General features: G+C 44.9%; 8 protein-coding genes and 2 long non-coding RNA genes across 25 annotated transcripts; 3 read left to right on the plus strand and 7 right to left on the minus strand.

Annotated features, from left to right (window-relative positions):
* Positions 1–18498: 18498 nt before the first annotated feature.
* On the minus strand, positions 18499–82317 carry LOC118212568 (pre-B-cell leukemia transcription factor 3-like). Of its 7 annotated transcripts, none has more exons than XM_035390564.1 (11): positions 82236–82317; positions 72808–73007; positions 71928–72001; positions 34397–34638; positions 31530–31720; positions 30782–30917; positions 30035–30064; positions 24264–24429; positions 23894–23971; positions 23473–23564; positions 18499–20523 (listed from the first exon to the last, which is right to left on the minus strand). In XM_035390564.1, exons 2-10 carry the CDS (start codon positions 73002–73004, stop codon positions 23518–23520), a joined length of 1161 nt encoding a protein of 386 aa, XP_035246455.1. In that variant the 5' UTR covers positions 73005–73007; positions 82236–82317; the 3' UTR covers positions 18499–20523; positions 23473–23517. The 7 variants fall into 7 exon arrangements, with proteins under 7 accessions (XP_035246455.1, XP_035246450.1, XP_035246451.1 ...); XM_035390559.1 differs by lacking the exon at positions 82236–82317 and adding an exon at positions 74313–74417; XM_035390560.1 differs by lacking the exon at positions 82236–82317 and adding an exon at positions 74322–74414.
* Positions 82318–82407: 90 nt separating this feature from the next.
* Positions 82408–111141, plus strand: mapkap1 (MAPK associated protein 1). 2 transcript variants are annotated; one of them, XM_035390557.1, is made up of 12 exons: positions 82408–82837; positions 85549–85584; positions 88210–88299; positions 88922–89070; positions 93341–93513; positions 93665–93841; positions 96014–96123; positions 99735–99842; positions 100210–100350; positions 101505–101642; positions 107521–107618; positions 109518–111141. In XM_035390557.1, the coding sequence occupies exons 1-12, from the start codon at positions 82558–82560 to the stop codon at positions 109638–109640; spliced, it is 1623 nt and encodes a 540-aa protein (XP_035246448.1). In that variant the 5' UTR covers positions 82408–82557; the 3' UTR covers positions 109641–111141. The 2 variants fall into 2 exon arrangements, with proteins under 2 accessions (XP_035246448.1, XP_035246449.1); XM_035390558.1 differs by lacking the exon at positions 85549–85584.
* Positions 111142–112141: 1000 nt separating this feature from the next.
* LOC118212570 lies at positions 112142–119372 on the minus strand. Its single transcript, XR_004762270.1, has 3 exons — positions 119171–119372; positions 118169–118373; positions 112142–112263 (listed from the first exon to the last, which is right to left on the minus strand). It is a non-coding gene; the product is annotated as an uncharacterized LOC118212570 (long non-coding RNA).
* A 1516-nt stretch (positions 119373–120888) lies between these two features.
* On the minus strand, positions 120889–185201 carry LOC118212222 (GTPase-activating protein and VPS9 domain-containing protein 1-like). 5 transcript variants are annotated; one of them, XM_035389909.1, is made up of 29 exons: positions 184914–185201; positions 153502–153736; positions 151932–152199; positions 150505–151068; positions 149828–149914; positions 149283–149417; positions 148616–148811; positions 147607–147687; positions 146002–146156; positions 145687–145816; positions 145304–145426; positions 144228–144401; positions 139519–139659; positions 135104–135238; positions 134284–134403; positions 133878–133952; positions 133312–133649; positions 132779–132866; positions 131958–131990; positions 129621–129686; positions 128878–129003; positions 128462–128594; positions 128135–128247; positions 127399–127558; positions 127084–127271; positions 126431–126644; positions 126013–126085; positions 125447–125644; positions 120889–125174 (listed from the first exon to the last, which is right to left on the minus strand). In XM_035389909.1, the coding sequence occupies exons 1-29, from the start codon at positions 184942–184944 to the stop codon at positions 125028–125030; spliced, it is 4527 nt and encodes a 1508-aa protein (XP_035245800.1). In that variant the 5' UTR covers positions 184945–185201; the 3' UTR covers positions 120889–125027. The 5 variants fall into 5 exon arrangements, with proteins under 5 accessions (XP_035245800.1, XP_035245802.1, XP_035245803.1 ...); XM_035389911.1 differs by lacking the exon at positions 184914–185201 and adding an exon at positions 159274–159437; XM_035389912.1 differs by lacking the exon at positions 147607–147687.
* LOC118212224 (apical junction component 1 homolog) lies at positions 164728–173721 on the minus strand. Its single transcript, XM_035389914.1, has 2 exons — positions 173288–173721; positions 164728–172040 (listed from the first exon to the last, which is right to left on the minus strand). Exon 2 carries the CDS (start codon positions 171983–171985, stop codon positions 168482–168484), a length of 3504 nt encoding a protein of 1167 aa, XP_035245805.1. The 5' UTR covers positions 171986–172040; positions 173288–173721; the 3' UTR covers positions 164728–168481.
* An 8470-nt stretch (positions 185202–193671) lies between the features above and the next one.
* LOC118212226 lies at positions 193672–237428 on the minus strand. The gene is made up of 3 exons (XR_004762187.1): positions 237357–237428; positions 195836–195905; positions 193672–193708 (listed from the first exon to the last, which is right to left on the minus strand). It is a non-coding gene; the product is annotated as an uncharacterized LOC118212226 (long non-coding RNA).
* On the plus strand, positions 197778–232508 carry LOC118212225 (MORC family CW-type zinc finger protein 3-like). 5 transcript variants are annotated; one of them, XM_035389919.1, is made up of 24 exons: positions 197781–197991; positions 200283–200355; positions 201190–201322; positions 203962–204188; positions 204511–204652; positions 206657–206795; positions 207843–207971; positions 208928–209047; positions 209183–209280; positions 212553–212657; positions 215181–215312; positions 215507–215575; positions 215954–215996; positions 216528–216654; positions 216821–216884; positions 217735–217784; positions 217951–218011; positions 218918–218967; positions 219134–219194; positions 220045–220091; positions 220258–220318; positions 227933–228431; positions 229020–229127; positions 232404–232508. In XM_035389919.1, the coding sequence occupies exons 1-23, from the start codon at positions 197953–197955 to the stop codon at positions 229095–229097; spliced, it is 2547 nt and encodes an 848-aa protein (XP_035245810.1). In that variant the 5' UTR covers positions 197781–197952; the 3' UTR covers positions 229098–229127; positions 232404–232508. The 5 variants fall into 5 exon arrangements, with proteins under 5 accessions (XP_035245806.1, XP_035245807.1, XP_035245810.1 ...); XM_035389915.1 differs by having other exon boundaries at positions 197778–197991; positions 227933–229127; XM_035389916.1 differs by lacking the exons at positions 216821–216884; positions 217735–217784 and having other exon boundaries at positions 197780–197991; positions 227933–229127.
* Positions 237429–238128: 700 nt separating the features above from the next.
* dcaf12 (DDB1 and CUL4 associated factor 12) lies at positions 238129–253447 on the minus strand. Its single transcript, XM_035390809.1, has 9 exons — positions 253090–253447; positions 244351–244647; positions 243747–244076; positions 243252–243312; positions 242637–242830; positions 242231–242296; positions 241217–241379; positions 240563–240741; positions 238129–240257 (listed from the first exon to the last, which is right to left on the minus strand). The coding sequence occupies exons 1-9, from the start codon at positions 253147–253149 to the stop codon at positions 240099–240101; spliced, it is 1509 nt and encodes a 502-aa protein (XP_035246700.1). The 5' UTR covers positions 253150–253447; the 3' UTR covers positions 238129–240098.
* Positions 253448–255325: 1878 nt separating this feature from the next.
* On the minus strand, positions 255326–269043 carry ubap1 (ubiquitin associated protein 1). The gene is made up of 7 exons (XM_035390810.1): positions 268863–269043; positions 264493–264539; positions 263878–264002; positions 261276–262043; positions 260766–260945; positions 258873–258974; positions 255326–258516 (listed from the first exon to the last, which is right to left on the minus strand). The coding sequence occupies exons 2-7, from the start codon at positions 264530–264532 to the stop codon at positions 258376–258378; spliced, it is 1356 nt and encodes a 451-aa protein (XP_035246701.1). The 5' UTR covers positions 264533–264539; positions 268863–269043; the 3' UTR covers positions 255326–258375.
* Positions 269044–273030: 3987 nt separating this feature from the next.
* On the plus strand, positions 273031–286332 carry ube2r2 (ubiquitin-conjugating enzyme E2R 2). The gene is made up of 6 exons (XM_035391427.1): positions 273031–273125; positions 274615–274809; positions 283494–283580; positions 284305–284402; positions 284833–284967; positions 285874–286332. The coding sequence occupies exons 2-6, from the start codon at positions 274633–274635 to the stop codon at positions 286127–286129; spliced, it is 753 nt and encodes a 250-aa protein (XP_035247318.1). The 5' UTR covers positions 273031–273125; positions 274615–274632; the 3' UTR covers positions 286130–286332.
* Positions 286333–288358: the final 2026 nt, after the last annotated feature.

A 288358-nucleotide genomic window follows, 5' to 3' on the forward strand; every position in this document is an offset into this window, starting at 1 on the left:
ACCACCAGTCTGAGGATCTCCAGTTTCACAGTCAATAAGGTATTCCATGAGAAGTGACAGTGGTATCCCAGGCAAAGGTGTTGCAGGGGACAAGCTGACAATGGCCTGTTCTCTTAACGTTGTTTCTAGGGTCCCTTCTCTTTGGGCAATTGGTGTGTGTAACCCCATTCTGACTGCTACACAAATAAAATATCTCTTCCTCTATCTCCTTTGGCACTTTCTCTTCCAGGCGATCTCAGTCACAGATCAATCTTCTAAATGTACAGCTGCCCGAGAAAGGTATCCATATAAATGGGTAGTTGTGCCGAAACACAATGGTACAGGAATTCACAGAGAAATTGTTTCTGACTTCATTTAGAATCATGAACATAACTACAACCTGTTTGCTGCGCAGATTCATTAAATACATGATATTGTCCCTTAATCTCACAATTAGTCACAGCGCTTTGCCAAATTGGTTTTCCAAATGTACCTAAAATCCACGAACACACGCAATTTAGGGCGAGTATTCCTCGTGACTGTTTATCAGTGCAGCGCATAAACCTGCAAAATGCAAGTCATCGCCGGCACAGGTAACAGCTCGAATTCGGTAGACCCGTTGCCTGGCGTAGTCCTACATTAGCATTCTCAGGGCTCCGGTCTGAGCGCTTTCGGTGTTATAAATAACAAATCAAGGATTATTTTTTTTTTAAAAGCGGCGAGTCTCATATCAGCTCCCCGCAGCTAATGAGATGCAGAAAGCGCTAATGAAATGTGATTTTCGAATGACCCTGAGCTCATCAGCGCGCTCCTCTTTTAAATGAAATCGCGTCTGCGCGAACACGCGGCGGGAGAGGGAGAGGAGAGGAATGTGAGCCGGGGCGATTTCCGGCGCTCTCGCTCTTTAATTGCCCGGCCTGTCGAGCGAACGTCGGATGAAGCTTGATTGGAAATAAATTGAAAATCGCTCCCCAACGCATCTTCCAGCGTTGCGATATTAAAGGAGACTGGCAGGAGAGCCCAGGGAGAGCAGGGGGTCTGACAGGAGGGGAAATGTTATTCATTGGACATCAGTGGGATTTTTTTGTTTGTTTCGTAGCCATATTGATTTTTTAAAAAATGTATTTGATATTGTCACAGGTAAGCAGGTTAATAAATAAACTTCAGATGTAGCATTTCAATCTTATGCGAGAAATTAAGTGATTTCCTAGCAGACACATTGATGTGCAGTGTGTGTGTGTGTGTGTACATATGCAAATGCACTCTGATACTACATAATTTCAGCGAAATTTTAAAAAGAAGAATAACATTGAGGAGTATCTGCCCAAATCTGCAACAAAAAGCTTCTCTGTCATCAAAAGAGGCTTCGGGATTGCTTAGAATACTGCTAATTTCTCAGTTAAATATGGAGGTTCCTTTCCAGTCCAAGTGATGACATATTGGAGTCTGGTAGTAAAGAGGAAAGTATTGAGTGAAGGAGAAAAAGGGGAACTGAAACTAACAGGCTGAGGAATTTTATCCCTGATTGGTCTTTCCATGCTGGTGCGATGCTGCTGGGTTTGTCGGTGTTGGTTGACTCACAGTTTAATATGTAAATAGCTTGCTATTCCACCATACCCTTGCGTAGAGAGTCAACATAGACTTTGGTAAATAGAGGGATTTCAAAGGTCAGTCTCTGTTTCTCTCTGTCTCTCATACATACACACACACACACACAAACACACACGAACAGACACACACACACACACACACACACCATCTCATTGTCTATTTCACACTTCTGCCTTCTCGATCTCTCTCTCTTTCTTTTTCACCCCCCCCTCTCCCAGCCTGTCTCTGCCACTTCATCACTGTAAATCTGAAATTGATCTGGGGACAATCAAACAACCAGCTGTCTGATTTGAACTTCTCAACCCCAGTCGACTCCATCACTATGAAATTCTGTTCTGACTTACATTATTGTACAAGCTCACTCTCTCTATAGTGTGTGAGACTGCACAATTCACACCCAAACACCCATATTTGAATGGGTACTGAGTAAATAATCATGTAAACAAACATAGCTCTGGATAAGGGTGCCTGCTCTGCTAAAAAATAGTGAGATGATAAGATGTACAGAGGTATTTTGTCCCATCTGAAAAAGGGATGCATTTTTTTGGAAACAGGGATAAGGGTCCAATCCCCTCATGTTGAGAGACATTCAAACAGACACACACGCACACACAGATACACACACACACACACGCACAAATACACACACACACAGATACACAGACACAAACACACACACGCACACAGATACACACACACGCACACACACAGATACACACACACACAGATACACAGACACAAACACACACACGCATACAGATACACACACACGCACACACAGATACACACACAAGCACACGCACAGATACACACAAACACACACAAACACACTATCCCCTTGGGCCTCTCCTCCTGCCCTCTCTCTGACCAGGCTGAGATTCAGACAATAGATGTGAGTCACGGCTGGGGGAGGGGGTGGGGTGTCTGCTATCTGGACCGTGAGCGATGGGGACAGGACACCACATCTATCCCCACACATAAGTCACAGATCAGCCCCACTGCGCAGTGACTGATCGGGCTTTCACATCGACCCCGACTGGTCACCCATCTCCAGCAGAGTACAAAGAGACAGCGGCCCAACACAAAATGGAGAGGGGGTGGGGACAAATAAAGGAAAAGAGCAACGTCTGTTTAATGGCAAACGTTTAGCATGCACACGTAATTTCGGTTGTTTTCTGTGCAAAATCTAAAGGAGGCTAGCAACGCCGGTTTAGCACCACGGTGACACACAGTTGCATGCTGGGTAGGCTGTGCCTGCGCTGTGCTCACGGGACTGAAGTGCTGGAGTGAGTAGCTGCGGCTTCTTCATTACTCTTTACTGCTTATTTTATGCTACAGAGCATCCCTGCTGTATTGAAATGTTTGGATTCTGTCACCCTCGTATTTGCCCGTACGTTTCGAACGCTTTACATAAATTTTATATGAGGGCTGCTCCTTTAGAGCATCCTTTCAAGTCTGATCCTGTTTTTGTGTTATCTTTCCCAGTCGAAGCGATGCGCGCGCCGCACGTCGTAAATGGCGTTTGCCGACTCAATTCGTCTGGGCGGCTCTTCAGAGTCTGTTTCTCCGAGCACAAGAAAACTCCCCCTCGGAAATGCGGGGAAAGTGTTTATTTGAGATTCACACCGAATGTTGAGGGGGAGAAAAAGAAACGAAAGCACTCGCCGCCTCATCATCGAGGCTGACGAAATTAAGCGAAATTCTTTCGCTCGAGAAAAATAAATCAGATAGCATTTGGCCTTATGAATAAAATGGTCTCTACGTAGTTTAAATTACGATGGCGGTACTGCACATCTTGGAAGGTCAGAGGATGCAGCGATGTTCATTTTGTCTTACCAGGCCACAGCTGGAATTTACATGGCTTCAGTGTGCTTAGAAAGTACTCTAAACAGACAACGTGCTCAGCAGAACGCTCACACACTCCTGAAAGCCTTGAAGGAGACGGGTTTTGGACACTAGATCTGTCTGACCCCCTACTGTAACCGTACGGTTACACTCGCGGCATCAGGTGGTCAGACCACAGAGCCAATTCATCAGCCAGGAGCACCTATCCACAGAGTGAGCGCTAACCACAAGACCAATCCAGTAGATTTTGGATGATTAAAATCCAATTTAACTGATGAATCTGCACTAATACAGACAACTCACAGGAGAGGAGCAATCAGGACAGTACATGGGATGGGAACATTTTGTGATTGCAAAGATCTTACATTGCGCCTTGTTCATTCATTCAAGAGAAACAGCAGGCAGAGGGAGAGAGAGAGAGAGAGAGAGAGAGAGCGAAATAAATAATTTCATTGCAGACCTAGCCTAGTCTAGCCTAGCCCAGCACAGCCAGAGACACAACTGGCCCCCTCTTTATACCAACAAGACCTACTGTCAGACACCAAAATGAACTTTTAGCATGTATTTAATCTGTGTGACTGTGCAACAAACATTTATATTCATTATTTATGATGCTACGACCCTTAAGTGTATAGTTTTAATGTAACTTTTAATATTTGTGTGGGAATGATATGTTTTTGGAGCTGAGACAGGCTGGTACTGCACGTAAAGGAGTGTGATATTTGGAGTGTGCCCCTCCCTGTCTGGAGTCTCACACCACCCTGGTGTAGTTTGGCTGGGAAGGAGCCTTTTCCAGTCCTGAATATTTCTTAGTTAACACTCCAGCAGGGAATAATATCGCCAAATGTATTATTTAGGAACTGAACTATTTTGTCTCTTTGTTGTGTTTGGCAAGCTTGCAGATGATTTTTTTTTTTATTGCTTCATTGTTCCCGCTAATCGTGTCAAATGTAAATCATTTTAATTATAACAAAAATGGTGTTTCTTCTCATTAAAGTCTCTTCACAAAGCAGAGAGCACAAAGGTAACACATTAATAGATGCAATAAAGGGGTGTGTGTGTGGGGGGGGGGGGGGGTTGTATGGAGGAGTTAAGCCGGTGAAGAGAAAACCTAACATTAATTGGTACAGCTCGTTAATCGCCTAGAACTGTGACAAACAAGCTCAGGAAAATGATAAATAAATGCACGGTCTCTGCTCGGCTTTTTCTAATTGTAGCTTGTCAGCCCAGTCTGGTAAAGCCAACAGCTTTTCTGCCACTGTTACCCATGAAATTACACCTCAGGTGCTGTCACAAACACAGGGCAAAATGCGCAGAGGCAGGAGGTTTCAGATACCCCTGCTCTTCATTAGGGAACAGCACTCTAACCTAATCGCTTCGTACATTATGTTCTTTTACTGGTGCCAGCCATATAATTTAATGAGACATCATGTGAGAAGTTAAATGAACTTAATACATAAGGCAATGTTTATTTTATTTATTGTTTAAACTAATATTCTGAATGCTATCTATGATTGTGTGAATAGATGAAGTAGGAAAGAGGTAGAAGTGCTACTACATAAAGAACTAGAGAGGGCACTGCGACTAAACTGGGTGGTTAAAGGTGGTTTTAATCTCCTCTATTGTTTTATTATTAAAGACTACAGGTACACACACACACACAGACAAACACTCACGCAAACCCACAAACAACATACAAATATATATACACACGTACACACAGAGAATGGGTACAAAAACCGCTGAAGAAAATCGCATCACAAATATCAGCGCCTCTCGGCCATCTCTCTGCCACAGAACTGGTGATTAACATGACCAGCCTGCAGTAATTACTCACCATCCTCACTGACCCAGCCTGCTCGGGGGTCAAATCTCCCTGCCCAGTGTAATAATGGGTCTTAAATATTAAAGAGTAGCTCTGGTCTCTGTGCCGCTGCATGATCTCTGATGTGGGTAAAAACACGAGTCCCAACCCCCCACCCCCCACCCCCCCACACCCCCACACCCAGGGACCTTTGCAAAGAAGCTGCACGTGAGGAAGAGGAGAGAGGTGGAGATGGAAGAGTAAGTCTGCCTATGGCCTGCTCATATCTCTTTTTGTGTTCCTGCTTGATGCAGTCGATGCTTTTCATAATAGTAAAATAAGCAAAGGAATATATAATGCTGTGCAATGACAACAACAGCAACAACAACAATAATAATATCAATAATAAAATAATAATAATAATAATAATCAATAGTCTCAGTTTTTCAGATTAAAAACAATCACATCATCAGAACAATGTCACCATCATCACAAACATAATGACTTTCTCCTTAAAATGCTTTAGCATTGGATCTTTTACGCATGTGAAAGATGAATACAGGACGGTGAGATTGGGCCAGGTGGTGCATGGGCAGGGTGTACATTGAGTGATGAAGGACTGTTCCTTTCATACAAAACAACATCCAGTAAAATATAAGGTGGTTCAGGGCGATCCGTCCAATCACCTGCATGTCAGAAACGACAGGCTAATCTGTCCAATCATAGAGGTACCACAATCTAGTCTGTCCATTTGAAGGAATACTGGAAGGTAGATCCAATGACTACAGTAGGCACTACTTTCAATTGGTCCAATCAGACGTGAGGAGCTATGGACTAGGCTGTCCAATCATACCTGAAGCAACACAAGCCGATCCATCCCATCGCCAGTGCAATATACTGGCTGGTCATAGATTTCATGAAGGGCTCCTGCACCAGGGCAAAATGTCCAGTGTTAAATCAGCTCTAATAGAATGTATATGTCTCCTGTGGGGACAGAATGCTCTCTCTATCTCTGGGTAAAATGTACTCCGCACTTGATTTAACACTGGACATTTTGCTGTGTACATTATTGCCTGGATCGACCATTAGGAAACAACGACACTTCTGGCCTTCTGTATGTTTCCTACACAAGGTAGTGCAGTTTTTTTGCTGCATTAGAAAGCAGTCAAAATTACAAATGGTCCAGAATGATTAGAATCCTGAGGCTTAATATTATATAAATTCAATAAATGGAATTCATAAGAAAAATAATTGCGAGCTTCACACGTAAATGGCGGCAATTAGGAGAGTCTCAGATTCACTAATTAAGTCGTAGGATAATTTGAATGCGTGTCATTTCATTAGAAATTATGCACGCATGTTCAAAGATGCATCTCGTATTGTTTGTCTTGGAGATATTTATATTTGCATTATAAAATTATCCAAAAAAGCACACCCAGTAAGCCTGTGGAAGTGCCTGTTCTGGCAAGCCGCAGTCGTACATGAATGTCTCCCTGCATATCCACGCTTCTTGTGATATGTTGTGTTAACCAGACCTGGGTCAAATACGCATTTGTTTTGGATACAAATACTTTTCTACGCTTTCCTGATCTTGTCTGGTGTACTGGAACGAATGAAAATACTCTCAAAAAGTGCAAACCCCGCCTTCTGGTCATATTTCCAGGCTCAATTACACCAGGCAAGATCAACAGAGCACAGAAAAGTATTTGAATCCAAAACAAATATGTATTTGACCCAGGTCTGGTGTTAACTTTAGCAATAAACATCTTAAAACATTGATGGAAAGTTTAACTCCCAGGGACTCAAAGTACATTACGACCGAAGGAGGATGACTTACTTCAGTCAACACGTGTAGCCCCCACCAGGGTGAAGCACGGCGGCCATTTTACACCAGACAAGATATCACACACCAGCTGAGGTAGAGAGAGAGATATGTTACAGCAATTAAAAAGGTATTATTGTACAGTGGAAGGGGTTCCTAATTAAGCCACTTTTTAGTTGTCTTTTTTTAGTGCCAGCTAACTATCAAGCACTGAAACCACATTCAAAAATTGCCAACAGCAACCCGAGCCGGCATAGCTTCAAGAAATTTAGGTCTTTGTTTTCCTTCTGCATGCACCAAAACACACGTGTACACACAAACATACATAAACACACCAACACCAACATATATATGCACACCCACAGTTGGGTGGACGCAGAAATGCATACATGTATGCATGCATACACATACACACACACACACCCCCACACACACACACACTCCGGAAAATTCTGGGCTTGTTGCATTTGCCAGGCTTGAAATGACCCATACTGCAGTTGCTCAAAAGCTCCAGCAGGTGTCACTGTTTTTCTAAGTGTGTGGCCCTAGTTGGAGCAGGAGAGATGAAGGAATCACAATGTGGTGTTCTGTATAGGGCAGAGCTGGATCTGACATCATCCTTTTAAGCACTGAAAAAGCAGGAGCAGGGCAGGAAGAGGTAGAGAGAGATGCTTGTCAGAGGAAAAATACAGCCAGCTTGATGCCTTTCAGTATCATCCAAATTGAGCAGATGACAAACGTGCGTGTCAGAGCTGTGCTCACGCAGTGTGGGGACCCTGGCAATGGGACACAGGGGCAGGTCACTCCAGCACTATAAATCCAGCGGCCGGCCTCCGTCCGACTGCTGCTGACTCTGCACAACACAGCACACCATAAACTACAGCCCTGCTCCCTGTACACAGTCCCAAAGGGAGAGCCTAAATCATACACACACACACACACACACATACACGCACGCACACACACACACACGTCTACATACACACACACATGCACACACATACACACACACACGTCTACATACACGCACGCACACACGCATGCACACACACACATGCACACACATACACACACACACGTCTACATACACGCACGCACACACGCATGCACACACACACAAACACACACAGATAAAAGCACACACTCTGTGTGTGTATGTAAGGTCAGCAGGCGCACACGGGGACCTGAAAGGCACTGTCATATCCCCATCTGCGCTGTGACATTAAAAACAGGTCACAGGCACACTGCAGAGACCATCGATCATCACCGACCCCTGCTCCACGGCGCTCATCACTCCATATATGGTCAATAAGCCATTAACATGCATCAGGGAGTGTTAATAAGGCGACGGTGCGAGCCGAGGGGGGGGCGGGGACTCGGGGGGGTAATTTATGAGATCAACACTAGTTACGGAGAAGGACGCATATTTCACACCAGCACCCCCAAACCTCAAAGCTGTCCCCAAAACCCCACGCTGCATTGGCCTTCAAATCACCTCCCACACCCCAAATCCCCCGCCTCGAATCGCTTATGAGGATGATGATGCTCATGATGATAGTGAGGAGAACAGCTTATTATTGCTTTTATTATTATTATTATTATTATTATTATTACTGAGTCGTATTACTATTACATCCAATAATCATCCTCATGATTATTGTCAGAGGCAGGTCTTGCCACCTATAAATCTGGAGGTCATTGGGTCACACCCCGCCAGTGCAGAATCAGCGCAGTGTCAGTGCCGTTAGGGGCCTTCCTGTATTTTCCTCTGGCCAGTGAAAGGCATCGCGTCGCGCCTCCTCCTAAAACCCCTCATCTCCGTCTCTCCCCCCACCTTGGCCGGTGTGTGGGGGGTGCGACAATGGCTAGCGTGCGTCTCCCTGGAGACGAGCCAGGCTTTGGCTGTGACTGAAGTAATATTCAAGCTATGATGATGATGATGATGATGATGATGATTATTATCATTGGCTTAGGTTTGATTTCAGCTTTGGGGGAGACACACTGCTGGGCCACCTTGCACAGTCCAATGTTAAAACTCACAAGCCAGCTATTCTTTCATATGAAATATCAGTCTCCCTCCAACCTGTGTGCATGATGACTATTATATATTTTTCAATGCATTATTACTAGCTGTGAAATGTAGTGATAGTACTGGCAGTAGCAGTAGTACTGGTAGCAGTGCTATTAGCATTATGGGCCAGGTTCCAAAACCTTATTGAATGCACTCCATTTCCCAGAAGCTTCAGCAGTTTAATAGCTTATCATTTTCATACGGCCCAGGGCTATACTGTATCTCTCGCTCCCTCTTCCACACTGAGCAACACTGGAAAGCTTGTGGAAACCTTCACTTCTATCCCCCCGTTACCTATTACTGTATATAATAGCCTGTAATAATGATTCTTCCCCATACCCTTAACTCTTCCCATTAAAGAGATGCTGGCAGCTGCACATGCCTTTCAAACACAGCATTTCAAAAATGAATATGTATGTAATCAGTGTCGTGATGAAATTATGTCTCGGGTCTTGTCAACTCGTTCTCATTCATCTCTGTGCACTGTCAAGGTTTCATAACTCAACAAGCAGCTGATAAAGCTGATAAAGTTGGCTGAAATCTCTACAGTACTAAACTCGAATGGCATGCTGGTGGATTGAAAAATATCAGTTTTCTTGCTGTTCTTGAGAAGCCAATTTCCCCCCACCCCCTAGGCACAGGCACAGACACAGTCACAGGCACAGGCACAGTCACAGGCACAGACACAGGCATAGACACAGACAGACATGCACAGGTACAGACACAGACACAGGCATAGACACAGACACACATGCACAGACACAGACACAGGCATAGACACAGACACACAGGCACAGACACAGATGCAGTTAATGTATACCATTACTCTCAGGTCATTTTTACTGTAACATCTGTAGAAAACAAGAGCTGTCAGGGCAGAGAACCAGAGAGCATTACAGAGCACATATTTTCTTTTAGTCTATAATGGACACAGCTACAATGAGATTAATTAAGCAATCTACCTAGGACCTACCTACACTTTCAGCCGTGGTGTGCTGTGCAACACAAAGCACATTATCCTCACTTTCCTTATTGTTTTCCTCCCTCTCCCCCTGGCTTCTTACACACTTATATGACCACCCCCCCCCCCCCCCTCTTTCTTGCCGTTTGTGAAAATTGCAGCTGATATTGATGAGCGGGGCCTGGAATCGATTTCCCATCATTCCTAGTGTGGATGTTCTCCGCTCCATCATAAACACAATGATGGTGTCACCGCCCCCCCCCCCCCCCCCCCCTCCTCCTGCGCCCCCACCCCTACCCAACCTTTCCACCCCCACGGCAGTCATAAAGTAGAAATATGAACAAACTGACCTTGGCAATAAGGAGATAATTAAATATCCTTAATGATCCTTCCTGAAAGATTCTACAGGCTCCGTGATGGACGGCCAGCCTGGGCACAATCACACTTAGTGCCGAGAGACTTCGGAGGGGTGAATTCGGAGGCAGCCGTTGGCTGAGCACCAGGAGCAGCAGCCTTCCACCCTGTGAGACAGGCCTGCAGATTAACCAGGCTGTAAATCATACATTAAACCCAATCACTTAACAGGCCTCTTACCTGACACTTAGGAATGCAGTGCATATACAGTAGATATAAATCCCTAATACATTATTCATCATTTATAATACGATGTTGATGGTCAGTCAACGGTAATACGCGTTTGTTGTGAAAAAGAGGGAGCAGCCAGATTGAGAAAACTGCATTAGGTTATGATATTGATATACACTGTATAAGTGGGAGTACATGCAACGTGACAATAATACTGGCTTTAGCCTTGTGTGTAATTTGTCAATCTGTAAACCCTCACCTCAAACAACAAATTATGCTCATTAACTTCAGTTGAAAATACAACAATTTGTTTTCTATGGAGGTATAACAGTTTTTATCACCTCCATAACCTGCACTATAAACCATTGTGTGCAATATACTTTATTAAACGTACTCCTCTCTGTTTTTTCTCTCTCTCTCACACACACACACACACACACACAATCACACACATTCATACATGCACACATCTGCAAATTAAAAGGGTAAGTTTAAAAAGATAAGTTTAAAAGTAAGATCTCCAATGGCACCACTTTGAAGGTATTGCAAGAATATTACAAATAATTACAAAATCACAGCAATGTGAGAGTATTACTCACATATAACACAGTAATAACCATAAAATTTCAGCAAAATGAGGATATTACTCGCATATAACACAGTAATAACCATAAAATCGCAGCAATATGAAGGTTTGATGCCTCTGGCCATCTGTCTCCCCTACAGTGTCTCTTTGTTTCTCTCTCCTTGTCTGTTTGTCTCCCCCAGTCCAAATTCACCTCCCAATGGCTCCATCGCTTATTCTGAGTCACGCTTGACGATGTGTCACTAATGTGAGGACCACTCACAAGCGAGGGTGGGGGCAGGCATCCAGGCTATAGAGCCACAGAGAGCGTAAAAAGCAGCTTGCGTGTGGGACACACTCCTGGTCTGCTTCGGCCTCCCTGATCAGAATTTAGAAATAATGAGTCATCATCAATAATAAATCATCACCACTTTAAAGAATATCACTTAACCATTGGGCGCATAATTATGACCGCAGTTTAGATTGGTATTATCAGAACACTTTAATCAGCAGAGTTTGCTTTAGTTGAGACAGAATACAGAACTGCGATGACCATGATAACTGTCTGTTGAAAAGGTATGACATGGCAGTTAACTTCCGTTTGAGTGTGGTTAGCTCTGCCATGCTTTAACGACTCTGCTAAGGGCATTAAGCAACGCAATGCATGCTGGGTCAGCACTGGCTTTTAAACCAGCGCCTTAATTTCCTCGTGATTGGGGGAGCCTCGGCGGGCCGAACAGCCACTCCCCCTCGCTGAAATTAGGCTCACTCAGGTCTGGGACAGCCCTTTTACGAGAGAGCGGCGCTCAGGAACGTGCAGAATGAGCGTTAATGAGTGGGCGGAGTAATTAGGAGGTGTAATTTGTGATCGCTTATTTTATCCACCCTCGCCTCCTCCGTCCTCGCCTGACCTTGACCTCCTGGATGATGCAGTTCTAGCAGACGATATTACACGCGTCACACAGTAGTGACTTAAACCAAGAGAGCCGCTCAGACGCGTCATCAGGAACCCACGCTGACAGGACAGATCGCCTTACTGATGCCCTCCAACATCCCGCAAAAAACTCCCTCTTTCCTCCTCCCCTTCTCTTTTTCCATCTCTTTCTTTCCGTCTCATCCCTCATCTGATCTTTCCTTCATTCTCGCGATCGGGGTGAACAGTTTAATTGCGAGTGACCCCGCGGTTCCTCTTGAGTTGGAGATAACGGGAACGGAGGTGAGCGCTGATGACATGCTACTGCTCTGGGGTGCCAGGGGGGGCGGGAGGGGCTGTGGGAGGAGCATCACAATCAATCAGCCCCTCACTTAACCTGCCGTCTGGGGTCTGATGGCGGTTGAAAGGTGATCGATACGCCCGTGCGGATGGTCCTCAGGGAGTCCGTCACCGAAAGGCAGAGGGAGAATTGATGGTGGTGTGGGGTCGGTGGGGGGAGGAGGGGGGGGGGGGCGTCTTAATCGACGCGTCCATGTCAACCCGCAGGACAATCCTGATCCTCAATTTGTGTCCTCATGAAGCCACATTTCCAGCACAATACAGATAGAGACCATTAACAAGTAATACATGCCCACAATTTTCATTATCGCTGAGATCACAGGTTTTCCCTGCCAATTTCCTAACCTTCTTTGATCAACTGAAAGACAAAATCTCAGAGAAGATGTGCTGATATAGGAGCAGCTTTGCCCAGGCCCTATCCTAACTCTATCCATTATAAACTAAAATACAAGACTGATCAGAGATCAGTGCTCCGGGTTTGAAATGCATGATGAGAGTTTTGAATACAAAATGATTCCTTAATGTTCAGAAGTTCCATGTTTCCCTAATGCCAGCTCTGTCATCTGCATTCCATCTCGCGGTTATGAATCACCTGTGTGTCCACCTGTTCTCACACAGAGGAGTCACGAGTGAGTGGTGAGTCGATTCGGACTGGTCTCTAACTTCACACACCAGCGCGAGCGCAGACAGGCTGACGCCTCCTTTCACACACTCGCGCAAATACACACAGACAGACGCCTTCGCAAAGCAGCGCACGGATAGACAGACATCTCCCTTCACAAAAAATAAAATGAAAAAAATCAACACTTTGGCAAACTGAGGTTGTTTGAGAGATTGCCCCCTTCTTTGCCGACATTTCTTGATGCATCACAGATTAATCACATAGCAGTCTCAGGGATCCACAAAAAAACCATCAGTTAGCCAGACAGTTTGATGTCAGATTAAAAAAAAAAAAAAATCCTGAGCAATCTTTTTGATATATGTAAGTGTGTCCAGGTTCGTCGGGATTGACGTGAGATTTACCGCACCCTGGTGTGAATTATTGATGATTTTTGATCAGTAAATCAGATGACAGCGTGTATGCTAGTGCTGGCCAGAACAACTAGCAGTGTCCTGACCATCCTTTTCATTACTAGCATTCAGCGCACGCTCTTACCCAGAGCGACTAACAAGGCTAACACATTATTTAAAAGTAAAAGCATAGTCCCAACAGACACAACAGTAGACTGGTAAGACCTGTCAGGCACCCTATTGAACATTAAACCGAGCTATACAACAAAAGCAAAATCACCCGAATCAGCATTAAACTACATTAAATGAACAACAGCAAAGACCCACGATTTATGAAACCGAATTAGGAGTTAGGGCCAGGCCCACCGTGTGTCTCGCTCGTGCCCGGGACAAGATGATCTCAAAGTGCCCCCCACCCCCCACCCCACCCCTCCCGCGTTCAGCTGTCCCTGAGTTCTATAAATACTTTTTAAAAACCTTGTAAATACATTTTAAAAAAGTAATAAAATGTAAAACAAAAAACAAACGTTTTATACTGTCAGTGAGCCAGCCAAGTAACACAATAAAATATATTTCCTTTTCATTAATTGTTTTTCACACATTAGCCTACTCTCATGGGTGTGTTCAGCGACAGTCACGGTTCTTAATTAATCTGCGCTGGCCTAGTCGAGGTAATTAGCAGAGACGGATGTGCGGCAGCAATTTCTGCGAAAACAGAAAAAGCATCAAATTAGCCTCGACTTCCTCATTAAAGCAGGCTAATCTCCTTTGTTGCCTGTGTTTATTCATTTGTATTTATATCCATCTGATTTACCCAGTTAAGCGCTTTCGTTTTGTCAGTGTCGAGGCACCCAGCGAAACAAATTAATGAAGCGGCTAAATCTTTGCTTATCATTTTTCTTCCCATTATGTTCACCTTAGAAAATGTGGCAAAGGAGTGAACGGATATTTGTTATTTGTTGGGATAAAGACTAACGGTTGAACAGTTAGCTGAATGTCTGGTTGACCAGTAAATTATTCTAATATACAAATGCAATACAAAAAATTATTGAGATTCTCAAAATTGCGTTATGGTCACAACATTTCTATGCCTGTTTTAAAATGCTTTCCCCCATTTTCAACCCCCTGATGTACAGTTTGTATTAATTTCTGTTTTTACACAAAACTTTCTCTTCTGTAATGCTAATAGAGCCTGAATATAGACATAAATTTAAGCAGGGGGAAAAAATTCCTGACTGTCCAACCATTTATTCCCAAGACTAGCATGAACTAGTGCTGAACTGCCAAAACACTGTCCTGATCACCCCTCTCTTTGTCCTCTCTCTTCCAGCCTCCCACCGGTCTGCCTTTGGAAGCTATTAACCTTCCAGAACATTCTCCAGACCAGGTTAATAAGGGCCCTGAGAGCAGGTCTGGGTCAGGGTCCAAGTGCCATTCCTCATGTCCACCCTGCTGCCTTTGCCCCTCCAGCTTCCGTAAAAGATGCTCAGAGGTGCATGTCCGCGAGGGGTCTCTGACCCGTATCTGTATCGCCCATAAAGACCATGCTCTGTGAAGGCAAAGGGGGGAAATTCAGTTTAGATTTATCTCAGGCGTTTTTAATGGATGGACTCTGGGACCAGTGGAACTGCTTTGTAGAAGAAAAAAAACCCAGGCTGGGAATCAGTCAACACTTGCCCTTCATTTTGACAATCAGCTAAAAGCAAGAATAGCTTTTTTCATCACGAACATGGTTTGGCAAGTGAACTTCACTGATTCTTAACCGTAACTTGCCAAAGTGACTTTGTGAAGACAAAGTGTAAGGATTACATTTACACGTTAGCCAAAGTTATGGACAAATGTTGATTAATCTACTGCACATGCACCAGTTTACACGTTTGAAAGGTGTGAAGTTAGAGAGAGAGACAGAAGAATTAAATGAGGAATGTGCTGACGCTTTGTCCAGTAGGTACACACCTGGAGGAGGTACACACCTGGATTCGCGTCTGATGCCACCTGCAACACACACCAGAACTCCCAACAGGCCAGAAGTATCAAGACTGAAGTGCACAGCTCAGCAATTCACACATTCCACTGGACCCTAGACGGGTGTGTTATTGCATGAAGGAGCTTTGTGTGTGTGTTTTATAACCGATGTCAAATCAGCTTCTCACCCCCTTGTTCTAACAGCGGGGAATCGCTCTGTAAAAGCGCAGTGAAAATGAGATTGTCAAATATCAAATAAAGACTGATTGATTTCTAATAATATTAACCCATTGGTCAATACTGTCACCGTATTAAGAGTGCTCTTGAAACACACACACCACGCAGACACGCGCGCGCACACACACTCTGACGCAGTACAGCACAGAAAAACCCGTCTGGCGGCTGAAAATCAGCACGCAGCAGTTTTTTGTCCGAGCACACGGGGTGTATTTGCTCCAGCCTCCATTTCCTGTCTGTGTCGCGGCGGCCTCCAGCTGTCCTGATTAATGGCCACCCCGCGAGAACACGGAGTGCGGTCTGTGACACTGGGTCATGTGACCTCGCTGGCGGCGGCTGGGCCTAATGTGACAGGAAGCACAAAGTCGTTAAACTGGAAATACGGCAAAGAGCGAGTATCAGGTGAGCTGGAGCAAGGAGAACACTTTCTATACACTGTAAAAAAAAAAAAAGGTTCATTTTTACAGTAAAATATTAGCAGCTGGGTTGCCATAACTTATTAATAATATCATATTAATAACAGTAACAATATGTAAAGCAAATGGCATCAGGTTGCATATCTAACAAATGTTAAATGTATTACTGTGGTTCACCATAAATAATACAATTACTTACATTCCAGTCGTTTATTATCTGGATCTTCACTATTTTTGACTTTCACTGTAAAATTCACAGACATTTTTACAGCGTATCAATACACTTAATGTAACTTAAGTCAGTTCAAAGTTGTAGAAAATTAGCTGAACTCTTAATTTCCTTGAGGGACAACTGCACACACACACCAAAAGTTTTTAAACAATTTTTCCCCCTTTCACATCCAGAATTTGCAAAGAGAGAGAATTGGAGCTTTGTGACGCAATGTAACATGAAAAATGAAACACAAAAATGGCCACGCTAACAGCAAAACATTTTTGTCTTTCTCCTTTTGCCACCATCAATTTTGTTTATTGTTAAATTGGCTTTAAGTCAAAGCTATTCAATTTGGAAGGGAAACAGAAAAGCAATGACAAAATGTTGAAAATGTTAATGCTCAAACTATTCCTCTATTGCAATCCAACATGGCCCTTTGAACATAGAAACGGGAAATACATCAAGCCTGGCAGAAGATTACATTTGATATTTCTCAGCATATGACCTCTGTCCTCATGAACGGTATCTTCCATTTATTTAATTGGTGCCAGGTCTGATCCGGCAGATAGCTAACATAATTAGGAATTTCCATAATTAATGGGATGCGTTATCATGCAAGAATGTCTTTAATTAACCCTTGAGTTATTGTACTCCTCTTCCTAAAGGACCAATAACGTATCTGTATTGTAAAGGTCTTCTTGAAATTCTTTTGCTGACTGAAACAGAAAGGAATAGTTGCATATCCCAAGGTGCATATGACTGCATTGGGAATCCTGGGCTAATTAAATAAAGCTGCATTTGTTCTTTTGCAGGCTTCAGAATTGCTACAGTTAACCTGGAATGGCTCTGCAGTGTTACGTTGCGCAGAAACCATTCGTTTTTTACCCAGTGTTCTATATTGCTATATCAACACATCAGCTTTAAAGCTGTGTAGAACGCAGGTGTCTATGGTTTAGAACGCGGATCAGCTGCTTATGACAAAAGCAGCACAATAATGGCAAATGGTGCATATTTGGCACGATAGAGCCATACCACCTACTGTAAATGAAATAAAGGACTTGGGGCTTGCAAACAGTTAGCCTTTTTTCTGCAATTAACGAACCCGGCCAAAATTTTAATCCTGGTGCAGCAACCGCAGTGTTTTGATGTGCATTAGTGTGTGTGTGTGAATGGGTACTTATGTAAATGTATGTCTGTCGTCCTTTATTTTACAGCATAATCACGCTTCCCCATTAGAGGAAAGGAGAAATGAATACAAGCCTTCCTGTTTGCATTTAGCTTTTGTCCCTGTTGATATTTGTACACTGAAGTGAAGGACCATTATGCTCATATGTTATTAGATTTGAAGTAGAACACGTGTTTCTCAATGCACGGTGCATCCTGTGTGGCTCACTTAAACGAATAGTATCTATCCTCAGCTGAACTCGCAGAGCATGGCTCACTCTAATTGGCTGGCTAAATGAAATTTCCATATTTAATGGATAACCAGTGACCAGTACGAAAAGGCAGCTCACCAGAGTGAGAACGTGGAATCACAGGCGTCTGATAGGTCAGCCATATGTCATCAGCACTCTATTCCTGGCAGAGGGTGTACAGACACCCTCCCACTGAGTCCTGATCTTACATGAATATCATCTTCATGAAAGTAAATTATAATAGCCAATGCCAACTTACCCGTTCACTCTTCCCACAGGCCATCCCCCTTTAACAGCTATTTTTGTTAGCTGCACACGGGCTTTTCAGACTGGTAATTCACAGACTTTATTCGCTGACCTGAATAAAGTTTGATAATGCTCGCGAATGTCAGCCAGTGCTGCTTGGTTGGATGCCAGTCAGGCTGGGTATGGGTAAAATGTACAGAGAGGGCTGATCCTTCACTCTAAACCCCTGTCAAAAGCCTGAGGTTATTTTCAGGACCACGGACAGCGACAGCCTCACCCACAAGCATCTACAGTGGCAGAAAACTGGCAGTTGGGCCTGAAGTGGCGCACAGCCTTCATCAGGGTTCATGCCAAAGTACAGCACAGTGTACATTTACAGCAAAACTCCTGAACACAGCACATGTTGAGTAATCTTACAGGCTAACACAGATTTGAGTGCACAGCTGAAGCCTTTCGAAAGGAATATGCACCTATCATGAAAAAAAAAACATTATTTATTCATGTTGGAAACTGCACATAGCTACTGTACCACAAGGAAGACTTCTCAGTCCAGGGTGTAGTCCGCTTAGAAACAAACTTAAAAACAGTTTTTAATACATTAGAATCACTTTCACAAACCATCTTCTTAGGACTTAATAAATTTGAGAATTGCATACAATACAAAAAAGAAGCAAGAGATCTCTCTCCCTGTCAGACAGGGCCTGAAATATACAGTTCCAAACGCTGAAACTGACGATGCATCTCTCTCCATTAACAGATTTCTATGGATTAGTTACAAGTTGGGCAAACATTCATTGATATTTACAACAGTTTTTACTGTTTGGTGTTTTATGACCAATATCTTCCTCTCTTTCCTCTGTACCTACGGCAAATACAGCCCTCCCTTTTCACCGCGGTCTTGTTTTTCATTTAAAAATCGCAATAATTCTTATGAAAAAGGATTCAAATATACATTAGATTATATGAAAGTATACACAAAACAGCTTATAAGATGCCAAAAAATAAAGCTAAAGAAAAAAAAAAAATTTAACTGATACAAAAAAAATAAGGGTAGTGATATTGTTTAGAGGTAGCTAGAAAAAGTGAGCACTCCAGGATATAGGTCATGTTGAAATTCTATTGGTTTATAATATTACTGCATGAGGTAATAAAGGGGTGTTTTGATTGGGGGGATATTTACTCTTAAGCTGCATTTCATACAAGAGCCAAGTGAGATCTGTGTCTTCAGTCAACAAGAGGACAAAGTAAAATCATTACTTCTTTTTACTAATATTTATTACTATTTTTATCTTTTGACAGTAATATAACTGAAACTGAAACATAACATGAAAAAGATTATTTCATGTAATGTGCGGAGTCAAGTCAAGCTGAATTCAGAAGGATTTCTCAAGGACCTAAGTGAGTCTGATATACTGCAAACCAGTGACTACAAGGCATATATAAAAAAAGTCATTTGATACATGTTTATCAAAGCTGCCAGTAATAGTAATATTGTAGTGCTCTAAATGCACAAACTATCACAGAGTATCAGGAAGCTGTCCTTGTGCACTGATATTTTCCGAAAAGCAGGTGCTAGCTAAAATAACAACTCTTAAAACCACTTCGGTAAATAAACTAGCCATTCCCAGTACATATGTAGCAATCAAACCAGGTGTGAAATAACAGTAACGGTATGTAACATATCGTTTAAAGAATGGATCCCAAGTCAATGTGCCAGAGAGCCACATGATCTGCTGGATTTTGTTGTCACTTTAAAATCAGAAACCAATTAAAGCCCAAGAAAGGAAATGAGCTGGGTCAAAATTATGTAATCAGCTGCTTTAATTAATCAGTTAAATAAAAACTTAATAAAACATAAACCAGCAGACCTCTCAGCTCTTCAGGACCAGTGTTGCGGGCCCCTGACCCATAGAACAAGGTGAGTAGGACCATACAGTTATTTTATAACCAGAGAATGTGAAGATTTTTTGTCAAAAAAGGTCGACACGACAGAGCGTTAACCCAATGGAAGGACAAGTGTTTCGGGGCCAGGGCCTTTGCTATGGATATTTCTCTTTGTCACAGATTTTCATCGAATAATCTACACGAATGACACCTTCAAAATGAAAACCAGAGCCAGTCCCGACAGTTTCATATACCAATATAAAGATGCACACCTTTATATCCATTTAGGTACATGTATAAAAAAAGTGCCTTTCTGAAAAAATATGCAGGGTTCAGGAGAAAGCGGCAACGGAGGCAGAATGAGGTCCCTCCACGGAAAGTTCCAGAAACAGCAGGGTCCACAGGGGTGGATAAGCTCTATAGGACAGGGTCAAGGTTCCAGAGTCAGAAGGGGATACTATGCTAAAGATGTGGCCTCCCTGATTGGTCAGTAAATGCTAGTCAGTGCCCTACTGCTTGGGGAGAGAATGCCACAGGGAAGAAGAAGTTCTGAGGTATTGGTGCTCCCGCCTCCTTCTGCAGCGTCTGATTGGTTGTGCCATGCCACACCCCTGCTAGCCTAAGGAGACAAAGGACAGAAAAAACAGTGAATTGAAGCTACAGCATACACATCTCACGCAGAGATCATCATCGTTTATTCTTCACAACAAAAGAGCAATTTAGATATTTCTACAGCTATAGAGTAATATGAGAACATGATCAGCCGACCTGGGTTAAACTCTGTAAAAAAAAAAAATTTACGTAATAAGTGACACCATATTGGTGGAACCCTAATCACGTGGTGCTTTCCTGTCTTGTATGTTTTCATTTTCCCACTTATTTGTTTATCAGTTTATTGTTTGCTGAATCCATAAAATACACAATTTAATCAATGAGATTACTTGGAGCCAATCCTTGTTTGCTCACAGACAACCCAACACATCTGTAGCCTTTGGATTTCTGTGATATCAACACTGTCACAGAGTTTTCTGAGGGCCATTTCATGGCTGACGTCCATGGTAAATTCTCAGAGCCAGTGAACCCTTTAACAATGACTTTCTAGTAGTCCAAACCTGGGCTTGTATTCATCAAGCATCTGAGGAGGAGCACAGGTCTGTGATCAGCTTTGCCCGTTTGCTCATAACGAATTAGGTTAGGACATGAAATTGGGAAGCCTGATCCCACGTCAGTGGTCCTAAATCTCAGCCCTGGTCAGCAGAGAAGGGGCTGATGGGAGAATGAGTATTATTAAACTGCAAACGGGGTGCAGCTCACTTGATCTGAACCGATAAAAGCCTCTTTCCGCAGAATGCCAAGTCACGATTTGGTCAGACAAGTGAAATTACAGGAGCTCCAGCCTATTGTAGGGTTTGTGATGCTCTACGCTCCCATCTTCATTTTATGGGTAAACCCCACATAAACCTCTCCATTTACAGCACCACATCAGAGAACTGAGAAAGGTGTTTAAAGGAAGGATCTATCTCTAACCATCACCTCCTACAGGGGAGAAAAACACATTTTATCAATATATTTCTCACTTAAAACACAATATTTTTGACATATAGATATCAAGATGTATTGCATATAACAGGCCATTTATTTGCGTGTTTTCCTTAAGTGCGGTTCCAGTATACAGCATCACGTAAAAATTTATGAATAATTAATTCAACATTACACTTCTAATTATGCATAGTGACAATACATGAATTGGCAGTACATAACATATTCTCATCGGGCGTTGTGTTTTAATATATCTTAAACTCATTTCATTATTTCAACATTTCAGTATCACATCATTTTTTAAATTTTAATATCACAAAATGATTCATGTATTCATGATCAAAGCAATCACCATCTATGGTGAAATATAGCTGATGTATCTACACTGTCATCTGTGCGCACTGCCTTCATTCACTCTTTAGCATACATAAGTTAAACATCACCAATTTAAAATCTGACATTGTTAATGTTACTAATAATATTTACATTTCTTTGAAATTAGCAAACTATTGAAAAAGCAGACCATGTCTGGATATAAAACATGGAATGAGAATATTTTTGGGGGGAAAATGGATGAAGGGAATGAGACGTTCTAAAATGAAAAAATAAAAGGGTTGTAAAGTATCCCTCCACTAAGACGGGAGAATGTTTTTGTGAGAAAGGTAAACTACACGAGGCATTATGGGTATCTGAGCCATGTGAGACAGCCAAGGCACATATACATCCAATTTTCTGATTTTATCGGAAGGAAGGATTCAGATTCTCTTTCTGTCACGTTCTCCTTCCTTCTGTCCTGCTCTTTTTTTATTGCTTATCTCTCCTTATATTTTCCTGTTTTTTTTGTCTGCTTGAATTCAGTCAAACACAAAAAAGACTTCAGAAAGAAGTAAACTCTGCCAGAGCACAGAAATTCGCTACAGATCAACAAACCGCAGCAACATAAAATGCGTAACATTTAGATGTGTTCATGATGCACACACGTGCAAAAACCGATTTCATACCCATTAGTGAGGAGCATCGCAAATGCCAACAGATCATAACATGGAAATGTTATAAGCCATGCCTTTTATCTCTATTTGAATATTTTTGTTTTGCTCAGTTTCTCTCTTCCCCATATCTCTTTATATTTCTCGGTACATAGACATTTCTCGCTATATGTATTTATGTATTTCTCTCTAATACATTTAATCTTTCCCCCGGCAGGTTCAGATTGCGCTCTGCCGTATATGAAAGAGTCTTATCGGACACCTGCGTGTCTGTTAGAGACCACAGGCAGCCTCCGTTTCATATTTCATCACCGCAGACGAGGGTACAGCCGATCCTCCGAAGCTCCCCAAAGCCGTTAATCGAAAACGCGGATACGCGACTAAAGGCCCCCTTTCTCAAAGTCAGCCTCGTTCACGGTCTGCAATAATGAAAACGCCCGTAAAATGAAAATCTGCCGGGGTGTTTTCATTTACATCTCTCTCTCGCTCTCTTTCTCTCTCTCGCTCTCGCCTAGTGTGAGTTCGTACGAGCTGATATTTCTATCCTTTGATGTTAGGGAAGGCAGGCGTTGCCAGGTCTGTGCTTTATCCCTCCTGTCACGCGCTTGCTCCGGCTAGAAGTAGCTCAATCACGCAGGCGCCCCCGCTGAATGGGTTTCAGGAGGCGCTGTGAGCCCAGGAGATCAGCCCAGCTATTAATCCCGGTGATGAGGGGGATATTGGCAGGGTGTTGAATAGGCTGCTCATTTTTCCAACAGCTCCGAAAATTACATTTTAGCCTCTCAATTATCTGTAGTATAACTTTTTTTTTTTTTTACAATTAAGACAAACACAAAGACATAAAATCAGATAAAGGTATAACAAGAGAAAACAAGCAACTGAGCAATAACAACAGCAGTTGCATGGTAAAACAACTTCACTGATGCTCATATACAACACTAATGCAAATGTCAGCTCTTCTTTTTTTGTTTAACTGGAATTAAGAAACAATATAAACTATATTCACATGGATGAATATCAATAATGATCATAGTCAAACTCACATTTGAGTTGTGTGGACCACACAGAATAGCGCCCCCTGCAGGCTGTCACTGTATCCTGCCATCCGGCTGAAAGCATGCTGTGGGGTACGCACCTGGAAGGGAAGACAGCGGGAGAGGGTGGCCACACCCATCAGACCAGCCAGCCAATGGGAGAACAGGCCTCAAAGCTTTCATTCCCCCAACACGGATAATAACAGTTGTGAGATCACTTCATTGGTATGAAATGGAGATTGCTACTTTCTGGAGACCTACAAGGGTGACCCGACTTATAGCCAGAATTAATCCAGAATTAATTTATCACTGTTGATGTTGTTCAGGTTGAGGTTGTTGGTTGCCTCCTAAATTAAGAAAGGGTGTAACAAATAAACAGAGATTTAAAAGACGGATAAGCTGTGGCAAAGGTTAGAGGGAGACTGCTTACCTGTGAACATGCTGGATAAGAGGTTGCTTTTGCTGTCTGTGGAGTCCAACTGAAAGTCCTCATCCTTCATCTGGAACCCTGCAAGCGAGATGACAGCACAGGAAATGGCTCATCATATGGGAAGCAGAGGAAATGGCAGATCACTAGGACAGCACAGGAAATGGATGATCACACAGACAATGGCCGATCACAGGGATAAACACGAAATGGCTGATCACATGACAACACAGAAAATAAAAAAGTGTGTGATTTAATGATGTTTTAGTGGTATGTGTGCGCACATAACATATATTTCTTCCAGGGAGGTATGCATTTCTTCCATGGTGTGTGAGTCTGTGCATGCACGTAAGAGCGGTGTGGGCAGGCCTACCGGAATTGGGTGTGGCAGGGGAGTTGGTCTGGCTGTTCTGTACTGCTGCAGCCACTGCATGAGCAGCAGTCACTGCTGTTTTGGCGGCGTAGAGGTTGGCTTCCTCCTGGAACTTTCCGATGTTCTTCTTGTACCGGATCCTCTTGTTACCAAACCAGTTAGACACCTGGCACAGGGTTTGGGGGGGGGGGGGGGGGGGGGGGGCAAAGGGAGGAGCAAAGAAAGAAGTGAAGGAATCAGACATGAAAGGAGATGATGTTGCATGTAGTGTCACTGTTTCGATATTCACATCTTTTGCAGGGGGCTGCTCCATCTTTGGCAGTGACATCCCCAAAGAACCGTGACTAATAAAACAGTATTTGTGATTGGCCAACATGCTGCTTCAGCCATTTGACAAGAGAAGGGCGGTATGACTGCTTAGCTTCAGCAGTTTTACATGAGAATGGTACAGGGCAGTATGGCTGCTTAGCTTCAGCAGTTTTACATGAGAATGGTACAGGGCAATATGGCTGCTTAGCTTCAGCAGTTTTACATGAGAAGGGTACAGGGTGGTATGGCTGCTTAGCTTCAGCAGTTTTACATGAGAAGGGTACAGGGCAGTATGGCTGCTTAGCTTCAGCAGTTTTACATGAGAATGGTACAGGGCAATATGTCTGCTTAGCTTCAGCAGTTTTACATGAGAATGGTACAGGGCAGTATGGCTGCTTAGCTTCAGCAGTTTTACATGAGAATGGTACAGGGCAGTATGGCTGCTTAGCTTCAGCAGTTTTACATGAGAATGGTACAGGGCAATATGTCTGCTTAGCTTCAGCAGTTTTACATGAGAATGGTACAGGGCAGTATGGCTGCTTAGCTTCAGCAGTTTTACATGAGAATGGTACAGGGTGAAATGGTCGTTGGCAATCCTCAGAACGTGTGTTTTCAAAATACAGAAAACACACACACACCGCCATTACCAACCAGATTTTCAGTTTATAATATAATTCCTTTCAATGTATTTATGATATCCTGATATTGTTCATTATGGGTTATACCAGTAATCATAGTACAGTATAAATATAACAATTGAAACTGAATGTACACAGAATATATCTTTATGTATCCTGTAAATATAATCGTATATCCTGTAGAAAAATAAATAAATACAGAGCCATTCTATCCAGATGATTAGACAAGTCAAGAGACATTTTCTGTTACTATAAAAAAAACCATATACTGAGTATATACACTTCCTTTTTAATTTTGACATGCTGTAGATATCAGTATGGATGCCTTACGCCTTCACATTCTAGGAAATATTCAGATACACGCAAGAAAACACCTCGCAGCACAGCAGCGTGTTAGCCGTCTAAATATACATCAAACGAACCGAAAAGAGCATTTTCTTCCGTTGTGGTTTTTCCCTGTCAGACACGGGCGCGGATGTGAAGGCTACGTGTCGCAGCGCCCCCTGCGTCCTCCGCACGCGGCTGTCAGTCAGCGCGGGACCTCGCAGGTACAGCCCGTCACACCAGCGCTCCTGCGGAACGGGGCGTGGGACAGAGCCCGAATCCCTGACAGGAGCGCTTAAAGTTACTGACAGGATGCACGGGGACGGCGGCAGGGGCGTTCGGCTCTCAGCTGTGATCCTACCGTTTGGATCACGTGACCTCTGAGAATACATGAATAACGTGCGGTTTCTTTGGCATCGAAATAGAGGATGTCTTTTCTCAAACACGCTGTGAGATGGTAATCTTAAACCTCCGGGTAGATAATAATAGAATCGGCGGATTTCAGTAAATTAGGTCGGAATAAAAATAAATGCAAGTGTCGATGCCCAGCTATTGGTGAGACAAGCTGGCAGCTCCAGACTGCTGAAGCTAATTGTGGAGGTTTTACTGACAGATTTGTAACAGAAGCTGGACATATGATGGTAATATGTAACCACCGCACACGCGTGCATGCCAATGCGACATATGTGTGATATGAGTACAGCTGGGAATGGGGGACTCAACACAAACACTGCTGTTTACGTAAAAGGGTGAAACATATATGCACCTCTTAAGTCACTCAGACTGTCCATGCCAGTATAGGCAGTATAGCAGGGGTCTGCAGTCTTATCCGAAAAGGGTCGGTGTGGGTGCACGTTTTTGTTTTAGCCCAGCACTACGACACCTGATTCAACTAATTAACTAATCATGGTCTTCAATCAAAACCTTAATAAGTAGAATCAGGTGTCTTATTGCTGGGCTAATACAAAAACCTGCACCAACACAAGCCATTTTCAGATAAGAGTGAAGACCCCTGCAGTATAATGATAAGATTGTATTAAAGGTAGTGCAGTGGTCAGTTGCCAAGAGCTGCCGCGAAAACACAGATTTTCCTTAAATTGCTAGTCCTGGGCTAGGCGCAGAAATTGACCTCTTTGGTTTGGAACTTGGCTCCTGAAACAAGACCTGAACCATGCTGATCACAATTCTGAACCAGACTGTAATGCAATCAGAATTGTTTCTAGTCTTTGAACAACCACTGAGAAAAGGGGCAGAGGACCTCATTGGACCAGTCACATGGTGCAACATGAATATTCCTCTCCACTGTAATTACAGCACTTCACCACTGTATGGTGTTGCAAGCTCAGCTCAGCTCAGCCCACAGACTGGTAGGTTCACAGCAGTACTATAAATGCACTCACTGCAACACATCCCAGGTTCACTTCAACCAGCCTCTTCCTCAAACACATACACACTATAGCCAAACAATCAAGCAACACTAGACTGCTGGTAAGAAAATCATAACCAGAAATACACTAGTTACCATAAGATCATGGGTTAAAATCCCTGAGGGACTCTGTGCCACATCCTCTAAAAGGCATACAGTAAAGTGTTTCATAACTTCCAATGTTAGAGAATACAGTGCTCATTAGCTGGTTTGTCTAACAAATCTGTGCCAAAAGTGGACTCACAACTGGGCTGTCTGGCCTTTGTGACCTCATAAATAGGCTGCATAACGGCAAGGTCTTCTTGATTCACAAGAACTCATTCAGCAAGTCACAGAAGCCAGACCATCCAGTCCCGTCTAGAGAATCTGTGGTGACAGCCAAACTCATGACGGGAGACTCCGGCCTCTGTGATGTCATAAAGGGTCATAATCAGTGTTGTGTTCATGACCGATAAAAACTAGACAGTGAGGACATTCTCTGTGACTCACTGCAAAGAGCACCATGCAGATGAGTTCAGCACCACAAAATCTGTTAATGGCAGCTATGGAGACCCGTAAACCAGGGGTTCCCAAACTTTCTGAGCCTGTAACAAACTTGACAAGTAAATATATTTTCCATGGCACACCCCTTATTATAATGCAGCATATGCACATACACATATGCAATTAAAATGTTAACATATACTATGTCAAAACAGGTATACATACACTGTAACCTCAGACTTTTTATAGGCTTCCTTGCTCTAACTATTGCGGTGCAATTTTAAATTACACGTCTCACGTACTATATACTATAACTATAGTGAACGTAAAATGAAATGCATTTATATACATAAACCCAATTTCACAATTTTCAAACCAATTCCACAGCCCAACGGGCATTCCGTCCCATTGATTGGGAACCACAGCCTACTTCAGGCTCCATTTTAAACGAAGCACCAGAGTTCATCTCAGTGGTGCCAGGTGCACTGCAATACCACACCTTTACCTCCAGTTACTGTTCTGCTAAATGCACAACAGCCTTGATAAAAGAAAGTTACATTCATTCAAACTGTGAACAAGCGGGGCTCGGAGACTGTCTCTCCCCTGCAATGAGAAACAATGGCAGGAATGCCCCCTGCGAAGGAATTATCAACTTCACAGCATTTTAACGAGGTAAAATCTGAATTGACAGGTGAGAGTTCACACCAACACAGTGCAAACAAACAAATACGGGTGCCAGTAGCTACATCAGCACACTGGAGTTCTACAGTTACAGACAAATAATTAGCAGCAACCCACAAATTGTGGGTGCACAGCTCAAGCCAATTAGCAGGCGATATAATAGGCCTAAAAAAAGGGCTACAAACAACAACGGGGCTGAACAATCTGCCTCAGCTGTGCTGCCCGGAGCTGAGGCTGTCCCTGTCCCTCAAAGGCTTTTGGAGAAGCTTGTCTGAACCTCTGACCTCTGACATTAAAGCATCCGAGCAGCCATCTCTGCTCTCCTCCCCCTCCTAGCATCGCACGCCTGCATTATTCAATATGAGGGATGCTCAAGACATGCTCAAGTATGTAATTCATTGTTTTTGTATACCCAATAAACAAACACACCAAAAACAGTGCTCTTTGTTTGTGAGCAAAACAAAGTAATAGATATTTAACTGATAGTTTATTCTCAAGAATGGACAGAAAGGACAGCACATATTCATGTGACAGAACAACAAAAATAATGTTCATGAAGTATTTGATTTAATGAAGGAAAACGTGGAACAAATGTTTTGAACAAAAATGATTTTTTACATACAAATTCACAAGAGATATTCACTTGTAAGCCAGTTCTTGAAAGAAACATGGATTGTTATTTTTGGATGTAGTTCAGAATATCATAAACCCTAATATATTAATAGGTATTAATAGGCTGATCTATTTCAACATTTTCAGCCAGTTTTATTCCATTCTATAAATGTTCAAAATATTTCTGAGGCTGAGGTCTCAAAAAGGTCCCTTGATTTCTGCTGGAAAAACAGGCTGCTCATCCACCTTCCATGAACAATATGATCTTCTACTGACGGCAAAGCTGGCAGCTGTGCATGCATGTGCATGCATGTGTACGCAATCACGCTCCACTCAGAGCCAAGTCACACAGCCTTGTTCTCATCCTTCTTGAACAGTCAGCAGCATTTGACAAAAGTCAACCACCGGATTCTTCCCACATCTCATGTGGTGATATCTTAGGCTTCACCCTCACATGGTTTCATTCATATCTTGCTGACCAATCCTACCAGGTGGGCTGGAGGGGATCTGTTCTCACCCCACCGCACTTCTTCACTGGTGTCCCACAGGGCTCAGTGCTCGGTCCTCTCCTCTTCTCACTTTTCACTAAATCATTTACCTCAAGGCACGTCATACTGCTATGATGACGACGCTCTTTTCCTCATTTTCTCCCTCGAACATCAGGGTTCAGAACAAGTTCAGGCCTCTGCATGCCTGGCTGACACTGTAGCTTGAGTGCCCCGCATTTAATTTCAAACCACTCACTCTGGCATACCAACCTGTGAATAATATTGCATCTTCTTATCTTCAGAGAGTGATTACACCATACTGTCCATCTGAGCCTCTCCATTCAGCATCCTTCAGCAACCAGTTGGCTGTCCCATGTCTTTGAGCACCTGGCAGCTGCTCCTCCCAACCCAGCTCCTCTCTGTACTGTTTTGCTGATGGTGGAATGTCCTTCCCCAAACAGCCACAAAGGCCAAATCTTAGCTTGTTTCCGCCTAAAAACCCACCCTTTCATACCACAAAGTTTTTAATAAATGAAAATCTAACCCTTCTCTGCCTTTATCTTGTAGGTCTTGAGCCATGGTATCACCTTGATGGTGGCAATTATTTGATAGTAATTATTTAATTGTATGTGTGAGTGCGTGTGTGCGTGCATGTGTCTGAGTATGTGTGTTTGTATGTGTACGTGTGTGTGTGTGCGTTTGTGTGTGAGTGCGTGTGTGTGTGTGAGGTTGCAAGTATGTGTGTGCTTGCGTGCATGTGTGTGTGCACATGCATGTGTGTGGGTGTGTGAGAGAGAAATTGTGACATACCTGTGACACAGTGAAGGTGGTTCTCGCCCCCTAAGGGCAAAAAAGAACATCTTTTACAGAGACTGAGTCACCATGACCACGCCCAGAAAAAATTATCTTCCGACATCTGCCACCTTCCACAATACAGTAGCTAAGATGTAACGGAACACCCCACCCCCCAAAAAATCCATGGTGCTTTGTTAGGATAGCGGTCCACGGTGGGACAGCTGTTTTGGCAACCATGGAGACATATGGATGATGGGAATGAGGGGAGGGGGGACGACTGGTGTGTGTGGTGGGAGCCAAACAGCTGCATGGATTAGGACCAAACACCAGACTACCTAAAAGTGCTACAGTCCTACTTAGCCTTGTCTCTCACCCTCACTTAACCAGGAACACAACCTCCAAATTCAACAAAATACTCCTTCCCATCTCAAGCAGGAACCACCCCACCGATGCCCCATAAGGCATGTGGCACCACCTATGGGCTGGCAGCAGTGAGGAAAGAGAAATGGAGGGGTAGAGGCATGCAGAAGGATAACAGGGTTACAGGGGCAGAGGGATGGGTCAGAAGGGATGTGGGGGTTATGGGGACAGAAGGAGGGGGTAGAGGGGGTAATAAGGGATGTGGGGGTTATAGGTGCAGAGGGGGGGGTAGAGGGGGTAATAAGGGATGCGGGGGTTATAGGGGCAGAGGGGGTAATAAGGGATGTGGGGGTTATAGGGGCAGAGGGGGTCATAAATGGAGGGCAGTTGTAAAACACTCACCTGGGACATGGTGATGCTGCACTTCTTGGCCAGCTCCTCTTTGGCTTCCTCACTGGGGTAGGGGTTAGACAGGTGGGAGTAGAAATACTCATTCAAAACTTCTGTTGCCTGCTTGCTGAAGTTTCGCCTTTTTCGCCTGGAAAACAAACAACACAAAAAAGACTGGATTGACCAAATAACTTTTATTTTTTTACAAACAGATTTTCCTCAAAACTGAAATGTTGTTTCATTTGTGCAGGCAGGTGCACAGGTGCAGGTGCTAAATGAAGCAGACCAGGTGCTTGTAAGCAGTGAAACGGGTTGCACAGGCATGGGCAGGGTTACACACCAGCAGTGGCAGACACTTATGGTCCTTCAGGGTTGCAGATATTCAGAAACAGTCCTTTAGCATGATGGACTAAATAGGCCTCTAAATGTACTTTTTTAAAATAAGAACTTTATCACCTTGCCATTAAAGAAATCTTCAGAGTCAGTTTGATTTAAATTCACCCAATTGAAGAAATTATATTTTACCGCCCCTACAGGCAAACACGGCAGTAAATGTTTGCACACACACACACAGACACACAGACAGACACTCACACACACACACACACAGACAGACACACACACAGACAGACACACATGCATGCATACACACACACACACACACACACACACACACACAGACAGACACACATGCATGCACACACACACACACACACACACACACACAGAAAGACACACACACACACACACACACACACACCTGGCGTCGAGGAAGCGTGAGCGCAGGATCATGACGGCCTCGCAGGTGCTCTGCTTGAGCTGCATCTGGATGGAGCTGAACTTGCGGTGGATGATGCCCACCATGCGCTCGATCTCCTTGGGCGAGATGGGCCGGGTTCGAGACTGCTCCCTCAGCAGGTTCATCACGTGCGTGGTGAACTCGTTACAGGCCTAGAGAGAGCAGGGAAACATGGGACAGGCACATCAGAGCCTGGAGGACTCTGAAGCACCAACGAGGAGCAGAAACCATCCTCTTCATCCCAGAGTTAATGGACCATTCACTATGACGATGATGATGATGATGATGTTAGCTATAATGCCAGTGATGATGATGATGATCTTTTTGTTGTCGTTTTTGTTCTACTTCTTCATGTTACTATAAATAAATAGTTCCCAGTCCGACAGGCTCAGTTTTGAAGGTTTAAATAGCACCCTGTCAGACAGGAGATGGGAATGACATGCTCTATCCTTGCTTAGTCAGGTACTGTAATGCTTTGATATGTGTAGTGCAGTGCAGCAGTTTAGGAGCTGGTTGCACAAGTTTTATACAGCTCTTGAGAAATCTTGATCTGAATTGTTTCATTTAACAAACAACCAGCTGCACAACTGGATGGTATGTCTAAAATAAGAAATAAAAGGAAGCCACGTGAGTTCCCTTGAAAAATGGCATCTCTTAAACGAATAATGTACCCTAAAGAAACGCAGTTAGTGGAGTTACTGACTACAGAAGCTCTCGGGTCCAACACATATTGCCATGATCATAACTGAGAGGTGAGGCAGGGCTCCTTGAAACAGGGGGAGCTTCTGTTCTCTGCAGCTCTATCAGATGATCAGCAGTTCTGCAGACCAGGTGTGACCTGGATGAATTCACTGGCGTGGAGATAAATTCGGAGAGTGCGCTGACTGCATTCTTTTCCTCCCTCTCCATCTTTTCCGCTCACCCCTGTTTCTCTCCGGCTTTTTGTCTTCCTGCCGCGGAAACGCAAAGCCCGGTATTGGCTCGACAGACGGACATTTCAGCGACTCGATAAGCGGTCCGCCTCGAACACAAATGGCAGCTCGGGGCTTTTGGCTGCCGCCCAACGCCGGGTGACAGCTTTCCGTTAAATCGGTAGTTCGCTAATGATTAATTAGCACATCAGTTACGAGGAGTACATTTTGCTCATTACTCTGAAGCGAAATTCGTTGAGTATTCACATTTAGATGATTAGAATCAGGTCAACCCCGCCTTCGCCCGAAGACAGACGTCAGGAGTCAATGCAAAGCCGAGGCAAACTGTTAGCGTATCCCCTCCTGCGTTCATTTCTGTTATTTAGCACTTCAGCTCTCCTTTTATAAATCTTCACAACAATGAATCGTTCTGACCACTCTCTCCTCTTAACGTTCGGTCCAGTAAGTGGTCTTCGACAGCAATGCACGCCAAAACAAAAAAAAAGTTCAGTTTGCTCAAAATGGTTTGAGGAAGTCAACTGTTTCTTTTTAACTGGGTTATGACAACTTATTTTTAAATGGACTGCTCAGTCGATTTAATAGTATTGCATTTCTGTTATATGGCACAGTAGGCCAACTGATCCCTTTGAACAGAATGATCGTAAAGAAAATGGAAGGTATTGGGCGATAAACAGTTTCAATCTCACGCAACCTGCCACCATGATCTGCCTGTTCATATGTGACCAAGTCAAATCTAAACGTAGTTATATAGGGCATTTTACATATGCAATCATGACTTTATACCCAAAAACAAACACAAGTGTGACAGTGGCAGTGGAAAAAGCTTGTTGGGAGGACAGACCCTGTCCTCCTCTGGTTCAGTGTTTTTTTTTTGCATACTATTATATCATAAGAGGCTTATTTTATGCCCTAGTTTAGGGGAACTTAGGGCTCTATAAATGGGATTTTTACATTTCAGCAGCTGGAGCCTGAATCTACTGACGGGGGCAGAGAGAGAGAGAGAGGGGGGGGACTAAATCTTAAAGCAAATGAAGGATTAAAGAGGCCCCAAGTGGGTAAAGAAGCCATATATCTGCGGTCCGTTTGTAAATCTTACTTAATGACATCTTGCGGTGCTTTTCTGGTTATCAATCGGGGAGAGTGCTTTGCAGAGAACCTTTGATAATGCTATGAATTTAAGATAGACTTTCACCACTGTTATTTACAGTTGCAATAATGCGGACTTATATCGCCTTATTCAATAAGCGCAATGCAAGGGGAGTCATATCCACACAGCAAACTCCTCCATGGAGCTAACTGACACTCAGCTGAACAATTATCTACATGAAGGCTATTCCTAAAAACAATGTACTACTGTGACACTTAGAATGTTAATAAGTGTAGGCCTAATTCAACATTTATTTAGTAATTTCCTTCTCACTCTTGCTGTGCCGCACAGAACTCTGGGAAAGTGGGCAGTGCTAACTCTGGAATAATGGCCTGTGGTAAAATATTGTAAATATTACAGGGTATTATGGATCAAATTTACTTATTAATTTGAAGACAGATAACGTTGTTCGTTTTTTGTACGTTAAATAAAGGGTGACAAATTTAAAAGTAAAAGCAGGGAAGCACTATATTGTCTTGTAGAAAGAACAAAAAACATGGTCTTGGTTAGATTTTTTCTTCCACTGTATAATGTGTATATGTGATTATTACACTATGAAAAGTACTCTATAAATAAAATGTGTTATTATTTAGTCTATAACCTCTTCTGCCTTTCTCAGTATAATAAGACAGGTTTGTAGGGTTTGTTTTAGGACACCTATTACCTTACCTGCAATGTCCCCACTTGGCTGTTTGTAATTCCCCAGGTTAGTGCTGTAGGTGTGAGAAAGGGACACGCCCGGCCCTCACCTGCTCGTACTTCTCCAGCTCGGTGTGGTAGATCTGGCGGATCTGGGCGAGCTTGGCGCGGTAGTCCGAGTGCTCGATGGAGTTCTCCGCGGCGACCCCGGCGGCGGCGGCTGCAGTGGCGGCCGCAGAGGCCCCGCCCCCTTTCTCAGGGCCAGACACGCCCTCCGCCAGCAGCATGTTGTCCAGCCGCATCAGCTGGGGGTCCGGCAGGTCCTCCTCCTGGGCGCCACGGATACTGAGGCCTGGAGGGGGCGACAGAGAGCCACGCTCACGGTCAGAGATCCCAGACCAGCCGCAGGCCAGAGCCGATCAGAACCGCAGAACAGACCCGAGAGACAGAGGGCCTGCATCTACCACCCCAGCTACAGCCAATGGCAGCAGGCAACCGTCATTTCCTTAACATCAGCGACACAAAGCATGCTGGGAGATTGAACACAGGGATGCCACGCCGGTTCATCTCAATGTTCTTTATCATTCAATCTCTCGTTTGCCTGCTGCAAACAACTTCGTTGTTACACTTGTGTTGGTATCGGTAGCATGGCTAGCATAATCAGAAGGGATGTTGGTGCATTCACGCCGTTTTTATAATGAACCCCAGAGCTTTTGAGCTGTTAATGTTCCATTCAGAGGGCACAGTTACTGCGGACACATTTCTGCTGTCTTTCTCTATCCCCCTCTCTTCCCATGCATTGTATTTCCTTTCTCTCTCCTTGCCCTCTTCCCTCTCCCTCACTTTGCACTCTTCCTTTCTTTCCTTCCCCCTCTCTCCCTCTCCGTCCTTATCCACACCATTCTCTCACTCTGAAGAATACTGTAGGATAATGAATCCCTCTCCATATTGCACATGATGTTAATCAACCCTCTTAATCATGCCGCACATTTCATTAAGGCTGGTGTGCAGAAACCTGAGAACAGAGGCAGCATTTCCACTGTGTGGGGAGAGAGGGGCTCTTGCTGCAGTGCTGTGGACCAATAATCTCTCTCCTTTTCCTACAGGCCGAGTGTCTCAACGGATCCTAATTCTCCTACCCTCAGTGCAGGCACACAGGGCCAGAGTCCATTGGTGCACCATGCCCACACTATGCCCACAGCACACCCGCACCATGTCCACACTATGCCCACAGCACACCCACACCATGCCCACACTATGCCCACAGCACACCAGAACCATGCCCACACCATTCCCACAGCACACCCACACCATTCCCACACCATTCCCACAGCACACCCACACCATGCCCACAGCACACCCACACCATGCCCACATCATTCCCGCAGCACATCCACACCATGCCCACACTATACCCACACCATTCCCACAGCACACCCACACTATACCCACAGCACACCCACACTATACCCACAGCACACCCACACTATACCCACAGCACACCTACACTATGCCCACAGCATTGAATATGAGACACACCTACACACATGCATGCGCACACACACCTGTGTGACTTAACCAGACCTTTTAATACAATGGACATAAATCAGAGTTTCTTTTCAACAGAGATCGTGGGCAATAAAAAGCTACTTGACTCCAGCTATATAATATCGGGGGCTTCCTGTTAGCAATAATGCGGGCATTCACAGCTCTGAAAAAGCTGAGGGAGACATTTCAGAGTGACATATAATCCCGTTAGAAGCCCCGACCGGTCGACTTTACTGGCCATTTTTATCAAACACGTCCGTTTCTATTAAGAGAATCAGCAGAACAATGATGGGAACGAACTCTCCCAAAGCTCCATCTCTACCACAGATGTGCTGAGAGACGCAAACATCCACCATTCAGGCATGGGTCAAACACATCCGTTAAATGCTCCAAACTCTTCAGAAGCCATTGGATTTTGAAAACTGTCCAGCAGATCCATGAAAACTTTTAATTGAAACATGTTCCATGTTTTAGTTGCAAAACATAGTTATAGTTACAAAAACCAGCATGTGCAGTGGTTACCTAGGATGTGTGAGAGCCACTGGGTCTACAGTCAACAATATTAAAAGTACAACATTGACATTTATTTCATATTCGATACTTTTAAATTCCTATAATGTATTTCAATAAATTAGTAAAAACCTGACCTGAATGCTCATCTTACAGTACAGGCAACATTTTAGCAGGCCAACTGCAACTCGAGAGAATCTGACATTTTCACGGCTTTAGAAGGAATTCAACATGATTCATTTCTAACTCTCATCAGAGTAGAAAGAGCTACTGAACTGTCATGCTTCCGACAAGAGTTCTTAAGTTTTTTCTCATCTGAATTTCATTGAGTTTATCAGTACATTCACAAAGGACTGCAAAATATTGGCCTTTTAAAAGTAGCTAATCACATTTTAGATTAAAAGGCAAATAAAAATTTCACAACTTTAAAGGCGTTCACAAGAAGAAAAAAAGGATTTTGTCTGATTATATTCGCGCTTAATATGACAGCGCTATGTAGCCAGTTCAAAGCACTGAGCCGCAGTGAAATACTGTTTTCCTTGCGCCTCTTAACCAACAGGAAATCTGTCTGACGTGCGAAATCCTGCATTTAAGAGCTGGGAAAAGCTAATACAAAACTCCGACTAGGGCACATGTCAAGCGGATTAATATAATAGGCTAATAAAAAAACGTATGAAAAATCCCACCGGCATTTCTGAGCCGCGGTGGCTCGTAGAGAATGAACTGTTTACACGGCAGACCAAAGGACCAGTCTGCAGAGGTGCGGAGATAGCGCGAGCCGCAGACAGCTCCTGGACAGCGGAGGAGGGAAACGGTTGCCGTTTATCACACAGGCCCGTCATCACAGCCAGAGCGACTACGTTATATACCCTATCTTCCACACAGGAAGATTAAACGCGCAGTAGCGACTTGCCTCCGTTGGTTTTCTGGTGTGTGTAGAGTGTATGCGTATGCGTTTTTGTGTACGTTGAACATGTGCAAGCAGAGAAAGAGATATTTTGTATGTGTGGTTTGTACCATGGCAATTTGAACTCTACGGACTGCTGAAGACCCTTTCATTTGTTAATAAATCAGATTTGACAGCACAAAGGCAAACAGAAGATTCATTCATTGTGTTTTGCTTCCTCATTTAGAAACAAAACAGAAAAATTAATGAAACAGCACCCAACACATTATATAATTTAACAGCCCCCTTCCAGTTTAATTAAAGCCCCCAGGCTATACACATACACAATTGCAACCAGTGGTTAGGTTATTTATATGGCCTAATTCATATTTCAAGTTGAATATGTGTGTCCAAAATGAACCGGACAGAACTGATTTAGAAAGGATGAGGTAGCACACACCTACATTCTGAAGACATTTTACTCACTGAAAATGAAATTCAGCACAGCTCTGTAGTTCCTGGTCAAATTTGTAGTAGTACGGATCAGAAGACAAAAAATGAAAGTTGTTTAAAGAAAAAAGAGTGGTGCTGTCCTGCATACAGTACATCCATACAGAATGGCAGAGTGAGTTTGTTTCTGTACATAGAGTGACATACAGTCAAGGTCTCCCACAAGTTACAGAAGCCCCCTGGATTCAAGAATAATTTCCTGCATTCCTGCTAACAATGTAAAATATCCTAGAAATATGTTTTCCATCACGTTAGAATAACCAGCTTAAGGCAAATGCTTTTCAGTGAATGTGTGAGGTACGATGATGTGTCAATCATGTTGCTTCATATTACATGCTTCTTAGCACTCTTTCTTTATTGCATCCTTATTGCAAGGGTTATGGCTTTTATTGAGCTTATAAAGGTTCTACGAAGAGCCATTTCCTGTAAAGTGTGGCCATTCACTTAATGCTGTCACAGCAACTGCAAACGGCACAGAATGGGGGGGGGGGGGGGGGGGGGGGGGGGGGCATCCTGGGTGGGTGTGACCTGCTCCTTCAGGGACCTGCTCATAACAAACTACTCATTTACTCACTCATACATAACCAGCCTTTTGTTACTTTTATTAGTGTACTGTTGCTCCATAAGTTATTATTAGCAGTAGCATTATTGCACTATTACCGTTCACTGTGTATGTGACATTTGCTTTCAGCAGTGTTCCATAACAGTGTATTTTCTTAATTACTCTTTTCAGAATGTGTTTATGCACATTTGTTTTTTCTGTACTGATTATTTGGAAAAAAAAGCTCATACTGACACAGGCTGTTATATTAATGTGCACATTAATTACATTTCATATTTCTGGGGAGTACATAATTATTTCTCCCCCAAGTTATATCAGACATCTGTTCTGCAGGATGTCCATGTGTAATTGGTTATGTATTTCAAAACAAACCACAAAGGCCGCATCTCAAAATGATCTAAGTTAAACCATGTTTAACCAGGATAAATGTATCTTTCATATATATATAACCCTAAAGTTATTTAATGCAGGTGTTCCCGCTGGCTTCTGATGTTTCTTTTTGGGGATATTACTTTTGGGGAAAACAATTTGAGAAATCCCATCATCACAACTCAAAGAAAGTTTATGTGAAAATGAAAACGAAACCAAATGTTCTTACCAATCCCAAAGACTGGTTCTGCAGTTCGGAAAACACGCAACATGCTATGTATTTGCCATTTTTATAGCAACCAGGCAGAAACTGGTAGCGAACAGATCTGGGGAGGGGGGGGGGGGTATTTCCTCATTTGCAGTAATTGACAGCGGCAGGTTTAATTGTGAAGAAAATATGAAGTTGTCGGGGGTGTAAAAGCTGGCAGTTGAGCGCAGAGAACGTGCCACTTTGTGTGGGGGGTGCTCAGCTGCGGAGCGCAGCCTGCTGGTGAGCGCTGAGGGACGCTAACAGCACACATAGCGGGTTCAGACGGAGACCGCCACGGTTCAGCTCCCGAAACAGGAGTTCAGGCGCCCTGTTAATAGGTTACTGTCTAGAGACTCTGCAGCCTTTTGTTTATGCACCTGAATATTTGTGTTATGCTTGGAGTAGACCTATTCAGCCATGTCATAACATCACAATTCATGTACACAAGTGTGCTTCCCCAAAATTAAGGAAATAAGCCAATTCAAGTTTTTTTTCCCTATTTGCAAGGTAGAAAATTACATAAATTTAAAAATAGCTACACAACATTTGCTCCTTTATTTTGGTCTGAGGTGCCCGGTTGATAATGGCGACAGTTGCTTAATGCTAGAGCCAAAGAGGATCCAGGCTTGTGTAAATGGCTGTGAACACGTGGTAAAGACTGCACATCCTCCCAAATGCAAAACCAGATTCTGAGTTTAACGGCAAACAGCATAATTTGAGACACCAGCGCCACAGTTGAGAAGTTGCCTCTGCTCCAGTATTCCAAAATAAATTATTGAAACCAGGATATTGCAGGCACTGAGCAGGAAGCAATATGCAGCAGATACGCAGATCGTGATTTGGTCCCCCCATGAGGTCTTCCTGGGGTTTTATGAAGTGTCTTCCACGACGAGTAAAAATCTGGCAAACAGCCACAGATGTGTTGCTGCATTCGAGTTTGCCACTGTCTGGTCTCCACGGACACATGCATGATGGAGCAGCAGATACGCCAGGAAGCAGTAAAAGGGCACAGGCCGGGATACGGGAGTTACAGCCGCTTGCTTTATATGTTCACTGGGGCCCGCACTGTGTAAACTTAGTGTCACAGATGGCACGCGCTGTTCCCTGCATTGCAAGCGATAGCCCGAAGACAGGTCAACAAACTGGGCTGCCTCTATAGTCAGTCAGGCAAATACAAAATACTGTCCTAACACATTGCGAAGTCCCAACAGCCATCTGTCAAAGCCCTGAACACCTTCTGTCCAGCTAGATGGACTGTGAGGACACCAGCAGTTCAGCCAGCGTATGGCCTTCACGAGGCTGTGCTGCTCCGTCTTCGGGAAAACAACATTTATAAATAACTAGTTATTCTCTTGCCCTATACGGCCTGCAAGAATAGGAAAGATGCACCAGAAAGGGCATATAAATCCAGGAAAAAGACTTTATATTGTATAAAAAATGCATGGGGAGGACCCCAGATCCCCCCCCATTTAGTTGGTCCACCCCACCTTGAAAATGCTTCTTATGACCTTGGCAGCTAAAACTACCATCAATCCAAAGATGCCCTAATAAGGGACACCTTAACTTCTCATCCGGAGGAGGTTAAAGCTGCAAGGATGGAACGACTAATTTCATGAAAGGACGCTAAGAACATTCAGGCAGCATCCAGTGTTTTCGGAGAACGACAAGCCAGATGCAGAAAAAAGAACAAACCCGCAGATAGGCAGAGGAAATACAGGGTGTGAGAGGAAATGTAGGAAGGAGAGAAACAAAGCAGTTGCAGATGGACAGAAGAGGGGAAGAAAGGAGAGGAACAAAGCAGTGTCAGACAGACAGAGGGGTGAAAAACACAGGCAGACAGGCTGAGAAAAGCGTGTGGATTATGAGAAAGAGGAGGAGTGTCCTCTTCCCAGAAACCTACCTCAGTGTCAAAGCACGAGTTAGCAGAAAACGACCATGATGAGGATCTGATGTCTGACATTAAGAAGGCTTTCCAGGGACGGGGACCAAAAACACATTGTGGGAAGATTTCTTCCCATTGGGGAGTTTTTTCTCCCCACTGGGAGCCTTTTTTTTACCTTATGTACCTGCTATTTGGGGGTTCAAGCCTGGTGTTCACTCCGTTTGCTCTGTCTTTTGTCTTGCTACTCTATAAAGCGTCTGTAGCAGTTCTCTGTAAAAAAAAAGCGCTATGCAAAGAAAACTGAATTAAAATTAAATCGGTGAATAAAATGCTAAGAGCAAAGATCAAACTACAACGAGGATGATACATTTTTAGGTTAACATGATCTTACTTTTTTTGTTTAAAGTACATTCTATCTATAAATAAAAATGTATTGACCAAGTGCATTTTATAAAAAAAGAAAAGTTGGCAAAACCTTGATTACGTTTACAACATTAGATGTGCTATTACATTGTTTTTTCTTTTAACTGTGCAAACAACTTCAGTTGAAACTATTTTGTTCAGTAAAAAGCATAATATGTAAGGTTTCAAAGCTGTTCAATTGGATGCAAGAAAAATTCAGAGTGTAGCTGTTGTTTGTTATCTCTTGGAAAGAACCACAGTACCATAACAAAGGATAAACTTGTTATCTCATGTCCTGGAGAAAGTCCAGAACAAATCCAAATAAAGTTTGCACTTTTGTTAAAAAAAATCTCCAAACTGCTGTCAAAAGTGGTGTGTTTTTTCCTGAGTTCTGCAGGGGCTAATAGGGGAATGCATCGTGAATTCAAGAGGCTTTTATTGTCTCCCTGCAGAGCCCAAACGCTGTCGCGCACTGCAAGCAGCTTAGAATTCCTCTCATGCAATATAAATGAGCTCTGATGTCACTCTTTTTTAAATAAGCTTTTCATCACATTTTAAATATTCATTCGCTTAACGGGACTTGCCTGTTATTGTAAACTCACGCTCCAGTGTTATTTTTACCTCCGCGTAGCTCAGCACTTGGTGCCAGGGCTTACAGTAGCAGATCCGAACCCGCAACCTCAGGCACTGATGCAGGCCAGTCTTGCACCCAATGACCATCATATTATAACACATTCTGAGACAATATGTGTAGTGCAGTGTGTGTGTGTGTGTGTGTATGTGTGAGAGTGTGTTTGTGTATGTGTGCATGTGAATGTGAGTGTGTTTGGTTTGTTTGCATTGGTTTAGCAATGTCTTAAAATAAATGCAAAAAGCTGCACAGAAAAAGTAACCAATGAGGGAGGTGGGGGTGGAGAGCACAAAACAAAAACAGGCTGCCTGGAGTGTGCCCCCCCCCCCCCCCCGTGTTAAACAGTGAGGGAGGGCACAACTCCACAGTGACTGTCAATCACACTCCCGCTCGCCATTACTTTCCTCCGTTTGAATAAGGAGCATGCAGTGCAGTATGGGATACACAACCACCCGAGCCCCCTGGTATATTCAACACTGGGGAAATGTGTATGAATACATAAATAAATAGCACACTGATGGAAGCGAAACACACAAGCCTCCATTATTACTGGCGCAAAATAAATACACCCCCCTCCCCCCCACCTTTAAATCACTTCAGCTCCATTTCCAAGTATAATTTAATCTCCTTCCGCCACACTTGATGCTTACTTCATCACGGCACAATGACAGATTAAAAAGTCGCTGAATTAAATATTAAAGAGGACTGCGGGCAGACCTCTCCTATTTTTTGAGGAATAAGACATTTGGAATTCAGACTAGAGATGAGGAACCTAAATGCATATATTATACTGTACAGGATGAAATGCGTGAACACAGACTCGCACAGGCATGCACGTGCACACACGCACACTCTCACCTCCGTGCACGCTCTTTTACAGACGTCAGTGTTTCCCCCTCACCCACCAAAACCCCCACACGAGCACTCCACCCGTGGCCATCATCAGGTGGCTGATTGGTCAGACGAGGCAAGTACAAATACAAAAACGAGTTTCGGATGGCCTCGTTTTTTTAATAACAGTCAATATTATGGCCGTGTTTATATTATGCAGAACGGGATTGGTCTCAGTTATATTGGTTTGGCGGAACAATCATGATGCCCGCAAAGCATTAAACAAGGTGTTAGCATAGCTGAGGTCCTTATGCAGAGTAATCTACAACACTGCCATTGTACACATAAGTTGCATCCATTTATACATTTACTACAGCACTATGATATTACCGATAAAGCCTTTTCTCAGTCAGGACTTGAAAAATACTTCAACCCGAGACAAACTACCCATGCTGCTTATCCTGATCGGCCCTGCACAGCGCCACCTGTGGGCTGCAGCCGTGACCGGGTCTGGTTCATCAGAACCGCTCATTCCCCCTTTAGCACCACGCTACGTTCTGGAGCTGTTCTGCGTGAGGCTCAAACACGCGACTCCACTTCCGGGCCAGTGAGCGGGTCCGTGTCAAGGCTGTACGGAACATCTTCCATCCGTCTCTGAGCCACTGGCTACTAAATCCACTAGTTTCCCCCAGACGGTCCTGTCCCTCCGTCACCAGCTGCTCCAGTTGCTGCTGTTTCCAGAAAGCGAACTTCAACGGCTCTCGCCCAGGTTATTAAATACAGCATTCTCTCCCTTTCCCCTCTCATTCAAACTGAATTCCTCCATCTCTCCATTCCTCCATCAGTCCCTTTCTCCCTCTCTCTGTTCAGGCCTCGTCCAGTGGCACAGATCCTGAAACCATCTGAAGAGTTTGCCTCCCTTTGAATATCTGCAAATCTGAGAGAAGGCAGCAGCTGTCCTCTGGGGCCAGGAGCAGACTGCGCTCATTATAACACCATTACTGCCTTTACGCCTGCTCCCATTAATTGATCCAATATATCAAAGGGCACTGGCAGGTTTAATGACTGCAAACAAGACTGCTGATTTTGTCTCAGAATTGACGTTAATTGTATATGCAAAGTGTAATTACAGACGTGTTGCAGACAGGCAAGAACACAGATTTTGAGATTTTTTGTGACGAAGCATCATAAACACACATTGATTTAGCAACTCCTGCCAAAAGTCAGTAAAAGCAAACTCTGCAGATCGTCAGGGTGCACACCTGTCGCTTCACGTTGTTAATTTGCTGTGCCTGCTTAATCTTAACAACCCTTTCTAATCTGTGCTCTGAGCTCCAGGAGCCATGGTTCAGACTAAAGCAACTCTCAAACCACAGGGAGCCTGTGACAGTTCAGATATAGTGGACAAAACTTCCAGAATGGCATTAATCAGGCTGTCTTCGTTGACAGGTCACTTAGCAGCTAGTGGATTATTTGAAGGCTGTTATTCAATGAGGGGTCTGATACTCTATATATAGAAAGAAAGAATCATACAGTACTCAGAGAATGTAGTGCACACCACTGTAAATGATTTTCTATTGTGTATGACTGCAACAGAGCTTTACACTGCCCTGGCAATAAAGCGTAACTGATTTGAACTGTGAGATGAAATCAAAGAAAAAAGACGAAGAGTTATGAGAATACACTGGTTGTCGAGGGAACGCTGCCCCACACTGTTGCAGAAATTCAAGAGAACACACAAAAAGCACTGCGAATAAACCAGTAATGCAGGAATGTACACAGTTTACACGAGTATGAGTCAAGGAGGGATCAAACAGTCTCTATCAGGGTAATATTCTCTCTCTCATATTTGATTTAACAATGAACTACGGCAGTGAACCCAGAACTGCTGATTGAACACATTTCACACAAACATTAAAAAAAAATTATTTGTTTGACCTTTCACCTTCCTCAACACCCCACGGGGCAGTTAGCGGTACTTTTTATTTTAGTGGGAGGCGATCTGGGGCCGCTAAGCCGATGCCTTTACAGTCCCGCTGGGATCTTCCTCAAGCTGTTAGCGGCGGTCGCGGGTGCCCGTGGCGCTCAGCCCCGGCCGCTGCACAGGGCTGGGAGCTGCTTTCACGCTCCTTTCACCTTAAAGGGGGCTGCTGGGTGGCTCATCCTGTTAAGGCACTTCTTTGTGGTGAGAGGAGACTTGGCCAGTGAATTAGCACACACCATGTGTTGTTTTTAGTTAGCATGTAGCAATGGTAAATGTTACTACAATGTAGTACAAATGTTACTACAAAATGTGACGCATTGGTATTTTACGCAGTGACATGGGAACAACTGGAACTGTTGCCTTTGGGGACAAAGAAGACTTAAGAGTACTTTCATAGTAAATTTTGTGCTCCAGTCCAGTACCACACTGCTCCAGCCAATCCCAGCGCAGCAAACTCTATGGCCCCGCCTCTGCAGTCACAGCCTGCCAACTTCATCCCAAGCCCCACTCTCCCTCATTCTCCAGATGCAGCCTAATTTCCTGTGACTTGCCTAATTGGCCTAATTAAGGATTAATTGTCATTAATTATTCACACATAAGCTCGTCACAAATCACGGGGGGAAAACCTAACGCCTCCTGAAAATGCCCAGGATGCTCTGGGCTCCTGAATCCATCGTCTGCTGGCGAACCTCCCGCCCTGCCCTCCAGTACCCTCACATGCAAAGCCCAACTTCGCCCTCCGGGGGGCACACTTCACCTTATGATTTAAGCAACCTGGGGTGCAGTAACACCCCCTGTGGCTCACCACTGAGTCCTGAGTGACTACACCAGGACTGCCACCTCGTACCTCGCACTCCTCTGGGTGATGGGGGTGCCCGCGCGGGGTCTGCCTGCACCGGCAGCACATGAAGCGCTCTCTCCAGACGCACGGACTGCGCAGCCCAGCCGGTGGACCGTGGATGGAACATTAGCAGCGGCTGGTAGAGCTGAGGACATGCAAGGCAGTCTGAGCGGGGTCCGGATGTACGTGTGCGTGTTTTTGCATTTGTATGTGCATGCAAGCAAGTGCTAATGTGCAGATGCGGGTGTGTATGCATGATTGTGTATAAGAGAGAGACAGTATAATACTGTTGAACTGGCTTTCTCTCTGTGCTATAGCTCCAGTGTGTCACAGTACTGGCTGATGCAAACAGCCTCCCACTGCTGACAGTCAATAGTTACCAATCAATACTACAGCCCAGGTACCTTTTTGTTTCTGTTCCAACAAGCGCCTCACACCTGCTTGTTATCATTAGAGACACAAAGGCAATATGTAACCTTTCAAAGGCAGTAGGGCTGGAGAGAAAGAGAGGAGAGAGAGACTGAAAGAGAGGGAGTGAGAGAGGTACTGAGATACAGATAGAGAGTAGCAAGGTTAATGAAAGAGGGAGACATCTCCCCTCAGTCTGCAAAGAGAATCCACACACACGTGTGCACTTGCAAATAAATAAATAAATATAAATCAATGGCTTAGATACGCAAGGGAGTGTCAGAATTATCCCTCAGACGAGAGACAGAGAGAGAAAAAGATGGGTTCTGGGGAATCTAAATCTTCATCTATAGACACTTACAAGCAGGTTATGATAAACCCCACTCTCAGGCAACAGGGGCACAGAACAACCAGACTTCACCCCCACTGCCCCAATGAGCACTAGCAGACTCTGACACTGACACCTGGTTGATTTAGAGGATTTAATGGTGACATCAAACCCAAAGACCTCATAGTAACGACTGCAGACCAGAATGTGTGCCTAACCAATCAGCAGGCCAACAATTGTGCTGTAGAGACCTGTGTGTCCTCAGTGCAGGCAGACCGGCAGACACCTCAGTCACTTCCAGGATCACAGAGTGCTTGCAGATACATAATTAGGGCCACCAGTCTATCTCCACCACGTGACCTGCTAAGATTGAAACTTCTGTTTCAATGGTTAAATAGTTTCTAATTGTCAAGTTTATTTAAAAAAATGAGTTGATCAAATATGAGGAGATGGATGGACGTTTAAATGCTACGAAAATCATGTCTTTGAGAGAACGAGTGAAGCAGTATCCACCCGGTACACTGCATGCAGACGGATTGAATTCATTTTGCACAACTTCCAGTTTATCAGTACATCCCAAAAAGCTAACAATAGACTGACATTTAAAAATGAAGAAGCATGAACTGAGGTCTGAGATCAACACTGAGGGGGAATCATCTGTCAGCAGTGGATAAGACAGCCTTGAGCGGCAACATAATGTCATTCAGGATTTAACAGATGCATTCTCAAGTGCAAAAGTTGACCATCTCAAACTGGTGCCATTTTAAAACAAGTATGCAATTAATGGTGGGGGGGGGGGGGGGGGGGGGGGGGCAATTCGGTCAGCTCGACAGCTTTGACGGAAGTACGTGCTGCAGACCGCACCTTTGCATAAAATAAAAATTCAAGAACTGATTGAAACAACTGATAGCATATCTGTGGTGATGGACGAACAACAGGCATAGACAATTGTGTTTTACATACTTTACGTGTTCTTCAAGGGAAATCCCTCACACCCAATCTGTAAGGTCTCCTTGCTGACGGTGTACCTAACTGCCACGAATTACTCCTCAGTTGAGGAAAGCATCAAGAACTGCTTATTGGATTACAATATTGATTTTGAAAATGTGACTGCATTTGTGTCTGACAGCGCAGGTTATATGAGAAAAGCATATAAAGACATCCTTAAAAGCTTGTTGCCAAATTCAGTGCGTGTAACTTGCATTGCCCACATTGTGGCACTAGCGAGTAGTGTTTGGTCAACCCTAAAGATGACAAACTTTGGCCACGGTCAAGAAAGCTTTTGCGCATTGGCCAAACTGTAAAATGTGGGGGATGGATCAGTCGCACTATCTCCATTCAGGAGCAGGCTGCTCTCAGCCATAATCATGTGGGGAAGGGGGGGGGGGGTGGTTGTTTGATCTGGCTTGTAAACACCAACAGTCAGGCATGAATGGTAAATTACTATAAAATATCCCTGAGCTATGAGGGAACTGTACAAAAAAGACACAACAAACTACATTAGGGAATAACTAATTCAGCTTTTTTCATCCACGGTAAAAGCCTTAAGGAAAATTTGTTCTGTTGTTCTTTTTTTCTTCCCCCCCCCCCCCCCCCCCCCCCCCCCCCCCCCCCCCCCCCCCCCCCCCCCCCGCCGCCGCCATGCACTACATGCACAAACCCTCACATCTGTTCCAGCTGAATTTTCTCAATTAGGGAAACACAAATACAGACTAAGGAGAAGTATTTTTTTGTTGTCCCATTTCATTTCCTCTCTTACATTGGCATAGATATAGATCTATGCAGGAAATAAAATGACATCTGCTTTAAGTCCTCAGGAAAACGGATTTGTTTCATGTGGTCCTGACCTCCTGCCTGGCATTCATTCACTTTCTTCAGACAGGGGGAAAGGAGACAGAGTTACAGACAGAGATGGGATTAAAGATTGAACTCTAAGTGCTAAAGGCTAAGAACTGTTTCCATCGTGCATCTAGAAAGATCAAAAATCAAAGATGCTACATTTACAGAATAGGTATTCAAATCTACATTCCTCACATTGACCATACTTTCAAAACAAGGATGTAGGTAACGGGAGATGCCTGTGCCTTTAAACTAAAAACTAGCTTTGTTCAGTCATTCAGCCCCATTAATGAGGAATAGCGAGACAGCACATCAGAACACCTGCAGCTTCAACAAAGGTAGAGACAGCAGACTTAAAGAGTTCACCCCCTACTTTCCTCCCATCTGCACCATCCGATCACGCTCCTGTCCCTACAGTGTCCTGCCACCCGGCACCTCCTTCCTGTCTGCGGAGGAGCGCCCCTCACGCGCATCTGCACTGCAGGTGTCCGATTGGTCAGGACTCGCTCATGCAGCCACGCATGGAAACCCTCCCTTCCTGGGTGACAACGGTGCCAATTATGTGGCGGGAGGCGGCCAACCCCGGTCAGCGCTGGCACGGTCGGGACCGAATATCAGGCCACAGGGCGAGCCTTCACATCACACCAGAGCAGGAGCCAAATGCGTGCTGCGGTAAAAAATAAAAGCTCTCTGACACTACCCACAGGCACCAGACATTTCCCTGGTAATGCAGTGCCAACAGCCCGGGTTTAACCAGTTACAAGCACATTAAGCTATTTAGCTTAATGGGCCTTGAATGTTATTAAAAAAAAAGGAAAATGGAGGCAAGTAATCTTGTAATTGGTAGCCTGTGAACAAACGCGCACGCACAGCCAAGCCAGAGAGGACCACGGACGAAGCACTGCAGAAAGGGGACCCGTTGAAGAGCAAAAGAAAAAAACACAAAGGCTGACCCAGCACAGGCAGTATTTTAAATTCCAGAAGCTCGTTTCCACCGCTTTAAATTACGTCTCGGTTCCGGCCAAAGGGAAGGGCCGCTGTAAATTATTCCCTCTCCTGGCTGTTCCTCTAAAGCCGGGACTATTGATCAGCCTGATTTCCCAAGATACCAAAGGAGAGTGAGTAACTAGACGGTGGAGGGAGAGAGAGGAGGTAACTTAAAGGAGAATAAAAAAGTTTTGGACTAAAATTCTACCGCCAAGCCTCTTTCACCCAGGATACATATTTTTGCAACGAGAATGCTTACATAAGCAATTAATGTGGCAGAGGTGTAGGGTGCTTTGCAGTTGACAGAGGCACAAACAGGAGAGGCCAGCAACACCACATTATAAATAAAATACGCTCATGCAACAGCATGCATGCATTGGAAATAATGCACAGCATTTCGTCAGTGAGTCCAGCCAAGCAATCACTGACAAACTGGAACAGTATTTTTCACAGCCATTACAGAATGTGTAAAATTAGTTATTTAAAGCTATATTTTAATTGTTTATTTATTGTCTCTGTTGCTATTTACTTTGCGTCAGCAAGGGCAGTTTACACTTAAAATTTGGCTCACAGTTCTCCTCTGACAGAGAAACGGAAGCCATCTGACGCAGGCTTCAGATGTAGTTCATTCTTGTTTTCACTCCCATCCGTTTTTGCCTACGTTTCCCAGGCTCTTTTTCTTTTTGTCCCTGCTTTTAAATGGTTCCAAGCTTTGAGATCAAAGTTCAGCTGCCATAGCTGGGCCAGGACCACAATGCACTCTGTCTCCTGGGCTGCAGTCGGTCCTGGCAGGACAGAGGGGCTCACGCTGTCAGACGAAAGGGCTCACCTGGACCCCGGGCGGGACAGCGGCCAAAGCCACGCCCGAGAGCCAGGCCCGGCTCGGCTCCACCGCCATTCTCACTCCGTTCACTCAGAGACGGCCATACTGGCTGTGAGGAAGGCCTGTCGCGATGGTAAATCAGACAGCGGCGTAGCGTCCGCTGTGCTGGTCGCTAAGCTAAAGTACTGCTGATCTCATGTCACGTTATGATGTGTACATTTCTACATGGTGTGATGTTCCCGATTTTTCAAAGACATTAAGAATGGTTTTAGGTTACCTGTATATGATATTTACATTTTCACTGGTTATATGTACTTCTGACCACCTGAAACACTATGACCACCTGAAATGGCATTCCCATTAAAATATTAATCTAAGTTGTTGTTCCTTGTTTACCTCTTGATAATTTAAAATGCATTAACAGGAATTATTAAAATCAAATTGCTCTTTAATTCCATAACTACGCCTTTCATCGGAACAACTGAAAGCAATGTTCTCTGATGGATGACCTGGTGTAAGTACAATAAATAGGCTTGAATCATATCAATAATAATTAATGACATCTGATTTTACATAGTTACTTCAGTTTAGCTCCTTAAGTTTTATAAGTGTGCACACACAACAGAATTTTGCCATCTGAAGAGGCACAGAATAAAAAAAAAATCGCATCATTATAATCACGGAAGGATTTGATGCACAGCAAGAGAAGCGTCTCCCACTGCGCACAGGGCTTGGAAAAAGCAACAGCACAGCGACGCCAAAAATCAGGCAGCAAACATTCGACAGTCCAACAGGATGTAAATGATCAATCTCCACAGAAGCCAGCATCACAGAAACAGCCTCAGAAAAAAATCTCAGCCAAGAGCGTTCAGATTTAGAGCCACTGGCATCGGAGGGACTCTCCTGGAAAAGCCGGTGCCTGTTTCAAAGGGCCCCGAGCACGGTTTCGGGAGCCAAGGCTCATAAACAGCTTTAACTGCCAGTGATGACGGCGCGATCCCAGCCAAAACAAGAGGGGAACATACGGCGCCCGCCGTCCGCGAGCGAACCCCGGAAAAGCTGGGGAGCTTTCGTCACGGCGTCCGCCGTCGAGCTGCGGGACGGCCGGGGCGGAAGGCTGTGACGTGTCATAAAACGGCATTCCTGTAAACACGCCACATTCCAACAAGGCCACGCGACTGTAGACTTGCTAACGGTCCTGTACTCGCCAGGACATCCTGCAGGTCATACAAAACTGTTTATTCCCTTTCCCTGCCCAATAAATAGTCCTTTTGTGAAACATCTATCAAACTCTGTTTGCTATGCAGTAACCACCTGTCTCAAGTGAACTTAACTTGATAAATAAAAATAGCATTAAATAGACAAAAGAATGCATTAAGCCCCACCTCCTTGTTCAACTATGACTGCATTGCATCCCATATTCAGGAAAAAAAATAATTAGCAAACAACAGTCACAACTGCCTGCTCATGGAGTAAACATGAAAATGAAAACATTTTTTAACATTTTTTCCGTAACTCAAACCAAGCCTCCTAAAAATCTCAAACACATTCCCCAGTCCCAGACAGATTAAATGAACATGCAGTTTTAAAGCCACGCCTCTGGTGTGGAGTGTGAGAGAGATCTGCGCATGAACGCTGCGGTTTGGACGCGTGTGAAAAGGAAGTGGGGAAACAAACAGACTTCCAGGAAAGCCGGAGTAGCACTCTCTCAACGAGCCACATGAAAGTTAGCCTGCCCTGGAGCCCTGGAGCCCTGGAGCCCTGGGGCTCTGTAGCCCTGGAGCCCTGTAGCCCTGGAAGTCCTGGAGCCCTGCAGCCCTGGAGCCCTGGAGCAGGAAGACTGAGTGTGGCTCAAGCCCAGGCCTGTTAATGATCCAACCCATTTCAAAGGAATTACACCAAACGGCTAAACACACAGAGGTCTGACAATGTCTGTGTAGCCGTGCGTTTACAATAAAAGCCTGCATAACAACACCACTGTTTAAAAGTAACCAGGTAGTGCAGGACTTACTGTTATAACACAGTGTCAACAGGCTTCACAAAAGCAAGCCTGCTGGAGCCCTGACAAACCCTCTCAGCCACAGCGTTACATCTGAGTTCAGACGGGTGTGGAAAATGCCACATGGTGTCATTTATTCCTTTTCCATCCAAGGCCATCTCCCCAGCATTACTAATCACGACTCGCTCTCTCTGTGGTTGACTGTGTCTGTCTCGCCCTGAAGCAGGAGTCCCCAACCCTCTCTTGTGTTTTCACCTTAAACACAGAAAACGAAATTCAGACCCAAGAAAGCAGGTGAAGAGAGTCGACTGTGTATTCGATGGGACTGGGGTTCAATTCTGTTTTAATTCAGAAAATTCTTAAAATTGAAATTGAAATTGAAATTCAGTACATTAATTGAAAAAACGCCTATAGAACATAACGGTCAATTTTCAGGTCAACTGAATTTGAATTAATTTGCTGAACTGAATTGAAAAGGAAATTACCCAAAACCTATTAATCAACTACTTCAATTGATCAATTAAGTGCTGAAAAATGACCAGCGACACACATGACCAGCGACACACCCAGTGGCTCTCCAGGACCAGGGTTTAGGACCCCAACACACCCAGTGGCTCTCCAGGACCAGGGTTTAGGACCCCAACACACCCAGTGGCTCTCCAGGACCAGGGTTTAGGATCCCAACGCACCCAGTGGCTCTCCAGGACCAGGGTTTAGGATCCCAACGCACCCTGTAGCTCTCCAGGACCAGGGTTTAGGACCCCAACACACCCAGTGGCTCTCCAGGACCAGGGTTTAGGACCCCAATGCACCCAGTGGCTCTCCAGGGGCAGGGTTTAGGATCATCAATCTGATAAGAACCAGGCTTTGCTGCGATATCATCATCCCTGTGGAGCACTTCCATTAGGACGTTCCTTCATTAAGCCAATCACATCGTCCTTTCGGTCACATACCAGTCCAGGCTCTTTCGAGAGCACTGTGCACTACCAACAGCGGCTTTAAACTCCTCATTGATTTTTCCACCATTTCCACCCCTTGTTTATCAGTCATTTATTGTATGTGACACTTTCCTGTCACCTCTTTAACGCCCTTCAACAGAATCAATTTCTCCCTTTTTCCTTTCTTTTTTATTTTGTCTGTGCCTCGCTACAGAGAGAGTTGAAAGGGAAGACAGACTGACTGAATTAGGAAGTCGATTTTCTTCAGTCGCTTCAGTCACCATTTTCAGAGAGCTCGTGAAGCTGGAAGAATGTATTCATTTAAGTAATAGGGAAGAACAATCTGCCATAATTCACTGAACTTGACCGCCAACAACCTTCATAACAACTTCTGAACAGATGCCTCAAGAAATAATACTAAAAAAAATGGTCAGGTCCATTTGTGACTAATACAGTATCATCTTTTCCCAATTTCAAAATCTACAAGCTATGTTCTGTCAGCTCACATAATCCTTTATTCTATCAAATATAAAAGACACAGCCTGTTTTGATGCGGAAACATTGGTGAATTATTCTGGGCCTAAAAGCTTTGTCAAAATATTGCTAAATGAAATTGACTGCTTTGTGGGTTTTACTATACAGTGTATAACAAATTGAACACAAAAATAATCCCAGTTTTAAACCTTTTACATTATTTATACTGTGATGAACTGACAAGGCAGTCATTTTCCTCCCCAAAAATGCTTTTCCCCCATTCAGACTGGTGAACGGTCCTGCTGTTGTTGGGGCACAGTCGGGCTAATTAGCTAAATGCCGCTGAGCCTATAGCTGCGCTGACAGAGTACTGCTAGTTGGTAGCTAGTAGGCACTGTACGTTGACTAGTTGTGATATATAATATACTACATTATACAATTATATGATACACTGAAAACAGATCTCAAGGAAAGTACTGTCAGGTTTTTTTTTTTTTTCAAATATGCTGAAAGCTTGCGCACAATGAAAGAACATGTCATTTTATCTTATTAGTTATTCATGAGGTAAGAGTCCCGTACTGTGTGGGAATGCACAGTTCAGGTGCTGCGGCTGGCCGCTTGAAAGCAGAGAAAACGTGAGAGAGAGCCCGAGAGAGCAGTCGCCATCGAGAGGCGGGAAGCTGAAAGGATTTACTGCCTCCCAGCTGTTCAATTTCGCGTTTTGGTCCCCATCATAAACCCCCCCCCGTGCCCCCCCCCCACCCCCCCCATCCCCGTCTGCCCGCCCGCCACAATCGTTCTGCCACTGACCCTTGTAGGGCAGGCGGGGAGTATCGATAAAACAATTATCTGCTCTCCATTCCTTTGATTTTCCATTTCAATTACGGACAGCGGAGCCCGAAGAAAAAAAGACTGCGCCATCGATTTTTCTTTTTCGTTTTACCCCCTCGATCTCCTTTAGGAGGGGAGAGAGAGCTGGGGCTCACACGGCTCTCTTTCAACACGGAATGAGGCCGTTAGCTGGGCAGCCGCGCCGCGGCTACGCTGTTTAGATGCCCTGGTTCACCACTGACCTCTTGAACTGAACACAAAGAGCCAAAAGCCTTTAGAGAGGTTTAAATGCTACAAGATGGGGATCAGAAAGAAGAGACTGAGACACAGGGAGAGACTTAGAGACAACGCAGACAGAGAGAGACAAAGAGAGAGAAACACATAGACAGAGAGACACATAGATAGAGAGAGACACAGACAGACACAGACAGAGAGAGACACAGACAGACAGAGAAACACTGAGAGAGACACAGACAGAGAGAGACAAAGAGAGGGAAACACATAGACAGAGAGAGACACAGACAGGGAGACACACAGACAGAGAGAGACAGACTGACTTGAGATGTTTTTTATTCTCCAGTAACCAGAGACCTACAATAGGTATTTACAGATGAGAGAGACAGAGAGAGAGCAGGATCAAAAAAACTCCTTGAATCCTCTTAATATTGCACCCAAAGCTTCCATGGAAAACATAATGTATTTAAAAACAAAGACAGCACCAATTGCTGAAAGGGCCACTTGACCGGCAAGATGGCCAGCACAGCGATGCTGTAAAGTATAATGGTTATGAACCGGGCCAGTCACAAGTCAATCAATAAATCTTTTCATATGGAACATTTTGCAAACACGCCCGCAATGCAATAAAAGAAGCATAATCAAAAGTCATTAAAAATGAATGAAATAACATGACCTAGTAAATATCAACAAAATCACCCTAGGTGAAGGCTAGGCTAAAAAGGTATGTTCTGAGTTTGTTTAAAAGCAACCAGTTCTGGTAGGGTGTTCCAGACCATGTTAACTGAAAGCTGTATATCCACAGGATTCATTCCTTGCTTTCAATATCACTAGAGCAGTGTCAGACGGGTCTGCTGGTTTACATTTAGCAGACACTTTCATTGCATCGATTTATACAGCTGGATATATACTGAAGCAATGCAGGTTAAGTACAACAGCAGTGTCCTGCCTGGGAATTGAACCTGTGACCTTTAGGTTACAAGACCAGCTCCTTACCCATTATACTACACTGCCGCCCACACCGGCTTAGTCCCCAGGTGGGGGCAATGCCGTTGAACCCTTACACGGGGTGACTTAACCTGAATTGCTTCAGTATATATCCAGCAGTACGACTGAATGACTGGATCAGTAAGCTGTACAGGTTTCTCTGGATAAGAGCTCATGCTAAGTGGCTTAAGAGTAAATGATGCGGTCACTCTTACAGCACACAGTGACCAGGTTCAGCACACAGGGGATGGTTCCCCTTGTACCCAAGTTCCCTGTATCTTTCCTACCACAGATGATTGGGGGAGGGGGGGGCTCATGCCCGGGCTCTCTGAATAAGCTTATGAGGGCCCCAGAGAGCTCTCGCTAGGCAAGGCTACGCCCGCCAATTAGGCTAATGAACCAGCTAATGGCGACACCAGAGATGCCTTCTGTCCTTCCTTATCGGGGTGCCTCTCTTTCTTCCAGTGCAATTATATCACAACATTAACCAAATACACAAATGCTATGCATTTCTTTCACTGAATAAATGGGTGTCAATAATGGGGTTTGAATATTTTATCATACTGGAAACTGTGTGTTTTGTGCATTTGTGTGTGCTTGTGTGTCTGCTTGCATACATCTGTGCTTGCCTGCTCCCTACAAACACGCATTGCCTAAACTGTATCGGTGATTCATTCAGGTGAACCCAGGCTTTTTGTGCAAATAAAACAAATTTTAAATATTTTGTGTGAGAAACGGCAGTGTGAGTACACGTGCGGTGTGTGTGTGTGTGTGTGCGAGTACCTCTATGCTCTCAGCCTAACCCCCAAGACATTGCAGGACACGCCTGTTCACTGCCGTTTCATGTCAGCACATTTGCCGGCCCCCAAATTTCACTTCTCACCTCATCTCTCCATACTACATTAACCCCTGCCAATTGCCTTCCAAATGACCCCATTATGCTGTAATTGCCTTTGGCAGACTTGCTCCCCCTTGTACTTCTGTGCCTCTCTGCTCCCACCACACATTTCCCCGGTATCAGTCTGCGGTCTGGTTCTCCTCAACAAGCTCAGACACTGACCCCCGATGCACAGTACTGTCAGACTAGGGCCCCCGCCAAAAAAACTGCATGAAACACTGGGGATGAACCGATTCTTGCAGTCTCTCCGCTTTCCCCTGTTCCCAGCCTCAAATTATCCATCTTCACTGTTTGACAGATACATTGGAGCCAGCCTGGTTACATTAACTACGTGCAGTTCGCAGCTCGTATTCAGCTTCACATTCGCTGTATGAGTCTGGAATATTTTTTCAAGCAAGCTGACAATTTTAGTCAAACCTTGAGCAAGTTCACATCGAATGTTAAGGACAGATGCTTAAGGAGTCAGTAACAAGAATGGGGAACAGGTAAACCTGAACATACTATTAATTTAAGGCTAAGCACACAAATTCATGTCATAGATATACATTACATTTTAGGCCAATCAAACTTAAGGGATAGATTAAACATTGCAGTTAATGTGAAATTATAACATGGTAAAGTACAGGAAACAAAAGTTGGAACTGGTGTATTTCCAGTGGCACATAACACTTCATTAATTTACCAGCCATTCTTATCCAGAGCTCCTTACAAAGCAAAGTACTTACTGTAAGTACATTCAATAGGTTTACAAGAACAAGGGTGACTGTAGGAAAGGATCCTCAGCAGTCAGAGCCAGAGGCACAAGTACCAGAATCAACTACACTATACTGTTGGCATCTTTGACCTTGAATTAATTGGCGATTCAACTTGTCAATCATGATGAGCCATCCTATCAAAATATCCAGTGTTAAATCAGCACTAAGATTTGGGGAAAGCGTTGAGAGAGCCTTGGAGTCTCGAGAGGTGGTTCCGGGTCAGAAGGCACTGAGTGCAGGCCAAAGGTCACCTGACCCAAATACGCCCGCTGGGTTCATGACCGATCCTCGCCACACCCAGTAGGAATGATCCTGTTATTCAGAGACCCCATCTGCCTTCTGAAATAACTCCTGCAAATGAGGTGAGACTAATCTGCAACCTATTCTAGGCAGCTAAAAACACCCTGCCTGGGCCCTCTTAAAATTGTCTTCACAAGTAATTCATCCTGTATTTTTAACAAAGCATCTCTTTTTCTCTCCCTCTCCCTCTCCCTCTCCCTCTCCCTCTCCCTCTCGGTACAAATGCTGGAATACCCCATTAACAGCAATTAATGACAACTGACATTTGATCCAAAAACTGTTTCTGAAAAGACCACTGCTTACTGTCATCAATAAACGTTTAAAAACTGATCATTTATTCTATCGTTATTAACTGTACAGTGGATAACATTTATTTTTCCTATTATGATATAGTAAAATAACAAAGGCATTTAACCTTTATTTATGGGAGGTTGAGTACCTTTGAGTTTTTCTGCATTTTCTTCTATAACCTCATGTAACTTGGCAATGATTCTCTGTCCTGCTCGTGCCCCAAAACCCCAAAATCATGTCTGTGCGTCTTGCTAAGCGCTATCCGAATTTCTTTCAGTTACTTTGTTCAAAAGAAACCAGTTATGGATGTGCTGCCCCAGTCAAGCACCGCCACCACACAAATTGAGCCATTTTACAGAAGCCTAGTCCCTGTTCCTATTTTAAGAATGTCTCTTCCGTTTAAATCAGGCTGCATTGATTTCTTCCTTCTGCGTTTCAGTTATGAAGCTTCAACTGATCCCGGGGGACTTCCAGCATTCATAGCGCCTCTAAACCCGAAAAGGGCCGGTGTAGGTGCAAGTTTTTCTTAACCCAGCGCTATAACACTTGATTCAACCAATTAATCGTGGTCAATCAAAAGCTTTACAATTAGAACCAGATGTCTTAGTACTGGGCTAAAACAAGAAACCTGTACCCACACTGACTGTATTCAGAGAAGATTGAACACCTCTGCTTTAAGCTCTGAGCTCCAATAAAACGTGAACATACCCTCTCTGCCACTGTGCCTTCTCCAAACTCCCAAACAGCAGGAGATCTGTTGATTGCAGCTTTCTCCAAATACTAGCATATAATAACATAAGCCAGCCACCTCTATACCACCAGTTATTGTGTTTAGCAACTCAGATGCTTTTTTATTCCATAATTACATTAAAAGGAGAGAAAGCATGCCATCAGCATGAGTAGATTTGTTTTGCTACACAAATTAGGAGCCAACTGCCTGATGTTTTGGAGGGTGGATCACACATTGTTCCATTCAGTTTATCACTCTTGCTAAAATACAGACACCTATCTCAAGAGACATCTCCTTCTGTAAGGTTTCTAAGGGGCCATTTGCATTGGCACTGTGACATCAGACAGATATGCACCTCTGGCCATAGTTTCAAATGAGAGCAACACTTGGCAGAAGATGGAGGCCAGTGCATGTTAGTGCGTAAAAGCAAAGCTAGTTAACTTTGCATACTTACGTTAGCTGACAATCTGCCTAGCCAACCAACCAGCCAATACGTTCTCAGTCAAAAGGAAGGTAAAGGAGAGAAATGCATTCGGTAGTTACTGTACACACTCTATTCTCACTTATTCCATAGCTAAATCACAAAACAAAATCATAAAGAGTTTGTTCTTCAGTGTAAACAGTATAAAATTAGCGTTAGCTAGCCAATGAACTGCAATGAACTTATTTTTCCAAACTTTTCCCAAAAATGAAATTTTGATTAACTGCTCTGTCTGCTGCTAATGTGGTCAAATAAATAAGTTGTGGCTTATCACTTGCAGCATGAGTCTTTCAGACTACTTAAAAGGCACTTTATGCAGGACACTTTCCTTATTCATGAATATTGATTTTTAAAGTACACCATCATTCTACAGTTAGTCTTAAAGGGACTATTAATTTTGGAATCAGAGTGCATCGGAATCTTATTGTGTGTGATTCTTCTGTACTATTTATCCTTTAACACATCAATCAACGACAAGTCAATCGAGCAATCGGCCAAACTTTAAAAACAGAGCATGATTTGTAGAGACCAAGAAAAGATGTCAGAGAAACAGTGCTAAAGATTCCACGCGGCAGAAGAGAAACTAAGCTTTTAAAAGAAATGCATTCTTCAGCGCAAATATACAGACATGTAGACCTGTACTGCATGATTTCATTAACATCTTTACAACTGGGGAAAGGCACCATTGTGATCAAGGGGAATGATCTTCACCCTCAATATCAACACTAGGAAAACTAAAAGAAAGTTATGGACAGAAGACAGGATTCATGAACTCTACAAGGGGAATGTGCTGTCAATCATTGACACTGAACAGTTTTCCACTGACGTTGGTTCACTGATAACGCACAGTGGCTGCACAAATTTTGTGTTTTGTGAAGCTTGCTTCGCAGCCACCTCCCTTGTTTGTGACTCGTCTATCAGGTGATTGGGCATTTCTGGCTTCTTGTCTTCTGCCTGAGCGTGATTGCAGGTTTGTCCTCACATCTCTGCCTTGCTTAAATCAGCCTGCGCTGTCTCTGAGCCGCTGATTGGTGGGTTCTTTTTTTTCTGCAGGTGGGGAAATAAGTGGTGCTACATCGTCCGCCCCCCCTACCCACCTCAGCCCAAGAGGGACAGGGGAGAACACAGCTCTAATTCTACTTCAATCTGAACTTTCCAAATGAACACAATCACACAGGCTTGTGTACTGAAAAACACACAAAAATGTTAATAAAAAAAAAACCACTCTCACTGAAAAGGTCCATATACACACACCCTAAAAATGTACAGGCACGGACTCAGACATGTGTGCACACTCAAAAACACGCTCACACACAGAAAGGTAAGCGCGTGAGTGTTTTTACGCAGCGTATGGAATTTATAGCCTGGACAGGCGCACGCCACTTCCCTTTGGCCTGAGAGCGGGAGATAAATATTTCCTGTGCTTGACAGCTTGCCTTCGTGAGGACGCGCGTTCGCACGCTACGGCTCGCCCTCGTTAGCACGCCCAGCAGAGCTAACGGGCTAAACCCGCCGCTGAAGGCTCAGACGCCGCGGCTCAGAGATCCGGCCTCAGTGACCCTGCAGCTCCACCGAGCGCGGCCCACACACTGCACAGGACACACACTGCACAGGACACAGAGCATCAGCCTCCAACCGCACGTTAGCGTGCAGTAATGGGACTGATACACACTGCACAGGATACACACTGCACAGGCTACACGCTGCACAGGCTACACGCTGCACAGGATACACACTGCACGGCCCACACACTGCACAGGACACACACTGCACAGGCTACACGCTGCACAGGCTACACGCTGCACAGGATACACACTGCACGGCCCACACACTGCACAGGACACACACTGCACAGGATACACACTGCACAGGACACACACTGCACAGCCCACACTGCACAGGACACACACTGCACAGGACACACACTGCACAGGACACACACTGCACAGCCCACACACTGCACAGGACACACACTGCACAGGATACACACTGCACAGCCCACACACTGCACAGCCCACACACTGCACAGCCCACACACTGCACAGCCCACACACTGCACAGGATACACACTGCACAGGATACACACTGCACAGGCCCACACACTGCACAGCCCACACACTGCACAGGACACACACTGCACAGGACACACACTGCACAGGATACACACTGCACAGGACACACACTGCACAGGATACACACTGCACAGGCCCACACACTGCACAGCCCACACACTGCACAGGACACACACTGCACAGGACACACACTGCACAGGACACACACTGCACAGGACACACACTGCACAGGATACACACTGCACAGGACACACACTGCACAGCCCACACTGCACAGGACACACACTGCACAGGACACACACTGCACAGGACACACACTGCACAGCCCACACACTGCACAGGACACACACTGCACAGGATACACACTGCACAGGATACACACTGCACAGCCCACACTGCACAGGACACACACTGCACAGGATACACACTGCACAGGATACACACTGCACAGGATACACACTGCACGGCCCACACACTGCACAGGACACACACTGCACAGGATACACACTGCACAGGATACACACTGCACGGCCCACACACTGCACAGGACACACACTGCACAGGCTACACGCTGCACAGGCTACACGCTGCACAGGATACACACTGCACAGGATACAGGGCATCAGCCTCCAACGGCACGTTAACGTGCGGTAATGGGACTGACACACACTGCACAGGATACAGGGCATCAGCCTCCAACGGCACGTTAACGTGCGGTAATGGGACTGACACACACTGTTTCGACTCTCTCTCTCTCTCTCTCTCACACACACACACATACGTATATGGACATCGCAGAGGCAGGAATGATTGGTTGTCATGAAAGCACAAACAAATGACCAGTTGCACGACTGCTATAAGTAATCCCAGATTTCTGGAGCCACACAAGCTGTCAAACCATCTGCTGAGAATCCTGCAATTGTGCTGCAGATGAGTTTATTCTTTAGACACACACACACACACACACACACACACACACACACACACACACACACACACACACACACACACACACACACACACACACACACACACACACACACACACACACACACACACACACACACACACACACACACACACACACACACACACACACACACACACACACACACAACACGACCAAGCAGCACGGTGTTAAACACGACGGACACGCACTCAAGCGGGATCCGCAGCGGATGCTTCGGCGAGGTGAAGATGAGGACACAGCGTTCCTGCCGCTCCTCAGACGCCCCCACCAAGACAAACAGCGCTAACGGCCCCAGCGCCGGACCCCGGCCCGGGAGGGCCTGCATCAAATATTTACCACCTCTCCAGCCCCGTACAGGAACCGCGCGTCTCCTGACACAACAGGAGCCAGTTTGTTTGAAAGAGGACCGCCGGCAGGCCCGCCGAGCCCAGCGGCGGCATTAAATATGCCCGCGCCGCCTCCGCACTTCACGAGTAATAGGCACTTAAAATTTCACAGGGTGGAATCACTCCGGGCTAAACATTTCAGCAGACAAACCCAGAGCCCCCAGGACTTATGTAAATCTAGCCCGAGTGCACGCAGCTCGTAACCGTAAAAATAAGGATCAGGGGGAAAAAAAAAAGGTTTGTCGAATGAAGGCGGAGACTCCTTTTGTTCGCAGTTGTAATTAATTGAACACTTTTTTAAAAAGGTTTGCGGTAAAACTTTACGCTGTAGTCCGGCGGTTGTAAAGGACACATGTAAACAGGAAGCAGGCGCTACGGCAGAGAAATGGAGCAGGAGAGCAGGGGAGAGTGAAAGAGTGACAGACAGAGAGAGAGGGAAGAGATATAGAAACAGGAAAAGAGGGATGAGGGGGGGACTGAAGGTGACAGAGAGAGAGACACAGAGACAGAGAGAGAGACAGTGTATGCGTAGCGTTAGGTGTGTAAGGGCATGTCCGCCCCAGCGCGCTTTGCCCTGCCCATCCTGGCCGATCGTGGTGGGACGGTGGGATGGTGAAAGGAGTGAGGGATAAGGTGGAGGAATAAACACAGCCTTTTTATCTGAGCGCCTATAACAGGACCACGCTCCACGCAAACGTTCCATAAATCACCGCCAAAGAGGAGCGGATTACCACCGAGCAGCGCGGTACTGGGCAGCCTCCTCCTCAATTCTCAATGATTGGCTGAAGGGGAAAAAGCTCAGGCTACATCCTATAATTACATCATTCAAAATGCCAGCAGGTAATCAAATGTGGGACCTACATTTGTTTATGCAACGCTCAACAGGGTCGCCAAAATAAATCTCACAGAACGAGAGATGCACCTTTCTTTAACTTGTCTCTGCAGTCTGTAAGCATTTCTATATCAGGTTCATCTCACACTTTATATAAGACCAAAACTTATATATATATATATATATATATATATATGACTTCACTGTTATACAGTGATGAGAATCTGGCCTGCATTCAAAATGAATGCTCAACTCACTGCACCGTTTTTGCGAAGAAGAAAGCAATGCTATTAAATTGCTTGTTAATGTTAAGGACAATTGATTAAAGCCTAGTCTGTGTCCTCATGAACATTCAAGAGGCATCAACTCTCCACAGCTCCAGTCACCTTAGCAAAATCCTTTCTGATTGGTCAAAACCGATGAGTCACCAAACGCATGGAGGCTCCATCCATTCCTTGGTTTCAGGAAGCTTCACTCTGCCATCAGTACATACACTGTACATACAATCTGACTGTAGTTCAGTGTACAAGCGCTACGCTGCAGCTAGCTCGGTCAGCAGCACAGCTTCAGCACTCAGAGGTTTAGAGTCGATCTGACGTCAGCTGTGGTGTGGATATGAGATTAAGGGGTTTGACTGAGGAGTAAGGAGACTTACGAGTTGAGGAAGGCTTCAGGGTTGGGATTAGGGTAGAAGGTGAAAGGTTATCCAAACAGCCCGAGTAAACTTCTACGCCATATTATTCAATCAGCCGCACGCAAGCTCCACACAATGCGATTACAGCTACGTAGAAGCTACAGAGCAATCACACAGTAATTAAACAGCCACTTAACACAGTTACAGAAGTTTATGTTCTTGAAGTAACTTAATTAACAACTGAACTCCTATTGGCTGCAGTATCATACTTCCTGCCCAGATCTGGAGGGTGGAGGGGTGGAGGGGTGGGGGGGTGGGATGGTGGTGTGGAGCAGCAGCGGGGGGCTGGTGCCACAGAGTGGTGTAGCAGAACTGAATCCAATGCAAACACAATGCTTTGCCACCCTACTGCAGGTACCAACTGCCAACGGCATGCTGTTATTTACCAGACCTGGGCCAAATACTTCAGCTTGAAATGCTTTAACCCTTCAGATGCCTGACAAAATTGTAGTTAATCCTGCAGATTAACAACAATTTAAACAAGAAACGTATCGCTAGCAAGCTTTACAGTATATAGAGAAACGAGTTTGACTGCATTTGATCTTTCAGAAGAGTGAAATTACTCTCATCTGGCATAATAATTTCTTCTGAGGGATCTTGACTGTAAATCGGAAGGGTGGGTCCAATCCAAACTGGGAGACTGGAGGGCAACCCTAGTGTGAGGTCATAAATCTGGCCTGCGTTGGCTGACATCACAGTCCTGCAATAGGATAACATGTGAAGTGCAAAATTTCAGCATGGATGGGAATTCCAAATTGGGGAGGAAAGGGGGAGGGGGAGGGGGGTACAAACTACTCTGGCACAGAATACAACCTGCTACTCCATTAATCCTATCGCAAGGGGGATCGGTTTCTGGGGAGGGAGAGCGGGCAGAAGGTGAAAATGCGTTTTGCACCTTGCATCTTAGGTGACAATGACACCCCAGTGATATTTTAAAGCAATCCAGCGGCAACTTTTAATTAGTTATGCGTTTTCTCAATATAGCACACATTCCTTTTCAGAGGCTGGGAGTGTGAGACCTCTCTGTAGAAACACTGCCTGATACAAAAAAATGTATACACGTAAAAAAAATTGAAAAAATTTTAATGAAAGACTATAGAATATGCATTAATAGGATTTGCCATCCTTATCTCAAAATCACATTTGCAAGATGCACTGTAAATGACACTTAAGATTTTAAATGGTTTTTCACAATAAGATCAGTATTCAGGTGTTTTAAATCAATAAGCACTAAGCAAGGAAAGCCCTTATGGCTTATGGAAAGGGAAGGGCCATACCCTGGCACTGCACTCACCCACCTAAAATAAACATCCCTGCAGTCTACTCTGGGTTACTTCCAATTAATCATCATCAATTAATCATCATCCTCCTCATCATCAATTAATAATAATAATAATAATAATAATAATAATAATAAAAGCCAATTTCAGTCCCCCATTCTCACAGAGAAAGAAAAGTTCAGCAGAGCTCTCCTCTCTCACTGCTGTTAACCCAAGCTCGCTCGCCCCTGCAGTCATCCCAAACACCACGGGATGATGGTCGGGGCGTGGCTCCTCCTCAACCCGCACGGGTGAAACGCACTGCGATGTCAGCACCGCCCGCCCTCCCTCCCCCGCACGTCAGCCGTTTCACAGAGGGCTAAAGAAGCTACGGTAAAGCGAACAGGACCTGCGTTGCAATAACGCGAGACAGCGGCCTGGCTCTGGCCTCCTGCCATCTTTCCCTCGCGTCAACCCGCAAAAACTAAGTTCTGTGGGAGGGAGGGGTTGCCCGGTTGAGAGGGGGAAGAATGATTTCTGGAGGTGAAGAAAAGGAAGATACGCAATTTAGAATGTCCTTAGTGACCTCTGACCCTCTGTAGGACACGGACACCTGTGTTCAACCAGCATTCCGCTCCCACCTTTTTTTCATTTGACTTTTTAAAAAAAAATATAAACAAAGCGCTCCTAAAACAGGTAACTTCATTGCGTTTGTTAAAAGCTCAAAAGCTGTGTTCTCCAGCCCCAACATATAAAAATGAGTATACTGACAATATATTGAAATAAAATATAACAAAAATTACGCAACTTCAAAATATAAGGGCTTTAGCACAACACTGTTAATCGCAGGTGATCAAATGCAGGTCATGAGGTGACAAACATTTAACATTCAAATACCATGTGCTTCATTAAAATTAAAATAATAATAATAATATTAATATTATTATTATTATTATTATTATTATTATTTTTATTAGTACAGATAAGACTATAGCATCTACAAAAGTTCAGCTTGCAGAGCGTGAGAGAGACCAAAAGATGGTCATACTCATTCTCTGTGACGGCGTAAGAGGTAATAGCATCTGAATAATTCCATTATCCATCATAACGGGAGGGAAACAGGCTCCGCTAGCACCAGGCTCAGCTGCGTTTCGCTAATGCGGCCTTTCACTCACACACGAAACGCGCGCTGGCAGCGGGTAAACGCGGGGGGGGGCCTTTCACTCACACACGAAACGCGCGCTGGCAGCGGGTAAATGCGGGGCGGGGGGGGGGGGAGAGAGAAGCCGTAAGGCCTCGCCCCGGCGACACGACTGATGGACACGCCGAGCAAACTGCAACGGCGCTCGTTTCATACGCACGCGTCAGCCGGTTAAGGAAAACAGATACATGAAACAGGAAACATTAAACCGGTGACTGCGCATGGGGACGTTTACTCTTCCTTTAAATGAAAGAGTAATAAAGTAACGCCGAGCACAATTTGGCTAATCTTCGGGAAGAATAGCCGACAAGCCAAAGGTAGGGAGATTCATCAAATGGCCCCCTTCCTCTATTCATCCCTCTCCCTCCCCCCATTCTCACTCTCTCTTCCTCTCTCTCTCTCTCTCAAGCCTAGAGTATGCAACTCTTGAGATGACAGCAACTCTGCAGACAACTGCAACTCTGTTCAGTGACCTTTGAACCCATGTCCTTGTCTGATTCAGATCAGGAGGGGGGCCAACAGAAATCATATCAATGCTGGCATAAGTTATTGGAATCCAGCAAACTCAACACTAGTGAAACTTCAGACTGGGTTTAAAAGTCTCAATGAAAAATGAAGTCAACATGATAAATATATATTGGGGGGGGGGGCTATCAATCAAGGTTTTACAAGTATAAGTATACAAGTACAAGTAACAAAACCAGGTTACTTATCCTTACACTGCAAAGGGAAACACAGTGTGCTAAGCAGGAAGACAAAATGGCCATGCTTAGCAGAGACACAGCAGGAAGTGTGGCAGGGTAGGAACCCGTTTCTGGGTCAAAAGGAGAACCGGGTAGGCAGGAAGTGAGCACACACAGACCACCTGACGGGACTTAATCTAGATGAGGTACAGTCATTAAAAAACTTGAGAGTATACATCTCACAGTTGCAGTTAATTTCATTTCAATTTAGCCACTTGAGGAAATCAACTGCAATTCTATTCATTAACTGAAAAATCCACAGGAGCATTACAGTCGTTTTTCAATTAATTAATTGAATTTCAATTCATTTGCTGAATTGACTAACCCAAACCCTGATATTAATGCATGTGAGCTTCCGTGTGCCTGTGTGTAATTCATGGTTGAAGAAACAACAAACTGATAAATGAACAAATGGATAGGGTAGGAGGCATGTTTGAGGTGTGTGTGTGTGCGCGTACGCGAGAGGGGCGGGGGGGGGGGGGGGCAGGGGGGTTGAGTTGGGGAATGGCTGGTAGAGACAGAAAATACTGATGTGTGATTTATATAAATATCTTTACTTTTCACTTACGTATTGGTTTTCACAAAAAAGGAGCTGGTCCTTCCTATGTGTTTGTGCATATGTAAGATAGTGGAGCCAATAACAGCCAATAGGAGGATTCTGGGATACCCTCGGACAGCTGAGTCATCTTCATGGACACAGCTGGTACTGCCAACACTGCAAACCAGATCATCTGCGTCAGAGGCCCAGTTCCTTTCAGGACTCACACTGCCCCTGCACACTTAGCATTTAGCAGGGTAATTCAGCAGCTGCTGATTGTTTTTCGTTTACAGGGCAACTCAAATTCTAATCAAACTTTATAGCACCGAAGCAAGCTATGGAAAGTCTGGGGGCAGAAATAAATCAGCAATATCTGCCTGGCCGTATTGGCCGACAGATACCTTCCCGTTTTTCATTATGAGACAAATGCAAACTGCACCCACGTTTCCACATCCATGGAAGCTGATGAGCACAGATGTCAACTTATGAAGGGAAAAAAACATAAATTTTAATTGTATAACAAAATGTTTCAACTGGCTAAATTTATTAAACAAAGAGCACGAGTCTAGAGAGCGACTGAGTTTCTATATAGGATTTCATGGGAGTTTGGCTGATAAAAATGATAGATTAACAGAGCTTTGGAAGTCAGTGACCAGGCTACCATCCGAGAAGCATTTTCACTGAACTTACAGCATCAGCATCACATAAAATGGTGCGTGCACGTTGCCTAATATCAGCCATAATCTTGCAGCCGATAATATTGTACATTCCTACTTTATGGCGAAAATGATCTGTAACATGTAAAGAAAGGCAATTACCACATACCAGTTTCATAGATCAGCCTCCCATATGGGAAAATATGCCGAGTGACACGTTTTGCATCGCTGGGGCAGCCACACCCACTCAATAATATCAGTCAAAGAGATTCGTTTCAGATACGGAACGTGGCAAGTAAGAGAAGTAGGCAACAACGGACCACAATATGTTCAAAGCTAAAAATAAAATTCAATGAGTTTTATTCAAATGAGTTTTAGATTCAAAGATTTTAAACCTTCCAACAGTGGCAGGATCACTTGAATACATTGGCCGTCAGATGGCGTGATGTTTCCCTGTAATAATGTCAAACATCTGTAGCATTGCCTTTGTGAGTTTCAAAGTACACTATCAGAGATGGTGGTAAGGTTAAATTTGCCTTCTCGGGAGGTGGGGGGGGGGGGGGGGGGGGGTGGGGTGGTTAACCAAAGACTTGCTTAATACTTTGTTTCTCCCAGAAAATACACAGAGAAGTTAAGTACCCCACAGCAAGAGCGTTAGCTGTCATAGTGCATGCAGGGATAATCTTTGAGATATTGTAACAGTAATCTGTTCAGTGATGCTGAGAATTCAGCACTGAGGGACTCTAGGAAGTCTGCAATGTCTTATGGTGCATGTAGTTCACAAAGACACTTATATTGCACATTTTTTTAAAAGTCAAACAGTTCACATTCCATGAAGCTGGGAATTGTGGGTTAGGGTAGGCACAGTAGGTGTGGCCACCCTGGGGAAATCCAGAAAATATGCAGTTATCAAATTGCACTGGACTGTTCACCCTTTATTTCCTCAACACTTTCTGCAGTGTAACATTTTTTTGGTCGTACACATAAATGCCAGTCATGCGCAGTGAGGTGTGTGGTTTGGAAGGCACTGGGGAGAACATAACACTAAAGGCTGAGAAGTTCTGGGCCTTTCCATCTGGGCTTTTCCCCATGAGATTTTCTTCTCCCAGTATTTATGTGTTAATATTTTCTGTGCACTAAAATGAAAATAAAGTCAGGTGATAGTGAAGGTAGCGATGCCCCTGTGCCTACCTCACCCACCCCTAACGCCTACCTTCCTGACCCTTAAAGCATGGACCTGCCCCAAGCTGGAACACCAATAAAACCTCTTTTATGACAAGTGCAGGTCCTGCATTCTGCTGCCGGTCTAGAACCGCTGGCCTGAGTTTTAGGGGCAGGTTTTGGGTCAGTTCTGTTCCGGTTCAATCGATTGGGGAAATTAATTAAAATTCATTTAATTGAAAAAAAAACATGGCCGCATTATTCAATGAGGTTTTCAATTGATGAATTGACTGAATTAAAATGGAATTTCACCCCACTCTCTGCTGGATTTGTATGCAAGGCAACTGAAAGGACGATAGTACAGCAGAAATCACTGAGCCTGAAAAACGGAGATTGGACATTGAAACAAGCTGCGTACTCCGTCCAAAAAGAGAAAGTCAAGCAGTGACTGACACCATTAGCCACAACGGAACAAGATTATGTTTTCGTATTACCACTGTGACAAACTCGTGTGGGTGTAGAAGGCACTGTAAGTCTACACTAGAGTTTCCAGTTTCTGAAAAGGCAGGTGAAAACAGGAGAAAATCTAAAATAAAAAGTGCACATCTAGAAACAGCTCTGCCTCAGTCAGTTCTCGTGAATGCACCGCAGAGAGGCTGAGGGTGGGACTGGAGGGGTTCCGTACAGCTTTAAGACAACAATTAACCGACAAGCAAATGACTTCACGCTGCTTCCTAATCTCATTCTTTGCATAATATCCTCTGATTAGCATATCAAAGCAAATTAACACTTGTACATAAACGGCGGAAGAGCAGCTGTGGGCTCAGAAGTGCATTTCGGAAACTGCCAGGGTATGTTCCAGAACACCAGGAACTGGAAATTTGTTTTCTACACCACAAGAAAAGAAAATAAAGGAATCAATCTCTTCAAAAACAGAAGGGCACTTCATCCTGTCATTCCCTCTTTCACCTGCTAATAATGTCTGGTTTCTAGTACATGCTCAGTGTTGAATTCTGATTGTAATTTATGAGGCTGAAAAATGCTCAACATGTGGGACAGATAGCCTGAAGATAATAAGCTATGACACCAGGTATATTTTACTAAATAGGAGACATACGCAAAATCATCACAAGACTGATAAGATCCACTACAAGTCAGCACATTAAGCATAGTTTGGTTCACTCAAAGGCGGGTTTCACAGCAAGTACACATAACAAGACTCAGTCGCCTCATGTCCAAAGTTGTTACTCTGCCCATCGGGTGGATTACGTTATTACCTCACCAAACTAACATTTAATATGCTTATACAACAACATTCCACAATTACAGTTAGGATAATTTAAAAACACGTATTCCTCCGGGTTACAGTACCGTCCTTTGGGACCATATGCGTGCAGGGCCGCCCCTCGTAACAGGAGAGAATCCGGGGAGCAGTAGATTGCCAGCGGTGCTGGGATGCGGGCAGCAATGTGAAGTCCAAAAGATCACGCCAAACGACAGAAGAACTTCCAACTAGAAGTGACATCACCCGTAGCAGCACTATAGACGATAACTATGTCCACCCATATTATTTAAAAGCCAGCCTTTAGCGATCCATCTTTGTCTCCAGATTTGGTCTGTTACGACCCGGCACGTATCAGCTCACATGATGATTATTACCAAATGGCCAACTTTGCACCCAACCTGGATATGGCCATCTTCTCCCCTATCCTTGCTCTTCTCCTGTTTGAAAGTTCGTCCCTAGACACTCAAGAAAACAGGTGTTTGCCATTGAGTGTTTTAATTGTGTTTTTGCTTGTCAATGCGGATGTTGTGGAAAATCCAGTTTTGTGCAGTAGCCTAACACCTTTGACACTAGCCAAGGCTTTGGTGAAGATTTCTAAGGACAGTTATCTACTTTGGGACAACAGATGAAAGAGAACTTGATAACCAATTCTGGAACAAGCAAGCGGCTGTCACCGACTCCCCAAATCTGAAATATGCTAGCCTATATTGCACACTGAAGTAGCCTTATTGTCGATGTTAAATGACAATGTGTTGAATAGGCGACTTGCCATTCTTTTGGGATTCAAGATGAAGTATCTTATATCCTCCCTTTGAACAAATCTTAAATTCCACACTGTGACTTGTTTTGTTTTAGTGTTTAGTTGATTTAGCCTACGTGAAAAAGAAAACGCGTATGAACGTTTTCGGATCATTTGAGAATGGTCCATCAATCAAGAGCACTCGCTCGCGGGTCGGTCTCCGTGCGATCTCTTCAAGTCGTAGGTACAAACATGATCTGCGGGCAAAAGAAACGGGACGTGGCTAACAACCTGCCACCCTCCAAACAAGACAGCCACACGATCGCAGACCTTTCTTGACCCATTTTATTGCATGTGCATAACCCTCAATCTTCTTGAAATATATAGCTATTTATTTTAGGAAGAGAAACAGCCTACAGAGATTTAAAGTGTCTACGCTATAATAATACTGAGGGACCTGGGACGATAACGAGCAAAGATGGCGGTACAAAGCGTACAGAGACAACATAACGATGCCTTTTCTTTATGATCTCACTCACCACCTCCTTTCTTTGGGCATTTTAGCTACCCATATCAACGTAAAACTACATTCTTACCCGTTTTCTCCTTGATCTCACAGAGAACACTGAAAAGGGCAGGTTTCATGCGATGGCAGTTCAGTCCATGTTTCCTGTTTGGGTATAATGCAAGAGAGAAAAAATGTTATCCGAATATCCTTTTTCGCTAAAAGACGATGATTACGCTATATTTGTTTAATCGTTTTACATTTTAAAGGATACATTTTTACTGTTCTTACATAATTGTAACCATACTTGTGGCTAAGCGTCGGCAACGGAAATCGTGCACTAAAGTGCTATGTTCTTTACGTTTTTTTTAAATTCTACTGCTACTACTACTACGAATAATAATAATAATAATAATAATAACAGGCAGGATTTTAATGTAATATTGAATGACACTGAACAGATAAAGACTAAGTACATATTGTCAGAAAGTTTGTAACTTTTTGGTAAAATATTAACTTAGATATTCAGTTGTTGACTTCCTAATTCATTATAGTAGAACCGGCTACTGCAAGATAGCTATAAAAATTACAGCTACAATTCGAATTTTGACAAACATTTTCCAGTGGGTACAAATAGCCTACAGATTTGAAAAGCATACAGGAAGAGACGGCCTTAAAGTAGACTACTCAAGAATGTCGTAATGTGGTTCAAACAGTTAAATAGGCTACCGTCAGTTGAATTATTTCCAGAACTTTGAATTGTAGCCTACATAAGGATAAAACCTATGAATTATCTTAACTACTACTACTAGTTAACAAGAATTACAAGAAAACACCGGCTTTTGCCTCAAAGTGTGTTGCCTCTAATTTTCTGCCTTTAAAAAATATAAATATGGTTATAGTAGGCGAGTAAGACACCTGTGAAACCATCGTAAATATGCAACTGCATTATTTTTTAAAAAAGAACTAACTTTGCTTGTGCTTCATCCAGACTTTGGTCAGTAATAGTCATTATCTGATGTAGAATATCCCCGATATCTTGTTTTCTCCCGTCCGCGTCGGTCCCGTCGTGCATGTGCGCAGGCTGCAGACCCATGCCTCCATGCACCGAAAGGCCGGCCAGGTTCACGCCGGAGAGCGACTGCATCATCCTGGCTTGCTCGTCCATAGTCTGCCGCAACAGAATCAATGCGCTTCTTACGACCCAGACGAGAAGAGATTTCTTATGAAATCACATACAAACGCAATTCTTAGGTAGGTACGCTGATGAGGCTAATTATAAATCTCAACCAAATAAAAAAATAAAAACGATATATTTCTTGGACTACTCGTGGTTAACGAGAATGAATGATGACAAATCCAAGGATCACTTTTTCTTCTTGGAATATATATTTTTAATTCTCTCCACGATCCGAAGTAGGGCATCTAAATGTTTGGTCAATATTTATGTTCGCAGTTGTATAGGCAAAGTAGCCTAAATATAATCCTTTGAGTATTGAAAGCGTAAAGATGACAGTTTATGTCCTTTTGATCCTATTGGAATCTTCAAGTCAGTTGGTCTTTTTGTTTGATTCCCCGTCTTCGAAATGACTGCAATAGCCTATCTCCAGACGGATTTCTGGAATACGTTCTAAAATCTTCTTGCAAGTCTGTCTCCTCGTTAAAGTCGTCTTGCAAACTTGCCCAAATCCCCATTTATTTCAGAACACAAATTCCCCAACCAAAACTAGGAATAGCAAAACACAATGGAAATAAATAATACAAGCAATATAACGAGTCAGAACACACACATCACGATAGACATTATACTGTATTCCAAAGGAGCATGTTCACAAATGTTTTAATAAATTGAAAACGCTAAAGGAAACTGCCATAAAAACCAAATCAATTATAATGCTTAAGACGATGCTTATGATGTTAATGTAAACATCAACAATATAAACGCAGCCTAATTGAAAACTTTTACTGCACTGACAGGAAAAAAAACCCAAGGGGAAAAACAATAGCAAACAATGAATTGCAGTCTGTGGACCAATACACCAAAATGTATCCACGCTGGAATCTATGAGCCCAAATGTTTAAACTGCGTGCTTATAATTGTCGGCGGATGGCAGCGATAGTCAGCGACTGACAACGTGCCAATAATACTTGTTCAGTGCTGATATGCCAAAAACAATAGCATGGATAGAAAAACAATGCAAAATAATAAAGATGCCCGCTCCCAAGAGGTGGTGTCGGTATCATTCTCGCGGAATTCCCGAAATAAAAAAAACCGGCACAAGAAATGACATTAATAAAGAAAAAAGTATGCAGCAACTCGTTTACGAATCGATGAAAGCACGCGTGTTCAACTGTCCATAGCTTCACATGAGAACAGAGAAAAATTCGATCACGATAAACTCCCAGTAAAAAAAACGGCACATTAAACAAATTAGGCTATAAAAAAACAAGTGCGCTCACTGCAAACCCCACTTACGCACTGAAAGAACTGAAAGTGAATCTTCATTTGGACTCTCCGCCGTTGAAGCACAAGGCAATATTCTCCTACCTAGTCTTGCCCACAAGGTGGACCAGTAGAGACCATGTTTATATTATTGCAAATTGAGCTCAATCTCACCAATCCACATATACCTCTCTGGGATTGACAAATAGTACATCCAATCGGTATAAAGCATTTGACTGTAAAGCCCGTCCAATTAGCGTACAGAAACCTCAGAAGGTTTGTGCAAGCAGACACCAACTTCTGATTGGTCGTTACGACGGGTGACATCAACCGTATAAGCATATTGTGCTGTTCACTCCACCTTCTTTAGTTGCTATGGTAGCATGAGAAGTTTGGTTTGATATGGAGCGCCAATGTTTTATCTAACATCGCATCATTTTGAAACTGACGAATAACTTTTTCATTCGTAATGCGTGGAGCATTTGGTTGTATTGTTCAACAAGCATCTACAGAAGCTGGTTTGTTAGCTATAGGGAGATTATTGCAAACATAGACTTTTTTATGATGTCATATTAAATTCGAATGTTTGCCTTGTTACTATTGCCCAGGCTAGAATAATGCATTTACATTTCCCCGGTGGACCTCACACTTCATGGACAACATGTTATTGTACCATGAACATACATTAGATTCATATTTGATTAATCTCACCTCTGTAAGTGTAGTTTCTGCATTGGTAGGTGCCATAGGAAATAGTTCCAACCAAAAATAAGCCCAATTCTTTGAAGTATTAACTGGTTATATTCACACCTACAATAAAATTTAATTAAACATAAATATGAGATTAAAAACTGGTTGAAAGAATGAGGCTGACAACTATATATCTGTCAGAATATTTACAACACTACAAAAAGATAATTACTGCCATCAAGAAAAGTAATTTCATACCCTCGTATAGTATTATTTACATCTCAAATATGAATGTTTATTGTCAAACTAAAGGCAAATTAAATATCTTTCAATTCCTCGTACTTCACTGTGTATTGTATAGGAATATATTTTCTGATATATAAAATATTTTCTGCATGTGCATTTTACACTCAAGCATTGCCATGCTTTCCTGCTGAGGAGTTTCCCTGGTTAAGCAGGATCCTCTTCAGACATCAGGAGAGGCACATTTTTCTGCATATCTCTCTCTCTCTCTCTCTCTCTCGCAGTTTTTTACATTCTGGGATGCATTTGACATTCGTCAAAATTCCTCAGAAAACGTTGCATCACATTCATACTATTAATACATTACATTACAGGCATTTAGCAGATTTGAGCGAAACCAACATTTAAGTTTTCCTTCAGAAGATTTAAATTACCTTGTTTTTTTTTTTATATTGACAAACTACTGCTACATCAAATTCCTCATGAGAGCACAGCATTACCAGTAAACTGTGGGGTTTACAAATGTCAATGATTGCGGAAAGTTTCATTATAAACCGGTTCCTGATGTGCCGTTTTTTGTGCAGTAGATAAAGCTCTGCGATTGGTTATCTTCACAATCAATCCTAACATTCATGAAATATTATTGGTTTATTATATGTCAGTCAAACTCTTCGATGCTGTCCATTTGGCCGCGTCGATGATTCATTCGCACTTCCTGTTTGAAGGTAAACCAGTCAAAGCTGCTGTTGGATCTAAGAGGAAATATATTTCAGTGGAGTTTATTGTTTATTTTCTAACGGTATACCTGTTTTATAAACATAACTGAAATGAGACACTGTAAGTGGGAATACGAACAGCGGATACTGCGTCTTCTCGATATATATTTTCTTCGGGTCAGACATGCATAACGGTACGTTTCAGCTTCCTTGCTAAGGTGCAACCCCAAGAGGACATTTGCAGTTGGGATAAGGCCTAACGCTAGCTCGATAGCTATCTTGCTAGGTAAACCAAATTGTACGCTAAGTATACACAGTTTAGTGGCTTCTTTGACGCAAAAATGTTGCGGTCTATCTCAGATTATTTGTAACACTTGTAAGATTATCATTATCTGAATGCATATCCTGTGTTTTGCAATGCAGTGTCATCACAGACCCATAAAGTCAGAAACAGAAGTAGCTTGCTAATGTAGCTAGCTTACTACTAGCTAGCTATTTTGCCTGTTCTAGTTTGACTAGCTCTCTAACATTACATTAGCTAGGTAGCACCTTACAGTTAAACCAAAGTACGATAATATGTTGTAACAGCTCTCCAGAGTAAGGTATTATGTTGCCAGGCTAACTAGCTAGTTGCCTTCGAGTTAATTGCTGCCTATGCTTTGGCTCAACAACATCCGTGTGCAGTGTTTTTCCTTTGTGTTTAAGTTGTAAATAGTATTGTGTTCCAAATGTGAATAGGAATACGCGCGAACTGGTTTGCATGAGATGGGCTCGTTTATAAGTATCATTTGGCTAGCTTATCTATCTCTCCAACTATTCAGCAAACGTAATGTAATGGGACCTGGCTAACCTTATCTCAGTTAAATGCTTAGCTAATCGTGTGTATGGTAGTGATGGAGTGGTTGCTAGCCAGTTGCTTTCTTGCAATGGCTAATTGCAGGTGGCTGCGTTAGGTTGCCGATAATCATTGAGTCTCAAAACATTTGAGCATGTGTTGTCGCATCTCATATCGTCAGACATAAACAGCTGAAGTTAGCTAACTATCCGGCGATAGAAAATTCAGCACACTGTACAACTAGCTAGCTGATTCGCTAATTGAAACAGTCACACATATCACATGCTATTATGATTCTTATTTTTTAAATGCACTCAAATTTGTAAAAATAACATTCGGACTATCCACATAATAGGAGAAACCATGTTAATCTAGAATACCGCTGGAGTCGCCTTGAGTCCTTCCTCTGTATTTTTGTGACGGTTCACTTAATTTCATTCTCCCTTTTTATCTTGTGTTCTGAGCGGTCATTCACGGAATCGTATGATCCTTCATACAACAGAAGCTCATTTTTGGGTGCAGTACTAGGCAGAGTGGCAAAGAACCACTGTAGCAGTGCAAAACAGGACTGTCAATTCATAGCTGACATACACTACGTTTCCAAAAGCATGTGGACATCCCTTCTAATTAGTGGCTTCGGCTATTTCAGCCACACCCATTGCTAACACGTGCATAAAGTTAAGCATACAACCACGCAATCTCCATTGACAAACATTGGCAGTAGAATGGGTTGTACTGAAGAGCTCAGTGACTCAACATGGCACTGTCATATGATGCCACCTTTCCAACAAGTCAGTTAAACAAATTGCTGCACTGCTGCAGCTGCGCCAGTCAACTGTAAGTGCTGTTATTGTGAAGTGGAAGGAACAACAACAGCTCAGCTGCAAAATTGTAGGCCTCACAAGCTCATAGAACGGGACTGCAGAGTGCTGAAGCATGTAGCATGTAAATATCATCTGTCCTAGGTTGCAACACTCAATACAGAGTCACAAACTACCTTTGGAAACAATGTCAGCGCAAGAACTGTTCGTCAAGAGCTTCATGAAATTGTTTTCCATGCAGGACGGTAGATCTCCAGGAACAGGATTTTAGCAGCCCAGCTATAGGTGATTCGGGGATTGTGACAACGTGTAAAACTGTCATTATTTATTGTGCTCTACGAAAATGTATATAAATTCATATGGTTTCTTTATTATTAAACATTTTTAAAGTTATGGGGATTTAGGACCACATTTTCATTTAACAGTAATGCTCAACTTTAGCCTTTATGAATGTATATTCCAGCTATATCTTCTGGTTAGACGGCATGTTGCTCCCCAGTTTCTGTTTTTAACGCTTGTGTGGCAGTTGTAAAATCCTCTGGGGGGAAAAGCTGCAGTTATTAAATGACATGGAGCCTACAATGGCTATTTATAGAATGTTTATTCAGAAACGTTGGGGTGGGGGGTGGGGGGTGTTTAGATGTGGTGGAACACTTCACACAGATGGGATTTCTAAGCCTGCCGTTTACTTGCAAACTGGAGAGCATCCAGTGCCTTAAGATTTTAGAGTCTCTGCCTCTACTGTTCCACATAAACAAATTCTGCGTAAAGAAATGCTTCTCATATACATTCAGTATTTATGTTCTGCTAATTACCACCTAAGTCCTTTTGCTGTAGTGACAGAATTCAGCCTGAAAAACCTTTTGTATTTTGTTAATATTGTTGATGAATTCAAAACCCTCAATCAACCCCCACCCCCATGTTTATTTTTGATAAGGCTTAAACAACATTCACCTGTTGCACACTGCTAGGTGGAGCCGCCATGTGAAGTTGGGTTTGGGAGTAGAGTCAAAAGGCCCTTAAAACATTTGGGACAGGGCTCTCCAGGCCTGGCCCTGGGTAGCTCCAGGGTCATTTCACCTTAAAATTAGCAACTAATTCAGATATGTTTTATTAGTATAATCAACTGCTTTAATTAGACAATTATGCACTCTGTACCTGCTACTGTGCAATCAGTAAGTATGTGGACAGTGACACAATTTTTGTTGTTTTTGCTCTGCACACATTGGATTTGAAATTAATCTGTGAATGTGAGGTTAAAGACTGTAGTGAGGTTAGAGAATATGTAGCTAGTTCCCACATTTTGCATTGGTTCAACACAAGTCATTTTGTGGAGCACACTCCATTGTATTTGCACAGTGTGAATACCAGCGACATCAGCTGTCTTTGCTGACCCTTAACGGCATCGCTGTTTCTCCCGGTTGTCTGGCTCCCAGTTCACTCTCATTCATTTGACCTTGCTGAAATGAATAGTTTAAAAGTCAAACTTGCTATGAAGGATATAAGAGAGAGTACTAATGTCAACAAAAATTGTGTCACTGTCCAAATACTTATGGACTGCACTGTAAATTCAGTACAGGCTTTCAGGCCCTTCAGGACAGGGGTTGTGGGTCCCTATATTACAGGGTGTTAAAACAAAATGGCATCCGCCAGATTGACAAAGCAATGTTCCAAAGTAGCATAACACTGCCCTTCTACCCTGTATGTGGTATAGCTCGTCAATGAGACAGGCTGTCATTTATTTGGAGTGCATGCTTCATTTATTTTCTTATATTTTGCTGTGAGACACGCAGTAGTTGGGATGTCTAAGCGAAGCAAGTTCAATTTTGCAGGATTTTTCCATCACTCTTGTGGCTTTGTTCAAAACTAATGTAGAAACAAAACATTTCTGTAACCATTACTCTCTTGAACTGGCAAATTGGCAGAGCAACTTTTCTGCAGTGCCAACTCTGACTATCATTGAGAACCCTACATTGGTAAAGTCCCATAACATTTCCCTAACAACTGAAAACACACCTGTGTATCTTGCATTGGGGCTCATGTAACACTGAATTGGTATAGCCTATCTAACGCTGTCTTCAATTTCCTTTGCAACTTTAAAGCTATACATCCTCAATCTTCCTTTGGCACCCACCACAGCATAACTCTGTGTTGTAGGCTTATGTATTAATCCCCTCTGTTGCTGATAACTTTATATATTCACTTTAGTCACTGTTGAAAAGAGCTGGAACACCTGGGCCGGACATTTGTGTTTGTATGTGGGTTACGTTTCCCTGTCCATGGTGCTGAAGGGTGGGTACCTCAAACAGAGCCCCAAAATGGGGCAGCCCTCTGTGCTTCACCCTCACATCTCTCAAGGGTGATGGACTATCTGTGATTTATCTTGCCTGCCACTCATTTTGTGTTGAGTCTGTGGTAACTGTATGCAACTGGGTTTTGGAGTGAAGCAGTCTAATATAAGGCCCCCTGTCGGTGAAACCTTTTTGTGTTTGCATCATGAAAATCTTGCATCACCACCTCTGCCTCTTGTGCTGCACCAGTTCTGAGGCAAGTGCCTTGGTGCACTCTAACATGCACGTCTTTGAGTGTGGGAGGAAACCGGAGTACCCAGAGTAAACCCACACGAACACGGGGAGAACATGCAAACTCTGCACAGAAAGGCCCTAAGCTGAGATTCAAACCCACAACCTTCTTGCTGTGAGACAGTGCTAACCACTATGCCACCGTGTCCGCCCGCATAGTGGTTACATACACACATAGTATGGAGGACTGTGTGTGTATGTATGTACACCTGTACAGCTGGGACTTGCAGTTACAAGGCGAAGCAGTGAATAAGATGTCATGTCTCACTCAGGCATGTCTCTGTAGAGCCATAATTGCCAGTCACCAAATTGGCTTGTTAATTAGGAGATTAGTGTTTTTCTCCTGGCACTAGATTTGTGGTTTAAGTGAGGACAATATCGGGCACATTTTTCTCAGTGTTGTCTGCCTCTCTTATGGTTTTTAAATTTTATTATTTTTATTTATTTATTCATTATTATTATTATTGTTATTATTATTATTATTATAATTATTATTATTAATAAAAAAAAAACCACATTTCAAGACTGTCTTGCATTTTATTTTGGCGCAGATTTATGGCTTGTTATGCATGTGTCACCTCAGTATGAATATAGGCTAACTCTTCTTTATTGATTACATGTAGGCCTATTGCCCAGGGACTACGGGTGGAAATGAGCAAATTGCTATAACCCGGTGCATTACATCTTTCCTTGTTTTATATAAGGTTAATGTTCTTTGTACACTGTCCCTGTTTAAATAAACTAAATAAATAAATTTGTATTTTCTGAAATGGTATGAGATTAATTGGCTCCTGACACTTATAAATAAATGATGATGTATTTTAAAATAAAATTCCACAGGGCCACGATGTTACGGGCATTTTCAGTCTGGTCCCATTTCAAGATCTGTTCTGAAACAGAGCAGTTTTCAAAAAAAAAAAAAAAAAACCCTGTACCATTTGACAGCTGTCATGTTTTGTTTGATATTGATGTTCCTGCCAAATGAAGTCTGGCCCATTTTGATGTACGATGCAGAATACTCCTGGAGTTCTTGACGGAAAACAAAGACACAAGGTTGAAGTGCAAGATGGTTGCCGTAGATACCATGATGCACCCGGTTGCATTTCTTTGATCCATTTGGTGTTCTCTGCCAAATTTATTTGACCGTGAGAATTGAGGCACCACAACTATCCTCTAGCGCTGGTCATTTTGACAGTAAATGTTACTGTCTCACTATGTGTTGAGCAGCCTACACCCAAAAAACAAACGCATTACTGTTGTGTTCTGTCCTAGTCTCAGAGCGATTGCTTTCATACTGGTTTGGGTTGCGTTTCAGTGGCAGTTGAGCCAAGACCTCCAGTTTCATGAAAAATAAAATAAATGAATAAAATTAGTAGCCCAAATAAAAATCTACTTCTCTCCCGCTATCAGGAAATTTGAAGTGGGATCCTGGAGGCAAAATGACCCGATAACCTTCTTGTTTGTCATTCCTAACCTATGCTTAAAATTTTATTCAGACATGAATCTGCCATTCTTAACAGCCCTGCCCCACCTTCACCACCCCCCCTTACCCCCCACCACCCCTCACGTCTATGCGCCTAAACCAAACCTACTCCTGAATCCTCAGCCAAGGTAGATAAATGTTAAGAAGGAACTATAAAAGATACTAGTGCCGGTTATTAGGCCTGGCTGGCTGTTAACTCCCCAGGTAGCCTTTAGCCCATTCACAGCGTGGGAGGTAAGCCAGCAAACCGCTAACAAGGTTATAAACGGCCAATTAGCAGGTGGACTTTTATGTGATACATTGATGGGATGGCAGTAATTTTTGACTGGGAGTTTATGGACCCTCTCTCGACATGTTAACGACCTGTAGTCGCCTTGGCAAACATACATGTGGAGAATGGACGTGTGTGTCTTCAAAACCATGCTGTAGATAAAGCATATGGTTGGGAGTGGGGCGGGGGGAGGTCCTGGCATTTAAGTTGCTTGAAGTAGCCTAAATAAATGAGTGTGATGCTGGAGACCTGTGTAAGCTCTTGAACATTAAGCCTGCGAACCCCCAAGGATGGTGGCACACGCTGACATCTTACCTTTCCTCTCCTACAGGAGGGCACCCATGGTCCAACATGGAGACAAGAAAATAATCCCCCACAGAAGAAAGAGGCGACGGCATCTCCCTGATTCCTGCAGAGAGTGAGAGAGTGAGGGAGAGAGAGGAAGTGAGTGAGAGACAGAAAGACAGAGGGAGCAAGAGGGAAAGGGGGCAAGAGAGAAAGCGGGAGTACAAGGGAACGAGAGAAAGGAAGAGAATAGAAAGAGAGAGAAAAACGGCTGAGAGAGAAAGATTGGGGGAAATAAAAAGAGAGAGAGAAAGAGGGAGAGGGGAAAGAGGGAGACGGAGAGGGAGAGAGAATGGCATTCCTGGACAACCCCGCCATCATCTTGGCGCATATCCGGCAGTCCCACGTGACCAGCGATGACACGGGCATGTGCGAGGTCGTCCTGATCGACCACGACGTGGACCTGGAGCGGTGCCAGCAGTCCTCCGCCCCGGGGGACGGGGGGCGGGGCATGTCCGGGCCCAGCTCCCTGGGGGACGGCGGTGCCGGTGAGACCCAGGGCTGCGACCTGTCCCAGTCCGTTGACATAACCTCCAGCTGGGACTTCGGCATCCGCCGGAGGTCCAACACAGGTAGCTCCTCCTCCTGCGACCTACCCCTCCCCGTCTCACAAGGGGTGACAACATGGGCATAAGTCAGTTGATATCACCTTATATATTATTGTAGACTAACCAGGTGGTTGACTCCATATTCTTAACATTGAAAGTTTAGTCTCCGTTCCATTGAAGCTTTCCAAATTCATGCATCTTCTAATAATTTGTGAGCAAACCAGAGACTCCTGTTTCTAACTACAACCTCCTGTAGTTAAGAAAAAAGGGAGGACCAGAAGGGACATAGGAGATGACCATTGGTAGTCTAATAACATCTGTGATGTGGTCTTGCAGAACACCTAGAAGAGCTCCACCAATCATGGAGTATGTTTGTCACAAGCAAAATAATCATGTAACCATGATTGGTGGATACTTTCTGGCTAATTCTGGAGATTCCCACAAGAGTCATGGAAGTGCTGCCAGAAAGTGTCCACTAATCAGGATCAGTGCTGACCCACGGGTTGTTACCAGCACAGTTCATGACTGGTAGAGCCCCTCTTTGTTTTTTGCCAGAAAGGTGACATCACGGCTGTTTTACCCTATTTGTATTATCCTTGCATGAACCAGGAAGACAGCCCAGGTGTCCAGTCAAACCTCAGGGTGTTTTGTCCTTAAATTTGAGTTCACATATTAAGCACGTCTTCCTTGTTTTATTTATTTATTTATTTATTTGCATTTAATGTTTGTAGATAATTGTGAGTTCTGTATGTAGCCTATTTGTTATTTTGTTTTACATGAACCGTTGCATCTTTTATGACATCATCTTAATATCACTGTGACTTTGCAATGAACTATGGGAGGCACAGCTTAAAGTTTAAAACATAGCAACAGAATTTCTCAGCTGACTAAGGCACAGGTAACCCCACACTATAGATGACAGATTTTGAAATGATAAAGTTAATTACAAGCAGCCGAGAGAATGGCTGCTGATGTACCTGGAGTTGGGAGCTTGGTTCCTCGTGCCTATTTCATTATGTGCGATTTGTCATCGTAATAGCAGCACTGTTGTCGAGCAGGGTACTGCTTGTATTGTGCTCTGTGTGTGTTATTTTCTGCAGACAGGGCTACAATATTCCTTTAAGTTCAACTGGACAAATTTAAGGACAAAACACATTGTATGGTGATTGAATGGAGACCTTAGGTATCCTTCTTATTTCTTAATTCTTCTGCTTCTTTTTTTAAATCAGCTATGCTTTCCTGTAGATAATTTTACATAGCTTACTGTTCTCTGTTGTCTGCTTTGTGCCTGTTTGAATATAGCTGATTTTATTTCTGAAATGTAATGAACACTTGTAAACCTGTTGGTATACAGGAGAGTGCTTTTGGATGTATGTAGGGCAGTGTTTCAGCGGGGGTCATGTGTGGGAGATTGGCGCAGCTGTTTCAGTTGGATGCCATTGCAATCAAGAGGCTGCTTTGGGCTTGATTTACATGCAAATGGAAATGATGCCTTGATTTGCACGTTTGCTGCAAAGCGGTTGATTAGTTCTGTTTTTTTTTTTTTTTTTTTTGATGGTAATTTGTGCCAATTTTTCTTTCTTTTTTAGTTAACCCTTTCACTCATAGAAATGACCCTGGGGATTAAATGGTAAAAAAAGGGTTAACAATTAAAACATTTCAGAATAAATGTTTTAATTACTACAGAGGAAAATTGCATCAGTGGTGTTTAGAAAAGCAAATAAATTGCTGAAACAAAAAGTGTCAAGTTCAGTTAAAAGGAACATGTGTTTGGTGAAAGGCTGCCTTGTTTGAAATTCATTAGTAATGGAACACATTAGGCTAGTCTTTGCAGATGATTTTAGATTCTGTGTTTCTGAATGCTCAGTGGACATTCACTCTAACAGTGATGTGTTTTACTTTGAATTAGCTACTGCCAGTTTTGGCAGTTGCCAATGTTTTGTAAGGGAGAAAGGTAGCTTTTGATTAAATTTGTTGGGTATGCCCAATGAATAACCAATGGACAAACACATTGCAGTTAGACTGTGCAGAGGACGCTGAGAGGAAGATAAAAGCAAATTAAATTTACCACTCTGGTTTTAGTGAATAGTGTAAGAAATCTATCAGAAAGTGCAAAATAAATGCACCAAATTTTATTGATTGTTGTTGAACGTCTTTGGAAAAGAAAACCAAAGGGTTCATGCTGAAGACTTTCAGAATATGAGGAAAAACTGCATGAAAAGCTGTTCAGCCCACCATTTTGGCTCCTCATTTCACCTGCACCTATACGACAACAACCATCCTCTTACACAAAATGGCAGCGAAACTCATTAAATAAGGCACCTTTAGCTGGTAACTAGTTGTGTTTATGAGTGGAAGGGGGTGAGGCATTTGCCAGTCTTTCCTTGCAGGGGGGTGTGGTCACCTTTCAGGTGTCTTAAGGTCTTCCAGGTTCCTGGGCATCAGACTGCTGTATTTTCTGGTGCAGCCATGGGCATGGAACCCTGAATGGCCTGGCACTCCTCTGTAGGGTTGGTGCTGGGCGGTGCTGTTAGTTTTTCCTGGGAAACGTGAAGGAGGTGGGGGTAAGGTGATGAGGGTGGGGGAGTCCAAAGGCTGCCCCAGGGCCTGGAACTTTGGGCTCCCCCCCTCCCCAGTTCTGTTTTTGGGTGCCATGTTGTTGGTGGGGCTTGTGCCAGTTTTCTTGCCCAGAGAAAACAAAATAAAAAGATGCTCCAATGAGGCTGTCTCTCCAGGGAACCCAGGCAGACGTGAGAGGCCCGGGGCAGCCGGTAAGCATTGTGGTGAGACAGGGAGAGCCGCACGGCCACAGCCATGTTCACTGCCCTCGCCCGTTACCCACTCTACCCAACAGAGCCAACCTGCTGCCTGTCCATTCCCAAGCTACCACCCACTCTACCCAATAGGGCCAACCTGCTGCCTGTCCATTCCCAAGCTACCACCCACTCTACCCAATAGGGCCAACCTGCTGCCTGTCTATTCCCAAGCTACCACCCACTCTACCCAATAGGGCCAACCTGCTGCCAGTCCATTCCCAAGCTACCACCCACTCTACCCAATAGGGCCTACCTGCTGCCTGTCCATTCCCAAGCTACCACCCACTCTACCCAATAGGGCCAACCTGCTGCCTGTCCATTCCAAAGCTACCACCCACTCTACCCAATAGGGCCAACCTGCTGCCAGTCCATTCCCAAGCTACCAATCCCATTGCCAACTTACTGCCAACCTGTGACTTGATGTCTGTGTATAGTGCGCATTGTCCTAGCCAATTGCCCAATTTGATTAATTGTAGCAACATTATGCCAGCCTTATGCCAACATACTGCCAACCTGTTGCTTAATGTCAATGCATGTATTTGCTTCAGAGTGTGAAACATAGCAGCATTGTGCAATGTCCTCACTTTTCATCCATTCTGCTCAATAGTGGCAATCACACACCCGACCTACTGTCAACATGCTACCAACCTGTGACTGAATATCAGCTTATTTATCTGAGAACAACACATAGCAGCAGTGTGCCACGCACTCCCGTTTTCTCCAATAGAGGCAACCTTATTGCCAATTACTGCCAATGCATTGCCAACCTACCATCACCCTGAGATACTGGGCTCTATTTTTCGAAATCAGTGTCGTGGCAGATGTCCTCCCACTCTGGTGCACAATGAGTTATGAAATTATCAAACGCCCATAATGTCAGCATTTTTATCTTAAACTACAAAACATAGCAGCGATGTTTCCTTGGTGTTTTTAGTCAACCAAAACAAAAAATGCCTTCCATTTACAGTGAAACGACGTGAAGTAGCTAAGGTTTGAGATTTTTTATGGGAAAATATGCCAGTAAATATCCGAGATATACGCAGCAGTACGGAAATAATTGTATATCCTCTAGAAGACTGCTTATTCATTTTAGAATATTTCTGGTTTTGTGCTGCATGATGCGTGTCCTACACAAAAGCAGCAGTTAAATGCTAGCGTGTGAATGATGCCCAGAGTTGTTTTACTCTCTGTTCCTGTTTACACTATGGCAGGTGGTATCTCAGCACATTATGACAGCTCTTTATTAGCAGTATCATCAGAAAACAATTCCATTTTGTCACTGACCGGTTGTACCACTGTTTGTCAGGTTTTGATAAGGGGCTTGCGTATTGTTTAAAAAGAGACATTTCTTAATGGAGATGTACACTGACAGTTTTTTTTTTAATTGTTTGTTCTGCGAAGGGAGACTATTGCCTAAAATGAGTGAATAATAATCACTAACTGTATTTGGTTAGGTTTTTTCTCATGTGGGATACATGTATTGTATCTTTTGCTTCCATTTTGATCACCAGTACATTAAATGTCAGGGCTTTTACAGTCCTCTCACCATCAGCGTGTCCTTTTGATTGTGTACTTGTGTTTATGAAAATATGCCTGCAGGGGGCAGTAGAAAAATGAAGGACCTTCAAAATGGCAACAGACAGTCGTAAATATGGGACAGAGCAGCCCATAAAGGAGAAATAAGAACATTTATTGAGCTTCTAAATGAGTCTGTCTCTCTGGGGCACCCAGGACAGAGTGATGGTGAATGAATGCTAGATACACTGCAGCTAGTGTGCAGTAGTGTAGTGTATTTTGAAATATGGCAAATTCTAAGGAAACTTTTTTTGTGGGGGGTGAGGGGGGGGGGAATGAGGGAAAGTCAAATGCAGAAAAAAAACTGCATTTCAGCAATTTTGAAAGCATGCTGAGGTAGAGTTAGAAATGTCTGGACTGAGAGATTTCAGTGAGCAGTGAGCAGAGAAGTTTATCTATAAAAGTTTATCTATAAAAGCATTTTCATTGTTAAAAATTAGACTCCCTTGTATGATTTTTTTCAACATCACTAACAATGATTTCTACATACAAAATCATACACTTAACCTTGAAGTTCACTTTTAATATTCCGTCCTGTGCCGTATTACTCTGATGATGTCCTGAAAGCTTTACCACTTTAATATCAGTTATGAATAAGCATTCAGCAGCCTGACGGATGTTTTTCCCCCAGACGTTAACTGCTGACTTTTACTGTTTGAAAATAAAAGGGAAGAAATGAAGTGAAGAAGTTCCTGTGCTTTGGCCTGAGGGGTTATTTTTTGCGGTAGCAACTTGAAAGTGTTTCAGGTCGTCTCCGCGGAGCGGAGAATCACTGCGCATGTGAGGAAGAGGAGGAGGAGGAGGAGGAGCACTGCATCCACTCTTTCAAGCGGAAATCACATTTTCATTAGACTTTCATGAGTTACATTATAAAAAGAAGAACTGAGCCTCTATTTTTATTCAGATCTGGTTTAGAAAAACGGTTAAATTGATGTGTTAAGAATTGTAATGATTGACTTTGAAGACATTTTGTGTTTTACTTTTTTTTTTCTCTTCCTCTTAAAGCTCAAAAGCTGGAAAGACTGAGGAAGGAACGTCAGAATCAGATAAAATGCAAAAACGTGCAGTGGAAGGAGAGGAGCTCTTCACAGTCAGGTAGGCCTGTTTCATCTGCCCTCCCAGGAAGGGGAGTCTCACTTTTCTACAGCCGGAAAATACACTCAGTCGAATGCGGTCAGCACATTTCCACCATTTACACCGCTTGTAGTTTGTTTTTCTGCCTCACATTTTACACAGATTGTCACAAGACCCTTAATAGGAAAATATATGCTTTATGCTTGAAATTGTTAAATATTTGTTAGGCTGAAATGGCTCATCAGCCGAAGCCTGACTTGGCAGTTTTAAACTAGATACTTGTGATGGGAGAGTGAGTCTTCATAGACCCTGTAATGGGCGTGGCTACAATGTGATGTCAGACTGACTCAAAACCAATGGAAATTGCTGTCCAGGGCAAAAGACTGAGCTGATCTAATCTGTGAGTTCTTGATACAGGCTTTATATAATGACTTCATTTTGTATTTCATAATTGCTGCCACTGGAATTTCAGATATGATTCAAGGAGAGTGCATTTCGGTTAATGTTTGTGTTCTTAACATAAGCAACTGTAACTCATACTTACTTGTGCACATGTAAAATTGGAGCCTTGGTGTGGTTGCTCCAGTCCAGCATGGTCCTGTTCGGGCTGTTTTTAACCCAATCCCCCCCTTCCCCGTGGCAGCGGAAGACATGGGCTCCCTGTTTGAGAAGAAGGATTTCCGGGACCGTCCTCGGACCGCGGGGCGGCAGTCTACCCTCTCCCTGAGGCTGGAGCAGTGCCCCCAGCAGCTCAACAACCCTTTCAATGAGTACTCCAAATTCGACGGCAAGGTGGGTGCTCCCAGGACCCTGCACGACCCTGGGCCGATACCTACTGCCCCTCCCTGGACACCCCGTCCTTCCCGCACGGGGCCTTGGATTCATTTATATTCATTTTCAGTGGCAAGATTCAGCCAGTTAGCATCCCGCCAAAACGGGTGTGCTCGAACTGACGGAAATGGGAATGCAGAGCTCTGGGCCACGTGATCACAATGAGTGCTGACCTAGGATCAGTTTTGTCTTTGAGCTCATAATGGATAGGATTAGGGTACGAACAGGGTGAAACTGATCCTAGAACAGCACTCCTACGTTGAGACGCATTGTGTGTACCGGCCCAAGTCTGAGAGAGAGTCGCTGGAATGGCAGATTTCAGGGTAAGTGCAAGCGTGATTTCTAGTGCAAATTAGGAGGCAATGAGCATAACTGAAGTTTATGGTGTAGTCTCAGTGGAAACCCAATCAGAGCTGACCTGCTTTGATGTTACAATGGGAATGCCCACTCGCTGGATGACTTGGGAACCAGGCTAACCGCTGCATGGTCGCGAAATGTCTCCTCTTTCACCAACACGAGAGAGCGAGAGAGAGAGAGATGGAAGGAAGACAGGAGAGAGAGAGAGAGAGATGAGAGAGAGGAGAGAGAGAGCACACTGCAGTAACGGCACGCTGAGTAAATGTCACCATGCGTTACTCCGCCTTTTAAAGGGAATTTTCCGGATAGCGTAAAGGTCAAGCCGCCGCCGTTGCGCTCGCACCGCTCTCTTTGTCCTCGCGATCCGCCACATCGGATTTAGCGGCTATCGTGCGATTTGCAGCGAATTGCGTTTCTGTCAATGAACTCTTGAGTACAAGCTCTTTAGGGACTGATTCCATGTCAAGTAAAAAAAAAAAAGAAAAAAAAAGGAAGAGACATTGTTTTTTCCCCTCTGCTTGCACATCATATTCTTTGCTTCCATTTTTTAGATGCATTTATGAGTGATACAGCCTTCGCAGTGCTCACTCCTTACATATCATCTGTTTTCTTGCGGAAAAACCTTCCATCTACAAAAAAAAAATGTAGTCGGGAGCAGCGGAAAAAAACCTGCTTCTCGTTCCCTTTTGCCTGTATAGCATTATGTTTTAGGCACGTGGGGCTCTGTACCAGCTTTATTAGCTGCAGAGTTATGAAAGACTGGCCGTACCTAGAGAACGTGCAGTGTGTGGTTAAAGCAGAAGCGGTGTGAAACGGACAGGCGAGGAGGGACACAGTCAGTGGTTACCGTCTGCCGTGTGAGAGGGGCTAACCAGTGGCTGCTCGGGTGAAGGTCGGGGTTGCTCGCCTGGCGGCTGTTCATTCGGTGATTCGGCTGCAGGCGGTTGGGCCGGGTGTGCCGTGAGTGGCGGGCGAAGGGGCGGTAATCAGGTCCTTCCCCCGAAACCTCAGTAGAGGCCTCCAGGTACAGTGGTGCCTACCCTCAAACTATTCCCTTTGCACGATCAACTATTGTCAGACAAGAACCTTTGTTTGACCACTACACCAGAGTTTAAGCTTTGAAAGGCACAGGGCTTAAAAATGTGAAAAGGCGTACATTTCTCTGACAGCGATTAGATCCGAGAGATTGGACATATGGGGAGAAAAGAGAGAGAGAGAAGAACTGCTAGGTAAAGAACGTGACTCATAACGCACTTAAGTTCTGACGCACGTCCAGAATTATTTTCTTTCCGCAAAGGTTAAAACCCACGCTAAACGATCTGCTGACCGTGAGTAAGATCTCATTTTGGTTTCGCTTCTCCGATACCTTCATTAATTGCTCGGCGCTGAATTAAAACTGCAGCCGGTTCCCATAGTAATTAACTGGAGAGTATTAGGAGGCTGTAATTCACATTAAAGTAAGCTTTTAATAGCTCAGTCTAGGTAATGAGTCCAAAAGAGCATGTATTAATAAGAACAGTCAATGGCTGTAATAAAGCGAAACAACTTTTAAATTAAGATCCATTTTCTGTGGAAAAGGATTTAAGAACTGCACTCTTGCCATTTCTGCTAATGGGGGCTAAAAGTTGAGCACTAATGGTTGCTCAGAATAGATTATGGTGAAAAGATTTTTTTCTTGGTTAAATTAGTGAGCGGAGGGAGCCATCTCTTGCTTAACGCAGTAAATCGATATGACAGTGCAGTTCTTATCACAGGTTTGTGTGCGCAATCCTGAACGGCCTGTAATAGTATGATTAAACAGCCTAGTCTTTTCTTTCCAGGTGCAAAAATACATATGTGGTGTCTCTCACACACATACACTTGTGAATACACACACACATACAAGTGTGCTATGCACACACATATGAAACCCCTACCCGCCCCCCAGCACATACACATACACCATTACACACACGCACTCATTCACTTGTACATACTTGCACACATGCTGTTATGCACGCACACACACACCCACAGGACCCACCAGCCGAGAGCGGGCAGCAGAATAGCAGGAGGGGGCTCTGCCGCCCCCTGCGCTCCCTGCGTTTGCCTGGTTAGTGGGAGGACAGTTTCTCACTCTGACCGGCGTTAGCAACGCAGCCGCCCTCAGTGCTCACTTTCATTACATCACGCGCATGCGGAGCAGACCAGACGGCCTCCTCACGGGGTAACTTATGGAGCTCGGCTGTTACAGATGAGCCCTGCGTGCTTACAGAATCGCACATCTTTACTCGGTCAGTTAAAGGGGAGGTTCACTAAACGCATTACCCCACGAGTGGCTTTGAGCTTGCAACCTCCCACAAACAAACTTCACAGCTCTGGCTCGCAGTATTTTAATATAGCGCCCGGCACACGGTTCGGCTGCACAACTCCTGTGTGTATTTGCGCACACCCAGTGATGTATGATCTATGGAAGTGCGTGCAGATCGGGCCTGCCAGGGAGCAGCAGCAGCAGAAAACAGCAGAAAGCTATTTGTTTGTAAATGTTGGAATGCATTAAGTTAGCGTAGCTGGAAGCGGTGAAGTGGCTGGTGTATATTGCCGTGCCCCTCTGTGATACGGGGAGATTGCTGCCCTGACTGAAAATGATGAAAGATGTGCCTGCAGGAAACTCGGGGAAGCTGGTGTGGAGCTTGGAGATTAAACTCAGCATCATCAGCATATCTGCGTGTCTCCTAATGAGCGCGCGCACGCAGATCTGGGAGGGTTTCCAGGTACCTGTAAGTGTGCGGTTGTGGGAGCGCTCGGGTGGCACACCGTTAGGGTCCACTCTCTCCTCGGGGGGAAGTGCGATGTGGAGGTTCTCCCCGAGCGTTAGGCCGCGCTTCGGCAGCGGGAATCGATTTGCGCGGATCGAGGCGTGACTGGCTTGCCCGCCCGACGGTCTTGGTTTTCGATCCCTTTTGATCGCACAAATCGACCACACCTCCTCTTTCCCTGTGAGGCTCGGTTTTGAACCTGAAAGCTGGCCCAGAATGTCCGCCACTTTCCTGATCCTCTCCCCCCCCACCCCCCCACCCCGGGTGTTTTCCCTTCTTAGTGGCTTTAAAACCTTTAGTTCCAGGCCTGCTTCTCTTTGCTGCAGCACAGATACACAATGAGTGGAAAAGCCTTTTAGCTTTAATTCTTCCAGGGTTATATCTTCTGTCTGCTTTGCCGAGAAAAACTTTTCTTGGCAAAGAAGCAATATGTTTGCTTTGGCTCGGACATGAATTGCTTTCTTCTGTCTGTGGTTCCTTTGATCCCATTTAAAAAAATAAAAACATTAAGGTCAGAATGTTTACTCAACTGGTGATTTCACCTCCAGGTACTAAAGGATAAGGCGCAAACAGAAATCAAAGAAACTCCCGCACACTGTGTTTCTAGAAAGGTTTGCTTATATACTGCTGCATTGTTCAGTAGAATTTCTATAGAACATCAAACACATGAATGGGAATAGGGAAGAATTCAAAAGTGCTCAAAATGGGCAAGGAGAGGTAAAAAAAAAAAGCACCCTGACCTATACATTTTCAAGAAGTTATTTTGTTAGATTTCTATTTGTTTGTGATGTAAAAAAATTTTAAAAGGAGGGGAAATGAGTGCTTGTGTAATTTAGGTCAATGTTCATGCCTGGCTGGTGGGCCTTTCCGGAATAGTCTGTGACCTCATCTTTTATTTCCATACGGCAGTGTTGATCTCTCCTCCTGTTTGTTTGTTTTTTTAAAGCCCTCCATCTGTCACATGACATGTGGGGGGGCTCCACTAATTTTGGAGTCCATGAAACCTCCATCTCCTGTTGCTGTTGATGTCTCTTGCTGCCTGACTCCCGCCCTCTCTGCTCCCCCCCCCCGTGCAGGGCCACATCGGCACGACCGCGACCAGAAAAATCGACGTCTACCTCTCGATGCAGACGGGGCAGGAGAAGCTGCACCCCATGACGGTGGTCACCATGGCTACCGCCCGAGTCCACGACCTCATCGGCCTCATCTGCTGGCAGTACACCAGTGAGAACCGCGAGCCCAAACTCAAGTGAGCGCCGAGCCTGTCCCCGTTTCGCATTACCCCACTGCCACTCATAACATTTCATGCAGTGAGAGTTCACATTTTAGCAGGATGTGAAATGTTCAAAGTTAATATATTTTATATGAACATCCGACCCCTGTCTTTCTCTCCCCCCCAGTGAGAACGTCAGTGCGTACTGCCTGCACATTGCTGAGGATGATGGGGAGGTGGACACCGACTTCCCCCCGCTGGACTCCAACGAGCCCTTCCACAAGTTCAGCTTCGGCACCCTGGCCCTGGTGGAGAAGTACACCTCCCCGGGCATGGCCTCCAAACAGTCGCAGTTCGTCAGAATGTAAGTGCAGTCTCTGTACGAATGCGGTGTCTTTATGGGAGTGCACGTGCAGTCTCTCTTTGGAGAAATGTAAATGCAGTTTCTCTGAATTCACGTAAGTGTAGTCTCTGTGTATGAATGTAAGTGTAGTCTCTTTGTATGAATGAAAGTGTAGTCTTTTTGTATGAATGTAAGTGTAGTCTCTCTGTATGAATGTAAGAGCAGTCTCTTTGTATGAATGCATGTTTTCTGGAGGACCCTGTGCTCTGCTGAATCTGTAGAGGGTTCTGCAACAGTGAGCCTGGCTGGTGGCTTTCCATTCAGGCAGCGGTTCCCTTAGCCAGCTTCGGGGATATGTGTTTGAGAGAGAATGTCTTTGTGTGTGTGTGCTTGTTGTTGATAGGGTCTTGGTATCTTGTTTGTGGTTATTGGCTTACACAGCTCCCGAGCTTTGCGTGTATTTATATATTTCAGCGTCTGGCCGTGCGATCTGTTCTCCAGGGCGCACGCTGTTCTGGCAGGACTTCTCATCACTGTTTTCCCAGCCAGTCCGTCCCTCTTCTGCCAGGGTGTGGAGGCTCAGAGACGCCAGTCTGTCAGCATTGGTGGACTAGTATATGCGCATACACTTACACGTGAATGCAGACACCTGCACACTCACATACGCCCGTGTGCGTGGAGCAGCCCTTTATCCCCCTGCAGGGGAGCTCTGGGGGTAAAGCTGTTGGCTGTTTGCTCTGAGCCGCGTCCCGGACACGCCTGCGATCGTGTCGCTCCCGCGGGGATTCCTACCCGAGCTCCCGGCCTGTAGCGCGGTCTGCTCGCTGAGCTCCTTTATATACGGAGGGGTTGTGTGCAGCTCTGTTTAATTAGTCTAATTGTAATGGCTAACGGGGCTTTAGGAGGCTTCCTCGTGCCCAGGCCGGGTTGGCGTTCGGTACCCACGGCTGCGCTACGTCGCGCGGTGCCCCCGGGGATTCTGGTCCGGCCCTCAGGGCTAACGGGTCTGCTGGCTCCTGCAGCACACTGACAGCACAGCCAGAAACACATTACAGCACCGCTGGCACTGAGACTCAGCCATGTAGAGACAGCCTCAGAGTGTGTGTCTGTGTGTGTGCACGTGTGGACGTGCGTGTGCATATGTGTGTGTCTGTGTGTATGTAGGTGTGTGTGTGTGTATTGGCATGCTGTCTGTTTATGTCTGTAGACGCTTGCTCATGCTTGTGTGGGTGGGGAGGATTAGATGGAAACTCTGAGGGCTGCTGGGTGGCTCATTCAGTTAAAGCAGCACTGTGGTGGATGTATGAGCCCCACGGTCTCAGATCAAATCTGGAGCCTGCTAGTGCCACCCAGCGTGGATTTCCTTCTGCTTTTCTGATTCCCACACACCACTGTGCTGATATGACACCGGGATATCGACATTTCCTGATTTATTTATTTCTTTCTTTCTTTCTTTAATGAGCTAATAAGAGGAGCGAAGTTGTGCGGAGTGCAGACGGGGCACATCTCTTTTTACAGTCAGACTCGGGGGTGATGGATTTCCCCGCGGCGCAGGGAAATTGCAGAGGGATGTGATTGATCGCTGTGCAGATCTGTGAGCCGTGTGATGGTGTAGAGCGGGGTGTGGCGTGCATTACTTCATAAGCGAGGAGCCTCTGTGAGGTCTCTGTGCAGCGTGGTATGAAAGGCTCGTCAGCAGTGTTCCTGTCTGGCGGTGCCCTGGAATGCAATGTGTCCTGACTGAGGACTCTAAACGCAAACACACTCTTGTTTTTGGGATGTCCTGACCAGAGGCAGGAAAAAGCACCTCACAGTCAAGTGGGATGGCCTGGTTACTCTATTTACTGATCCTTGATCTCCTTATTGTCTTTACCATCTCACTTGTTTATTATTATCATTTTGTAGCTATTATTATTTCTTTTCTAATTATATCTACTTGCTACTGTTTTTTGGTTTTGTATTTTCTTTTTCTTCTTTTAATTTCTGATTAAGTTTAATGCATGCCAGGGTCAGCTGAATAGCCTGTTCTTGTCTGCAGATGTTCTAATGTTCTCCATTATGTTTGATGTTCTCCAGTGTTCTAATGTTCTCCATTATGTTTGATGGTCTCCAGTGTTCTAATGTTCTCCAGTGCTTGAGGGTTCTGATGTTCTGAGATGTAACGACCATGCTGCCCTGCTCTCGTCCCCATAGAAACGCTGCCCACGGTTTCTCCCTCATCCCGGTGGACAGCATGAAGGTGACCATGAAGGAGATCCTGCAGAAAGCGCTCAAAAAGAGGAAGGGCTCCCAGAAGGGCTCAGGTACCCGCCACGCCCCGCAAACGCACCATGACTGCTTACTGAACGCGTAACGGACAGACCCTGAGCGGTCATGCCCAGCAAACCAAGCCACGACCGCTCTCGGACAGGCCGACGCTGTGCACGGGGCAGCCGCAGTTCGCTCAAAACAGCCGCGGGGAGTCACGGTTACCTGAGACAAGGTTCTCGAAAGTTCCCCTTCGCACGTCTGCCAGCAGGCAGCTTTGATGCTGTTTTTCACGGAGGCGATTCCTGGGGTAGATCAGTTCTCCATAATACGGGGAGTCTGCAGAAAGGGGTCCCACGTGCAAAGGGGACGGTCGTGGATTTAGATGTGATCTGCAGGCCGTCGCGGCTCCAGATCTCTGGAGAAGGGACAGTGCTGGGTAAAACCCAGCGGTTCCCAGCGAACATTTCTGTTGTGAAAAAGTCAGCGGAAAGCCGTCGTTCAAGCAAAAACCTACTTGCGTTTGGTCGAAAAGTGAAAGTATTCTAGAGGACTGGGACTTAGCCAGGCTATATCTGGGTAAAACTTGGAACTAAATCGGGGTTGACGTAGTCTGTTCAAACCTAGATTTCCACCCCCTCTAGATGTCTAGATTCCAACTTGTGCTGACTGGGCTTGATTATTAGCTTATTAGTTTGGTTACTAGCTTGATTATTATTTTGGTTATTAGCTTGATTATTATTTTGGTTATTAGCTTGATTATTAGAGTATACTGGCTATGTAATGCGTCTGCTATTAATAACCTCCTTTCTTGGAGTGACCCTTTTTGTGATGATGCCAAAAATGTGCAGGGGTATTGCTCTTTGGTTAGCACTCCTCCTGGTTTTCCATTTACCCGTGAAAAGAAAGAATTGTCTTCTTTCCAAACGTCCATATTCATTTTCGCTGGAAAGGCTGGAGGGATTTTTATTTAAAACCTGTTTATAGCAGCGGGAATGCATTGAAATGAGGAACACAGAGGGCTGTATTGTATATTATTTTGTATTCATTTGCTCATAAATGTGTAGATTAAATCTGTGTATTAATAGTGATTATACTTGCATCCTTGGGGCCTACTCCGGCTGGAATTGGCTCGTATATCTCTCGATATCTCTTCTCCACCGATATCTGCTGAAACCTTAAGTTTCTCCATCGTACTAGACCACATGCCTCTTGTACAAAATATCAAAATTGTATCAGTGGCATTCTTCCTTGAGGTGAAACAACTCTGCATGGTACCATTTCCCAAATGAAAATATTTGATGGGGAAAATGTGCCTAAACATATATCCTTTGTGTCTATCCAGACGCTTACAGCCAGGTGGAATAAGAGATAATCCATGGAGAAAAGGGGACAACTTTTGTACATTTTGGAGCTAAAAGAAGTGTTCACATAAGAAAGAGCTCGTCAGAAAAGGCTAACTGTATGAAAATGCCCGGTCTGGCCCTAGCCTTGGCCCCACCTGCTCTCAGGTGACGGTGGGGAATGACTTATTTGCTGGTGTGGAGTGAGCGCTAAGCGCTAAGTGCTGCTTTGGTAGAGACGCAGGGTGGAAAAACCCGGCCGGTTGATAGAAACGCCCGAGCGGCCCTCTCCCTCATTTACATTTAGACGAGTATTGATTATTTATTTACTCTTGAGTAGTTGGACTCTCTTGCTCTCTCCCTCTCTCCCTCCCCCTCTCCCTCTCTCTCTCCCCCTCCCACCCCACTCCCCCTCTCTCATGCTTTCTTTCTTGTGCCCTTCTTATCGCTTTCAATTTTGCTCGCCACGTACACAAATGGGTTAATTAAATAAGATTACGGAATATAGCTAGTTCAGGTTGAGTACTGTCAGCCGAACAAGTCTGTTACAGGAAAATGAGTCTGATAGTATTTTCTCACAGAAGCTTGATAGGGTTGACAGTGTCCCGCTCAAATTCTAAGCTTCTAACAATGTTCTCCTCTCTTATTTAAAGAAAGAGTCGCAGTCATTCTCTTCTTAAAGGGCTAAGAGCCCGTACTGCTGCCTTGCTGTGTTCCGACTGACAGGGTGTTCAGGCAGAGCAAGGCGGAAATAAAAATAATCCACAATAATAAAAATACAGGTTTTTTCCCTCAACATCACTGGAAAGCCATGAAACAAGTCTGTGAAAGCCCTATTAAACGCACATGAACGCGCACGTACAAACACCCACACACACACACACACACACACACATATTAGACTCCAGAGCTACTCCAGTAAGTGAACTGTGATGGCTTGCACAGTTGAGTAGCAGGGTGCAGTACGTGTCGGTCAGTGCTCCGCTGAACGCGCTGGTGGATTCGGGGAGGCGTCGCCGTCCCTCCTTCGTCCTCCGGCGCGGCGCGTGGTCTCTCCGTCTCTTCCTCCGTCTCACAGGAAGCCCGACGCGCCCGTGCTGGAACGGCCCCTGGTTTTAGCGGAACGTTCTTTTCCGCTGCCACGGAGGATTTGTAGGGCTGTGCTGACATTTAAGGATAACAGTTTGTTCAGAAGGGTAACGATGGCCTAAAGTCTTTGCCCTATTTAGATAGACAGATTTACTTTATATTCAGTGTGTGTGTGTTACATAAAACATTCACTTTCTCATTCACTATATCCATTTCTGTATGTCTCTCTTTGCTCCCCCCCCCCCCTTTCTCAGACAGCTCCAGATTACAGCAGCGTCTGACTGAAAAACATTACGCTCAGATTATAAAATGCAGTGAGCCCAGTGCGGCCTCTCCCTCTGTCACACACTCCTGTGTGTAATCTCAGGCCTTTTCAGATGAAGTGAGAGGCGTGTGGCAGGCCTCGGTTCGGTAAGGTGATATGGGGCTTCGAGGACAGGAGCGCCCCCCTCAGGCAGGCCGGGGAGAGGCGACTCGCTCACCCCCCACCCCCCCCCCTCCAGCCCTGCGGCTGACCCCGCATTAAGCCCTCGTTAGCTCTAATTCAATTAGAGCCGTGTCAGACGGGAAAACGAAATATCAATTAAGGTGATTGGTGGAAAGAGCAGGGGCGGCGAGGGGGGGGGGGCGGGCGCGCCCGGCCGTTGATCAGCCCTGAAAAGCGTTCGATATCCCGCAGCCGCCGTGTGTCTGGCGGGGGCGAGGCTCGAGCCGTCGCCCTGGAGGCTAGCGGTGCAGCGCAGAAACGCTGCTTCCCCTTGTTCTTCTCTTCTCTTGTTGGCGACGCCCTTTCGGGCGGGTCTGTTGTAGCGCAGGGGCTGAGCCTTAAAGCGCGTGTGTAGGGTGCAGAGGTCATGATGCTGCACAGGTCCAGTGCGTATTCAGTTCAAGTCTAAGGACCGTTACGGTGAGAGGAATGTGTACCCTTCTTTAAAATGGAATTGAGGCCCAACAGTACAGTCCAACATAACAGTCCAAGTAAAATGCAAAAAAAAAAAAAAAAAAACATTTTTTCAATTTCTTTTTGTTTTGTGGTGTGCTCAACAATATTCAGTGTGACAACATAAATCATTTAGTATCAGATTTCAGACCTCACTCTCTCTCACAAGCTGGACTGTTTTTTTTTGCCTTGACTGAGCTGATCGTCGCTGTGCTGGGTGTTCTGTAGAGGTGCGGGGCGTGCGGTTTAGTGGGAGGCGACCGTGTGTAACCGCGTTCGCGGTTGTGTGTGTCAGGCCCTCAGTACCGGCTGGAGAGGCAGACGGAACCCAACGTGGCCGTGGACCTGGACTGCACGCTGGAGAGCCAGAACACGCTCGAGTTCTGCCTGGTCCGAGAGAACAGTGAGTAACCGGCAAGCCGCTGCCCTGTCCCACGACCGAGCCCGTCAATCTCATATGACTGACAATCTCAAAAAGGTACATGTGCTTAAAGATGGCAGCGCCACCTCCAGTAGCATAATACTTTTGTATGTATCAAACATCAGGCCCTATTCTTACTAATTGTTAAATATCATTCAGCAGGAATATAAAATTGTAAAATAAAACGAAGTACATTGGAATATGTTCTGTATCATGTGACCACTGAAAGTTGTGATGACGTCTGATAGGCCTAGACGAGCTGGGTGCCCTCTTCTCACCGTCAGGCATTTCTGTGCGTCCTGGTGTTCTGATATTCACGGTCACTGAGCATTCTGTTCCCTGCCCCCAGGCTCCAGGGGGGAGGAGAGCTCGGAGGAAGACCCGCCCATCGACATCACCACCGTGCAGGACATGCTGAGCAGCCACCACTACAAATCCTTCAAGATCAGCATGATCCACAAGCTTCGCTTCACCACCGACATCCAGCTCGGTCAGTGCCTTCCTCTCTGTCTGAGCCCAGCTCGGTCAGTGCCCTCCTCTGTCTGAGCCCGGCTCGGTCAGTGCCTTCCTCTGTCTGAGCCCGGCTCGGTCAGTGCCTTCCTCTGTGTGCCAGATCAGTGACCAAGACATGAGCACAAGATTTAAAGCTGAGCAGCCCAGGACAGTAGCGGTTTTTAAAAAGAATGAGGCTTGAGAGAGGCTTTAAAAATGGTTTTAAAAAACCAATCAGCAGACAGAGAGGAGAAGCTGAAGCGTGCACACGGCACGATAAGGGAAGAATGAGGTGGGACGGTGGGGTTCATTAGAGCGCGGGCAGGTGGAGAGCAGCAGAGATGGATGCTGTGCGGGGTGACCTTGGCTGGGAGCGGGGAGCGGCTGATGTATGTGCCGGCCTCTCCCCGTGAAGCGGGCGGGGTCTGTGGCGCTCGTGTTCGCGGGAGCCCCGACGCCTAGCGGAGCGCCGCGATAAATCAGCGGACGCCTCGGGCGCCGGTCCTGCTCCGCGTTCCCTTCCCATACCCCCCCACCCCCCGCTCCACCCGACTGACACGTCATCACTGCCGAGTGGCTCTCCTGACTTCTGGAACCTTCCTGGCCAGAACCAGGATTCAGCCCATTATATACATTTAAGTTCTTCCTTTGAGTGTAGGCTGCATGTGCAGTGAGAGCCGTGGTTAAAGAGAAGGCCGCTTCTGGAGAACCAGTCACACATTTTTCTCAGGGTGTACATCGTGCTCGGAGAGGAGCGAACTGCACTTTTGGTTTTACACCTGAACAGATCATATGTGGGAGTTTGGGGGGGGGGGGGGAATCTGGTGTAGTGCACAGACGGCGTGTGCAGTGGGAAGGGACAGATTGTTTTTTGTATTTATAGAGTCACGGTTTCTCCTTGATCATGACATGTTTCTGCAAAACTGTCTTTTTCTGCCTATTTTGGTCTCGTCCTCTTGTTTTCTTGTTCAGTTGGAATGCAGTAACTACCATCTGCCTGACTTGTTTGTTGACTAAATAAAGGCACTTTAAAACTTGGCTCTTTCTCTCTATCCCTCCCTCTTTCTTTGCTGTCCTTCTGTCTCTCTCTATCCCTCCCTCTTTCTTTGCTGTCCTTCTCTCTGTCTCTCTCCCTCTCTGTTCTCCCTGCAGGTGTCTCTGGAGAGAAGGTGGAGATCGACCCTGTCACTAACCAGAAGGCCAGCACTAAGTTCTGGATCCGCCAGAAGCCCATTTCCATCGACTCGGACCTCCTGTGTGCCTGCGACCTGGTGGAGGAGAAGAGTCCCAGTACGTGGCCCTCTCCTTTCTCCGCTCCGCTTCAGGGGAGGGGCTCTGCTGGCCATATTAACCCAATTATTTATTTATTCCTAAATTTGGAATTGCCAGCTGAGCCTCAGGTTGCTACCTGCACACCTGCAGAACTCTAGCTGAAGTATGTGTTCACACTCCGAGACTATTTCGCAACCTACAGGCCACGCAGTACTACAGGAGAGCCAGTGACTATTTTACACTATACAGGCCACACAGTACTACAGGAGAGCCAGTGCCTATTTAACACCTTGCAGGCCACACAGTACTACAGGAGAGCCAGTGACTATTTTACACCCTACAGGCCACACAGTACTACAAGACAGCCAGTGCATATTTAACACCTTGCAGGCTGCACAGTAGTACAGGAGAGCAAGTTACTATTTTATACCATACAGGCCACACAGAACTACAGGAGACAGTAATTATTTTACACCTTACAGTCAACACAGCACTATAGAAGACATCCTTAACTGGATTTCCCATCTGTGGTCAACCAACCCCCTCCCACTATGACACAAACACACACACACACAAGCTTCCTCAGTTTTCCTGTTCTCAGTGCATTAGCGGCGTGTCTGTGTGATGGTTATCTGTGCAGTGATGTATGAACAGAGCGGTGTTTGAAGAAATGAACAGACAATCTAGATCATGAGTGGCGGCCTTATTTGGGCCCTGGGATAGGACATTTATAGGCAATCATGAGCCATGATAAATCTACAATAGATAGAGAATCAATTGCTTCACCTCAGCTTGCTTGGAGCCAAACTAACATGGAATAACTTTGAAGTTATTTTATTACTGTCTGTGTATTTTGTTTTGTTTTTTACATCGCAAGTGTCTTAGCAACGTATGGGCTGTAAATTCTTAAACTGCAGAACCAAAAGTGAGATGTAAAAAGTTCCACGTAATGCCTGCTGTTTAATGCCGTCTGACAGAACAGTCACGCTGCACAGCGGAGACGCACCACGACCGGTCGCTATGACAAACGTCATTTCCACATCACCTCGCTTCTGGCTGCACTCGTTCTCTCACTGTCTCACTCGCTTTGCCATTTTGCCCTGACTCAGTCTCTTCCCCCTTTCGTTCTCGCACACTCCTCTCTGTTTCTCATCTCCCCATTTCACTCATTCTGGCCCCTTCTCTCCCTACTCTCTCCTTTGCTCTCTACGTCCCTCTTTCTATTCCCTATTCTGCTCTCATAGTCTTCCCCCTCTCTCCCCTCCCCCCCCCCCCCCCCCCCCCACAGTGTTTCCCCTCCTGGTTTTAATGGTGTGCGCTGCGTCTGAGCGCCGGGGCTGAGCACCGTGTTAACCTGCTGATTGGCACTGGGCCTCCTCCCATTACAGGCCTCTCCATCGAGCCGTTCTGCGCGAGTGCTTTAGGGAGACAGCGGGGAGATTGATGAACGCCCGGGCTAATGCGCTCTAACTCGCACGTGCTGGGGGAGGTCTCTCTCTCTTTCTCTCTCTCGCTCCTTCTCTTCCCCTCCCCCCCCCTTTCTTTTTTCATTCCCGTCTTTTAACCTTTGACCCTCCCCGCGCCCCGCGCCCCCGTCGCTGGCCGAGCAGCGATTGATGTCGCCGAGGCGGTCGGCCTTTTTTCTCCCTGGATGGAGGGGGTGGGGGGGGTGCTGTCATCGAACGGGACGGGGACGGCGGTGCCCTTTCACCTGCTTTTAATTCCCACACCCGAGCCCTCATCCCCGACGAGCCCCCCCGCGCAGTGGGGCTGCCACTCTTACTGCATTCTGAGTGTTCGTGACGGGTCGGGTTTTCGTCCATAGTGCAAGGCAGTGGTGCAGTTTGTAGGTAATAGCTGGAGGTAGACGGTGTTCAGTGACACCTGACTGCACACTCTGGGGAAACGCACCTCAGGCAGGGCACTGGACGAAGTGGTGAACCGTGGAAATATCTTTTAAACTTGAAACTGTTTATTTTATCATTTTTATCCAACTCACATTTGCCCTTCTGCGCTATCCCCGTATTGTCCATTTAAAGTAAAGGTTGAGAGCCCAGCTAAACAGTGCCTCCTTAATGGTGTACTGAGAGAGCCCACATGTACAGGCGGACAACATTTTGACCCAAAATGAACCTGTATTTGGGTTTAAATATTACGTCAGACATCGTTTACATCATATGTAGAACACTGGGGGCCATGAGCCTGAAGGTTTCCTTTTTATTATTATTTTGCCTGGCAGCCATTGCTCTGTGGGTGTGAAGGTAACATTTTGACTGTCCTTACCACCTCACGATTGTCTTTAAAAACACAGTAGTCTTACTCAATGGGGCTGTGGGTGTCCCATTGGTCCAGGAGTGTCTCAGAGGTGTGTTGGGTGGCCTGGAGAGAAGACTCCCGAATGCCCTCACCCAAAAATTGACAGTCCTCCTAAGCAGAAAGGGGAGGTAACAGTAAAACTCCGAAACCTCAGACAAGGGCTTGCTATCAGATGAGCAGAGAGGTGAAGGATGGATTCATTGGCATTTAAATGGGGAGCACATGTGGCTAAAAATGTAGCCCTTCCCCCCTCCTCCCCACTAAGGACATGCAATCCCCAGGGTGTCCACCCCGGCTGTGGGACTGCTTTAATCAGTAACCCCGCCCCGAGTCCCGCCAGGATTCACCGTGGGATGCATGCTGGGGTTCACTCTACAAATGCATCCCAGCATGCACTGGGGTACAGACCAGAGGCCCCTTAAGCACATATCTGATTGGATGCTTCTGAATTTGTAAAAAGGGGCTTGGTTAAAAGCTTTTCTTTTACTTTTTAAAGTTTTTTTTTTTCCTTTTTGCTTTCCCCAATTTTAATTAAATTACATTTTTTAAGTTTAATTTGTTTCTGGATGTGCAGCAGTCCAGTTTTCTCCATAATGCTGATATATATATATATATAGAACTGCTGTGCAAAGATGTAGTTTATGCAAGGCAGTAAATTTCACAGAGGGGCCTTTCTTCCGTTTCATTATTTAATTACGGCATGAGAACCTCCCTCTCCTCTGCGTTCCCCCTCTCCTTCCTCAGTCTGCGTCCTTTAAAGCGTAAACGGGAACGCACGGCACGCAAGCGGCTGACGGCGGGTGTGGCTTCGCCTCAGGCTCCCGGTGAGCTGGATCGGCAGCCATGTTAAAAGGGGCCTCGTCCGTCCTGTGGGAAGTGCAGCGGACTGTCCGTCGTCTGCCTTCGGTCTGTGTGGATGTGACATTTGCAGGGCTCGTATCTGAAGGCAAGCAGCGACGTGATTGATGAGGTACAGACAGTGGGGGGGCAGGGAGGAGGGGGGGGGTAGGAGCTGTATGTGTGGAGATGGTGCTCAGAGCATTTTGCTTTTAAAAAAAATAAATAAATCTTTCTCCCTCACCAGTTTGGAATGAACAATTGCGCCAAATTTAAATTCCACCTGCACAGGGTGCATGGTGGCTAATAGCACAGGGTCCGCAGCCCTGGCCATGGAGAGCCACAGGGGGTTCTGCTTCTCTGGTAACTGGAATCGGTGTGCAGGACTTTTGGCAGAAATCGATCTCCGCAGCGTTTTACATCGTACGCGTGGGGAAAACGTTGGGAGTCATTCTCTGCCTCTGATCCGTACTCTGACACGGATCGTGCGTCGTAAACTACGACCCTGACCAGGCTGACACTGACGTGAGATCCGTCCTCCCAAACTCTGGGAAAGTGCTTTTCTTATAAGCCAGTGGTCAGTTACCACCTCTGACCAACCGTGTAGCTGGGGCTCCACCTGGAGGCGGCAGTTAAAGCCATCTCCACAGTCACTGACCTATAACGGCAAAAACTCGCTAGGGCTGGTCCCACTGGAGGACTTTGGGCAGAAATAAATCTCAGGAAATCTAACTCGCCTTTCCAGAAGTTCTGTCTCAGGTGGTAAAGCGAGCGGTCTTGCGTTCGCTTGTTTTTTCCCGCTCTTTCGTCACCGCGCCGATCGGGTCCGTGTGGAAAGCCGCAGCTGTGCCTGGCGAGGAGCGAGCTCTAATGACGCGCGACCCTGCGGGAGCTCAACCGGAAGGCGGTGGTGAACCTTACAGACGACGTCTCGCCCCGGGTTCCACCAGTTCGTCTTCGCCAGCCTGTTCCAGAGTCCCCATTCAGAGTACAGCTGGCTAATTGCTCAATATCGCACTGTTATTTGCATGCAAAACTACGGCCCACATCTTAGTGGAGGGGTGGGGGTGGGTGGGGGTCAGTGTCACTTGAGGACGGCACATTATTGTGGTTCAGTGCCCAGGGGAACTTGCGTCATTTCTGTTTTGTACACATTACTCATTTATACGACTGTGCGAATGCTAAAGCACTTCGGGGTGAATTACGTTGCTGAAGGGCACTGCAGTGCAGTGGCTGTGCCTCGCCTGGGACTCGAACTTGCAACTCCAGCCCGCGAGTGTCTTTACCCATCCGGTCCCTTTCATTCCTTCTTTTTACCCAGTTTTGGTCTGGTTTCTCTCTTTCTCCATGTGGAATGCCCAGTCGTGCTCACGGGCCCGTCCCGTGTCTTTGGGGTGATCGGTTTAGTGTGTATTCTGTTCATGCACGAGCCTCCAGCCACACGCTATCTGCTGCTCCAGACCTAAGCCCTGTATTGAGATTTAGCCACACTGTTGTTATTTAACTGTGATTAAAGTAGGTGAGCCCGGGCCTCTTGCTTTCCACTGACTGTGGTGCCAGCGCTTGGGGTAGTGCTGTTAGCTCTCACTCTTGGAGAGCCATAGGCTGTGCAGGTTTTTGTTGTTACCCAGCACTTTGCTGATTAAAATGGCTGATTACACTGTTAAATCACCTGGTATACTGGGTCTAACCTGGGAAAACAACAACCAGCAGAACTCTGTGGCTCCCCAAGGGTGAAAGATCATACCACTGACTTTGGTGCCCTCAAGTTAAAATGGAAGGTTGCAGGTTCAGATCCCAAGGTGGAAACATCTGCTGCATCTTGCAAAACATTTTTACATTGTATATTGCGTAAACTGACTATCACTGATGGCCTAGAAATCGCTTTAAACTGGCTCGTTTGATTGGTGTTGTGTTGGAAGAGAAACGGCAGCCATCGAGATGTTAATGGCGGCGGCCACAGTCTAAATTAGCGACCGGTCGTGACGTTTCCTCTCATTATGCGTGTAATGGGTAAAAGCCATGCAGAGACTGGGATGAACAATCATTTAAATAATGAGCTTTTTATGGAAAGACTGATTGCATAAAAGCCTTTTTTTATTTTTTTTTTTCTGCCAAAAATCCATTAGCCGGACCCATTTTCATTTCCGAAGACTGTGATGCATTGTCTTTCTGTGGAATGTTATTTCTCAGAGAGGGGATCTGTGCCACGTTAGTCTGTTAAAGAGCAGCAAGCCAGACACTGAGAAGGGAATCTAGAAGACCAGTGTAATCGGAGTAATTATTTACAGCAAAGCAGATCCCCTTGATCCTTTTGAGAATGGGGGGAAACGTGAGCTCTCTCTCTCTCTCTTTTTTGAACCTCCTAGTTAAGGCACGTTTTAGCACAAATTAAACCCTCAGTCTGGACTGCAGGTTTATTGACTGGATATGCAGTCGATCATACACATTGATAGTTTCTTACTACATTGGATTGTTTTGCTTCGTAGCAAAGTGTCCGATATCGCCAAATGTTGAACTGCTGGCTCAAGAATGGAAATCGTATCCCGTCGTGGAGAAGCTGGGGTTTCTCTGTTAGATTAATAGATCAGTTATTTGTGTTTGATTGTCTGTGGCACCTTTTGGTGGATGCACCACATTTGTATCTTTTACAGAAAAGAAATGATGACAGTGGTCCACAAAAAACTGTAATGGAGCAAAAGAAAGTGAAAAAAGAAATAACATCTCTCTCCTCTCCCTGCAGGTCATGCCATATTCAAGGTCACCTATCTCAGCAACCACGACTACAAGCCCTTGTACTTTGAGTCTGATGCGGCCACAGTCAATGAGATCGTACTGAAGGTGAATGAGCACATCTCTGCCTCTTAATTACACTGTGTGTGTGTGTGTGTGTGAGCGCGCGTGTATGTGAGAGAGGAGGTACGCATGTTACTGTGTGTATACTTTTGTGTGTGTGTGTGCATGTGTGCTTGTGTTTGTGCAATACATTTCCATTTGTACACATTATGGGAAGTCAAACACACAGACAGACAGACCGACACACAAACACATCCATCAAGACATCCAGAGTGCATTTTAAAACTTAAATTTGATTCCACACCGCAGTATATTACTCCTGTTATTAGCTGCATGAGCTTCACTGAAAATCTTCAGGATGCCACTGGTCTGCATTGTGTGTGTGTGTGTGTGTGTGTGTGTGGCTGGCTAGGCTCACAGACAGGGTTATTTCAGTGTATGAATTATCCATGCATATCAGCACACAAAGTGAGTCTAAGCAGTGCACTGAGAGAGCATTAATTATGAATGTGCCAAGGCTGTTTTATTCAAATATGAAAGTTCTGTCTCTGATGCAGGTTTTTAAATTTTTTTTAAAGCCATCTCTCCTCTCACCTGTCCTTACACCCACAGCAAGCCAATTAGAAGGCCCACAAAACAGAATAAAATATAGTGGATTAGATTTTGTTTTAATAAATAGAATGATCTGTCCTTTCATCTTTTCAAATCCCCTCAGTCTGTAGATATAGTTTAACAAATCTTTCACTGAGAATATGGCCAGCAATAGTTTTGCTTATAAAATTTTGAAATAAACTTTAGTCTTACGCCTGTCCTACTGACTGATGCAAGGGCCCGAGTGAGGCCCAAGTTTTTGTACATTTCCAAAAAAAGAAGTGGAAATGTGCGTGGGTATATTCAAGAGAGATTTGCCAGAGCTTTAAGCGAATAGTTGGCTGCATGCTTGCAAAAAGATTTACGATTTGTGATGTTTTCTCCCTCTCCACGTAAACACAGAGGTATATTGGCTGGGTTTCGATGCCTGTGTTCCAAGCCGAGATTTACCGCCGTCTAGACTCGTCTTTACACGCCGACGGTTATGAGACCGCCGGATGATAAGCATGCTAACGCGCAGTGCTCTGCGTGAAGGCAGCCAGGGGGCGCTATTTCCGGGTGCACTCGCTGTACCGCGGGGCGAAGAACAGATGCACCCTGCACTCCCATTGGCTGGTCACGTAACGGCAGCTCTCCTTTAAAAGCGCCGTTTTATCGCTCTTTTTTCGTTTGTCCCTTCATCCAATGTCTGCAAATATTTTTACGTCATGTTCCGTTGTCTTACTGGTCGTCTGGGAGGAAGAGAAAGAAAAAGTTGTTTTTCTTCTTCTATTCCCAGTCACTGTATGTGAAATCCCCTTTAAAAAAAAAAATTTAACCAAGTCACAGCAGTGACCAGCAGTCCTGCATGGAGGCTAATATAAGTCGTTCATTGGCTAAAGGGTCCACACACTTTGATTTCAAGGTCTTAATTAGTTGCTCATTAAATGGAACCACAAATACCAGCAGACACTGCGGTCTTCCTGGGCTTGAGTTTCACCTGCACCTCTGATGAATAAAGATCTCCCACATATGACTTTTCACATGCAAAAACACACACATTTTGGTCAAGAACTTTGTCAAGAGGCTGACTGAGTGGTGATTGTTGTATAATAAGAGAGAAATCTTCCCTGGCCAATCGGTGACGTCGGTACTTTAGCCAGCCAGTTAAGGGCCGGGTAGAAAAGAAAACCAGCAGCACCACTGGCCTCCAGGCCCAGGTTTGAGCGTCTTCACCTTCCTCATCTTCATCCCTGCTCCACGGCCAAGATAATTCTTCCCCCCCCCCCCCCCTCTGCTGGTTTCAAGCACAGCTGAACTGAGTTTGAAAGTAATGATGAAATGAATGAGCTTTAAAAAGGTGTGCTTTTACAGGTGAACTACATCCTGGAGTCGCGGGCGAGCACCACCCGGGCCGACTACTTCGCCCAGAAGCAACGCAAGCTCAGCCGCCGCACCAGTTTCAGCTTCCAGAAGGAGAAGAAGGGCAACCAGTAACCCTCCCCCTCTCCCCGCGTGGACCAAAGGGCGCCCGTGTTGAGCTGGACGGACAGACGTACGAACGAATGGGCAGATGGAGGAGGCGGAGCCTGGAGGAGGAGGGGCCAAGCACAGAAGCTGAGAATGCATCCCCCCAGGAAAGGACAAACCTGACCGACCTAGCGCCTCGGGTGTGAGGTTACGGTCACAGTTCTCTGCCACAGCGCCCCCTTTTGTCAACATGAGGATCTCCACCCTCTGGATGCCATATCAGTGCATAGACAGTTCATTATTATTGTTATTACAAGTTATTTTTTATTTTATATAAAAAAAGACATCTGTGGAGTACAAGCAAACGCACATAGCACCAGAAGTGAACCAAGGATTATGGTGCCTGTCCTCAATTTCACGAAACTGCGTGGGAAAGAAAGGCGGGAGAGGGGTGCATTTCTGTGAGCGTGTGTGTGAGTGTGTGCGCCGTTGCCAGAATCAGTCGGTGAAATCCACTGGCTGCAGACGGGCTTGCACATGAAGGCGTTCCCGATGCAGACATTCGCGGGGTGCACAGCGCGAGCGCGGTTCCATTCAGACCACACCCTTCACCCTGTACGCGTTTGTGATGCGTAAGCTTTATGGGGACTCCTCCCACAGTCCTGCGCATAAAGGAACGGGCCTTGCGTTCGGTATTTGTAAATAGCTGTTCGATTCAGGGTAAACCAACACGACGAAACTTGCTCTGGCCATAGTACTTCAGTGCCTGAAACAGTACAGTAGGGTGTACATGTAATGCCAGTTTTGTTTTTGTATTCGCAGAAGTGTTAAGGTTTTTTTTTTTTTTTTTAAACTCTTGCTTAAGGAAGGCCGGCAGTTCCAAACCTGTAGATCGGAGAAGAATCTTAATCGTGTACAGAGTAGGAAGTGCTGTTCGGCACGGACGGGAGGAATACTGCAGTGAAATGAAAGGTTTTTAAGACCAGGAGAATATTTTATGTACTGTGATAAGTGACTCTACACTGCATTGTATGTATTAAGTGTAAGATGTGGGGGGGGGGGTGGGGTGGGGGGTGGGGGGTGCCCTGTCTGTCAAACAGATTAAAACGTTCGTTCAGGCTGACCAATCAGAGCCAGTCTAGAGAATGTATGACTTTTTACAGAAATGTTTTTTGCTGTTAAGACACAATTATAACGCTTACCCATTTCTGCGGTTCTTTATTTTGTTTATTTGTTACTTTTTTTTTCCGATGCTGCTGAATGACTGAATGAATGCATTTCAGGGGGGTACAGTTAAGAGTAGTTATTTTATTCAGATCCAATCCTTAGACTCAGGGGTTCTGTTCAGCAATGTTTGTCAATTCGCTGTTAACTTTCTCCTTCTCCCTCTTTCCCTCTCTTTTTTTAAACGGAAAACTGACAGAAGCGCTCCACGCACCTTTTTCTCAGATGTTGGTAGACGGCTCAAATTTTTTTGGGAACTGCTTGTGTTTCTGAATGAACTGCCCATTAAAGTCATTTCAAGTGATCGGTTGGCAGGCTCTCGTCCTCCTTTATTCCGAGCGTTGAGCAGGTGCTCGGTGTGCCCCGAGGACAGGACCGCAGAGTCCGTGGACCCAACGCGTTCAGCCAGGACGTTTCCACACGCGAGCACAGATCCAAACGAACGTTATTTACATCAGCCCTGGCTGTGGGTCTGGACACCAGAGCTACCCACAGTCTACCCAGGGTGTAGTGCACACCGCTCATAAACCTGAAGCGGGTAACAGTCCTATTCAGATCGCCAGGGTTTGTGATGCTGACGATCGTGATTTGTCGATTTAAGATCGGCAGAGCTTTTAAGCACAGGAAGGCTTGTTTGTTTTGCATTCGTGGTCAGTTACTGCAGTAACTTATACAGATCGTTTCTGGAGTGCCAGTGTATGTGCATGGTTTTTGTGACCACAGATTACCCTAGCTCAGTTGGCTAAATATACACCTGCCGTATAGACCAACACCAGTTCAGCTGTATACACCACCAGTTCAGCTGTATATACACCAACACCAGTTTAGCTGTATATAGACCAACACCAGTTCAGCTGTATACACCCCAACACCAGTTCAGCTGTATACACCAACACCAGTTCAGCTGTATATACACCAACACCAGTTCAGCTGTATATAGACCAACACCAGTTTAGCTGTATATAGACCAACACCAGTTCAGCTGTATATACACCAACACCAGTTCAGCTGTATATACACCAACACCAGTTCGGCTGTATATACACCAACACCAGTTCGGCTGTATATACACCAACACCAGTTCGGCTGTATTCACTCGTAGGTTAGATGCCAGTATAATATTTCATATAAGGACACGATAACAGTCTTCGTGTCAATGGCGAGCTCATCAAGGAGCCTAAACAGGCTAACCGTAATGCCAGACCACACCAATGACTGCGCTAATAAAGTAGCCCAGAGCATTAGCTAGCATGAGTTCCACAAGTTGAGAGGGACCTACCTGACTCGCCCCGGGTTTAGGCCCGAGGGCGGTGTGACCTGGCGTGAGAGCCCCGCCTTCGGCGTCTCCCGGCTCCGCGCTGCACGCCCGCTGGACTCCGTGTCCCAGAACCCCACGCTCGCTCACTCACTCGCTGCCGGGACAGACCTGGGAAAGGGCGCAGGTGAGTGAGTAAACGCGCTGCGCTGATGACGCGTGCTCTCTTCCGCTCTCCAGCCGTTAGCGGCTAGCACAGCACACCCCACTGCCCGTCAAAAGCTTTCTGAAAGTGCAAAACTAGGAAAATCTTATTTGTTCTTCTGTTCTCTATTTTTCGGTTTCAGTTTCTCCCCCCTCAGTTTTCCCCTGATTTAGAACAACTGTTCTTTCTGCAAATTAATCTGAAAGATTCAGTTGGTCATTTTCAGGGTATACTGCATGTGAATGTTTTCCTGGTTTATGAGTGAAGTGTCCGTGTATACTGTATGGGGCGATATAGCTCAGGAGGTAAGACCGATTGTCTGGCAGTCGGAGGGTTGCCGGTTCAAACCCTGCCCTGGGCATGTCGAAGTGTCCTTGAGCAAGACACCTAACCCCTAACTGCTCTGGCGAATGAGAGGCATCAATTGTAAAGCGCTTTGGATAAAAGCGCTATATAAATGCAGTCCATTTACCATTTACCATTGTGTCTCAGTGTTGTTGAGAAACACTGTCACTCGAGCCTCCCCAAATTAATTGACCTCAGGTTGGGTCGTTCTTCCCCGTCAGAAGCGTCTGGCGCAGACAGACTGATCCGGGATCAGCGGTCCAGGCGCAAGGGGGTTTGATGCGTTATAACTGCAATGCACCCTAAAGACTGAACGGGCGTGAAACCCGCAGCTTTGGCTCCTCGGCTCCCCCTGGTGGTGAATTCCCCTAAGGGCGTCTGACTGGAGGGAAGCCGTTGATTGACAGGCCTCCCGTACACTTGCTCTGCACCAGGGGTCTGCAGCCCTGGTTCTTCCAGAGTTGCAGGGCGTGCTGGATCATTATTACTCAGCACTTAATTGCTCAATTACAGCAGTTGATTACACGGGTAATTTCATCTTGTTTCTTGAGTCTGAATTGGCTGCTGATTTTAAATGGGGGGAAAAATAGCAGGTCAAGGGTTAGCAAGCAGGGTGATACCGGTTTTGGGATTTAACGCCGACTTCAGCTCTTAATTATTTAATTAGCTCAATCATGTGATCTGACATTTTAGATACTTGCATTGGCAAGTCCGTGAATCAAAGATGATTTCTGTTTCCCAATATCACACGTTTCAAAATGATCTAATGTATGCGTGAACCGGTGTTGGGGTATAGATCCCATTGAATGACTGAGCGGGGGTAACTGGTGGAAGCCAAACCTGCAGACCCCGGCTCTCCAGGAATGGAACTGGCGGCCTGGCATAGACGCACAAGACAGTGGCACGTCAGCCGTGACATTAAAGGCTTCTGCCTGACCCCACCCCCTCTGCCAATCAAGCAGAAAGAGCCGGCCTGCGTCCTTTCAGCTCACACACGCCCGGGGGAATTCAGGACGCCCTTACGAGCCTCCCAGCCCACGGCTCTCTCTCCACCGCTCGTTACAGCTCGATTTGAATCGCCTGCCCCTTTTTCACCGGCGTGTGAAGTGGCTAAAAATGGTAAACGAGTCTTCCAATTAATGCCAAAACTGAAGAAAAAGAAACAAAGCATAAAGGAGAAGTTTTCATGTTTTCATGAGTTGAGTCAACTTTTTATTCCCCAACTTTCCAAAGCCGGCAGAAGCGTTAAGAATCGTCCTTATCAAAGTGCATCGGGCGAGTTTTATGGCTTTTATCCTCAGACTTATAAAACCACCCACTTCCTCCAGATTGAATTATATGATTACACAGCGAGCATCCATAAAAAGAAATGAATAACCTCCGCACTCTCCACAGATATTTCTCTTCTTATTATTTTATCTTCCAAGCACAGTGACCAGAAAAACCTGAAACTCTGCAACACAGGGTGAATGAAATTAACTCATAAATTAACAGATATTGTGGCTCATTAATTAGGGATTACATGATTAGGCTACTTGCTGCACACAGGCTAAGCTACAAGGCAGGCTACATAGCGTAGTTTACCTGTCAAAGAGTCTCAACATAATTGTACATATGCAAAGGCCTACTATCAATAGCAAACTTTCACCAGCTAAATTCCCAATTAATCAACACTGGATTTGTGGTACATGAATGGGATTGAATGGGACTAGTTGCCTGTGTGCCGGTTTAGTCACTGATGGATGTGAACACATAGCCATGGTGAGAGAGCAGGCAATGGGGGGGGGGCATGCTTTGTGCACAGGGGGAAAGGAGTCACTCCGAGTGGACACTGATCTATGGACGTCTGCATACGGGCTGTCAGCATATAAAAATTACAACATAATTAGAGCGTTAAGCATTGTACCTCAGTTGCTCTTCACGTCAGCTGGTAGATCTAATCTGTGATTCAGTCTGCTTCGTCAGTCCAGAGTTACAATATGGAGCTACAGCTGTACAGAAACTACGGCTGTACAGAAACTATTAGAATGTTGCCATTTTCAGATTCTGGTCTATAAATGGATAACAGGTCAAATGTAAGGAAGTGACCCTGGATATAGTTGTCTGCTAATCACATAATGCAGCAAGAATCAGAATAATTTGCTGTGAAACTGGAACATTGTAGGGTGATGACTTGAGATTTGAAAGCTATTTGACATTACATTGAAGTACAGCACTCTCTTATTCAGAGCCATTTACGCTGCAGGAGAATGATAAGTGCATTCATTTACAGTGCAATCCATACGTGTTTGAACAGTCACACAATCTTTGTTCTTTAGGCTCTGTGCTCCAACACGCTGGATTTCAAATGAAACCATCAATATGAGGAACTGTGTGTAAAACCGGCTGTAATTCCTCCCTGGATTACCCGATACGGATGTAAACACCCCCCAATTAAAGCTTACAGCCTGCACTTGAACCTCATGCTCATTGTTTCATCTCAAATCCAACGTGCTGGAGCATAGAGCCAAAACAACAAAAACTCACGGCCCAAATGGTTACGGTCCGCACTGTACATAAGCAACAACACCAAAGTGGGCCAACACAACACTCCCAGACTGGCAGGTGTAAATCCAGCTTGCGCCTTTAAATGGGCGTTTCTGTTTTTTGAGTTCACCAGCGTATCTATCAGCCCTTTATTTCTCTGTTGATGCTGCTTTTACGTTCTTCTGTTTCTCGTTCTCCTCTTCTCTTCCCCCTGGCCTTGTCTTAAGGAGTTCTCAGGAGAGGGGGAGACTGCACGCCGTCCTTACCCGGCAATTAGCAAAGTTTGGAGCAAATGACAATATCTGGCCCTTGAGGAATTCCTCGCTGTTATGTTTCTCTCTCTCCCTCCCTCTCTCATTACTGGGCTCACAGACAGGGTTTGAATTCTGTAGTGAATTCAGTTCATGTAAATAAAGTCACTCTAGCGCCTCATTAAATGTGTTAATTAAAGCCACCGCCTCTTATCCGGAGACACTAAATTGCTGATAATTCTTTAAACAGTTTTTATTTCAAACGTCACGCTTTAACAAAAGAGTGAAAACTGGTATCGTCTATTTTCAGCACTCTCCTGTTCTTTTCATGTCGGTGAATTTTGGTATCCATTTGACGACAAGACCTGCAATTCAAGTATTACTACAAATGTTTGACAGCGTTAAGTACTATAGCCTACTTATTACTATAAAGAGTCTGGTTGAGATCCCTGTTTAAATAAAGCATGCATGATCTGAATCCAGTCTGCTAACTGCTACTTTCACAGGAAAGACAAAACATTTAAACATAATACAATTCATTATTCATTTTCCAAGTGGATTCCCTCGACTGTACAACTTAAATAAAATATTTAAATAAGGGAGGCAGTACGGTCATGTGTCTTACTGAAAGGCAATATACACTACAGCATATAGCAGCATAGAGCGTATAATTCCAACAGTACCCAGCCTGATGGCTAAAGCTAAACAAGGCTGAGCCTAGTTAGTACTGAAGCTAAGCATACCTGGGCTTGGTTACTACTGAAGCTAAGCATACCTGGGCTTGGTTACTACTGAAGCTAAGCATACCTGGGCTTGGTTACTACTGAAGCTAAGCATACATAGGCTTGGTTAGTACTGAAGCTAAGCATACCTGGGCTTAGTTAGTACTGAAGCTAAGCATACCTGGGCTTGGTTAGTCCTGAAGCTAAGCATACCTGGGCTTAGTTAGTACTGAAGCTAAGCATACCTGGGCTTGGTTAGTCCTGAAGCTAAGCATACCTGGGCTTGGTTAGTCCTGAAGCTAAGCATACCTGGGCTTGGTTACTCCTGAAGCTAAGCATACCTGGGCTTGGTTACTCCTGAAGCTACGCATACCTGGGCTTAGTTAGTACTGAAGCTAAGCATACCTGGGCTTGGTTACTACTGAAGCTAAGCATACCTGGGCTTAGTTAGTACTGAAGCTAAGCATACCTGGGCTTGGTTAGTCCTGAAGCTAAGCATACCTGGGCTTGGTTACTCCTGAAGCTAAGCATACCTGGGCTTGGTTACTCCTGAAGCTAAGCATACCAGGGCTTGGTTAGTACTGAAGCTAAGCATACCTGGGCTTAGTTAGTACTGAAGCTAAGCATACCTGGGCTTGGTTACTACTGAAGCTAAGCATACCTGGGCTTGGTTACTACTGAAGCTAAGCATACCTGGGCTTGGTTAGTACTGAAGCTATGCATACCTGGGCTTGGTTAGTCCTGAAGCTAATCATAACTGGGCTTGGTTACTCCTGAAGCTACGCATACCTGGGCTTAGTTAGTACTGAAGCTAAGCATACCTGGGCTTGGTTAGTACTGAAGCTAAGCATACCTGGGCTTGGTTAGTACTGAAGCTAAGCATACCTGGGCTTGGTTAGTCCTGAAGCTAAGCATACCTGGGCTTGGTTAGTACTGAAGCTAAGCATACCTGGGCTTGGTTAGTCCTGAAGCTAAGCATACCTGGGCTTGGTTAGTACTGAAGCTAAGCATACCTGGGCTTGGTTAGTCCTGAAGCTAAGCATACCTGGGCTTGGTTAGTACTGAAGCTAAGCATACCTGGGCTTGGTTACTACTGAAGCTCAGCATACCTGGGCTTGGTTACTACTGAAGCTCAGCATACCTGGGCTTGGTTACTACTGAAGCTCAGCATACCTGGGCTTGGTTACTACTGAAGCTCAGCATACCTGGGCTTGGGTAGTACTGAAGCTAAGCATACCTGGGCTTGGTTACTACTGAAGTTAAGCAGGGCTGGGCTGATAACTGCTTGTATGGGTGACCTTCCAGCTGCTGAAAGTGCTGTTGGTCACCAAGCAGAAAAACCACAGCCCACAGTGCAGTTCTGGGCTGTAGGAGCTGTTTAATGTCTCAGCTACTGATCCTGACACACTAAACCAAGATCCTGACTATGTGGCCATTACAGATTTGATGGCACTCATTGCAGCAAGGAGGACTGCCTGGTGTTGCAGCTAAATTTCCATCCTGACTCTCTCAACATGACCACATAATCCTCTCCATTTAATGGGCTAAATAAATCTCATCTCTCTCCACCTTGGCTGATTTGTGAAAAGCGTTCTGGAGCAAAATGGCTGCCACGCATCACAATCACATTGAAATGGAAGGTGCCACAGGATATACATTTATTATTATTATTTAATAAATCTTATTATTAAAGAAGCAGTGTTTCTGCCACTCCCTGTGACAGCCTTCCCTCTTTCCCTGCAGGCCGTATTTTCAGACGTCGGGACTGGGCAGGTCGTCATTACCGTCTCTATAATTAGGTAACCTGAGATCTCTGATGAGGAATAAAGACGCACCACCGGCTCTGATAACGAGCCGAAAAAGCGGCGCTTAATTAGGACGCGAGCCGAGGCAGCGCTGTCGTCAGGAGAGAGCGGTGCGCTAACGAAGCCGAGCTAACGCAGAGCGCTCCCGTCTGCTGCTCTTTAAGGGGGCGGTTAAAAGGTTAGCGCCCCGGGGACGAAGGAGTGCTCGCCTGAGAGACTCACCTGAGACGCACGGGGGACTCCTGATGGCGTGGGTGCGAGCGGGGGCAGGTGGGGAGCGGGTTGTTTGCCACTGTCGCTGTATGTAGGCCTCCGACGGAGATGTAACAGGGTAGTGCGCTCCCGTATTAAACTGTTTCACACACCCCGCCGCCGCAGAGGTGCTGCTCTTCTACTGTAGCAGCTGTTAGATATTGTTTTTAATGATCTGTGTGACAAATAGAGTAATTATTATTACTGTTGCTGTTAGTAGTCGTACAGTAGGCTATCTGGGAGGCTTGCACATGGTTAACCCACATTAACGAAGACAAACTAAACTAATTCCAGCAGAAATCGAAACACTTAATTCTATTTGAACTGTGTACCATACAGTGATTGTCTCAAAGCTATTCAATTAGAAATAGATATGCAATCCACAAATGGAAATATGCAGTTACCGTGGCCTTTTATTCCTCCCATAATTGCAATTCATACTGAAGATGGAATTTAAACTCCAGTGAATTCAATCTGCACTCAGACAGTAGGCCTATTCGACAAAATACGTTCATAAGAACATTCACATTAAATACATATACATTAGGTGAAAATAGACCACTCAGCCCATCGTGACTCATCATTTGGCTACAGTGTACGTTTTCACTCAAACCCTAACAAAGCACATTTCATTCAACAGCTACAGATCTTGTTAAGCTGCCAATTGATAGAATCAGGTGTGTCAATTTAGAGTTGAAATGAAAACCTCCAGGATAGTAGGCCTACTGTAGATATCCACGGAAAGGCCTTGGCACCCCTGGTCTAAAAAATACACAGCACTGCCTCAAGCCTGGACATGAATACTCCTTCAAGTTGTCTCTGTCTCCACTACACGACTTGGCAATTAGTCCCACGCAGACAACTTCATGTGTGTAAAAAAACACTTCCTTGTATTAACTTGGTATTAAAACTCGAGACACAAGCTAAGATCGGTCAATTCGGTGAAAACCAGCAGTAGGCTAGGCTACGCACCTGTTGGCGGAAAACTGGACGCACTCGTTGGAATATGCGAGTGAAGGCGTAATAACACGGCTAAGTAAAGCCACAGAGATGTGAGCTTTAAAAAAAATAGTTTTCGTCAATATTCGTACGTACAAGTCCTACTTAAAATGATTTATTATCTTCCCGCTCAGAGCCGCTTCCAGAGCTTTCCACAAGGGTCCTGACCGCCCTCCCTGACCCCTCACGCTTAATTGTGATGACTAGTTGACCGAATGTCAGTAGACTGATTGGTTGCAGACACACGTGATTTCGTCAGGTGATGTGTGAGAAACAGTCTCTTTATGGTTAGTTTTTTTATTTATTTATTTTTAATTTTTATAAGTATAAATATATAAAATGGCTATAAAAAGTAGTAAGTGAACGTTGTCCTGCAGTTGATGTTATTATTTATCTACATTTTATGTAAACGCTGCTTTAGCATACCGTGCTTAAGTGTGGTCAAGGCAATAGACATTTGGGGGAGGGAGATAAATAGATTTGTCATTTACACGTTGCGGTGCCAACTTTTATTGCAACTGCATCGTAAGAAATACATCACCCATGCCTGGTACGCATGACTGTGTTTTCTTAACACAGATACTGAACTGCAACCTTAATGGTTTCCGTACTTAATTCGCACTGTGTGTCTGCAATTTCACTAACTTGTCCATCAAGCCTCGAAAAATGTTTCAGACAAAAGGGCAGAGTCTCTAGCCTATCTTTTATCTCTTTCAGGTGTTTTCAGGTTGTGATCGTTCAGTTTCCGGAGCAATACGAAACTCATTACATGGTAAGCCTGCCATCTGCAGGCGAAAGATGGCTTAGCAGCCACCACCCTGAAAAAATTACATTGATTCAGTTTATTTAGGGCAATTTGATCTTTGGTCAACATGTTTTGGTTACTTTTTATGATCAAGGACTGATGAAATGAAAAATTATAAATATGGAAAAAGGTTCATCCATAGTTAAATATGCCATACAAGTGCATGATATTTTTATACGGTCCATGACATTAACACACGCACACCCGCGCGGTAGCCATGGTATCAACGTTCGTATGGGTGCAACCTAAAATTCTGGCCTACTGTTTAACAGGGTACCTCACTCTGTTTTTCCCACAACCAGTGAAGTATCAATTATGGAAGCCAAGTAAAATACCCTTTTTGTTTGGGGAGTGTGGTTGCAGTAATTTGAATGGAGGGGTGTATTCAGGATGTATTAATGGGAACCATAATCAGTGTCCTTATTTGGCAGATGGCTGTATGCCAAGATGAGAACAAAAGTACATTTTATGCATTGTGTCACTGAAGCTCCAATTCTCTGACTGGTGTGCCTACAGGCCTAACAGGTTTACTGAAGGGTAAAACAGCCTTGTCCACACCCTGGACACAAACCCCAAACCCTGGCCTCAGTGCTCCACATGGCCCCCACAGTAGCATCAGTACTTCTGCAGATCAGTGATCTTCCTTCCTGGTCCCGGTGGGCCACAGGGGCTGTGGCTTTTTGTTTTTGTCCTAATATCAGTAACCAATCCAGACCCGAGACACCAGGTGAGCCCAGTTAACTGTGTGAAGTCGGCTGCTTTTATTGATCAATTAAGTGTAGAGCCACAACAAACGAAGATCACTGGTCCAGATCTTTGGAGCTGAATGAGGACTACAAACAAATTAACAAATCAATTGCAGAACAAAAGACAAGCACACAGCCTGGTAAGGTTTTGTTTTAATGAATCCATAGAACGATATGGTGCATTAATCACAAGATGGAGAATTTTACTCCCCTTTTGTGTGCAAGATTGTGCAAGCTTAAACATGGACATTAGTTTAAAAAGAAAAAGAAAGGTTTTCAGTTTCTCTCTCCAAAGAATAATGTGTGAACATGTCCATTTCAATTCAGTGAATTTTGGAAATAAACTGAAATTAATTTCCTTAATATTTCCTCATAGACTGACATTCATTCAATTTGTGAACTGAAATTTATTTTCTCAAAATGATTTATATTAAAACTATTGCTCCTGACCCTCAGGGATAGCAAAGATGTATATGAAAACCCATTCTCCCAATCACAGCTTTGAGGAGTGTGTTCACACGTGTTCATACACAAGCAAACTGGTTTCACTCTGGTTTGGGGACACTGCAAAATGAAGCGTGTGGATGTACCGTTCAGCTCGCCACTTAACCTACACATAACATCTTGAGCATTTTAAATAAATAATAAACTATTTTGGACATTTTTTTTTCCTATTTAAGGTCAACATTTATGAGGATTCAGCCTTTAATATAACGCAGGGCACAAGGTCAGCTTGAGTGCAGTGGCATCGTGGTGGTGAACACAACCTCTGTCTCAGAAACAGCAAGTCGACAAGATTTATCGACCCGTTGTCCAGACCGTTGGAAGCCTGCGCTGGCCAGCTGCAAACTCAGCTGAAGTTACCTGTTTTAGACCTTATTCTTCAGTGGATCTGTAAATATTATTACATGAACAGTGTTATAAAAATAGCCACAGACAGACCCCAGTGTGGCAGACTCAGGCTACAACACAGCTCTGTCTGAACTGCTTTGCCCCTTGAGACACCAGCACATTACTGCAGATTACTGAATTTCATTTAAACATATTCAAAATACATATCGGACCCAGGCTGGTCTGGAAGTCATTTCTTTACTGAACGAGTATATATCTTTCACAGAATCTCCCCACAGAATATGTACAAAATACACCCCGAGTATAATTTACACTTAATAAGGAATATTCTAAGAACCCCTTTCCATTTTAAGGATAGTTTACAAATGCACATGAAGCCTTTATCCCCTCCAATCACAGGCCATTTATGTCAGTGGGAAAAAAAGCATTACAAGAACATTCCAGAACTATACTACCTCATCTAGCTACCTCTTACATCCTGACAAATTGCACAGGTGAGTTTGAAAAAATAAAGAATTCAATATGAGAATGCATTTCGTAGAAAAAAAATCGCTTAATATCAGAGGTCTAATCTAAACTGTACACCTTAGGTGAACTGTACAATCTGCATACAATATGCTCGAGGGAGCCAAATGCATCTTTTTAAAACAGCCTAGAGGAATGTAGAGGATTTCTGTGAGGTAAGTCTTTGCACTGCCGCTCGATCTGGAGAGCTAGCTAAGAGAACAACCTTATTCCGGAATTCCGACCACACTGACCCTTTATACAAGGCGCATTTGCATTTGAAGAAAAAGGCCACAGACGCTACAAACTGGCGCCGCGATCCGGTGGGGAAACCCCGTTTGTGAAACAGACCGATAAGAAGACAGAAGAACGGCACAAAACAAAGAAACGCCTTCAAAAAGAGGAACGACCCTATAAAGCAGGAGCAGAGGATAAAGGGGGAAGAAATAGAAGGGAGATGGTGATCAGCACATGCACACAGACCCTGTCTCCATCGTAAGCCGCCCAGTGGCCAAAATACACCTACTGTAGCCGGGGCTATCAGGACACAGCAATCCCATTGGTAGCCCACTGGTAGGTAGGGTGAATCTGATAATCACCTTTCCTGCCCAGATATATACACTAACAATCCATAAAGGGAAAGCTTTATTTAAAAACGGTCGTTCGGCCTCTGAGTATAAAATGCCTGAGTGTCAGTTCATTTCATAGTTTGATTACACGCCCCACAAAACTTCAATAAGTTTCACATTTTAAATTTTGTCAGTAGCTTTACATATTCAATCTAAGAAAGCTTTACTAATGAAAGGTTTTTACACTTCTCAAAGGAACTGTAACTCACATTAGCGTCAACACCCTCGATGAAATCAGTTTTAAACCCTGCATCCACCGCCTGTGAACACTGAACACAGGGCCACTGATTGGCTGAGCTTTCCAACATACAGCCAATTAACTGAGAGGGATAAATGAAAATCTGAATGCAAACCATGGCACAGAAATGAAATAAGTACAGGGGAATTTGCATGTTGTGCTTCGCCATATGGGACTACTGAGAACAATTTTTTTTTTTTTTTTTTTTTTAAAAGGGCAAATCTGTCCGGCCATTCAAAGCCCTCTCACGTGACTGAGAATTGCCCGCCTTCAGGTGCTGTCCAGTTAGGCTGCTCCTGCTCACAGCTCCCCTCTAGTGATGGGCGACAGGTTTACCAACTTCAAAATGGGCGGACCTACCAGGCCCCATCTGTGACCTACTGTCTCACATGAACCAATCAAACGACTCCACCCTCAAATCCTGACGCGGGGACCGGTTTGGTACAGTTGAGCCCCACTCTCCCCATCACTGCCCCAGTCCTCAAGGAGCACTGCTTCTGGAACCTTCGGAAATGACTTCCTGTCTCTCTACATCACATCCTGTTCTAAATGCTCGGAGATCATTACATTCATTTTCGTTCACTTTGTTTGCAAGATTGCTACTTTCCCGTTCATTTAATTGTCCACCCTTTTTGAAAAAAAAATGAAAAAAAAGTGAACTCATTAACTTCGCCCCTTCAGCTCCTGCTCATTTTAACTCCCAAAATTGGTAATAACATATACAAAATAACTTTCCACAAAGCCAAGCATCAACAAAGTGTGACAAAAAAACAAACGAACAAACAATAAATACTTCCTATAAAGAAAAGGGTCCGTACAATGTATGTGCGTGGAGGAAGGAACAAGTCAAACCATCAGTGACGGTGCAACCTGGTTTTCTACTCTGGGAAAAGGCTGCCCAGTTAAACCGTATGAAAACTGTTCTTCAGATGGACGTACTGTTGCGTATGCTCTTAAAACTGACCCCAGAGAGAAGCAGACCCAGAAAATATAAGACCTTCCGTAGAGAGAACCGGAGACGTCGGCTGGCAGGAATACCTGATACCAGCCAGGGTTGGCAGGTCAGTTCAATTTCAATTCAGTCAATTTTCAAAAAAAATGTAATGAACATTTGAACAATTCATTACACTTATTCAATTCATTTCCTGAACTGACTGTACTGAAACTCCAGTACTGCCACATAAACGCAGGTGATTGTTCTCTCTGCAGTCTAAATGGCAGTAACCTGCGGGCACTGGGCTGGGAGGACTGGGGGCCTTTCCAGAAAGTTCCGTTGGCAGAACAGCCAACACCGGCGCAACAGACCCAGCTGACTGCACGACCCTGGCCGACTCCCCCGTGCTTCAGGGGCCGATCTCAGAACACAAAGACCCAAAAAAAACAACAAATAAAAAAACCCACAGCGAACGCGGTTTAAATCCCTCCCTGCAGAAAAGAACAAGAACCCTCAATCACCTGGAAGATATGTGGTGCCTTTTTTTTCCTGAGTCATGTGACATATACACACATCATCAGGTTGGGTTTGTTACCACACAGAAAATCTCCAACAGACCCGAGAGAAAGAGAAGAAAAAAGGGTAAAGTGACTTCTGATTCACAGGTTCGTTTCTCTCTCTCTCTTTTCTCCATTTGTCACTTTTTGAAAGTGAAACCTGTTTATTTCTTTAGTTTAATTTATTGACCCTCTTTTTAAAATGTTTCAACGCCCGCAAAAGTGCCGAGGCGTGGGGTCGATTATATCCAGCCAGGGACTGGATCGGACCACAGCTCTAAAACCGAACTTTAAGGCCGTGTTATTCAAGGCTTAACACATATATTTTTTCTTAGTTTCACTCGAATGTAAAAAATAAAAAAACAAACAGTGAATATACTGATGTTAAAAAGGCTAGGTACTAAACACTGGGCCCAGGGTCCTTGGACTGAATCCCCTCAACGCTCTATGTACAGATATACAAACTACGGTGAGTCTGAGTCCCGCCCTGATTGGTGGATCCTGCGGGGGATTGCTGGTAAGCCCCTCCTCTCGCTCCGCCCCAGTCTGGGCTGGGCGCGGGGCTTCACTTGCGGTCGCGGTCGTCGATGGTCTTGATGAACTCCACGGCGGCGGTGAACTGCATCCACCAATAGCATTCCTCCCCGCTGAGGCGGCTGGCGTAGAAGTTATTAATGTACTGCACCGTGGACAGCAGGCAGGGCGGGTTAGCCTGGGGGGGGGGGGGGGGGCATGGGTTACTGCTGCCGAACACATGGGGAAATACAGGCGCGTGTGTGTGCATGTGTGTGTGCGTGTGTGTAAATGAATAAATGTGCGTGTGTGTGTGTGTGTAAATGACTAAATGTGCGTGTGTGTGTGTGTGTGTGTGTATGTGTGTGAGTGTGCGTGTAAGTGTATGTGCGTGTGTGTATGTTTGTGTGCGTGTGAGCGTGACTGAGTACACACTGCGTTTCCACGGAGACGCACGCAGCTGGCTCTCACCTTTATGAGCACGAAGACGAGCGCGGGCACGAAGTCGTCGGCGCCGGGCACCGAGTCCTCATTGGCCAGGCTCAGCAGGTTCATGATGGTGGAGCACATGCGCAGGATGCACTGCACCTTGTCCCGCGGCGTCTTGTAGGCGTTGACGGACCGGATCTCCGCCTGCGCGGACGGCCACGGCGCCTCCTTCAGGTACACCTGCGCAGATGCAGCAGCGCAGACGCATGCAGACGCACGCAGACGCAGCAGCATGTCCGTCAGTCACGCATTTACAACACAGTTCCATTCTCACCATCACAGCACACGACTGGGGCACACCACTTAAGTCTGTTCAGTAATAATAATAATAAACCTGCTTAGAAGAACCTCTTATATACACTCAAATACAGAACACACACACAAACACACACGCACGCACGCACACACACACGGTTACAGAAAAATCAAGGGTTTCAATCCCAGACTTTTCCTGAGGCACACTGATAATTTGAATTCTATGAAATGAGATATTAAAGTTCAGCCTATGGAATAGATCAGAGAAGGAAGTAAAGATGTGAGAACGTTACCTCTGGGATTTGTAGTGCCTTGTGATTGGCTGTTACCACCTTAGAGAGCCGCTGTATGTGTTCCTGTAGCAGCCTGTGGGGAGATGGGACAATGCGACACTCAAACTGTCAATCGGTATATTACAACAAAAAGAGGATTTAATATATAAAAACTAAACACTCTCAGGCAAAATGCTCACAACACATCCATTTCTTTTTTTTTTCTTTTTTCTTTTTAAAAAGGCCTTTTCTCCAACTTTCCACAGTGGATTATTTCACCACTGACTATGCGTGTGTGTGTTTCTGTGTGGGTATACAAGGCTTTTACAGGCCGTGGGTGCCTTGTGGGGGCTGTCCCGCGGTGGGTGCCCCATGGTGGGTGCCCCGTGGGGGCTGTCCCGTGTGGGGGCTGCCCCGCGCAGGCACGCAGCACACTCACTGGTCCCGGAGGACGTCCCCGTCCTGGTTGGGGTAGAAGGCCAGCCTGAAGATGCGGTTCATGACGCTGCGCTCGATGGCCGCCTGCGCGTCCTGCAGCTGCTCCTCGCTGGCGTACTGCCAGGTGGCGTCGTTCGCCATGGCGCCGTACAGGTAGCGCAGGAAGTCCTCCACCGCCGCCGTCTTGTCGTCGGACGCCGTGCACCTCTGGAACGCTGGGGAGGGTGGGGGGGCGGGGGGGGGGGGGAGGTAAACCAGGTCAGATTTTAGAACGGATTCATCGGTTTTATGCACAAAGCGGCCCAAAGTAGTTATTGATGATAGGAACAGCAGGGCCTTCTCCAGACTGGGCGAGACATTGCACATTGCAGTACCGAGCAAGCTGATTCGCTTTATTTTCAGACAGGCTGCAAATTTCAGTCTCTTCTCAACTATATACATGGCACAGACTCCCAGAAATAAAAATTTACACACACATTTACTCATTTACACTTGCACGCACACATGCACAGACACACACACACAAACACACACACATTTACTCATTTACAGAGACACGCACGCACACATGCACAGACACACACACACACACACACATTTACTAATTTACAGAGACATGCACGCACACGTGCACAGACACACACACACACACACCTCTGATGAACCCCTGCATCTTGGCCTCCATGCCCTGGAGGAAGAGCCGCACGCAGACGGCGGTGAAGCAGCGGTTGGCCACGTCCTTGTCCCGCAGCACCCTCTGCAGCATGCGCTCCAGGTGCGCCTGCGACGTCTGCAGGCCCTGCCGACACCGCGTCAGGTAGGCGATGTAGGGCGCCCTCTTCCTGCAGCCACGGGAACAACAAGCGCTCGTCAAACGGCGGCGCAAACCGGGAAGCTCGGAGCGGGGGCTGGGGTTTGACTACAGCGCGCCCCCTGCTGGTCGGCGGGTGCGGCGGGTGCGGCGGGCACCTGTAGTCGTCGGCGATGGCGGTCAGCAGCTTCCTGCAGGTGCGCGAGTCCAGGCGGCTGATGCAGCGCGTGGTCTCCTGGATCTGCGCTATGCTGTTCTTATCCTGCAGGTTAATGGCCTCTGCCAACTGCACCTTCAGGAAGCACACAATCTCATTCTCTGGAGAGGAGAAAAACAAGTCAGATTTACACATATGCACGCACCTAAGCATAATGGTGGTTTGGTGGTGACAGACTGCATTAGCAGTGATTTAGGCTGCAGTGGCAGTGATTTAGGCTGCAGAAGCAGTGATTTAGGCTGCAGTAGCAGTGATTTAGACTATAGTAATGGTGGTTTGGTGGTGACAGACTGCAGTAACAGTGATATAGGCCACAGTAACAGTGATTTAGGCTGCAGTAGCAGTGATTTAGACTACAGTAATGGTGGTTTGGTGGTGGCAGACTGCAGTAACAGTGACATAGGCGGCAGTAACAGTGATATAGGCCGCAGTAACAGTGATTTAGACTACAGTAATGGTGGTTTGGTGGTGGCAGACTGCAGTAACAGTGATATAGGCTGCAGTAACAGTGATATAGGCCGCAGTAACAGTGATTTAGGCCGCAGTAACAGTGATTTAGACTACAGTAATGGTGGTTTGGTGGTGGCAGACTGCAGTAACAGTGATATAGGCTGCAGTAACAGTGATATAGGCCGCAGTAACAGTGATTTAGGCAGCCATAAGGAGGATCTCCTCACCCTCAGGCTCGGCGTGGTCAGGCAGGCCATTGCGGGTGGAGGCGTGGGGAAGGAGGGGCAGGACCACAGAGTCCGCAGAACACAGAGCCAATCTCAGCTTCTTCTTAGCATCACTGCAACACAAACAGCAGGGTCAGAGACATGTACACACTCTCTCACTCTCACACTCTTACTCTCTAACACTCTCTCACACACTCTCACAATCTCACACACTCTCATACACTCTCACACCCTCTTACTCTCTAACACACTCTCACACACTCTCACACCCTCTTACTCTTTAACACACTCTCTCACTCTCGCACTCTCACACACTCTCAGACAGACCTGAATGTGTATCTGTGGTCCTGAGGCGGGGCAGTCTGGCTGGCAGAGTCGGGCATGTCCTCTGTGGAGAGGTTCTGTAGAGCGTCTTCTCTGAGAGACTCCTGCATGCTGCTCTCACCTTCCCCACAGGTGTCTAAACACACATGCAGAGGAACACACACACACACACACGCACACGCACACACACACGCGCACACACACACAGAGGAACACACACATACGCACAAACATGCAGAGGAACACATACACACGCACGCACACGCACACACACACACAGAGGAACACACACACACACACATTAAACCATGCCCTCCGCATGGCTCTCCATCAACAGACAGGCTGGTTACATGCATAATTTGTGTAATTCCTGTTGCCATGGTACTGTGCTGGTACTGTAACTCCTGCGCAGGACACACCTGGGCCCTCGTCGCCAGCGGCCCCGGGGGCCCCTTCGCTGGGGCTGCTGCGTTTGATGTTCCGGTACTTGTCCAGGATGTCCTCCGCCGCCTGTACCTGGGTGCTCAGTCTGGACCCAGCGTCCTCTACAGGGACACATGATAAACATTTACCTGTGTGTCCAACCCCACAACCCGAGGAACCTGCATCTTTTAAAATTACATTCCGCCAACCTCCTTTTTTAAAATACAACTTCCTAAAATATTACAAAATTTATACAACAAATATTTTAAAAAAGAACTATACTGTAAATAAATGCTACGTAAATATATGTAAGTCTATTGGTGTACATCTTTTGATCAGATCCCAGAATGCGGAAGGACAAATATGACAAACACAATGTTGTCACTGCAGAAGGTTCTAGAAACAGTGTGTTGAGGAGCGGGTGCATGGGACCTTGAGGCTTCCTGAATCTCCGAGATCAGTGGAATATGCACTCAACTAACTGACTGGTTCACATTTGAACCAATCACATTGTTTTGCTATTGATAATAATAGCGGATAATAATAAAGCTTTTTGATTGGTTCATATGAGCCAGTGATTGACAGCCCATTATGGGGGCAAACTCTCCCATGGCTACCATGTTCCAGACTGCTTCTACTAAAGCTTGGCATGCCTCAAGCTGCTGTGCTTGGTAATGGCACGTACAATCCCTGAGTTTGGGGAGTGGGGTTGGCATGACAACCAGCGGCCGGGACACACCTTGATGAGCGCGCTCCAATCCCGCCTCCTCTCTCTCGTGCTTGTCCTTTCTCCGGAAGCCCGCACCTGTGGACAGATGAAACGGATGAGTTTGGGTCCTTAACCTCAGTCCCAGTCTTTTTATTTGTGTAAAGCGACATTCACAAACAGGCTGTCACATGCTGCTTCACACTGGACAAAAGCAGATGCCTTTTCTCCATTACTAAAGAGAACCAAAAAGTGCCCACTATTCATTATCAATATATTTATGAACACCTATGTTGTCAAGTAGGTGATCATGAGGGTGCTGTAGACCAGGCCAGGCATAGAGCAAGATACCCCATTCTAGACAGCAGGGAAAACCGAGCAGTCTGGATGTGCTGAACATCCGATGTGGTCATAATCAAACAATCTCAAATGTTACGCTGTCTGACACGCCCCTAACAGATAACTACTCGCATTAAAAAAAGGCTTACACACAGTCGCAGGGATTTTCACTTCATTTGCATTCATTTCCCACCAGTTAAATGGGCAGCGACTGAACCCTGTTGTACCCAGGGAAAAGCAATCGCCAATAGCACATCACCCAGGCAGCGTCGGCACCGGACACGGTCTGGATTCGATCGAAGACCGTGGGCTTCGTCCGCCACAGCGCGGTGCCTTAACCGAATGAGCCACCCAGCAGCCTCGTAAAATGCATATTTTAAAGAAGGATGTTAAAATCAGACACGCTCAGACCACAATCACATACGCACATCACACAATCTAGGGAAGGGCCAATGCATTCAGACTTACACTGAAGGTGCCTGTTTTGTGCAGCTCTATGACAACCATTTTGAAAGTGGAAAGCAGAAAATGAAAATATGCATTTTGCAAAGGTGAAATCACTGGTCTACGTGACATCTACGCAAGCACTCTGAGACGGACAAGAGCAGCGCTTCGCTGCTTTTGCACTCACATGCCATTTTTCACATCTCTGCAGCAAGTAAAGATACTCATTTCAAATTATGTGTTTTTTTAAATAGACTAGTTTAACATTTTAATACAGAACAAAAGCCCAAATTAAATGAGAATGTTAGCCAGTAGCGGTCTGCTCAACCCAGTGGGATCATTTATCCTGGGGGTTCTGTCTTTTTGCACAAGTCAAAAGATTAAGGTTCCCTACAAATTATATTTTTCTTCTGCTTGTCAATCGGTGCACTATTGGAGGCCCAATTTGGGATCGGTCCCACAGGGAGATACCCAACTGCGCCATTTGGAGCCTTGTAGATCCAAGCAGCCGATAGTCCACCTGGAACAGACCTCCAAAATAGGGCCGCCCAAACCTGTTCCTGCAGGTTTTCACTCCAACCCAATTCTGGCACACCTGACAAATTAGCAGCTCAACAAGATCTCGAGCTGTTGAATGATGTGTGCGTTATTACGGTTGGAGTGAAATCCTACAAAATGATAAATCTACAGGAAAAGAGTTGAGTAGCCCTGCTCTAAAAAAAAAAGCCAACTTTGTTTTGTTTGCTTTGTTTTGGAATTAAGAATTAAGAACTAAAGGGCTATGAAAGAGTAGAGAACTCATTGTCTCAGACTCAGACAATGAGAAATGCGCGTCTTTCTTGTCCTTCAGAAAGCTTGCTGCGATTTAGCATCAAATCAATGGGATTTAATGACCATAAAAATGACAGCAAAAATTGCATTTGCAAAAAAAAAAAAAAAAAAAAAAAAAAAAAAGAGCTTCCCTCATAAGCTCCCAATTGCATTTTGCATCCACTTTCCCGAAACCAGATTATTCTTCTCACCGGAGTGAGAAACTGCAGACACAACGAGCAGGACTGACCCGCTGGTCATCCAGGAGGACGAAGGCCATTTGGAAACCCCGTTTGGCTTTTTTGACTAATCCCATCCCACCATCTTAAGCCAATACTCAGGAATGTTTTTTTTAGAAACTTGGCCCCCTTCTTGAAGAACAAAGAGCAGCTCTTTGGATGAGACCAATCGTTTTCATCCTCAAAACTATTACTTTTTAGCATTGTCTGGATTGTCATGTTCTTTCGCTGAATATCCCATTAGCACAGTCCTCACTGTGCCTAACTTTATCGATCAGCGCAATTCCGCCATTTACAGTGTTGCCGCAAATGCCGCCAAAAATCCCAGTTCTGTTAAGGGTTCCGTTTCCTGCAGGGAAACCCAGTGAACTAGCGCTTTGAAGACAGGCAATGCAAAATAAAACCACTTAAAAAATGACGGATGAAAACTACAACCAAAAATCTACTAAATAAGATGAAATGAATTAGCAAGCCGGGACAGATTACATCACAGCGCTTGCTAAAATGGGGGCGGGGCTAAAGCCTGGCTGAGTGTTACCTGATCCCTCGCTATCCACGGTCCAGTAAAGCACTGCGTAGAGAACAGAGAGGGCGGCCATTACACCCCACCTGCAGCACAAGTCCCCAAAATCACAGCCCCCCCCAGGGATTGCTCCTTCATTATTCTTTTTCTTAACTATTTCTTATTATTGCCACAAGTTACATATTCTACATTTTAAGATACAAATATTTTTTTGCTTGGTTCTCATATTCTTGATAATATTACTGGGAAAATATTTTCCTTTTCCATATTTATAATATTTCCCTGTCGCACCAAGTACATATTTCATAAGAAATAAAACTTAAACATCATTAGCAATATGGCCGTATGATCATTACCATTCATTACACGCTTATTTTGAACTAGAAAACTACATGTCTCGGGCAGACCCATGACACGACAGCCGATTTCATATACTAGCGCATTAACTCAGACCTGTGGTGGGTGTTGGGTAATGGTGTTAAACCCAATTTATTGTGCTGGCGATTCTAAGACGCAGTCACACTATTTTAGGGGGCCGGGGGCTGTTTGGAAATGAAAAGCAGTGCACAGCATTACAACAAACAGATCCGGGTTGATTTCAAGTGAACTGCCCCTAAACACCCTGTCTGTAGGGGGGTGTAGCCGCCTGTGGTAACGCTACACGTATTCCTTTCTCTCCTCGGCGTGTCGTATGCTCTCGGGCCAGCCTGTACGTGTTATAAACGCGTGGTCGCCAACGTCACGGAAAAGCCGGCGCCATGGCGACGAAGCCCCTGGACACAGGGAAAGGTCTGGGGCAGGGGGGCAGGTGGGGGGGCGCTGAGGGCAGCGCTTACCTTTGGGGATGGCGTTCACGAAGCGCTTCTTCCACCAGGGCCTGCTACGGTCGGCCTTCTCATCATCGCTGTCCTTCCTCTCCTCCCCCTGTGTGCACGTGTGCAGAGATAGCCTGCCGTTAGCACGCTACGCATCCCAGAGCGTACGCTACCACGAGGGCTACGACTGCTTTAGGAATCCTAAATCCTCATACACAAGGCTGTAAGCTAATCTAAACACTAGTAACCATAGCATTCCCTTGTGTGTACATTATCTATCAGCAGAGCAGAGTAGGGTAGGCCTTGCACTGCCAGCTTTGCACAGGGCCTTGCATATCTCCCAGACAGCCCTGTGCACAGAGCACTCCACTGGGTTAGCAAGCTACTTCTCCATCCCCGAGAATGCATTACTGTCCAGTATCACACTCTGAGAGTACAGCAGACCTGTGTCGAATACCTGAAATAATTAATAAAAATACTTGAAAAAATAAAAATTGATACCTGAATTTCAGCTAAACACACTACTAACCCAAAGACACGGTAAACAAGATTACCTCTCTCAGGTAGTCCCTACTGGGGGAGGAGGTGGGGCCAAGGCCAAATGCGGAGGCGTGGTCTCTGTCGTCGGCCACGCCCCTGCGGAGGACCCCGGGGTCGCTGGTTGGCCGGCGGGCGGGGCAGGTGATGTCGCTGCTCCGGCTGCGCACCAGCCTGTCGGGGCAGGAGTACCTCTGCTTGCCGGGCTCCGCCTCCCCCAGGGAGCCGAGCATGAAGAGGGAGAGGCGGGGCTCCTGTCCCACAGCGTACGCCTCCGGGATGGGCGGGTCCGGGGGCGGGTGGGGCGGCCGGACGTGGTGCGCCTTGGGTCTCACCACCGTTCCCGTGGGGAAACCTGCAGAGGAGCGAGGGCCGCCGAAGTCAGGAGAAACCCCCAGGTTGCGCGGGGAATAGAAACCGCGGCGTCACCGCCGGTTAAGCTTCTAATCGACCTCATCTTCCCTGGCATCACAGAACAAACATTTGACTGCTGCTCATATAATAACAGATCTACTCTAGTCTGTTACTCTGAGCTGCACTGGCTTTCCCATAGAGCTCAGAGCTCAGAGCTCATGCTGGTTACCTTCTGCAGAGGCCAGAGGGTCAAACATGACCAGCATGTCAGCATGTGAGGGCGGAGAGGCCAAGTGGTGGGCTCCTGCAATGACAGAGGAAACGTCCAATTAGGAAAAGCCTTCAGCAAAACTCCGTGTAATGCATGTTAAATCCTGGCCTCTCGGCCTGCCACTGGATGGAGCAACCCAAGAAAGAAACACTGACCTACTTACTGACTCACACACTAACTGGCTCAACCAAACACTGACTGATGCACCCACACACTGACAGTTTTACCCCATCACTGACGGTCTCACTCAAACAATGACCACACATTAACCACCTCAACCAGACATTTAATGATTGTACAGTAGATGCCCCTATTGTTATAAATCCACAGTTACTGAGTTACAGCGCATATCTCTCTGTCGTACCGTGGGCTGGCTCCTCCCCCTCAGGACTGGTCGCAGAGTCCTTGCCCCCAAAATCCGAGCTGCACTCTGACCTCAGGTCCTCCGTCTTATTGGGGATGTCCTCTGATGTCATGCTGACGCCTGGCGCAGGACAGGAAATTACATCAGACACACGTTTCAGAACAGGAGCGTGTAGATTAGGTTAGATAGTGTATACAGTAGGTGTTTATGGTGTAAAGTGAGTGGGTATAGTGTATGTGTTTAATCTATAGTGAGTGTGTGTATAGTGTATGTGTGTACAGGCTATAGAGAGTGTATGGTGTATGTGTGTACAGTCTATAGAGAGTGTATAGAGTATGTGTGTACAGTCTATAGAGAGTGTATAGTGTATGTGTGTACAGTCTATAGAGAGTGTATAGTGTGTGTGTGTGTGTGTACAGTCTATAGAGAGTGTATAGTGTATGTGTGTACAGTCTATAGTAAGAATGTGTATAGTGTATGTGTGTACAGTCTATAGTGAGGATGTGTATAGTGTATGTGTGTACAGTCTATAGTGAGAATGTGTATAGTGTATGTGTGTACAGTCTATAGTGAGAATGTGTATAGTGTATGTGTGTACAGTCTATAGAGAGTGTATAGTGTATGTGTGTATAGTCTACAGAGAGTGTATAGTGTATGTGTGTATAGTCTACAGAGAGTGTATAGTGTATGCATGTACAGTCTATAGTAAGAACGTGTATAGTGTATGTGTGTACAGTCTATAGTGAGGGTGTGTATAGTGTATGTGTACAGTCTATAGTGAGGATGTGTATAGTGTATGTGTGTGCAATGCGTACGGTACCTGACACAGCGCTGAGTCCGGGCGTGCTGGGTCTGGAGCTGACCTCCCTGACCTCCGTGTCGTCGGAGGTGCTGCCCACCCCGGAGCAGCTCTCCAGCTCCTGCAGCCGCTCCTCCTGCTTCAGGTCGGCCGCCTCTGAGGACCCAGCGCACGCAGCGTGTTACCACGGGGACGCACACGCACACGCTCTCACGCGCACGCAGATACACTACAGTATACACACAGTCACATGCACACACGTTCTCACGTGCACGCAGATACACTACAGTATACATACAGTCACATGCACACGCACACGCTCTCACGTGCACGCAGATACACTACAGTATACACACAGTCACATGCACACACGCTCTCACGTGCACGCAGATACACTACAGTATGCACACAGTCACATGCACACACGCACACGTTCTCACGTGCACACAGATACACTACAGTATACACACAGTCACATGCACACACGCACACGTTCTCACGTGCACGCAGATACACTACAGTATACACACAGTCACATGCACACACGCACACGTTCTCACGTGCACGCAGATACACTACAGTATGCACACAGTCACATGCACACACGCACACGTTCTCACGTGCACGCAGATACACTACAGTATGCACACAGTCACATGCACACACGCACACGTTCTCACGTGCACGCAGATACACTACAGTATACACACAGTCACATGCACACACGCACACGTTCTCACGTGCACGCAGATACACTACAGTATACACACAGTCACATGCACACACGCACACGTTCTCACGTGCACGCAGATACACTACAGTATACACACAGTCACATGCACACACGCACACGTTCTCACGTGCACGCAGATACACTACAGTATACACACAGTCACATGCACACACGCACACGTTCTCACGTGCACGCAGATACACTACAGTATACACACAGTCACATGCACACACGCACACGTTCTCACGTGCACGCAGATACACTACAGTATACACACAGTCACATGCACACACGCACACGTTCTCACGTGCACGCAGATACACTACAGTATGCACACAGTCACATGCACACACGCACACGTTCTCACGTGCACGCAGATACACTACAGTATGCACACAGTCACATGCACACACGCACACGTTCTCACGTGCACGCAGATACACTACAGTATACACACAGTCACATGCACACACGCACACGCTCTCACGTGCACGCAGATACACTACAGTATACACACAGTCACATGCACACACGCACACGCTCTCACGTGCACGCAGATACACTACAGTATACACACAGTCACATGCACACGTTCTCACGTGCACGCAGATACACTACAGTATACACACAGTCACATGCACACACGCACACGTTCTCACGTGCACGCAGATACACTACAGTATACATACAGTCACATGCACACGCACACGTTCTCACGTGCACGCAGATACACTACAGTATACATACAGTCACATGCACACACGCACACGTTCTCACGTGCACGCAGATACACTACAGTATACACACAGTCACATGCACACACGCACACGTTCTCACGTGCACGCAGATACACTACAGTATACACACAGTCACATGCACACACGCACACGCTCTCACGTGCACGCAGATACACTACAGTATACACACAGTCACATGCACACACGCACACGTTCTCACGTGCACGCAGATACACTACAGTATACATACAGTCACATGCACACGCACACGCTCTCACGTGCACGCAGATACACTACAGTATACACACAGTCACATGCACACACGCACACGTTCTCACGTGCACGCAGATACACTACAGTATACACACAGTCACATGCACACACGCACACGTTCTCACGTGCACGCAGATACACTACAGTATGCACACAGTCACATGCACACACGCACACGTTCTCACGTGCACGCAGATACACTACAGTATACACACAGTCACATGCACACACGCACACGTTCTCACGTGCACGCAGATACACTACAGTATACACACAGTCACATGCACACGTTCTCACGTGCACGCAGATACACTACAGTATACATACAGTCACATGCACACACGCACACGTTCTCACGTGCACGCAGATACACTACAGTATGCACACAGTCACATGCACACACGCACACGTTCTCACGTGCACGCAGATACACTACAGTATGCACACAGTCACATGCACACACGCACATGTTCTCACGTGCACGCAGATACACTACAGTATGCACACAGTCACATGCACACACGCACATGTTCTCACGTGCACGCAGATACACTACAGTATACACACAGTCACATGCACACACGCACACGTTCTCACGTGCACGCAGATACACTACAGTATACACACAGTCACATGCACACACGCACACGTTCTCACGTGCACGCAGATACACTACAGTATACACACAGTCACATGCACACACGCACACGTTCTCACGTGCACGCAGATACACTACAGTATGCACACAGTCACATGCACACACGCACACGTTCTCACGTGCACGCAGATACACTACAGTATGCACACAGTCACATGCACACACGCACACGTTCTCACGTGCACGCAGATACACTACAGTATACACACAGTCACATGCACACACGCACACGTTCTCACGTGCACGCAGATACACTACAGTATACATACAGTCACATGCACACACGCACACGTTCTCACGTGCACGCAGATACACTACAGTATACACACAGTCACATGCACACACGCACACGTTCTCACGTGCACGCAGATACACTACAGTATGCACACAGTCACATGCACACACGCACACACATGCTCGCATGCCACAGAGATACGCTCATACACAAGTACTCACAGACACGTATACACACACACACACACACACACACGCACACACGCACACACACACGGTTTCTATCCCATTTAGGCTACAGATGAACAGGAATCTGCAGGCACATTACAGACAGCTTTACTACAGCACAGAACCAGGGCTAGCAATAGGACACAGACGAGCCAGCCAATCACAAGTGAGGTCAGCGCAGCACCGCTGCTACGCTCCGCTAGCTGTTAGCTGCCGTTACAGCCCCGTCGCTCTCATAAAAAGCTCCTTCAGCCCTCTCCATTAACCCTGTCCCACGTATTTACACAAAAGCAAACCCGTTTGCTTCACTGATTCACAGACTTTTCAGTCATTCTTCCAGTCTTGAGAAAAGACACACTGCATCAGCTGTTACATTTTAGAGGGGGTTTGTGGAAAATGAAGTGTAGTCTATGTGGCAATGAAACGTCTTCCAGCAGGAGTGACGTCTCTGTGACACTCATCCCACTGAGTGGGGTTTCTGTCTGTACAGCAGACACCCTGCTGGCCCCTGCCATTAAACAGTGACGTAGTGTCTACAGTACATCAATGAGCTCAGAGAGATTTTAGCCCGGGGCTAAGCGAGTGCTCGCACTTGCACATTCTGAAGTGGGCTAGCTCCAGCCTTAGCCCTGGGCTAGCTGACCGTACTCCGGAAGGAGAGTTAGCACACACTTTTTAGAGTTAGGCCCAGAAATCTCCCCAAACGTGGTGCCAAAATAACCAGTGTTTCATGGGGTAAGTGACAATGCAGGGGATTTTCACTGTCCAATCAGCGTTCAGCGTGCTACACTTGAGTGTGCACTGCTTGTGCAGCTATTGTTTATCAGCTTAAAAAAAGTTAGTTAGCTAGCTAGCTAGCAAACGAAAGTTAGTGGCCAACGCCAAATAATTTATTTATTTCCTCCCAATCAACTTGTGCCATAAACTTGCAGCTGTGACAAGCTTTTAAACCCCAAAACTGTCTTATTGGACAGTGCTCATTTGCACAGTCAAGAGTGTTGATTGGACAGTTAGCTCGAGCCAGCTGCTTTCTGTCAACAAGCGCACCCGTGGGAAAACACAGGCTGCCAATGCAAGCCTCAACAAGTGCTGCCAACAGTAAAGATATAACTTGCTGACAAACTGACGAACGGACGTTAGCCCAGGGTTTTACGGGTATTAAGTGTGAATGCTTAAGCCGTGGCTAATGTTTAGCCCAGGGTTAATGTGTGAACACAGGATGAGCTAGCCCTGGGCTATCCTTAGCCTGGGGCCAATGATAACCCAGGGCTTACTACACTGCAGTGCAGTGTGAAGCGGTCTAAACAGAGGCAGACACGCAGACAGGCTGAGACACACAGACAGGCTGAGACACACAGGCAGGCAAGCAGGCAGACAGGCTGAGACGGACACACATACAGGCTGAGGCACACAGACAGAGAGACAGACAGACAGGCAGGCAGGCAGGCAGGCAGGCCCGGTAGCAGGCAAACAGGCAGGCTGAGATGGACAGGCAGGCAGGCAGGCAGGCAGACAGGCAGGCAGACAGGCAGGCAGGTAGCAGGCAGGCAGACAGGCAGGCAGGCAGACCCACCCGAGTCGCTGGGCAGGACCTCCACGCTCCAGGCCTCGCTGGTGGTCTCTGAGATGGTGGATCCTGTGCAGGGATCCAGCAGCAGGGAGCCAGAGCCTGGGAGACACAGCAGACTCCCCAGCATGTTCTCCACCGCAGCCCCTGCACACGAAGCACAGAAACCCGCTCAGCATACGCACACACGCACACACTTACACACACACTTACACACACACACGCACGCACACACGCACGCGCTCTCCACAGCAGCCCCTACACACAAGCACATTAACCCGCTGAGCGCACACACACACATAGACGCGCGCACGCACAAGCACACACACACGTGCAAACACACAGGCACACACACAAACTCACACGCATGCTCTCCACAGCAGTCCCTGCAAACGATGCACAGAAACTCGCTGAGCACACACACACACACACACAGACGCGTGCGCGCACACACACACACACGCATGCACACACACGCACTTGCACACACGTGTTCTCCACAGCAGCCCCTGCACATGAAGCACACTGAGCTCACACACATAAAAAGCGAGATTTGGACCTCATGGACCTGGCTTGTAACTCACTCACACGCTCACATTTAGCAGGCTGAAGATTCTCCACAAGGGGGAGCTATTAGCACTCATGGTGCTTTGCATCAGTGGCACTGTGTCCTCGTTCTTATGTTCCTCATTCATTTAAAAGCATCAAGCCGCTGACCCGGCTAGCTGCCAGAAGGCCTCAGTGTGCTGCCAGATCCCGTGCCGTGCTGGACAGTAGGGTTGCATGTATGCACGCCGACAACAGGAGCAGCAGACTGGAGGCCCGTTATGTGTTATTCCGTAAATTAGGCCCTGTGCCTACTTCAGTGTGCTGTAGGCTTTAGCATGCTGCTCCTCAGGATGCTAAAGCTCACGCACTACGCCATTACTGTCTGAGGCAGCGTTTAATGTCTCTGATCTTCCTCTCAGCTCGAGTCCCCCTTACTGGACTTCTGCATGCTCCTCTCCTCAACAAATGTTCTTCCTGCTGCTCCTGTGATGAGTGTTTAATGATTCATTCCATATTAGACTTGGAGGTCAGTCTAAATTCCTTTCATACATATGCACTGACAAATAAATGCATAAACAAACAGCAAAATATATAATGCTAGAGATACTGGGAGGGAAGACCGTTTTAGCGCCTGGAAATGCAGGCTCCACCTGTACGTGTGTGTGTGTGTGTGTATGTATGCATTTGTGTATGTGTGTGTGTGTGTGTGTGTGTGTGTATGTATGCATTTGTGTATGTGAGTGTGTGTGTGTGTGTGTGTGTGTGTATGTATGCATTTGTGTATGTGAGTGTGTGTGTGTGTGTGTGTGTGTGTGCGCGTGCAAGTGTGTGTGTATGTATGCATTTGTGTATGTGAGTGTGTATGTGTGTGTGTGCGTGTGCACGTGCATCTGTGTAAGTGAGCGTATGTGTATGTGTGTGTACGTGAGTGCCTGTGTATGTTTGTTTGTTTTTGTGTGTTTGTGTGTGTACGCATGCACGTGTCTGCATCTGTGTGTCTGTGTGTGCGTGAGCGCCTGCGTGTGTATTTGTTTGTGTTTGTTTGTGTGTGTGTGTGTGTATGCGTGTGTGTGTGTGTGTGTGTGTGTGCGTGTGTATGCGCGTGTGTTTGTGTGTGTGTGTGTGTATGTGTGTGTGTATGCGTGTGTGTGTGTGTGTGTGCGTGTGTGTGTGTGTGTGTGTGTGTGTATGCGCGGGTGTATCTGTGTGTTTGTGTGTGTGTGTGTGTGTGTGTGTGTGTTTGTGTGTGTGTGTGTGTGTGTGTGTGTATGCATGCGCGTGTCAGTTTGGAGCCGTGCCTCGTTACGATGGTAATCATATCGGTGGCATAACGAGGCACTAATGGGTTTTTAATGCTCATCTCATTAAGCAAGGCCTGGGAGAAGCGCATAGAGAAATCACTGCCAGCTCACTCAGCCACAGAGCGCTCGCTTCTAACAGCGCATTACTGAAGAGGATAAACTGCACAGGAGACACACCAACACACTGACTGAGGGGACAGGGAGAGGCCCAGACCATCAGAGAGAGAGAGAGAGAGAGAGAGAGAGAGAGAGGCTCAGACCATCAGAGAGAGAGAGAGACAGAGAGAGAGAGAGAGAGAGGGAGAGGGTGGAGAGGGGGGAAGAGAGAGAGAGAGAGAGGGAGAGAGAGAGGTTTTAAAAGGATATTTATCTGTCCATTTATATACACTTCCTTCAGCATGGTTTGGGAAGTAGGGACTATTTATAGTGTATTTTTGCTGGACGTTTAACCAGAACTCACATCTGAAATATTACCCATTTAAAACAGATGGATATCTCCATGCGCATATATTTTTTTAACGTGATATTCCTTTCCTGGTGGACTTTGTCGGGACAATCGTGGCATCCTGAATACTGAGTCCCGAATAATGACATCAGCATCCTGACTGGGGTTTGGACGCGTCGCCCCGATTACGATCCTCCTAATTCACCGTCTGTGCCACACTGTTACAGGACAACCACCTGTGAAATACCTGAGAGAGACTCCATAAGGGGTATGAAGCAGTTTGTGGGGGTTCATACTTCAGCCCAATTACACCGACAGCTGCAGTTAACACACTTTGCATTGCGGCAGGAGAGGCATTATCACGTGAAAGGAACTGAATTTAATTTAAGAACGGGCTAAAGCTTAAAGTGTTTGGGGGTACACAGCAGGCGTAAAAACCAGCGAGGGGTGAACGCAGACAGAGGTAATAAAATATCAGGTGTGCCTACAGAGGAGGGATGGCAGTAACAACCAACACGCTGAATAATTAACACCACGAGTCATTTATAATTCAGCGACGTCGTCTCGGAAACGTCCACAGCCTCTCTGAAACCGCCAGGCTCGTTTGCCGTGGTTTACGAGGGGGAACGAGAAACAATTCACACGCAAACCGCACAACGTGAACCGGAGAGGGCTTCATAAACAGACGAAAGGCCATTTTAAAAACGCACCACTAGGTGGCAGTGTAAAACCAATGGTTTCATTGGGAAGCAACTGAAAATCCTTCCAAAAGTTTACTTTATCCCCACTGTTAGACCCTCCAGAGGCCGGTGTATGCACACCTTAATGGGGTCCTCAATGTAAGACCCCCACCTCCCCCTTTTTCTAAACATACATTACATTATTTTAAAAATAAATGAAAAACCAACACTTGCTCAGCCCTTTGATGTATACTTTCAGCTATTTGATTTGTGAGATTTTAAGCAGTAAAAATACATTATTTATATACTCAAAAAAGAACAAAAAATTTTAAATATTAAAATATTTTAAAACATACGCAGAATCTATGTGAATGTCGTTTCTTAAATGGTATTTCTGCATTTATTTCAAAAAAGCATTAGAAGAACCTTGAATAAAGATATAAAGTGTACACTCCCTAAATCAGGCTGCCACCATCCTGAACAGAACAAGCTACCTGTTGTCAGCTGCGCTGCTAATGTAGCCTGACTTGTGGTGTTCTGACTAATCCTTTCCTTTCGGTATTTTGGTGGAAAAACCTGTCCCTGCCCGACATGCTGTGACAAAGACTCCCCTGGTCCTGAAGCATTAGAAACCTGGTACATGTTAACTGGAGGGAATTTCAACAGTGAGGCTATGTTGCAATTCCAGCATGGGAACAGACAGTCCTTTAAAGGGGAACGTCACGCAAAAATGTATTATTTTCATCTACCCGCGACATGCTGGAAAAAATGGATTTGGACTTCAAATCCTTTCCTTATAGATTTAAAACACTACTTCCTGGTTTTTGACAGCCAGACGATGTACCATAAAAAGCGTGTGTCTGGCCTGTCAGCAGCTCACCACAAGCCTCCGCTACCCAAGAGCCACGGCGGTGCCCTTCGCTCAGCCGTTCCTGACCAAAGTAGGGAGTAAAATGTGAATGGTTGCTGGGTGAACGCACACATTTTTCAGCTCAGCTAGCAGGACACACACACACACACCACCCCTTTGTTTCCGTGTCTCTCGCTCGCTCAAGCGTTCCGCTCCGGCGAACAAGCTGCAACACGCAACGCACCGCCTCCGAACTGGTGTCACACCAGCGTGTGACCGTGAATGAGCACACACTCCCCACCCACGGATTCCCCCCGGCTACACCTAGGGAGAAAGGTGGGGAGCAATGACTTGTGGGAGATGAAGTACAGACAATCAGCTGGAACATACTGGTTTCAGGAACTTGCAAATCTAAAATCTAAAGATCGGTTGATGCGACTTTTTTTTTTTTTTTTTTTTTTTTTTTTTTAATTCACCCTGGACCTATTTTTTTGGAAAAAGTTCCCCTTTATGTGCACACTTGGGTGGGCCATAGACATAGTATGATGGTGATGAGATGGATATGATCTCACTTGTTGATATCAGAGAGGAGCACTAATCATGGAGTATGTTGATAACAACCAGCAGAACAACACCAATGTTCATTGGTGGTCTTGGTAATTCCCACAGGGACCTCAGAAGTATAGCCAAAATGATCCACCAATCACTGTTGGTGTTACTCTACTGCTTGTCACCCACATAACACATAATTGGTGGAGCTCCTCTCTGTTTGACATCATAGCCTTCTTAACCATACATGAGACAGGATGGGCGGGCCACGGGGTGGTGGGGGAGGGCAGGAGGGGCGTGGCCGAAGCAGGGTAAGGGCGGGGGGCGGGGGGGCATGTCACCTGCAATCTCCTGCAGCCGGTCCTCGTCGGCGTTGGGGTCGAAGTCGCTGCCCAGGACGTCGGTGCTCCAGGTCTCGCTCACCGTCTCGGAGATGTCCCGGTCGTCCGTCAGGCCCATCATGTCCCGGATCTCAAACTTGCGCAGCTTGTCGTCCAGGTTGTCCTGGGTGGTCGCTATGACAGCAACAGGGAATGAGGAGTCACACGGGCCTGTCATATTATGGGATGTACAAGAGAAAAGCTGGGGAAATAATTAGAAGGTGCTGAAAACTGGATTCAAATTGTGGTTATATTCCCCAGGATTTCTAAGTGTTTAGCCGAGGGGGAAAGCCAATTTCAACACAGGCTTTTTATGTATTTGGTTTTTTCAAGAATCATTTAAAAATAGTTCTGAGCCGTTTGTGAATGCCAGAAGTATTAAAACAACACACCAACAAAGAATTCACAGATAGATTTTAGTTTCCTGGACCTTTAAGAGCTGAAAAAATTTATTTAGATTTATTGGGCTCAGAACGCACAAGGTGGAGAAACCGCCACACAATATTATGGGATGGAACACAAATTAATTGCAAATACTTTTGCAGCTTCTCATCCAGGTTGTCCTGGGTGGTTGCTAACAGAGACTATGGGAGTTATACGAGGCCTTCATATTATGGGATGTAACGCTTAAATGATTTGCATTTGCATGCCCTTAGCCAGGGTGACTCAACTCGTATGTATTCACACATCATCAATTTACGGTAGCCTGCTTTTCCAGAGGCAAATTCAGGTTAGGAGCCTTGTTTGGAAAAAGGGCGTGAGAGAGGAGTTCTGTCTGGGACATTTACCTACAGTAAAAGCAGGCCTGTTTGTTTAAAAGCGTCTGACTGCTGCGGGATATTGCAGTGTTTGAATAAATGTCGTGGCGCTGAGCTGAGTGGAGAACAGTAGCGCATTTGCAGACTCTGGCTGCAATAGAGGCTGGCGGTTGGATGATCTCGCCCGTGTACATGTGTGTGGTTGTGGGAGTGGGAGTGGGAGTGGGTGCGGATGTGGACGTGGGGTGCGGATGTGGACGTGGGCGGGGTCTCGCTCACCTTGCTCGTGCTCGAGGAGCTGCAGCGCCTCCACGCCGTCCCCCGCCGGCCCCGCCCCCAGCTCCGACACGGACTCCCCCTCCAGGTCCAGGGAGGACACCGAGTTGGAGCGGTTGGACGGCCCTGCGGGACACAGAGCCAGCAGGAGCGGCGGCCATTTTACCAGCAGATACACAAAGTAACTCCCCGCAGCCAGCAGTCCCCTCGCTCATAACACTACGGAGCATTACTGCAGCGTCGCCACACAAACTTCCTCACTGCTAATACTGCTCTCAGTGTCAGTTCTGCATTTGCTCACGACCGCGATACCGCTAACAGCAGTGCACTGCTGCTGCTGGGCTGTCTGAAAGGGCGCCCTCTGCAGGCCGCCGGGGGGAGCTCACCCTCTGAAATGCCCTCCAGGTTGTCGCTGCAGAGCGAGAAGCGCAGGGTCTTGTCCGGTTTCCCCTGGAGTTTGCCGTCGTCCGCCGGTCCCTCCCCCTGCCCCTCGTGAGCCATCTGCAGGGACAGCACCTGGGGAGGGGGGGGGGGAGGTCAGGCTCACACCCACTCCATATAAACCGTGTGTGTTTGTGTTTGTGTGACTGTGCTGCGTTGGGTTAGCGTGTCCTGCTAAGCATACCGTGTTTTTACGGTAATGCCTGTTCATGGTAGTATTTGAGCTTCGTCCACATTCCTGAGGGGGCGGGGGGCATTACCTCATTCTCTGACATCATCCCCGGGACATTCTGTGGGGAAGAGCCCAGTGAGATCACCAGCACTTCCTCTGGCATCACTTCCTGCAGGGAATCCTGGGAGCTGGCCTCCTGCTCTCCCTCCTGGGCGAGGCTGCTACGGCTACGACTGCGGGAGGCTGTCGGGATGAGCACACAATGGAGAAGCAGGGTAACTATCTGGGACACCACTGCTGCCACACCCCACAATCACTAATTAACAAGGAACTACACCCCCGCAATTCATCATTTGGTATGCTCCGTCTTACCCTCAGAATAATTACTGGGACCTGTATTTCACGTGTCAAAAACAAAGCTTGTTTTTTACCCCCAAAAGACCATTTGGAGTGATGATGTCATTGGGATGCGACTCCTCCTCTTATTATTTAAAGAGGAACTAAACCTTAATCTGATGCCACTGTTTTGTACTAAGTGAGGAACTAAAAAGGCATGTATGTTAAAGTGTGGCTCTCCAGACATCTTATCCTGTCCTGCATACAGACACTGTATTAAAAATGCTATCAATTTACATTAAGAATGTATCTTAAGGTAAAGTTCAACTTTTTACTGCATCGGTGGGAGTTTGAAATCATTCAGTTAGGGAACAATTTCACAGTATCATTATCTGATCTTCAGCTGCAAGTTCTTTAATTTTATCTAATTTACAATGGATTTACACTAATTTATCAACATGCCACAATTTCAACTAATCTCCCACTGCTGCCTGTTATGAATATGACAGTTTTGATAATCCGCACACATATCAAAGATACACACAACCTATACACAAACAATACTGATAATCCACACATGCTGAAGATAACCTATACACAAACAATACTGATAATCCACACATGCTAAAGATAACCTATACACAAAGACAATACTGATAATCCACACATGCTAAAGATAACCTATACACAAACAATACTGATAATCCACACATGCTAAAGATAACCTATACACAAACAATACTGATAATCCACACATGCTAAAGATAACCTATACACAAACAATACTGATAATCCACACATGCTAAAGATAACCTATACACAAACAATACTGATAATCCACACATGCTAAAGAAAACCTACACACAAACAATACTGCCAATCCATACATGCTAAAGATAATCTACACACAAGCAATACTGCCAATCCACACATGCTAATGATGGCCTACACACAAACATGACAGATAATCCAGGCATGCTAAATTAACCCTTTGAAGAGTGTGTTCCTTTTTTTATTCTTTTCCTTTAAAAATTTTAAGTCAGTGTTCTAGAACTCCATTGCTTTCAATTACCAGTAGTGATTGTTACATCAGCATTAGAATGTTCATTGAGGAACATTCTAATCACACATTGGTGATCTTACACCTTAAAGGGTTAAACAGTACTGACAATCTCCACATGCCAGCGATGGACTACATAAACAATACACAATGCATTCCAGAGAACAGCCCTTTGTGAGTGAGAGAGAAACAGCAGAGGGGTGCAGAGGGAAAGGGAGCTGTGGAGAGGAACAGGCAGGCGAGACTGGGCAGGTAAGCAGATTCAGGGGGTGGGGGAGGGGGCAGCGGGTCACCCACTGAATCCAGTGACCAAAGGAATGTGAGTGGAGAGGGCTGCTGCAGAGGGCTCCCAGGACGTGATGGCGGCCAACTGCTGTCCTGCTCGCGGACGAGGCGGGTGAGAAAGAGAGGGAGAGGGCGAGGGAGAGAAGAGGAGAGGAGAAGGAGGAGGAGGAGAAGGGAGGAAGAAATTGATCAGAGAGAATCGCAATTCAAGATACGGCCTCGATGTCTGACAAAAATCAGGGTTGGGGTGGATTCCAGTTAAATTCCTACTTTGAATTTCAATTCAGTTCCTGCACTGAAACAGAACTGAGCCCCAAGCCTGGTCTCCACAGCTGAAGCTCCTCTTGCAGTGACAGAAACAGAAGAGAATGCTGGGGGAGATATCAGAAAGAGAGTCTTTCAACAGCAGCCTCCAGGTTTCTGAGACACTGCAGATTCCCAAACGGGCTGTGGGAACCCACCCGGCACGGCCAGTTACAGTAGAGAGAGGAAACCTGAAGGCTGCCGCAGCTTTTCTTCAATGATCGAAGGGCTAATAATGCACCTGAGGAAGAGTACACCTGTGGAGGGTGACCATCTGAACAGCCCCAGACTACAGCGTGCGGTCAAAATATACATGTAGGCGACCAGTTGAAGAGCCCCGGCCATAGCATGTACAGCGTAGACTCTCTATGGTTGGTGAACAGTTGATTAGCTCTTGTCTATAGGATGTAGAGCAGGGGTCGTCAATCTTATCCAGAAAGGGCTGGTGTGGGTGCAGGCTTTTGTTTCAACCAAGCAGTAACACACCTGCTCCTACTAATCAACCACTCGAGTTTTTGCCAAGGACCTCAATTAGTAGAATCATGTGTGTTACAGCTTGGTTGAAACAAAAGCCTGCACCCACACCGGCCCTTTCTGGATAAGATTGAGGACCCCTGATGTAGAGTGTATGCATTATACGGCGGGTGACCAGTTGAATAGCCCCAGCTACAGCATGCACAGCGTGTGTGGAGGGGGCGGGGGGCGGCTGGTTGGTTACCTATGGGCAGGCGGTTCTTCTTGTTGGCGGGGGTGGTGCCTGGGGACAGCTGGGGGGCGTTGGCGGGGGTGAGCTCCAGGCAGCTGCTGCTCGTCGCAGGATGGGCCTGGGGGATGCTGCTCAGCAGGCTCTCCAGGGCCTGCCGCTCGTCCTCCGAGAGCTGATCCCCCTCCATCACGCTCTGCACAAAGTCCACCTGCAGGGCACGTTTACGCCCTGTTCATTTATACCCACCACGATTCTACAGGCTGGCCAGCCAGTCATCATTTAAAGGGACAGTTCACATTTTTTAGACCCAGGTCCAGAGCTACTCTCTGTTAATACTGTTTTTTTTTTTTTTTTGACTACACTGGCAAGCTTTTGTTAAAATATATGTATTTATGCAAGCTAATAAATGAGGAAGTGTTTGGTTTATTAATACTGTCTTTGTAAAATAGCTGTCAGGTAGTGATTCTCACCCCCCCAATAAATCACTGTTATTTGGCTAACAAAGCTACAGGCTAACAGAGACTGAGCAATACAAACGAGGCAGGGGGAAAGCTTAAAACACTAAATGTGCATTGATCAAGTAACTGTCATTTAACAAACTATTTAATCAACTGCCTGCTTAATTCATTACAGACAGACAGCTTGACCGTAAATACTATTGTACACAGGCATCACTTACCAGTGTAAACAGTTGACACTGGGTCACATAGACGGCAGTCCTGCTCAGGCCCTCCAATAGGCTACTTGAGGAAACGGGCGGGCTCTCCGCCACTCTCCCGCCAATCACAGCATCCAGGAAGGCAGCTAAACTGCTCTGGAACACGAGAGGACCAATGAGATCAAAACGATGGTGAAAGGGAACCTGTCCACTGACACTCAAGATACACGGGTCCTTGGGAACATCCTTCCAAAGGGAATTAGAAGAAGAGCAGAAGACCAGTCATACTCCTGGCTTCTATTCAGTCTGAGCCCTGTAGTACATTAACACCTCTTCCCAGGTTAAAACATGCTCTGCCATTTTAAAAAAGCACATAACCAGAAAGGCCATGGCAAATATCCAGCATAAATTTATATAACTATGTAAATCCAACAGCTAAAGGGATTGGCCAACAAAATACACATGAGGAGGTGGAAAAAGAATAACAACAGAACATAATACCAACCCAGTTTGTTGTACAGAGGCGACAGGGCATAAATTAAAATCAATTTAGCGACGCTTCTTACTTTATCAAACTTGGACAGGCTGCTCCTCTGGACAGAGGGGGCTTCATCTTGATCTGCCATACCAAACTGCTGCAGCAACTGTGCCACCTGCATCATTCAGACACAGGGAGTGAGTGAAAACTACACCACAGCTTACAAACCCCAACTAGCTACAGAAATCCCACTAAGGGAGTGAGGGAAAACTACACTACAGATTACAAACCCCAACTAGCTACAGAAATCCCACTAAGGGAGTGAGGGAAAACTACACTACAGATTACAAACCCCAACTAGCTACAGAAATCCCACTAAGGGAGTGAGGGAAAACTACACTACAGATTACAAACCCCAACTAGCTACAGAAATCCCACACAGGGAGTGAGGGAAAACTACCCCACAGTTTACAAACCCCAACTAGCTACAGAAATCCCACTAAGGGAGTGAGGGAAAACTACCCCACAGTTTACAAACCCCAACTAGCTACAGAAATCCCACTAAGGGAGTGAGGGAAAACTACACTACAGATTACAAACCCCAACTAGCTACAGAAATCCCACACAGAAAATGACACTACAGGTTACATAATTTATTAAAACACATTGCCATGACACTTGAATTATGACACCACATGACCACCCACCCACACACACACACACACACACACACACACACCCACACGCACACGCACACGCACACACCTGCATGAGGTTGAAGCGGGCCGCCTCGTTGACGGGCGCGTCGGAGACGATGCCGTACTGCTCGGGGTCGACCACGGCGGGGCAGACGAAGCAGGCCAGCAGCAGGTGCGCGCACGTGGCCCGCGCCTCCGCCCCCGGCCCCGCCCCCTCCCCCTCCCCCGGCCCCGCCCCCTCCGCCAGCGCCCCGCGCAGCTGCGCCAGCACCCAGCGCAGGCCCGGCGGGAAGCAGCAGGCGCTGCGGGCCAGCGAGCCGGCGAAGCGCTCCAGCAGCCCCGCCAGCTTGGCGGCGTTGGCCTCGGCCGCCTCCCGCGCCCGCCGCCGCCGCTCCTCCGAGCCGCCGGCCCCCGCCGGCAGCTTGGCCGCGTCCGTCTCCAGCGGGTCCTCGTCGCTCTCCAGCAGCTGCATGACGGGCTCGTGCAGGGCGGCCGTCAGGAAGAGCTTGGCGCCGTACAGGCCCTCGGAGAAGAGGCGGAACAGCACGCTGAAGGCGCACGTGCTCCGGCAGAGCAGGCGGCGTGGGTCCTCGCTGGGCTTCAGCTCCAGATCGATCAGGTAGCGCAGGACCTGGGGGGGGGGGGGAGGAGGAGGGGGGGGGGCTCAGGGCTCGCACTAGGGAACACCCACAGGCCTGTTCAGTCCCACCGTTGCCGTGGAGACACACGGCAGCCACTCGGAACTCCAACACGAGCCTGACTTTCAAAGCCACCTCAAAATAGACCAGTTTGAATAATCGGAGTACTTTATTTTAATCGGAAGAGCTTCAAGGCACTGCAGAAACTCAAGAGATGTGAACACAACAGGAATGGCAGTTGTTGGGAACCTTTGTAAATTTGAAAGCAACATTAATAGATAGAATTTTTTATAATATGCGTCCTTTATTGACAGGAGTGATCAGTATATGATACTCTCTTTTTGTCTCAATAAACTAAGTTTAAGTAGGGCCTATACACTGAGCTCTGCCTCACTGTCATCTTTTAAAACGGTGACATGCACTCGCCCTTGGAGAGTAAGGTTGGTTTTTGTTGTTACTCATCACTAAATTGATCAATTAAAGCAGCTGACTTTACACAGTTAACTCCGCCCACCTGGTCTCTCTGGTCTGAACTGGCTGCTGATTTTATGGTGAAAACAGAAACCAGGAACCAGGGCAAGAGAGAATGCCACGGTTTCAGCACATACAGCAAGGTGAGTCACTGAAAGCCGTATAAAGGGTGATTCCGTAAAAATCTGAAACGCAACTAGGCTTCTTCCTAAAAGCTAGCTTTTTTTAGACAAATTCCAAGAAAGTCCAAAAAGTTACCTTGTGTTATTCAAATTAAGAATTCCATAAGATAATACACTTGCCTAAAAATTTTTCGTGGCACATGTTCAAAAGTTGAAAGGCGTTAAAATGCCCAGACAGGCAGGTGAAGCCCCGCCCCCCTCACCTGCAGCAGGTAGGCCTCGTCCTCGGGCATGACGCAGTTGCCGTAGAGCGAGGCGAAGACGCAGTGCAGCACGCTGAGCGCCCTCTCCTGGTTGAGCCGCTGCCCCGCCGCCAGGCAGGAGGCCAGCAGCCGCGGGCTGTCCCGCAGCCGGCCCAGGAACTCGCCGTACGCGCTCTCCCGGAAGCCCAGCGCCTTGTAGCCGTCCACGAACTGCGCGTCCTCCAGGGACCGGGCGTGCTGGCAGCACTCGGCCGGGGAGGCCTCCGCGCTGGGGGGGGGGGGAGAGGGGGGAGGGGGGCAGAGGGGTAAGCGTCCCGTCAGGCCACAGCGCTCTACGACCAAACGCTCCCCTCCTCCCGGGGGCGCCCCAGGGCTTGTCACGGCTTTCATTTGGGGTGAAACTGTTTCTATCGGTTTGATGGGGTAATAAGACATTAAATTATAAAACTTTCACGCCATAAGCCGAACGGAATGCTACTCTAGACTGGCTTCTCCAGGGCTGGCAACTTTTCACACAGATTTACTACAGGTATGAAAGTACAGAATTTGAAATTAATAAATGAACTAATGATGAACTAGTATTTTTAACAGCAGATGCCAAAACTGCATCTGAAATAGAGAGGCTATGAAAAGCCAGTGTTTTTGGTACCTATGGGCAGGCACAGACCAACCCCCAATGCCACCCCCCGCCCCCCGTGTTCATGCGGTCTACACTCAAGCGTTAACCACCCTTGTGGAGGATCCCTTGTGACAGGAAGTGCTCTGTGGGTGCAGAGGAAGTGACATGGACAGAGCCCACGCCAGCCACAAGTGAAACTGAACTCCCTAACGGGCTTCACAGAAACGTTCAGCATTCCACTGTTAATACAGCCTTTATAACAGCCCTGATACTTTTACATCTCTCTGGTAATAGAGCCTTTATAACAGCCCTGATACTTTTGCATCTCACTGGTAATAGAGCCTTTATAACAGCCCTGATACTTTTGCATCTCACTGGTAATAGAGCCTTTATAACAGCCCTGATACTTTTGCATCTCACTGGTAATATAGCCTTTATAACAGCCCTGATACTTTTGCATCTCACTGGTAATAGAGCCTTTATAACAGCCCTGATACTTAATGCATTCCAGTGTTAATAAAGCCTTTACAGCAACGCTGTTATTTCTGTATTTCAGTGTTAATAAATCCTTCGTAAGAGCCCTGCTACTCCTGCATTCACTCTTATAACGTCCTTCATAGCAGCGCTGCTATTTAAGATTTTCACAACTGCTGTGTGTCTGGCATTCTGGGCTTTTTTCCCAGGGAGTATGAGGGGTACTGAACAGGGCAGGATGGGACAGAGTGAGGGAGGGGCTTCTGGATGGTTGCCTGGTGAGGATGAGGCAGTGCAGTAGGGGACAGAAAGCAGAGTTTGGGAGGTGTTGGTGGTTAAATGAAGGAGACGGGGTGAGAGAGGGGTTTGAGGGTCGCCTGATGAGGGTCTGGCAGTCCAGTACGGGACAGGAGGGAGCATTGAGGAGATTTGGGTGGTTAAATGGACGGGACAGGCAGAGAGTGATTCGTGGGTTACCTGGTGAGGATGAGGCGGTCCAGGTTGATGCGCTGTTGCTTGGCGATCCACGCGGCTTGGTGCAGCCTATCAGCGGTCTTCAGCACTTCGCCGCTGAGCCGCTGGATCAGCTGCTTCTCCGACGCCACGTAGAGCCGCTCCTGCTTCAGGTGGTGGGCCAGCGTGTGCATGTCCGGCTTCACCATCTTCACCCGCTGCACTCCAACCACGCCCACCCAACCAGAGAGCACAGGAGCTGCAGGCCACAGAGAAACCATACAGGCGTTTCAGAGCAGAGAGAGAGACCGCACAGGCGTTTCAGAGCAGATAGAGAGACCACACAGGAGCTGCTGGCCACAGAGAAACCACACAGCATTTCAGAGCAGGGAGAGAGAGACCATACAGGCGTTTCAGAGCAGAGAGAGAGACCACACAGCATTTCAGAGCAGAGAGTAGAACACACTCAATCTATAGCGCTTTATCCTGAACTTGAATAACAATTTGAAACCAGAGTTGAATCTACAAAAAATAATTCATACTATCACTTTTAAATTAACTGAAATTTTGTGCAGGAAGTGTAAAAAAGAATTCACGCCAGTTACACTAAATGCCGACCCTAAATATCCTAGCTACATATCATAGCCATGAAGCCACACAATCAAAGTGTGTGAGACACAGAGACAGCAAAATGTAGGCTAGTTTGCGCTGCTCACCAAGTCAATGCCAAAGGAGCACAGTAATAATGCGTGTGCTAACAAACCCACATCCCTCTAATTCTGTTCAGCCCAAAGTGGAACAACGTTTTATTTTTAGCCATTGAAAAACTCTCGCTTTCAGAATACATTCACAACTGCCTGCTAATGTCCCCTTTTCACTTCTCTTAAATAACAGCAGAAACAGGTAGAGCAAGACGGCAGCCTGTGAGACAGAGAGAGAGAGGCAGACAGAGAGAGAGACTTGCGCAATCTAACACAAACTGAGATAAAAGTTTAATGCAGACTGCCTCTTTACATTCACATTGCAAGGGTCCGAATCCAGCGGCAAAATGCCCTTTCACCTTTGATCTCCCCACTGTGAGTGGCTGTTTGTATCCGTGTGTGAGTGTGTGTGTCTGTGTGTGTGTGTGAGTGTGTGTGTCTGTGTGTGCGTGTGAGTGTGTGTGTCTATGTGTGTGTGTGAGTGTGTGTGTGTCTGTGTGAGTGCGTGTCAGTGAGTGTGTGTGTGTGTGTCAGTGCGCGTGAGTGCGTGTGAGTGTGTGTGTGTGTGTGTGCGCGAGTGTGTGTGTGGGTGCATGTGTGAGTGCCTGTGTGTGTGCGAGTGCGTCTGTTTGGGCGTGTGTGCGCACGTGCGTGTGTGTGTGTACGTGTGCGAGTGTGTGTGTGAGTGCGAGTGTGTGTGTGAGTGCATGTGCATGTGTGTGCACGTGCGTGCGTGTGTGAGTGCATGTGTGAGTGCGAGTGTGGGAGTGTGTGTGTGTGCGTGTGAGATGACAGGTTCCCTATCAGAACCTTCATCCTGAAAGTGTTCTCTAAGCTTTGAACATAAGCACAGTTCCGCTTTCCTGTACGCTTGCCCTACCTGCGCTACATCGAACACACAAACCCATTCTCTGCTTAAAGCGCTACAATCTCAATCTCCGCTAGTGCCTTATATGGCACTTCCCTCAATAAGACACCGTTCCAGTGTGTGGAAACTCCCCAGGGTCTGGCATGGAGTCCTGAGCGTACCAGCCAGTCCCAGCTGTGCACAACCAGCTGAAGCCCCTCCCAGATTCATTTGAGGGAGATCATCTGCGCCTCGCCCGGCACCAACCACCTTCCACGGCCAATCGTTCTGCGGCAATCTGCCTGCACCAGGTGCGTATCAAGTGTACTTCTCTGACACGATGTCTAGGCTGATGGACTGAGAGAAAAAGAGCACTGGTCTGCACTCTCCCAGACTGACGGAGGACATCACAGTGCTGCGGTGGGCCTACATAGATAACTTCCAAATTAGGAGAATCTTGGTGAAGCACTTTTCAGAACCAGGGGGAACGAGAACAGGAAGGGGACGCGCTTTTCACACGGAGCGAAATCTCGACCAGCTCCTTTCCCTTCTCACGTCAAAGTTATTAGAAACAAAACCGTGAAAACAGAGAGAAAGAGAAACCAAACTGGAGGTGCACGAGAAAAGCTTTGCACACACGCGGGTTATTTTTACACCGCTGGCACCTGAACATTAAAAAATATATGCATTTCAAAAATATCACTTTTCATTGGTGTTTCCATGGTGACATTCAAATGTCACCACGGGGTTGGGGGGAGAGGGAGGGCGGACAAAGGGAAGTCGACTGACAGCTGAAGTCATCTATGGCTTTAATGTCAGTAACTGCACCACTAAAGCCTTTCCCACAATACATTTACAGTAACCCGATAGCCAGTCCCTTAGCCACACCATTTGGAAGCAAGCAGTGGTTACAGGGTCTAGAAATGGTCCTTTTTTCGCTGGCCGTCTCAAAAATGAAGGGGCTGGGCTTTCTGTATTCAACAAATTATAGTCAATTCCTGCGTGTTTTAAGACCATTATATTTAATGTTAGTGACATTTAGTGACACCTCCCCCCCTTCACAACAGTCAAATGTACTTCCAAATTATCTTCATTCGCTCCGAGTTACACAGTGACATCAATCTTTACTGTATGGGTCATGACCTAACGTGGAAAACACCAGAAATCTGTTTCTGCATCAACTTCTGATTCTAAAAATAACAGCCGCCATTTCTACTTTTCATAAAAAGCCACCGACTCATATATCCCAGCAACATCAAGCACACCTGAACTCACCCAGGGGCTCTTCTGCATTTTGCCATTTTATACTTGTCATTCAATCCACAAAGAATAGTCAACTAACATGTTACCAAGCTGCAACTTGAACACTTTTATTCTATCACTAAAATAATAAAAGGGCTTAAATAAATGAAGTGGTCATATACTTACTTAGTAATATTTATTAGATTTTTTTCCACAACACTGCCTTTTTTTCCTGGATGACAGGCTACCCACTGCAGCATTAGAAAGTTTCACATACATAACCCCAACTTTACCTGAAAATTACAGCCCTGAATTTGCACCCTTTTGCATTCTGGGTTGTACTGTGACTGTATCCTGCAGGCAGTGAAAAGGCGAGGGGAGAAGGGTGTGTGAGCGTGAGCGTGAATGAGAAATCCCAGGGGTGTGTGAGTGTGTGTGAATGAGTCAGTGTTCTGTACCCCCAAAGGGCGTCCACATTAGTGAGAGGAGCAGCAGGGGGGACAGTGACCCTCAGAGGTGCAGATACATTACACTATAGACAGACTAACACAAGTTTTACATAGCATTTACATTGCATCCATCTATACAGCTGGATATATACTGAAGCAGTGCAGGTTAAGTACCTTGCTCAAGGCTACAACAACAGTGTCTTACCTGGGAATCAAAACGGTGACCTTTAGGTTACAAGACCAGTTCCTTACCCATTATGCTACACTGCAGCCCTAATAGATAAACCGATATTGACAGACTTGGCCTCAGACACTGGTGCCACATCAGGTTTGGGTCTCTTCCCATTCCCATTCTCCACCTACAGGCATGACTGGGGTCAGGGCCAGGGCCAGGGCCAAGCTGATCTGGGGTCAGCTCAACTGGGAGAATGAAGAAGTGCCCGCAAGCAAAACTGAACTAGCCCATCAGAGGCTGGACAGGCAAAGACAATGCCTCCCACTCCCAGGGAGGGTGCTATTGAGATGGCGGAGGCGAAGCTCGTCTCTCAGCGTTGCTACGCGGTCTGCTGTCCCAGCTCCCACTGCCAAGTCACAAATCCATAAAGTCCAGCTCAGACAAAGAGTGTTATGTGCAGCCTAAAATGTGCACCACAAGTCCCCTGGCTAAGGACAACTGCAAAGTAAGTGAATGTCATGTGCTGTCCTGTAATGTCTTTATTTCCCCATTATAGCACACAGCTGCCAAAAGGAAGACTGCAGGAAACTGATGGAATATGACAGGCTTTAGAGAGGGGCTACTGGGGTAAAGGAGCCAGACTACAGCTGCCCCTCTCACATCCTGAGAGAGACAGGGAGAGAGGGAGAGAGAGAGACTAAGACAGAGAGAGAGAGACAGAGAGAGAGAGAAACAGAAACAGAGAGAGAGAGAGACAGAGAGGTACACAGTTATTACCTACTGGATCTCCTGAACTGACTGACATACAGTCAGAAACCAATGTTCTCTTTGACACGAGTGTGACGTAACACAATCTAGCCTGGAATTCACCTGTTTTTTTCACCACCTGTATTTCCCTTTTTGAATTCGGAAGCTACTGCAAAATTGTGCGTGTGTCTGTGTGTGCCATTTTGCGCTCAAACTTGTGAGATGATCATTATTGTGTGTAGCGTCACATTCAGGAAGAGTAGGCGAGGGGTGACAGTCTACAGTTCAGTATTTACACCAACACAAGTGCATTCAGGGGGCAAACTTGTAAAGACGGTACGAGAAAACAGCCCCCCAAGTTAGATCAGTACAACGAAACCGTTCATATTCTCACACGTTTCCATAGCCTACTGTGGGTGTGGTTCACCGAAAGAGAAATTTCTGTTCAAAAGAAATTAAACGTCTTTCTCCAGCTCATAATTTTGACAAATGCACAAATGAAATATTTTAAGCAATTTACGGAAAACTAAAGTATTTTTGTCTTACAATGGGTAAGGTGTTCGTTACCAAATACCCACTGCTGCAAAGGCAATATATGAAAGGTCAAAGCAAACCTGTCCAATGACAAACACAGCTAACAGAACTAGCAATGTCTTCATTAACACCCGTAAGTCGACATTCGTAAATGGTCAAAAAGCCCTGTCTAAACGAATCCTGGTGGCTGGGCAAGTTTGGACAAACGAAGCCAAGTAGTCAGCAAAAATAGCTACAGTGCTTGCACACCGGTATCAGTGTATTCAGTGTCTTCAAAGCCCGCTCTAAATTGATTCATATTATGTCATGAATCAGGAGGGCAACTGCGAAAAGAGCTTGCTTAGCTTGTTTTGCAACCTTCGTGTGAAAACGCGGGGGAGACGCCAGTTTGCAAGAGAACCACAAACTCCATATAGTGAAAACGCTGCAGGAGCACAGCAAGTTCGGCAAACATAGCCTATTTTCGTTGCTACAGTAACAATAATTGTGTAACTCCGTAACTAATGTTTACTATAGACTCCAAAACTACACGAATGAGGAATGATTTCTGCGGGCAATAAATAAGACAACGATAGCTGACAATCACATGTTGGTGTTTTAATAAAATTACAGAACCTGCTAATGAAGATTAGCTAGACAGCAAGCTAGCGATAACGACTTGCAACCTACAACTGGAAGGCAGATCGGCTATACACAAAACCGGTGTATAAGCAGTTCTCTGGGTAGCCGACAAACAACAAGTTCATTTGGGTTCAACACAGTCGCAACATGAAAGCCAAACGGTTGTCGCACTGTAGAGTACCTAATACTAGCTTTGCAGCTCCCGACCTATAAAATGGCAAATAATAATCCTGTCAACACTCGAGTCAAAACTAAAAATTTTCCTATTGTGAATGGCATTTCTGTAATTCTCACAGTGAACCTCTCACATTACACCAGTAAATGTTTTTAGGCCTAAATCAACATGCCTGACAATGATGAAATTAAGTAGGCTGCGAGTGGATGTTTAGTATTACAAGCACACAGCTGAAAATGCAAGGTGTACTATCAAACGATTAGCTAGCTATCCAGCTAACAAACGTTAGCTCCTTGGGTACTTACATGAAGAAGTGTGAAGCGTTTCCAGTGATAAAGATGTGTGGCTGTTTTATACTGAGTAATTAATAGCTGTAGTCGGAGTTTCCCTTTTCCAAACAATGTTGAACAGGCAGCTTGCTAACTAGCTAGCTACCCCCTATTACAAACCTCGCTCAGTTCAGGCGCTAGCTGTCATTAAGGAAAAGACACGCTCCTACCGCACGCGCACTGAGGTAAAAATGTTCATTGGGTGACATGGGAATTGTAGTTTTTAGCAGGCTATTTTGGGGCGCTATTTTGTAAAATATCCTTTTTTTAAGGACCGCTCGCACAATACTGACAGTATTTGTCGGCGTTCCCTGCGTAAATTCGTGAACTGTCATAAACTACACTAACTATACATTTTTTACCACTCCTCTCAAAAGTAATGTTGTTCGAACAAAAGACCAAAACATTCATTCATTCATTCATTTCATAAGAAAACTCTTTTGATTACCCACTCTAACTGAAGCTGCTGAGAATGTAGGAGAGGTGTGTAAACCTAGTGTACACTTGCTTCAGAATCATAATTGCTGCATATCGTAAGATATAGGCCAATGGGGTTCCAAGAAATTGAATTTAGTGCAGATGGATACAGGCTACTGTCTGCTTGTTATTTCAATAATTATTTTGCATATAAATAAATTAATTAAAAAAATAAATTAAAGACAGCATTTTTAATTTAACCATTACTTAATCATAGGCCAACTCTTCATTTAATCAGGTATAGTCACTATAATCACCATTACTCCTAGCAGTGATGACTTCGGGAATCAAAGTAGGTAGAGAATGCAAGTAATTGTGTAACCAGTCGGACCTGAGACATGATTTGGAGGCCAGTAGAGAACCAGTTCAGTGGAATTTTGACTGAAACACTGGTGTTAACACTCCTACTCGTTAGTAAAAAAAAAAAGTTGTAAGGTTCCTTTAATTACCGCAGAGAGCCCAGCTCTTGGTTTAAAGTCTCCGGAATAAGACAACACCTTCTACAGTAGAGCACCCCCATCACTGTGCTGGGGCATTGAATTTCTGTTTGGTCCAGGAGTAAGACCGTTCTCTACTGGCCCACTAACAACTTAGTGGAGGGTGTAGGTATAGAAAGGGAGACATTTTCAGTTGTTAACCTTTCTGATGCCACAATGTTTGTGGAGACGTGGCTGCCTGACAAGGATTTTTTTGACGGGTCTGTTTGCATACACGCACGCATTCAAGGAAGCCACTGTTTACTATAGAGGCTGGAAAGTGCACAGCACGGCATTTGATGACCAGGTATTTAGGATCTTGGTGAAGCTCAGGCAGAACTATGCCTCAATGAGTAGAGCAGGTCAAACACTGTTGCAAGTTAGAGGTTTAATCACCACTGGGATTACCCATGTTAAAATATGGCATTGTAAAGATATTCAACAATGAGCAAATATATGTGGAAATGGATGGGGGTGTCGCACTTTCTGCCATAATTTCTACGAAAAGCATATAATTTCAAAGTTTCAAAACTATTTAGCTGCCAATCCTTCATAATATTCAATGTATGGAGGTAATGGTCGTGAATGAAACCTAGTGTCTCAGTGTGATATCCATCTGCTCACATCTTACTGGCTAATGCATGTAATCTGAATATCTCACACTTTGGAACAATTTGGGATTTCATAGGTTAAATAGGTTAAATGATGATGATTTCCTCCTTCAAACCTAACTTCCACTATCAAACATAATGAAATTAGTCACAACACTGGTCTAGCTGCTTCTAACTTGTGTTCATTCCATGACCAATAACTAGCTGCACCTTACCGACTGAGACGTGCTTGAACTTGTCCTTCATGCTGACCCTCATATCACCCTGAAGCGCAAAATATGACAGGGTCTCACCATGCCCTGAATCATCATGGTTTTTTCCTCTCCTTGAACTCTTGCCTTCCAAAGAACCTTCCACATCCACGATTCCAGTTCTCCGCTGTCTCTGCTTTCTAAAGTTTTGATGTCAGTTTCTGCGGGATGATTCTTTCAAACTGTGTGGGCGTGAGCACAATGATGTCACGCAGTAATGTGAGAAGACTTCTGCGGGTAGCATACATCGATACATCCTTCACCGGGAGGAGGCGAGGAGATGGTAGTGGAGGAAAGGAAGATACATTTTTCGAGTATTGGCAGTTCTGTGATTGGGATGCGTCTCTGATTTTGACTTTCAGCTCAATTTACAGTATTATTCAGCCTGGTCAAAAGCAATAGATCCACAAGGTGGCGATGTTTGTTCAATAATGTAGCGAGCAGTATAAGTCTCACGTTAAACTGCAAACACCACAGATATATTCAAACCAACAAAATTGTGTTTCTTTGTTGAAAATACTAGACAATCTTAGTAGCCATTTTGAAAATGATAATTTTTGGACTATTTCATTATTATAATTTGTTAGTGAGTGATAAGTTTGGACATTCACACCAATTAGTGATGACATGACAGTCTGTAAAGGTTTTTTGGGGGTAGGTTTTAAGACCCCAAGTCTTAAAGAGTCTCTCTCTCAAGCGTTGGGAAAGAATTGGAGTGTGTGCTCAGTGTATTTGTACAAATTCATGCTGTGTAATTTGTTTGCCATTCTGTAAGAGTTATATACGGTTTGTTGCCACCTGCTGTACAGAATGTAGAAATGTTAAAATGCGGCTCTCCCAGAACATCAGACCTTAAGATGAACTACTTTGGTTTGTCATTTAACACTGTCTGACTGTAGAATCCTATCATCTTCCAGAAGGACAAATGTAGTGTGAAGTAAAGGAATATTTTCTGTCTGCTTGGTGAACACATAGCTTTCCTTTCACATATTATACTGTCGGCTTATTTTATGGAAGTTCCCTCAGTTTCAATACTGCAGCACGCTAACAGCAAATAAATGCTTTTGAACACACAACGCAGGTTTAGAAAAACAAATAACTGTGTTTAACCTTTGCTCTTCCTTCTCTTAATGTTATCTGAATCAGTATTTCAAGTATTTCAACATTTTGCATTAAAATAAAAAATAATGCAATTAAATTTCCACTGAATACCGTCTACCCTGGATGACTGTTCTTCCGATTATGCCTTGTAAGCTGTATGTCTGCTGTATCCATCCATTATCTCTACCCGCTTATCCTGAGCAGGGTTGCAGTGGGTGCTGGAGCCTATCCCAGCGTGCATTGGGCGAGAGGCAGGAATACACCCTGGACAGGCCGGCAATCTATCGCAGGGCACACACACCATTCACTCACACACTCATACCTATGGGCAATTTAGGGTCTCCAATCGGCCTACTTGCATGTCTTTGGACTGTGGGAGGAAACCGGAGTACCCAGAGGAAACCCATGTGGACATGGGGAGAACATGCAAACTCCACACAGAAAGGCCCCAAGTCGAGATTCGAATCCATGACCTTCTTGCTGTGAGGCGACAGTGCTACCCACTGCATCACCGTGCTGTCCATGTCTGCTGTATCTTGTATTAAAATAGAGAAATGCCCATTTTAAATGGTAATCCATTGTTGTCTTGTTGATCTCATTCAAATATGGCTACATTAAAATGTATGTTTTTGGATATTGTAATGTTTATTTATTCTCTTCTTAATGAAGGCAAAAATGACTTGGAATAGGAAATGAATGAATGAATGAATGAATGAATGAATGAATGAATGAATGAATTAATTAATTAATTTCCACTGGCTTTGGGATTGCATCATTGTTTTTCACCAGGCTGTCACTGAGACTCCAGAACATGAATTATTAACCAGACACACAGGATAGCTGCCATGGCCCATTAGACCCACCAATCAGAGTCAACCTACAGCAGACCATGTTTGTTTATAAATTGCTGGGATCACTGTAAACAGTGTGTGGGTAAATTCTTTCTTTATCTTTAACACTGGAACTGCCAAGATTCCACACTACCTTAAATAGTCACAACAATCAGTTTGACCCCTGTGGCGTTTCAAGTGTCAATCAGAAGCAGGGTTGCCAATGGCATACTGTAGATATGATGATGATGATGATGATGATGATGATGATGATGATGATGATGATTATTATTATTTTTTTTTTTTTTTAAATTATTATTATTATTATTATTATTATCATTATTAATAATAATATTTTTTTTTTCTTTTTTTTTCTATTATGTCACACGTGATTTATCACCATTCAGATACATAGTGACCGCCCCCTGGCCACCAGGTCACTACCTGAATAGCACTATAATGCATTACATCACATTGGAGCGCATCACATACAGACCACATGCAAACAGATTGGCCTCCTACTCTCTGTATCTCTCAACCTCTATTTGTTCTACGTCTTTCTTTCTCCCATTTTGTACTTCCTCCCCGCTCTCCTCCTCCGTGACCTTTCCTCCCTGCGTCTCTCCCATCCTCTTTACTTTTCTTCTACGCTTCTCTCTCCCTTTCACTCTGCTCACTGCCCCGTAGCGCAAATCTAGCTGTTGTTCATCACCCTCCCCTCCTCCTTCTCCCTCGCCGTCTCCCACATTGAGCCGCCACGGCCCGCTAAAGATGGCGGACTGATTACCAGCCCTGCTGAGGGGCCCTTAACCCCGGTGCCGGAAGGAGACCGCCTCAGTGCGCATCGTCATAGCAATTTCTCTGCTCCATCTTTGAGTATTTTTATTTGCTCGGTGAAGCGTGGTGCCTGTGTTTTTAGTCTATTAATAGTACCCTCGTTAGATCAAGGCTGTTCTCCCCACTCAAGTGGAAATCAAGGTTTTCACACTCCCAATCCTCTTTCGCTGTGGAGAAAATCCTTTTTGGAGACTGGCTTGGTCCCATCGCCCCTCCCCCCCCGACTCCCTGCTGATGGACATGACCTATATTTTGGGGACCCCCAGGGTGGACAGGTTTTCCCTTGAGCACTGTTACAGTGAAGACTGGAGAAGCATGCATAATGATCACAGGGTCCACTGCGCCTATGCATTTCAAACGTCGGTGGAAGGGAGGGTGGGGGGGAAGGGGGGGAGGTTGTGGGGGAAGTTGGGGGGCGTGGGGGGTGCAGCTGGGGAAGAATATTCCCTACACTGCAGACTCAAGCCACTTCAAAAATATTTATACAGATTGATGATGGTAGTGGACTTGTAACCAGAAGGGTGTAGATTCAAATATTTGAGTGTAACTCACATTTTTTAAATAGAAATGACTTCAGGATGTCCAGACCCTATGAGGAAACAGCAGAAGTATGCTGTATGCGAAGTATGTGTAATTGAACTGCACACACACAAACACATACACACACAGCCTTCTCACTCTCACACAAACACACATACACTTACTGCCCAACCCCTGCTGTTGCCGAAAAGCATCTCGAAAGGACCCCTTTGTCTGAAACACACTAATCTCAAAACACTCTCAGTGTTCAGCTGAATGCAGATGAGAATTCACACCACAAACTGACCCAGACTTCGGTGTGTCCCTTTCTCACTCTCCCCACTTCATTTATTAAACACATGATGTATAAACAACACACTCATACATAGGGAGGGACAAAAATCATGAAAATAAAAGAATCAGAGAACAGCAAAATTTTGTAAATTAACAGTGTTTTTCTTCACAACCCCCCTGATTTCATATGGAAACTGCAACTCAGCCATCAGAAAAAAATCCTGATTCCCTTTGCTACAGTAGGCAATTTTTTTAAATGCAATAAATAGAATATAATATATATGTATTTTCTGAAACAAAATATTATAATTTTTTTCTGTTTTTCAAAAATATTAAGTTGTCAAGCAATTTTTTATATTCAATAAAATAATCATCATCGTGATACAAAGTAACATGCAGCCAATGAGATCGTTGCCCTCATTGCATCTGTACAAGTCTGTCTTGACATAATATCTGTAGCATGTGCTTTAAGGGCCAAGCTGGCTTTCTTTTCCACATCTGTAGATATATTCATACAGCTGTGTTTGGGAACACTTTTTGCTTCGTTCCATGGGGAACTTTAAATCAGAATGCCACATTTTTAAACTCCAGCTAGGTTGTACAGTTCTTCCATTGAGTTTCATTTATCACATAGGTCTGGAAACATAAACATAAATAAGTTCATATTTAAGCTACTCACTCTCTGACTGCTGATTATGCTCAGAAAATAAAGATTTGTTTCCCTTTTTGGTTAAACAGCTGATCTCTTGTAGCACTGATGGGATGACATATTATGCCCAGATTAGTGTGTGTCTTCAGATCGCAGATCAAAGTGACCTGACCTTTCTAAGAATTTGTAACACATTGGTCTGACGACTTTTTCTGCTATTTTTGGGGATTCACCCTGTCATTTGTAATATTTATTAAGTCTTTGTAGTAAATACTTTTTCTAACACATACACTGCACACTTACATACTTTTCCAGAGAGTCTACTTTTCTAGAGTAGAAATGCATTCTGCCATGTCTCTTGGTATAGTTTGGCACGTGCACGCTGAAATCATAGTTCGGTTCAACACATTAAATCACACGGTGCGCATCACGTACAGCACACAGCATTCTGGGATCATTATCACTCCCAGTGAGCACCTTCCCAGCAGTGCGTGATAATCCTTTTCTTTTTTTTACAGTTTTGCAGTTCTCGCCAATTTCCGAAGAGCACCTTTGCCGATTTCTGCTCGCTTTTGGCATTTAGAAAATCCATCAGGGTTGAATCTAGAAGGTTAAGACATCTGAACAAGCACATAATGATTAATTTAAATGGTTTAAAGCAAATTAATAATTAACATGTATCACTTCTGATCAATTATTCAAACCCTTTCTAAGCACATCTTCATTGTTGTTTTGTATAGTTTGGGGACTGTTTTTATAACCATAACAGGCTTGTGCTATACAAATATACCGTACTTTTGTCCCCAAAGAAAGCACTCAAGGATATTACAGCTATGTTGCCAGAATGTTTCCTGATGTATTAATAATAAGTATATTATCTTCTCTGGAATTATATAAGTGATGATTTCAGGTTCCTTTTAAGTTTCAGGATGTGTCTTATATCTCAAATGGCTTCAGGTGAGAATTGTCATCTAATATCACACATATTACAGTTGCTACAGTACAAGCCATATAATCTGTGTAACATGGTAATGTAGGTAATGCCTTTTAAATAGCACTTCAAGTCTTTAGGTCTTATCACTCAAACCACAAATCTTTCATTTCACCCAGTAGAGCACTTTAAAAGTAAATTCAAGTGAGCACTCGAAACCCACTTGAATCCCACAATTGGCAAGTGCAGGAGCTCCCAACCCTGGCTTTGCCAGAAAATTCAAGACATCTTTCAAAAGGAATAATTTGCCCCAGTATATTACAAGAAATTAAAGCATAACTTGCCTGAGAACTGATCTCATGAAGTCTTCAAATGACTATAGAATATTAATGATATTAATATCACAGAAATATCTCTTGGTGAGGTAAATAATCCCTAATTATACATTCAAAGTGTTTTATGAAAAACAATTAACATCCAGTTATACCAAACAAACTGTAATAATGGCTGGCCCAAAAAGAAGCACACACTGGCGTGTTGCACTACCAGGGTTGGGAACCTCTGGCTAAGAGAAACAATGGAGGATACAGTACAGTACATCAGCCTTGGCAGCATTACAGTAAATTCATTTTAGGAAGATTAGTGCAGCATAGCTTTCTTTCTGCTTACTTTATCACAGTCTATAACTGCATCATTTTGCAAGACCGCCAGGATATAGAATCCATATAGAACACCATCTCAGTTCAACTTCATGGACTGACATTATATGTTTTCATTTTGAGATTTCATGAAATCATCTAACTGATTTACAAGTACATAAGACTTAAGTCAGAACACCGCTAAGATGCTTTAACATTTGTTTTTGTCTCTTATCCAAAGCAAAAAGATACTTTGGTAGTGCTACCTTTACATTTAATGGGTAATTAGCAAACTAAATATGTTTCACAATACAAAATATTCTCCCCTTGTGGAAATGTATCATCATATGAAATGTTTTTTCCATGACATGACACAAAATGCTACATGCAACATTCCAGTCTAATGTTTCCCCATTAGACTGGAAATAAAGGTCAGTGAATTAAAAATATGTACATGTTACATGGTTCTGTAAAACTGTATTAACATATATGCATAAGAGGCTGAATTAGAGGCTGGATATGTGTGCGTGTGTGGTTGTAATACAGAATTTTTAAATGGTAAAAGTGACATGAAATTCCATACATTTAACTGCCTGGAAAACATTTATGTCAAGCCAACTCAAGTCATGTGTACTGGCCCGCTGAGCTGGAGAAATAACACAGAACAATTCTACAAAATAAACCTCAGTTAACCTGACCTTTGACTAAGCATGTACAGAGTTCTATACAACAGCAAGAACCACATTTTATGCCAGGTTTGAAACACAATCAATGCAGAACTGTCTCTGGTAGAGACCGGAAGCCCTACTTGTGTAACAGAACCAGGGAAGAAAAGATGCCAAACCTCAAAATGTAATGCCCCTTCAGACAGTGACCATAGCATTTTTATGCAAATATAATGGCAATACAGGATTTCACCCCCCAAATCACCCACAGGGAAATGGCCAGCTGTCTCTGCACTACTTATTTTAAAACTTTGCTGTCAGTGTTGCTACCATGCAGAGCGACTAAGAACTCAAAATGTTTTACTGTCCTGAGTACAGACTATATCAATAAACCACACTTGACAGATGAAGGCGAGACTGATGGACATGCAGAAAATTGGGTTAGGGATGTATCTGCAATATCAGTGTTGGCCATAAATCAGACACAGAACAGTATAAAACCAAGATGATCACAGCAAATACTGCACTGTGCTTTTCAATTCCAGTGCACTGTATTATTTTCCTGATGCAAACAATACCAGTCACCCAGATGTGACTACATATCTCTTTTTCTGTAGTAAAAATGATTTGTATCTGCATACATACACAGACTTGATATATAGATATGGTATATACATACACTGTACATACAGTACATCAACAGTGCATGTGATTATAAGAACATAAGAGTAGGTAATGATGTGAACAGGCCATTCAGTCTGTTTAGACTCACTGTTTACCTACAGCCCAGAGAGTATCTGGCACTGGGTCAAGTCTTGAACATGCTCCAAAGGTCTCTGTCTGTACTACATGACAATGAGCTGTGAAATGAAATTCATGAACAATACTCTGTCATACTCTGCATACTATATGATGTCATCAAGGAGATTTGGGGTTGCCACCCAGTCGAGTGTCCTGGGCTCAGATGCAGCCATGATCATGCACATGAACTGCTTTCCAGTCCTCTTGTCAATGGGGTAGATAGTGGTTGGTGTGAACCTTTCATTGGTCTCCACAAAGTCACACAGCTGGCGGTAGACCTGGGGGTATTCGTGACGTAGGAAGACCCCCCGGGTCCTCAGCTCCCTCTGGATGTTGATGAAGCAGATTTCACGGGCCTTCCGCCCTGCCTCACCTTCCAGATCAATGTCGGCCATTCCAGGGGGTGGAGTGAGGATCAGCGTCTCCATGTCACCGTCCTTCCGCGCGGCTGCAGCGGCTGCCACTGCAGCCTTCCGCTCGGGGCTGTAGGAGGCCAATGACACCTTGGCATATTTCCTGACGGTTGGGGCTTGGACCCTTGGTGAGGGCCTGTCAGGCACTTGATCGCCCACGGCAATGGACACGTTCAGGAGGAAGCATTCGCTTGGGTCGTACTCATCCCCAGCTGCCTGGAGCTCCCTGCAGTACTCTCCCAGATTGTCCTTGAAGCTGTCCAGCTCACGTAGGGATAGGTAAGTAGGGGACATGAGCAGGCTCTCCAAGCCATACCGGAGGAAGTTTCCAGACGAACCTTGGCTGGGGAAACCCAGGAAGAGGACCCCCCTGCCCCGGGAAAGGTAGCCGACTTTGGCAATGCGGGAGAAGGCCTTGTGGACCTCTGCAGTCTCTCGGCAGAACTTGATGACATGGCGGCAGATGCTTCCCACACGGCCATAAAGGCAACTCTCCTTGTGGATGTCCCAGTCCTCCCGTCGGCAGTTGCGAGAGCAGTAATAGGTATAGCAGCTGTGGCAGGACTTAAAGTAGAGGCAAGCATTGAAGAGGGTTTCGGTACGCTGGCACTTGCTGTTGGAGCACATCATGGTGTCATCCTCATCTGTGCTCTCATCCGGTGAGCACTCCTCCGCGCTCCTCTGCTGAAGCCCGTCGCAGCCACTGTCCAGGTCTCCTGGTGGGCCACCAGGGATCATTTTTGTGAAAGCCGGCTGGGGCTGCTTCTTCAAAGGGCCCGGGGAGTCAAATTCTCTGGACCGACCCTTTTTTGGCAATGGTGTTCTTGTTGTCTTTACCTCATCCTCACCAATCAGTTTCTTAAGCTGCCCCAGAAGGTCCTCGCTGGGCCTTCTGCTGGCTGGGGGCTTGTAGTCGATGACAAGGTCAGCCAGCAGCTCATCGAGCTGCTCCAGACTCTGCTGCAGGGAGGAGCTGTCATGGGTCTTCTCTTTGGCGGTGGTGGGGTCTACTGCGGAACAGGAGACGGTCTCTGGGTATGATACCTTTGCAGATGGCCCAGCTTCAGAGTCCAGGGCATCCCAGCTTGGGGAACGAGGACGTACCTCCTCCTCAGCATGCTTCCTGTCGGGTTTGCCACCCTGGTGGATGTCGTTGTCTGTGATAGTGATCTCTGGTGTCACAAACCAGGGCTTCCCGGGGCCTCCACCGAGCCTCCCACCACCCTCCGTGGGACTTCTGTCAATGAGGGAGTTGTCTGACAGGGACAGGGCCGCATAGCGGCGAGGCGAGCTAGAGAGGTTGACCACCACGGGCTGTCGCCTGTCGTCATTGGGGGGGGACAACGTCTGCTTGCCCTGGTAGAGGATATCATCGTGGCTTTGTCTCCGTAGCTGCTGCTGCTGACGCTCCCTTGGCTGCTCCCTTTCGACCCGCGTGTCCAGGATATTGTCCCACGATTTGGAGTAGCTCCGGGGGGCATCAGTCCCCACTTTGGGGTTTTCCATGCAGGGGCTGGCATACCAATGGGTCAGCTCAGGCTCCTGCCGCACCCTGGGTGGGGTGTACTGTGAGGCCTGGGAAGAAGGGTGGCGGGTGCTATGGCCTGACACCTCTGAGCCATACCAGTCATCCGCCTGTGGCTGGCACACCCGAGCCTGCCGAACACGTCCCTCCGTGTGATATCCCCTGGAGGGCATGTGGTGTTCGGGTGGAGGGGTAAAACGCTCATGGACATAGAAGATCTTGGGTGGGACGGTTTGGACAGGGTAAGTGCGGGGATCCTCCGTGTAGTAGGTCCTGGCAGGGGGCGTTTGGATGATGTATGGTCCCGGCTCAGATGTGGCGTAAGATTTGGGATACATGGCTTGCAATGGGTAAGAGTAAGGGATGGGGTACGGCTCCATATCACCATAGTATGACCGACTTGGGGAGGTATGGACCACTCGAGCTCTGGGATTCTGCTGAAAGTACTGCATTTTTGGGGTGAGGGTTGGGCTGGGATTGCTGTAAAGGTCCTCCTGGTAGTAAGTCCTTGGGTGTGGCCCTGGCCCTGGACTGGGGTAGCTCACAGGGTCATCAGCATAGAAGAATTTGGTCAGCACGTTAGGGCTAGAGAAGGCCCTCCGCTCCCTCCCGTAGTACTCCCGTGGGGAGGGCATCCTCTGCAGGGGGATCTCCACGGGCTGGGGCTGGACATAGCCACTGGGAGCGCTGCTGGAGTAGGGGTAAGCAAGACGGTATTCACTGCTGTAGGAATCAGAGGTGGGTGTGGCCGTCCTGGAGGCGGGGATGTGTCGAGGCACAGTCAGGCTGTGGCCTCCAGCAATGTGGTAGCGTTGCCAGGGAACCTCTGCAGGATAGGGGGGTGTCATTGGAAGCTTCTTCCCAGCATGGTGCAGGACGGCTGCATCTGGCTTGATGTCCACCCGGCACCGGACATGGGGGCTGGTGGCCGGCTGCTGCTGCTGCTGCTGATGCTGCCTTTCAGGCCGGCTCTCCTTAACGAAGCAATCAGGAACATAGAGGGGTGAGTACCGACTGGTGTCACCTCTCTGAGGCTGCAGCTTGATGGGATGCACTTCGTTGACGAGCGGCCGGCTTGGGGGGGTGTTGTGGGTGGGTTCCCGCCTTGGAGACCCCTCGGGCTTCCTGGGGGGGTCCCGCGGGGCCCGGCTGACCTCTCGCCCCCTCCTTGCGACAGGCGGGGACGCCTCACAGGGCACGCGACTGAAGCCAGTCTTCACCCGCGGTGCACTTTTGGACCGCGCCCGTCGCTTGAGCTCGGGCCCACCCGGCTCAGAGACCACGGTGGTGTTGTGGTTGCTGACGGTGGCAATGTACTGAGCGGGCAGCCGGTGACTGATGAGGTCAGGCGAAGAAAACCGCTGTTGGCCCTGCTGGGCCAGAGCATTCCAGGCCAGGTCCGGGTGAACGGCATGCCTCTCGACCCTCCGGTACGTGTACTCCATCAGGGATGTGCAATATCTCGAGTCGCTGAGCGACTCCAGGTCAAAGCTACGACAGCGCCTTTTGTTAATCCACTCCTGGTTATCCTCCAGTGTGCCGGGGAGCCAGTGACCATCACATTTTTTTGCGGAAGGGCACAAGTGCGCAGAACGCGTGGAGGCAGGGCTGGCTTCTATATCTCGGTACGCAGTTGATGCCAGTAGATCAGGCGGGTCGGTGCGTGTCATCTTAAAGGGACTCTTCTCGTTTTCCCCATCAAATTGCTTTCAGGTTAAGATGCCCCTGCAAGAGACAAAAGAATAAAACATTTGTGTCTTAATTCTTGTTTCCACATTTATAAACAGTATCACTTGTTAGTACACGGTGACCTTTGTTAATGCAGTAGATTTCATATAGTTCATATGACCTATTTAACTCCTTGATCAGCAGTACATAGCAATGTCATAATCATTGCATTAATATTCATAAATGCTCATGTCCCTTATTGAGTTATGTCACCTCATATTCAGAAAGTGATATTACCATGACATACCAATTGACAGATACCACATGCATAATTGCTGCTGTTGACAAAAGCAATTTATGTCTTCATAGGGATTATGAAGATGCTATGTCGAGCTTATGATGGAGCTATACAGCTCTTATGAAGGGCCATTCATAGAAAGAGTAGCCTAACTGATTTTTCAAAAACATGTTTCATTTTAATAATATCCAGTGGCAAGATGTTCTTGCAGTTTAGATTAAATGAATTACTTTTCATAAAATAATAGAATAGAAACTCCATCTTGAAATCTGGATTCTCTTCAGAAAATAATTTTGGAGGTGGCAGTCAGAGCAGGGATTGCACTGCCAGCTGTTACCTAGACAAAATGGCAGACTTTGAACACCAGCTTATAAAAGCTCTCATACCTATACACCCACACACTGGCTGGGTTGTAAGGGAGGGAAACACTAAATTACAGAGTATCCATAAATTTCTGCCGGGCACAAGAGGGAAAGTTAAATACATTTGAAGCCAGGCTTTAATGGAAATGACAGAATACCTCTGCAAGAAAAACACATTTTACACCACAAATTCTGGACATGCTGTTAAAGGCAGACTACACCAGTTTACACTGCACATCTTATTGAGGGTTTGACTAAATGCATAGTCACCCCCACATCGCTATGTCTCATTGTTAATTAATAGGTAATATAGCACAACCTGGAAAAATGCACCTGGAAATTAATCACAAATGTTTGCCACTATTGGATCTGAAGTTTTACAACCTACAGCTGTGCTACTCAATGGCACAGGTTCCTGCTTTTGCCAGTATTCAATCAATACTTGCCCATAATTTTGAATCAAATTACAAATGAGAAAGTTCATTTCTTTTTTTAAACAAAATTAGCTCACTAAGTTGCATTTTTTAAATATAATTGCATTTGTAGAGAAACATTTAAAGGCTATAAATTGGTAGTCAAAGTGACTGAAACCAGGCCATTTTCATTTTTAATGTATCAGGATGAAGAATGAATACACTTCTCATCATGTCTTTGAAGGATGTAGGCAACTTTTTGTCATCCGGTACAGACCACTGAGTATTTTAATGTGTGAACTTAGTTATTGCAGTTTTCAAACCATAACAGTTGAATCACCCTCTGTGAGGTTTGGTTTGCTAGGTTCCGAAGTTTACATGGCATGCTGCCGACATAACTGTCATGGTCAAGAACGTAACACAGTAGACAGGAATCATTTTTCAATGTAGGAAAGTACGAACAAACCCCAAATACATACTTTACCCGCAGTCACTTGCTAACCAGTTTCTTTTTTGAAGTGGAGATAATACTAATAATTGAAGTGGAGAAAATACAGGCAGAAGGAAAAAGCATGTGTGTGCCTGTGTATGTGTGTGTGTGTGTGTGCGCATGTACCTGTGTGTGCATGTACGCCGTGTGCGTGTGTGTGGGTGTGTGGGTGTGTGTGTGTGTGTGTGTGTGTGGGTGTGTGCATGCGTGTGTGTGTGTGTGGGTGTGTGCATGCGTGTTTGTGGGTGTGTTCGGCTGTTCTCACAGATACATTCTCTGGAGACTGGGCAGACTGCTGCATAGCAAACCCCCCTTTCTCTTACACCATTTCTTATCTCTTTACCTCTTTCCCATCTTTCTCTCCCACCCCACCCCTCTCTCTCTCTCTCTCTCTCTCTCTCTCTCTCCCTCTCTCTCTCTGCAGTAGTGAAGTTATCCCTCAGGCTGACATTGCACCCCTTGCAACACCTGCATTGGCATTCTCAAGTGCACAGTGACAATGTTTATCACACATTTAGTCATATGCTGCCAGTTTACACTTGGCAGCAAACACTGGGAGATGCAGTCAGAATACAATCAGCATTATTTTTTTTTCCAAAACACTGCAGTCAAGTTTTCTAGAGTCAGACATACTTTATTTGCACTGTGGTTGAATCTGCACATCAGGCTTGTCTCCATGTAACCAAACAAGGAAGAGAAACTTAGCCATCCCTCGGGGATATGCTAATTAATCACACCTCAAGGTCACATGACTTGACAAGTAGAGCCTGTCACTAAGCAGCAAAACATGCAATTTAATGCCATCCTTCTTAGGTAGTTCTCTGTTGCATTAGACTGTATTCAAGGGCCTTTTTAGAAACAATGAATCGTAATTAATACTTAATAAATTAACACGCCCTTTAGGATGCTGGTTCCTGACCTGTGAGTGTAAACTCACTGATGTGTCAGGAGGGAGGTTGAGGTGGGTTATTAGATGCATAAGATGACCATACACTGTACTACACTACACTACATCTCCCATTGATGTCCTTTTTTTGAGAAAAACATTTTCAACTTAGCAATTGCATTAACAGTCTCTGTGAAGCCAGTCACCAGTAGGGAAGATAAAGTCTGATGTGGGTAGACACACTTGAATGGAGGAAAAATAGTCATTAACTGTTTTTTTACTCTTTCACTGACTCTCTGCTCTGTGCGGCAGTTTTGTCCTTGGCTTGAAGGAAAGGGATTACAGCAGCAGTGCTTTGTAGAGGCTTCAGCAGCTGGCTGTAAACTGCAAAGAGCCCCCTCTTCACAGACAGCGAATTAAACAGAATTAAAGAGGCTAAACACTGCGCTGCTATTCCCCTGCACTGCGGGAACAACTCCACGACAGTACACTTGTCAACATCACATAAGACGTCCTCTGCTCGTCATCTGAGTTACATCAGCAGCAAAAAAAAGACTGTGATTTTTCAAAAAGTAGTATTTACATATACACATTCAGGCAAGCTGCCAGTGCTTAATTTCTACAAGGAAACACAAAATATATAGGTCGATACACAGGCCTCTATATGTTCACAACCTGGAAGACTCAAAGGTCGTGCACAGTCATTGGTTGTACTACCATACTCAGATCTGATGCAGTCAAAATCATAGCCCCTTGCCACTGGCTTAACAGAGTAGAGAAGCTAAAGCATGTCAAGGTCAGTGAGATGACAGCAGCTCTGACAGAGATTAACACTAACGTTAAAGAGTGGAGTTTGCAGACAGTTCCTCCCTCAGTTGGCAAATTCCTACCGTCGAATGCATTCCAAAAACAGCGGAGACAAAGAAATAGAGAATAAAACTGTTGTTATCCTCTCTTGCTGTCACTTACAAGTTATTAGCTGACATTTGTTCTTCGGGACAACTTACAAAACTCACAGTGAACACATCATCTGTTTACAAACCTGGACATTAAGTCACTGAAGCAATTCAGGTGAGGTGCCTTGGCCATTACTTTGATGGAAAGTGTTCCCGTGACCTTCTTGTGACGGGCCAAGCTCTTCGACTCCACTAAATGCCTCCACTATTCATAAAGCGCGGCTTTCGGTTTGGCATTGTTATTGCCGAAAGGGGCCTGGCTGGCTGCTGCTCGATATTGCGGAGGCTGGACCTGAATCATTCACGGTCAGGGAAGACACTACATTTCACTTTCACCTGTGTCCAGCGGAGGTCAAAGAACTGCCACCTCGTCCTCGCACAGCCACCACACCAGTGGCGGAAACTCCCGGTTCAGAAAGTAAAAGTCCTCCACAGTATTTTGTTCCGATTAGCTGGAATTGCTAATTAGCACGGTGCTACAGCGACGTTGTATAACTAATTAGTGAAATCAGCTGGCTGAGTTAACGGGTGGAATAAACACACGGCAGGACTTTTACTTTCTGGCCCCTGGACTTTCCACTTCTGCACCGTACACCCCGGGGTGGGTTTCTGAACACGACCCAACGGGCATTTCCCTCTGGCACCTGTCCACCCGTGACGTACACTTTTCCGAAGAGCACGAGGTCACTTAGCGGCTGCATCCTCCTGCGTGCAATTCACCTCAGTTTCATTCCCGTCCGTTTCCATGGACAACCTTCAGCGAGTTATTATTGCTCTGTTTGGTTGAAGTGTCGATAGCACTTCAAAACACTGGTCTGATTGTAATGAAGCTTTTCTCTTAACTTTGCCATTGCAATTTTATTCAAGTGTTGTTTTTTATTCACAAGCACATTTCAGAAAATGTATGGTAATGAATTAATAATTGATTGCTGAAACCACCAATCTGAGATTTGAAAGAAAAGCTAAAACTTGCCTTTAAATTTGTCAAATACTAAGGTCAAATTTGGACTAGAAATCTAAAATCAAAACAACTGAACAGAAAATGAAGCACTCTGAACAAACCAGATCACATGTTTCACTGAAAAGGATGTGGTGAAGGAGAATTTTTTTTTCAGCCTCTATAAATATGCTAATGAGAACAGCACGGTTTGCGACAGAAACCGTGAGAAAATAAAACAGCGAGGTGCGAACCAGCTTCACCGCCACACGTAATTAACCACACACCTCCTCCCATGCGCTACTATATTAGCGTTACACAGCTTCCCCAAGTTCACATACCAAAAAATCATTTATGCTAACCCTGACTGGTGCGAGCAACTCTCCAGGGGGTCTGTGGGTTTGCTCATGAACCACATAATGTAGTGCCACCCATTGGGAAGAGACGCAACAGAAACCAAACCGAGCGATCACGCAGAAGGGAGTAAGTCATGTGGAGGACTTCAGAGTTGAACATGGTCAAATGATCCTAAGTGTGCAGACAAGAGATTGAAGCAAAAATACATGTCTTTCAAAAAAAGAGCAACAGCAATGCAATAATATGGACAGGAGTAAATATATAAGAACTGCATGTGGAAGGTAAGGATAATCCCAATTTATGAATCAAATTTTCACTCTGCGCATTCTTTAGGAATGCGAATAGACCATAAGTCAAAGTTGCCTCTCTCTTCCATTCTAATGAAATACCAGCACAAATGCCCTTGAAAATAAATAGGAATTGTAGAAACCAAGTCCCGCCAAAGCAGACAGGGCCCCACTAAAGGCTTAAAGACTAAAGGCCACGTGTTCTAGAGAGGGTACACGGATATAGACAAGCTACAAGGACACCAAAGGGGCTTGCGCCTCTGTCCAATGTCAAAAAGGCTTTGCTTTGGTGCGTAAGAATTCTGAACGCGCTAATGACAGTCCATTGACCCAAATATCTGCGTTCTTTCTTTATCCGTTTTTCATTTTCTTTTCTTGCTGTGCTCTGTTCATCAGCGTGTACTGCGGTGAATAAATTGCTTATGAACTGATTCTATTCATTTTGACTTTTTTCAGAGGAATTCCTTCCTTGGGGAAAGTAAGCGGGGTATCGGTACCGAAACTCCACAAACAGTGCCCTCGAAGCCCGGAGCTACGAGGCCGGTCCTTGGCAGTGTAGAAACGTACAAAGCAGACGGGATGCATCGCTAGCTCTTACACTTCATAAAATGTATTCCCTGATGAGTGTGCACATTTACTGCATATTGGGTGATGCATATAATAATTACAGCCTTTTTTTTATCCGTCATCTCACCATATTAGGGGACCAAAAGTAATTGGACAGTAGGTTGCTCAACTGTTTCGTGGTCAACTGTGAGTTGTTGCATTTCATGCACAAGAAAGCTAACAAAAGATCAAAAGATTGTTCCAGGTGTGGCATTTGCATACGGAGTCTGGGACTGTTGTCTCACAACATGAGGACCAAAGAAATGTCAATGTCATTTCAGGCCATTATGAGGCTGAATAATCAGAATAAATCAATCAGAGACATGTCCAAAACACTGAGCATGTAGTAAAAATAACTTCTTGCTACATTGTTAAGAACCAACGCTGGTGAGCTTAGCAATAGCAAACAAAATGGTGGACCACAAAAATGTGTTTTTTTTTGGCTCTGTACTCCAGCACACCGGATTTGAAATGAAAGCATGAATATGCGGATAAAACAGTGACTCTCAGCTGTAATTTAAGGGTATTCACATCCATGTCAGGTGAACCGTGTAGGAACTGCAGAACTTTTTTCTAGGCACACAGAGTTGAGTACCTGGTGGCAACACAGCAACTGTGGAGCTACTCACCATTCCGCACGTGTGTACTTGTTCTTACAACCCTTACATGACAAGCACCACATGTACATTACCATGACGACCTTGTAAGATGCTCTGGCAAATTAATAATGATAATCACAAAAGCAGTGACACAAGGGCTCCTTGCCAAATCACAGTCATCACAAGGAGGGCCAAAGTCAAACATATCTGAAAAAGGCTTAACTCTTTAGATGCCAGTATTCTGATAGCATATTCCTGAGAGTGTTTAAATAAAACACATCGTTTGCCTGCAAAACGACATGATTTTTTTTCTTCAGTCACAGAAGAGAAGAGTTGTAGCTCTGAATGGGTTTTACTGGTGTCTCGAGGGTTCACGCATTTTAAAATACATACTTAACCCCGGTCTAGCCTCCATTCGATGGCATGGCTCAACTTAAGCTGGACCAAGCCTCTTAACACTGAGAACACCCTAAATCAGGGCTGGACAAGAAGGGTCATATTGGTTTCTTGGGGCCTATTCAATTGTCAACTGTTATGTTTCAAACGCTCCGCAAAGCTCACTCACTGAATGGTCTGCTACATTCTGCAAAGCCCCTGTGGAGATATTTCATGAGTGTGCGGAGGGAGCAGAAACATTACCGCATTGCAGAATTAACATATAGAACTGACAATATTAAGGCTCTCAGCTGCCAGATCTAAGACATTGTGGACACAACCGGACGCTCAGTTCAGTCCTTTCTGTTATAAAACATAAAACAGATTTTGCGTGCTTGAATATGCTCTGAATGTCATGGTAACATTTGCTCTTAATTATTTAATATACCCAAAAATATTTTTGAGCTGACACTTTGGTATATACTTTTTTAGCTCATAAACAACAGGAATTTGCTTGTGTCCCCATATGAAGTATGTTATTTCACTCTAATTAGGGCTGGGCAATATGGCCAAAATACCATGATATTTTTAATATTATTGGTATGATGGTATTTGGTGGTACTTGGTTTTCCTATACAAATTACACAAGAAGTGAACTGAAATATATTGTAACTGTAGTGAAATAAATATAAACCAAAATGCAATAATGATCAATCAATTTCACTATTTTTTTATAAAAAAATCTGAAAACTGAATGGTGTGAAATACTGAATACCATTCAAAAATTGAATAGCAAACATAAAAAACCCTAATGTGCAACCTGCAATTGTTAGGCTGCTATACAAAATCTTAAAGCACTTTTTTAGAGGGCCAAGCTTATAGGTTTGGAATTGAATGAAGGAATGTGGCAACTTCCAGGAAATGCTGGGTGATAAACCATATCGACGATTAGCAAAGTGCACTCTCATCACCACCATACATGACATGAGCTTTGTTTTTCTCTCAGTTATTTCTCAGTCTGCTGTGGGAAACACTGCACACCTCCAGGGACCCCTTAGTTCTGCCCCTACCTAAGCGTTTTACGCTTTGAGAAGTCGACCATATACATGCTTTCGGTTTTGAGACGCGTGGAAACGTTTGTGATAAATGCATTGCAAATTGTAAATGGCCTGGGAAACAAACACACAACCTTACAGCCGCAAGGCCTCTTCTCTATCCATGCACTCTCCACTGCAGCTGCGAAATTAGAAGGCAGAAATGTTATAGAAATGTTAAAGTTTTTTTCTTTTAAATAATCTGGCACCCAATGCTGGGGTGTGTATGTCCAATTCCCACCCTAATTTGGAATGTCCAATTATCCCCCACCTGTGTCCATGGATCAGCCACACTGCACAGGACCCACAAGTATCAGACCTCAATACAGACCCATGGCTTTCCTTCAAAACACATGACTCAGCCACCTGTTTCACCCCACGCACCACCTATAAACTCACACAGAGCAGATTTAAATCGAAAGACCACCGCCACACGCGGCTGCATGCAGACCACGGACATGCCCACGCCCAGCCGGGTCGCCAGATCAACCTGGGCCACCTGAACCCACCCATAACCTGCGCAACACAGTCGGCACCTGGCTACCGACCGCAGTCGGCCACTCGGCCCGAAAATGCTGAAGGAACATTTCTCATCCATTGTAGTGACCACTGACATCATAACGTCACGGCCCAATTGAATCGAAGCGGCAAAGACCGGGCTTCGTTTGTGAATCCCACTTCCTGGTCTTGTGGGGAGATGTTGCAGTAGGAGACCAGTATAGGTCTTCAGCCACCCATTTCAATATAAGTCAATGGTACCGATACGGTCAAAATAAAATCAACAATTTTTCCCACAAGAAGGTGTAGTTGAAATAGGTGCTTTTCTTTACATAGAAAGTTCGGAGTGCATGCAGGTCTCTGCTGGACTCTTATGTACTCTGTTAAAGTTGAATTAACACTGGACATTTTACGGCGTGGGATTATCTGAAAACGAAACAGTATTTCACCTTAATCACAGGTTTTTCAATACCCGAACTGCCATAGATGTGTCAAATTCAGAAACACTTTGATTTTGAGAAGAAAACCCAACTGCCCTTTTTTCAATAGGCCTATATCACCGAATTGGCTTCTAGAGAAAGTTTGGAGAGTGATTACTACTAATCTGCTTGCCACTCGTCCTCCGGGTGTGCGCTATGTGCTGGTGGTGGAAGTTGGTGAACAATTAGGTACATCATCACTGTAGTGCATGTTGAGGTTCCAGGATGCTTTATGAAAGTAATCAAACCAACACCAGTAATAACTGCATAGACAGCTCCCTGCCAGGCATTTAATTTTGCTCAATGAAAAAAAACATGTACAGGATGCAGCGTCGTTCGACAGAGGCGACAGTTGCTTCTCACTTCGCACAGAAAGCAGCTGCTGTCAGGCTGACTGGCGCCAAGAAATCTACAATTCAGCATTTTTGTCCCGACTGTGCCACATTTCAGGAGGCGTTAAGTGAGGGAGGTAGAGGGAGAGAGAAATATTTTTTAAATCACAGAAGAGTCCAACAGACATAAATGTGCGCAACAGAAACTGAATTCATAGATGCCAAAGATGTTACATATTTCTCATCATAAAGGCATACTATGCAGGATTTTTACCTTAAAAATATACTAAAATAACCAATAACCAGGGATGTCATATCTATGCACTGGCAAAATGGCATCTGCCAAATTCATGCTCCTCTGCCTGTATTTCTTCTTCCAATATGTGTTTGAGATGTTTTTCAGAGATAGGCTCTTTTCTGAGTGGTGGGTGTGGCTACAGGGCCTGTGGGGTGGGACTAGGTTCCAGTGGAGAGTTTGTAGTTAGCTAGCCACTGCAATAGTGGACCTCCAGCAAGCACCTACAGCGAAGCAACACGACAAGCTGACAGGGCTGATTCAAAAAATCTTGGAAACACTTTTCCTCAATGGGAACAGCTGAAGTTCACCAAGGGGATGAAAATCGACAGAGAACATTCCCTTGGCGCAGTAGTATCAACCCTGTTCTACTATCCTGTAGGTTTTCATTCCAACCCTAACAAAGTACACATCATACAACAGTGCAACATCTTGGTGAGCTGCTAATCAGGTGTCAGGTCAGGAGTCAGGTGCGCCAAATTAGGGTTGAAATGAACGCCTACATTGAGGCAGATCTCCAGGAACAGGGTTGGTTACTGCTGCCTTAGAGAAAAACTGAACACACTGGTGTGAGTTACAGAGAGAGCGATAACTGTGCAATGGTAAAATCAATTGCCTCAGCTCAGAAATTGAAAATTGGCATAATGGGCCCTGGTTTTCGTAACATTTTTTGTGCTCTATTTACAGCTTGAAAATTTACGGGGATTTTCCAAGCTGCTGATTTTCCTTTCTTTTTTCTTGCATTTCACCTGGTAACCAAATCATAAAAGAGGAACTCTTTTGTGTTGCTGTGGGAAGCTGTCTAAATAGAATCTGCTCAGAACAGAATATGACACCTCTCTGCTCTTTTTAAGGGTACTATTTACAGTTTGTTAACAGCATACCCTATACACACAAGTGTAGCTAAGGTTAGTCTGCAGCAGGTTTAAAACCGCAGCTTTTATGGGCCGCATACCACAAGAAATACAGTTAGCACGCCATGCTAAAGACCAAGATCGCCAGCCAAGAGGCACAGTCGCACTCTTATTCCGTCTGCAGGGGGTGATGCAGCCAACAAGCGGGGACATGCATGTGCTCTGTACCCACTGAGGGTTCTCAGATTAGCTACACAGTCAAGTTCCCATGCCATGGGTGTGCCAGAAGCTAATGGCTAACTGTGCACAAACACACTGTGCTATGGCAGCATTTATTTCAATGCACACCACTTACTGTAGTTTACATTTTAGCATTATCCAGTTGTACAACTGGATATTCTGCAAAACCAGTCCAAGGGAAGAACCTTGCTCAAGGGTGGAACACTAAATTTTGTTACCACAGCAAATAGAGTAGGACACACTGGTAATACTTTGGCCAAATATTTGGAAAGGGAGGAGAGTGCAGCTTCTGTTGGCATTTGGGAGAAGGGCAAAGGGTTGAGACTCAATATGATTGTACATTAATTGGGGGGGGGGGGGGGGGGGGGGAGTTCCTGAAAAATGTCCTGTTTCCAGGATGATACAACCATGTAGGACTTGTTCTCAACTGTCAATTCCTTCTATCCAAATACACAGTAAAATGTTCAGAGTTAAATCAACTCTCGCATTTGACCTAGACTTGAGCTTACAGTGTAAAATGATACTTTCCCCCCCAAAATGCTATTTGCATTCAGCGATCATGAAAATTCACTAGCAAAATATGTTTGTGAAAAAAACATCTACTTGTATTCTGAAAGTTCTGGAAACATATTGATTGAAAAAAGGCCAAAGTCCAGAAGACTGCTGTGCTATGTTTAAAAACATGACCCAACCCAGTGTCTTTTTCTGCCAACTGAACTAACTTTTGCCCTTTCAGTTTCAGTTACATAACCAGAAGAGACGGCACTATTTTGTTTCTCTGCATTGGTCATCTTATACATTTTTTAAAAAAACAACTAAAAAACTACAAACTACATCAAAAGAAATTAGGAGTTCATAATGAGCCACACCTGCAAAGAGTGAGTATATGCACCCTTGTCTGCAACGTCTGTGGTTGCCTGTCACAACCTGAGGGACAACCGATGATGCCAATTTTATAAGTTCATAATTATTTTGTTTCATCATCATCCATCATTGTTATTGTTATTCGTATTTTATCATGCATTTAATCAATTAAAAGCATGTGAACTGAAATGGAGAGAGTGAATGAGAGTATGATTAATCGAGACTGATATGGGGAGAGAGAAACATTATAGGATGCAATGAAGGAGAGTGCTACTGGCGGGGAGAAAGAAAACATCACAGGAACAAGGGAACACTACTTGAGGACCACGGTTAAATAAACAAGCAAACAAATAAATAACCTTGAATAATTCAGTGCTCTGTAATCACATCATCGCATGCTCGACCACATCCCCCCAATCAGGCTATAGCTACCACAAATGTCTTGCGCTACTCGGCTACTGGCATACAGTTAATAAACGCTGCAACGGAAAACTATTGACTTCAGCATTGCTTCAGGGTAGTGCTCTGGTAATAAGAACCCATTTTACGCTTCATTTTCAATGGGAACTGCGCGAGAGGAATATACAGCATCTTAAACCGTGCAGAGGCATTACGTCATGTTCACAGTATAATCTGACGCCTGCTTCATGGGATACCCCGTGTATTCCCTACACCCAATATCGCGCGTATTAGGCTACAGCATAGCTAGTGCACTACAACATATAGCCTGCTGCAGCAATCGGGCGTTTTACACGTCAATATTCATAATCACCAGATCATTTAATAACGCACGATGTCACTGGATAAAGCTGTGTGTGGCCACAGCAGATGGTTGTGGAACATTTTCAGAAATAATCGGGGCTAATATCAGCAATCATCGAATCATATCAAACAGATGCAAACGAATGCCGTGGTGCTGAACGCCGAAGTAGTGCCATTTTCTAGTTGTCCAGAGTCACTGCTAAGGTTGACTTGTCACGAGCGCAAACGTTATATTACCTTGACTCGTTATCTGTCCTGAAAAACGAGTTGCGTGCATATAACAGACATGAAAACGTACTTGAAGAAAATTACTCGGAGAATCTACAAATTAGTGTCAAACAATTAACTACTAAGAAAAAAAACTCGCTTCGCTGAAAAGATTATCCTACTTCAAATATATTTACATGGACATATGCGCGTATTAGCAGAAGCATAGGCTATGCAGCAACCCGACTCTATGCAGATTACGATATGTTACGTTTCAAATTGACATTTAAAAAATGTTTCCTTTAGCAGCCACTGCAAACAGTACAATGTATTTGCAGGGCAAAAGATAACAAACACATTGATTACCTAATACACAAACATACACGCGCATCTAGAGACAGGTTACATGAGGATGCAAACCAGTAACCGATGTGTTGGTACAAATTGGCTATAGGTGAAAACTAAAAAAAAGGCCACAGTAGAACCATTCAAATGCATGTGTGTTGACTAATAAAACACTACATATAGCAAGGTGAGAATACACTTGTTCCACTATCTGCCGCCTTGCCGAATGACTGCATTCTCCGTTAGATGCTTGCCAACAGTAATGTGTTTATGACTCGTCGAATTACGACATCCCAGTAGTTTACGTGTAGATGGAACAGCAAGTCAAATAAAGTACAACGGCAGTTCTTTTAATCTCACTACAGGCAGCAGCGTTACTATTGCGTTGTCTTACCGTCCCGTTCTTGTCCACAGTCCCCATGCATGTCTACCCATTTTTATCATGGGTGCAACCAATGCTATGTAGCTTTTAGTTTATTGAGATTGACCATATTAGGGTATAAAAACATCAGCTGTAATCCTTCTTATCGGTCAATCATGTCTCTTTCACCAGTAAGCTGCTCTGTGCGTCGTCGTCCACATCAAATACGTCGGCTTTACTCGCCGCTATCTCCGCACACTGTAATTTACAAATGCGTATAGCAGGCTATGCACTTCAAGGAGGTGTGCCAGTGCGCGTGTGCGTGCGTGAGTGTGTGAGGGAGAGAGAGAGGGCAGAGAGACAGAGTGAGCGAGATCGCAGGGTGTTTGGCACTAATGTTCTACGACAGAAAAAAACGAACCGTTGGAACCTCTTTGCAATTACATGCAATTAGTATCGGCTCTATAATTACCAAGCCATCTCTCTCTCTCCTTGTTCCCTCTGTAATTATCACACACATGTTGCCAGTGACAGGATGGAGGAAACGGTTCCGTAGGCTATATGTTTACATAGACTGTAGGCATGTTTTTGTTTTTTCTCGTATCAAAGCTCTTTGCATTTCATGCCACTGGCGTAACTGGTTGAGCAAAACATTATTCAAAATGTATGTTGACAGTGGGGGAATATCAAAAGTAAGCTTTGCTGTAATCGACAGCGATTGCCTTGTCCGCTGTATCGGCGACGATTGCTTTGCGATGGTTCGGATAGTTCTTCCTTGACATTCCTCTTGACCATAATCTGGTAAATCCGTAAGTATTAAGACAGTCACACATTTTTTTTCTGGCTATCGATCTGTAGTACACCACATTGTATTTGAAATTAAACAGTGGATATGTGGATAAAGACTGTGGGTATTTACATCCATACTGGGTGATCCCTGTAGGAATTGCAGCCCATTTTATACACAGTCTCCATTTCAGAGGACCAAAAGTAATTGGCTGCTCAGCTGTTTCTTGGCCAGCTGTGTGCTGTTGCATCATTAGTTCACCCAAAAGAAAACTAAAAAAGGATTTGGAGTCTGCTGCTGTTATACCTCAGTATGGGGACCAAAGAAGTGCTAATTCCAATAAACTAGACTATCATGAGGCTGAACAATCAGAATACTCGGTCAGACTCAGACACATAGCCAAAACACTGCGTTTCAAAATAAATTGTTTGGTACATTGTTAAGAAGCAAGAATGCACTGGTGAGCGCAGCAATAGCAAACAACCTGGTAGACTATGGAAGACCACTAATGACCTAAAAAGACTTTTAATTTTGAGGAAGCACCCCCTTTTTGTCAATTATATCACAAACAGCCACCAGGTTGTAGGCATAGATTTATCAAAGAGTATTAGTATTAACCTAACATCTGTTGATGTCTATGGGTAGTAGACTTCAGGCAGTCATTTAATGCAAAATATTTGAAACCAAGTACTAAATATGATGACTTTATGTACGATTATTAATTTGTCCAGTTACCTAAAATGGGGGACTATGCATAAAAAGAGCTGTAATTCCCACACGAATCAACCATTATGAATTTAAACATTCTCAAATTGAAACTGGCAGATTTTAACCTCATAGTCATTGCTTCATTTTAAATTCAATGTGCTGGAGTACACTGTACACTGTATATACTGTGAGCTTCATAATGTTTGGGACAAAGATTTTATCCTTTGCATGCATTAACTGCGTGAAGTCTGAAACCCATAGACGTCACCAGGTGTTGAGTGTCTTCTTTGCTGATGCTCTGCCAGGCCTGTACTGCAGACATCTTCAGCTCCTGCTTGTTTCAGGGGCTAGTTGCCTAAAGTTTTCTCTTCAGCTTATGAAGCTCATTGTCAATGGGCTTCAGACAAGGTGAATAACTTAGACAGTCAATAATATTCCAGTTTTTGGCTTCTTTGTTGCTCCTTTGTTGCTTTAGCAGTGTGTCTGGGTTCATTGTCTTGCTGTACGATGAAACACCATCCAATGAGTCTGGAGGCGTTTTCTTGAACACGAGCAGATAAGATGCTTCTGTACACTTCAGAATTCATTCTACTGCTATCGGCAGTTATATCCCAAGTGAGCCAGTACGTGTCCAAACCATAATACCCCTACCACTAGTGATGGGCATTACAGTTCCTTTCAGGGACACAAATCATTAAACTCAGTTCCCTAAAGGATTCGTTTCATTCACCGGTTCCTTAACTCTTAACCAGAAAGGGTCGGTGTGGGTGCAGGCTTTTGTTCCAACCAAGCAGTAACACACCTGCTCCTACTAATCGACCACTAGAGTCTTTGCCAAGGACCTCAATTAGTAGAATCCTGTGTGTTACGGCTTGGTTGAAACAAAAGCCTGCACCCACACTGGCCCTTTCTGGATAAGATTGAGGATCCCTGCCTTAACTCCTCTTGTTCTGACTCCCGTGAATGAGAGTCATGCAGTGGCTGGTTCCGACTTCAGACTCTCGTTCACTGACTCTAGCGCCTAGCAAACGAGAATGAGAGTCATGCAGCGACTGGTTCTTCTTGCAGTCGGGGAAGTCCTGCTTTTGTTCATAGCGATGGGAGGTGCCAGAAGAGCACGCCCCGCTCCAGCACATTGGATGTGAAATGAATATGAGGTTAATGTGCAGGCTGTCAGCTTTAATTTGAGGGTATTTGCATCCATATCAAGTTGACCGTGTAGGAATGGCAGCCCTTTCTATAAATAGTTCCCCCTCTAATTAAATAGAGGGTACCAAGGCTGCCTACCCTGAATTGTGGTTCACCATTACAACACGGGCACATACTACAGCGGGAGAGTTTGCCGTTGTTTTTCTCAGAGCGATGCGGTTCTGAACTTGCCTCTTCAAAGAATTTCTGCACAGCGCTCTCTGCTTGTCCCCATAGCAACAGGTCCGTCTGCAGAATCCCTCAGCGAGTTGTTCAACTGAGGACGTCTCCCATTACCTTTTCTTACTGACACTTTAGCAGTGCCTCAAATGTGGCCTACCTATGACATGAAATTCTTCTGGAAACATGTCAGAAAGAAAGAGGTGGAAAATCCTTAATTTAGCCAGTGGCTTCACCCCTCTGAGTTGCCATTGATGAGATTAATCAGGTTTCGCTGGTGGATCTGGGGAGGCTTCTCAAGATTCATGCCAACCCTGTGGGACTCCAGTGAACTACTTTGGATGGCAAACTGTAGTCGTGTGATCTTGCGAAAGTGCACTGCAATGTCAGTGAGCATGGTCACCATCCATCCCTCAAGGACAACGTGCAAAGCACAGCATCCAGTGGAGCCTTCTCCTTCCTCTGAGGGGCTTACAGACATTGGTCACAGCTCTTAGCTCTCCCATTGTGAGGTAAAGTGATTACCTCCCATTCTTATTCAAAGCTAACAGCTTACTGTTCTGTGTCGTCCTTGATACAGCATTGCATACAATTGCTGCATTCTTCTGTCAAATGTACAGAATGATGGTGCTGTGCATTGCAATGGTCACAATATAGAATGATGTATCTTTGTCCAGTGTTCACATTCATTAGAAAAAAATCAAGCAATTCATCTTGTTGTCTACCTGGCTCTCTCTCATTCATTAATTATTTTTAGTGGGAGAAAAACTATTAGTTTTTCAACATCTACTTTATCGTACCTCTTTGCTTAATTTCAGCATTTTAATGACAAATCAAAACATTTGACCTGGTTGAATTCTGTGTGTTAATTATTAGTAAAGTGAGTATTGGTCTGATTGGCACAGCAAGGCATTTTGGTTGAGGCCATTGTTCACAGTGCTCTGGAAAAACTAGTTTTCATTTGATCTCAAGGACATATTCGATTCTATTAGATTTATTTTTTGTACAGAACTTCACGTGTGGCATCAGCATAAAATATACAACCACACAACACAAAAATAAAAAATGCAATAGTACAATGACGCCACATGTGAAACAACCATGGTTGATACAAATGGCTGATAAAAACTCTGGCAACACAGAGAGATTCCTGGTTATTTTCTTATTAGGAATTCATGTTAAATAAATACACACATTAAACAGCAGCATGTGAGAGAACCCTGGGAGGCCATTAACATGCAGACTGAGGTCTTGGCCTCAGTGCGCTGCACTGTGGACCAGTTGCTGGAACGAGCCAGACCAGATGGCCATCGTCACGGAGACCAGACTCACAGTTTCAGAGGAGGTGCTGATGTCATGGCAAGGGGTGGTGGGGGGGGGGGGGGACGGTAGAGGGATGTTTCCCTGCCAGCTTATAACCCTGCCAAATATCACACACTAGACTCAAGGCTAAGTTTCTTAAAAAGTGAAGAGGTGCTGTACAAACTAATTGGAGGCGCCATTGTTTTTTCACAGTGTCCCCCATTGATCATTTTTTTAAATTGATGCTATAGCAGTTTTTTTTTTAAACCACTGAACAAGCGACAGGGCTACTTGGCTGACGTGTATTTCTCAAAAGAAATTCAGTGGGTACACCAGTCATCTGCAGCTGCTCAGAAATATAGGGTATTTATAATTATGCTAATCAAAATTTTTTTTTTTTAATTTCCAGAAGGAAGTTTACGGGGCGATTCTGAAGAGATGTTAATTCAGCCTTTTCTTGAATGCCGGAGTGCTGGCAGACTGAATGCTACCAATGACAGCAGTAGGAGAGCAAGTCCAAACTCTCACACTGGTATCAAGAAAATACCAAGGGAGTTCGTTTTAGCTTTAGGCAGCACTGAAGCATGGCTGGCTGTGTTGTTGCTGTGTACCTCTTTTGTAACCACACGCTGCAGTGTCTATTCCCCAGCTGAACAAACTGTAATCTACTGGCCTTTAAATGTGGGGGGCAGGTCCGTGGGAGAGGGAGGAGAGGTTGGGGGGGGGGGGGGCGCTCCAGTGGGGTGAATAATCAGGTAATGAATAAAGAGCTCTTAGAGGATGACCTCTGCAGTACGCCCTGGGTCATGACTGGCCTCCACATGAGCTGGTGCAGACCGGATCGGATCAACCCCCCACCCCCACTTCACCCCACAGACCCCGTTCCCTGTGATGTGATGTCTGTCCGACAGCAATGGAAATAGAATATACTGCTATATATGGATATTAAAATAAATGATCCATATGAGAAAAGATACTGAAATGATTTGTATAATTTACCTGTCCTATTTATTTATCAATGACAAGTTGGTGATGTATTCATTGTCCTAATCATGTTATCATGTTGTCATTTACTTTTATTTATGTTATCTTTATATATTCTGCGCTATTTGCAACATGCTGGGAAAGTGCATTAATGATGATGATGATGATTATTATTATTTTTAGTTCTAGCAAAGCAGTCTGTGTCCACAAGCTGCAATGCATGACATAGCTAGCAGAAGATGCAGGGTACTCCATAATTAGCTATGGGTAGAAAAAATGGCTAAAGCAATTTTTTTCTTCCAGACCCTACCAGGCGGCCTAGTGGGGGTCTATCTCTTCGCCTCGCCCCCTTTTAACCGGTGTCCCACAGGGCTCAGACCTTGGACCTCTCTTCTTCTCACTTTACATTAAATCACCTGATCCAGTTATCTCTGCTCATGACATGTCAGATCATTGCTATGCTGATGACACCCAACTCTTTTTCTTTTTCTCCCACTGACAACAAGCTCAAGCTTTCCACGCTCGACTGACACTGCTTCCTGGATGTCCACCCCCCCACCCGAAGGTCAACATGGGGGAAGAAAGAACTCCTGTTCCTCCAAGCAAAAGATTCCCCACAGATTGATGCTTCACTCACTGCTTGAACCTCTGTGTGACCTTGGGGGACCATCTGAGTTCTTGAACCACCAAGTCCCGCAGGTTCTTCCTTCACAACATTGGGAGTTTCCACCCCTTCCTCACCCAAGAGTCTACACAGCGACTCATACAAGTGCTTGTAATCCCTTGTCTGGACTATTTTAACATCTTGCTGGCCAGCTTACTAGCCTGTGGCATCAAGACGACTGCAACTGCTCAAAAGAGCTGCTTTCTGCCTGGTCTTCAACCTGCCTAAATTCTGTCACACCACTTTTGAATATCCTTTGCTGGCTTCTGGTGGCTGCACGCATTCAATTCAAATCACTCACTCTGGCATGCCAAGCTGTGAATGGTACAGCCTCTTCTTATCTTCAGATTCAATGATGACACCACACAATCCAGCCAGGCTTCTCCATTCAGCATCCTCTCACCTCCTCACGGCTCTCTGTCTTCTGTGCCCTCCCAGTGCTGGAGCAACCTTCCCTAGTCTGTCAAGAAGGAAGGTCTATTGGCTGTTTTCTGCAAAAAGCTAAAAACTCGCTTTTTCAGGTTACACCTCAATGATTGTGTTATGTTATTTAAAAAACCGACACACTCATATTTCCCTTTATCTCACAGTTATTGATGCATACACCTTTATGGTGGCACTTAATTAACTTTATCTCTTGTGTGCCATTTTCTTACTGTGTGAAAAGCAGTTATAAAAGCCATGTCTGCCCGGGATTACATTACAGGCATTTAGCAGGCGCTCTTATCCAGAGTGACTTACACAACTTCTTGCATTGCATCCATTTACACAGCTGCATTTACACAGATATACTGAAGCAATGCAGGTTAAGTACCTTGCTCAAGGGTACAATGCCAGCGTCCTACTCGGGAATCAAATTTGTGACCTTTAGGTTACAAGACCAGTTCCTTATCCTTTATGCTATGCTCCTGCCTATCCAAAAGCACCTGCGATAGGTATAAATTGTGAATCGTAACATGGGTTTGAAAAGTAACTTAGTTTAATCATTTAACCGTGTTGCATTATTTTGGCAAGAATGCACATTTTCCTTTGAGAGCAGCGATTAGTATTTTCATCTGGTGATTAAGAATAGATACAAATGTTCTTAAATTGTGATTGTTTTCATGCTGTACGTGAAGGAAATATGATTGAAAGGGTGTGCAGTATGTCGCATGCTGTTTCATATTCTCTTCAAAACCACCTGCAGTTCTGTATGCGTCAAGATGGAAGTCTCTAAAGAGCTGGCGTACGCATCACTTCCTGTGTTAGGGAACAGAGCCAGGCACTTTGAAGACCCTGCATGGAGAGCCAATCAATGCTACTGCCTTCAAATTCTGGCTAACATTGATTAAGAGGCCTGGCAAAGGAAGACCAATCAATCTAACATCAGCAGAGCATGAGAGATGATCTGTGTTCACTCCCCAGATAAATTATGCAGGTACTACAGGGTGTGTTCTAATCAATGGCAAGGATATTGCAGTCTGTGTGTCATTAAGACAATCTCAATGACCCAGAAGCTGCTACATACTGGGAAATACTTGAAATCCCTGAAACTTTGTCTTTCAAGATTTAAATCCAAACTAGAAAGTGCCAAAGATGATGAGCTGTGAAGAACTATTTCATAACCTGCTTTAATCCCTGCTCTACCATTTCAGAACATATCTTGTATAATGCATATGTATAAACAGTCATTTCAAAAGTTACTTTTTAGATAAATAAAATGATGGTCTCTGCTTTTGATTTGGTGTGTTACCACTGGCATTTAAATTCCTGGAGCCAACTTGTTGAACTTTATCTTAACTTTTGTATTTACTATTTTATTCTCAAAGTAATTTATGAATATGACCTTTACGCTCAAAATTAAACTGTATGCTTGAAGTATTTCTCCTAATTAAAAATTTTTTTTCTTAATATGAATATATTTTAAAAGGGTTATGCTGTCCCAGACAGCAGACTTCATCTGTGTTAAAGACGCTTTGTTACTGCATAGTGGAACACGTTATATAAACTGACTGCCTAAACTTGTGTTTTTCGAGAATGGGCATTACCGTCGAGAGACTGACCACATAAGGATTTCGGAGCGCTTGTACGGCCTCGTGCATTACGATAAAAGACGCTCGGCTTCCCCTGCTAAATAATTTACGAAATGGGTCGGTGGATCAACACTCAGCCCCGCATTGTTTCAGGCACGGTTGCCTCTAATGATGAGCAGTTGGCTGCCTCCTCCGCGGGAATCAACAGCATCAGCATTTGTTTCCCATCACTGCCGCCAACCGTCCGGTCCAAGGGAAATACATTAATAATAAATAAATAAATAACCACACGCCACATTATTTAATCGCTAGGTATATAATTAAATACAAATGACACACTTTGTATACGGATAAGTTTTTTATTTTTTGCTAGACTAATGACTAATATTCAGGATAATATTGTATATGAAAAGGTCAGCAGACAGTTAATCTGTGGCAAAAGTGTGGCATAAATTAAAAGGGCAATCTTTCTGCTGTGGGCTTGTAGGTTTGAAACAGGTGCTGCATCGCTGCTGTTCCCTATTAGAATAGGCTACCACTGACTGGCTTCATGGAAGCTTTGAGCAATGGAAATAGATTAAATGTGTAAAATATGGCCTATGTAATTCCCTATAGACAAGGGAACCTCCCATGATACCAAACAATATGCATATTAAATTATCAAGATGAATCATTACAGCCACATCGGTACCCTAACTGTATCAGTATTATCTCCCAGTATCAGGGAATGTCTATGATCACAGATAGGGGTCTGAATTGGTTTAGCTTTAAGGTGGAGATGAATAGATTTTAAAACTCTGTGGCTCCCCAAGACCAGGGTGCCTGGGTGCCTCCTCTTCACAGAAAGGAGTGCTGTACAGAATCATATTTATTTATGGACTAACTAGTGTCATTAGTTGGTTGGATTTGTGTGTGATTGTGATGTGTGTGATTCATTTTTTACCAAAAAAAAAAAAAGAAAAAATCATCATTGCCTTTCTTTCGTAAGTGGCAACACTCACCCCTGGAAAAAACACAAAGAAATTTCAAACATAGGTTAAATCAAATTTAATCAAAATGTATTTCAGTCAGGACAACTCAGGTTTTTGAATAAAATATGTTAATGGAAATGTCAGTACATGTTTTGGTTTGACACTGAATGTATCTGCTTCAGGTCTTTCAGGCAGTACGACACATCTCCCCTACTAAACAGGAGTAATACCAGAACCGGCCCCCCTCCCCATCCCCCCTCAGTACCTGGAAGCAGATCCAAACAACAGGTGGTGGTGGAGTGAGCGCAATTCAGTGCAGAAGCAACCAAAGCGGGCAAAAGCAGCACTGAGGAGGTACGACTGCTGGTTTAAAAAGGCACTACAATGGTGATGTGAAATGTATTGTGTCTTTTGTGATTGGTTGATTATGGAAACGCATGACAATGTCATTGCTCGTGCCCACTGTTGGTTGGCTGCAGCAAAAGTTTCCTGACTGAATTTGCTCTGTGCATTCCATGCACTTCACTCATTTATATAGCACATTTTACAAAGGATTTGTGGGAATATGCAGGGGTTGACAATAAGTGGTATATGCTAGTACGCATACACGGCAAAAAGATTGAAATGCTCGACTGTATCTATCTTCAGGTATGTATATAGTTTTAGAAAATTCTTTAAATAAAATTGCAGCACATTTTTATCTTTTTGCCGTGCATGCGTACTGGCATACTACTTATGTCGACCCCTTACAATAAGCTACATTGCATTTCCCAGCCTGAAGCCCTCACAAAAGCAAGCCAGGGATGACAGTAGCAAGGGAAAACTCCTTAGTTGGCATGCAGGAAGAAACCTTGGCAGGAGCCAGAATCAGGAGGGGGAGCCCCCATCCTCCTCTGGCTGGCTCACGGTGGCTCAGTTAAAGCAGATAATTGAGGTAAATCAGTAGGCCAGAGGCAGCGTATGTCCCTGTCTGTGTTGTCCTGACTTTAGCCCCATTAATACGAGCATAAGACAGCTGCATGTAGAACACATCAGGGAAGGTATGAATACAGCGATGCTCAGAGATCAGCCGCTTTTCCACCGCGTGCTACCAGCTCAACTCGACTGGACTCTACTCGCGTTTGGTACCAGGTACTTCGTTTTCCACTGCAGATAGTACCCCCGTTAATGTAGCTGGTCGTCATAGCGACGCCGCACGAAACTGCCGTTTCTGACCGATCAGTGGTGCAGAGTGTTTTCACGTCACCTTCTGGGATCGCCTCAGCTCTCTTGGAACCTCGACGGAGGTGATACCAAAAAAAGTACCAGGTACTATCCGCAACTTCTGCCCGATGGAAAGCCAAAAAGTAGAGTAGAGTCGAGTCGAGTCGAGTCGGTACCATGCAGTGGAAAAGCGACTGTAGAGTGCTGTGGCTGCTGTCATAAGAAGACTCCTTTCCTGAGTATGGTGAGCACAACCATATATTTTAGGTTTTCTAGATGAGTTTAACATGTAGATGGATGGGTACAGAGGTCAAAAACTGATGGGCAGTGTTGTTGTAAGTCTGGAGAAAAGTGGGGGTGTATGTGTGCGTGTGTGTGTGGTGGGGGGGGGGGGGGGGGGTAATATCATTAGTATCATGTAGGATTATGTTTAACTTCCTTTGCTTAAATTGCTTCGATGGTGGTGTGGCATATTGTTAGGCCAAAATCACTGGTGACTCCCCAGCAGTCATTTTACACCGTTGACAGAATTGTCTATAATTAGTGGGATTCTATTTTTATCAAAACTGATGAAACCTGAAAATAAAGTATGAATAGTCAATTACTAGAAAGCACAGAATAGAGAGCCAAAATAACTGATTTTTCTCACTGTCTTTGAAATTGCTTATCGTGTGTAACTGCACACTTGTTCCTTTGTTCAGAAAAGCTCCTGTATCTTTGTATCTTTTAATTCATGACATTTCCTTGTCTTAAACTTTGAGAAATATATGAATGCAAGTACTGCATTTTTCTAAATTTTGGTTCATTTTTTCAGCAACAACAGAACAAATGTCTTGTGTAAACCATGTTACTCATAGCAAATTAATATATATATATATATATATATATATATATATAGGATCAGGAGTTGGTTGATCCACAGGACATATATGAAAATAAGACATTTCAATTCATACCTGTCACTTATGAAACTGGTGTATAGGAATTCATAGGCATTTCAGTGTCCTGTGATGCGTTGATTTGATCCTGCATGAGACAATCAAATTGTAATTTAATGCCTTCATCCAGTAAACTCACCACTAGAGGGCGAGCTGAGGCAGTAAACTGAGCTAGACGAACAAAATAACAAATGTATCACTTGTTCAAAAGGCCCAACCTATACTGCTTCTTTTGCTATATCTACAAACCCACTTCCTGCTCAAGGCAATACATTCTCAATCTCATTCTCCCACCTAATTTTGGAATTAACTTTACATTATAGGTTAAGGTATGAACCACTCCAGCTGGTTGTGACACTAATGACCTGGCAATAGCTCTGCTCTTTGCCTAAAGCTTTATGCAATCACTTACGTAAATTTCTCTGGATAAAAGTATGAGCCCACTCCTTGAATGCAATGTCCTGTAAAAGTAATGTAAGGTAACATTTTAAGTGTACCCAGTGTTGAATGTCTGTGGCCCTGCTGAGCATGTAAACTGAAAAAAAATAGTGGCAAACTCTTGGTGCAGTATAGGTGTAAGGCATAACTTGGTGTTGCTAGATTCTGTCGAGCGGGGGGGGGGGGTGGGGGGGGGGGGTTACTTGATAAAATCCTTCCTACATTACACTGTTATGAACTGTTCTGTTGCCATTCCATTTTCGATTTATACCGCTAGTTCCACGATAGTTCTGGTGAATAACGTAAATATGAAAATAACATTATTTACCTTAGATATACATTGGATCATGTGGCCCCCCCTCGTGGTCATGTGGCCCCCTCTAGCTGTTCTGCCCTATACAACCGCATAGAGTGTTTATGCCACGGGCCGGCCCTCTACGTGCCATCCCAATACACGGAACAACAATTCTGTCACTGTCATCGTTGTTGCTTTCTTTCTTTCTCTCTCTCTCTCTCTCTCTCTCTCCCTCTCTTATTCAGACTGGAGAATGACTTGCCTCCTTGTGTATTCTTGCTGTGGTGTCTTTATTAAGTTGTCCTTCCGTGAAAAGCAAACTGCAATTGTAGTAGCCGGGAATTAGTCCATGTTGCACTGTCCGTTTGATCATCTGATTAGGCAACATGCTGGAACCCAGGACCAATTCTGTCTCATTCCGTTTTCATCCCTCAATGCCGATGTCAGAACAACAGAGAAAGCCAAAGTTCTCTCCAGAAGATCTATGCACTTTAAGAGGAGGTTGTGGCACATAATTCTAAATTGTTTGGTAAAAACTGTGAATTACAAAAACATGCCCATAAGGAAGCATATTAATTAAATAAAGTTTTCATAATGTTATTAAAATTAACTTAATTTTATCCAACAACCACCCCCTGGTAATTTCTTTGCTGTCAAAGAGCTGATGGAAACACGATTGCTGTACAATGAAGGAGTCGGGGCAAGAGCCAGAGTAATTTAGGCACACAGCAGTGATAAAGTGACCTGCATCACAAGTGCATTCATAGAATAGATTAATCTTACAATTGCAACCCTTTTGATCACAGTCTACCCTTTTTAAAATTGATACTTCCAGCAGGATAATGTGCCACGTCACAAAACACACATCATCTGAAGCTGGTTCCACGACAGTGAAATCAGCTTACTCCAATGGCCTGCACAGTCCCCTGATCTCAATCCAATAGACCACCTTTAGGATGAGGTGGAACGTGAGGTTCACAGCATGAATGTGTGCTTTAAAAAATCATACAATGTATGGCAATGAATATATGCCGCAAAGATTTCAGGCTGTTCTGAAGTCAAAAGTGGGTACTAGATAGGTGTACCGAATAAAGTGGCCTGCGAATGTATTTATATGAAGAGGTTTATAAATACGTTGGCTATATTATAATGTCAGGTGCTACACCATGATTTCAAATGGGTTTCAGTGGGGAAAAGATGGTGGTGGTAAATTAATACCATGCTTATTCATGCCAGAATTATTACTCAATAAATGCATTCATTCCAATAAAATGAATCCCTTCAACTTAATGTGACGTTCCAAAAGGGGCTGGGCAGTTGGGTGTATACACTTACATATAATTATACGACTCTATAGTGTGATTAGGAAACAAAACTTCCAACTCTCAACATATCAGAGAAAATGGCCAGAGAAACTGATGAAAATATACCATTGAGTTTGGTAAGTGAAACTTAAGTCTTCTCTACATGTCATGACTTTTGCTATTTAAATTCCCTGTGGTATAATTCGTATTCAGTGGGACGCTGGTCTGCGAACCTTTTTTAATTTATTCTGTCGACAATTGCGAGTCCAATCTAAAAGCCAGGAGGTAATAAACATTATTTAAAGGGAGACGCTTTTCATAAAAGCGATTTAACTTCATTGGAAAGATACCATACGTATACAGTCGTACGCCGCATATCATGTCTGACGGGAAGGATTAGGTAGCCGTAATGGTAAGTGAATGAGCGGTGGGCAGATTCTTAGTCCGCCATCAAGGCGATTTATTTTACTCTCAAATTCAACAAACATTTCATGTTTCAGCTTTCAAACAAAAAAGACAAACCCAGAATTACTCTGAACAAAACTGGACATTTAAAAACATTTTTCTTTTGAATCAAAGGTCTTCAAAAAAAAAAAAGCGTAGCCTAATAAGGCCGATAAATACAAATAGGCTAAACATTAAGGTAACTGCTAGTAGAAAACTGGAAATGAAAGATCCATTAATAATAACTTCAAAATTGCCATCGACATGAATCCTGCAAAAATGAATACAGGGCCTTCACTAAACCGCAAAGAAACTAATTTTCATGTTCGGGCTTGGCCGATGGGTGTTTCTCCATGATCACTTTCGTTTTGCGCATAACGGAAGTACCGTTTTGTTGTTATGGAACCGGTGTGACAGGTATGGAGATAGTTCAAGTAGCTTGTTCTCAGCTATTTAAATATAGGAAATGTTAGACTCATTTGAAGGTGCCGTAATGTTGGGGACAAATGTCTTCACAGGTGTTTCTGAGTATACATGTGTTCAATTACTTCTTTAGTGCATGTGAAAAAGAGCTTTCGGTATCTAGTCTTTCTGTTGGAGTCTGTTATTGGCGTTTGTCAACGTAAGGACCAGAGTTGTACCAATGAAAGTCAAGGAAACCATTATGGCTTGGAAATAAGAAAAAAGGTTAAACCTTAGGCCTGCCAAAACCAACGGTTTGGAACATCATTGAAAAGAAAGAAAGCACTGGTGATTTTAGTAATCGCAAAGGGCCTGCTAGGAAAAACTCTAAAGACGTACAGTTTTCTCATTTACTCAACTACTTAAATATAGAAATATAGAAAATGTCAAAAAAATAAAATAAAATAATAATAAAAAAAGGTGAAAAAAAAGAAACCCCGATAGTTTTAACGTTTTGGCACCGTTAGCTTTCCATAGTTGGATCAAGTAACCTACTCATTGTCAACGTTTGTCGAATAGACTTTAATTTTTTATTTCTGAACGAGGCAACATTAGCCTATTGAGGGCAAGGGCTGTCAGGAAACATTATAGCATTGGATTCATTAAGAAATGTCTATTGCTATTGTAGAGAGTACAGCAGTTATCAATCAATAAATTAAAAATAGAAAATAAATGTGGGGATATTAAAATAAACGTAATTGATTCATTTTTATATAAATATATAAAGAAATCTATTTGTAAGTAAATACCTAGATAAATATTATTGATTATTTAGGCTGTTGTGTTATAGTTGGAGTAGCTTAATGATTGCGTTCACTGGAGCGATATCATTCCATTTGTCCAGCCCTTCAGGAACAGCATGGGTAGGCCTACAAGGGTATATAACTCTGGTTTTGGAAAAACACTGACTCCAAACGAAATGTCAGACACCCACTGCGTTTTAGTGAAATGTCAAAAAACACCTGTGGTACTTCGGCAGATCAAGCTCCAACTAAAAATGTTGCCAACCCCACTAGATGTTGCTGATCGACGTCCTAAAACATCAGTTATTAGTCAGTCCCATTGTTTTAGTCCCCCCCAGAGTGATGCATGCTCATACATATGCACATTTTGAGCTTCTTTCCGCAACTTCCGAGTGGTTAGTTGGATATATAATTGACTGCAGTTCATATAGCTGTCCTCAAATAGGAAGTTTTAAAAATAGTTTTAGATGGAATAAAACATTTTTTATTATGTGCCATAATTTAGCAATGGTATTCTTCAGTTATCCATGGAATCTGTAGTTAAAAAGAAGTTAAACAGTAGTGCATTCCACACACATTACACAGTTCATACATGGTCTTGTACAGTTTTACAAAACTGAGGCAGTCTCGGAGTAGAAAGATCAATGAAGAATTTGCAAGCTGGTATACCTCCCTGAAGTAAACAAAGTTAAAAAAAAGTCTCAAAGGAAATGTAATTTAAGATAAAGCGATTACTCATCACAGTGTGCACTGATTTACTAATTGGTTTTGTTTGATAGGTCAATCCACAGTATTTGCATGCAAATTCCACCAGCCACACCTGGGCCTTCAGTGCCATTGCTGAGCTGATTGGTAAGTGATTCTGTCACTCCGGACTAGGGTTGCAAAATTCTGGGAATATTCAAGGATGGAAACTTTCTATGGGAATTAACGGGAATTTATGTGAATTAACAGCAAATAACAGGAATAAAATTGAAATATAGCCCTATTTGCTCAGGCTGCATTTACCATGTCATATGCAGATAGAAACAAACTTTTATTGTCGCGTTGCCAAAATGTGAGCCTCATCTGTATACATCATGCACGTAATATGCACAACAAGTTATTTTGAATCAGTGAGCAGCCAATGGTATGTATGCCTGTCAACAATTTTTACTTTCTGATTGTTTATAGTTGTTACTTGTAGTGGGATAGTTTGTTCCAAAAAGCCAATGATCATGTTTTTAGTTTTCATCGCATTTTATTGCAGACAAATCTGCAACCACTGGAGCATGGAAAGATTCATTTTATTGAAGGAGAATAACAATAATGGAGTCAATAAGTGAAACACTGGAGAGCACACTTTTAATATCTGGACATTGGACAGCTAAGAAGGCTCAATGAGATGTTTAGTCTCATTTTTTTAATAGGTTGACTGCTTATAATGTTTCAGTGTCTGTTTATATTGAAAGTGATATTGGGGATTTCTTTTTAACTAGGCTTTATTAAGAATATTGGCACTGTTAACACTGTTAAGAAGGCAGTTTTACCTAATTAGTATTCAGGACTGGGACTACACATTTATAATGCACAATGGACTGCAGAAGTTCATACAGTGTTTCAACAGCAGCACAAGTATTTATCATTATTGTGCTGCTGTTGTGCACCACTGCATGGGACTGTCCTAATTCATTGTTTTGCCTCTAGACAATGCCTGTGATCCGGATGTCGGTGCCAAGCAGATCTGGATCGACTGGACCAAGATTAAAGACTTTGACTGCCTTACATTCACGGACAATGGGGCTGGGATGGATTTTGATGAAATGCACAAGATGCTGAGGTCAGTAAAAGCCAGATCATCTGAAGCGGTGGTCGTTGAGCCAGGTCCTGGAGAGCCACAAGTTCTGCTGGTCTTAGTTGTTAATCAGCACTTAATTAATCTATTAAAGCAGTTGATATCTATTGTTGCAGATATCTCACCTCACTAGGCATCTTGGAAATGAATTGGTTGGTGATTTTATGGTTAAAACAAAAAAAAACTGTTGGGTCAGTTGCAGTGTGCCTTACATTTTTAGTACACTGCTGCTGCGTATCATGATGGATTTCCTAAGTACACAACTAACATGGGGTTAGCTTCTTAAGTTTAGGAAGGTCCTGATTGCAGTGTACACTTGGAGTTCCATATCAGCTGATCCCCAGCAAGTCTCCTAGTCCAGAAGTTCATGTTTATGAAGTCTTTATGGTTTTTCTGCAGTTGTGTGCATGCTCCTAAGTGGACCTCAGATATTTAAAGGTGAAGGTACAGCTAAAGCAGAGAAGGGACCATTTTTAATATTTGACATGGGCTAAATTAAAAAAATTAAAACACTGTAAACACCTGTGATTGTAATGATGACAACACAGGGCCTATATAACAATGACAATGCATTAAAACTACTTTATCCATCCATTATCTTGCATTATCTCTACCCACTTATCCTGGTTAGGGTTGCAGGGGATGCTGGAGCCTATCCCAGCGTGCATTGGCCGAGAGGCAGGAATATACCCCGGACAGGCCGCCAATCTATCGCAGGGCACACACACACCATTCACTCATCAATCACACCTATGCACAATTTAGAGTCTCAATTAGCCTACCTGCATGTCTTTGGACTGTGGGAGGAAACCAGAGTACCCGGAGGAAACCCACGCATACACGGGGAGAACATTCAACTCTACACAGAAAGGCCCAGGCTGGGATTCAGACCCAGGTGACAGTGCTACCCACTGCACCACCGATCTTATGTCAAAAAATGTCGAATCCATATGATGATATAAATGCATAAGTCCTAAGTCTATAACTAATGTAAATGTTGTGATTAGCAATGTTATTTGCCTCTCTATTGGCATTAGAATAGCATATGAAACTGATTATATGAACTGAATACCCCCCCTCCCCTCACCCCTCCCTTTCCAATGACATAGGATAAGCTACGGTGGCCTGTAAGTTCCAAAAATGATGTCATTGTCTACGACAGCATTGAGAAGCCAAGTGTCAAGTGCCTTGATAGATTTATAAATTGTATTTAGTTATTTAGTCTGTAGAACTATAGGTCATAGCTTATAAGAAAGATGGTAGCGTTTTATTGCTAACGTTAGCTGCTTTGCATGGTAAGTCATAGAAAGACATGATGCATCACAAAAACTATTACCCTACTAACTAACGCTTACATTACAGTGTGAAATATCCTCATTATAAAATACCACTAACCTATTTAAAGACACTCAATTTCAAAAATAACATATATAACCAAAATATTTTGAGCAGTAATACTTACAGTGATGAAATCTTATCTGTTTCAATGGATAGAGACAGAGACAGTAGCTAAATCAATGACATATTTCTATCCGCTTCTGTCTTACACCAGAAAACGATGTCAGCTAGGTCTATCAGCAAACATGGCTTAGCTATGCCAAGAAGTCCTCAATAATAATAGTATTTTCCAAGAAATTACAAAAAATCGTTAACAATGTTTCGTTAGGTGCAGCGTATTTTACTGGTACCACATGTGAATGCGTAAGTGAATGCGATTATAACAAAACTTTCGATTACGCTGACAAATAAAACTCTATTCCAAAAGCAAAATTAGACATGTTATCGTTAGAAAGCTTATCCTCTCACCTATTGAATAAATGGATTGTCATTCAAGCCAGACTGTACTAAAAAGGGCAACAATGCCATAAACAACAGGTGTGGTATTACACACAGCTATTGGAAGGTACCTAGGCATCACAAATGTGCCCCCTCTAGAGCCGTTTGTCCGTTCTGGGCTAATGTAGAAAGTCATGGCGGTGCAACATGGCGGCCTCCGTGGAAGAGGACCCACTCCCTATGTAGATAAAAGGGCTCATTCTAAGGTAACGAAAACACAACAATTCTTATTTTCATGGGATTATACACTAATTAAAACATACTTATGAATATTATATTCCATTTCTGCCAAGTCCGTTCTGCTAAATTTAATAGAAAATACCACCATTCCCTGCATATTTATTATTTGTTTTTAATAGTTTGTTGCAGATGCATGGTGAAATATGTGTATAAAGTAGGTGATAAAGTATTGTGAACTTGAATCAGTCTTCTGCAGTCTATTGTAAAACCTGATCAGCAGCAGGTTTAGGTAGTACATAACTATAGTATCCTCTAGGTGGCATTTAAAGCTCCCTCTGTAATCGGCATGAGCATGGGATCAGACTAATGAGTTAAAGAGCACAGTGCAGTTGGGACCAAGGTAGTGTGGTCTTGTTCTCACTCTGCATTTGGGGGATATGAGAAGTCTTGAGCAAAATCCTGTGCTAGTGTTCAACTTGAAAGCATGCTGCAATTGACCCATTGTGATTGGCACTGCTTATATAACCAAATCACTCTTTTTTTGGAGTTAGCAGTTAAACTGTTGTCCCCATAACCCTAAACCCCTTTTCTGACCCCATTTCTCACAGCTTTGGCTTCAGTGACAAGCAGGCATTGGGCGGCCGCGCTCAAGTAGGTCTTTACGGAAATGGGTTTAAATCCGGCTCCATGTTCCTGGGGAAAGATGCCATTGTCTTCTCCAAAAATCCTTACTCCATGATTGTGGGCCTGCTGTCTCAGACCTATCTGGCGGACATTCAGGCTCAGAATGTGGTAGTTCCCATCGTCACCTTCAGAAAAAATGAAGAAAACAAGTATATCCTTTCCCAGCAAGGAAAATGGAAACAGAAATGGACTGAGAGCCACACATTAACATGATCAATTTAAAATGATGTGCCCTAACCAGTATAATCTAGCATATATCAAATAACAAGTATCACAGTAGTGAAAAGATATTGTCAAAATAACTGTCAGAAAATACTCAATAATTTTTTTAAATACTTCACCAGCAGGGTTCTTGATTGGCCAAAACAGGTGTGCATTCCCTGTAAACTGACTAGAGTCCAAAGGTATGACCTTATGCTGTGGTGGCCAGGCCCGCATAGTCCCCGTTCTTCCTCCTTGACCTCTGACCTCACTCAGCGCTATACCACAGCATAGAGAAAGCCTGAAAGCCATCCTGGAGCATTCGCTGTTTCAAACGGAGGAGCAGTTGCTCTCTGAACTCAAGATCATCAAGGGCATTACTGGAACCCGGATCATCATATGGAACCTGCGCAGGTGAAGCCCGCCCAGTAGAAAGTCCAAAATGTTCATAGAAAAGTTGTTTTAATGTGCATGATCCTGAATAAATATTAATGATCATATTCACATTCTAGTACTTTTCACCAGTCAGTTCAATTGATGGTTTGTCATTATGATAATTATGAACATTATGAGGTGTCAAGTTCTAGCTTATCAGTCAAGGTGCAATTGTTTATTTAGGACAGTGGGTAATTAAGTGTCCAACTCGATTCTGGTAATTTTGTGACTATAGACAGTATTGCCCCTGTGGTTCAGTTTAAATGAGCTGCTTTCAGACTAATAGATTACCCGTGGGTTTGGTTTAATTTTGCCCGCTCAGATCAGTCAGGGTTTTTCCCTTTATAACCTTGGCAATAATCCCATAGGGCTATGAAAGGCTCCATCAGAAGTTTCTCTCAAAACGAAAGTCATATATGTTGTGGGGGAGGTGCAGTCTGTCTACAGGTACATATATTGTACCTCAAATGAGCAATCTCAGGCAAATTATGTCAACAGACTGTGAACCAGAACAGGAAGTGGAAGAAAGCTTGAGGTAGTTTTATTTAGTTTGTTGCAAATACACTCAGTGGCCAATTTGTTAAAAAACAAATTGCTCCTCAAAACAAATAGCCTACTCTTCTGAACAGTGAATCATGTGGGTGCAACTCAATATATAGTAAAAAGTGTGCAGACATGGTTTAGTTGTTGTTCAACCAAACATTAGTATGGGTGATACTCGTGATGACTTTGATAATGACGTGGTGGTTCCAGCATCTTAGAACCTTCTGGGATTTTCATGCACCACTGTCTCTAGAGTTTACAGAAGATGGTGCGATAAACAGAAAACATCCAGTGTGCAGTCATTCTGTGGGTAAAAACGCTTTCTTAATGAGAGAGATGCCAGAGGAGAATGGGCAGACTCATTCAAGCAAACTGCAAGGTTACAAATGCTCAAACAACAGCTGTTTACAACAATTGTGTGGAGAAGGGCATCTCTGAAGGCACAGCACTTCAAACCTTGAAATGGGTGAGCTTCAGCAGCAGAAGACCATACTGGGTTTCACTCCTGTCAGCTAAGAACAGGAAGATGATGCTGGGTGGCTGAATTTTTTCCCCGCAAGTAATTCAAGCTGTTCTGGAGATAGGAGTACTTAATAAAGTGGTCATCAAGTGCATACTGCCACTGTGACAGTGTAGAAGCTAGATATATTACATTTGTGATGGAAGAAATAACAGATTGTACTAGTGCCCATGTGCGCTAGCACTACCGATTTCACAAAAATATGGCCCAAAGGCATTGTATACCTGCAGCTTGACTTTTTTGATTGATGCGATTTGCTTATCTTATACTCAATTTTATGTGGCTGGGTTAATTGGTGATATTAGGTAGAGCATCAAGACAGAACAGCAGTTTGGAAACTGAAATTAGATCCTTTGTTCCATGGTATGTACCTAGGCCCAACCCAAGTATGAGTTAATTTGCAGTTTAGCTAAATTCGTGTCATCGCATCAATTCACTTCCCACCCGCTAACACAATACGAGGTGTCAATTCATTCAAAATTCGAGAACAGCACAGGAGGTATTGAGATACCAGTGATTGCAATGTTGCATAGCTCTGTCAAAGATGCTATACAAGCATGCTATACAAGCATCCCTGGATGGTAATCAAAATGGTTCACAGAGTATACATATGACACATTTTAAGTATGTTCAGAATTAAAATGAAATGTGAGATTTGTTTTACATTGACATTTATACTCCATCATAAAATGAACGCCAATGGTATTCCACCAGTCCAATTCCAGGAAACTCTACAAATGTACATATTGGGAATGCTTATCCTGACTATATTAATGGTCCTGGAATGTTCTAAAAATCAACAGCTGGGCCACTCAAATGACAGAAAACTAGGGCTCCATCGATTTACATTTAGAAATCTATCTATACATTGTACCTGTCCTACGTTTTAAATGGCTTACATCTCTGTCTGTCTCATTCAGTACCTCCAGCGGACAGATCGAGTTTGAATTCAAGGAGGATATCGCGGACATTCAGATTCCATATGTGGACTCGACCGATGAGCAGAGGAGGCCTATTCGGCGCCCGGCTTGGGTTGCGGAGTTTGAGTTCTCTCTGCGTGTGAGTAGGGCAGGGTTTGAGAAGAAGGGGCGCAATGCTGAGGTTGAGTGAATGTTCATATCCGTAAGGCTGTTGGTTTTAAAAGTTCTGTAAATTTCCTTTTGCACTGCTGCCCACTGCACCACAGACAATGCTACAATCTGGCAAGTTCTCTTTTGAAAGTTAAAATCTCCTGGAATGTCCAGTTTTGCAAGCTGCTGATTTCCCAGCTGGATTTATCTGGGGAAATACAGGATGGATATGGTCCAAGCAAAATGAGTTATTCCATTTGTTTTTATGTGACCAAGTGCAGTTTGACACATATAAAATGTGTATTTCAGGAAACAGACTTATAATGTTTACTTATGTGCATATTGCTCACCTTGCCACCTGTAACTGATTGAAATAGTTTAATTATCATTATTCCTTAAGCCATAAATTACATATTTCAGCAAGTTCAGCACTTTGCTTTATTCTGTTAAAAAACAGTTCACCCTAAAATTATCACAATTCATAAATTTTCTTATCTCGGGAAGTGTCTTTTGACCCAACAATGACAGCTCTCCACAATATTTTTTGCAGTTTTAGATTAACCCATCAGAAATACTTATTTCAAAAACAAATGGAAATCTATGGTCAATAAAAATCTATCTATGGTTCTGCTTTCACATCTTTGAAATACCAAAAATAAGGAATACCACTGATTTAAAACAACAAGTTATTTGGTGATTACTGTACAAAATTGTTTTGGCAGTGAGTTAACGACATAATGTGGAAATACAGAACTTTAGAAGTTATGTTGTCATTGATATATTGTAACTGCACAGGCAGTCTCTGAAAGATTCACTTTTTTAAAATGATGGCTATTGTTTTTATTTTGGTATTCCATAAACATTTTAAAGCAGAACTGTCTGTGACTTTTGATACCTACAGTTATCAAATTCTGCAAAATGGTGACCTCTCATTGGGTCCAGATATATTATATAAGGTGGGAAAATTAATGAATGACATTAAATTTTGGGATGAATTATTCATTTAAGCTTCATTCTTCCCTGTGTATGAAATCAGGCATATTGCAGCATTTTGTACTTGAAGCCATCGATGCAGATTTTGATAAAAGGAAAGAAAATGAAGACTCAGCTGGTGGCAAAAAGTCTGGCCCACACCGTCAAGGACAGATACACGCCCAAATTCCTGGTATCCTTCCGCTGCTCTACAGCAAGTCATGAGGAATTTGTGCTGGATTTAGGCTGCTAGGTTGGAATCTAAAAAACATGTAACTTTTTAAAATGGAACGATACTTTGTGCAATATGTTGTTTGTGACTGTGATTGAAAGGTTTCTTTAAGGTGTATGGTTTAATCAACATTGACTGCTGACCTTTTATTCAACTTGTTTTTGATATCAAGAATTAGATTTTAACTAGGCATAATTCAATTTCAATTTCGGTCATTTTGCATTTTATTTACATGTCTGTTCTGTAACTAGTTAAAATAGCTATTTTTTATATCAGAAATGGACTTTAACTAGGTAAAATAGAAATATTTAATATCAGGAATTGAATTTTAACTTGTTAAAATAAGAATTCTTGATTTCAAGAATCAAATTTTAACTAGTAAAATTGGATGTTATAATTCTAACTAGTTAAAATTTATTTTGTCAATTCTTATTTTAGCTAGTTAAAATGAAAATTTAAGATTCTAACTTGTTAAAAAGTTTTCATTTTAATTAGTTAAAATACAATTCCTGATACCAAGAATTCCTGTTTTAACTAGTTACAATTCAATTGTTGATATCAAGAATTCCAATATTAACTAGTTGAAATTCAGTTCTTGACATCAAGAATACCAATTTTCACTACACAAAATTCAGTTCCTGATAAAAATGAAAGATATCATAACTATCTGCTTGCCTACTTAATCTTGGCTGGCAAAAGTGAGCTAGATAGGATAAGTAGTGAAAGTAAACTAAATGCAACTAGTTCTGGTCTAGGGGCTATATTACTTGAGGTGTGTGTGTGTGTGTGAGAGAGAGAGAGATGCTAACCAGCTAACTACAGCTGTTGTATTTGCTTGTCAGTTAGCTATCTAGATAGATATATCTAACACACAGTAGCTGAATCACCATTTTGGTTGTCCTGAACTCTGGCTACAGAACAAACATATCAAAATAACCTTTGGGTACAGAACGGAAAGTGGGGGGCCGTACGGAGTATTGATGTACTGTAAGAATCGGCTAATTCGACCATATGTGCATTTGGGCTGCCAGCTCAAGGTAAGCTATTTTTTGTCATTTTAATCAAATCTGTTTAATCAAACTGTTCAAATGTACATTTTAGTGTTGTGGATCAATTACTGCCAGTGTCAATGCTAATATTTAGCTAATATTCCTTTTTCATTTTCTGAACAGGCCAATGCCAAGGGTGTTGGTGTCATTGGCATCATTGAATGCAACTTCCTCAAGCCAACGCACAACAAACAGGAATTTGCTGAATCAGTGGAGTACAGGTACTTCTTTTTCGGAAATCTGAATTTATAGCCTACATGTGTCTTTTCATTCAATTGCGATAACCAATCATAACAAGAATGAAACTACAATGTTCTTACGTTTCATTCACCCGCGCTTTGCACTCCATTGGACCTCTCTCACAAGCTACTTTCAATAACTCTCACTTTGCACTGGACCGCATGGGCTGTCTGTTGGACCTCTCTCATGGGGTATCAGTTTCTCTTGCAACTGTCTCTCTCTGGCTGTCACCCAGGGTACACGAGAGTTCAGTTGGTGAGGGGTCTGCATTTAAAATGCTCTCTAGCGACCCCCACTTTTCATTGGTCACATAATATTGCATAATGTTGACACTCCCTCTGACGTCAATTTTGTGCTTATTTGCTCTCCCCATGACAACCCCAGTCCACGTGACCTGGAACATTTGCCAGTTTCTACCTTACAAGTATTCTGTTAGCCTGCACCTGAAGTTCACTGCTTGCTAGCTAGGTAGCAGGTGGAACACAAACCAAAAAAAAAAAAAAAAAACTGAAATGTTGTAGTTGCTGTTATTCCTCTACCACGTTAATACAGTTTGCTAATTAAAGGCACATTTTATAAATGTTCTTGTCAAAAAATAATAATGTTCCCATTAGTTGCACGTGGGTTACGTTACCTCAGACTTTCTGTTGAAAATATGTGCATTACTGCTATTATTAGTCAGCTGAGGTTGGCTCTTGTGTCACGGTAGTGCGGGGTTAGGACCCAAACGCAGAGTGAAGGGGAAAACACAAAACTCCAAACGGTAAATGGAAACAAGAACTTTACTTAGAAAACAGGAACTAAAGCAGGGAACAAAAGGCCTCACAGGGCAACTCTCAAAAAACAAAGAAAAATCCAAGAATCCAAAAGCACGTAAAAACGGAACGTGGGCAGAAACACACAGGGAGCTACTCTCAGGAGGAAGCACGCAGGGCAGAAACATAACCAGAAGCACACACAAACACACAAGGATCCAGCCACTGAGTCAGGGAGAAGGGAACCTAAATAGACACGACACTGACGAGACACAGGAGGGCACAATGAACAATCAGGCCATGGAGAGGGAAGGGAAAACGAGACAACCCAAAAACAATAGAATAATTGAAAACAATAATACAATTAAAACTGCTTGGTGAATTTTTTAAAAATTTGGCTCACTGATAGAGGATAGTCCAGGGTATCACCTGTGGGACAAGAAAGGATTCATTAAAAATATGTTTATTTTCTGAATGATAAAATAAGAATTATCAATTAAATCGCCAAAGTCATTGATAGGTCAGTCTACAGTGAGCTGATGGAATCAACCAGCAAGTTAAAACAAGCTCTATATCAGGTTTTAGGATGAGGTAATTGAATTAAATAAGAGGCAATCAATTGTATTAATTAATTGAAATCATTCATTCTTTATTGAATGCAGGCTCACTACTTCTAAATTTGATAAAATAGAAGACATTATACAAAACACTGAACAATTAATTTTGAAATACCAGAAAAGAGAGAGATAGAAAAAAACTCTTCTTCTCCAAGGCTCCGAAACCAGCCGCAACACAACTACGATGGTGGCCATCTTAAATATCTTACCCACCATGGCTTGAGGATGTTTTCCCTGATTGGGTGTTGCCAAGTTAAGGTGTAGGAAGGAAAGGAAGGGAGGTCAGACTCATTTATGACAAGGACTGGCCTACCTAAAAGCAGACCGTGTACATATTGATCAAAGTGAACCTGTGTTGTTGGAAGCAGGCCAAGCACTATGCTATTATTATCAAAAGATTCCTGAATTAACTCACTTTCTAACAAGATCAAACATGAATATTTAAGGAGGTAATTCAGTTCAGTTCTTGAATACCTATAAAAAGCATGGAAGTTTATCTGCTGCTACAACAGGATGATATTTGTAGACAGATAATTGTCAAAGCCACCCAGTTGTAACCTCCACCTTCAGTCAAAATATTTTCCATATAATGAAACAAAATCATACCACGTGGTTTTCCGCTTGAAACTGGAACTGGTTCTAAAAATGTAAATTTCAACTATCAACATTAAGATTTTCGCTCAGTCACTTAAATGTCAAACTACAGTGAAGGCAAATGTTACTTATGTAGCCATGCAGGGTTTTTGACCGCTGATATGGTGTCCTGTGTCTTCTGGTTTGTCTCTTCTGAGACAAACTCTGCAGGAGGTGAGACCCATAGATCATCTGCGTAGATTTGTTTATCTGAGGATTTTAGATTGCCCCAATCACATTTGCTTTGATGCTTCTGGAGGGGAGGGCAGGCCACATTTTTAGAAATAATATAATATTATATCAAATTCACTGTTTCCCACTCTAAGGCCATAATCTAAGCACTACATATCTGACACACCTCACCAAATTTGAGGTAAGTACATTAACCTCTCTAGCACCACCAACAGGCCAAAGTAGGACTTGGCCACTTGGGGGTACTATACAAGAAAAAAGCTATAAATGGCAATTACTCTGGAATTAAACAGAATATTTCATCCAAAATTGTGGACCATTGCAGTAAAGGAGGTGCCAAACAATGCAGCTTTGGTGTCAGCCATTTTGTTTTTTGGTCATTTTAGATTTAGTTATAAACACATTAATCCTCTCCTCCTTGATTTGTGTCCCAATCTAGCTGTCCTCTTTTGCATTAGCTCTTTGCACTATTGCCTTTCAGAGTCTTAAAAAGATAATTGGCAGGTCGAAAAGTATGGTCGCAATTATCTAATGAATTTGGTGGCAAAGTCACCATAATGGATGAGTTGCCCTATCTCTGTAACACTTTGGTCTATTGGTACCAAACCTGGCACACATAATTGAAGTGAGGCCTTGGGGGTACAGACTAGGTTGCATTAAATTTTACCACGTGTGGGTGCTATTCCAGATTAAACATTTTCCTGACGATTATTCTTTAACAGAGCCCAGAGAGCGAAAGTGTGTTGAAGGTGCCAGTATACCCAGTGAGCTGAATCAGGTGTTTTAACCGTCATAGTGCTTGGCCCATTCATTACTGCTTGCAGCTATATTTTTATATGTATTAATTACAACTGTTTTACTGTATTTTATTCTATTCTTTTAAAATTACAATGTACTATTTTATTTTAAAATTATTTATTATTTACTATTTTTATTATTGTTGTTTTAATTGTTTTGTAATCTCTGCACCTTTATAAATGAGGGCTTGTTCCCTCAATGTGTCTTCTGAGAATTAAATAAAGGGTGATGATGTTTGGTTGTAATTATTTTTACAAGGAAAATAAAGCACTGCCTGGGAGTGAAACTGGAGGAATATTGGAATCACATGCGACTCAAAAGAAAGGAGCATCCCAGCAACACTGGACCAACTGACGATACGAAGTGAGTACTCTGCAGTTTTTGTTTGCTTGGTGGGTGGTCATATTCATGCTACCAGCAATCAGGGTTCTTCACTTCACAGGATACTAGACTCATTTGGTAACTATGAACCAAACGTTTTCCATGTAATTCTTACAATACAATGTAATAATAAGTAAAACAAGTAAAACAAAGTAGATGCCTTCTTAAAATATGCATATTACTTATTCTGTCACTATATGCTGGCACTGTACAGGTGCAGACCTGGATCTAGTTGCAATTTTCACATCTTAAACAGGCTTTTTTCTAATCAACCACGGGCCAAAATATATCTGTGGTAGGTTGCATTTGGGCCCCAGGCCTTAAAATGAATGTCTACCTGAAAGTGGGCCATTTTCCCATTGATCCCTTCGGATTCCGTTTGGGTTCAGAATAAATCATTTGAGAAAGATGAGCAAGACTGAAAATGAAAATTTATTTTCTCTTAGAAATTGTTAGATGGTAAGAGGTGTTGGCTGTGCTGCCCTACTTGACTTACGGAAAGTTTTTAACACTGACACCCGGGGCTGATTCTTGGCAAAGGCAATATATACAATCGCCTGGGGCACCATCCGTCTGGGCGGGCCACCCAATGAGGAGGGAAAGAAGAAGAAAAGAAAAATGTGTTGCATCCATGTTGCCACCCCCCAAACAACCCCCGCCCCCCAAGCCCACAGTCACAGTCGCAGCCTGAGCCCCCAGTCTGCAAGGAAATGGGAGTGGCTCAGGGATCAGTCCTGGGCCTTTTGTTAGTAGCCCTCCCCTACACAATGATTTCTGCTGCGGTAGGTTAAGGCTGCTATCACACAGGATGTGTTAAAAAATGAAATACACCAGCCGAATGGACAAGTTGTCCTATTTTATGATTCAAAACATTAAAACATGTAATTTTATTGAAATTAAGGGAAGAAATAAACCCAAAAAATCTAATTATTTTGTTACTCGTACTCTTTTTACCCCACCTCCCCTTTTCAACAATCTTCGAAATGATCACCTACGTCATATTTTGTGATGTGATAGAGGGAGGAACTGAGATAATGTCGAGTTAGCTATAGCTAGCTCTTTTTCCATTAAAGATGTAGCTTATATTGTTGCAACTTGATGGGCATAAGAAAATTATTGCAACAACGCTAATGGAAAACAAGTTAAATCAACATATGATGCTAGACTCATTCGCTCACTAGAGGTTGATTAGAGTAGATCCTAAGCTAGGAGCTAAGCCAACTAGTGCCGTCCATCTGCAGCCATTGATAGAGCTAACAATGTTAGGATGCGGGCCGTATCTAATATCCTTGTACTGGGTGCGGAGGGACGCACATAGTTGGTATGAGTCCTCTCGTATAAATCTGGGCAAGATAACTAAAAAGCGAATTTCCCAAAAAGTGCTCTGGTTGTTGGCTTTTTGGAAAAATCCTCCAATCATATCTGAATCAAACCTGAATAGCTGTGCTGCAGTATCTATCAGAATCAACAATTATGTCTTCTGCAGACTCATGAGAATCAGAGTCATCTGAGTCACTGATATTGTCCTTTGATTCAGAATCAAATGTTTCAGTGCTGTCATGTGTCATATTTTCAACCAAATACTGTTTGTTTCTGTCGTCTTTTCAACCTGAAAGTATAAAAGGAGCGATCTATTTATTTGGTGTTTCCATCAGGAGTGATCCATTTGTCAAATTTGAAGCCATACTAACAACAATTACAGCTTAATTTAATTAAAAAAAACTTATAGACTAAAAAAATTGGTCTACTATATTCTGATGCTGTTATGTGGTGCTTACCCTTTAACAGCTGGGGTGCCTTTTTACTCATTATTTTCAAGGGGTTTGAAGCAATTTCTGCACTGTTTTTGTGCACCAGGCACCTCACATTTATTCACTTTAAGCACCTTGCTGTTTTTAAGGTGTACCCGGAGCTCAAATTATCCTATTATGATGAGCTTCAAGGAAAAAAGCGCCTTATGTCACTGTTATTCTTTTCTCTGCATAAAAATAGAGGCGGGCCTTGATTCTGCCATTAGCTTCCATTGTAAACAAAGATGGATGAGAAGTTGTTCATTGCAGTTTTTGCAATGTTGTACAGTTTCACAAATCTAGACTACCCTGGCAGAGTTAAGTAGTCCAAGGCATGGTGACAAGTTAGTGCCATGATCAGTGTTGATGGAAAATTATTTCTGAGTGAAATTAGGTTGCTAATAATGTTAAAGAAACCATGCAAGTGATTGACAGAAGCAGAGTGTGGTTGCCTAGTAACAACAGAAAAGACACCTTTTTCCAATGTCTTTTTCAGAGTAAGCTTCATAAAATCAAGACAGGCATGTAGTGCACCTTGTGTTTTCAAGCCTACGCACTTGTGTGATCTCAGCCTGAGAGTACTTTTAAGGCTACGCAGACTACTTCTTACTTCTAGGAGTATCGAGTGATTTTCACCCAGTGCAGCTTTATGCACACAGCCCCAGAGGCCATATGCATAACACATTTATACACAGATGTATACCTCTGATTCCAGGGGGGCTGCTCCGGATCAGACCTGGGTCCAGTGTAATGAATGCCTGAAGTGGAGGAAACTAGCAGGTGGTATTGATCCTGACAGCCTGCCTTATGTTTGGGTTTGCCACATGAATGAGGATCCCAAGTTCAGGTGATGTCCAGTCTTCCCTTATTACAGGTTTTGCCATGACGTTTTGCCTTACTAATTCGACACTGATCCAGTTAGGTGTTTTACCATATTATCGGTGGACAAAACTGCATGACATCAAATATTATTACAAAATTAAGTTCCCCTTCAACATTCATGATTTTTATGTTACTATATTAAACTATATGTTCCGGCAGGAGGTGCTGGTTACCGGAAGAACCAGAAAATTCAGAAGAGGAGCAGCCACATGAGAAGCAATATAAACAGTGAGGTTACATTTGTCTTCCATTTCCAACATTCCCCTTTACATTGCGGGCCCGAGGCGTTGCTTGGGTGCATGGAGGCCTAAAAGAAACTGGCCGCTTCACCACTCAAATACAACCATAGTAAAATTTTCTTATGTTATTTAGAGGTTAGATGTATCTACTTTAGGACTCAGTGTGGACTATATGAGGGTTAGCTTTGTCCTAATTTGTAAAACCATAGAATTGAAAGGGGGTGAACCTTCTTTTTCAAATTTAGAGTTGCACTAAAGGACAGCCAGTGGCATGTTTGGCAATGACAAGCAACATGCAGCGAGTCTTGGAGGCAGTGGAAAATTATAATTGGACTTTAAAATCTTTGAAATGGCTTCTTTTGTGCAGGGAGAAGAAGAAGCAGAAACAACAGAAGAAGAAGGGACAGCAGGTGAGTGTGCAGATTGGTTTTGTACCGAACAAATTGGCCACTGACCCTTTCCATACCCACAGAATGCTGTAGGTCAAATGTGAGAGGAGTAGTGGCAGTGCTGAAATAAACTGACTGAGGAAGAAAGGTGCTCATCCTAATCTTTATGCCTGTCTCAATTGTCAGCCTGCACCCTATGGAGGTTTGCTGTTTATTCTCAGTGAAATTAGAGCTTAACTCATTATTATGTATTGTAATAAAGTGTTGATCATGCAGTCCACGAGTCCAGTAATAACACTCTTAAGCAGTACAGCACGAGAGACAGCGCTACAAATGGTTACATGTAGGAACAATTAATTGATGATGCATTACTCATTTTATAATATTATTTGTACGTAACTGTTAGGTTAGGGTTAGGAGTGATACTGTTTACAAACAGGCTGTTAATTGATACTGTGTCAAATTTACAATCGCTGTAAAATGTGGTCTCAGCCAATCAGCATCCAGGATTGACACAACCTGTTTTATCGTTGTATTTCTTGCATACCACAGAACTCTGAAGACAGTGAATCAACACCAAAGACCTCTGCTACACCTTCGAAGCTCTATGATACGAGACAAAGGATAGGGGATGCTCAGACCAGCCTCACTTCCTCCTCCTCTCATCTCAGCTTCTCGGGTGAGTATAGCCACACAGGGAAAGTGGGTGAGTGAAAGAGAGAGGCTCCTCCAGCTGAAATACTTTCTTATTGGGTGCACCAGTAGCGTTAAAGATTCTGCGTACAGGTGGCCTGCAAGCTCAAACAGCGGAGCTTTACAAGATGGCCTCTCTCTTCTGTCCGCAGGTGATGATCCTTCTGCCCACACCGTGCTCTCCACCTACACTGTGCCAGAAAATCCATCTTCAAGGTATTTAAGAACTAATTTATCACATACTGGGATTAGATGTTAAATATTTAAATATATAATGCTGCATAAATAAATAAGCAATAATTTCTGAATGTAAACAATTAACCACATTGAAGCTTTGAAATGGCCAATGTTTATTTTCTGAATCCAGTAGTTCTACAGTCAGTGCCCTTGTACAATTTTCAGCACTCTGAATACTGAACACAAGTCAGAACCAACTTTATATAAGGGTTTGGTCAAATAAGATTCAATAATTGTATTAAATGAAAAGGTCAATTAGAATAATTAATTTAAATCGGATCCATTAATGAATGTGGGCTCACCATTTACATCATTTACAAAAAGAAGACATCAAACCAGATGTTCATTTGAAATTACCGGGAAAGAGAAATTAATAAGACAGAACTTGCCAGAGTTTTACCCTTTTCCAGTTTCAGCATAGCAGGAACAAAACGGAAACAAGCTAGGCAAAACCTTTCTTCTCCAAGGCTTCAAACCCAACTAAAGTCTTTTTCTAGTTTACCACAGGGCTTGAGGATGCATGCCCAGATTGCATGATGCTGAGCTGATGCATTGAAGGGGGGTCAGGCTCATTATGACAAGGACTGGTTTATCAAAAAAGCTGACATATTTACTTAGCCTTTAGCCTTGTTTTAATGACACCAACCATGAGTATGTTAGGAGGAAGTCAGACAGGAAGCTTTGATCAAGACGTGTGCTGCTACAGTATGCACTTGCTCAGTAGCTTCAGTGATCTGAAAGGGAAAGTGCACTCTCTTTCAATTCTGTGGTTTTAAATATTAGGACCCTACTAACCCCCATGAATCTGCTCTATACCTACATATTCTAGAAGAATACGTGAGAAGAGCCTCAGTCCCCCCCCTTCTTTCAGCTTTTCAGGTGAGTATAGCCACACAGGGAAAGTGGGTGAGTGAAAGAGAGAGGCTCCTCCAGCTGAAATACTTTCTTATTGGGTGCACCAGTAGCGTTAAAGATTCTGCGTACAGGTGGCCTGCAAGCTGAAACAGCGGAGCTTTACAAGATGGCCTCTCTCTCCTGTCCGCAGGTGATGATCCTTCTGCCGACACCGTGCTGACTGATATGGTGCCAGAAAATCCATCTTCAAGGTATTTAAGAACTCATTTATCACATACTGGGACTAGATGTTAAATATTTAAATATATAATGCTGCATAAATAAATAAGCAATAATTTCTGAATGTAAACAATTAACCACATTGAAGCTTTGAAATGGCCAATGTTTATTTTCTGAATCCAGTAGTTCTACAGTCAGTGCCCTTGTACAATGTTCAGCACTCTGAATACTGAACACAAGTCAGAACCAACTTTATATAAGGGTTTGGTCAAATAAGATTCAATAATTGTATTAAATGAAAAGGTCAATTAGAATAATTAATTTAAATCGGATCCATTAATGAATGTGGGCTCACCATTTACATCATTTACAAAAAGAAGACATCAAACCAGATGTTCATTTGAAATTACCGGGAAAGAGAGATTGATAAGACAGAACTTGCCAGAGTTTTACCCTTTTCCAGTTTCAGCATAGCAGGAACAAAACGGAAACAAGCTAGGCAAAACTCAGATGTTGTAAACACATGATGAAGGAACCAGCACCAACATGAAGAGAGGAAAACCTTTCTTCTCCAAGGCTTCAAACCCAGCTAAGGTCTTTTTCTAGTGTACCACAGGGCTTGAGGATGCATGCCCAGATTGCATGATGCTGAGCTGATGCATTGAAGGGGTGTCAGGCTCATTATGACAAGGACTGGTTTATCAAAAAAGCTGACATATTTACTTAGCCTTTAGCCTTGTTTTAATGACACCAACCATGAGTATGTTAGGAGGAAGTCAGACAGGAAGCTTTGATCAAGACGTGTGCTGCTACAGTATGCACTTGCTCAGTAGCTTCAGTGATCTGAAAGGGAAAGTGCACTCTCTTTCAATTCTGTGGTTTTAAATATTAGGACCCTACTAACCCCCATGAATCTGCTCTATACCTACATATTCTAGAAGAATACGTGAGAAGAGCCTCAGTCCCCCCCCTTCTTTCAGCTGTTCGGGTGAGTATAGCCACACAGGGAAAGTGGGTGAGTGAAAGAGAGAGGCTCCTCCAGCTGAAATACTTTCTTATTGGGTGCACCAGTAGCGTTAAAGATTCTGCGTACAGGTGGCCTGCAAGCTCAAACAGCGGAGCTTTACAAGATGGCCTCTCTCTTCTGTCCGCAGGTGATGATCCTTCTGCCGACACCGTGCTGACTGATATGGTGCCAGAAAATCCATCTTCAAGGTATTTAAGAACTCATTTATCACATACTGGGACTAGATGTTAAATATTTAAATATATAATGCTGCATAAATAAATAAGCAATAATTTCTGAATGTAAACAATTAACCACATTGAAGCTTTGAAATGGCCAATGTTTATTTTCTGAATCCAGTAGTTCTACAGTCAGTGCCCTTGTACAATTTTCAGCACTCTGAATACTGAACACAAGTCAGAACCAACTTTATATAAGGGTTTGGTCAAATAAGATTCAATAATTGTATTAAATGAAAAGGTCAATTAGAATAATTAATTTAAATCGGATCCATTAATGACTGTGGGCTCACCATTTACATCATTTACAAAAAGAAGACATCAAACCAGATGTTCATTTGAAATTACCGGGAAAGAGAGATTGATAAGACAGAACTTGCCAGAGTTTTACCCTTTTCCAGTTTCAGCATAGCAGGAACAAAACGGAAACAAGCTAGGCAAAACCTTTCTTCTCCAAGGCTTCAAACCCAGCTAAAGTCTTTTTCTAGTTTACCACAGGGCTTGAGGATGCATGCCCAGATTGCATGATGCTGAGCTGATGCATTGAAGGAGGGTCAGGCTCATTATGACAAGGACTGGTTTATCAAAAAAGCTGACATATTTACTTAGCCTTTAGCCTTGTTTTAATGACACCAACCATGAGTATGTTAGGAGGAAGTCAGACAGGAAGCTTTGATCAAGACGTGTGCTGCTACAGTATGCACTTGCTCAATAGCTTCAGTGATCTGAAAGGGAAAGTGCACTCTCTTTCAATTCTGTGGTTTTAAATATTAGGACCCTACTAACCCCCATGAATCTGCTCTATACCTACATATTCTAGAAGAATACGTGAGAAGAGCCTCAGTCCCCCCCTCCCCAACTTCTCGGGTGAGTATAGCCACACAGGGAAAGTGGGTGAGTGAAAGAGAGAGGCTCCTCCAGCTGAAATACTTTCTTATTGGGTGCACCAGTAGCGTTAAAGATTCTGCGTACAGGTGGCCTGCAAGCTCAAACAGCGGAGCTTTACAAGATGGCCTCTCTCTTCTGTCCGCAGGTGATGATCCTTCTGCCGACACCGTGCTGACTGATATGGTGCCAGAAAATCCATCTTCAAGGTATTTAAGAACTCATTTATCACATACTGGAATTAGATGTTAAATATTTAAACATATAATGCTGCTTATATAAATAAGCAATAATTTTTTAATGTAAACAATTAACCACATTGAAGCTTTGAAATGGCCAATGTTTATTTTCTGAATCCAGTAGTTCTACAGTCAGTGCCCTTGTACAATTTTCAGCACTCTGAATACTGAACACAAGTCAGAACCAACTTTATATCAGGTTTGGTCAAATAAGATTCAATAATTGTATTAAATGAAAAGGTCAATTAGAATAATTAATTTAAATCGGATCCATTAATGAATGTGGGCTCACCATTTACATCATTTACAAAAAGAAGACATCAAACCAGATGTTCATTTGAAATTACCGGGAAAGAGAGATTGATAAGACAGAACTTGCCAGAGTTTTACCCTTTTCCAGTTCCAGCATAGCAGGAACAAAATGGAAACAAGCTAGGCAAAACTCAGATGTTGTAAACACATGATGAAGGAACCAGCACCAACATGAAGCGAGGAAAACCTTTCTTCTCCAAGGTTTCAAACCCAGCTAAGGTCTTTTTCTAGTGTACCACAGGGCTTGAGGATGCATGCCCAGATTGCATGATGCTGAGCTGATGCATTGAAGGGGTGTCAGGCTCATTATGACAAGGACTGGTTTATCAAAAAAGCTGACATATTTACTTAGCCTTTAGCCTTGTTTTAATGACACCAACCATGAGTATGTTAGGAGGAAGTCAGCTCAGCTATTGTATCTACAAAATAGAAATTTACCCTGGATTTTAGCAATGAAGGGGATGGTTTTTGGCAGTTATTGTTAAATCCTGCCAGTATTGTGATCTCTACGTTTGAGCAAAATATTATCCATGTGACAAGGCCAATCGTACCACACTGACTTCCACTTGAAACTGGAGCTGACAAAAAATAATTAATTGAATAAGTAGTTTCTAAACTGGCAGGCCTGAGGCATCGACGATCATTATCTAAATTAACATTAAGGGCTCTGTCTTACGCCCAGCGCAAAGCGGCGCCAAGTGCAACGCAAGTGTCTTTGCTGGTTTCAGACCGACGCAGTTGTCATTTTCCCATCCAGCGCCCACGTTGTTTAAATAGCAAATGTACTTGCGCACATCTGAGTGCCCATGGGCGTTTTGGTCTTAAAATGAGGTGTGGCTTGGCGCATTGCTATCTTGAGGTAGTGGAAAGCGATTGGACAATTGACCAACAAAAACCCGGTCTTAAGTCAATGGCGCAGTATTTTACTGCGCCTTATTGCGCATTATTAAGATAGTAATATGCGCTTACATAGGCGGGTGTACAACGCACAATATTTTAAAAAAATACTTTCACCTTTTTTCTAAAAATATTTGCCAAATCCGCCATTATAATAGCAATCCGCCAAGGTGCAAGCACACCTGGCTTTTAAAGGGAATGGGAGATGACACTCTGATTGGTTTATTTCATGTTACGCCCAAAACACACCTATGATTAATTAAGAGACTAAGTACAACCCCTTTGAACCATGCGCCTTACTTTGCGCTCAGATTATCCGCCATTAAACTAGCAAAAGTGGATTTGGACACGCCCTAAATGCATTTGTGCCATGCACTTTAGACCGTGCGCTTAGATCATTAAAATATAGCCCTAAGACTCAAAATTGATAATTTCAATTGAATATCACAGATTGACATTTAAATTTAAAATCTAAAGGAAACCATGATCCTTATTGTATTCTTTGGCCATGCTGGGCCCTGATACCCCCATCAATAGCAGTCTGGTGTCTCTTCAGTGGTAACTACACTTCTGTCAGGACCACTGTCATCAAATAGAATTTTATTGACAATAAAGGCAATACAGTTATGTTTGGCAGTATGGCTCTGTTCTGTAGCTCTCCCGCCAACCACGCAGCCCGCGTGGAGAAGGCTGGGAGGCCAGCAGCCAAACCCCAAAACAACCATATGCCGATGTGCTATTAATAAGTGTCTCCGGCTGATGTGATGACTATGTGTACGACCACCTGGAGGAAGCCCTTCGTCCAGTCGAGCCTTTCGGCTTGAGGCCGTCTATTTTTTACGTGGATCAGTGGTTATATGTACCAACAGCATGGTTCCCCTGAGGCCAATACTACTGTATTATTAATTAATAAACCAGAGGAACATACTATGTGTGGTATGATATTAGGCTATGTGTACCAACAGCTTGTCGGTAATTCCCCTCAAGCGCCGAGATTTGAACTAACCGGGGGAAATATACTACCGACTATGTCAGTGGAAATGAATCCTCACTCGTTGCATAGGCCTACCGGAGGAGCCAGTAGCAGCAGCAGCAGGAGCAGCGGTAGTGGTAACGGCAGAAGTGTAGGAGCCTTAGCAGCAGCAGTATGAGCAGTGAAGCACATGTTCGACGATGATGTGATGACTATGTGTACAACCACCTGGAGGAAGCCCTTCGTCCAGTCAAGCCCTTCGGCTTCAGGCCATCTTTTTTATGTGGATCAGTGGTTATGTGTACCAACGCATGTTGGACGTTCCCCTGAGGCCAATAGTTAGATGAATTATTAATTAATAAACCAGGGGAACATACTATGTGAGATGTAATATTAGGCTATGTGTACCGACAGCTTGTCGGTATTTCCCCTTGAGCGCTGAGATTTAAACTGAACCGGGGGAAATATACTACTACCTGCGTCAGTGTAAATGAATCCTCACTCATTGCCATCCATACAAGCATGCATGGATAAGACCGAGAGGGAACAGCAGCAAAAACCCCCAAAAGAACTATATGCCGACGTGTTGTTAGTATTTGTCTCCGGCTGAAGTGATGACTATGTGAAACACCATTCGGCTACCGGAAGGGCCCTTCATCCGGTCAGCTTGAGGCCGTTCTAACATTGTGGGTCAGTGGCTATGTGTACCAAGCTTTTTTTTTTTTTTTGGCCTTTCCCCTGAAGCGAGAGTAAAATGAAACCAGGGGAAAATACTATTTGTAATGTTGAAGGCTATGCCTACGTGTATGGCCTTGGCTTTTATTAATCAAATTTATTTGTATAGTGTATTTTACGGCAGTTGTCACAATGCGCTTTACAGACAACCCTGGCCTGAACCCCCACAGGAGCAAGCCTAAGGCGACAGTGGCAAGGAAAAACTCCCTGTGGCAGATGGGAAGAAACCTCTGAAGGAACCATGCTCAAGGGGGAAACCCATCCTCCTCTGGTCGGCTTAGGTTGTTGATTGTGAGCCCAAGGCTCGTAAGCCCAAGGCCATTCAAACTAATCACCAAATATTATTAGGATATGTGTACCAACAGCTGTTGGTATTTCCCCCCAGCACAGAGATTTAAACTAATTAGAGAGAAATATACTACTCGTATTAGTGTAATGATCCTCGTTCAGTAGTAGTAGCAGCAGCAGCAATAAACAGCAGGAGCAGTCGGAGCAGTAGCATCAGCACCAGCAACAGCAGTTAGCAGTAACATGAGCACTAGTGGCAGCAGTAACGCAGCAGCAGCAGCAGCACCCAGCAGCAGCAGCAGCAGAAACAGATTATAGAGGAAACATTGGCGGCTGCGACACTGGTACTTGCCAGTAGACAGTAGCAGCCGTGCTCCTATACTGCAAAGCTCATAGCTTTTGAACGGAAATTGTCAATGCCAATGGATGAAAGAAGCACATGTCCAAAGCCCTGTAGCTTCACTGGGGATGCCGGGAACCATCACTGCTGTCGTTGCCGCACTGGAGCAGGAGTGGTGGTGTAGAACTCCGGAATTGGGCCCACGTTGCCAATGAGACGGAGGCGGACGGCAACCAGATTTTGTCATGGTATTTCCCAATGAAGGCTCCTCAGGGCTCGCATGGGGGCGCCACCACAGGTACCGGGTCATGGAGGAGAGGATGGAAAACAGTGCTAGTATGCAATAATGACACAAGTTCCTTCATTTTCTCAGATTAAAAGCTTGAGGTGTATAAAAAATATAGCTAATTTAATATTTGCCATGGTGAGATCACAAAGAACCACGAAGCATAAGGAAGTGCAGTTTCTAACAGTGGGTACTTCGGGGTTGAAATCTTGCCTTAAAGGATAGACCAGTTTGTGAACGGAGTTATGAGGCTGAAGAGTCTATGCATCTTTTAAAAATTGGGGGGAAATGCATTCTGCAGAGATTGGATGAACATATTACTGGTTCTGCCCGTCAGGCGTCACGACGAGGCTAATCTTGCGTTGCAGAAGTGACTCCTGCCAAATGGATGCACTGTAAAAGATGTATAGCCCGGTCCCGAAAGCCAAGACGATTGCCAATCATGTTTTTGAGTTTCACTTAATTTGCTGGCCACTCCGGGCGAGGGTGGGCATCGAAGCAATAAGGTTCGAAGAATTATTTCAATACGTCACTATTTAAATATTATTTAACAGTTGGGCACAGTGGGCTGCTTTAAAGCGCCACATAGCGTTACTAATATGCTCACCGCACTCATGCACTCTATTTAGACGAAATGCAATGTACGATTAAAGAACTATGACAAAGTTGCGAAAGCACATGCTACAAAGCTGCCTGGAACCAGCCATAACCAGGAGAAGATGCAATGGATGACGTGCAACGTGTGAGCATGAAATTGTAGAGACAGCGAGGCCAATACCTAGGCTATGCGGAGCATGTCCGTAGCAGGAGGTATAATTATTATTTTTATTTTTTTTCCTCGACATATGTGCTCAGTCGTGTGGTCACATGCCTGATCACATGCACGGTGAATAGATCAGAGCAGTGACGTGGAGAAGGCTACATAAAATCCCTTCTCCGCTGTGATAAGCCTAAACGCCCGTTTAAGTGAGGGTATGCGTTGATGAGGGCCTTTGTGTGGGCTTTATGTTTTGTGGAGGGTAAAGAGAGAGGGAAACAAGCAACATTCTTATGGCCTGGTCAAATCAGGATACTGAATAACAATATAATATTGCATGGACCATAAACGAGTTTGCCATATAAAATTACATCATCTGTCTCTTTCTCATAAGGAGTGGTCCAGAAATGTGATATCTGCTCACACGTTTCAATCAAATGGGTTTGATTTAAAATGCACTTAGTTACCAGGGTTTTCCCTGGCTTTTTGAGGTAATTGGCTGGCAAAGGCTGTGGAGAGTGACTTACATGTGTCGTGAACAGGAGAGAATCTATGCTATGGGGTGCCATTGCCAGGAATTACAGAAATCTGTAGAAAATGTAATAGTGCTTCATTGAGGGTATTTCCTGAGTCAGAAAGAGCCTTAGGTGGTACATTAGTGCAGCCAATCTGGCGATGTCAACATGGTTGACTTAACACCTATATTACCTTATAATCAAATTTTATTTTATGCTCGGATAGACATCTGTTTTTGCATAGACTAACATGACACTGCCTTAGTTTATGCAATCTTTGGCTTTTTAAATTCAATTTTAGATTTTTTTCATTGCTAAGAGGACCAGAGCGGGTACATGGGTTGTCAGTATTAATTTCTTTATTTGTTCCCTACAGAGATCTTGATAAATTACGTGCATTCATCCACTTAAAGTACATTTAAAAATAATTTGAAATAAAGTTGATATTAGTTTCTTTCAGCTGTATTGTAAAAATAATGAAAAATATATGGCATATGCTGTGATGCTCATTAAAAATTAAACTACAGTATAGGCTACTTTTTTAAAATTTTCAAAGTGGCATACATACTCAGGGGTGGGGAGGGCAACTATATCCTAATATACAGTGAGAATCTTCTAATCTACGCAATGTAGAAATGAAAGCACTTTTTATACATAGCCCTGCCCATTTCAGGGCATAATAATGTTTGATACAAATAGTTTGACAGGTGTATCTGATTTATGAGGTGTGTTTAGCTGCTTCCTTGGTGCAGGTATAAGCTTTCAGTAAGAAGTCTTGATTTCAGGCTTTTGATTGCCTTTAAATGGATGAATGAATAAAACATTGCGTTTATATAGCACTTTTCCAAATGCTCAAAGTGCTTTACAGTGATGAGTGTGAACTCACCTCACCCACTACCAATGTGTAGCACATTTGAATCAGGGGATGATTAGGTGGCAAGTTTGAGAGAGCCAGGTTGGGAATTTAGCCAGGACACCAGGGAACCTCTTTGCGACAAGTGTCATTGGGTCTTTAATGACCACAGTGAGTCAGGACCTTGGTTTAAAGCCTTCATGAACAGAACTACAGAGCCTCCACTGCAAGATGCAACCACTAATTCGCTGTAAAAACAGGATGGCCAGGTTTCAGTTTGCTATGATGTACCTGAAAGAGCCTGCAGAATTCTGGAAAAAGATCTTGTGGACAGATGAGACCAATATTCACTTAAATCAGAGTGATGGCAAGAGAAAAGTGTGGAGGAGATCTTCCCAAGATCCAAAGCACCCCCCCCCCCCAATCATCTATGGTGGTGGTGTTATGGGTTGGGAATGTATGGCTGCCCCACACACTGGCTTACTTGTCTTCATTGATTATTTAACTGTTGATAGCAGTGTCACCATTTTATCTGCTGAAGTTAAAGCAAATTCCTCCAAAATCATTGGGTGGCGCTTCATCCGAAAGCAAGACAGTGGCCTCAAACATACGGATAAAATAACAAACAAGATTGCCTAAGATAAAACTGTAACATTCTTGACTGGCCCAGTCATTTACCTGATATGAATCCAGTTGAACATGCATTTAATTAATATGCTGATTAAAGCAACTAGGCCCCAAAACAAGCAGGAGCTGAACATGGCTGCAATACAGGCCTGGCAGAGCATCACCCAGGAAGATACTCAGCACAGACTTCAAGCAGTCCTTGTATGCATTTGATATGCAAATAAGTACTGAACTTCTTTCATTTACATTACATTAATATGTCCCAAACATTATGGTGACCTGGAATGGGAGGGTATGTATTAAAAAGTTCCTCCCAAGGTTTCTTCCTGTCTGTCCCACCAGAGTTTTTCCTTTCCACCATTGCCCTAAGGCTGCTCTTGTGGAGGGTTTAGGCCAGGGTCTAATGTAAAGCGCAGTGTGACAGATGTTTTAAAATGTGCAATACAAATACCTTTGATTTGATTTCTGACTTAGCATGCTGCAGAGGGGTATGTCACACTTGCTTTGTGATCTAACCCACTGATCTGCTAACTACCACATCCAGACACTGGATAGCTAGATGAGACTAGCGGGATGAGTGTGTCTGGCAGGTTTAATGATTATGATACAGTAGATGCTTTTCTCATCGACTCCTCTCTATTAAGTGGAAATTTCCAACATAATCTTTGCTTTTATTGCCATAAATTACCACACATTCTTTCTTTGATGGTTGAAAGAAATCATGAATTGTACTCTTGTCATCTGTCACAAACATGTCACAACAAAATTGCAATATTTTTGAAACAGTTGTCCAGCGTTCAAAAACATCTGTCTGGTGTGCTTTGGTGTGTTTGGCATCCGTTGCTATGGCAGCCCTGCCCTGCACCACAATCAACTCTGGTGCCTATTTAAAATAGGCCAGTGTTCCATTAAAAACAGCCATCTGGGTTGCAAGCAGTGCTTGATTTAAGTGCCATGTGACTGCAGCTCCAAGTTTACTTAATTTACATTTCACCATTTAGGCAGAAGAGGAAGCTGATCACTCAAGAGAACAAGGAAGGCAAAAGAGCAAAGAAGATTGGTCACCAAAACGACACATCAGAGGCAGTGGCCAGCACAGCTGCTTCAGCGCTGTGTCTGCCGACGTCACCTGTCACTGCAACCCTGGACGAGAATAGCATGCAGGTGCAAACAGCCACCCTGGAGGGAGACCAGTGCAGTGAGAAGGTGGAGACAGTCAAACAGGAGAGAGACCAGCATAGTTATCAGGGAGAGACTGTCATTCAAGAGAGAAACCAGTGCAGTGAGCAGGTGGAGACAGTCAAACAGGAGAGAGACCAGCATAGTTATCAGGGAGAGACTGTCATTCAAGAGAGAAACCAGTGCAGTGAGCAGGTGGAGACAGTCAAACAGGAGAGAGACCAGCATAGTGAGCAGGTGGAGACTGTCATTCAAGAGGGAGACAAGTACAGGGAGCAGATGGAGACAGTCACTCAGGAGAGAGACCTGTACAGGGAGCAGGTGAAGACTGTATTTCGTGGGAGAGATCGGTATAGGAACCAGGTGAAGGCTGTCACTCAGGAGAGAGACCCGTACAGGGAGCAGGTGAAGACTGTCACTCAGATGAGAGACCAGTACAGGGAGCAGATGGAGACAGCCACTCATGAGAGAGACCAGTACAGGGAGCAGGTGAAGACTGTAATTCGTGGGAGAGATCGGTATAGGAACCAGGTGAAGGCTGTCACTCAGGAGAGAAACGAGTACAGAGAGCAGGTAGAGGCAGTCACTGAAGAGAGAGAACAGTACAGGGAGCAGATGGAGACAGCCACTCATGAGAGAGACCAGTACAGGGAGCAGGTGAAGACTGTCACTCAGATGAGAGACCAGTACAGGGAGCAGATGGAGACAGTCACTCAGGAGAGAGACCAGTACAGGGAGCAGGTGAAGGCTGTAATTCGTGCGAGAGATCGGTATAGGAACCAGGTGAAGGCTGTCTCTCAGGAGAGAAACGAGTACAGAGAGCAGGTAGAGGCAGTCACTGAAGAGAGAGACCAGTACAGGGAGCAGATGGAGACAGTCACTCAGGAGAGAGACCTGTACAGGGAGCAGGTGAAGACTATCAATCAGGAGAGAGACCAGTACAAGACAAAGCCGTTACAGCTGTTTGACCTTCAGAAACTAATTTGAACAACAGAGAAGGATGAGCTGAAGAGCGAGGTGAGTGTACCATTTTTGGCAACCAAGATATGGGTGAGAAGGAAGGAAACTGGGAATGAAGTTGAGAAATCAAAGTGCAAGACCAAGGCCCAGCCCTTCAAAGTCAATGAAGGTTATCCTTATCCTTACCCTTATGGAATACATGGTAAATGACGGTAAATGGTAAATGGACTGCATTTACATGGCAGTATATTTAAATAAAATATATTATTTTATTGTGACAGTATGCAATACTGTATATGGGAAAATAAGTTACTGCTTTATTTCAGATATTGCTTGATATATTAAAAAACACATTTTGCATGTATTTTACATTTTTTGCTGTGTATTCCCATTTTATAAGGGTTATCTCAAGTTATGTCTAATGAGGAAAATGTGGTTACAGCCGTCATTATTTATCATCCAGGGCATGAAGGCATGTGTTTAACATTTTATTGGTATCATGACACCAAAAATGGGTGGAGCTACTCAATACCACCAGTAACTCACTGATGTGTCTGTTGTGAAGCGCAAAACCTTTTGATTGGTTCACACAAGTCATTGATAATGATTGACAAGTATTGTTGGTCTCATGGAAACTCATTGTCCCATCACTGGTATGCACCTTCTTTAACCCCACCCTTCTGCCTATAACACAACTCTTCTGCCAAACCCTGCGCTCCTTCCTATTAACTCACCCTCTCGTTGTTACCCCACCCTCCTGCTGTTATTTTTTCCTGCTGCCTGTAGCCCAAATCCTGCTGCTGATACTCTTGCCCAGCTGGAGAGTGTGGAGGCAGAAAGAAGTCTCTCCTCACAGTGGGCGTCATTTACGAAACATATGTACGATCACATTTGATTGTAAACTGCGTGGAACTTTTTCAAGAACATTTCGCAATTCATAATTTTTCTTATCTGTATGTGTTCATGGCTGTTTCCTGTGCAAATCACATGAACAGGATTACACATAACAATATGGGGCGACATAGCTCAGGAGGTAAGACCGATTGTCTGGCAGTCGGAGGGTTGCCGGTTCAAACCCCACCCTGGGTGTGTCGAAGTGTCCTTGAGCAAGACACCTAACTGCTCTGGCGAATGAGAGGCATCAATTGTAAAGCGCCTTGGATAAAAGCGCTATATAAATGCAGTCCATTTACCATTTACAAACAGCCAGCATTCATCATCTCATATAGGCTACCTGGGATATGCACAAAAACAAAGGTCTGCACATGTGTCATGAATCTCATGTTGTTTTTTGTAGGAACATTTTTAAGAACAAAAGTAAGAATAATTTAAGAAACGTTTTGTGAATGAGGCCCAGTATGAGCAGTTGGGGAGAAAGATAGAGGATCCCTGCAGATAAAGGAGCCCTAGCTTAATTTCCCACATGAATCCCAAAAATAAGGAGATATGCATTATGCACCAAAAAAATATTTTTTTTCATACAAGTAACTGCATTCACTTGGAAGGAATTTAAAAGTTCTTCTCCAAAAATGCTCTTGTTCTGCATGGTACCCAGGGCAAGGCAGTAAAATGTTTGGTTCATAACTTCCTTAGCTTTCTAAGCTACCTTGTTAGCTTGAAGCAGACATTGTACGGTACCATGTTAGCTACATGGTTATCCTTCTGAGAAAGCTATATTCTATGTGTCAGCCCAGTTGGTCCATTATCTCTAGTTAAGGTCATCTTTAAAGTCACACAGCTTGCAGTTAAAATGTAACATTGCAGTGTACCCAAACAACCATTCCAGTTTACTTCTGTAACACACTGGACATAATACATGTTCTACCCTGACCATTTCTGTCAACAAGCACAACACCAAAGTGCTACTTTTGACTGGAGTCCATAGTGCTAGTCGTCCATGGCTGGTTGACTTGATGGAACTCCTGCCGTCCTGCCGTCGGCTAGAAATAGCTGTTCAAAATAAGTATTGTACCTTACTGAACCCGTGTTCAGCAGTTGTCTACGACCATGAAATGCACTTTTTTGTACGTCACTTTGGATAAAAGCGTCTGCCAAATGAATGTAATGTAATGTAATATGTGCTCCCTAAAGCATTAAGTCCACCAAGTGGTGAATATAATATGGATTAAAAAATGCACTATATGACCAAACGTATATGGACACCCCATGGTCTGGGGCTGTCTTTTGGTTTGGGCTAGGCCCTTTAGTTCCAGTGAAGGCAAATATTAATGCTACTGCGTACAATTACGTTATAGACAATTATGTCTGCTTCCCCAACAGACTGAGGAAGGTCATTTTCTGTTTCAGCATGATAATGCCCCTGAGCACACAGCAAGGTCCATATAGAAATGTTCTTTTTTGAGAGTTGTGTGGAAGAACTTGACTGACCTGCACAGAGCCCTGATCTCAACCCCATCCAACACCCTTGGGATTAATTGGAAAGCTAACTGTGAGCCAGGCCTAATTGCCCAATCAGTGCTCAACCTCACTAATGCTCTTCTGGCTGAATGGAAGCAAATCCCTGTAGCAATGCACCAACATCCAGTATAAAGCCTTCCCAGAAGAGTGGAAGTTGTTATAGTAGCAAAGGGTGGAGCAACTCCATATTAATGGCCATAATTTTGCTTCTTAAATTATTCTGCTATAGCCTGTGCATTAGCGAATGAGCTAGCTTATTAGTTAGCTCCCTAAGATGCTATATATCCAGTCTATCCCTCATTTTTTTGTTTTGAAATGTTTTAGATAACTTGCTAACATACCAAGATAAATGAGTGAGTTGCTGGGGAGTGCTTTTTGTTATGAGGCAGATTGGATTTGACTCCAAAGACATTTCCATGTAAACCCAGCTTTCACGTTTTCCATGATTTGCTGTCTACTTGTCACAAACCTGCAAAAACACCACCATGTGACCTATAGTTCCAAGCTATAATGAAAAAGGAGCTCAAAGATGATTATAACAAGAGGACTTGGTAGCAGTGTTAGCCACTTCAGTTACAGAACCACATAATGAGAACCAAACCAGCCTATCACTCCAGCAAGTGCAAAATCTCCTCCCCGTGCATTTCTGTTCTGTTGTTGATGTTTCCAAGATGACATTGTGTAATAAGTTATACAGTCATATACTGGATGCTCTCTTTTTGATTTTATTTATTGCTACAGCTTTCTGTATTTGGCCTTGGTGCCCTACCTATTGGCCATTTGGCCCCATTACATTTTAATGTATCTAAGGCCTCTGTGGCCTTGCCCTAGAAATGACATAATTCCAGGTGTGAACTTGAGTCTTGCATGGTATGTATATATTTGCACATGTGCTCACTCTCAGTATCCCATCAGACAGTGTGAGCTGTTGCCTGGTGACCATCATACCGGCTCTGGATCTGGACCTGCTCAGCTTTGACAGTGATGTCATTGACGGGACCCTGGATTTGATTGAACATAGACGAGCCACAAAATTTTTACAGTTCTTTGTTTTTGTGTACTTTGTGTATTTTTCATATATCTCCTTGTAACAATAATTATACAATTATTATACAACACTGATATATTACAATAATTTAGAAATCTCATTACGTTACAGGCATTTAGCAGATGCTCTTATCCAGAGCGACTTACACAACTTTTTTACATTGTATCCATTTATACAGCTGGATATATACTGAAGCAATTTCGGTTAAGTACCTTGCTCAAGGGTACAACAGCAGTGTCCTACCCGGGAATCGAACCTGCGACCTTTCGGTTACAAGTCCAGTTCCTTACCCACTGTGCTACAATCTCCTTGCACTTAAATGTTTGGACTGACTAAATGTCGGTTTTCTCTACATCTGAAGTGTCATTGTGGAAGGACTTACACTCTCCAGCCTTTGGTATAATCACTGTGATCACTGTAACATTACTTCATGACTATTCATTTGGAAAGCATATCATGCTAAACGTTTGTTAATTGGGAAATATTCTTCAATTATGCCTCCATTGCTATAAATATAATTTCCTTGCATTTCAAAGTTTTACATGCATTTCAAATACTTATTTCAACAATTGCATACCGTTCCATATGTTTAACATGTTAGATCCATTTTGTTAGTTATACTGTATATCCTTCTATATGATCTCTATATAATCATGTATCCTGATCAGGTTTGCTTGTGCCAGAATGTTTTGATTCTGTCATGCCAGATGTACTCTTTCAAGTTATTTTTCGATGTTGTTTAAGGTCATGATGGAAAGAATTTTAGGACTGCATGGGCTGCTCTGATTTACTGTGAGGATTTTCTGACTCTGCTCGAAGATATACCATAATGCAGTGCGGATCTGAATGCTAATTATTGTTTGACTCATTTATTCTCTATTAGGTTTGAATCATTTTATTACAAATTGGGGAGTAGAGACAAATCAAGAAAATAATGTCCTTGTCCCAAACATTATAGAGCTAACTGTATAACAGTGAGGCATAATGTTCATGATTTATATGTGATTAGAGATCGTCATAATAAATGCTTTATAAATTATTCTACATAATTTGTTAAAGTTATAAAATAAATGGAAAGGAATGTAAACACTGGACAGACTGTTAAGAAAATGTGCTGCATTTATGAATGTTTGAATCATATACAGAGAGGTGGTGGAAGCATTTTATGGGGAGAAAAATATTAAATAATCCATGATTTACAGATTTTAATTTCTCATTTCCATATGTTTTACAAAGCGTCTGGCTCAAGTTTTCTGAGAAAATGCACATATCATGTACTTGCCAAAGCAGCATAGTTTTGTACATTGCACAAGGTGTAGGTTAAGGGAGTCAGATGCCTAGTCCCAGAGGTACAAGAAACACCTTTTTACAGAACCAACAGGATCCGCTTACATCCCGCTCATTTCCTGTGATCCTTTTTCCACCACTCTTCTAAAATGTGTAGGTTTTGAAATAAAGGTTACACAGCAACCCAAGGCCCACACACACACACACACACAGACATCCTCCACCCCTTGATGGATGTTGCGAGAACTAAGCAGAAGCAGCAGGTGGTGACCAATCAGAGCTCTGATCCTGGCGTGTGTGCTAGGACCTTCGCACTAGTACCCAATGTGGGACACGCTTCTATATGAAGCTATCGGGTTTGTCGCGAGCCTTAATGTTATGCTTGACCGATGGGGGCAGAGGACGCATTTTGGAGGTCTGTGACCCTTGCTGCAGAGCTGACGTAGCCACAGTTGGAGAACGAGGTCGGCACACAGGATTACGCCATAGCATCTAGGTCCAAGCTGCAGGGGGGAGGCCAGAATCCAATCTTACAACCCAAACTAGGGCTGGGGTGCTATAGCTCACTAATGCAGTAACGGTCATCGCCACCGTGTGGTGTAATGCCTTTCAGCTAGGTTCAGTTCAGCTTTATTTAAAGGCAAACTTACTTCAAGTCATTGAAATTAAGCAACGAGAAGATGTAGCTACTGGTTTTCAGAAGTACATCACAAAAACACACCGCTATTAAATTGGATTCTTTCCCTTTTCCCCGTAGAAACTCAAGTAATCACATTGCTCGAGTGCTACAAATTCAGCTGAAATGTAGATCAAGTCTGTAAAGGGACACAGAAAAAACGGACTTTATTTTTCATTTATACATGAAATAAACAGTCAAAGTTTCTTTTTGGGAATGTAAAAATCCTTCAGCAACATGACTCTTAGTTAATGAGTTATCCGCCCTCACTCTTTGCTGGCCCCTCCCCTTCTGCCAGGAAGGCCTCCACCTAGCTGCATCAGTATTATCTCTCAGTATCAGGGAATGTCTATGATCACAGATAGGGGTCTGAATTAATTTAGCTGTAAGGTGGAGATGAATAAATTTAAAAACTCTGTGGCTCCCCAAGACCAGGGTGCCTGGGTGCCTCCTCTTCACAGAAAGGAGTGCTATGCAGAGTCATATTTGATTTATTTATGGACTAACTAGTGCCATTAGTTGATTGGATTGATGATGTGTTTTTTACCAAAGAAACTAAGAAAAAATCATCATTGTCTTTTCAATCATTGCCTTTTCTTCGTAAGTGGCAACACTCACCCCTGGAAAAAACACAATGAAATTTCAAACATAGGTTAAATCAAATTTTATCAAAATGTATTTCAGTCAGGACAACTCACGTATTTAAATAAAATATGATAATGGACGTGTAAGTACATTTTTTGGTTTAACGCTGAATGTATCTGCTTCAGGTCTAACAGGCAGTACGACACATCTCCCCTTCTAAACAGGAGTAATGCCAGAAACCTTGGCAGGAGCCAGAATCAGGAGGGGGAGCCCTCATCCTCCTCTGGCTGGCTCACGGTGGCTCAGTTAAAGCAGATAATTGAGGTAAATCAGTAGGCCAGAGGCAGCGTATGTCCCTGTCTGTGTTGTCCTGACTTTAGCCCCATTAATACGAGCATAAGACAGCTGTATGTAGAACACATCAGAGAAGGTATGAATACAGCGATGCTCAGAGATAAGCCGCTTTTCCCCCGCGTGCTACCGGCTCAACTCGATTCGACTCTACTCGCGTTTGGTACCAGGTACTTCGTTTTCCACTGCAGATAGTACCCCCGTTAATGTAGCTGGTCGTCATAGCGACGCCGCACGAAACTGCCGTTTCTGACCGATCAGTGGTGCAGAGTGTTTTCACGTCACCTTCTGGGATCGCCTCAGCTCGCTTGGAACCTCGACGGAGGTGATACCAAAAAAAGTACCAGGTACCAGGTACTATCCACAACTTCTGCCCGATGGAAAGCCAAAAAAGTAGAGTAGAGTAGAGTCGAGTCGAGTCGAGTCGGTACCATGCGGTGGAAAAGCGACTGTAGAGTGCTGTGGCTGCTGTCATAAGAAGACTCCTTTCCTGAGTATGGTGAGCACAGCCATATATATTTTAGGTTTTCTAGGGGAGTTTAGCATGTAGATGGATGGGTACAGAGGTCAAAAACTGATGGGCAGTGCTGTTGTAAGTCTGGAGAAAGGTGGGGGTGTATGTGTGCGTGTGTGTGTGGTGGGGGGGGGGGGGGGGTAATATCATTAGTATCATGTAGGATTATGTATAACTTCCTTTGCTTCAATTGCTTCGATGGTGGTGTGGCATATTGTTAGGCCAAAATCACTGGTGACTCCCCAGCAGTCATTTTACACCGCTGACAGAATTGTCTATAATTACTGGGATTCTATTTTTATCAAAACTGATGAAACCTGAAAATAAAGTATGAATAGTCAATTACTAGAAAGCACAGAATAGAGAGTCAAAATAACTAACTGATTTTTCTCGCTGTCGTTGAAATTGTTTATCATTCTCCCACCTAATTTTGGAATTAACTTTACATTATAGGTTAAGGTATGAACTACTCCAGCTGGTTGTGACACTAATGACCTGACAATAGCTCTGCTCTTTGCCTAAAGCTTTATGCAATCACTTACGTAAATTTCTCTGGATAAAAGTATGAGCCCACTCCCTGAATGCAATGTCCTGTAAAAGTAATGTAAGGTAACATTTTAAGTGTACCCACTGTTGAATGTCTGTGGCCCTGCTGAGCATGTAAACTGAAAACTAGGGAGGTGCAAATGAGTTATGCTCCAAAAATGCGTGGGGCTACAATTAGTTGCCAATCACTGACTTGTTTGCACCAATCGAAGATTTTGTTTTTCATGACAAAACCACTATGATTGGTTCAGATGAGTGTGTTACTGGTACCATATGGTAGCTCCGTAATTACCACACACATGTTGCCAGTGACAGGATGAAGGAACCGGTTCTGTAGGCTATATGTTTACATAGACTGTAGGCATGTTATTTTATCATGTTGAAGCTCTTTGCATTTCGTGCCTCTGGCATAACTGGTTGAGCAAAACAAGCAAATGTGTGTTGACAGTGGGAGAATATCAAAAGTAAGCATTGCTGTAATTGGCAACGATTGGCCTACTTAATTGACGCTGCTAAAATTTTTGGGCTCAAGGGACCAATGTGGGACAGTATGTTGTCATGCCTACATTTTGCGCATGCTTAAAACATGCTGATCCTGTTAAAATCAAACTATATTCATCATGTAATTTTTAAAAACCAAATTTGACTGTTCTAGAACTCCCACTGGTTTCAGTTACCAGTAGTGTGTGTGACATCGGCAACAGAATGTTCAGGTAAGAACATTCTAATCATATATTTGTCAGCTTACATCTTAAATGGTTAATGGTACCCTTGATACACAAAGTCCTGTATGAAACATTGCATTTATAGAGCACTTTTGCAGATGCTCGAAGTGCTTTACAGTGATTGGGGAAAACCCACCTCCAATATGTGGCACCCACCCGGGTGATGCACGGCAGCCATTTTGCACCAGAACGCTCACCACACATCAGCTGAGGTGGAGAGACAGTTTTAGCCAGGTATACCAGGGGATGATTAGGTGGCAGGTTGAGAGAACCCAAGTGTCCTGGCCAGAGTTGCAATACTCCTAGCAATGAGTGACATCATTTTTAATGACCACAGTGAGTCAGGACCTCGGTTTAACATTGCATCCAAAAGATGGCATCTCCTAAACCAGTGACACTGTCACAGCAGTGGGGGATTTTTATACCAGAGGGATGATCACCCCCTGCTGGCCCACAAATGCCATTTCCAGCAGCAATTTCGTTTTCCCCGCTGGTCTCCCATCCAAGTACTAACCAAGCCCACTCTTGCTTAACTTCTGCCATTCAGCAGGAGCAGGGCACGTAGTCCCATGGCTGCCACCATGTAGAACTGTCCATTCTCGAAAACTTGAGCCTTTTAATTTCACTCCTGTACAGTGTGATAGTGAGATTAACATTCACAACAATATGGACAAGTGAGATGTAATATGCCATATACTGTACTGTATTGACAGAAATTCACTATCAAGTAACATTTAAGCCCTCTGTGGTGTTATCTGAAATGTACCTGGGGCCCCCTCTAGTGCCAATACTGGGAACTTCTGTTGACAATCTTGTAAAAACACTGTTATAGACTTACCATTCTGATTCATACCAGTAAAAATTAAACATTGCACCAGTTAAAAGCATTGTACATGCTCTGTTCATAGTATGTTAAAATCTTTATTTTCTCTGAAAATATTAGAATCTGACATATTTAAAAAGAGGTGAGTCACAGGACACGTAACTGTTCAGTAAGTGTGTCCCAGGTTTAGAAAGCCTGGGATCTAAAGCTCAAAACAGAAAAAAAAATGAATCAATAGACTTTCATTATTTTCAGATTTTATGGGGCAGGATTTTGTTGTCATTGATGTTGTACAATATCTTCACACTCAATAAACTGTAAAAACATTCATGTAGTGTATATAAAAGAGGGAACCACCAAAATAAAAGACAGGTTAGATCACACATTTTTCCCCAAACATACACATGTAAATATATGCATATGCATGGATTTCACATACGTATACATAGACATTTATATATAAAATACATCTTTAAAAGTGATGGTTATTTGCTGAGTATATGGTCGTTATTGGGGTTTGTTGTTTTTTTTTTTGTTCTTGCACTATGCAGACAAGATTCATGAAATTAACAACATAATAAAGAGAAAGAATGTCACCTGCAACAGTCTTTCACAGAAAGACCGTTAGGAGGCAACCAATGTAATGCATTGTAGTCCTGATTCTGACCAATAAGAACGCAGAAGGAATAGATGCCCCTGATTCTGAGCAATAAGAATTGAGACGGAATAGATGCCCTTCTCTCTCGACGGAAGAGATAAGGGGAGGGGTGGGTAACAACAGTGACAAAGAAAAAAAAACAACATACTCTTCATACAGATCATAAGCTCAGGGTGAATGTATGTGTGCGAGTGTGTGTGCGTGTACATGTGAGTGTGTGCGTGTGTGTGTGTGTGTGTGGGGGGGGGGGGGGTATAAATAAATAAGGTTTCTTTAATATCAAATCACACGTAGGGCTGAATCGAACGTAGACTGGGACTGAAGTAAAGTTCTCTGCCACTCTGAGAAACAGGCACGCCATCAGTGTCCTCACTTCGCTGGGCTTCTGTCTGTCCCGCTCCGTCCCACATCCTCCACCATGTCCCCGTCTGCCGTGTCCCCGTCTGCTGTGTCCAGACTCAGGAGGGGGTCCCGGCCTGCTTCCGAATCGAGTGCCTCACAAGGTCGCGTAGTCACCCCCCCCCCTCCCACCACCCCCCCGTCCCTGTTCTCCTTCCCTCCAGTGTAACCGCACATCCCTCTCTCTCTCTTCTGCTTTTAACAGTCTATCCCCAGACAGAGAGAGATGGGAGGAGCCAAAACAAAGCGGTCTGTCAGTCATCTGGATGGCCCATATCGGAGCCTCGCCTCCACAAACATAAAGAACTTTCTTAGGAGGGGTGGAAGATGGTTTAACTGGGATTTTGTTTGATTTATCCTCCTGATGCTGGTATAAACAGACAGACGGACAGGCAGTCAGACAAACAACACGCACGGACAGGCGAACACACGGAGTCCTCCGCACAGACAGGGGGAGCACTCCAAAAGAACACAACACTCCCAGGACGATCCTTCCTGCTAATCAAACACCAGAGTGGTGACACTCTATTAAAAATAAATACAAAGAGTCATGAAAAGAGTACAAGGAGCTCATCTAAAGGTGAGGCACAGAGAGAGAGGGAGGGAGAGAAAGAGAGAGAGAAAGCGTGAGAGAGAGTGTGAGTGACAGAGAGAGAGAGCGAGAGAGAGAGCGAGAGTGGGGAACAGTAGAGCCGAAGGGTGAAAGGTGAAAAGGTAAAAATGGCAGACAGAGGGAGAGAGAGAAGAACTACCTCAGACTACCAGATTCGAAGGGAATGAGGGGACTGAGGAGACCACCTGGAAGGAGAGAGAGAGAGAGGTTGGGAAGGATGACAGGATGTACTCTGACCCTGCTCCTCACTTTCTTGGTGGGAGGAAAGGAAATGAAGGGAAGGGGGGATGGTTTCTCTCTTCCGCTGGTAATGGATGAGAGAGGGAGGAGTGGAGCGACACGCGGAGGGAGGAGAGAAGGGTGGGGGAGGACGCGTTCCGGCACGCTAGCTCCACAGCCCCGCGTAGTTGCCGTGGAGACCGGAGCACAGGGGCCCCCCCGCTACGAAAAGCTTGGTGCCGGAGGAGTCGTAGCAATGCGTGTACACCGCGTTGGGGAAGGAGCTGATGTCCGAGAAGTAGCTCCTCCAGGTTTCATCGTGGTTCTGAGAGAGAGAGTGAGAGAGAGAGAGAGAGAGAGAGAGAGCGAAGGGGGGAGAGAGGGAGAGAGAGAGACAGAGGGGGACAGTGAGAGAGAGAGGGGGAAAGAGAAAACAAAGTTCTAGATATATATATATATATATATCTCATTACCCCCAATAACACACCCACGCACACACTTACATTCTCACAAACACTCACACTCACACTCACACTCACACTCACACTCACACTCACACTCACACTCACACTCACACTCACACTCACACTCTCACACACACACACACACACACACACACACGGCGCTCACCAGCCAGCCTTTCCCCGTGGTGAGCTTGAGGATGCCCTCTCCTGGCCGCTGGCGGTAGGTGCAGGTGGGGCTGGACGGGTCCTCCAGGAAGCGCTGGGCTCGGATGTCGTAGAAGAGCAGGGAGCCCTGCCCCGTGCCCACCGTCACCATGTGCTCGTAGAAACTCACCGACCGGATACCTGCACACACGCATACACACACACACACACACAGCACGCAAACACACACACACACAGAGCGCGCGCACACACAACACACACACGCGCACACACAGCGCGCACACACAGCACACACACACGCACACACAGACACCGCACGCGCACACACGCACACACAGCACACACACACATTCAATGCTAAAATCAGTCTCTCAGTGCTGCTACCTCAGTCTGAATCTGTGTCTGTGTGCATGCATGCGTGTGTGCGTGTGTGCGTGCGTGCACATGCGTGCTGTGTGTGTGTGTGTGTGTGTGAGTGCGTGTGCGTGAGTGTGCGTGCGTGTTGTGTGTGCATGTGTGTGTTGAGTGTGCGTGTTGTGTGTATGTGTGTGTGCACGTGCGTGCGCACGCGTGTTGTGTGTGCGTGCGTGCATGCTCTGTGTGTGCGTGCTGTGCGTGTTTGGTGTGCGTGCGCACGCGAGCGCAGCCTCCTCACCGCTCCCTCTCTCCCGCGAGCTGACGGATTTGATGGAGTGGGGGGGCTGCCGGGGGTCCAGGAAGGACACGTGCGCCTGGGAGCCCACGGCGTAGACGGACCACTCGCGCCCGTACGCCAGGCACACGTTCTCCTTGCAGTGCTGCAGCTTAGTGGACAGCAGCTGGGGGAGAGGTGGGGCTTAGTCACATCAAGTATCACAGCAACAGACAGTCTGTTGTGCTATATAGCACTAGAAACTCCTCCTAACACACCGTCACTAACAGTTATTCTCTCTTGGTCGGCTCCACTGAATACCTGTCCATTTTACAGCCAGGAATGAAATGCAGTTCATTACCAAATTTGACCCCGCGTTATGGCAAACGTGGGTCCACATTGACCCTTGCCCTGACCCTTGCCTACACTGCTGCCAACAGGACAGCCCCCACTACTTGCAGGACATGACTCGATTCTATGTGCTTGCTCGACCACTTCGCTCTGCGGCAGCAGGGCGCCTTGTAACCCCTCCCACAGGGATCACAGAGCTTCTCCACCCTAGCTCCCCAGTGGTGGAACGAACTCCCCGTCCCTCTCCGAACCTCCCCCTCACTACCCATCTTCCGCCCTGGCCTGAGGCCTCATCTCTTCAGACTACACCTAGACTAACCACCACCACGCTGTATATTTCACTCTAAATCTACCCCCCCCCCTTTTTTTCATGACACTTGTTACATGTTGCCCCATCCCAGCACTTCTTGTATTTGTCCTAATACTGTAGCTTATTCTTCTGCCTAGTTGGCTTTGCAGAGGTTAGGTCTGAATAGTGTTCACTGTGTGAACTAAACTGTGTTCTTGGCTAGAAATAGCTGTACAAAATAAGTATTGTACCTTACTGAACCTGTGTTTAGCAGTTGTCTATGACCATGAAATGCACTTTTTGTACGTCCCTTTGGATAAAAGCGTCTGCCAAATAAATGTAATGTAATGTAATGGTTGTTCTACGGTTGATCGTGCCTCAGAATACGGCAAACTCACCTTGCACAGGTTGTGCTCAGCCTTCCACAGGTGGAAATAGCCATCTAGGGACACCGCGCCCAGTTCCTGGAAAAGAGAGAGTGAGAGAGACATAGAGAGGGAGAGAGAGACAAAAAAAATAGAAATAGAGTGGACTTGGTAAAAATCAGAACTTCGTTGTCCACCAGTGATGACAATTACTAAAACCTTAGAAAAGGCCTCAGTCCACATCAGTTTACAATGACTAATTTCACATTAGACATCATTTAGATCTTTTTCTGCTCTGAAAGCAAAGTTGTTAAAATTAATAAGCTTCTTAAGAGGCTGCAGAAAGCAGCTTCTAAAAGCTGCAGAAAGTAAGCGTTAGAATGGCCCTAACAGGGTCCATGGTGCACACCCAATCAGGAAGACGGTGGGGTGGAGCTACCTTGTGTCCGTCGTTGAAGGCCAGCGCCCGGACTTTGCAGTTGTAGGGGTTGGTGTACTCTTTGGGAATGTCCTTCAGGGCGCGGTGGGAGATGTGGGAGTAACTGGGGACCCCCTCGGCGTCCTGTCTCCTCTCAGTCCGGTTTAGCACCTCCTCGGAAACCTCCCACAGCCCCATGGAGCCGTCCCGGGACCCTAAGGGGCGGGGTGGGAGTGGATTTTAATTCATCTCTGGGTGGTGACATAATTTGCCTCCAACCCTGTCGAATGGTAGAATAACAACTATTCTCTTTGCTCCTCTGGATTTGAGGTTATCATTTCTGAATGCAGACATCTTACCTGCCACCTGTCATTGGACAATACAAGCTTCAGTTTTCAGGTGATTTACCTGTTATTAAATTATCAACGTAGTTCCGACAGACCTAAGAATGGTCTACACCAGCACTGAAAATAGACAATTTCTTTGTAAAGCCTCATTGTAAAGCAGCAATACCCCCCCCCCCCCCAGGACTGAATTAACAGGCTTTAGTTCCCTTCACCCTCTGCTAAAAGAACAGATCCTCAGAGAACACATCAGAGTTGTGTGCTAACAGTGTAGCAGCGCTAACAAGCTCACCGGATACAGCCATGGTGTCACTAATCCAGGCGATGGAGAAGATCCAGTCATTGTGTCCATCCTAAGGAAGGGCAGCAGCGGGAGAAGGGTTAGCACAAAAAGCTCTTATTCACAACCCTGGCAGGTAAACCTCATTTCCATCATTAGATAAACTCCAACAACCCTTCTAGATGTCACATCAGCAAGTTTTAAATGTTCCAAGTGTCCCTTCAATTCTCTATCGGGCTGTGACCTGTATCAGGTATTCATTCCATCGTTCCTTTCTGTCCATCTCCGCACCCCCGCAGATCCACAGAAGCAGAGGGAGAGAGAGAGACAAAGAAAGAGACGGAGAGAGAGGGAGAGACAGAAACAGAGAAAGGGAGCAAGTGAAGCAATGCGAGAGGGACAGAGAGAGAGAGGGAGAGAGAAACAGAGAGAGGGAGAGAGAGCGAAGCAGAGAGAGAAACACACAGAGACAGAGAGAGAGAGAGAGAGAGAGAGAGAAACACTCACGTCCCCCAGGCAGACGGGGTCCAGTGTGGGTAGCCGGTACACGGCCAGGCTGTTGGGGTTGTCTCCGCCGGTGGCCAATAGGGAGCCAGAGGGGTTGAGCTCGATGGCATGGATTCCACAGCTCTGCTGGTCCAACCCAGCCCCTGCCCCTGGCCCCGCCCCTGACCCCACCCCAAGCCCCACCCCCGGGACACTAGCGAGGGACCCCGCAGGCCCATTCCCCAGGACTCCCCCGCCTCCTCCTGCACCTCCTCCTCCGGCCTGCGCCTCCCTGTCCTTCAGCATGGGGATGCGCGTGATCTGCCCCGTCAGAACATCCACCACAAACAACTGGGAGAGAGAGGAGAGACAGTCAATCTCACACACACACACACGCACGCACCCTCGCTCACCGTGTTGCACTTGGTCCCGCACACACACACACACACACACACACCCTCACCGTGTTGCACTTGGTCCCGCACACACACACACACACACACACCCTCACCGTGTTGCACTTGGTCCCGCACACACACACACACACACACACACACACACCCTCACCGTGTTGCACTTGGTCCCGCACACACACACACACACACACACACACACACACCCTCACCGTGTTGCACTTGGTTCCGCACACCACCTGCCGGTGGTTGAGCCACTGGGAGGCGAAGACCTTGTTGAGGCGGCCCAGGCTGTACTGGCGCTCGCGCAGGATGCCCGGCAGCCGCCCGGCCGCGAAGCCCCTCAGGCTGCGCTGGAGCCGCCACTCGTGCTGCTGCTGCGGACGGAACTCCCGCCCCCGCAGAGCGCACACCAGAGACCGCCGCCAGCGCCACGAGCAGGAGGAGGAGGAGGACGAGGAGGACGAGGACACACGGGCACGCTTGCAGGGAGACTGGCACCAGCCCACCTGAGAGAGAGAGAGAGAGAGTGAGAGTGAGAGAGTGCACGAGGGGGGGAGAGAGAACAAGAGAGAGAGGGGGAAAGGGAGAGAGAGAGTGAGGGGGAGAGAGGCAGAGAGAGAGAGAGAGACCGAGAGTGAGGGGGAGAGAGGGGGAAAGGGAGAGAGAGAGTGAGGGGGAGAGAGGCAGAGAGAGAGAGAGAGAGAGTGTGTGAGGGGGAGAGAGGGAGACCGAGAGTGAGGGGGAGAGAGGCAGAGAGAGAGAGAGAGAGAGAGAGAGTGTGAGGGGGAGAGAGGGAGACCGAGAGAGAGGGGGGGAGAAAGAGAGAGAGATACCGGGGGCGGGGGGGGGGGGGGCGAGAGAGAGAGAGGACAAATAAATTCTTATTAAATACAGAATTTTTAATACAGAAAAGGGCACTACATTTTATTGAGTATTAGTGCAAACAACTCTGCAATATGAAGCTCTGAAAACCAGAGGTAAGCTCAGGAGAGTGTGCGCTCAGTCATCTGATTGTGAAGCTCTCTGAACTATAACACCAACCAGATTCAGATCAGCACTGCCAACCACAGCATGAAACAAATCATAACCATTCATTTGGAGCACTGGAAGACAAGGATCTCAGAAAATAAATAAACTTAACTGCCATCGGGCCCTAAACAGAGAACACACAAACACACACAGACAGAGCATCTCTCTTCCATCGGAGATACAAAGCAGAGACAGATACTGAACTACACAGGCTTACTGACCACAGCTTAGCAACCAAGAATGTGGACATAAAAGGTCATGGTGACCCAAAGATGAATAATTATGTGGTCACTGTAGGAGAGGAGAGGTGGAGACAGACGCACTTCCTCTGACACTGTGAGAAATACACTGAACTAAGAAAAGTGTATTTCAGTAAATAGTACATTTATGTAAGATTTTTTATTTTTTTTAAGTTATAATAATCTTCATCCATTCACTGAAACCTTCATTGTCATTGCCTTTCTATTTAAAATAACTTGCATATAATGCTTGGACATAGATTTTTGGCATTAAAATGGGTCATTTTACCCAAAACAAACCATTTCCAATTTGAGTAGTAACACTGCCATTAACATGAAGCAGCCAGCCAAGTGAAGGGTTCTTCATCAGACTTCTGAGATAAGCACATTCAAGTGCGTTTTCTATTCCAAAGACGAGAGACGGTGGGCTCTTAATGCAACGTGTGTGGGATGCACGTTTTAAAATGTCCTCTGGACATGAGCCTCGGTAACATAACACACATTGAAGCATAGTATGTTTCAGCCATTCACGGCCTTAGTAACATAGCACACAAGGCACACTGCAAACCAATCGAACAAGATCACACACTTGGTTTACAGACACAGGTTTTGCCACTCTTATCGGAATCTGGGACTTTCATAAGAGATCTTCTGGTTCAGTAACTGCGTCACAAGGAGCAAATCCGTCAGCAAAAACATGGCGTCAGCAAGCGGCAGCTCAGAAATGATATTCAGCCATATGACTGTGGTATTCAGCTCTATGACTGGTATTCAGCACTATGACTGGTATTCAGCACTATGACTGGTATTCAGCTCTATGACTGGTATTCAGCTCTATGACTGTGGTATTCAGCTCTATGACTGCTATTCAGCTCTATGACTGTGGTATTCAGCTCTATGACTGGTATTCAGCTCTATGACTGTGGTACAGTAGTACTGTTCTCTGCCATACTGAGCTCAGCCAGTGTAAGATAAATTTTGGGCAATGGGTAGATTGTGGAATTTTGAAGACTCTCGAGCTCCTGAAATGGACCAGAAATGTATTTACCCTGCATGACTGGCCACTGTGTCTGTTTCAATACAGACACAATAAACAGCAGATGAAATCTATTCATAAGATTCAGTGGGTAGCACTGTTGCCTCACAGCAAGAAGGACCTACGATTGAATGACCTGACCCTGACCAACAATTAGGCTAAATGCTGGATGGACAGCAACACACAGCCATCCTTCAGATTAAATATAGTACTATCTGTCACACATTTTTAACCAGAACTTCTGTTTTTTTTTTATTTATTTTTTTTAAGAAAATCCTTTTCACCACATAACTCTGTAAAACAAAACGTCAACTACATCTAAATGTCCTTTTCTGTTGCAAGTGTACCAAGACACACTATTGTTTCATTAATAGTACAGCAATTGTGAAAATATGTCATTTGTACACAAATGTAACCAGTGCTAAATACAGTTTATGTAACTTTATATTAGCTTTGCCAATATCAGTGAATCCATGTTGCAATATTAGGTGACATTTTGGATAACAAAGGGTGTTTCTGATACCTCACATGGCCAATTTGTCATTATGATATCATTAACACAATCTACTGAGAGGGACAAGAACACACAAATTATTTTTGTTATCCAAGTTTTTACCAAATGTTACAACAGACATAGGCTATAGCTGATATGGGCTACAGAAATGATGGAAAAATACACGTGAACATCAGGTTTTGGCTTTTTGGACACATCCAATTTTTAACAGATCCATGCTAACATACAGTACATTTCCAAATACAAGACATTCCAAAAGATGTTCTGTGGAGAATGTGGTGATAGGTTCATAGCTGCCACAGTGGAGAACAGGTTCAGACAAACAGCAGTTGTGTCATTCGTTACATGCAGTTAGCGGACCCATGCCCAGAGCTCTACTGTAGTCGGTAATATCACAATAGAAACACAGGCCGTGTGTCTATAATGGGCTGAGGGAATATGCTGGCTCAGCAGATTCTTTTAATACGCCTGCTCTGCGACACGTCGGCGTTTAAGAGGCGCGTGACGTTTGGGACTCTGGGGGGGGGGGGGGGGGGGGGGTTTGGGAGAACATCACGCCAGCAGAGTCCAGCTGGGGGGGGGGTTTCCAAACGGGGCCGTCGCTGGGACACACCAACTCATCATCCGCCAAATAAAGGAGGTCTGTGTCGCCGGGGGGGGGGGGGGGGGGGGGGTGGAGGGGTGGGGACAAATGACCTGACTGACAAGAGGCCCGATGGCAGGAGAACAGCGCAGCTGCGCTAAGCTGTGCAGTCAGCTCCAGAACACAGGAATGAGCAGTCACTCCGTGTTCAGTACAACGGCCTGCGCAGTGGCTGCACATCCTGAACACCAGTCTGCGCAATGGCTGCACATCCTGAACACCAGTCTGCGCAGTCACTCAGCATCCTGAACACCAGTCTGCCTGGTCACTCAGCATCCTGAACACCAGTCTGCGCAGTCACTCGGCATCCTGAACACCAGTCTGCGCAGTCACTCGGCATCCTGAACACCAGTCTGCGCAGTCACTCGGCATCCTGAACACCAGTCTGCGCAGTCACTCGGCATCCTGAACACCAGTCTGCGCAGTCACTCGGCATCCTGAACACCAGTCTGCGCAGTCACTCAGCATCCGGAACACCAGTCTGCGCAGTCACTCAGCATCCTGAACACCAGTCTGTGCAGTTACTCAGCATCCTGAACACCAGTCTGTGCAGTCACTCAGTTAGTGTTCAGTACAATGAACTTATGGACGGTGCCGTGTGGGGGGGGGGGGGGTCTTATGGCCGCTGTCAGGTGGGGGTGGGGGGCAGACTCCACTGCCTTTCTGCCTGCTGCTATTTTTAGATTCACTCAAGAAACACGTGACACGTGAGCAGATGCATGCTGTGGTTTTACCTCACATGTGTAGCTAACTACCCCGTCAAAGCCCCCCCCCCCAGATTTAATTTGGCGGATGGTAAACTCAATTACACTCACTTTCCAATTTCATACCTGCGAATAGAAATTTAGCCCCAACTGCCCAATTAACTGAGTAACTCTGCAATATGCCAGTGGGGTAATATCACAAGAGCTGCATGCAAAGACCATGTGAAAGTAACTGACTGTGACTATGCAGTCACAATGGTCATGTTTGCCATCAAAGATATGCTGTAGCACAAGTGATATCGGTCTTTCATTTCAGATAAAGCTAATGCAAGGGTAACACTCTCACACAAGGAGTGGAATCATTGGCTATGTACATTTCATGTCTTTCCCATACTGTTCTAAAGGTTTACAACATGGGATCTTTAAACACCTGCCTGTTTTGTTTTTTGCTCGTTTGTTTTCTTCTTTCGCTCCGCGACGATGTGCACGCAGAACTTCGCCAACAAACACTCCAAGAGAGCACCGGTGCGTGCGACACTCAAGCAAACATTCGAAAGAGCTGCCAGTCATCCGTCACTGGCTCCGCCCCCTGCTCACACAGCACGACGACTCTCACAAGTCACAGCGGTGCCAGTTCTCGGCCAAGAAGCTGTGGTGCTACTCAGTCACATGGTGCTACACAAAAGCTCTCCTCCACCTGTGCGCACAAACAGTGATGCCATTTTCGAAACCCCGACACTCTCTCTCTTCCGCACGCCCTCCTTTGTGTGTACACCACCTGATATGGGGCATTTTCATCACTCAGCGAGTTCCTTTCCTGATTTGTAATGCCGTCTATGGTGCCAATGCCAGCATTACCCCCTTCCGAAGCAGTTTGGGACAATGAACATAATTACATGAGGTACAAGCAAAATTCCATTGAGGAGACCAGTCGGGAACTGAAATGAGAGGGCCAATTTCAAATGCGACATTTCTGCATGCGGTGCATTGCATTATGGTCCTTATCAAAATGGCGCCAGCAAAATTACGTGCAACAGCAGATGCTGAAAAACCACAAGCAGCAACGAGTCGAGTGCAAGAGAAGATCCCTCACGATATAGCAGCTATGGAGCAGTTAGTCCCAGCCAAGGAGTTGAGAGGACAGGCAGAACCACTCTGTTCAGACCGGTCTGAACTATTTAAACATTACATTACAGGCATTTAGCGGACGCTCTTATCCAGAGCGTCTTACACAACTTTTTTTTGTTTACATTACATCCATTTCTACAGCTAGGTAGATACTGAGGCAATGCAGGTTAAGTATCTTGGCTCAAGGGTACAACAGAATTGAACCGGAGACCTTTAGGTTACAAGACTAGCTCCTTACCCATTCTACTACACTGCCGCCTCTCGTTCTAAAGAAATAAGAGGCACTGGTACTCTACAGAGATGCGTGTATGACAATTATACAGATAAAATGTTCACAAGCTCTCTGATTGGTCAAGCCAAGGCCATGTGGTTTGCTGGTTTTACACTGTATGTGTCATACAAACGCTGGAAGATGGCCTGCTCCATTCATGCCATACAATTCCCTATGCTGAGTCAGCTTTGAAGCACATATGGTGCCAGCAGCCCGTTAGCACTAAGGGAAGTTCCTTTAGTGGGGCACAGTTGTTAGAAAGGCAGCTTTCACAGCAGTATGAAAGGATTCACAGATTGTCTTTTTTTTGTGATAAATTTTCAATAACTAGCTTATATCTTGTTCAATCACAGAACAATGAAACCTACTTTATCCTTAACTTTTATTGATACATTTCAGTAGATATTCAATCTTAAGTCTTTCACAACAATTACATTAGATGACGGGCATTTAGCAGACCCTCTTATCCAGAGAGACTTACAAAATTTTCACATAGCATTTACCCTGCATCCACTTATACAGCTGGATATATACTGAAGCAATGCAGGTACAGTACATTGCTCGATGGTACAACGGCAGCGTCCTACCCGGGAATCAAACCTGTAAGTTACAAGGCCAGGTCCTTACCCATTATACTACACTGCCGCTCAATTCTGTGTATTAAACAGTCGTGATTTTCAAACTATTATTACGGATTTTCAAACGCGTCACATCCTGTAAATAGAGAGAAAAGAAATGCTTGCTTATATGTGCCATCTTGTGAGGATGGAATGGAGAACGGCTCAATTTCATCTCAGCTCTGGCTGGTTCACACATAGCCGCAGTGAAGACATACATGCAGATGTAAAAACTGTCCCAAAAGGGGACTCGTGCTGTTAAAAACCAACAAGCCCGTGCCAGTGGCTCTGACATTAGGAAAGGCTACAGGCTGAACTCAGATTGCAAAAAAAAAGTTGTTTGTTTTTCCTGACTGCAAACTGTTTAAACAGTGAACACAATTGGTGTCGTGCTAACTATTTATAAGATAGGACAAAACCACTGCACCTTTGCCAGCATGGGGCCGACAGTGCAAGACCTAACCTCAAAGTGGAGAGAGAGCGGACGACCGTTCGTTTGAGTTCAGTGGAGCGGACAGCTCCGCAGAGTCGTGTAATTGCGACTTCATGACATTTCATAAAATTCTGAAGTGGCTGCTAGCACTTATCCGCCCGAGTATTTCTAAAAAGTCCTCAATACGGGCCAAAATAGTATCCGCTGATCAACCATGTTGATCAATTTGATCGGCTAAGGATAGCATGATATCTCGGAGCCCGATGTCTTCCATATTGTCCGCACAACAGCTTGCATATAGATTCAGTGCTGTTCTGGTGCTGTTGCTTTGGTTTGAATCTGTGAGATAACCACGCCCCATTCATTTGAATATAACAGATGGAAATCAATAAATGTGACATGAAATAAATAAATGTGGAATTATGAAATAAAAGTCCCCTGAAATAAATAAAAATAGTCCTTTGAAAAACGTCATTTTAAAATAAAAACCTATTTATTTATTTATTGAACTATACTGACTCATATTTATATTTACATTTATTTATATATTTATTGTCTCATTTATTTCAGGATTTATTTCATAGCCATATTTATTTCATAGGCATATTTATTTATGTATTTACTTAATATTGACTTAAACGGCATTCCACAGGCCTCTTCCAAGTATTTATGGAATTACGCTCTTCCGTCCTCCATCCTCGCCTTCTTGAAAGCAGGTAGGCTACATGTACATTCCACTGCGGACAGCATTTCACATTAGCATTTCAAGTCTTTTTTGACGCCGGCTAATTAATTAAAGAGAGATTACAGCTCGCCGCAACATATGCCGGGATAAAGAGGCGTCATCACCGTCAATGCAAAAAAAAAAAAAAAGCAAAAAAAAAAATCTTTATAACCTTTATACTTACCAGGTGCTACTATGCAGCAGCACGTCTCAACCAGTACATTTCATTCATTAATCTCTTTGTCAGGCCGCCATTGTAAATAAGAATTTGTTCTTAATGACTTTCCTGGTGAAATAAAAAATAAAATAAAAATGTACTGTATTTTAGAAAATACAGTACAAATATGACCAGATCAGGCGCGGATATCTCAATAGGCCTACTTGAGGTCAAGGCAAGTAAAACTTAATTTATTCAACAAACGTGATAAGAAAGACCATGGAATCATACGAGTTAAGTATAATTCTAGGGTTGAAAAATGTACTGTCGCGGAAAATCCGTTCAAGTGTGAAACACCGACAGCAACAAATGTAATTGAAGAAAGGGTGATTTTTGACAACCGAACATTGGACGTGGCAGTAGTATTGGTGACAGGTGCCAGGTTATGGTGGGAAACTCATTGAGAACAGAAATGATTGAGGGATGATTGCCATCGCTTATACATTAGCTGTCACTGTTTGGCAAAATAATCACAATATCAGTTTTTGCCTTCTCAAAAAATGTGACGATATTTCCATCAAAAGGACAAAACGTCCAAATCAGTCATCGCTGCTCGTCACACTGGTGTACCAACGTACCGACTACAGATATCAGACATAATCTGAGAGTAAAATTTAGCCGGGCCTGCCAATCGCCCCAGCAAAAACAGGACATTGCCAACCGAAATAAGACACATGGTGCTAGCTAAATTAACGAACAGCTGTGAATTTGTCTATGCTACCTATGCCATTTATAATCTAGCTACATTGGACATGGCATCTGGTGTCGACCGATGTTACACCTAATGGTAAATTAGCATTAGGTAAGATGGGTGTTTAGCAGTATGCTCACAAGATATTAGCTAAAATAGTAAACTGTGGCCATAGGTCTTAATAACGAGCGTTAGACAAGCGCTTAATTCATGCATTCAAGCGACCAAGCTAGCTGCCGAGCTAGCATGACCGATACCAGCATTATCAGGATAAATGTTAAATTAGCCGTTCTCGCTAGCCAACTACGAAGGCACCCGGTGCAGGCACGCAATTTACAGCTGGTGCTGTTGTGTAATGTATCACGTTAATGTTTAGTGTCATACGTGTGCTGACTAGTTTAAGGACTCCGCAACGTTGCTAAATTAACAAAACTAGGCAGTTAAAAACGGCTAAATTAAATATGTTGATTTACGTTTGAATACACAGTTCGCAATATGCCGAATGGAAACACAGCGGCTGAATTAGTAATTACACAATATCCTGCTACCTAGTCTACATAGCTACATTTCCAGTGAAAGGCTAGCTTGTTAGCCAGCTAGCTAAATGATTATGTTTGCTCAGAAATGTATTAGCTAGCTGTTAGGCAAAGCTACAGCAGCCAGTAAGCTAAAGCAGTAGGGCTCGAACCGGCGGCCGCCTACCTGTTGTTGCTCCTTGGGCTCTCCTGCCTTCCTTTTCCTGCTAACTGTTTTTCTCGCCATAATCCGACACACACAGGTCCCTCACCCACATGGAGGGCAATAGTAACGCTGGGTACTGGATCATATAATGGCACTTTGCTATTTTACTGCCTGTATCGAAGCAGTGTCCCGCAACTAGAAAGGGCGATCGCGGCAGAAGTTGAGTCTTCTCTCCTCCCCTCCCACCTCCGCCACCCAGGCCTCAGCGCTTTAGTTCGCAGGCGTTGAGGGGCGGCTGTCCCAGAAAAGGCAACCCCTCCTACCGGGTGCGCTGATTGCCTCCGTCGTCTAGTATCTCCTTGCAAATTGCATCATCACCTACGTCATCAGGAACCCGTGCGCAGGCGCACTCATCTTGAGCGTACAAAAATAAGAGCGTACCTGTGGCGGTGCCCATAAAAAGAGGCCTGGAGTCGGCTTCTCAGGAGGGGCTTTATTTTCTCCTCGTTATTGGTTATTGTTGGGAAACCTTAGTGTCGGCTTCGCTTATGTTTGCGGGTGCTTGAGAGAAACTGTAACATAATTAATTATGTTGACATGTAAAATGATTGTTTTTTTCAGACATAGTTGTCATTTAATTTGGCCAATAGGTCAGTGTTAACCAACTCTGCTCCTGGAGATCTAGCTTCCTGTAGGTTTTCCTTTGAACCCTAACAAAGCACACCTAATTCAATAGCTAGAGATCTTGTTCAGAAGCTAATTAGTAGAATCAGGTGTGCCAAATGAGGGTTGAAATGAAAACATACACGATGGTGGATCTCCAGGACCGGGGTTGGTAACCCACTGGTGAAGGTTGTAATGCAAGGTTTGAAACGACTGATATCAAGGCATAAATCCATGTGATTTTTGATGACTCGGCTTCCAGCAGTTTTCTGTGCAAAACATACGATCTCTCGTGCTCTCTCTCTCTCTTTTGGGAACTTTTTTTTTTTTTTTTGCTGACTGTCCCTCGGTTCAGCGGCTGCACAACCCGGCCGACGCTTCTCGCTGCCACCACATCCTGACACAATGGTCTTTTTGTTGTGCTCGTGCGTTTCTATTTTCTGAGCCCGTGTGAAAAGGCCACCCCTACTCCTCGTTACCGAGTTCAAAAGGATTACTGTCCGAGGGAGGACTTTCTTTTCTCTCTTAAAAAAAAACAAAAAAACTGCTAAATGTAAGACAATAGATGAAAACCTGTATACACTGGCATTTATGCGACACAGCACTATAATATTCATGAGAGTACATTTACTACCACTCCTATATACCCTTGTTTCAGTAGTAATAAATGATAAATACTTGTGAATTTCATTATGTTTTCAATATGTTGTGCATCACACAGTGATGTCATTATCCCATGCTAGACTTTTCCAATTCCATCAACAAAGCTCACGTTGATTGACCTTTATCGTGGAAGGGTGGTGTGTATTCTTCCTACAGAATTTCTGACACCGGTAGACTCCACAGCACAGCACACAGGCTGCACTGTAGTGGCCCAACACCCTGTCAAGGGATTTTTACTTTTTATTTCCGTTACCCTTGTTTTTGTCCACCACCTGTAATGTCCTGTTCTGCATCCTGTTTCAAGTCTCTTCTCGTTCAGAATCTGCACTTTCTCCACCTCCAGTTCCTACATCCCTCTTCTTCAACAAGTCTATTCAGACTGTTTGACGTAAAGTAAAAAATGTAATTTTATTTCTGTCAAAAAACAAGCCTGAACGGCTCAAAGCTTCTTGTTTTGGTTCTATTTTCCACACTCAGGAGCAGTACATCCTGATTTGGCTCAAGTTTGTCACATCGCTTGGTCACAGTCTGTAGACGTACTCAAAATGTTTCCCCTTGCACCAAGCCTGCGTCTAACATAGATTCCAGACAGACATTTTAGCTACATCTTGATAACCTTTTCAATGACAGCAGTGGACTGTTGTGTCCTCATAAAATGATTTATTGTGGCTTAATCTACAAGTGAATCGTCACTGGTGCAGAGTAAGTGGCAAAAACAATAACCATTGTATAGATTCAGAAGCGATTCGGCCCACCTCTGTTCTAGATTTGGCCATAGCTGAATCATTGCCCACTCATTCTGAAGGCTTGCGGTTGGTTGAATCTTTGGGCTCTTTTTGATTTGATAATTATATTTTACATTCCTCCCCACACCCCATCCAAACATCATTCCACCCATCCACACCCCCACCCTCACAATAACTCATTCCAAGCATTTGAGTACAGTTTTATTTTATAAAACACATTTTGATGGCAACACTGCTTTGAAAATTACCCCAGTCACAGCAAAGTTTAATCATGGATTCCAAATGTGTTCCTGCAACTGAAAGACTGGGTCACTCTTGTATGTGTGGGAAGCTGACCTATGAAAGTCCACAGAGGTTGTGTGTACGGAGAGAAGCAAAGCAGAATAAAAACTTCACTGGTTGTTCTGTATGGGTCGTCACACAACACTGAACTGATGGCCACATGGCCAAATAAATCCGTGCCACTTCTCTCTCCACTGCTGACGATCACCCTCTTCTGATAGGTCTACGAGCCTCATGTGATGCAACTTGACCAATCACAGACAGACGCATCAGGGGCAACGTGAAAAGACGCACACATTCACTTAACTTCATGACGGGACGGCAAAATGTCATTGAACATTTTACACGTTTATGAGGGAATCACAGGGTCACATTATGCTCGTTTAAATGCTGGGGTTAGCTACACGCACACGAAAGGTCAAGAGCGTGACCTCTGCGTTACCACAGACGTCAAAACCCAGAGGTCACCTCCAGACCATCTCCGATATCACCAAAGTTCCACGGCACTTAAACTAAAAATCAGCCCTTTAACCTTGTAGTGTGTGCCTCATTAGATCTTTTTAATCAAGTCCAGTCACTCTTTGTTCCTTACGAGCTGCGTGCCAGCATTAATTCGCTAAGAGCGCAAGCGAAGGGTCGGCACAGAAGGTTCCACCTCTAGAGGGCAGAAGACCGCCTGGCTGAGACAAGAACCAAACACCACAGCTCGGCTTTCGGACTCGGAAGACGGAAAAAGGCGCAGAGCCCTGGACATGAACGGACGAGGCGGGGAGGAGCTGCAGAACATATCACACTGTGGCTACATAAAATACAAAATGGCACCTTTACACCACTATAATTTCCTCCCCCATAGTTGTGAGCAAAATGAATCTCAGTGGTGGCCAACCTGTGAATGCATGGGGGTCTGATTCCAGGCCCATGGTCACTATAAAACACTTGCAGCAAATGAAAGAAAAAGTGCTTTGGAAAAAAAAATGTATATGACATGGAAATATTTAAGCCAATCATTGAAAAGATAACCAAAACATCAACAGTTCACATAGGAAACCTTTCAATTAAATTTCCAAATATTTTCACTACTGAGCTTTACTTTTAGGGTCACCAATTGCCAACCACTGAAATAACCTCTGTTCTGAAGTGTGGTACACCAGATATGTTATTAATCGACAGAAAAAAAAGGAACACGAATGAAGAACCAATAAAAAAGAAAACTGTAGTAATGTTGGTGCTGTAGTTAGCCAATGGGGAGGACAATCACATCTGACTTCACTGTTAAAAAAAAAAAAGGCAGAAAAAAATACATTTTTTTCCCAAATTTCTTTTGTGGGTGTGGCCAATCAAAGCCATTTTCACACCAGTTCACTAGGAAAAGTGTTCCACATGACCAAACAGTCAGTCTACCAGTCTTAACAACAGCCCTCCGGTCAGCTAGAGGGCGCTGTTGTGGACGAGAAGCCACCATTCTGAAAATTCTGCCTGACACCCATTCTCTCACAGTCTCTATTGCACTAGAGAGGCAGGCTGCATTAACAACACAAACCTAATGACTCACTGTTGTTTTCTTTCTTAACAATCCACACATTAACACTTAAAGACTTTCAGGAGTATCTTTCAGAATGTTCTAAGTAGAAGATTAATTGCTAATTGATTTTAATATATGGTGGAAGTGCCTTAATGTGTACCTTAACATACTTTTAAAATGAATTATTAATCGAGAGATCTATATTAATGAGTTAAGCTGTGTGCACTGGGTGGTCCTGCTGTCTTGGTAATTATGTGTGTGCCTGTGCCTCGTCATGTTTGTAATTGACAGTTTGTGCGTGTGTGTGTGTGTGTGTGTGTGTGTGTGTGTGTGTGTCTTGTCAAAATTCTACATCTCGAAACAAAACTTTTTTTTTTTTTTAACGCGGATCTTCTTTTCATCGAGTATGCTGTCCATTCCAGTGCAGAAACCAAAGGTGCAGTAGTTACACTTTTCCTTAACGTTAACATTACTTAAATGAACCATGTTTTTAGTTCAGTTAATGCAGTTCCTAAAACAGAAAGCACAGAGAAGAACCTCAAATAAACAACAAAAAACACGGCGGAGTCCTCCCGCAGGATAAGACAGACAGCGAAAGGAGAGTCCAGCGGTAACGGCGCGGGCCACAGACGCAGAAAGGGCACTTTGTCGAGTCTTCTGTGGCGGGACTGCGGGACGGGCGGGGTCTGTGCGTGCGCTGCACTGGCGGTCCTGGGGGGTCCCGGGCTCGCAGCGTTCGACGGCAGCTTTGTAGCGGGGAGAGAGAGCGCTTGTCCCCAACACACCGAGCCTGGCGTGCCTCCTCCCAGCCCCCAAACCCGGCCCCGCCCCTCCTGTGCAGTGTCCACGGCGACGGCCGCAGGCTCGGTCCGTTCGGACCCCATGAAAACGCCGAAAAGCGTCCTCTTCACAGCGTTCCCCTGGTGGCTTTTCTCTTTTTTGTCTTTCTTTTCCCGTTTGTGTCCACACCAGTCTTTACTCTGCAAAATGGACAAAAGGCCAACCAGGGGTCGGCTCGTCTCTGTCGTGTCCGCACACCTCTCTTTTGTCAACAAAAAAGTTTGTGATTCTTGTATTTTGCTTTCTCCACAACGTTTTCCATGAGCTCAGCTCTCTCACTCCATTTTTCTCATTCACAGACTCATTCTCTCTCTCTCCCTTTCTCATTCTCTCACACACACACACACTCCATCTCTTTCTCTTTTTCATTCACACTCTCTCTTTCTCTTTCTCATTCTCATTCACATACACACACACACACACTCTCTCTCTCTCTCTCTCAGGTAGCAGTAACAGGTAGCAGAGTCAGTGAGTGCCGGGCACAGAGGATCATGGGTAAGCCCGCCCAGGCGTGTGTCTGTGGGAAGGGGTGGTCGGGGCGGCGGGGCGGGTCGGGGCGGCGGCGGGCCGGGGGCGGGGCCGGGGCGGGCCTCAGCTGGCCGCTGCTCGGGCCATCAGGTCCTCCAGCGCCTTGTCCTGGTCGTTGTTGTGCTCCAGCAGCACCTCCTTAATGGCGTCCCTCTCAAAACCCATCTCACCAAACCGAGACATGAGCTGCAGGAACTCCAGCGCCTGGGAGGGGGAGGGGAGGGGAGGGAGAGAGAGAGGAAGAGAGAGAGAGGGGGAGGTGGAGAGGTGGATTTAAAGCATTGCAAATAAAGCTGTAATTCGCTTACAATTATTAAATTCACAAATTAATATCTGGTGGACATGGGGTCTCACTGGCCAAATTGGTCAAGCATAGTTTGATTCCAAATTTGAGTATTTGCTTAAATCTGTCATTCTGGGAATCAAAGCAACAAGCCCAGGCCCAGGCCCAGGCCCAGGCCCAGTTCCCCAACTGCCATCTCTGTCTAAGTGGCGCCAAACGGTCCCCATGACGACTGGCATCTCCATGGTAAAGATGAGCACCTACGACCTGCACTGACCTTCTCTTCTGAGCACTGGTACATCTCCAGGCACTCCTCCACCGCACTGGCATCGAACCCTCTCTCACACAGCCGTGCGTGCACAAACAGGTAATCCAGCACCTGGAAATATACCAAAACAGAACAAAAAAGCTAAAAATCACAACTTTAATCACAGCTCTTCAACAGGACTGACATGCCTGAATTAATTTCGTTACACATCACATAGCTAATACAGAGGAAAGGAGAGAGAGAATGAAAGTGAGAGAGAGAGACAAAGAGGTACAGAGAGTAAGAGCGCATGAGAGAAAGAGATAAAGAGAGAGAGGTACAGGGACAGAGAGAGAGAGGGGTACAGATAAAGACAGAGAGAGAGAGAGATACAGAGAGAGGGGTACAGATGAAGAGAGAGAGGGGTACAGGGACAGAGAGGGGTACAGAAAAAGAAAGAGAGGTACAGAGAGAGGGGTAGAGAGACAGAGAGAGAGAGAGGTACAGAGACAGAGAGAGAGAGAGCGGTACAGGGACAGAGAAAGGTAGAGAGAGAGAGAGTGAGAGGTACAGATAAAGAGAGAGAGAGAGAGAGATCCTCAAATCCTGACCAAGTACAGGCTCAGTGACCACACCTTAGCAATTGAAAAAGGAAGGCACAAAAAAACATGGCTACCCAAAGAAGAACGTATATGTGGTCACTGCAAGACAGGAGAGGTAGAGACAGAGATGCACTTCCTGTTATATTGTGAAAAATATTCACAGATAAGGGAAACATATTTTAATAAGATACAAAACTCAACATTCCTAAACAAATTTCCCTCCCTAAAAAATGACGAAAAGCTGCGAGTTTTATTAGGAGAAGGAGCGACAGCCTCACTCGCAGCTAGATACGTTTTTGCCTGTCACAGCCTGAGGGACAGTGGGTGAGCATCCGGCAAACATATGTATGTGTGTATGTATATATACATATGTGTTTGTATGTATATGTGTGCGTATGTATATGTGTGTGTGTATGTGTGTGTGTGTATGTATGTATGTATGTACATATATGTATATATATATATGTATATATATATGAATGTGTGTGTATGTGTACATGTATATAATATAATTAATTCAATTCAGTTAACTTAATAGATAAGTATTATGTTCCTATCATTTATGCTGTTATCGTTGTTGCTGCCTGTCTTCTTTTTTCCTTTTGATTATATATTCTTACTGTAGTTGATTGCTGTTGTCACTACGCTTTGGCAATATGTATTTTTAAATATGTCATGCCAATAAAGCATTTGAATTTGAATTTGAATTTGAGAGAGGTACAGGGACAGAGAGAGGTAGAAGAGAGGGTAGAGAGAGAGAGCGAGAGGTACAGATAAAGAGAGAGAGAGGTACAGATAAAGAGAGAGAGAGAGAGGTACAGATAAAGAGAGAGAGAGAGAGGTACAGGGACAGAGAGAGGTAGAAGAGAGGGTAGAGAGAGAGAGCGAGAGGTACAGATAAAGAGAGAGAGAGGTACAGATAAAGAGAGAAAGAAAGAGGCACAGATAAAGAGAGAGAGAGAGGTACAGGGACAGAGAGAGAGAGAGGTACAGGGACAGAGAGAAAGAGAGAGAGAGGTACAGGGACAGAGAGAGAGAGAGAGAGAGGTACAGGGACAGAGAAAGGTAGAGAGAGAGAGAGAGAGGTACAGATAAAGAGAGAGAGAGAGGTACAGATAAAGAGAGAGAGAGAGGTACAGGGACAGAGAGAGAGAGAGAGAGAGGTACAGGGACAGAGAGAGAGAGAGAGGTACAGAGACAGAGAAAGGTAGAGAGAGAGAGAGAGAGGTACAGATAAAGAGAGAGAGAGAGGTACAGGGACAGAGAGAGGTAGAAGAGAGGGTAGAGAGAGAGAGGGGGGGGCAGGCGAGCGGTACGGTACCTGCTCCACGTTCTGGCCCTGTCTCTGCATGGCCTTCATCACCCCCTCGTAGGAGTAGCCCATGCCCACGATGGTCTCCACACACTGCCTCTCGCTCGGTGACAGGCTGAACAGGGCCCCGCACTGCCCCGGCCCACCACCGGGGGGCGACACCACGCCGGCCGCTGGGACCAAACCAGGCTGTGGGGAGGAGTGTTTGTGACATCACGTCAAACGGAGAGCAGACGGGTAAAGACTCACAGCAACAGGAAAAAGATACACCCCATTTCAATAATCACCGATGAAATTATGTACAGGTATAAAATAAGAGCATGCTTTTCAAAAAAGAAATACTGCCTGAGTAACATGAGTAACCACTCCAACAAACGACTCAAATTAAAACTGGTGTCATTTGGCATGACATGCAAGGTTCTGAATGAGCTGCTGCTCTGAAGGGTTTGTATCTGAGGTTCTCCTGTACACAACACAACACAACGCGACAAGAAAATCACCCAATCCTAGCGCCCCCACCTCTTTGGGTGTCCCGTTGTGCGGGTCCTGGGAGCGTCCCACGTCGTTCTTGACCCCCGCCGAGGAGAGGGGGCCGCCGTTGGGGAGGCTGCGCGGCGGGGCGGGGTCCCCGGGGTCGGACAGTTTGGGGAAGGTGAGAGAGCGGATGTTACAGGGGCGGTCATTCTCCAGCTGCCCCAGGCCCCCGCCCCCGTGCCCGTCCAGGTCCAGAAGAGCCACCAGCCCGTTGGGTTTGTGGAAGAGGGCGGGCTTGGGGGCGGGGGCGGGGGCAGGGGCGGGGTTAGGGGCCGGGGCCGGGGCAGGGGGCGGGGTGGAGCTCCGCGACCGCGGGGCGGGGTCCGGGGGCGTGGCCGACTGCACCTGCAGGATGCTCCTCAGCTCCTCCCTGTCGTCCAGGGTCTTGAGCTCCAGCTTGTCGAAGGGGTCCTCCTCGCGCTCGAAGTCCGCCAGGTTGAGGCTCTGCGGGGGCGGGGGCGGGGGGCTGGGGTGGCGCACGGGCCCCAGGCTGGGGGCCGGCAGGGGGGTCAGGATGGCGTTATGCCTCAGGCCCGCAAGGACCGGGTTGAGGGCCGGAGGGAGCAGGTCCTGCTCGTCGGGGGTGTGGCCCTCGGGCCTTCCGTCGCTATCCTGCGAGGCGGCCGCCGTCTCCTGGGCCTCCTGCTCAGCGAGGGCCGCCTCCGCCCTCAGACGCGCCCGCTCCTGCGCCGCCCGCGCGTCCGCAAGCTCCTCCCCCCAGCGCACGCTCCGCCGCTCCAGAGAGAAGTCATACTGCCCGCGAGACGGAGGGAGAGAGAGAACACCAGCTATAACAAACCAGCAACAAGAGCATCAGCTATAATACAACAGACCAGCAACAAGAGCATCAGCTATAATACAACAGACCAGCAACAAGAGCATCAGCTATAATACAACAGACCAGCAACAAGAACATCAGCTATAATACAACAGACCAGCAACAAGAGCATCAGCTATAATACAACAGACCAGCAACAAGAGCATCAGCTGTAACAGACCAGCAACAAGAGCATCAGCTATAATACAACAAACCAGCAACAAGAGCATCAGCTATAATACAACAAACCAGCAACAAGAGCATCAGCTATAATACAACAGACCAGCAACAAGAGCATCAGCTATAATACAACAGACCAGCAACAAGAACATCAGCTATAATACAACAGACCAGCAACAAGAACATCAGCTATAATACAACAAACCAGCAACAAGAGCATCAGCTATAATACAACAGACCAGCAACAAGAGCATCAGCTATAATATAACATGTGGGGAACAGCGGACTCTTGTCATGGGAGAGGCAGAAGCAGGCAGATGTGCGCTTTATTCAAAGAGACGGCAGGGCAGTTACAGTACGACCACACTGACGCAGTCAGAGTCAGAACATTCAGTTACCTTCAGCCCCCCCCCCCACCCCCCCACCCCACCCCCCCCCGAGGGAGCAGACTGAGCTTTTCCAAAATTGACAAATATGCTTTAGGCCTTTGTGCTCAAATCTGAACCTCTAGCCTACATATTTATCTTAAATTGCCTTCTGTTGCATTTTGTTTCACACAAACAGCCATGTACTGCGATACCAATACTGTGATACTGTGTCGTTTTCATCCTCGGTCGAGTTGCTAGGGGAACTGGGTCCACGTGCGCTCCACGTGTTGATAAATGCATAGCGGATTTTTTCCCCCAGGGGACCACTTACTCGCAATTCCGCCACAATCAGAGGTAATTCTGCTGTGTGAAGAGAATCACTGTCAATCAGCATCAAATCTAACCCCTGCCACGCTCAGCCTGGTCACTTCGGTGTTCAGTCAGGATGATACACAAAGCACGTGCAGTACCAGACACACAAGCTCATACAGCTTATTAAACTCGCCTCTCAGTCTAATGGGCCAAGTTATTCACTAGTATAAAAATACAACGGCTTCAGACAGCCAGTGTAGAACGTGCTGGTTAACTAGCAATATAACCATCATCTACAGTAACCAGAGAAAATTACTGCGAGATACGCTTGACAGACATGAGTCATAGCTGCAAACTACACAAGAATCCTTGGTGGAAATTCTTTACTGTGGCCTGAGACAGGAGACCATCGGCAAAATAGTTGAGTTGACGCAGTGTTGAGGCGACGCAGTGTTCAGGTGAGACAGTGTTCAGGCCATGCAGTGTTGAGCTGATGCAGCGCTGAAGCAATGCAATGTTGAGGCTATGCAGTGTTCAGGTGACGCAGTGTTGAGGCTACGCAGAGTGGAGGCTATGCAGTGGTCAGGCTATGCAGTGTTGAGGCTACGCAGTGTGGGGCTACGCAGTGGTCAGGCTATGCAGTGTTGAGGCTACACAGTGTTGAGGCTACGCAGAGTGGAGGCTATGCAGTGGTCAGGCTATGCAGTGTTGAGGCTACGCAGTGTGGGGCTACGCAGTGGTCAGGCTATGCAGTGTTGAGGCTACACAGTGTTGAGGCTACGCAGTGTGGAGGCTATGCAGTGGTCAGGCTATGCAGTGTTGAGGTGACGCAGTGTTGAGGCTACACAGTGTTGAGGCCTGTGTGAGCCTGTTGGTTCACCTGGATGTGTTCACCTCGTTAGGGACTCACCTGAACTTCAGCAAGCAGCGCTCCACAGTCCTGGAGACAGAATCCAATCGGCAGCCCCACTTTGGCTGGACACCTGAACTTGTCGTTGAGCTTGAAGGGAACTTCTTCCAGGTAACTGAGGGGCCCTAGAGGTGTGGGGAATGTAACATTAAAAACACAGAATATTATAAGTCCAACTATGTAACTAATATGATGGTGAATGAACAAATGTGCATGTACATAAACTTGTGTCTGTATTTAATAGCATAAATTTAAACTGATCTTCCTATCATTCCCCATCTTGAATATGTTCATTGACATTTAATAAACCATTCCATCAAGTATAAATCAAAACCACCATAAAACAGATTTTTTATTAGCAGTGAAGGTCAGAACTCCATGCACAGACAGCAGTGTGAAGGTCAAAACTACATGCACAGAGAGCAGTGAAGATCAGAACTACATGCACAGACAGCAGTGAATATCAGAACTACATGCACAGACAACAGTGAAGATCAGAACTACATGCACAGACAGCAGTGAGGATCAGAACTACATACACAGACAGCAGTGAAGGTCAGAAATACATGCACAGACAGAAGTGAAGATCAGAGCTACATGCACAGACAGGCTCACCGGTGTTCTGGAAATCAGATCCAGACTTCCTTGCAGCCATTGAGAGTCTGGGAAAAAAAAAAAAAACACAGAAACTGAGAGGAGAGCACAAGACTGATCTGTCACATGTTGGCACTCACACAGGAAAAGCAGGGTTTCCGTTTGCTGGGATGGTGGCATCGGTTTGCGCACCAGCGACCCGTGTTGGCCGACTGGGTGCCTGCACTTCTGCCTGTTAAGCTGCATAAGAAATGCTCACGATCATGTAGCACTGACCAAACAGTGAGAACCTAAATGTACATATTTTTACTGCACTACACGCATTACTGTACACATAGCCATATTCAAAAGGATACCAAAGAGGCCCTTCCTTAGTGCTTTACACCCTGTCACACCCTTCATGTGACTACATTACCTGCCCAGCCCACACCTGTCCTTGTCCTCACTAGGTGCATACTCACTGCAGTGATGATGTGTGAAAAGAATGCCATCCTGTCAGTGTTTTAATGATACTCGTGATGACACACTTCCACTGCATGGGTATCAGAGAAAGCGGGTACAAGTGCTGCTACCTGATTGGGCGCATGTGCTGTCCAACCCACCAATCATGATTCAGCATATAGCTCTAACCTTGTGTTCAATCATATCTTGGGACTTATGCTGGCCTCTCACTCTGGTCAACCTCGGACTGGACAGTTCTGCTATGTTCTGGGCGTGATTTTTTATATCTGAATGTGGAAATGCTGGTTGTGTCACCTGCACCCATGCAGCTCTGTTAAACTATGAGCTAAACCCCTCCATGAGTGAGTCAATCAATCAATCACTCACTGACTCACTCACTCACTCACTCACACTCACAGATCAGACCACCCTCCACATACACAGATCAGGCATTATATGTGAGTCTGACCCAGTCTGACCAGGGACTCAAAAGACACAAAATGCATGTGTACACCAACACATATCACCTGATAATGCAGCCAAACACCTAATTAATATGAAAAATCTCGCAAAAGATACAAAAGAGTAAAAAAAAAAAAAATCACCTGTCTGCCATAATGGAAAGAGCTTAAGACTTGGGCCAATGAAAAGCATTTCATGTGTAGTGCAAGGCTAGGCTATGTGAACGATCGAGAAACACTGAACCTGTATGAAAACCGTTTCCCCCCCCCATCCATAAGTGGGTTAGCCGGGCAGGGTCATAGCGAAGCAGCTCAGACATATCAGCGCGTGCCTGACAAATGCGCTGAATGAAAGATTAAGTTCATTCAGTGGAAATGTTATTGTAGAGAATGTACTGGGTGGCATATCTGATATGGTCTTGCAACTGTTTACACACATCTAGGGCCAGTGACTAACAAAGTGTGACGTGACGCATCAGCCAATGCTGTTACGAGTGATGCAACGAAGAAAAACAGGAAGACAAAATAAAACAGAAAAAAACACCAGCCATTCTACTACTGCGGCTCCAGTGAAGAAGGAAGCAAACGCACGTCCGGTCCAACCCGTTTGGTTATTAGCTCTGACAGACCCCACCTTACTAATTCAGCTGCCCTTCAGCCTCTTATTACACCAGGTCGGCCAGCGGAGGAAGGGCTCCCCCTCTATAGCCAGGTTCCTCCCAAGATTCCTTCCCATTGGAGATCACTTTTTTTTGCCACTGTTTGAGTGTTTCTTCCCACTGGAGAGTTATTTTTTTTTAAATAATAAAATTTTTCTTTACCTCGCATGCTTGTTTTTGGGAGTTCAGACCAGGTTTATGCCCAGTCTTCATTTTTGGTTTTCTCTGTAAAGCGTCTTTGTGACAGTGTTGTTGCAAAAAGCGTGATACTAATAAAGTTGAACTGCATTGCGTACCCTCTTCCTTCTGTGTTCAAGAAGGAGCTTTGTAATGAAGAGAGTGGAGTCAGAAGGACAAGAAAGATCCAGTGGAGGCAAAGATTCTATATCCTAACCACATACCCATCTCCTGTCTCCTTCTCCCCTCCCTGTTTCTCAACTACAGGAAGTAGTAGTCCGTTACAGGAAGTTTCTGGGGCAGTATTACTGTACTGAACACTAACTGCCACCGTTTGTTACGGATAGTGAAGTGCCATCACAAATACCTATAAAACACATCAAATTTGATGGTATGGGCATCGCCGGTTTATAGGCGAATAAACTCAAGCGCAGGTAACCAGTGGGAAGGTATATGATTCTGCCCCTTATGGCATAAGCCATAATACAAACACTTAGACAGAACTTGCCATGCTGAGAACATGGAGCTGACCATCTGGTTAGTGTGAGGAATCTGTGTTACAGGCAGCACAAGATTCTGTGATCAAACAGTGATGGTGGATCATATTAAGTTTCACTTCCTGATAGGTGAAGAATTCTTACCTCTTGGGAGGTAACAGAGCCAGTTATGATTCATCGGTGCTTAAATAGTTTAAGGCATTTAGCTTAGCAGCCATGTTCCAGTCTGTTGTCCCCATTAAATAAGGGAAAACAGTAGGTAAGAATGACAGGCCGTAGCTGAGAAAGGATAAGGAAGCACAAGTTGCACTTTGAACAGCGTCCCCAACCGCTGTCCATTTCAGATAACCCATTTTCATCTTGTAACATCTGTGACCGTAAGCAGCGAACAGTCCATGAGATACCCTTCTTCACGGGTTCTTAACCTCGGTCCTGGAGTGCCACGTTTCATGCTGGTGTTTGTTTTAACCGGATCCCAGAATTTTAACAAGTTGTTCAGTGACAGCAGTTCCAAGCCCAAAGGAAGTGTTCCAGACAAGGGGTTTTCCCAGCCTTTTCTGATCCAGGGGACCTCCAACACAATTTCAAATGGTTTATAATAATAAAAAATGAAGTTTGTATTTTTTTATATTTTACCAAATCTATATATAGTGACTGCATATTAAATCCGTTCAGGGACCCTCTACAGTACCTTAAAGACCCCCCTGTAGAAAAGCCAGGTTCAAGACAGAGTGCAGTCACTATTCAGTACCCTAATTAACCACCTTACTTTTCTGGGACAGTTCGGAGCGCGCCTGGGGAAAGGTCCACATTGTGAAATGTGGATCACATGTCGTTTGAAGAGATGAAACTGATACATCATATGGAGATAGTTTTTAATGTGACGTTACACATTCTTGTTGATTTTAGCAAAACCAGGTCGCCGTTCTTTCAATAATGAGTAGATCCACGTCATTCGTATTAGCTAGGTCTTCATCTCCGTCCCCAAGTAACTAGCTGGCTAACGTTAATGAGCCATTTCATCAGAATTTCCTGTCGCAATTACACAAGTGATTGAAGTTCAGTGGATTGAAGTATCGATAATATTTTAATTTCCCAACGGAGAAGAACAAGCAACAGTAATGACATGCAAACCCGCTGCTAGCTCTCAATGGTGAATACAACCCTGAACGTATTTTTGTCAACTAGTAACGTTAACCGTTAGACCTTATATGTCTGGCTAACTGTAGACATAAGCAATAACGTACAACAAGCCAGCTATAAACGCATGCTAGCGTGACAACAATAGTGCAGCTTGCAGACTAATTAGCGCTGGCTAAATGGTGGAGCATACCCTTGGAGGGTTCTCATATTCTAGCAGAGAGGAAAGGCAAACTATGGCTAATTTACTAGTTATATTAGCTCGCTAGATTGCATCATTTACCCTGATAAGTCTAGTTAGAGGTAGCCAACTCCATTCAGACAGCTGTCAGTTTGCTGGTTATAAAAGCGTACCGAAAAACAATACCCAGTCCTTTAGCTAACGCTACCGCTAATGAGCTAACTAGCATGCTTGCTGAGTTTATTAGCCCACTAGGAAGCTGATTTCAAATTCTTCATCTGCCTGTCACCAAGTTTATTTACATTGACAAATTAAACCAAAAGTTTGAGCAGGGAGCACTACTTTGCCCGACCTTTTCGTTACAAAAAAGGGGGCAAGTTGAGCATCCACCAGTATCAGCTATGGAATAGCTAGCTATTTAAACTGGGGTTATACTAGCAGCAAGCCACTATCTAATTTACATCCTTAAATTTAACGTACAGCAGGAAAGACCAGAATGATCATCTACGCGACCATGACTCCAGGCAAGCAAGCTATGATTAATCTAACTACTGAACACAACCTAACGGTAGACAATTCAATACGAGACAATACTTAATACTGATCCAATCATCCACCCACCAAAGACCAGCCCCCTCATCACCACGGCCTGTAGCACATTATTAGCATGATGCTAGCCGACTGGACTGGCTAGTTTACATAACACCGCACCGGGCAAAAACGCCACGGTAATATTCTAAGTCCACAGCCGTAGCCCAGGCCTGTAACGCCGCCGTGTGTTTTGCTTCTGATGCCCCCGCCCCTAAACCCCAACGTAAGATAACAGCGCTCCCACCTGTATCTTCTCCGTCTACCGTCTCTGAAAAGTCTTCTCAGGCCTCTCCACTATTACACCTTGCAGTCGAGGCTCTGTCGAAACAAGTTTTAATGAAACTGAAATCTATTTCCTGCTTCATTGCAGGACGCCATCTTGATTTGTCCGCTCCCTTCCTTTCGTTCCTGTTCTGGCGTCATGTTTTTTCATCAACGACAACAGAATTAGCCAATGGCCAGCCTTTCAGCTGACTCCACAGTCCCCACCCCCCACACATACTGTCAACCCACCTGCGTGGAGCACGAATGAGCCACTATCCAGAATAATATGATTCGTTTATGCGCCTCTATGTATTATGTATCGGTAATGTTTGCTTTGGGAGGGCACGGGTAACAACACTAGCTAGCAAGCTAGTTAATATGTCCATCACTTGTCTTCCCAGATATCGCCAATGCCTGCCTTAACTGTTAAGAGTCTACGACATAATATTTAACGGATCTGGTTGCAATTGTTAATTGCATCTGTTCCAGGAGCTCGTGATGGGGGGCTCTGCCCGTGATTTTCTGTATCCACTGTTTTAACATTGTGTAGGTAACTGAAGGAGAGGGGGAGCGATGACAGACAGGTGTACAACAGCTTAGGACCTCTTCAACCTGCTAACAATCCATTAGATCCCCAGTGCCACTAAGGGGGTGGCAAAATGCTTATTATTTGACTGATTTCATAATATTAGGATTTTGAATAAATAAAATGTATCCAGTAAATGTAAGCACAAGATTAGAGGACAAATGCCGTGTTACAGTTCACAAAATAAAACTAATGTCAAACAAACTGCAAGGCCTCCATTTAATTGCAAGGCTTCCAAAATCATGTCAAACGGTTCCACTACCCCAGCCAAAAACATGCCTTCTAAATAGAATGCACAGACCACCAGTACCCCCACTCCACCCCACGGTGGCTCTTCTGGGACGGCCTTCCAGTGCAGAAAACTGTGGGCCTCCTATGTTTCTCATTTACTCAGGCCTGGTCTAACCGTGGACCCAGTCCCATCTACTGCATTAACACCACACAGATTATCCAGATGTGCTGGTCAATGTGCACATCCTCTGGTCCTGACATGTGCTCTAATCACAGATCAAACAGATATTCAACTCTTAACAGGCTAAGTCTTGTCCCACCTACCTTAGAGGCCAAATTGTGCCAGTTTGATGCCTTTTCTAAAATTCATTAAATGGACGTGACCAAGTGAATGCTCTCTCCTGTAATAGAGCACTGGAAACTCCAACCAGAACGTCCTGCAGTTAAGAAGCTGAGAGAACCAAGGGAACACAAGAACTAAGTATCTGGTAACATTTCACTGAATAAAATGCAAAAAAGAAAACACGACAGCATCAGATATTTGTTATTGTTCCATATGCTATTTTTAAAGGGTACACTTTCAAAATTATGAAATATTCATGTCTGAGGGTTGAGAACAAATACACAAGTCTTACATGAAAGAGAAGATAGGCTTGAAACTAAAGTGTGTCATTTTTGTTAGGATGTGGCACTGTACTGGACAAGGAGTCCACTGGGGATCTAGTGTTGTATAGCGCCATCTAGTGACAATTGAGCAATATTACAATCAAAATGACAGGTCTTGCCAGGCTAGGTCTAAATTGACGTCAAGAGGTCTCCCAGCAGTGGTGACAACAAGCCTATTTTCAAATCGCTTCACAAAATCCATCCATAACTTTTACAATTATTCTGTCACACACAGATATAGTAAGATAAATATAAGCACACAGAACCGATACTTAACCCCAACTGCTGGCAACACAGGTACACTTAATACGGTTCTTACACTTTTTTTGACAGAATTTAATGTTCAGGCTTTGCTGTAAATGTAATTTCTAGATACGTCCATTGTCAGTAAAGATTACAGATTGTACCGATTTCACATTTCATAATCCAAATGGTTAACTTCTGAAGCATTCTCACCAGCTCCTGAGTGCAAATTTAACTGGGGAACATATATTCACATGAGCTTTTTTATGACAAAATCCAAATAACCTTCATCATCTTAAAAAAAAGGAGTTAGGGGGATGGATCTTCCTCAATCTCAAAGGGCAGACTAATATTTTATTCCAAAACTAAACCCCTTTCATGGGGAACTTTGTCACATTTTGGTGAATGCCATTAGTATGTTGTGTGAAAGAAGAGACTCTTGCATTCTGTGAAGCATTCATCCTTATTCTGCTTCATTGCAGCAGTTCAAACCGTGGGCATGATTTGCTGAAGTCAGTGGTTTCCATCCCTGTATCTGGAGATCTACCCTCCTATAAGTTTTTACTCCAGCCCTAACAAAGAACATCTTATTCAACAGCTAGAGATCTTGTTTAAATGAAACAAAAACTTACAGGATGGCAGATCTCCAGAAACAGGGTTGGTAAACCAATAAACTATGACAGTTTTTGGGTGTATAGGTTGCCAAGCAAACAGTGGCATAGGTTTTGTTCGAACATTGAAGCGGACACATCAATTTATGGTGGAAATGTCTTTATTTATGTAAAGGAAAACACAAAATTCAGTTTTTATTGGGGGGGGGGGGGGGGGGGGGGGGGGGGGCAAATGCATGTGTTCTAAATACTGAGGGGGATGTACCCCTGTGCCCCCCCCCCACCCCCCACCCCCCCTCAAATCTATGCCTATGCCAGCAAACCATGGTCTTCATTACTGGAAGTAAAGATGGCAATTCTAGATTATTCACATGCTTGTGAAAGGTGTTACTGTCCTCATGCAAGGGAAATCAGTCCTAGAGTTTGTTCTGTGACATACTGCAAGGAGGGGTCTTTGCATTCCTACCATGGTATGAGCTTTTGTATCGGAGTGAGAGACTTTGCACAAAAACACACAAAGCATTTAGCCACGAACTGTGCAAGGGGGACGCTGGAGTCAAGGTTTGCAAAAACATCAATCTTTTTATTAAAATAAATAAAATAAATCCACATCTCATATAGCGGTAACAATAGTTTTGCTTTTGTGTGAGGGAAAAAAATTGAAAGTCGATATGAAAAACTGAAACATTAAGATGGGTGCTGTTTCAAAAGAGATCTATTGATTTTCAAAAACACATCCCATGCATGCTGCTTAGGGGGAGGAGCAGATGGGCATGAGTCACTCAGGAGTGAAATTTGCACCTGGGGAGGATGTGATAGATGGGTGGGCATGGGGCCGAGTGCTTCCAGGTGAACTTCCTTGTTGTCAGCACACCTCACTACACTGAAGACTTCAGCTGGCCAGAATGAACAAGGGAACTACAGAGAGGAAATATTACACCTGCAAGTTAGGATGTTCAGCTCATCCATGGTGTCCTTCTGGAAAGAGAAATTCAAACTGTTTTCCTTAGATTGACTGAAATCATACACACAAAAACACACACACACACACACACACATGCACATGCACACACCCACACCCAAACACAAAGAAGTGAGAAACCTTTTAATGGAAAACTGGACCCGAGAGAGTATTTAATTATTGTCTTCACAATATTTCCATTCTTGCCCCCTGGAACACAAGCAGTGACAAGTAATCAATGCATCCTTACCTTGAGTCGTATCCCCATTTGTACGGACAGTACAAGAAATAGCAAGTAAAAACAAATAATACAAATGACAACCGACAGAAAGGGATCTCTCTGATCAGCAGTAGGCCAGCAATAAAATAAGACAAACTGTGCTGCCTGTAATTCAACGGGGAGGTATAATAGAAATAAAAAGCAAATTGCATTTTGTAAAGAGCGGTTACTGGCTACACAGTGACATGGCTATTTGCTACCAATACAGAAAGACGAGCAACATTTAACACAATCAATCTATACCAATACAACCATTTTGATTACATGGAATAGACGACAGGCTTAATTAATGTTTGTCCATAGTCTCCAATATCCATTGAGGTGTTGTGTTAATGATAAAATTCAATGTAATCCTATGATAATATGAAAATAAAAATCTGTATATCCATTTCATTGAATGTTTGTTACTTGCTTTGTGAATTCAGTGCCTGTTAACAATACTATTAATGTGGCACATTAGCTTTCTCGCCAATATTCAAGTTGGTCCCAGAAACTGTTGGCCATCATTTCGGGGGGCGTAGTGGACCCGCACGTCGGACGTGACTCTTCTACATGGCATGAGGCAATTACGCAGAAGTCGTGTGGGCGAGGCGTGAGCAGACATGCGCAGTATTAACCGGAAGCACCAATAGAAAGAGAGAGAAGAGGGGAAAAAGAAGTGGCTGGTTAGTTATGTGTATATTTTTGTCTTTTTCCCCGACACTGTATGAATTTCGGTGCGTGTCTGCACTGCGAAAATAATTCAACCCACTGACCTCTCCGCTCTCGGGGTGGTGGAGGGGGTCGGGTGTGACAAAAAACATTTGCCAGGAAGATACCTCGCGTATGGGGGCACGTAGCCTAAGCGTGATGAAGCAGGAGCAGCCCCACGGACCAGATAAACAAATATAAACAACTAGCGGATCAGTCGAGGAGGCGGTCGGACAGGGGCTAACGGTTTGCTAGCGGGAGAGAGACGGTACCGTTAAGGCATACAGCACGCTTGCTAGCGAGGTTATGCGTGTTCTGTTTGGGTTTTGGACGCCAGGAGAAAGCCAGGCAGGCTAAAGAGGCATTCGCCATCGCAGCCTGCTATAAATAAATTGAACGCGGGGACAATTTGGTGGAGAGGCTGAAAGACACCACCCGCCAGCACCCCCTCCCTTCTGGATGTTAACGTTAGCTGTCCTGCTGGCTACAACACCGAAGAAAGAGCACCGAGTAACGGGACACGCTTTTCGGCTTGGCACCCCAAATAGCTATCTAACGGTGGCTAACTAGATAGCTAACAAGCTTAGCGCAGTCAAAAGCGAGAAAACAGCGACGGCAGCTGGCTATCTGGTGCTAGCCAGCGAGCTGTACTAGCTACGAGATCTAGAGATTGCTAATGTTAGTCTAGCTATCGCAGAATGCTTTGTTTACGTTGTTGGATAGTTAGACTTATCTGAACTGCCTGGTTGTTAGCTAGCCTGTTAAGCGAATGTTAGAGCTTTTCACACATTCGGCTCTGACTTTTCACTACCAACCGCACTGAGTTTGTGATTTAGATAATACATTTAGCGCAAAACGTATTTTAGGAGGGCCGACTGTCGGAGAGACTGGTAGCTAACGTGAACAATATTATTTTTAGCTTCAAGTTTGTTGACGCTAGTGTCGAGAGCTTGCAACAAAATTAAAATTTCAATGAGATTTTTATTGCAATTGGAATTTTAACACCATCTACTTACAGTAAACATCGTTAATGGTCTGCAGTTTACAGGTTGTTGGCAACATGAATGAATATTTTACGCATTTAATGTGCGCACAACAGTGACTTCTTGTCCGATTTAGCGAGAACTCTATCTAGTGTGATAAACATAAGGAAGCATTAAGCGTGCAGTTAACTTTACTCAATTGACGTCCATGTATAAGACCTCTTTTTGAAGTGTAGTGATCTTTCGATCGCCACCGTCTTTGCCATCGGTAGGTTTTTGTTCACCTGCCCGGCCAAAACTTCGCTTTACTGACTTCTTGAAATGCCAGCGGTCAAACAGTCAGATTTAAGCTAATTTGTCAGTACGTCATCGCACTTAACGCGGAGTTGCTGGAGCCTCAGTCCCTGGCGACCTTACGCCTTAATTTGGATATCGTTCCCCGTCCCTGCTTCCTTCACGCCCATTTCCGTGCGTCGGTTAGGGGCTCAGCGGGATCGCCATGGCGCAGCAACAGATGCCGAGTTCGCAGAAAGCCCTCATGCTGGAGTTGAAGTCCCTGCAGGAGGAGCCGGTGGAGGGCTTCCGCATCACGCTGGTGGAGGAGTCCGACCTTTACAACTGGGAGGTGGCCATCTTTGGACCCCCCAACACCCTCTATGAGGGGGGCTACTTCAAGGTGAGCTGGGTTGGTTTACCTCTGGTGCAGAATTGATTGAGGTTACTAATTTATTAAAGAAGACTATGTTCCAACCCCCGCACTCTCTCCACCACCGGTGACATAGGGGCTGTAGGAAAGAAAAGGGGGTGTCATCGGTAGAACGGTAGGCTGGCAGGGCGCGAGAAAGCTCGCATACCTGTCACTGAAAGAGCTGGGGAAAGGGGGTGGTGGTTGGTCGTTGGAAACGGACACGGGCTCTCAGGAACGGGTCACGTGCTGATGGTCTACAGTCATGTTATGCTTCATTTGGCTGCCCTTTCTTCAAACACCAGGACTTTAAATTTTTATTTTCTGAAGGTGTTAAATTGGCGCATGTATTGTAACACGCACAGTACTCATTCACATTGGGGTAATTGAATGCATTGGAACGCATCTGCATCTGGACAAGAGTTGTGTGTAGCATAGATTCCTATCTGCAAAAAATAAAATAAAAAACCTTTCAAATTCAGTTCACCCTTCCAGTTTTGTGCTTCAGGTTCAGCCATGAAACTTCAGTCATTTTCAAGAAAGCTGCTCCTATTGCTGTGTACCTCATTGCGCAGCCCTGTTTTATCAAATCAAATCAATTTTATTTGTATTGTACTTCTTTTAGAGATCTGTCACAAAGGCACTTTACAGAGTAGCAGAAAAATGGCAAGAAACTGAGCAAAAGAGCTAAAACCAGGCCTGAACCCCCAAATAGCAAGCACATGAGGTAAAAAAGACAAGACCAGGTTAAAACCTAGTATATGGCTGGACCTAACAGACGTGATCCGGCCGACCAATAGTGTGACTTCATAACTCGGCTGACCAATCGTGTAACTTCATCACTAACTCAGTCAGTCACAGACATTCACGTTTGTACGGCTGGCCAGCCAAAAATCAGTGGGGAGAAAAACCCTAAAACAGTGGCAAGAAAAATACTCTGCAATGGGAAGAAATCTCAGGAGGAACCTGACTATAGAGGGGAAGCCCATCCTCCACTGGCCGGCCTGGTGTTTTAGAAGATCAGAATGTCCAACTTAAAGTGACCCAGCTCTGGTGAGGGGTTAAAGGGGTTTTAAAGTGACCCAGCTCTGGTGAGGGGTTAAAGGGGTTTTAAAGTGACCCAGCTCTGGTGAGGGGTTAAAGGGGTTTTAAAGTGACCCAGCTCTGGTGAGGGGTTAAAGGGGTTGTAAAGTGACCCAGCTCTGGTGAGCGGTTAAAGGGGTTTTAAAGTGACCCAGCTCTGGTGAGGGGTTAGAGGGGTTTTAAAGTGACCCAGCTCTGGTGAGGGGTTAGAGGGGTGGAGCTCTACCTGGAGATAAGTTGACAGGACGATCGCTGTGAATTTAGACCCCGCTGGAACGGGACAGGGAGAGACTGTGCCCCCCGCCATGCCTGCCTGTGCCCATCTCCGCGCCCACACAGGTTTTTAAAGAATCTAACAGAAGGCTCTGTTAGAGAGTCATTGACTCCTCTCTGTCACCTCATCCCCCTCTCACCCCTTCCTCTGTCTCTCCCTCTGTCTCTCCCTCTGTCTCTCTCTCTGTCTCTCCCTCTGTTTCTCCCTCGCTCTTTGGACCCGTTTAGTCTTGGCACGGTGACTCCAAACGCAGCAGACGCCTATTTATAGCCCCTGCTGGGATATAAACGGCATGTGCAAGGACGGCTCGCGGAGACCGAGAGAGAGAGGGAGCGGGAGAGATAGAGAGGGAGCGAGCGGGAGAGGAAGCGAGGGAAAGGAGAGAGGGAGGGTGAGATAGAAAGAGAGAGAGGCAGAGAGTGTGAGCGATAAGGAGAGAGAGAGAGAGAGCTTGCTAGCTGAAGGCAGGAGCGTTGAGCGCGACATTCCACTCTTCCTGTTTTCCCCTGGGTGACTAATCCAGTGAGGCCAGAATTAGTCGTATTCCCGCATTTTTCCGGTTTCCTTGGATTCTGAAAGGTGTCCAGTGGACCATAGTGTGTCATCGGCGAGTCGTCTCCAGACCTCGCCACTCTCGTCTAGTGTCAGTGAAAATGATTAGCTTACTCAGCGTTTATTATATTTGGTCATAATATTATCACTTGGTGTGTTCAGACTGTGATGTAATCTAAAGCTGCACTGCCCAAAGCTCTTTGCCAGGCCTTAATTGTGGTGAGCTTCACACCACGTGGAGTTGGACGGCTCTGATGTGTTTCTGTACCGCTAGCTCACGTTAGCGTGCCCCCCATACCTTCTGATGTGTTTCTGTAAAGCTGGCTAAACGTTAGCGTGCCCCCCATACTTTCTGATGTGTTTCTGTAAATCTGGTTAAAAGTTAGCATGCCCCCCATACCTTCTGATGTGTTTCTGTAAACCTGGCTAATGTTAGCGTGCCCCCCATACCTTCTGATGTGTTTCTGTAAAACTGGCTAAACGTTAGCATGCCCCCCATTCCTTCTGATGTGTTTCTGTAAAGCTGGCTAAACGTTAGCGTGCCCCCCATACCTTCTGATGTGTTTCTGTAAAGCTGGCTAACATTAGCGTGCCCCCCCTACCTTCTGATGTGTTTCTGTAAAGCTGGCTAAACGTTAGCGTGCCCGCCAAACCTTCTGATGTGTTTCTGTAAAGCTGGCTAAACGTTAGCGTGCCCCCCATACCTTCTGATGTGTTTCTGTAAAGCTGGCTAAACGTTAGCGTGCCCCCCATACCTTCTGATGTGTTTCTGTAACGCTGGCTAACGTTAGCGTGCCCCCCATACCTTCTGATGTGTTTCTGTAAAGCTGGCTAAACGTTAGCATGCCCGCCATACCTTCTGATGTGTTTCTGTAAAGCTGGCTAACGTTAGCGTGCCCCCCATACCTTCTGATGTGTTTCTGTAACGCTGGCTAATGTTAGCGTGTCCGCCATACCGTCTGTGAGGTGAGACTCGCGCGCTGCTCACGCTGAGGAACCTTCCGGATCAAACGACCTGCAGCCTCTGCTCCATGCGTCCCGAGCCTTCTGCGCTTTACGCACGGTTACAGTCTGCGTCTGTCTGAGAAGCACACACACAAACAGGAGACAGTGTTTATTTATTTTATTCAAGTGTGTGTGGGGGTGTGTGTAGAGTGTGTAGAGTGTGTGTGTGTTAGTGTGTATGTGAGAGAGAGAGAGAGAGAGTCTGTGTGTGTGTCTGTGTTTGTGTGTGAGGGAGTGGGGGTTGCAGGAGAGAGGATGTGAGGCTGTGATTGAATATTAATGCCGCTCCTGCATTATTAATGCAGCTGCCTGTGGCCCCCCCAGCACCCCCTGCTGCTCTCAGCTGGGGGGGGGGGCGGGGTAAATGGGCAGTTCCTCCCCTAGATTGGGGGGTAAAGGCCAGTGTACTCTAATCTGCCTGCGGTGATCTGTAAATCGCCAGAGGAAATGGCGACCTTTTGATGTAGTCACCCATCCACCCCCCCAAAAAGGGGGAAAAATGTACCGTACCTTTATTATGGCTTGGTTATAAACAGTAAGAAGATCATCCACCCTCCTGTCTCGATGAAGCCAGTAGAGACCTTGGTTTGCCACATTTAAGAAACTTAGCCCTAGGAAATCCCACCTTGGGCGAAATGTTAGCGTGAAATTGCTTGCAAGTTGCTGGTAAAGAAGGGGAAAGCCTTCCACACTGCTCCAGTAACATGCTGTAAAATGGCTTGTGGGTTTCTCTACCAGGAATCCGCTGAAGAAGGTCGAATGCCACCAGAAAGTTTGGCCTGTTTGTGATTTTTTTTTTTAGCAAGATGTCTGTGCAGTAAAAACTTTTTGTATTTTTCTAAACATCTGGGCGCCTTTTGTTTTTTGAGCGATGGTCTGTATTTAGCGCTGTGCGAGTCCCTTTCCTTCCATGTTGTCTTTTGCCTGAAAATCAAAAAAATTTCTTTTAAGCACGCGACCGTTCGTTTCCCGAGCGCGTTGTGAAAATGTTGACCAGAAGGACCCGTACAGTCGGAGTTTGCACAGTAGCATCCTATCCGCTGGCTTTGCGGTGTCAGCACGCGTTAAGGAAGATTGCCTGCGTCCTCTCTTCCTGTCCCACTCGTAATAACTGTGCATTTCAGGACACGTGCCCAGATAAGGGTGTAAAATTGGTGGAAATGTAGAGGCAGATTTAGATTTAGCAAGGCCTGTTAATTGACAATAAAAGCTGTATGTTTGCAATAGAGGTTTATGATCTATGTTGGGTGGAATTACTAAGTGGATCATAATTGCGATATTCAGTGCTGGGGCTGATTGTTAGGGTGTGGAACAGACTGTACGTCTGGCTAATACTAATACCGTTCGGCCAGTTCAGGAAGTTCGCTTCATTAATTGGGGGTAAAAAAAACCCAGAATGTTCTATGAGGATTTTTCCGTTTATTCATTGAATTTAGTTTCCTGAATTGACTGAGCTGAATTGGAATGGGTGAACATGTAGTTTTATTTATCTCTGTAAGATGATTAGAGCCACAGCAGAACTTTGGCGGTGTGGTTTATTTGTGTGTGTTGATGTTCAGGGAGGAATCGTGATCGGCGGACCCGTCGTGCTAACGGGGGAGCGTAGCGTGATGTGCTGAGCGCCGCACAGTGAGGGGGAGGAGTGTGTGTGTGTGTGTGTGTGTGTGTACTTCCTGTGGACAGAGGAGTGTGTGTGTGTGTGTGTGTGTGTGTGTGTGTACTTCCTGTGGACAGAGGAGTGTGCGTGCTTGCTTTGGACAGAGGAGTGTGTGTGTGTGTATGCTTCCTGTGGACAGAGGAGTGTGTGCTTCCTCTGGACAGAGGAGAGTGTGTGTGTGTGTGCTTGCTCTGGACAGAGGAGTGTGTGTGTGTGTGCTTGCTCTGGACAGAGGAGTGTGTGTGTGTGCTTGCTCTGGACAGAGGTGTGTGTGCTTCCTCTGCTGAGGTTTAGGGATGAGGGGCCTGTAGGTTTCCCAGGCCAACGTGCCTGTCCCCCCCCAACAGTTACACTGTCCATGACACGCGCCCTTTATCTTAGGATACGGGAAAGTATGCGTAAGAGGTTCCATAAAATAAGCATGTGCTGTAACTGATGAATTGCTTTATATGACCTGCATATGAATGTGTGTGTGCGGGTATACATGCCCGTGTGTCTGTCTGTGCGTGTGGGTCTGTATCCCCAGAGAGGATGATGTAATTCAGACGTTCACACAGAGCATTTACAATCCCCTCTGCATGCTCCCTGCCCCCCCCTCCAAAAAACGTCACCCACTTCCCTGTCTTACCTGTGAGACGACGGCCCCCACATGGACCTGCCACAGGCGTTTGGTTAGGGGGTGGGGTTTATCTAAGGGGGTGGAGCCTATCCATAAAGTCATCCAATGGATGAGGAGCCCTGGCACTGACCAGTCGGGGGAATATAGAAAGGAAGGAGCAGGCCAAGGCCAGTGTCTGTGTTGGGAAAAGGGCGGTAGGTGGAATGCGGCACTTGGGTGTAGAGGCGGTCTTGGGCCAGCTCCACCCCAGTGTCAGCTGCTCTCCACAGATCAGTTTAATGAAGCTGTGGATTGTGTAAACAGACGGTCATTCATTTTAGATGAACAGGGGAGATTGGGTCTCAGCGAAATGAAGCTCTGCTGGTTATCAGTTGAAGTCAGATCTGAGTCTCAACATCTCTTCCACCCTTCAGATAGGGAAGACACCAACTTTGACTCACATTACCTTTTTAATGAATTTGTTGGCTTCCAGATATCTTTGTACACCACTGTTATGGGAGATGTAATCTTGATAGGCCACTGTTATGGGAGGTGTTAGCGTGTTTTTAGTCAATTTTTAGCTTGAAAGTGTAGCTGTTGTGTACACTGTGGTTCCATGCTGTGGTTCTACACTACAGTTCTATGTGGTGATTCTATGCTGTGGTTCTACATTGTGGTTCCTTGCTGTGGTTCTTTACTGTGGTTCTATGCTGCGGTTGTACATGGTGGTTCTATCCTGTGGTCCTACACTGCGGTTCTACACTGCAGTTCTATGCGGTGTTTCTATCCTGTGGTCCTACACTGCGGTTCTATGCTGCAGTTCTATGCGGTGTTTCTATGCTGCGGTTCTATGCTGCAGTTCTATGTGGTGTTTCTATGCTGCAGTTCTATGCTGCAGTTCTATGCGGTGTTTCTATGCTGCAGTTCTATGCGGTGGTTCTACACTGAGGTTCTGGGCTGATGGAGACTCACAGCGGTTGGTGTGTTTAGTGGCAGTCAGACTAAGGGGTGGAGCTTTGCCTTATTGACTGCGTTTGTTCTTTTTGTTTATTTTATATGCACTGCTTTTCATCCTCAATCCATCCTGCTTTCTCTCTCTTTTTTCCCCTTTTCTTCATCTCTTGCTCTGTCTTTTCTTTGAGCTTTTTTCTGCCTCTCTCTGTCTGCCTCTCTCTCTCTCTCTCTCACAGTTACTCAGTTCATTAAACTGGAGGACTTCTGTCTGTAACAATCAGCCTCGCTGCAAATTGACTGAGAGCGTGTCTGGCACTGCTGTTACAGTGACTGTGGATGATGTTTGCAGGCCACCTACAGCTGCTGTATAGAGTGGCTGGGAGGGCTTGAAATGTTAATGAGGGAGTGTGTGTGAATCGCTCATGGTTGGAGTGTGAATGGATGTGTGTGTGTGTGTGGCTGGACTGTCTGACTGTGTGTGCATGACTGTGTTTGTGTTGAGGGAGAGTGCATGTGTGAGAGTGTATATACATGTGAAAGTGCACACCGTGGAATTGGTGTGCACGTGTAAGATTGCATGCGTTTGTACGAGCGTGCACGTGTGCGTGTGTGCAGCTGTGTGTGTGTCTGGGGCTGAATGTTGACTGAACTGAGTTTGATTGACTGTGTAGAAAGGACACACCTGTATGAGCTGATGACCAGCACAGAACAGGCTGTTGAATCTGAGACTGAGACAGCATTGAATGGTTGAGTGAGTGGGATATAATGACGAATAAGTGGACTGACCACGTACAGTCACACCCCTGTTGGTCATTATTTTTTAATGCACTGTCACGGTTGTGCGGGGTTGATCAGTTCGAACCCTGCATATATACTCCATGTGTTTAATCTGCACACACTGTGGTTGCATTCACATGGCATGACCAGAAGGGGGAATAATGCATGAGAAGTCCTCCAGTACGGGACAGTGCGTCGTCCCATGAGCACCACTTACCCCCCCCCCCCCCATACCACCCAGCATTCGCCCCTTTAGCTACTCCTGCCAACGCAGAACGGAAATGGGGGGAGACCCCCTGTGAGGAGGTGGAGGTGTCAGGTGTGAAAGCGGAGGAAGAGAAAACCAAAAGGAGGGATGTAGACTCCCTACTTCGGAGCTCAGCTCTGCAACCTCTGCTTGAGCACACAAAGCACGTCCTCCGTACCCATCCGGGGTCACAGCTGGTTTCATTTATCACAGTCAGACCTGTGTTGAGTGCATTAAGGGGACCAGGAAGGTCCCATTTCCTCATGGACGTTTCTTACCGTATTACACCGATTGTATTCGCGGTGCTTTTCTGTTGGATGGAGTCGTCACGCGGAGGCCGGGCTGAGCGTGTGTCTGAGGCCTGAGAGGTCGTGGGGGAATAAGCGAGCGGAGGGCGGCGTTCGAGGTTGAAGGAGAGCGAGCGCGTTTCGTCTGGCGGTCGTATCGGAGCGGGACCGCGTGCGGTCGAGCGACCCGTTCTCCTTCACGGTGTCCGATCGCGCCGTCCCAAACCCAGATTCTCACCTCCGCCCCCCGCAGAAAACCCTGCTAAATTTAGCACAGGGAAAGACTAGCTTTCCACCTGCTCTCTCTCTCTCTTTCACTGCCTTTCCCTTCCCCTCTCTCTCTCCCCCCCACCCCCCTCTTGCTCTCTCTCTCTCTCTCTCTCTCTCTCTCTCTCTCTTTCCCCCTCCTCCACCCGGCTGGTCTGCTTTAGCCACAGGCAGACAGCTCAGAGTTCACCGTGAGTCAGCATTACTGACACCTCCTCATTCACACACACACTCTGTCACATACACACAGGTAGATCCAGGCGCACACACACAGTCACACATACACACGCACACACAGGTAGAGCCACACACAGCCACACACAGACACACACACACACACACACTCACACATACACACACACATATTCTGGATGCACAGGTGCCAGGGACACCCACAGAATGTGTGAAACAGAGCACTGAGACATCATTAACATCCCCTTCTCTTACTTTCTCTCCCTCTCTCCCTCTCGCTGTCCATCTCTGCATCTCTCCCCTCTCCCCCTGAGTCTCTCTCCCTTTCACCCTCTATTTCCCTCTCTGTCTGTCCTTCTCTCTCTCCCCCTTTCCTGCCCCACTCTCCCTCAGTTCTGTGTGTCTGTAGTTCTCAGAACTGGCTGTTCCTGGGAGGCAGTTAGCACTCCTGGGAAATGGAGTCCATGCTCCCCCTGTATGAACAACAAAAGCAGGCAGAGCTCTCTCTCTGAGACTGGTTGATGAAAGGGGACTGATGTTTGAAAGGATTTTTTCGTTTTCTTTTTTACTTGTCTGTTCTGTCTGCTGCCAGACCAGGTGTGTTTTGAGCAAAGGGCTTTGAGTTTATAAAAGAAGAGAGAGAGAGAGAGAGAGATTGTGTGCTTCTCTTTCTCTCCCCTCTCGCCGGGTTACACCTTTACAGCGTGAAGCCGCTGCTGCCATCAGAATTACTGCCCTCCCCTCCTGTTTGTTTGTTTATTTTTATTTATTTTTGTCTGCAGGCTCACATCAAGTTCCCCATGGACTACCCGTACTCCCCGCCCACTTTCAGGTTCCTCACCAAGATGTGGCACCCCAACATCTACGAGGTAAGACCCGCCTCGCCAGCCACTTGCCAGCCACTTGCCCGCCACACACGTCACACGCCAGTCATACTCCCAGAGCTGGGCTTTTAGGGAAGCCGTCAGCTGGCAACGCGGGTTTCCTGCGCGGTTTCTGTGGCAGCGGTGTTGGGTTGCAGGTTCAAATCCCAGGCGGGGGGGGGGCATTGCCGACCTTACCTTCATCACGAATGTTTATCTTGAAGCACGTATCCACGAATGCTTATCCTGAGTGAAATATCCGTGTGAATATCTGTGCAGGAGTGGAGAAGAGCGTCTGATAAGAGCATCTGCTGTGTGTCTCTGGCACATCCGAGCTGGCTTGTTTACTGCGGGAACGCACACCGTGTGTTTATTTCTGTGCGTATAGCAGCGTTAATGAAAATCTCACACTCAGACAAGCGAGAACAAACTCAGCTCTACCTGGCAAATATGTTCTAGTGCATGGATGGGCCCCATGATCTGGTATCTGTTAAGGCTCTGCTGTAGTGTATGGATGCACCCGCTCCTGTCTCTGTGCGGCTGACTTGTGCACTGCTGTGTGATGGGAAGCAGCGGCTGACCTCACGCACTCCAGAGGGGAACGCGCGCACGACTGCGCTTTCCCAAATCAGCCTGAGGTTTCGGAGGGAAATAATGGGCGGGAGGTGTCACAGAAATATGTCACCTACAACCTTCGACCTTTTGAACTGTGACTTTGTGTGCACGGCAGAACGGCGACGTCTGCATCTCCATCCTGCACCCCCCGGTGGACGACCCCCAGAGCGGAGAGCTGCCCTCCGAGCGGTGGAACCCCACCCAGAACGTCAGGTACTCCTCCAGACCAGCAGGGGGCGACGGAGACTCCCGTTTTTTTATTCTGTAGTACGGCAGGGGGTCGGGAGCCCTGGTCCTGGAGAGCCGCAGGGTCTATGTGTGTGTTCCTGTATTCACCTTTAAATCTGAAGTGCGCTCAGTCCCATGATGCCAACCTGGGTGGGTTCGCTGTGCGGCTACAGACTTTAAAATGATCAGGCAGGTGTTGGCTCTCCAGGCCCAGGGTTACAAACCCATAGCAGAGGAGGCTTTGGAGAGCAGCAGTCCTGTAACGGGTCAGTTATGGGTTTCTTTTTTAACGATTAGAAAGGTGCTCATCATATGCTGGGATGATGTGTGTCTGTTTGGTGCGTGTGTACGTGCGTGTGCTTGTATGCATATGCGTGTGTGTGTGTGTATATGGTGTGTGTGTGTGCGTGTGCAGAACCATCCTGCTCAGTGTGATCTCCCTGCTGAACGAGCCCAACACCTTCTCCCCGGCCAACGTGGACGCCTCCGTCATGTTCCGCAAGTGGAGGGACAGCAAGGGCAAGGACAAGGAGTACGCCGAGATCATCAGGTGAGGTGGAGACGGGCTGGAGACCCCCTGTAATACACACCCCTCTCTCTCTGCCTTACACACACATACACACACACTCACACACACACACACACACATTCTCACACACACACACACACACACACTCACACACACACACACACTCTCACTCACACACACACACACTCACACACACACACTCACACACACACTCACACACACACACTCACACACGCACACACGCACACACTCACACACACACTCTCACACACACACACACACACACACTCACACACACACTCACACACACACACACACTCACACACACACACACACACACACTCACACACTCACACACACACACACACACACACACTCACACACACACACACACACACTCACACACACACTCACACACACACTCTCACACACACACACACACACTCACACACACACACACACACACTCACACACTCACACACACACACACACACACACACACACACACACACTCGCACACACACACACACACACACACACACACACTCACACACACACACTCACACACACACACGCACACACTCACACACACTCTCACTCATTATTAATCCAGTCCCCTTTAGAATGAAACTGTGTGGCTTCCACACAAAGCCCAAGACCCAATGTAGGACCTTTAAGGTGTGAGGTCATAAATGATTAATAAATGAGGTCATGATCATGATTAAAATGTTCTCAACTGAACATTCTAATGCTGATGTCACAGTCACCACTGGTGAATGAAAGCAACCCTGCATAGAACACTGACTTAGAATTTAGAAAAAACATTCCAAAAGACCTACTCTTCAAAGGGTTAACCGTCCCGCTCTTTTACGCCCCGCCCTGCCCTGCCCCGCCCCACCCCGCCCCGCCCCGCCCCGTCCCACACAGGAAGCAGGTGCTGTCCACCAAGGCGGAGGCGGAGCGGGACGGGGTGAAGGTCCCCACCACGCTGGCGGAGTACTGCATACAGACCAAAGTGCCTTCCCACGACAGCAGCTCCGACCTGCTGTACGACGACCTGTACGACGACGACATCGAGGAGGAGGAGGACGACGACGAAGACGCCGAGGCGGGGGGCGTGTGCGCCGACACCGCCGCCGACTGCTACGACGACGAGGAAGACTCGGGCAACGAGGAGTCCTGACCTTCCTCCGCCCTCCTCCCTCCTCCTCTTCCCCTCTCTCCCGTCCCTGAAATCTTCCTCTTCCTGTACCCTCTGCTCCTCCCGAAACAAATGCACACCCCTCGAACCCGTGTTCAGCCCGCTCGCCCTCTCTGTCCCGCTGTGACCTCACTTCCTGTTCCTCCCCAGAGCCCGCCCGTTCCAGCACGGTCTCAAATCCACCAGCTAACTGCCGGCCAATCCCGCTGCTGCCCCGGCACGGGGGGGGCGGAGCCTCAGCAGAAGTCCCGTCCCCTCCTTCCTACCCCTTCGTCTCCTCCCCTTCTCCCCCCCCCCCCACCCCCCGCTACACCTCAGGACTTACGCACTTGTGGGGGTTTGTGTTTAAAGTTTTGGCTCATGTCCAGCTGGGGTTTCGGTGGTTTGGCGGGAGTTTTGGCGGACAGCGGGCTGAAGCAGAAAGGCCGGGAGGCTGAATCTCGCTGCGCTTCAGCTTCAGTCAGGCCTTCGCAGCTTCGTTCTGCTTTCAGTGAAACATTTTCAGCCTCTGAAAGGCCCGCCTCCTCCAGCTCACCTGTGCGGAGTTTAAGTCATGATTAAGTGTGCAAGCTCAGCATGTTGACGGGTAGCTAGTCACCTGGTCTAAGAGAGAGGGTTCTAAATAGCAGTGTTTAAGATGACTTGTGTATCAGATTTTTGTTATTTTAGTTTTTGTTAGTCATTTTGATCATATAATGATGATAATGTCATCCCTCGCTTCACCTTATTGGAACCTTCCTCCATAACGTGATGCCCACTCCTGCCCGATGCCCCACCCCCACCGATGGGGCGCAGGTGGGGTGCAGATCTCTCTTCCCGCCTCCGTGTTCCCGAAAACCAAACCGAAGGTCCCAGGTACCATTTCCTCCTTTGCAGCAGTGCATTGTGGGTTAGGACAGGAAGAGGAGCAGCCGGCAACCACCCCCCCACACCCCCACCCCCACCCCCACCCTGGACTCGGCCGAGGCAGAGCCGTTATCTCAGAAGGTTCTAGAATGTGAAACTTTTCAGCGGGGGGTGTAAACCCCCCCCCCCCCGCAGACTCTCCTGATCTTCAGAGCTGTGGGAGAACACAGAACACAGCGACACGCCTGCTCCCCCCCGTAAATTGACATGCGTGCCCTGCGACCTTCCTCCTGGGGGAGCCACCGCATGTGAAATTTCATTTACTTCCTACCCCCCCCCCCCCAGGGATCCCCCGCGCTGGTGAGAGGAGTTACGGACAGGAGGACCATTCACACACACCCCCCTAACCCCCCCCCCCCCCCACCACCACCGTCACGTTCAGCTTCTGTGCGTCCGCGTCCAGGACCTGTGTGAAAAATATGCGGGCTTAAAACGAATCTGGGGAAAAAATAGAAAACTGATTCAAAGAAACAGGTGAGGCGTGGTGCTGGGTGAACTGTACTGCCCAAGCGTATGGGCTGAGAGAAACACAAAGCATCGTGGGAAGTGTAGGCCTAAGACTGCTAGTACAGTCCTGAGGTAAGCTGAGCGGCAGGACAGGGGTGGGATTTCAGTCCTTTGTGTGAAATTTTTTTGTGGGGTGGGTGCTCAGTTTAGAGTGTGATTGGGCGTCCTGCTTGTCCGTCTGCCTGACACTGCCCCCGTCCCCCCTTGGGCACCGCAACCTGAGCCTTCCTCGCCCCTCTTCCTCAGAACGACTCCCTGCCGGCTGGCTGTCCACAGGAGGAACAGCCATTGGAGATTCACAAAGACTTTGAGAAAAGTGCAGCAAGCCATGACTGGACAACAAGAAGCTGTGGCCTTTTTTCTTTTTTCTTTGTTCGGGAAGTCTGCGCTATTGTTCAGTGTGATGTGTTTGGGGTCACAAATACAGCTTTTTCATTGTGTTTTTGATGGAACACACAAAAAGACAGACAGGAAAAAGCAAGTCGAAAATAACATGCCCCCCCCCCCCCCTTCAGTTCTCGCCCCCTCTGCTGCCAGAGTGACAGGTAGAGACGGGGGAAGAAACGCAGGTGGTGTCGTCTTTCGTTGTTTCTGTTCATTTGATTTTCTCTTCCTGTAGTGTTGTGAGCGTGAGAGATTACAATTTCAAAAAACTCATTCACTTAAAAAAAAAAAAAAAAATGATGACAATGATAAAAAAAGAATGCAAATGTTATTAGAAATCTTTTAAGTTTTTATTTTCTGAAAGGAAAGCGAGAGAGAGAGAGAGAAGCCGGACGGAGGCCCAAAGGAGTAATG

This window comes from Anguilla anguilla, chromosome 14, assembly GCF_013347855.1.
Source record: "Anguilla anguilla isolate fAngAng1 chromosome 14, fAngAng1.pri, whole genome shotgun sequence".
NCBI classification, from domain to species: domain Eukaryota; kingdom Metazoa; phylum Chordata; class Actinopteri; order Anguilliformes; family Anguillidae; genus Anguilla; species Anguilla anguilla.

Coding starts and splice junctions, on each gene's coding strand:
- LOC118212568 (XM_035390559.1), bottom strand. CDS start 74,342: ATGAAGATTCACTTTCAGTTCTTTCAGTGC. Junction 24,430..30,034: donor CCACCTTCACTGTGTCACAG/GTATGTCACAAT, acceptor ACCCTGTGCCAG/GTGTCTAACTGGTTTGGTAA. Junction 23,565..23,893: donor CTTATCCAGCATGTTCACAG/GTAAGCAGTCTC, acceptor CTTCCCTTCCAG/GTGCGTACCCCACAGCATGC.
- mapkap1 (XM_035390557.1), top strand. CDS start 82,558: ATGGCATTCCTGGACAACCCCGCCATCATCTTGGCGCATATCCGGCAG. Junction 82,838..85,548: donor CCGCCGGAGGTCCAACACAG/GTAGCTCCTCCT, acceptor CTGTCTCTCCAG/GGAACCCAGGCAGACGTGAG. Junction 85,585..88,209: donor TGAGAGGCCCGGGGCAGCCG/GTAAGCATTGTG, acceptor TTCCTCTTAAAG/CTCAAAAGCTGGAAAGACTG.
- LOC118212224 (XM_035389914.1), bottom strand. CDS start 171,985: ATGACACGCACCGACCCGCCTGATCTACTGGCATCAACTGCGTACCGA.
- LOC118212222 (XM_035389909.1), bottom strand. CDS start 184,944: ATGCATGGGGACTGTGGACAAGAACGGGACG. Junction 134,404..135,103: donor CGGACTCAGCGCTGTGTCAG/GTACCGTACGCA, acceptor GTCCTGCGCCAG/GCGTCAGCATGACATCAGAG. Junction 128,595..128,877: donor CGCTGGCGACGAGGGCCCAG/GTGTGTCCTGCG, acceptor ATGTGTGTTTAG/ACACCTGTGGGGAAGGTGAG.
- LOC118212225 (XM_035389915.1), top strand. CDS start 197,953: ATGGCCAGAGAAACTGATGAAAATATACCATTGAGTTTG. Junction 217,785..217,950: donor CCCTTCTTTCAGCTTTTCAG/GTGAGTATAGCC, acceptor TCCTGTCCGCAG/GTGATGATCCTTCTGCCGAC. Junction 218,012..218,917: donor CCAGAAAATCCATCTTCAAG/GTATTTAAGAAC, acceptor TACATATTCTAG/AAGAATACGTGAGAAGAGCC.
- dcaf12 (XM_035390809.1), bottom strand. CDS start 253,149: ATGGCGAGAAAAACAGTTAGCAGGAAAAGGAAGGCAGGAGAGCCCAAG. Junction 244,648..253,089: donor AGCCCAAGGAGCAACAACAG/GTAGGCGGCCGC, acceptor TCTCTCTCTCAG/GTGGGCTGGTGCCAGTCTCC. Junction 240,258..240,562: donor CCACGGGGAAAGGCTGGCTG/GTGAGCGCCGTG, acceptor TCTCTCTCTCAG/AACCACGATGAAACCTGGAG.
- ubap1 (XM_035390810.1), bottom strand. CDS start 264,532: ATGGCTGCAAGGAAGTCTGGATCTGATTTCCAGAACACCG. Junction 264,003..264,492: donor ATCTGATTTCCAGAACACCG/GTGAGCCTGTCT, acceptor CCACACCTCTAG/GGCCCCTCAGTTACCTGGAA. Junction 258,517..258,872: donor ACCAGTGCTCAGAAGAGAAG/GTCAGTGCAGGT, acceptor TCCCCCTCCCAG/GCGCTGGAGTTCCTGCAGCT.
- ube2r2 (XM_035391427.1), top strand. CDS start 274,633: ATGGCGCAGCAACAGATGCCGAGTTCGCAGAAAGCCCTCATGCTGGAG. Junction 283,581..284,304: donor GGCACCCCAACATCTACGAG/GTAAGACCCGCC, acceptor TGTGCACGGCAG/AACGGCGACGTCTGCATCTC. Junction 284,403..284,832: donor AACCCCACCCAGAACGTCAG/GTACTCCTCCAG, acceptor GTGCGTGTGCAG/AACCATCCTGCTCAGTGTGA.